This window comes from Labeo rohita, chromosome 1 (assembly GCF_022985175.1).
Source record: "Labeo rohita strain BAU-BD-2019 chromosome 1, IGBB_LRoh.1.0, whole genome shotgun sequence".
Taxonomy (NCBI): Eukaryota; Metazoa; Chordata; class Actinopteri; order Cypriniformes; family Cyprinidae; genus Labeo; species Labeo rohita.
Window position 1 is genome coordinate 25245093 of NC_066869.1, and position 265755 is coordinate 25510847.

The 265755-nt window shown below is 36.9% G+C and overlaps 1 protein-coding gene and 1 non-coding gene across 2 annotated transcripts; both read right to left on the reverse strand.

Annotated features, from left to right (window-relative positions):
* Window positions 1-6017: 6017 nt before the first annotated feature.
* Window positions 6018-6099, reverse strand: trnas-aga (transfer RNA serine (anticodon AGA)). Its single transcript has one exon. It is a non-coding gene; the product is annotated as a tRNA-Ser (tRNA).
* A 1499-nt stretch (window positions 6100-7598) lies between these two features.
* Window positions 7599-219412, reverse strand: galntl6 (polypeptide N-acetylgalactosaminyltransferase like 6). The gene is made up of 13 exons (XM_051116816.1): window positions 219011-219412; window positions 218473-218712; window positions 170126-170234; window positions 162528-162666; window positions 153830-153996; window positions 47686-47871; window positions 40860-41043; window positions 22675-22792; window positions 20645-20752; window positions 19253-19474; window positions 13072-13188; window positions 11843-11992; window positions 7599-8437 (listed from the first exon to the last, which is right to left on the reverse strand). The coding sequence occupies exons 2-13, from the start codon at window positions 218605-218607 to the stop codon at window positions 8270-8272; spliced, it is 1803 nt and encodes a 600-aa protein (XP_050972773.1). The 5' UTR covers window positions 218608-218712; window positions 219011-219412; the 3' UTR covers window positions 7599-8269.
* Between the last annotated feature and the right edge of the window lie 46343 nt (window positions 219413-265755).

Here is a 265755-nt window from a genome sequence, read left to right on the forward strand (position 1 = left end):
ACACTGATCATTACTTTTTGAATAGGGCAACTAGTAATCTGTAACCTATTACATTTCCAAAGTAACGTTCCCAACGCTGTCTATATAACAAAAAATAATATTGTTTTCAATTAATACAGTGTTTAAAAGGGGTCATCGGATGCTTATTTTCCACAAGTTGATATGATTCTTTAGGGTCTTAGTGAAAAGTCTATAATATACTTTTGTTAAAAATTCCTAGTGGTTGTGTAAAACAACACCCTTTTTACCTTGTCAATATGAGCTCTGCAAAAATCATCCCATTCTGAGAGACTGTTCCTTTAAATGCAAATGAGCTCTGCTTGCTTTGCCCCTCTCTACTCTCTGTGGAGTGACCTGCTGCTCTGAGAGACTAGGTTCTTTGAGATCAGCAAATTCTGCGCAGAATTGATCACCGGTGATCACCGCAAGATGCATGCCGGTTAGAAATTTGTCTGAGTTACGTCCGCCTTGCTCTGATGTCATGCTGACGTGTGTCAAAAAACTCTCGCGATTGCGAGGCGGCTGTGTCGGATTGCGCAGTCGGGCGCAGTAGCTCTCCACCGACAAATAGCACGATGGGAAACGACTGGATGACGACACAGCTTAAAGCTCATTGGTTCAGACTACCGTGACGTTGCCGTTCTTTTCTAAAATGTTTTATTTTTTAGTCTAATATAATATGGTTATGTGTTTAAATTGTGCATGAATATTCCCAAACACTATGCCAGTGCGATCTCTGCGTGATATATGTGATTGTTGTCATATTTCTATAAAAATCTAAAATACACGTTTGTATTAAAGTAAAAATCGATGATAAATACTCCTTTAATATGGAATTAAATAGCAAGTACTCTGAGTGTCTTGTTCATCATATTTATTTTCATATAAAAACAACAGCGCTGAAATGATTTATGATTAATGAGCTGAATGTTTATCAGGAACACAGCACCTGAGTGTGATAACGCAATATCAGCCTTTGATCTCGTAGGTATCTGTTCTACTTCGAGAGGTCAGAACTGTCCGTCTTGACTGCGCTTGTTATACTCCTCCCCTCACTGCAGCCGCCTATTCTCACCTACATCTCAAACGAGCCTATTGTTTACTTTAGCCACATTTAGCGCGTTTAGCCGGGAAACTTGCTAACTAGCACATTATTAGGAAAGGTGATTGCAGAGATTCATAAAAAAAACCTTAAACTCACTTCTGCTGTAAGTGAAGCTGGATCACGAATGATTTGCGCGAACATAGACACGTTTATGTAGATTGGGAGACGCATTCCCTCCACAAACAAATTTAATCCACTGCATCTTCAGCGGCTCAGATGTCGGGAGTAAATAACAACCACTATGTTCATTATTAAATCCAGCACCTCAATCGCTCCATCTGAGATATTCTTGTCTAATTTACATCCCTGCTCTAGCATCGAAACAATGGAGGTCGGACTGTTACAGCTGATCTGAGGTAAGACGCTCATGTCAATCAACTATCATGGGAGTGGCCTCTAGGCATCTGAGAATGGCTCGTTTGAAAAAGGGAATATTATTTTTGCAGATTAATTAAAAACCACTGCATGGATTTTTATCATTATAGGGTAGATGTGTACATACACTGCCAACACATGTTAATGTTCAAACAACATGTAACAGTGAAGTTTGTATCCGATGACCCCTTAAGTTAAACATAGGGATATCTAATATCCAATGCATAGAACCAGATTGGTACCATCTGGTGGGAGAAACAACAAGAATTATTGTTATACTGTATATTTCTTTTTCTTATCATGACTGGTTTTGTGTAATGCTTTGGCAACATTGTATCCAGACACAATCATACAAAAAGTAATGTAAGAAAACCATATGGTGTAACCACTAGATGCATGTATATTTCTGTATATAAACAGGACTGTTTTCCATATTTGCTTATAAGACTATTTTCAGACATAATTACTTACATTTTCATAGGTTTTGCGGTAATACTTTACAAGATTTCATTTGTTAACTATAGTTACTGCATTAACTATGAGCAATGCATTTGTTACCACATTTATTAATCTCTGTTAGTTAATAAAAGTACAGCTGTTCATTGTTAGTGCATGCTAGCCCTGGTCTATTAAATAACATTAATAAATGCAACGTTTGACTTGTATAATGTATCACCTAATGTTTCCCGTAAAAGTGAGCATGGCTATTTGTAAACTGAATACATCTGGCTTCCGTTGCCATTCACTTCCAGCTATTTTTATCTGTTTAAACAGCTTGTTTTGCTGCTTGATAACTGCAAACTGGTGTGTCTTACTATATTATTTTAATGTGTTATCTTAATTATGAACACACCACCTTACTGTTCAACATAGAAGTAAGCCTATGGGCAAGACTTCCAGTTCATTAGCCAATAGCCACTGTAGTGAAATAATGAAAAGAATAACATCATGCATTAAACGGTAAAACTGTTTGCACTATAAACCAGTGTGTTCATAATTAAGATAATACATTAAACAAATTTGGTAAGACACACCAATTTCCAATATCAACAGCAAAACAAGCTGCTTCGTACAGCTAAAAATACAGCTAAAACCAGATGCATAAACTTTATAAATGTAAAAATGTATAAGTTGCCTGCTCGTACGGCATAAATAAGGTGGATTCTTCTCGTTATTTCCCTACAGCAGCTAATGAACCGGAGGTCTCGCACATTCACAAATTCACAAAAAAAACAAAAGAAAACAAAAATTATGCACTGAAAAAAAGGTGGATTAATAAATGTTGGAATCAACATGAACTAAGATTAATAAATGCTTCAGAATTATTTAAATTTTTTGTTTTGTTTTGTTTTGCTTATGTTAACTAATGTAGTTAACTATGCTAACAAATGGAACCTTAATTAAGATGCCTTTGGATATATATATTTAGACATTACCAAATATTACTTCATCACAGTTTATTTGAAGATTGTACCCCCACAATCGGTCTGTATTTTCATATTTTCATTCATTTCCTATGGAAATTATTTTTTTGAATGCAAAGATCACGTGTGACTTTACCAAGGGGTGAGAACCAGAAAGGCGTAAGTGACATTTCACCAACTTTACATGAGAGCCAAAACAAAAATTTACCATAGCTTGATCTGACTTTGTGTACTGATTTCAGTCGTTTATAATAAAAATGTGTACACTCATGGATGACAGTATACTTTTGCCAGTAGTAAGAGCTCATCAAAAGCTTTCATTTGATATATATATCTCCATTTCACCCAAAATGTCACTTACGCCCTTCTGGTTATCACACTTCTTGTATTTTTTTTTAAAGATCATTTGGCCTTTTGCAATCATTTTTATGATTTTGTGTGTGTGTTATCGTTTATCAAGTGTCACAAAAGTAACCAAGTTTCATACCACTCTGATGAAGTTCAAATGACTAAATACTTTTTTTACACAAGGTTTACCACTGCAAGGACGATTGTTCTAACTGTCACCCTGTAGAACTGTGTTAAGCATCTCACATTACAGGTTGTTGCTCTTGCAGCCCTTATGGCTCCCTGCAGCATATGGCATGTTCACACAGGAGATCAAGAACCCTGGGCATCTACTGGTGTTGTTTAGAGTCACTGGAAAGTTTTCTTTACTGTCCTAAGGTATTATAACTATGACCTTCTTTGGCTACCACCTAAACTCAGAGGTCGCGTTAACCAAAAATTCCCGCCATTGACAGAAATTTTTTTTTTTTTTTTATCAGTGATGGAAAAATCTGAAGGCTGTTGTTGTGCTCAATTCTGACACCCCAATTCTGACAACATAAAAAGTGATGAAAAAGTCTCTAATCTGTTCTCTTCAAAAAAATAAACCGTCCTATATCGTCCTGTAGGTTCATGATTTATAGTGAAAATGTAAACAAAAATAATAGCAGTTAAATTTGTTATAATTAAAATATGAATTAATTGATTAATATGACGGGTAATAATACATTATGACGGATTTTTACGACCATGTACGTCAAAATGAAGGACAAAGTTAAAGTCTAACGCAACCTCTGCCTAAACTGTAACTGTTTTAAGGACTACACAGGTCACAGGTGATCTGTACAGCTTAACTGGACTTTTTAACTATTAAATTATATTAAATTATCTTTTAAACACAATATCCTGGAAAAGGTACATTCTGTGTATAGACCATTTCGCTAGATGTAAACACACTGGTCCCGATACACTTCCTGTTTCTTTTTTTTTTTTTACTTTACACAAATATCACAAAAAAATACAACAAACATAACATTTGACTGGATGAAAATGTTACATTAGCACCTTTAAGATGTATTTGTATAAGTGAAATAAAAAAAAATAAAAAACAAAAAAAACAGGAAGTGCTTCTGGACCAGTGTTGTTTACATCTAGCGAAATGGTCTATATATCTTCAAGTTCCACAAAAGAAATAAAAAGGCTTACGTCTGAAACAACATGAAAGTAAATTTTTGGTCAATTAGCCCTATTAGTTTTCTCTCAGAATTTTCCGTGTCTTTCCGGTCCCTTGTTCTTCTGAGCGATTCTTTCTTTTTTCCTGCTTTAACTGGGGATTCTGGAGGATGTACATCAATCTATCTATTTTGTGCTCAGTGACAATATTTATACGGTTCAGGCCATTTTATTACAATGGATAGTCGTAGTAACTGATTTCAGTCACAAGATGGCGCAAAATTAGCTCAAAGAGCGTTGTGCATGTTGTAGCACGTGGTTTTCGCTCCTTCAGTCCTTATTTTGTTATGTCAGATTTTGAATCACATTTTTGCTGTTCACCTAAAGTGAAACAAGTTATTAAAAATATATATCTAATATCATATATTCTCTCAATTGTCATAGGCCAAACCTATAATACTTATTTGAGCTGTCAAGCTTGAACTAGACATTTACACCTGAATTTACAACCGAAAATACATAAAAGAATAACGCAAAATATTTAATAAAAAAAAAAGTCTAAGCCTATATCGAAACTTCGTGCTGAAGTATAGGTAGAAATTGCATTGAAATCGCTTTTCTTTCGTGTGTTGACATGTATGTCCGATTGAAACCGTAAATCTGGTGCAAACAAAGTTACTAATTGCTATGGAAACTACAGACATTGCACCGACACACCCCCGAAACTAACACTGTTTAAACCAGGACACCTGGTCGCCCTACCTTTCCCTGTTTTGCACTTGCTGTCTGTTAGATTCATAATAGGGTGTTTTACATTTTCACTATGACAGCTTAAACTCTGAGTTTAACTTGCAGTTATTAAAACAGAACATCTGTCATGCATGCTATGTATTCTACCGGGAGTGTCTGTTGTTTGTAGGCTTTGTGGTTACGGACCCTGGATGCACCACAAACTAAGGTTACAGATGCTGTAACTACACCAACTGACTACAGTATGGTTTCCTCAAAAACATTAAGCAGCATAACTGTTTTAAACAATGTTTCTAGAGCAGCAAAACAGCATGTTAAAAAATCACGTGGAGACTAAAGGATGACGCGACAGTGACTAGAGTAATGGCTGCTGAAAATTAAACTTAACTTGTGAGAAAGATGCAACAGGAATGCGTGTAACAGTTCACGACGTGGTAAACCATAGGATAAATACACAAATACAAACATCTGATTAAATAATTCAGTCCAGAGTGCAAAACTCTGAATTGACGTTCTTGACTGGAAACTCAATGTCCATGTAAAAGAAGGGATAACGTTACAGCTCCGACCGGAAACTAACAGTGAAATTATTTTTGCTGCCGATTAGATTGTGTTTTATTAACGTCTGCACCTACCCCAATTCTAAACCTAGCCCTTACTATAATACAAAAACAATATTATTGTTATACAGTGTGACAAAATTACGTTAGATTGACGTGCGCATGCCCAGTTGCCACAGCTGTCTCCCTTCTAGCTTTGTAGTAGTAAAAAAATGCATAGCTAAGTATGCTAATACGTACTCGGAATTTGTGCACTGCATTTAAAGCACCCAAGTACACACACAAAAAAGTAAATAAATGATTCGTTGTCGGCAGGATTCGAACCTGCGCGGGGAGACCCCAATGGATTTCTAGTCCATCGCCTTAACCACTCGGCCACGACAACACGGAAACCATCCCTGTGTAGTAAATAAATAAACGGAAACATACAAATGAATAAAACAAATCCACAATGAACAAATCTTTGTGAAACTCACTTACCTTGTAACGTCAAACCTGATTGTATCAGTGATAAACCAGATAAGAACACATTTGTAGGAGATAAGCTCCCCCTAGTGTTTAAGCATGGAAATACACCTCAGATTTACAGACATGGAAAGGTTTTCCAGCTAGAGATACTAATATAGAGATATATTTTCTGCACGTTTCCACTTACTCGTCATATCAGAACTTTATCCAGCAAGTCAGAAGTGGTCAGTCAGCAGGGTCGACGTGCTTCTGAAATGTCATCTGAGATGAACAAACTAGAAAAACAATAATTCTATTGTTGCGTAAACATTAGCACACATTTTAGACATAAAGATTTTTTAATCACATTTTAAATCAGAATTATACAGTTGAAAAAATTATTCATTAATTAAATGCAGCTAAAAAAAAAAAGAACAAATTTACTGGATAATATGATGGTATGGATTTTTAATCTAAAGGGCCTTACAACCAACAACCCACACTAAAAAGATAGTACTATTACTGTGGTATTAAACCTTTACCTGTACATACTTGCTGATTATTGATGTTATAGAAATATACAAATTAAATATTTAAAACTATCTGCTAAATATGTTCAAATTGAGTGGGTAAGACAGGCTGCCAAATACCATAAAAACATTAAATCTATCAAAAACTGTCCTTTATTCATTGTGACATATTGTGAAAGACACATTTCTACCTTGTCAGATTTATAATATGTGACCCTGGACCACAAAACCAGTCATAAGGGTAAATTTTTCGAAATTGAGCTTTATACACCATCTGAAAGTTGAATAAACAAGATTTTCACTGAGGTATGGTTTGTTAGGATGGGACAATATTTGGCCGAGATACGACTATTTGAATATATGGAATTTGAGGGTGCAAAAAAATCAAAATATTGAGAAAATAGCCTTTAAAGTAGTCCAAATGAAGCTCTTACTAATGCATCTTACTAATCAAAAATTAAGTTTTGATATATTTACAGTAGGAATTTTACTAAATATCTTCATGAAATATGATCTTTACTTAATTTCCTAATGATTTTTGGCATAAAAGATAAATCAATAATTTTGACCCATACAATGTATTTTTGGCTATTGCTACAAATATACCCCAGCGACTGAAGACTGGTTTTGTTGTCCAGGGTCACATATTAATTGCTGCTGTAACCAAAGTTAAAAAGGCAAGTAGCAAACAATGTGCATACCAGATTTTGTTATCAAGTAGTGGGATACCACAACTAAGGTTGTGACCTGAGGTTCAGTGAATTTAAAGGTGAAATGATAGATTTGTAGTTTTAAAAGTAAGAGTGATATCGAACACAAACACCAGAGGGAGCCAAACCACCACTTTTGAGATCATCTATCAGCATGAAAAAAGACAGACCACACAGGCAAGAGACACAAATCCACTCATTTTCTGCTTTATTTATAGACGAGAAACTCTGTAACAAGATAGATTCCATTGAAAAAGTCAAAGATCTCATTTAATTAGGTCACCCCAATGCCTTGACCCAAGTTTGACAAGTCTGTAACAGGTACAATAGGTGATAAAACAGAGTCAGTACACATAACTTAAATCTGGAAAAGGCACCAAATAAATACAAATAAATATACAGTCGAAACGATCCCAGAGAAAAATAAATAGCGATACAAAAAGAAAAAGAAAAAGAAAAAAAATCTGAGAGCAAACTTTCCGGTTGTGTACAAATCCCCCATGCAATCTTCAAGGACTGAAACAGAACATTCTTTCACTGGACTCCACTTCCAAAGTCCTAAAGATGCACTATTTTTCAATGTATAGGGAGCATCTAAGGGCCCAAGTTAGACCCTTACTAGAGAGTCCAGGCTGTTTATATTCTCCTCGACCAGCAAGGTGCTCATTGTGGATGCGTTTCCACCAGCCTCGTGTCTCTCTGTGTTTCTAGTACCCTCTTTCAAGAGCCTGCACTCGCTCAGTCTGCTGCAGCACCTTGAGAGGAACCCAGAGCCAGACAGTAAGAACATCCAGGCCCACATTAAGGACGGTGGGAGGTGTGTGTATGTGTGGAAGCCAGCTGATTGACTTGACCACAACCCCAGGTCCTATGAGCTGGCGCCGCTGTTGAATTTGTCCAGAACGGTAGCGTTGACTTTCTGGAAGATCCACTGCTGTGTTTCAGACTCGGGGTCGCACTTGTTCATGAAAATCCGCTTATCGCCTGAGCTACAGTCCATGCAACCGTTGCTCACCAGGTGGTACAAAGACTTATCCTGGAGCAAAAAGAAGATGGGATGGAGAAAGAGAGAGAAATAAAAATAAATAAACAAGAAACAGTCACCGTGACTTCGGCGGAGGTCTAATCCGTCTTTATCTCCCACTAGCCTTCAGTCAGATTAAAGGAGTGGAACTGAAGAACCAACCACGGAATACGCTAATCAGAAAAGCTGAGTTTGGAGGTGAAATGTGAGAATTTGATAAATGTTGGATGAGAGGGGTGGGAGGTGGAGAGAAAAAGAGGAAGGTGAAAGGTAAATAAAAGTGAAAGAATGGGAGAGTGCTTCAACATCAATCTCCTATCAAAAAGTGGAATGCAACAAAGAAACTTTCCACTTGAAAGCGTTCTCCACAGCACACAGGGCATGTATATTTTTGCGCTAGAAAATACTGAGTATGCCAAACAGAGCCGGTGAAAAAATTGAGGATGTGTCCCTGAGGGAGTGATCAGGCTGAGCAGAGGAGGGACATGCCTTCGGGCTTTCGGCTCCAGTTCTGTGCCACTCTCCCCTGGGTTGATTTACTGTTCTCTGCGCCTCAGGCAGCTCCACTGCCAGGTACCACCTCTTCCTTTCAACTGTATATTTCCTTTCTCTATAGCTCCGTCATTGACCTATCCTGCAATGACAGTGATTTCTTTGCTTGGCACCTTGAAGCTTTTGTGTGAGAAGGAATATTTCAGTTTAGGCTAGTTCTACCTTGCTAGAGGGCTATAAAAGCTGAGCTTCTGTATTAGGCTCCGTCGTTAGTGATGGGCCCTGAGCGCTAGGCATTAGTCCACAGGGGCTTCTGTAACAAGGTGTACACTCTGTGCTATCGCTGCTCTATTGCTGTAGATGTACTTTATTGACCTCCTAAAGAAGATGTGGAGAGGGAATATGGAAGGAGACAGGTGCGGCTTTTCCTTAGAGATGGTATATGAAAATGTATGAAGCTATATGAAAACGTAACACCTGGGTGTAAAACATTACTCATGTAGACTATAATGGATTTTACCTCAATGACATCAAACCCTTTTATATTCCGTCAGTTGTCTTTATTATATTATAAATTTTTCTTACAGACAAATATTGTGCCTACTGAATACATAAAAAAAATACATCAAAATAAATGTACTTATTGTGTTCATATTGTATTGCAAAACACTCTTGCTACTATTAAGGTGGGATACGGGTAAGGTTAGGGACAGGTTTGGTGGTATGGGTCAACAGTGTAACTATAAAAGTAATTACAGAAATTAATTACAGATGTAATTTCATGCAGGTATTTTTGTTTAGTACAATGCAAAACATGTATGTGCCACCTAATATGAAGTGGGACCTATAAAACCTTTTATATATATATATATATATATATATATTTAGTTATATATATATATATTCATCTAAAGTCTTATGCATTAATCTATAAAGGCTTATATACATTAATATAGTCATGGCCAAAAATATCGGCACCCTTGCAATTCTGTCAGAAAATGCAACACTTCTCTCAGAAAACTGTTACAATTGCAAATGTTTTGGTATTCACATGCTTATTGTTTTGTTTGCACTGCAACAACGCACAAAAACAGAGAAGAAAAGTCAAACTTGATAAAATTTCACATAGAACTCAAAAATGGACTGGACAAAATTATTTGTCCAATTGCACCCTGTCAAAATTGTAAGAAATAATTGCTTTTCAAGCATGGGATGCTCCTGTAATTTGTATTTAGACACACCTGTGGCAAGTAGCAATATAGTAATCACACTGCAACCAGTTAAAATGGAGAAAAGTTGAATCAACCTTTGTGTTGTGTCACACTGAGCATGGAGAAAAGAAAGAAGAGTTGTCTGTGGATTTGAGAGAAAAAATTGTGAAAAAACATGGACAATCTCAAGGCTACAAGTCCATCTCCAGAGATCTTAATGTTCCTATGTTCACTGTGTGAAATATCATGAAGAGGTTTACAGCCCATGGCACTGTAGCTAACCTCCCTGGATGTGAACAGAAGAGCAAAATTAATGAAAAATTACAATGAAGGATTGTTCGAATGGTGGATAAAGAACCCCGATTAACTTCCAAACAAATTCAAGCTGATCTGCAGACACAGCATAAAACAGTGTCAGCTCGCACTATCCTTCGCCATCTGAATGAAAAGGGACGCTACGGTAGGAGACCCAGGAGGACACCACTGCATAAAAAAGCAAGACTGAAGTTTACCAAAACTTATGTGACAAAACCACAATCCCTCTGGGAGAACTACTGTGGACAGATGAGACAAATGTAGAGCTTTTTGTTGAAGGACATCATGGCACTGTTTACAGAAAAAGAAATGAGGCCTTCAAAGAAAAGAACACAGTTCCCACAGTCAAACATGGTAGAGGTTAAAAGATGTTTTGGGGTTGCTTTGCTGCTTCTGGCACTGGATGCCTGACTGTGTGAACGGTATCATGAAATCTGATGATTACCAAAGAATTTTGAGGCACAATGTAGTGCCCAGTGTAAGAAAGCTGCTTCTCCACCAGAGGTCATGGGTCTTCCAGCAGGACAATGACCCGAAACACACTTCAAAAAGCACTCAGAAATGGTTACAAACAAAGCGCTGGAGAGTTCTGAAATGGCCAGCAATGAATCCCATAGAACACCTGTAGAGAGATCTCAAAACAGCAGTTGGGAGAAGGCATCCTTCAAATCTGAATGACCTGGTTCAGTTTGCAAAAGACAGGTCCAAAATTCAGTAGAGGTGTAAGAAACTCTTTCATGGTTACAGGAAGCGATTGATTTTAGTTATTTTTTCCAAACGGGGTGCTACCAAATAATAAGTTAAGGGTGCCAATAATTTTGTCCAATGCATTTTTTGGGTTCTGTGTGGAATTGTATCAGATTTGACTTTTCTTCTCTGTTTTTTGTTTTTTTTTGTTTTTGTTTGTTTTGTGGTTCCAATGCAAAAAAAAAAATAAAAATAAAAATAAACATGTGAGTACCAAAACATTTGCAACTGCAACAATTTTCTGAGAGAAGGGTTGCATTTTCTGACAGAATTGCAAGGGTGCTGATACATTTGGCCATGACTGTATATAAAATATATTTATATACATAAACTGGTAACAGTTTACAATAAGGTTCATTAGGTAATGTTAATTATTACATTAACTATTAGCTAACAATGAGCAATACATTTGTTACATTATTTATTAATCTTTGTTAACATTAATAAAATAATAAAATATATACAAGTATATATATATATATATATATATATATATATATACACAAGTATATATATATATATATATATATATATATATATATATATATATATATAAATATTAGTCTCTACCTACAGTAATTCTCATGCATTTGTGGTATTTCATGAGAATAAGCTAAGCTAGTAGCTAAGTTAAAATTTTTTACTGCATTACCTTCCTGTAGCTCCAGTGCTGGTTGCCTTTCATACCATGGCAGTCATACAGGGTGATGGGGCTGTTCTGACTAATAGCATCGAAGCAGAATTTTCTGGTGTGCAGGGGATCCCCAGGCCTGATGTCCTCTCTCCAGCCAAACGTGAAAATCTAACCACCACAGGGAAGAACGACTTTCTCAATTTTAAAGAGACTACCACAGAATGACTTTCAAGTCATGGTATCATGTCTTCAAAGTATCAGTTAGTTTATAGGGTGCTACTTAAAGGGAACCCCAGGTATTAAGACTTGCATGGCTTTTTATAACATAAATGATGTGTCTTACTGTAATGTAGCAGAAAACCAATGAAGGATTTATGTTATTTTTAAAAATCCACATCGTTTTATACATATTTTGGACTATGGGGTGCACGATTATTTAAATGTTGCTACCTGTTGCAATGTTTAGCGCAAAACAACTCGGAAAATAAAATACTGATAAAAGCACCACAGGTACTGAAAGAGCTTACAAGTGGTGATGGATGTAAGTGTCACCTTAAGCTAAATGCCGCACCATCTAAACACCCCCGGATACTGAGTGAAATTTGTGCTGAGAAACTGCTTCAGAAGCTGCGGCATCATAACAAGCGTTGACATGTTTACATCCTGTCAGGATGGCATCTAGCGTTTCTTGTCTCTGCTGTTTGTAAGCTCTTTCAGTATCTGTGGTCTACTAAAAGCCTCAAAGGCATCAGGGCTAAAGTGGAAAGAACAAAGACCCGGGTTTTTAAGAAGTTTTATTTATCCACAGGCATCTTCCCATTCTTTTTTCCTCTTCTTATTGCTAGGCAAGCAGTGAAGACTTACATCACTTCTCTTTGCCCTTAGACTGAAAGTTACAACCAAAAGCTGCACAATGTGGCATCGTATCAGTATTTTATCTTCCGAGTTGCTTATTCTGAGTTGTGTTGTGGTAAAAAAAAATATCGACAGGTAACGCCAGAAACTCATTGAGCGCAACTATTTTACATAAATGAAATAAGTCCAAAATTTATATAAAACAATGTGGATTTTTAAAATAAAGTAAATCTTTAATGGTTTTTCTACTACATATTTCAGTGAAAAAACATCATTTAAATATATTAAGCTATACTCAAGGATACCTTTAAGTAACTACATTAACAGTCTGCTGTTCACATCATTCGAGTACTAAGCAATGCAGGACATCGTAGAGAATAGGAGCCATATACCTGCTCATGTGCCCATGTTCGCTCTGCACCCTCTTTCAGACAAGCATCCAGACGCAGTTCGGTGCCCGTAGAGCCATGTTTAGAGTCAATGCACAAACCAGACGCCGCATTACGGATCTATGGACAGAGACATAGATTTGTTAAATGCCACCCTTCAGTTGCACAAGCATTTAACAAGGTTAGATGAAGCATTGTCTTTGCATCTAACAAGGTTCAACAACAAGGAATTGGAAACAAGGACTGCAAGGACTGTAATATACACATAAGCACTGTTTCAAAATCTAGTGAGCTGCCTCGGTGTCTGTACTGTCTACATAGACAGATGTGTTTGAAGGCAGCATCCTAACAGTCATGGAAATCATGGATTTGGACAGCCTTGAACTGCACACATACAAATAGCGCTCCACACTAATTTCAATATAGACGACGTGAGAAGAATACCCCAGCAAGCATAAATTATACAATACTAATATTTTTATTTTTTTAGTTGTTAAATATTGAAGTTTATTATATAATTTATCAATACTGAATAAATTATACATGGTTCAACAATAAGGAATGTTCTGCCTTGCCAACATTTTAACTGAGCCTACCACAAAAAAAAAAGAAAAAGAAATAAAAAACAAGGATTTTAATTTTTATTTAAAAAATGGTCATAAATTATGAACTATCTTTTAAATAATAATAATAATAATAATTATTATTATTATTATTATTATTTAATTTCCAAAATATACAACAACTGTCCACAGTCCACAACATGCTTTTGCTAAAAACTATGGCACTGATAAGGCACAATGATTCTCCAGAAGGAAAAGCCATGCATTAAGAGCCAGGGGGTGAAAACTTTTGAAGTGAATGAAGATGTGTACATTTTTCTTATTTTGCCTAAATATCATATTTTTTTTTCCATTTAGTACTACCCTTCAGAGGCTACAGAAGATAGTTATATGTTTCCCAGAAGACAAAATAATTACATTCACCCTGATCTTCAAATTCAAAATGTTTTCACCCCCCAGCTCTTAATGCATGTTTTTTTTTTCCTTCTGGAGCATCAGTGAGCATTTGAACCTTCTGTAATAGTTGCATATGAGTCCCTCAGTTGTCCTCAATGTAAAAAGATGGATCTCAAAATCATACAGTCCTGTTGGAAAGGGTTCAAATATTCAAAAATGCTGAAAAACCAAAGAATCTTTGGGACCTGAAATATTTTTCTGAAGAACAGCACGCAGACAAACAAGGGACTTCTATGGGACAAATATCACTAAAAAACAGCTGTGGATCATTCAGGTAACAACACAGAAGAATCAAATGGATGTAAACTTTTGAACATGTTCATTTTTATAAATTCAACTATTATTTTCTCTTGTGGACTATATGTAAGCATCTTTTATGCGAAATATCTTATTTAGGGATCAGTCCTAAATAAACTATAACATGCATTTTGTATGATTCCTCTTATTTTGCAGATTCTGAAAGGGGGTGTAAACTTTTGACCTCAACTGTATAATATATTACGGAACAACAACCTTCACGCCATTTCTAAATTTTCCCTTTTAAAGCAGCAGATAATATATTAGCAAAATATAATCAATATTCTCTATCAACAAAGGTTGGCTGAGATTTGACAGTTCTGTGAATATTAAAATGCTAAGAATTATGCAATTAGGAATTAGAATATCAAATGCATCTGCAAAGTCGTTCTATTATTAAATACGTCCACATGAGGTATATGGTTTACACCATTTAGATGTTTAGAAAAGTCCTTCCTGACCAAAGCAATCACCTCTACAGTGCTCTCAGATGTGGATTCAAGGTAACAGTCAGCCAAAAGTTTCACTTCTTCCCCAACTGTGCAGTGAGGTACAAAGCGACCCCTGGTCTCCAATCTGTTCAAGTGCTAAATTGGCCTATTTAAATAATGATTCATTCAAAATACACCTGTTCACAAAGACGCGTGCACTTTCCCCACTGCATGAACTCCAGAGTGTTCCGCCGGCCCTTGTCCTTATATTGGTCTCTTTTTTTCATTTTTTGATTGGCTGTCCAGGTCGCCTAATTTTCTTTAAGGCATTCAGGTGTACCGACTGTTGTCACAGTGCAGCTCAATAATGCATGAGCGGCTGGAGCCACAGCCTCCTGAGCAGACACAGAAGAGCGGGCAGCAGTTCTGGGCCAATTCTGCTCACTTATTCACCTCACTAGGGAGACATGAGGGGACCAGGGCCTGGGGCAAGGTCACACACGCACACACAAACACCAAAAGGAGACCTAACAAAGAGGATGAACTGCAGTGGAACATATTATGCTGTGCAGTCTAGTGCATGCACAATGTAGAAGCTTCCACTGCTGAAATTGTGCACTGCATACCAAGGCCATAAGAGGAAACAGATTACAGAGTGTTTGTTGGAGCCCGCTTCCTCAAATATGTTTTCTCACGCTCATGAGTCCTGAACGATTGAGGTGAGGGATTTAAGGTTTTTGAGCTCTTGGCAAGGCATGACTGTTGAAAGTAATTGGAAATCAGTTAGTAGGCAGCACAAATCAACCAAGTTCTGCTCCGTGCGTTCTACGCATGACTTAAAGCAGATTTTTCTTGTTGGTGACTAGATGCATTTGCTATTGCTCGCTGTCAGAAAGCCTAAAATTCACTCCAAATGTTTGAATGAGTTTAAAGCAAAGCTGAAAACGAATGCAATCGGCAGATGGATGCGAGTGCGGGTGAGGACAATGTGTGACATCAGAATGAAATAGAAAGTCCTAACCCTTGTGTTGGTCTTCATTACAGTTCAGGTCAACACTTTACCACTTATTATTTACGGGAAAGGAAATGGTGCAGCCCATTTGAGCTGTGATTTCTTTTCGAATGAGCTGGATTGGAGAATCGAGGAGGCACGAGTCTGACAAATGGAACAAAATGAAAGCGAAAAGCAAGGTCACACCAAGCTCTGCCTTGCCAGTTTATTCTTAAAAGCTTATTTTTGTTCCCGAGGTTATAAAAAGAAAACATGTTTAATTCATTTTCTTGTCTATTAGCAGACTCTCGCTTCTCTTTTGGACCTTCCTTGCGCCTGCCGTCGAGTGATGTTTTCAGGATGAATTATTTGACTTGTTCAACGCTGTAACAAAGACATGCATTAGAATCTAATTTATTGCTGGATGCAAGCAATTTACCACCAAACCCCATTTCTGTAAAGCCAAAGCAGCTATAAATGTGTTCCAGTATGTTTTAAGAAGCTCAAAGCTGCCACTGTTGTGGCTTTTCGAAAGCCTCTGTTCTCGTCATTTTTAAAGTTTTTCTAGAAATTCAGCAGGAGGTTGTGCTGATTAGAAAGAAACAGCAAGAACATTTCCTCTTGCATCATTTTTAAGTGCTGCCTAAGTCAAATCATCAGCGCCTACTACCTGCTCATAGTGTAGCACTTTTTTTGTAGTGCACAAAAGGATAAAAAAAAATTCAATTTTGATTCATAATATTTATACCACAAAATAAAGCAAGAATGTAAATTAAAACATAGGAGGTTACCCTAGAAGAGCGCATGTAATCACAAACTATTTAGAGGTAAATGCAGCAGAATCAGATCAAATCAGCATGGGTCTCTCCTCTCTTCTTCCTCTCAAGCCACAGGAAACCTAACAACTGCACTTACTCTATAACAGCCTTTGGCAGCAATGGCTACGAGCATAAAAGTGGCTGAAAAGTCTGCTGATTGCATTATTTAAAGTATTTGAGTGTATTGAGAAGGCAGCTGTGAGGGAGAGAGAGACTATATATGTGTGCAGGTGGGCGAGAGGCATATGGTTGACAGCCTGCTTACCCATTTCGCTGCCCTGTCAGCTGGAGGTCATGCCGACGGTGACCCCTGTCCTACGCCGAGAATGCCGACAAGGACCCGTTTCATTCCTTAGCTACCCCTCTCTCTCTGTCATGCCCTGTGGGGGTGGCTTCGAAAGTCCAATGAGGCTCTTTTATTGTGCAATACATCAGGCGGGGTGACAGGTGGCCGCGCGGGCAGACCAGCTAGAGAGCGTGGCGTATGAAGCTATCAGCCTGACAGTCAAATTACTATCATTTCGCCTCAGGAAAGAAGATATTTACCATGCATAAATTTCCCCCGAGCAGGTTCCCCAGCCGCACGCCACACAGCCTTTCCCTTTTACTATCAATTTACGTCGCTAATGCAGAGAGAGCCAATAAGTGAAACGGACGGCATGTTGTTGGCTAATGGACTTTTCTGGGCTGCCTCCACTACAACATTTGAAACCAAAAAACTGTTTTCATTACTACCTCAGCTGGTAGGTTCAATTCGGATGGACGGATACGCTTTACGGTAAGCGTCAGCCCTACAATTAATTCGGATGGGAAATTAATTACATTTGTAAATTATTACTTGCCATTTCTGACACATCACGGCAGGGGATTGAAAAAAGAGGAGATGGTGTTCCCTGGGGGGATTCATTAAGGCATGATGTCTGTGAGGTACATCATTCAGCAGTGATTAAAAAGGCCCATCAAAATGCACAAGATGGGAATCAGTCCATGCATATTAAATACCCCCCACTATAACAGACATGGCAGAACTGCAGATGGAGAGAAATGGCAGGCCCGTCTCTCCGCACGTGTTCCCGAGAACCGCTGTTCTGGCACAGGAAACCCAGATGATAATGAATGACCTGAATAGCCTGTCTTCCTGTATCAGCTTGAGTAATAAATGTATTACGCATCTTCTGTTTATTTATGGATTAGGAAGCAGCGATGCAAACAATGGTTACGATATGATGTCGCTGTATATTAGACAGCACGGGTTTAGGTGAGGATCGGCCGCCTGTTTGTCTTTGGTGAAAAATATGTTATATCTCACCAGGCAGTGCTTCTCATAAATCAATGTACATTGCCGCATAAACTCTATGTCATATGCGCACACACACCCCTATACCTGTACTGGCATCTGTGCTGTGTCTCACACAGAATGTATTGACGATTGTGTCGTTTTTAGTGCGCACCTCAAATCAAGAAAGTGGGGAAAAGTTATGTGCCCACTTATTGGTAAACAAAAACAAACAAAGTGTAACAAAAAAGGCACCAGGGTGTCAAATCTGTACAGATCAGACCAGAAGATCTATCTATCACAGGCGTCTAGCAGTGCCTTCTCAAAATATTGGATGAGGAAGAAAATTTGCAGCACAAACATAAAACAATGCTGATATTACAAAATATAACATTAAATAGCGTATAAATCACTTGATTTTCTAAAAAAAAAACATTGTCTAACAGCGACACCAGCAGGTAAAGTTATAGCGGGAGTCTGCGTCTCTCTGGCCTCCCCTGAGCCCACTGAGTTTTAACAGACCCCCTAAAACATGTGGTGAGTTTAGTGGGGGGTAATTGAGAATGAATGGGGAGAAGTCACATGAGAGGAGGTAAAACTTCCATCATTATATGACTGAATACAACTGGTCGTGGTCTGCTGTGATTGGGATTGCTGTGAAATCCCACCTCGTGTTCATTTTGAATGAACAATATAAAGGTGTTAAAGGTAATACTAACTAAAAAAGTAAGTAAACAACTCACTTAGATATAACCACTTTGTTACATCAAAATAAGAATTAAAATGGCATGAAAACATTACCTGTGGGAGATTTTAGTGAGTAATCAGCTTGGTAAAACTTAAAGTAAATCTCTGTGTCTGTGATCAGTACTTACCAAGCTTCGGTGACTGATGATCCGATAAACTCAAAAATAGTTAAAAGTTCACTACTAAAAAGAATAGCTGAAAATAAGTTCACAAATAAAACATACTGTTTAAATTTTTACTGCTTTAAGTTATTGTTTTGGAATAAATTTAAAATGCCTAAAACACCAACTTGATGAGATTCATACTTGGCCTTAATAAACAGAATACTGATTACATTGTGAATGTAAAAATATAAAATAGATTATATAAAATAGAATCTACCTATCTATTCAGTATATACACCACTGTTCAAAATTTAGTTTTATTCAAATTGCTTTTTTGTGTAACTGCACTGATTTCTTACTGTCATTTCTTTTCAAATTCAAATTCAGCATCTTAGCTCATCTAATTCAAACTCCAAACCAATGATTGAAAGCAATGGAAGTTATTAAATTCTGCATTTTGTTCATTCACAATTTTAACAGCTAGGATCTTTGATCACCCACCTCTCCCCAGGCAGCTGGCGGTGGCTCCACAGGTGGGTAATATTTGGGCAGATCCCAGGCCACAGTGTTCATGTACCATTTGAAGTCTTTACATTTGAGGTGTTTGCGGAGCTCTTTCTGAGAGGTCAGGTCACCAGTGGAGAGATGGCGGTACTCGGGCCGGCGCTGATAGATGTACTCTGTGTACTCATCCATCCATGTCTCTGCCACTCGCTTCAGGTTCTATGGACGTATTAAGGGAAATATATTATTTTTATATGAACCGGACATAAAGAGTATATATGTATTATGCTGTATATTAGTGCTGTCAAAATTGGCTTGTTAATGCAGGGGATTAATTTTTCAAGTTTAACTGCGCTAAAAATATTTAACACAGTTAAAGCTGGAGCGAAGCTAGGGTTGGCCACCCCATTCACAATGCTGCTTCTCTCTCTTTTTTTCTAGACAAAAAATGTGTTTATTTAAATATTTTAACGTTTTTATGACCACATCAAACAGGAGAGAGTCAAATAAGCGTGGGAAAGGTGCAGGTGATGGGGGAGCTTCAGCAGAACAACAGTGAACTGTGTCAGATGAGATGTTGTCAGGCCATATGTCAGTTGAAATTTAGCATGTGCGTTTCAATTGCACGCACAAATCCAGCAGCGCACACTGTACCCTGTACCATGTCATATTAAAATGCAAATTAAACTACGAGCATGCATGTCCGATCCACATCACATTTAGTAGTGGCAGCTCTTAAAGTAATAGCAGCCAAATAACCTAATAACCCAGATGCTGTGATGTCTGTTCAATCAAAGAACAAAAGAAAAAAGAGAAAATCAATAACTTTTAATAATTTTAAGAATTCATCTATATTTAATTTAGAATTTAGTGTTTGATTTTATTCAATTTCTATATATTTTGTACTTGCTGAAAGGCACAGGTAAATAACAGGTTTATGTGAAGTTCACTTAAATTAGCAGTTGTTATTTTTTAAGTCTAATAAATGTAAATTGGTAGCTTTTAATTATACTGTAATGTTTATGGCTACAGACAGTGGTGTGAAATTATTGCAAAATAAAGTATATTTAAAAATGTTAGGTGGGATTAATCTCTAATAATTTCAGAAAAAAAATGTGCAGTTAATCAGTTAATTTTTGTAATCGATTCACAGCACTAATATATATATATGTATACACGCATATATATATGCACACACACGCACACACTGTCAAGAGCAGAGTGCTACCTGTACTGTCTGTACTATTTGTCTCTCATCATGTGTGCAGAATATGAATAAGATCTCATGAACATTGTGAATCTAGAGCACTATAAACTAGCAGAATTGGGCCACTGTAGAGAAACACTCCATCCTTTCTCATTTGGGAGGATAGTGGAAGTTCTACTCACTCTTGCCAGGCTGGTCCCTGAAGGCACCTTGTAGGGGACGTACTTCCTGTAGATGTGGCCCACCCTCGAACAAGGTACATCATACATGCTGCCTCCGCACATCCATACCTGAAAACCACATACGCACACACATTCTCAAACATTTATACTACATCACAGTACATACAGAGCTGTCTCCATCCTGCATTCTCTCAGACAGTTGCAAAAGCTCAAAAGTCTCATGCATCACATCCTTGTGAGCTCCTACACAGGCAGTCTGGGTAGGTCTCGGTGGGGAAATGTGGACAGACTAGCTAGAAATATTGCTGCACTTCCACATCATACCAGCAACAAGCAACGTCCTCGCCGTGGGCTCCAATTACCGATCGACTGGCATCCACTGAGGGAAAGAACTAGAGTTTTCCAACTGCCTCACGCTTGTGTCTCTACTTTTCCTCTTTACACCAAAAGAAAAGAGAGATAAAGAAAGAAAGCCGGGTGTTCAATATGCTTCCCATCCCATCTCTCTCTTTCAGTTCTACTAAGGCCAAGACTTTGATGTGCCTGTCCGTATCGAGTATTGGCGCAGGCATGGTGGAGAGTGGACTCGGCCAGGGCCACTGACACACAGAGGGAGGTGAGAAAGGCAGGGGGCTTCTAGCCGGGCCGAGTTGAGTCTGATGGTTTCTCTCTTCCTCAGTCACCCGCTGGGCTCGTGAGAGCTGTCTGCAGATATCAAACCGCACAGACCTATCTCTCCTGCCAGGCGGCAGGTTAGCAGTCAAGCTAACTTCACAGACTCCATCGTTATGGGGAGAGAATCGTTCGAAACATCAGCGCTACAAAGCGAGCAAAAAAAAAGCCCCTGCCGATCCCTCATTTGAGGGTAAACGAGGAAGCCATGTAACAAATGAAGTTTTAGGAATCATTTTCACATTTTTTTCACAGCCTCTTTTATCATAAAGCATGAAGGGAGGCAACCATGGTAGGACTTAGATATTCAGATGACTTGAATTGCATTTAGAAAGCTGCCTACATCGAACAGATGGATGAAACTTGGACGGAGCGTGGCAGGCAACCAATCAATGGGATGACGCCAGGCCCAATCAGCGCCGGCTTTTATTTCAGTTTGTAGTTGCATGTCGGATCCGGGTGGAGACACGGTGTTAAAAGTTTTCAAACTGAGCATTTTACTAGCATATATCAAGGTCAGATGTGAATGGTGCGACTTTATGACAAACAGCAACAGGCAGATACTGTGCATAAAAGGAAATGATAATAAAAAAGAAACCTGTCAAACAGCCGGTTTAGCCTCTAAACTATTTTTGCGGTTGCCATAGTTACTACAGAGGCGCAGAGGATGGTGTTCCAATAACAAAGTTCAGTGCCAGCACAAGTGAGAGTCTAATGAAAAAGAGTGGGGTGGCAGGTATGTCAGAACTGATAAATAGAACACTTCCTCACATCCATCGGCGCCGGTTTTGGCCCCGCTAATCAAAACCGAATCACTTCAGAGCCACAGCCAATCACTGGATCACACAATCTAATTAGTTTCAGCAGACTAGCCAGTCTAAACACAAAAACACACACGCGCAGACTCACAGCTCCGCTATCTTCGCCACCTTATTTTGGCCAACTGGTGTGCTCTGAGGCTTCGCTTAGTAACACAGTGAAGAAAATAACCTCTGCCGTCCAATCTCATTCGGGCTTTATCGTTGAAGAGAATGAGAAAAGATTGCCTAGACAGACAGACAGAGCACTTCACATTAAGTGTGAGAAAAGGAATCTGCTGTAGTTATAGTTAGCAGTTTGCAATGGATAAGGAGCTATTGGATGCGGTTTCGGAGGGTGTGTCTTGAAATCCATTTTAATGCCTGGACTGCATAAAGCACTGGAGTGAGACACTGTATCTCGCATAGGTCTTATTGTGTTCTGTCTGATTATTTTGCTCTAGACGGCCAACAAAAGGAAGCAGCCTTCGTAAAGTCTGTGAGAATTGATGTATTATTTGTGAATTGCATAAAGGAATTGACTTAGATGATTTAACTCACCTTGAAGGATATTTCAAACTGCTCGCCGCCCCAGATCTCAAGGCCTGTGTCGTATCCTCCCAGCTCCCAGAACCACTGTCGGTTTACAGCAAACAACCCTCCGGCCATCACAGGAGACCTGCGGGAAGCAGAAAGACCAACATGCTCAGCCATGACTTCATATTGCATTTTTTGTACAAAGTCTTAATAGAACCTGAAGGACAGTGTGCAGGAAGGACCACAAATTAAGGTCAAATAACCCCTGGAGAAACTCTGTGAGCATCAGGAAGGAACCGTCACTTAATATATATGTGTTTAATAAAATGCCTATGATGAATCACTTGTGTAATATTATTTCTCACTTGCAAATAGCTTTGAGTTGAACTGGATAAATCGATAAATGTAAATTGGAAAAAAGTTTATGTAGGTGGATACACTAGGGCTTGCATGACTACTATTATTAGCAAACTGGATGTACAGCAAAGTAGTCGAATAGTCAGCGGGTCAATGTTTATTATATGTGTGACTCATAATAAGTGCAACTTCGAATGCAAATCAAACACTGCACTGAAGAGAGTCTGTGCCAGAATAATGATGCCTGCATTGTGATAAATAGTCCATTTGCAACTTGGTTATAGTTATATTGTTTTTGTGGCAACATCTGATTATTTGTCATTAATTGTCAATTAAAACTATAATTCAGTTGCATTTGATCTGAGTTTGAACTAGAGCTGCCCCCTAATAGTTAGTCGACGAGAAGAGGCTTGGTCGAATAAAATTTTATTAGTCTGTTAGTCGATGAAACAAAAATTCCATGCATTTTGAAGTCACGCACTGCGTCATGCTCACTGCATGATGGAGGCGCCGGTGTGGTCACTTGCTCTTAAAATACTCCATAATTTTTGGTCATACAGATAAAAGTAGTACATCTTACGAATCTGTAAAGACTCTATGTTTATTTGTGTGCACTCAGAATAACAACTAAATGTTGTGCTTTTGTAAAATAATTAAAGCAAACAGGATGTGCTTTCTGCCGTCTCGGTCTCTGTGAACTTGAGCGCGTCACTTTAAAACACACTTGTGTGTACTTGCCTTACAGACATAAAAAATTATATTGAGTGAAATGTCTACTTTTAAATAAACCAATGTAAATAGAAAACAAATATTCTCAGATTATGTAATCTGCAGAAAACATGCAAACAGGCTCATCACTGCTGGGGAGATGACGAGTCAGTGTCGCCGACTTCATCTCTGAAGTTGAAAACAAAGAAAGCACTAGTTTGTCAATAAATTATTGAAACATTAATGTAGTCTACTTGCTTTTTATCCCTGACACATAATTATTATATCTGCCGGTGTGCTGTGACAAGCTTTTTCTGCATGCGCTTAAACACTCATTAGGCTATGTATGCAATTAAAGGCTCATTATTATGATTTAGCCTATATGGTTTAACAAACGTGTGACTAATAGTCGACTAATGCATAAAATGAATGACTACTAGTCGACCAGAAAAATTTCTATAGTTGAGGGCAGCCCTAATTTGAACTAAGGTAGGGAATAGAATTGCAGAATTGGACTTTAAATTTAAAGTTAACTTTTTAATAATATCTATTTTGGAATTTTTCAGATCATCAGTCGTCAAAGCTTGGTAAATACTGGTCACAGACACAGAGACTTAAATTTCACCAAGCTCACTGAAAACTCCTACAGATCATGTTTTTAGGCAATTTCAAGTCTTATTATGACATGACAAAGTTGTTATATCTAAGTGTGTGAGTTGTTTAGTTACTTTTTTTAATTAGTCTTTCCGTTATCACCATTATGTTGTTCATTCAGACCGATTGCGCGAACACATTTATCACATGAACCAATCACAGCTGATCATAACCAATGATTGGTTCCATTCATATCATTCATTCTCAATTACCACAATCACAGCACGCTTTAGGGGCTCTGTTAAAACTCTATGGGCTCAGGGGAGGCATGATGGATGCCAACTCTCGCTATAACTTTAGCCACTGGTGTCGCTGTTGGACAGTGTTTCTTTAGAAAAACAAGTGATTTATACAGTTTAATGTCATATTTTGTAATACTTGTGTTTTGTACTAAGATTTTTTTCTCATCCAATTTTAGGAGGAGGCACTGCCTCCCTTGCCGCCTCAGAGGAAATGCCCCTGATAGATAGACATGACACAAGTGAAATAGTAAAATACGCATCATCATGAGCACAACAGGTCTTACAACTATAAAACTGCACTAATGTTACAATATGTCAGACGGTTTGTGTGTATTGTGACAGGATCCAGTGGGCATCCCTCCAGCACATCACTGTACAGAAGCAGAGAATATAACACATGGAACCATCATAGCATGAATTAATAAGCTCATTTTACTTTCATGCATCTCCCCAGGCTTCTATGTTTTGAAAGGTGAATCATAATCTACATCTGCAAACAGTCCCTGATGGTAGAATCAGACATAAGCTGCAAGCTGAATTCTGCTCACTGATACCATCAGGCTCACAGTCCAATCAAAATCACTTATGTGAAAAATGTTGAGATTTAGTGGCCAATTCAAGGCAGATCAAAGTAGGAGAGGACTGCTGTTAAGCAGATGTCAACCAAACATGCAGAAGAGTTGCTGTTATTCTCAATGTGCTATTTTCATTAATGCTTTCTGTGTTTCCAAAACTTGTATTCAGATGTTATATCACATGTACTTACAGGGCTTAAGCCTGCCAGTGGGGTTTGAGAGGGGATAGTGATGGATTTAATGGATCTCTCCAGTTGTTCAGTGGTGGCTGAATATTGAGACTTGGCTAAAGCAGACATGAAGCGGTACAAAGTGTCTGTTGGTGTAAGTAGTGCAATCTTTTAATAGAGCATGTGGGATGAAATATGGTAATGCAAGGGCTGGAATGACAGCATGTTTTGGGATTATGGTTATGCATATAGTGCACTTGCACACTGCACAGACGACAGAGAGCCCTGGGTTGAGAGAGGATTTGTGGTGGATTTATTTATTCAGTATTTTAAGGGGGGGGTAAAGCTGAGATGATCTATGGGCGCACATTTAATTCGTCATTGGTGGTAGTGGTGCGGGTGGCAGGCCTCATTTATTCATCATGGGTGGCTTTTTACATAGTCAGTGAGACTGACAACTGTATTTACTAAGAGGTGTGACTCTTAGTAAGCCTCATAAATTTAGGCAAATGTATTATCCAAAAAAGGACCTACTTAGACTACTGTTGACATGTCTGGCATTGCAAATTTTTGAAAAAAGTCTTTTACGCTCACGCTCGCAGCCTTTATTTATTTGATCAAAAAAAAAAAAAACAGTAATAAAATTAGATTAAAATTCTAACTGACATAAATATTTCTATTTTAATATATTCTAAAATACAAAAGCAATATCACACAAGTAGATGTGTGATATGGCTATATATCAGCACAGCTGTGATTCGGCTGTAGGTAATCACAACGTGCCGATATACAGCTATATCTCATGGCTAAGAGTGTGTAAATACATAAAATAACAATGGAGTGTCTATAAAGCCCTCTTTTGTGCAAACTACTTCCTTCCGCCATGGATTCAAATCAAAGTTTGACAGTTTAACAGCTGAGCCCAAGCCACCGTTACTAATTCCAATATGTCGCTTTAGAACTAGTAACGCAGGAACGTTGAGTTACTTCACTGAAAGCTTATTGTATTACTGCAGTAAAATCTCACTGTATTTTAATCATGCTTATCTCCACAATAAATATTAGTTTTAATGTCTGCTGAGGAAAGCATAAAAGTCTTTGTCATAACATTAATATCCTTTCATCTATTAAGGGTGATTTTGCTGCTCAGTGCATTTGTTCGCTGCGTCAAGCTGTTGTTGAAACTAAAAATAATTTCCGCTTACGGCCTTTATAACTTTTCAATGTGAAAAAGGTTACTGCTGACTCACTCATAAAAACAGTCTCGTCACCATCTAATGGTGGAAGAATGTAACTAAAATCATCATCATGAACATGCACCGTTTCTCAATACTAAACACTATTATTAAATATATTATTTATATAAAATATAATTTACTGAATAATAATATTTAATAAACAACAACAACAAAAAACAGCCATCAAAAAAAGCTGCTAGGCAATTCAGTCAAAAGTACAAAGGCAGCGCTCTGATATACAGCACTGAATTTATATAAACATGAGATTTTCTCTGGAACAAATAATAAATTAATGAGACCAAAGACTGCCTGTTAGATTTACCCAAAACGAATTACATCTCATGTTTAACCTTTACAGAGACATCAGAGCCAGTGGTAAATTCCAGAATATCTGGCCGAGGTGAGATGCTATCGGGCGGATTCATGAGCGCTGAATGGCCGCTGACCATCTGGAGCTTACATGTCAGAAAATGTCCGAAGTTATCTTTATTAACAGCCTGCATATTTGACCTATGAACAAGTACATTCCCATCTGAAAATCTCTTAAAACTACATTCTCTGACACAAAAACAGTAAATTTTTATAAAATGATACTGTATTTGGGCATCCGCCATGACATTCGTTAAGTAACTTATGACACTCTTATGAGCCAATCAGATTCGATGACTAGAAAGAACTGTTACATAAAACATATTTATTATGTTTTAAAACAGAATTTCTTTTTGTGATGGCAAAGCTGAATTTTCAGTAGCCATTACTCTAGTCGACACATGATTCTTTAGAAATAATGCTACTATGCTGATTTGCTATTCAAGAAGCATTAATTATTATCAAAAGCTTAATATTTTTGGAAACCATTTTTTCAGGATTATGAGATGATTAGAAAGTTACAGAATCTATAAAAACAGCATTTATTTGAAATAAAAAAATCTTTTTTGTAACATGAACCATGCCTTCCTATCATTTTGATTCATTTAATGCATCCTGGCTGAATAAAAGTATTAATTTCTTTAACTGCTGACCACAAGCTTTTGAGTTGTTGTGCCAAAATTACTCAGGTACCCTTAACAAGTTAAACCGAGTAAACTTCAATATACCAAACCACTATCAAAAAAAAATTCCTAATTTTCTGATTGGCATCTTCAATGAATTCATTTTATAAAACCATTTCTATAGAACAATATTTAAATATAAAAAAAGAAACATTTTGTAGCTTTTGGATTATCTGAGCAAAATTTGCAGAAGAACGTACAAAATTTATTGGAGGAGTCTAATGATTGACCATGGAGTCTAATTAACTTAGCATCACTTTTCATTAATGACAAAATGATAACAGACAGCATGACCCACGAATACACATACTGATATATCAGGCTGATTTTTTCCAATTAAAATGAAATAAATAATTATGTGACCACCAAGTGCAGATAATCTGATAGAAACCTCGTGGTCAGTATTTAACAAGCATAAAAACTGCAAAGTGCTGGGTTCTGTGTCCTCCTGGGAAAGGATTTAAACTAAGCAGGGCCAAAATATTATGGATGGCTAAAAGCAGGAGAACGGAGTGAATGAACGAAAGTGAGCAAGAGAGCAAAGACAAAGAGGCAAGCCATAAACAATAATTGGAGGAATGGGTTTGTGTACAGACGGCCAAAGTAGATGAGCAGCACGGCGCCAAAATCAATTTACTCTCACGTAATACTCTCTGGCCTGCTTCCTTCCGATTTAATAAGGTGCTGAAATATAACAGTCTACTCAATTAAGGCAGCTAATGGAGGAACAAGCACTCCACTGGAGAAATGACCATGTTGCTTTTTTTCGCGTCCACCGCCAATAACAGCAGCTCCAGCAGATACTGTGGCGTGGTGAAACATGCCGTCCTGGAATGGACGTTTGTGTCTTGGCTGTTGCAGATGATGGACTGTGTGGGTGCTTAGCCAGCTCATTGGCTGTGGGGTTCGCCGATAGTTTATTTGATCAGCTGGGCACCCAGCTAGGAGACTCAGGCGGGAAGAAATAGAATCACTTAGACATCAGGAGAGGCAGAGTCAGCGATGGGCATGATTGGAGCGACCGATCAACAGGCTCCGGGGAGCTTTGATGACTTGACAAGTTTTTTGAAGGCTCTAGCCACAGCTAGGGCTCTTGATTGTATTTGCACGCTCTCGTCTCCGAGTGCGTTCATGCATGCACAATGACACGGTCCATTTAGGATGTGTCTGGTTTCAACGTTCGGTTTCTTCAGACACAGAGGAGTGAGCTGATTACTTTGGGGGGTGAGGCTGCCGTGCGAGGTAAATATAAGGATGTAGGAACAGCTGCGGTGGCCGTATTGATTGGCTATTTAGGCCCCGCTCTGAGGGGAGAGTGTGGGTCGATGTGTTGGAGTGTCAGTGTGTGTGACGGAAAGGCAGGTGAAGGAAGGAGAGAAACCTCTCATCAGGAGTGTTCTGCACCACTGGAGCATACCACTAGGTCAAATACCTCACTACAGAAGAAGAGAGAGATAAGGAGAGAGAGAGAATGATAAAAAAAAAGAAAGAGAAACAGAAATAGAGGGGCCCTCCTGGATGTAGACCCCCTAGCTAAGTATAAATCTAACAAGATGAGCTCTTCCTGTGAGGCGATGTGGAGTGAAAACGAACATGGAGGGGATCTGTCTGATTTTGCCTGGAGCGAGGAGGGATTTTAATACGGAAAGTCAGAATGTTGTGTGTTCTCCCACTGTAAGATCTCTCTGATACCCAGGCACATTGTGTTGACAGATTTTATTGCAACAGCTTCTTTGGAAGGAACATGATTAATTATATTATGTGTATAATTAGAAGGATAAAGATGACAAATTTACAACTAAGAGTGAATGTGATAATGTATTGTGAAGTTTAAAAAGATGTGTGAAGAAAAAAATATTAAGTGTTCCTTAAATAGTCCACCCAAGAATGATTATTCTGCAATTATTAAGTTAATCTAATGCCATTTCAAATCTGTATTACTTATTTTCTTCTGCAGAAACTAAAAGAAGATATTCTGAACAATGTTGGAAACTAACTGTTTGGTTACTTTAAATTCTACTGCATGGAGAATATTGAGAAATTTCTCAAAATATTTTATTTCCCACATAAGAAAGTTCATACAGGTTTAGTGTGATACAATGGTAATTGATGTAAGTAAATGATGACAGAATTTTTATTTTTAGGTGAACTATAACACATGGAAATAAAATCCTAACCAGGCACAATGTGACAAGATTCCAACAACAAGCAATCTGTCTTTTCATGTTGAAAGCAAAAAGAGGGTGTGGTGGAAAACAATCAATCACAAAACACAGCCTCTCGTTTTGTGCACTCAGCATAAAACTAACACCACCACCTTGTATTTTCATGACTTCTGTGAGGCTTAATTAGGTTTGATGCTTTTTATGGTTTTCCTTAAGGAACTTAAGGGGTTTTCTATGAAATATAAGTTTTTAAACTTCCACAATCAGTTTTTCCTCAGTCAATTTTGTCATTTAAAATACATGAGGAGTGCTACTTTGGTACAATAAGAACTGAGTAACAATGACACCTTTTATCATTACTTACCCTCAGGTCGTTCCAAACCTGTAAGACCTAATATTATGTTAAGACTTTTTTTCATCTTCAGAACACAAATTAAGATATTTTTGATGAAATCTGAGAGAATTCTGACCCTGCATGGACAGCAACGCAACTGACACGTTCAAGGCCCAGGAGGGTAGCAAGGACAACGTTAAAATAGTCTATGTGACATCAGTGGTCCAACCGCTTTATATGAAGATACGAGAATACTTTTTGTGTGCAAAGAAAACAAGAATAATGAATTTATTTAACAATTTCTTCTCTTCTCTGTCAGTCCTCAATGTGCGATCACGACAATTCCACGCACGATATGTCGTGCTGCTGACGCAGGAGCTTGCGTTCTGATATCAAAATTGTAGAATAAAGTAGATATTTTTGTTTTCTTTACACACAAGAAGTATAGCTTCATAACATTATGGTTGAACCACTGATGTCACATGGACTATTTTAACAATATTCTTACTAGGGATGCAAGATATGCTGATTTTTTCAACTCATTTTGGCCGATAACCGATAACCATTTGGCCGATTCTGTTTGGAAACAACACCAAGTCTCTCCTGTGTGGAAATAATAAGCAAATTATTCTTAACTTTGCTTAGTTTTGAACAAGAACTTATTTGTTAATATTAAATAAACAATAATGAAATTCTTTTATAATGACAGTACATTGAAGCTTTGAAAATAACTAGGAGGAGGCTGCCACTGCACATGCTATTACTGTTTACTCTATCGTACACCGAACATGTCACTATGTTTATGCATTCTCAGTTTAAATGCATCGTTCCAAAACAGTGAATTTCACACACATGCAAAACTACCTCAAGAATGAGCCACACTGCTGACGTGATCTAATGACTAGCACACCCTGAGTACATGTGTGTTAACATATTACTCTTTTCAGCAAGACATATCGGGATTATTTTTTTAGGTCCATGCCAATATTTACATTTAGTTTCGATATTGGTCCGATAATATCGTGCATCCGTAGTCTTTAATACCTTTCTGGGCCTTGAACATGGTACGTTCTAAAAAATGCTGGGTTCTTTTAACCCAACGTTGGGTCAAATATGGACTAACCCAACTGGTGAACTATACCTTTAAGACAATGTAAAGTTAGCCTAATGAAATATTCTATTCAAAAATACTCATAAAACCATACAAACCTAAGAAAAAACTGTAGAATCAGACAGATATGGCATAAAAACAAACATACAAACAAAAAGCTGCAAACGTGAAATGGAAAACCCAGAGTGGAGTTGGAGCGGAGTGATTACAGAACGCTTTGAGCGAGGAAGTGAAATTGCTATCGCTCCACTCTCCAAACAGTAGGTGCGAAACAAGCACACACACAAACACACACTCTTCTTTCAGTCTGTATGTAGGACACTCTCTGGGGCAGCTTTCTCTCCAGGTCTTGAGGGACTCAGTGGGGTCTCAACCTCTCAGCCCTCTTTCACACTCATTAGCATTCATCACCTTCTCACACACTAGCCACTCCAACAGTACACTCTCATTTCTATTACCATTCAGCACAGCGACCTAAATACACACACACACACACACACACACACACACTTATGCACAAACACACACAGAACGACTCCCTGAGGACATGCGTGCCCCATGTTGACAAGCCCTCTTGGTGGTCTGCCGATTCCACTGGGGCTAATAATAAAGCAACACTAAGGGGTAATTGGTGCAGGTGATTCTGTAAACTCTTCCAGCATTGCCATTTTTAGAGAGAGTGTCTTGTGACTAGGCTCTTATTAATTTGTGTTATTCCTCAATTAAATACCGTAATCTCTGGAAACAGACCTCAGGAGAGAAAGAGGTATTTACACGTAGAGTCACAACGATGTTTGCTCCCTTGACTTATGGTAATTATTCAGAGAGAGGAAGAGACATAGCTTGTGCATTGTATTCTAGCTAAATGTGCTGCCAGTCTGTGTGGCTCCATGCGTCTGTCCTCTGCGGATGGGCTCTAAGTTAAAGGATCTCATTGCTTTGTGCTCATCCTAATATAAATAATCATTTGTTCAGGCTGGTTGGAGACAGCCCTTCAGAGAAAGCCCCTAAGAGCAGCTGGCATCGATCCCTGTCTCTCCTGACATACATTCAGAGGAAGGACGTGCAAAACAACATATTTTTGGAAACACTTTATAATAAACTCCAATTTGTTAACATTAACTAGTGCATTCGGTATCATGGACTAACAATGAACAACAGTGTTTACAGCATTTATGAATCTAGGTTAATTAATCAACTATACTACCCATTTCTAAATACAGATGTTCACTGGTTATTCATGTTTATTTATAATGCATTAATGCTTTATATGTTAAAATGTATTAGCACATGTAAAAGTTAATAAATGCTTTAAAATATTTACTATTTATAGTTTATGATGTATCAACTAAATGGTTAGTTTAATTAAGTTGTTTCTGGCCCTGATGCGGGTTACATAAGATAACACATCCGAAATAAAGTTTATTATGTATCTGTGCTCTCACAGGCTGGGGGCCTGTGAGGATGGGACTCAACACTACTGTAGCATATTATTTACTCACCCTCCATGCATCCTAGGTGTATATGACTTCCTTCTTTCAGACGAATGCAATCTGAGTCTAATAAAGTCTAAGTGCATCCATCCATAATAAAAAGTGCCTCACATGGCTCCAGTGGGTCTCCTGTAGCGAATGGATGCGAAGAAAAATATCCATATTTAAAACGTACGATTCACTGTTATTCTAGCTTGCGCAAACTGCTTTGACAAGGGGCGTGGCAGTATTGAAACACCGTCTAAGCTGTTCGCCAATCGCAATCACTGGGACAGCTAACCAATCGTAACACATTTCCTTTTTTCGGAAGGCTGGCCTTCATTAAACCCAGAACTAATCAAGCTATTTGTGCCAGGCTGGGAGAAAGGTATTGTAATAATGTAAATTATGTTCAAAATAATGCGTTTTTTTGAACCACCAAGCATGGGAGCATGTTCTAGTACACCCCCAAAACAAAATCAAGACTTTGCAAAAGAGCATAATAGGACCCCTTTAAATAAATGCAGTCTTGGTAAGTATAAGATATCAATAAACAATCTTACCAACCTGAACAGTAGTGTAATAAATACACTACATACAAATAAATCTCCTTTAATACTTACTCCAAATGCATTTTTAAAACATAGGCTAATTTTAACATAGCATCTTATAGGCAAAGCTCTAGATGCGACACTTTCACAAAACATCCATTTGAATGTGTACGGCTGTGTAACTATAGTAATTTAAAGCTGATTTATTTAAAGTCGCACCTAACAGCTAAACCACAGCGTGTCAGCGTGCTAATTAAAACACTAGCCTGAAAATAAAACACTAAAAAATATATAAGAAAATCTAGCCAACCTTCATGAACCATTCATAATTCAAAGCATTTCTAACAGAAAACAAAAACAACGTTTTTGCATCACCTTCATTCTGTACCCCCCTTTTCCTTTTCAATCATGGAAAAAGTGGCTGCCACGCAGATGCCAATCACAATTTGCATTCAAGGCCTGAGCAACATAAATCCAATTAAGTTCTCCCCAAATACAACATTTATGAAGCTTAAACGTCTTTGTGGAGCAAGGAGGACACAGGCTGAAGAGCTCATCAGCTTTTCTTTTCTCTCTCTCTCTCTCTCTTCCATCATCCCCGCTGTCCCTGTGATTTCCATAAATATAAATCCACTATTTACTCCCGTCCCTGGCAAATTCAGCAGGAAGATTTCCATTCTCAGTAGAAAAGACCTCCATTTGGAAATGTCCAATCTTGCTTGAATGGTGGGTGGGAGGGGAGCGAGTTCTGGCATAATCACCTCTTTCTGAGTCCTATTGTGCAGCTGCGTATTAAATGGTTAAAGTCACGCGAAACTGTAGGGGACTTAGAAGAGATTTGTAGTGGGAAATCATTTCCAATGTACTTCCTTGAAGTCAAGGTCAGAGTATGCATAAAGTGAGAGAGACACAGAAAGAGACAGAGACGGTAAGGCGGAGAACAGATTGAGTCCATTGTCATCTATCACACTTTCCAGGAATCCCATTACACCTGGAGAGAAAACTTCATACATTTGCACATTTTTGTGAGTTCAAGGTGTCGAACACGCCAAGCAAGGGCATATGTGTGAAAGGCAAGACTGTGAATCACTATTAAAGCATATGTACACCACAAATCCATTATTCATTTCCTCCTCAGAGAAACGCGGAAGATAGGGGACAATGTGACCCCATTATAGAAAGCCATCTCTAATGAATAAAGGGCCAATAAGGTCTCTAATATATGGAAATAGGATCCTGCCGTTATCCTTTCCTGTCATCGACTGTGACCAGCCGGAGTGCCTTCTCGTCCTGGCCAGAAGGGGGCGATGTGAGGACAAGGATTTGGCTTCAGCTCGGAGCGGGTTAGATTCCCAGACTGGGGTTATAATGTGATTTAACCCAACAGCTAACGCATGTCGCAAGGTAGTGAGGTGAATCATGCGCCGTGCTTCCATTAACGGCAATACGTTGGGTTTACTACTCTTTCTTCTTCTCTCAATCAATCAGAGAGAAGTCAGGGAAGAAAGCTCTGACTTCTCAGCAGATCAGTCATTGCACAAATGAGCTGTGATCCAGATAGAAGGGCCGCTTTCATCTTGTAACAGGCGGTAAGATCTATATTAAGGCTTCTTAGCTGCGTACGCTTCACACATGCGAATGCGCCAGTCTAGGTTGCTCAGCCAGCAGTCGAGGCGAGAGGTAATAAAGTATTAAAATAAAAGGATGGGGGACTTGGAAAGCCAGGAGGATTCTGTTCCATGGTCGAGGGCGGCTCACAGGAGAGGCTCATTACGTACGCATCACGTCGCAAAGTTTTCCGCATCTCACTTTCAGCGCCGATGTCTCGCAGAGAGCAAAAAGGGTGCATGGAGACTGAACGGATGCATTTTGTCTTCCCCTCCTATGCTTCTCTTTCACCCTCATGAAAACGCCTCAGCCTGCTCCTTCAGAAGTAAAGTTAGCAAATTGGCAGAGGAGACGTCACCCCTCTAGCAACACGGCTCTGACGGAAGAGTCTTAGCCCACGCGAGAGGCTTGAGTGCGTGAGGAGAGAGACGTCAGCTTAACTTTGGCTTGTTAACTGCTTTAGGCAGATGTTATGTACTGTAGGGGGACTTTTCGCAGAGAATTGAAGGGGAAGATAAACAGCATACGGGGGACTTAGGACTGCCTGGTACACCAGACAGAGTTAAACACAACCGTTTGTGACAGTATATGCACGGAATGGAAGGCAACAAATCTCTGTTGTGGTTTGCAATATGCATCAAAGAGGCCTGGGTCTGTAGAATGGATCGAATTTATACAACTCGCTAAAATGTTTGAGGGTTTAGTGTCACATTCATGAGTAATGTTTCACAGTATACATTTCGGCTGCCCTTCCTGTGAGATAGACAAAGAGAGTGAGAATGGGAGCATGGATATGCAGGTCAGAGTAAAATGTGAGCCGGTGGGAGTTGAGGTTTATCGGCGAAATAAAAACTCTGGAAATGCATGCATTTCACTCTCAAAACTGAACTCTGGTATCATATCCTGCCGTCCAACTATCCCTCTTAATTCCCCTCAGACACTGGCATGTAATGAGAAATGTCTCCTAGTACTCCGTCTGTATTACAGAAGATATGAAGAATATTACTTTCAGCATTGATTTTGTGTATGCATTTCCCCAGCTTTGATTTTTCATAAGCATTTTTGCCAAATGACAAACCACAAAATGAATAAAACTTTAGTCACTAGAGAATCCTTAGTCCTTACACTCAGATTTGTTGTTCATTACTTTAAATATATAAAATCTCTTAAATAAATGTTTGAAGTGCCCAGACATGGATTTTGATGAATCTAATTTTCCCTATCCTAATAAATCAGTGTTTCATTTAAAATTGTAAGATTTTCAATTAAATTAAAATTTTACTTAAGTGCTTTTATTGTAATAAATTCACGAGTCCAGCTGCCCATCCAGTTCTGATGGTCAATGGTAAACAAACTTGCCTTGCTGTCCCTGATGGAGGCTTGAACCAAAAGCACAGCTTGAGCTCTGAGTTTAACCTCCCTATTGTGCTACTGCATAAAGGGAGAACAGAAATAGAGAAGGAGATGGGGAGGTAGAGGGATGTCAGAAGAATTGTTGCTATGAAGGCAAAATGACTGCTGCTTATATAGGCTGGTAATGATGACTGACAGAACTTAATGATTAGGCTCATCTCAAACCTATGTTTGGAACTTCATTCATTCTAATACTATGATTCACTATTTCCTTTATATAATTTGTGACCAGCAAAACTTCATCAGCAAAGAAGAATAGTGGGCAAAAAAAGTCAATGACAAGGACCGTCAAACACTAAGAAGGATTGTGTCCAAACGACACAGAATTACTGCTGCCAGCAAACATCAGTATTCACTCTGAAGACCCTGTTTCTATAAAAAAAAAAAAAAAAAACAACCACAGAGACTTCACAAAGCCAACATCCATGAAGGAGCCCCATCGGTAAAATTTTAATCGCAGACACCAATGTTAAATCTAAAAAAAAAAAAAAAACGGACTCACAGTCATAAAACCTGGACGGTTGGAACACCAGTCCTGTCCAAACAAATCCAAACTCCATTATTATCAAACTACTTTAGGGAGTTTTGGAGAGAAGAGTGAGAAGCAGTTGGCAGATGTTCTGATAGACAACATTCAACTGGAGACTAGTCAAAATTTGTATGAATCTTTTCAAAGGAGGTTGAAAGCTGTATTAAAGAGACAGATTTTTCAAGCCACTGTATTCTTCCAAGAATTGTTTCCAGTACACTTTATTGTCGTTCAAACCCCCAACACCCATTCTCTGCCACTGTAAAGCTTAAAAGCGCCAGGACATTTCTTGATACAACTCCGATTGTATTCGTCTGAAAGAAGAAAGTCATATATACCTAGAATGTCTGCGACTGTTGTGTTACAGGATTCCCGAGTTCGAATTCCGGCTCGAGGACCTTTCCCAATCCACCCCCCTCTCTCTCAGTCACTTCGCTTCCTGTCTGCTCTACACTAATAAAAAGCAAAAATGCCAAAAAAATAAATAAATAAATAAACAAATACTGCCTATTTCCCAGGTGTTAAGATTATTTTTTCCAACCCGTGTGTGTCTGTATATCTATACCTGCATGTGATTATTATTAAAGGCATCATCGGATGCAAACTTCACTTTTACATGTTGTTTGAACATTAATGTGTGTTGGCAGTGTACGTACACATCTACCCTGTAATGATAAAAATCCATGAAGTGGTTTTTAATTAATCTGTAAAAATAATATCCCCTTTTCATTAATCTGTAAAAATAATATCCCCTTTTTCAAATCGAGCCATTCTCAGATGGCGTCTCAGGTGGTGTCACACTGACAGAGGCCACTCCCACAATTGTTGTTTAACATGAGCGTCTTACCTCAGACCCTCAGCTGCAACAGTCCGACCTCCATTGTTTCGAGGGATGTAAGTTAGACAAGAATATCTCCGATTGAGCGATTGAGGTGCTGTGTTGCTTGATGTAATAATGAACATAGTGGTCGTTATTTACTCCCGACATCTGAGCCACTGAAGATACAGTGGATTACATTTGTTTGTGAAGGAAATGCGCCTCCCGATCTACATAAACACGTCTATGTTCCCGCAAATCATTCGTGATCCAGCTTCACCTAAAGCATAAGTGAGTGTAAGGGTTTTTTGTTTTTCATGAATATCTGCAATCACCTTTCCTAATAACATGCTAGTTAGCAAGTTTCACGTCTAAACGTGCTAAATGCGGCTAAAGTAAACAATCTCTCAGAGCAGCAGGGGCGAGCAGAGGTCATTTGCATTTAAAGAAACAATCCCTCAGAATGGGATGATTTTTGCAGAGCTCATTTTGACAAAGTAAAAATGGTGTTGTTTTACACAATCATTGAGAATTTTTAACCAAAGTATATTATAAACTTTTCATTAAGACCCTAAAGAATCATATCAGCTTGTGGAAAATGGAGCATTTGGAATCAAATGGATATGATTCTTAAGGGTCTTAATGAAAATTCATACTTACTTCGGCTAAAATTTCTCAATAGTAGTGTAAAACAACACCCTTTCACCTTGTCAAAATCAGCCCTGTTCACTGCAAGCTGTTTTGTTGCATGTTGCTTAAAATGCTAACAAAATCTGCTCATGAGCAGACTGTAAACTTTAGCCACATTCAGCCGTGAATCTAGCTAACTAGCACATTATTAGAAAAGGCAATTCACAAAAATTCATTAAAAAACCCTTATACTCACTTCATCGGTAGGTGGATCACAAATGATTAGTGCGAAAATAGACGCATTTATGTAGATTGCCAGGCGCAATCCCTTCAAAAAAAGTAACATTAATCCTTTATATCTTCAGCAGCTCAGATGTTGGGAGTAAATGACGACTGATATTTTCATTATTACATCCAACAACAAAACACCTCAGTTGCTCAATCTGAGACATTTTTGCCTACTCCTGCACTGGCGTCAAAACAATGGCGGACAGTTCACAGCTCAGGGTGGGTCTAAGGTAAGACGGCAATCAGCTATTGCGGGAGTGGCCCTGGTCTGTGTGATGTCACACAGCCAAGAATCTGAGAATAGCCTGATTTGAAAAAGGTGTTATGATTTATATGGATTTTTAAAAAAGCACTAGGTGGGTTTTTATCATTATAGGGTGGTTGTGTACACACACTGACAACACACATTTATGTTCAAACAACATGTAAAAGTGAATTTTGCATCCGATAACCAGCATAATGGTTATGTTCATGGGTGTAAGAACAATCTAATAAAAAATAAATAAATAAATAAATAATTTCATTTTTCGATTTTTCAACTTTTCGATTTTTAACAATAGCTAAAAAACTTACAAAAATGGAATTTTCCTGCCTAATCTAAACGTTTTAGGCACACACTTGTCATATGTAGTCAGTAATGCTGACAGCTGGGCAGAGTGGAATAGAGATAAAGAGGTGTGTTTGATCCCTGACAGGTGGGCATGGGTTGAGCCAGTGACTGGAGAAAATATGACTTGCCCTCAGGGCTTGGAGGAGGAGTGGGACGCTGGATGAACTACAGTGGGCTGTGCTGGTCTGGAGTCCACAGAAAGAGAGTCTGTGGATAAAGCCTTGCAGCATCCCACTAATGTTAACATTCTAATCCACATGTGTGCAGCAGCAGTCATGAAAGGCTGGTTGTAAGACTGTGTAAGAGTGTGTTTTTGTGTTGGTGTACGTAAGTGAGTGAGAGAGTCTTCACTCAGACCTGCAGAGGAGACGCAGTGCGCCTGCACATATAAACACAAACACACACTCCACCATTCTCAGGAAAGCTGATTTTCTCAAGACCTCATATCCACCCCAAAAATTAATCCACAGCTTAATGCCTGGTATGGCTAGTCTGGGGCGCAACGTGCTGCGATGTGATAGGGGACCAAAAAAAGCATGCACACACACATACACATTCACTCTCCAAATGCACAAGAGTGTCTCTACTGCAGTGACTCTTATCCAGAGATTAAAATATTTTGCTAAAGTTATAAGATATAAGTAAATGACTTATAAAAATAAAATAAAATAAAATCTTAACAAAAAAAAAAAAAGAAAGGGATCAAAACAGTATGTATGAGTGAATTTATGTGGATGATACTTATAACAGAACATAACTGCATACTAAAAGACTCCAGAGACAAATAGATTTCTTTCTCCACTCATCTTACTTGCACTTCCTAAGAAAATAATAAATTTTTAAACCAATTTTAGTGCATCTAATGTCTCAAATCAAACTAAATTCGGTTATGAAATAACAGATTCACCCACTGTTTTTAATTTAATTTAGAGTGAATTATTGCAATAATGGCCACACTGAGTATAATCAGAGTTAGAAGAAACACATTTGCGGGTTAAGTGTAGACAGCTTGAGGCCTTTTGTTGGGGTCGTGAGGGTACATCAGACAAAAAAAATGTTGGGAAAAGCTGCTCTACTGCTTGTGGAGTAGAGCTGAAGGTTAGAGAGCAGAACTAATACTTAAACTCTGAATCATGGATTGACGTGAGCTGTGGTAGAAAAGCTTGTAAAAAAAAAAAAAAAAAAATGTGTACATGTGCACATTAAAACGCAATGAAACAGGATGAAAATGAAAGACCCTGGTTTAAGGTTCCTGGCTATTAATTGAGGGTATCATAAGTGCAGGTCACTGGTCAGAGCGACATTTCATATATCCTCTATTCATGCTCAACAATACAGGTTTAATGAGGTCAATCACAATGTCTCAGTCCAGCAGATATAAATGAGATTTTGAAACAGACTGGCAGATCAAAAGCTAAAGCAAATTGGAAAGGGAGCAATACAGAATACAAAAAATGGAAAGGAAAAGAAAAAAAGACCAAAAACAATCGCAGGATTTTCACTGAACACCAAGAAATAAAAAATTGAATGGGCAGCACATATGTTTTTGATTTTCCAGTGCTTTTCTTTAAAAAATAAATAAATAAATAAATAAAATAAAATAAAATAATAAATTAGTAATTTCAACCTTTTTTCTAGCTCCATGCTGAGCACATAAGAGACTCCCATTGGCTGATTTCACTCACTCATATGGGTCGCTGGGGTCTGATCCTTGTAGCTCTGATGGGATGGGAATGCGTTTGTAGTACATCTCCCAGTCAAAGGCTCCCCTCATGGCATCCCCTGCCTGCGCCTCGTATCCAAAGTGGTTATGGTCAATCACGTCTATCATGGGACACACAATGGTTTTGGGGTTCTGAGCAATCTGGTCTGAAGGCAAGGAGAGAAAAAGAGAAGAAAAGTTAGGTAAAGCTAGAAATCTATCATTTCCGTCTCTTCACAAACACTCCGTGGAGAAGAGGAGGGAAGAAAAGAAAGGCGAGGCAGCGCGTCTCAGGAGTCTCCCTCCTCTCCTGGATCACTTGCTCTCCTTCGCTCTGCTTGGCTGAGTGTGGCGACCCTGTGAAATTTAAAGCCGCCACAGCCGCCCGGCGATTAGAAACAATTACAGCGCTTCAAAGTAGGTTTGCTCTATGGAGGGCCGAGCAGAAAGGACCCTCGGCCCTTAACTCTATCTCTGTCAGTCAGCAGCCGCTAAGCCGTCCCAGATCTGTCACCCACACTCTCCCTCAACACTGCTGCACTACTGGACCATGGAGATCATAGGGAGAGAGCAGAAGAGAGAGAACAGACCTGGAACATGGGCTTAAACACACAACACTACACACCTTAAACAAATACATCATAAAAATTAAACTCAGGAGCACAATCTCCTCAGTTTGAAACTGAGGCTGCATTGACTATTACAAGACTCAGTGCTTTAATAATAATCATGAATGATAACTATACATAAAGTCTTTCAAAACACATTTTATTAGCTTTTTATGCACTTGGTTTTTATCCAAAGCAACTTGCATTGTATTTAAAAAGTTAGTTTATCCAAAAATTTTAATTCTGTCATTAATTACTCACGTTCATGTTGTTCCAACCCCGTAAGACCTTCATTTGTCTTAGAAACACAAATTAAGCTTTTTGACCCTGCATAGACAGCAATGCAACTGCCACGTTCAAGGCCCAGAAAGCTAGTAAGAACATTGGTTAAATAGTCCATATGACATCAGTGGTTCAACTTTTATTTTATGAAGCTACGAGAATACTTTTTGTGCGCAAAGAAAACAAAAATTGTTAAAATTTATTTAACAATCATCCACACACATGCATCTTGTGCATTCACAAAACATATGAGTGTGGAGCTGCTGGCTCAGGAGCCGGAGTTCTAATGCAGAACACGGATATGCTGCACCTTGTTTACAAGTAAAGATGGCGCATGCTGTACATTAAACAGTCGTCGTAAACTGTGAAGATTTCAACAGAGAATGGCTTATTTCAGCCTTACTTATTTGAAACAAAATATACAGACAGCTAAGAGAATTGGACGTTCTACTTGAGAATGTTGGCTCCTGTGTCAGCAGCACCACTTGTAAGCAGTGGTACTCTCGTCAATGCAAGACAAAGACTGACATGGAAGAGAAGAAATTGTTGAATAAAGTTTGTTTTCTTTGCGCACAAGTAGTATTCCCGTAACTTTAAAAACTTAAGGTTGAATTAAGATGTCACATGGACTATTTTAACAATGTTCTTACTACCTTTCTGGGCCTTGAATGTGGTAATTGCATTGCTGTCTATGCAGGGTCAGAAATCTCTCAGATTTCTTCAAAAATACCTTAATTTGTATTCCGAAGATGAACGTTCATGCAGCGACAGCATTTTCATTTTAGGGTAAACTAACCCTTTAAATTAGATAATTTATCAGCCTATGCATTATTTGGAAAGCAAAGGTATGACTTTGGCGTTTCTAGCACCATACTCTACTGTTTAAGCTATAGGAATTTTTTTTTGATTGATTTATTGATTGAAATACATTTAAATTCAGCAAGAGTGCATTTAACTCGATCAAAAGCATCAGTAATGACATTTATATTGCTACAAAAGATTTCTCTTTCAAACAAAATGTTTTTTGTTCATCAAAGAATCCTGAAATACCACAACTGTTTCAACATTAATTATAAGAAATGCTTCTTGTGCACCAACTCAGCATATTAGAATTATTTCTGAAATAACTAAACTTTTTTTTTCCTCCTGAAAATACCGACTATTACCACCACAGCCTAATTTCCACTACATCTCAAATTATGCGTTAATTAACATTCTTTGATGGAAATGACAGTTATGGAAATTACATTTTTACCTCCTCTGTTTTAAAAAAGTGTATTAAATACATAAAACAAAAGAATACTTTCATACATTTTGAGTAATTCAATAAAATAATGCAGCTTGAATGGAAATGATTAACACTAAAAATAAAAAAAGTTATTTTCTTTGTTTTCACACATTATGTATGTCTTGTTTCATCTCAAGCTCTTTACTGACACTTCACACCGTCATATTTCTTGAAAACCTGATATTTGAAAAACTGATCCAAACCCATAATACCTTTTTATTATTATTCATAATACCTTCATCTTCAAAACACAAATTAAGATTGATTTTGAGAGTTTTCATAGGGTGTATGTAGGGTTCACATTTTTTGAATACTAGTCATCAACCTCCACAAGCGATCAGCATCTATCCACAGCGGCCAAAACATTGTTCTCTCCACTGATAACTGGTGTGTGGTCAGAGTAATCTAGCCAGTTCTCAGGAGGTCTCCCATCCAGATACTAGCCAAGCTCAGTCATGCTTAGTATTAATGGATAACCAGTCAAGAGCTGCAGGGCTATAATCTGTTGGCTTTCTCCTGCAGCAGACATTTTTCTGTGCTTTTCTATTGTTGTACAGTGAATACAAGCAATTTTGGTAGTAGCTTACCTACAACTAAGCACAAATTACAAGAATACACATGTATTGCAGTGCTACAAATAGCTGTTATGGTTACATGAAGAATTTACTGTCGGCTTTATGTCATTAGTTAGGCTAGAGGACGTCTTCTGTCGAGAGCTGTTGGCTTTGCATTTGTTTACGTATGTGTGTGTGTGTGTCAGTTCAAGAACAGGCTTTCCTAAAAAGCTTCCGCACAAACAACCACCTGCGTTCTTCTGCCAACACTCACATATCACGCCTTTGTTTTCTCTCTGGCACCGAGTATCCACTTTCCTACCATAAGAAGCCGCTCTGCTGTGGCGCTTACTGCGGCTGAATCCTTTGTTTGATTCTTTATCCTGTTGCAGATGTATCTAAGTAGTCTAATCTGAAAACCAAGGACTCCATCTGACGTCTGCACAGCTGAGGAAGACAAGTGAAGAAGAATTTAGAGGAAGACTAAGGAGAGATTTCTGAATTGGATTTGACTGGTTTTGGTAAGAGTAACAAAACGACACAAAACCACACAGACCAGACTGCGCATTGTGACATTTCAGCGCACTTCTATAACAATCTGAAGGCAAATAACACAAAAATCACACTCTGGAGGAAAACAACACCGTCACAAACAAATTTCAGTTGTTTAGGAGATGCTGGATTTTTCCATAGAAGTAATAAGCTCTGTTAAACTGGAAAAATGTTCCCTGAGGAGGTCAGATAAATTTGTGTTTCTCCGACGTACTTTATGATTATGAATAACGCAAGTCTGTGCTTTTTCACATAACCACAGCAAAAATTACACAGCAAATTACTGTTTTTCAGTGGTCTTCTTATAAAATGTAATACCGTCTGAGTAGGAATGTCTGTGAACGTTCATTTTCACATGAATGCTTCTCCTCATTTACTTCGACCTCTGTTGAATCCTGAATAAAGCTAAATTTCACATTGCGCTGTCTGGTGCACCTACATTACAACTTTCTAGGTAGCAGTTGGTGGCACAAGTGCTGTTGGCATGCCATCTGACATAAAATGATAATTAAATTAATAAGGAGATCAGGGAAAACTGCCACTGCCAATGTCTGCATCTCATTTTAATTCATTTCTTCCCTTAACTGTACGTATAATGTGCACTACCAATCTAACATTTGGGGTTGGTGATTTTTTTTCTTTTGAAAGATGCCTGTTATGCGTCATTCATTTGAAAAATACAGTAAAACAATAATATTTTGAATTATTAATACAGTTAATACAATGGCAAAGCTAAATTTTCAGCAGCCATTACTCCAGTCTTCAGTGTCATTTGATCATTCAGAAAATCATTCTAATATACCGATTTGCTGCTTAAGAAACATTTTCTTAATATTATCAATTTTAAAAACATTTGTGCTGCTTAACATATTTGTGGAAACTATGACATTTTTTTCAGGATACTTTGATGGACATTAAAAGGAACAGCATTTATCTGAAATAGAAATCATTTGTAACATTATTATTGTCTCTTTTGATCAATTTTAATGCATTCTTGCTGAAAAAGTCTTTTAAAAAATCTTACTGATCCCAAAATTTCAAACCGTGTATACATATACCAGTCAAAATTTTTTGAACAGTAAGATATTTTTTTTTTTTTTTTTTAAAAGTCTCTACTGCTCACTAAGCCTGCATTTATTTGATCCAAAGTACAGCAAAAATTAAATATTTAAAAATATTTTTACTATTTAAAATAACTGCTTTCTATTTGAATGTATTGTAAAATGTAATTTATTCCTGTGATCAAAGCTTAATTTTCAGCATCATTACTCCAGTCTTCAGTGTCACATGATCGTTCGGAAATCATTATAATCTGCTGATTTGCTGTTCAAGAAACATTTATTTCTATTATCAATATTTAAAACATTTGAGTACATTTGTTTTAGAATTCTTTGATGAATAGAACTATCCAAAGATCAGCATTTATCTGAAATAAAAAGCTTTCGTTACATTGTACACTATGCCACTCAAAAGCTTGCCATTCAAAATTAGAAATTAATACTTTTATTTAGCAAGGATGCTTTAAATTAATCAAAAGTGATGATAAAGACATTTATAATGTTACGAAAGATCTGTATTTCAGATTAATGCTGTTCTTCTGAACTTTCTATTCATCAAAGAAACCTGAAAAAAAAATCTAGGATCATGTGACTGGAGTAATGATGCTAAAAATTCAGCTTTGAAATCACTGGAATAAATTACACATTACAAAACATTAAAATAGAAAACAGCTATTTTAAATAGTAGAAATATTTAAAAATTTTACAGTTTTTTCTGTACTTTGGATCAAATAAATGCAGGCTTGGTAAGCAGACGAGGTTTTTTTGTTAACAAAAAAAAAAAAAAAAGCCTTATAAAATCTTACTGTTCATATATATGAAAACGTTGTGTTCAAAATGTACAAAACTGATAGAATACTTGAGTACATCATGAATACATTTTCCAACCTGAGTTTTTGGCTTATCCTGAATCACTACAGTACATCTATAATACGCTTTTATATTCAAACTATTTTAGACTGGCTCTATGGAAACCCATTACCTGCGTGATTCATCAAAGACACAAACAAAGAGAAGTAGCTCCGGCTATAATGTTCTTCCACAAGACGCATGCAGTTCTGTTTATTATCCACTAGAGCACCAAAAGGTTCAGACTGCATCTTTAATTTGTTTTTGTGATGCAGGTTTCCAGAGCATATAAGCTTTTGTAACGGCCACATCCAGACAACAGCCATTCCAACCTTACTAAAAACTGCAGACATCAAAGTACCATCATGAAAATCACAGACATTCTGTGTTAATAACTGTAACTTCAATGTTATTTGGAAAACCAATCTAGTCTGAATAGTGCTGTGGATTTACACTCCCTTAAAATAACCACTATTCATGACAGTTACACAGAATAAGGCAAGTAAGAATGTCAGTACTAGAAAATCCAAAAATCTACTCCAATTCCTATTATATGCTGTGGAATATGACAAAGCCATAAAAAACTTTGATTTTTAAAGCCAAAAAGGTTTCATTTCCCAAGGTGAGGACTTTGTATTTAACATAATTTAAAATAAATAAATCTTTGATTGATTACATCATTCACAGTGGTTCATGGGAGTGTGAGTTTTATTTATTTATTTTTTTAATTAAGGGTTTTTGATTATGGGTAATGTACTTTTTCCACCAGAAGTTTTTCCAACATTTTTTTTTTTTTTTGAAACCTTGTATTTGGTCAAACATCATTTATAAATAGTTCGGTTGCATCCTATCTAACGAGCGATGGTCTGACGAGCAGACCGGTGGAGCCCAGTCCTTCACATTACAGATCAGAGCTCTGTTTCAAACAGCCTGTGACACAGTACCTGCCGTGCACTTGTACATCAGCTCCACTCTAATCATACATGCCAGGCCGCATCCCAGCATGCCTCTCAAAGGCCATACACAGCTCACTGTAACCAATTAGAACTCGCCGTGCTGTGCCCACATCCCTGGGACGACCGCCTGATGCTCATCCCAGCAAAAAATAAATAAATAAAATAAATACACACACACACACAGATCAAGCCTACTGACTAAAAAAACAAGCTCGTATCAGATCAATAAGCGTCGATATGTGCAAAACATTTGCTGAAGTAGGCATTTTAAACATCTTATAACAGGGTCACGCGCATCAAAAGCCGTCTGGATTTGCAATGCTTATGTGGCGCAGCGGGATACACTATAGATTCTATCCTCAATGAGTCTGAAAACAAGAAAGGTTTTTCTGTGATAAAAGGAACAAGCCGCAGACAAGAAACAAGGAGATGGAGGTTTTTTTTTTTTTTTAATCAACCAACTGCAGGGGGAAGGACTTTGGACGGAAAAAAGCAATTGAATTTTGAAATTGCTAGATTCAAAAGAGAAAGATAAGCACAAAGAACATTCTGTGGGATTTTCAGTGGCTTGTGTTTTCTCACAGTGATAGGCATAAAAAACAGAGAGATCTGTGGGTATGTGCTGCCGCCAGGGTAGGCAGTTTTTTTTTATCTGGACTCACCGAGCAGGGGCGGCAGCCAGTTGATGTTGGCTTCGCAGTGAGAATCCAGGAAAGTAAGGACTTCTCCTCTAGCCACCGACGCTCCCAGCAGCCGCGTGCGGATCAGACCCTCACGCTTCTTGGTGCGCACAATACGGACCTTAGGAAATCTGGACATGTACTCCTCCAGATGTGCCTTCAGGTGCTCTGAAAAAGTAGCAGAGAAAAAAAAAAAGACAAAAATGAGTCTAGGTTTGTGTTCTGTTAAAAGGAAAAGGAGGGAGATTGATTGTGTGTTGCGGTGCAGTGGTGCGGTAATTTAATCTCAGAATTGTTTCTTCATTCTCGTGGTCCCATTCAAGGGCATTAAAGTTTAACACCCCATAAGATTCCACCGTTGTTAACACTTAAATGAATTGCTGAATATCTTCGTTTCTAGAATATTAATCAGGACAAACAGACCCAGTGTTAATTATTTGGCTAAACTTGGTTCAAATGCAGTGGTTCCACATGTTGGAAATGAGTTTTCTTAAAGGATTAGATCACTTCCAGAACATTTCCTGATCATTTACTCACCCCTATGTCATTCAAGATGTTCTTGTCTTCTTTTTCACTCGAAAAGAAATTAAGGTTTTTGATGAACACATTCTAGGACTTTTCTCCATATAGTGGACTTCAAGGGTGGACTTCAATAGGTTGAAGGTCTAAATTGCTCTACACGAGGGTTGTACAAGACCACAGCCGAGAAATACGGACAGTCATTTTCTTAAAAAAAAAATTAATTTATATATTTTTTAACCACAAATGCTCGTCTTAACCTAGCTCAACTTCACGCATTAGGTAACCACATTGGAAAGGTCACACGTGACAGGCGGAAGTACCGACTCAGTGTTTACAAAGCTAATGTGCATAGAAAGTCGAATGCCCTTTCTGAAAAAAGTTAGGGCCCTATGATTTCCGGTTGTGGCTAGAGGGGATACAGCTCAGACAGGAAACTAACAATGAAATGAATTTTTCTACCTATTAGATTGTTTTATTAACGTCTACACCTACTCCAACCCTAAACGTAGCCCTTACTATCTACAAAAGCAGTATTATTGTTGTACAGTGTGACAAAAATAACGGTAGATTGGTGTGCGCATGCCCAGTAGCCAGAGCTGTCTCTTCTTTAGCCTTTACCATGATTTCCACCATGCGGAAAACTCGGAAGGAATCGCGGAATCCAGTCATAAAAACGGAATTTACTGAATAACACGGAATGTCGGATTTATTAATCAAAAGTAGGTCATTACACTTAAATCAAACCACGATATGGATTATTATCTGTAAATATTAAGCCGCAAAAATACCATTTAAATATGGATCCTGCATGTTCTGCTTGTCTCTGTGTTAATGAATGGCGCATGCAGTTTTGTTTAACTACTATACACACACTGAAGCAAGCGTGATGCTTGCGGTGACTTCACCTTCTGTCGTCGTCTTCTTCTCTTTGAAATTTTATTGGCAGTTGACAAACAACAAAATGGTGTATTTCTGCCTCCAACTGGTATGGAAGCTTCTGTCCTCTCACTAAATGAGAACGTAAAAAGAGGAACAACATCTCCAGAACTGCTCTGACAGTTGCTTCACGAGCATTTGGAAAAAAATAAAACGGATTTCATAGGGCCCTAAAAAGGTAAAACAAAAGTTTTTCGCCCTACTCTGCGTTTCCAACGTGATTATGTAATGCGTAAAGTTGTAGACATGTATCACAGGCTTAAAAAGTATAAAAATGTTTATTTTCTTTAGAAAATAACAGTTCGTTTTGCTAGATAAGACCCTTATTCCATGGCTGGGATTGTGTGAAGCCCTTTGACGCTGCATTGAAAATGCAATTTGGACCTTCAACCTGCTGTTTCCCATTGAAGTCCACTATATAGAGAAAAATCCTCTAATGTTTTCCTCAAAAACCACGATTTCTTTTTGACTGAAGAAAGAAAGACATGAATTGCTACTCTTGGAATTCAACTTTCAATGCAATGTTTTTCAGCAAACAGGAATGCACAAACATCTTTAATTATGCTAACGTGAGGTAAACGCAAACGAAAAGTGAAACAGATGGAAATGGTAGATTTTCTCAGTGTTAGTCGGGTAGTGGGTAATGCATTTGACCTCTTTCAGTGACAGCACAAAGAAACAGCAAAGGCAGTCATTTCAAAAGGAAAAAAAAAATGGAGTGAAGTCTTATCTTTCCACACATTACTGTTTGTTCATTTTCAGAAGCAGCAGGAGTTTGCTGCAGCTTGTCGACCGTTTGCACATTATTCAAATACAAAGCATTAATACCTACACAAACTCAATCACCGCTTCCCAGCTGCTGTGTCTGTGCATGAGTGTGTGCATGTGTGTCCATGTGACTTTGTGTGATTAGATGCTTTGGAGGTACCAAATACATGGGCTTTGGATTACCACCAATAACATAAATCCATTAGGTGCAGCAGCCATGTGTTGAGGGAAGGTTTGAAATGGAAGGACCGGTGAATTTCTTCATTACACATAAAAGCTGTGAAGCAGACATCATTAAAGTTATGGACATGAAAAGAGTCATGCTTTGGCTATAAGGTTTGTGCACTATGTTTGACTTCAAGAAGGAATCGTTTATACATTTATAGACCTTTAAAGTTTTCCCTTTAAAGATGCTATAATGGTTCTTCCTGCTTTATGAATTCCAAAAGAGACATCTTCAAATCAAAACACTACATTTGTTCACACACAAACAATGTTTGACAAAATCTGTAAACAGCTGATATACATCCACAACAGCTGTGGTGTCTCTACTAGGGATGAGCATGAGCACTTGAGAACTAGAGGACTCAGAAATGACAGTAATGATCAGTAATTACTTTTTTCCCTTCATCCAATTATATACAAACATGTCAAAAATAATTTTCTATTTAATAGTTTCAATTACTTACAATGCATGCATAATTTCTAAACTAATGAGCATTTCATTGTCATGGTCACGCCTTAATTTTAACATTTCTATAGTGTTGCATCCTTCCCCCCCATGGGCACTTCATAATTTTGGACTATTCAGTGTCAGTTAAATCCCTCCTTTTTTGCCCCATTTTACCTGTATGAAAAAATATGCCTAATAATTATGCACATTTGAATGAAAGGAATTTTTCATTTTAAAACCCACCTTTCATCATGAACAATTACATATAGCTTATAAATGATTATACAAATCTTTATAGTAATTATTAAGATTGATGTGGTTTGTAATCAGTAAAATGTGGTTGAAAAAAAAATATATCTATATATATATGTCAGAATATCAACTTGCCTAAAAAATTATGCACATTCTGTCAGCTTGAAATTCAGAAACAATGTATGTAAGCTATAATTTCCACTGAAACCTAGGCTACGTCCACATTAATCCAGATATATTTGAAAACATTCATTTTCATTTTAAAATGCTCTCCATCGACACTAGCATTTTTCTAAAACTTTTACATCCACACTGAAACGTCAGAAAATGTTGAATTTGCTTTACTGCACATTCATACAGCCTCAAAAAAGCTCACTGAGATAATACAGACAAAACAGACATGATACATATTCATGCAGTTCTTCTGGCAGGATCATTTTATTCAGGAAAATATTTCACCATTCAATGATGCATCCAAGTTGCACTCACTTCTGATTGTACATCTGATCTAAAAAGCAACTGCCCTCATGTTTTGCCGCAAACAGCAATCACAAAAAGTGAATAGCACATAACAGGCACAATACTGGTATAAACATAGATACATATTGGTACAATATCCATCGAATGACTAAGCATGCGTCATCATTTTCAAAAGCCTCTGTTTTCACAGTCCACACTACAGTGCGAAAACAGCTTTTTCGAATTTATCCATTTTGGACAGCACTTTCTTGACAAAAATGCTATCAAAAACATGGATGGAAGACCAAAACGAAGAGAAAAAGATGCATTTTCAAATGAAAACACTAAAACACTACTCGCTCTAGATAACTTGCAGAATGTTTTTCATGTCACTCACGCCATCAAAACCATAATGTTCTCCTCTATTTTCTGATACAACCAGATATGTAAAACCAGAAGTGGTAAATTACTTCAAAAAAAGTAATTACAGTTACTAGTTACTTCTCACAAGTTAGTAACTGAGTTACATAATTATAAAAGTAACTAATTAGCAGGGTAATTATTGTGTTACTTTTTTAAAAAATGTTTAAAGATGTCAAATAACTTGGATGCGCCTAATATTAAATATGGTAAATGAATAAAACAACACTAATCTACACTATTTATATAATGTTATAATGTTGCTGTGCGACAATGTGAGAGGCACCTTCCAGGGGCTAAATATCACATTATTGGGGTTGTTTCAACCCGTGCACATGAAACACATCTTGCGGCAACATTGTTAATAGCAAGAAAACAATGTGCTTTTGTAAAATAAAAAAAAATAAAATAAACAGGGTGCACTCTCTGCTGTCTCGGTCTCCGTCATTTCTCTTCACAGACGCGTAGCCTAAATAAAACAACCTGAATCTCTGCTAAAACGTTACCCACATACATTGGAAATAAATGTATAGAAAGCTTGAAATTTCTACTTTAAAATAATGTCGAAAACAAATATTTTCTGCTAAAATAATCTGTATGATTCCAACGTGAGTGCCAGTTTTTCCCGCCTAAGCTCATCTCTAATGCAATCATGTCCACGAGACGCTCTGCTTTTCAAATTTTAAACATCCAAGTGAGACGCACAGACATGTAGGTAAATGCCCACATTGCCTCCGTAAACAAACGTGAACATTCATCAAGTTCATCTCGGCTACTTTTCGTTTCTGGAAGAAGACAGGCAGAAAGGAATAAGTCACAATTTACCTCAGAAGAAGAACACAACACGTATTTTATTGTATTCCCATTACTGAAAACCAGATGCGTCAATAAGGTCTTTGTTGATTGGTTTGCGTGACAACACGTCATGCAAATTTTCTGCATGGGATTGAGGCGGATTTCGCGCACTCGTGTCAGTCAAGTCACCCAATTTGCATCATTCACTTTTCTTGGTGCGAATTCATGTCTATTCGCGTTTTTGCATTGACTTTGTATGTATCTACTCACGCAAATATTAAAATTTACTTTTGGTCTGCACACACTGTAACTTTAAACATTGGCTCAACCATATTGCGTGAGTTTGGGGCGGGGATGTTTGTCTGAATTAGTGGCAAGACAAATAGGGGAATGTTCAGAAAACCTGTGTGAAAACAACCAATAATTCTAAAAATATTACATTTAATTTTGAAGTAACACAGTGATCTGTTGTTTTTCCCTTTTGTTTTTAAGGGAGCATTTATTTAATAATAAACCCAGTGTGACACGATATTTACACAATGATGTCTGCACACCTCCAGAGAAGACCCATTGTGTCAGAAACGCAGCACCGACATATTTATTTTTAATATGGCAGCGAAAAGATTGGCAACTTAATGATAGTAGCACTTCAGACCCTCAGAGAGATTGTGGTTTGTGTACAGAGAGCTCACTGCAGGCCCCCGATGCAATTATAAACAACCCAAACAGAGCAGGACATCTGTGATGAAAAATAAAAGAGTATATTAGCCGATGGGGAGACAGTATGTGGGGCGTTCATCTGGTGAACGTCTAACAGCAACGAATGTGTGCGTGCTTGTTTCTCTTGTTTGGTTCTTTCAGGCCAGAGGCCAAACTCACTTCAGGGAACCTCCAGCTGCATCCTCACTGTCTACTAAACTCCGACAAAGTCACCTGCCAGCGCAAAAAGTTGCATTCAACCCTTTCTTTTTGTTGCTTTCCCTCTCGCTCTCTCTGTTCTTCTCAACTCCCAGGGTGTCTGGCCTTCAAACAAATGGCCCCAATAAAAGTGACAGCCTCAATATGAGTTGCCACTGCACTCTGATCCCACTGAGCTGAGGTGGGGAGGAGACTCGCAAAACTTTTCCAGGCTGTTGTTAGTGTAAGTGGCTCACAGAAGCGAAAGTGTCGGTGGGTTTTCTCTCTCTCTTTTTCCATGTCCTACGAGCGCTTGATTAAACGAGGTCATAAATCATTGGTGCTGATGCGTGGCAGGCCGAGCGGCAGGGAAGGAAGTGACAAATAAACAGTTATGAGGAAAAGGCAAAGTTTCGTATCCCGCTGGCATATGGCTGACAAGCCATGATGAAGGGCAGGCGCATTCTCTGCTTTGATGGTTTGCAGACAGACCTCTCTGGGCCACTACTTTCCCAACCTGGGTGGAAAATTTCATTTTTCTCTTTCCCTGGTGGTCTGTCATTAAGACAGATGGTCGAGAAGCACTTGCCCTGTTCAAGGTTCTGATAGTTTTTGAGACAGACGCACGTCTTCCTGCTGTACCCTTCAAATCACATTCAAATCAACACTGGTGAGATGTGAGACTCTCTGAACGGTGCTTCATTAAAGCTTGTTTCTTTGATACGGGAGCTACAGAGGGTGCTAAAATTACCATTGTGTCTGCTATTCGAACTTAACGAGCGAGGGATTCACACCAATGAGTCACTTGCTTTAATTGTTGCTGCGTTACTGGATGAACTCACTTAGAACCGTATTGTTTTACTGGTGCGGTAAGTATTAGGCAGACAAAAGAATGTCCCTTATTATCAGCTGAGAGGCATAAAAGATAATAATTGCGGTTCTGACCAAATGGTGCCCTTTGGTATCCTTTTTTGCAAGCTATCAAAGGACACTGATCTTTAAAGTGAGTTTCTAAGGTTATTTTGGGGGAGGGGTGGCATAATAATACATTTTAAAAAATGTTGTATACACAGAGAACATTTAATAGGGTCAGGACACACAGTTCAGCCACACATACACAATAACAAAGAACAATGTGAAAATCTTGCTTTTCAAAGACCTCACAAGAGTTCCAAAGTTAATTAGGAGCATAAACATGCAAGCCTGTACAACAAAAGCAGCTGGATGCAAGACATTGTGTGTGTTTGTGGATGTTTGTTGTGTTATGTGCAATTACAGACACTGTAGAAATGCTGCTGAGAAACTAATATAAGATTTATTGTAATTAACCACATATGTATTCTACACTGAAGCAGAGCAGATTTGTTTTGCTTCAGAATGTGCTATGTTAAAAAAATAAATAAATAATCATTTTTAAAAAGCAGCGGACATGCAAATAGTGATAGATGCTATTTGTACCACTGTGCAAAAGCTTAGGATCAGTAAAATTTTTAATGTTTCTTTTACAGTAGTTTCTTATGCTTATCAAATATTTTTTGGGACCTGTGCTACGTTTTACAGGATTCTTTGATAAATAAAAAGTTAAAAAGAACAGTGTTTATTTAAAACAGGAATTTTGTGTTACAATATCCACTACTATTCAAAAGTTTGGGGTCAGTAATTATTCAGCAAGAATATGTTAAATGGATAAAAGTAATTAAAATACTTATATTGTAAGAAAAAGTTTCTACTTTGAATAAATGCTGTTCTTTTTAAGTTTTTATTCATCAAAGCATCAAAGAAAAAAGTAGCACAAAAAATCAGCATATTAGAATAATTTCTGAAGGATTTTGCGACACTGAAGACTAGAGTAATGGCTAAAATTGCTGTAATATTTCACAATATTACTGTTTTTTTCCCCTGTACTTTGGATCAAATAAATACAGCCTTTATGAGCATAAGAGACTCCATTAAAAAACATTAAAAACCTTACTGATCCCAAACTTTGGAGCAGCAAGTGTAATCAGCAATTAGATGGTATTTACACTAACTAAAAATAGCGATGGATTCTATTTATACTCAGTGATGAGAATAACGATGTTATAAATAAACGGTATTATTAGCGGTATTGCGTTTTTCACTGAAGCTGTTTTCATCTGAGTAGGCGCTCTCTCAGCCATAATACCTGCAAAGCTGCGCATCGCATTGTGTTCTTCTTCTGAGGTAAATTCTTGCTTATTAGCCGAGAAAGTAGCCGAGATTACCTTGATTGATGTCTACATCTGTTCATGAAGGTGATGTGGGCATTTACCTACATGTCCACGCATCTCACGTGGATTACTTTATCAGAGAATATTTGTTTTCGGCATGACTTACTTCATTTGAAAAGTAGCCATTTCAAGCTTTCTATACATATATTTCTAATGTCTGCAAGGTAGGTATTCGCTGAGACTCAGGTTATTTTATTTACATGTCTGTGAAGAGTAGTGATGGAGACCACGACTGCAGACAGGGCACCTTGTTTATTTTCTTTATTTTACAAAAGCAGACTGTTTTGTTGTTATACACAAATAAGTAGACCCTTTGCAGTTTTAAATGATATCTTCTTCTTATGTGTACATGTACATTCTTTTCATGGTCATCGGTGCAGTCTTTGACCCTGGAGGGTTGTTGTTAGTGTACAATGTTTTATTCATTTAACATATTTAATTTTGGGGGCATCCAAGTTATTTGACATATTTTGACTTTTTTTTAAGTAACACAATAGTTATTTTCCCTGGTAATTAGTTACTTTTATGATGATGTAACTATAACTAATTACCTTTTAAGGTAACATGCTCAACACTGTTTATACTATGTACAAATAGTATTTTCTTAATAATATTAGTTGGATGCTATTTATATTACTTAGTGCAATTAGTGGAAGATATTTGCACCTCAGTATTGTAGTACATTATAAAACAGTATCCAATAATGTACTGTTTAAATGATCATTTTTATTAAAATTAATAAATGGATGCTGCCTTATTGGGACAATGGACTACGCCTACCCCTAACTCTAACTGCAAAACGTGCGTGAGGCATTTATCTACAATTATTTTATTTTTTTATTCTTTATTTTCCACGTTTCGATTATTGTAATTTTATTGACGATAAATACCATTCCAAATTGTTATGTGATGTGAAAAGGGAGAACAATGAGTTCGGCAAAAAGCGGATTCAAACTCGGGTCGATTATGTCAAAAAGCCACTGCTTTGCGTATAGTATATATGCGATTTCTTTGATTTACGATTTAATTAATTTACCTTACTTATCCTGGGTGTGTAAAATCAATTAAGGCAAGTGACGGTTGCTGTTTCCGACATGATATATCACTGGGATATCTGTCTTGGCATGTTGCATCACTCACTAAGTATTTCTTCTAGCTAGCTGTGATTTAGCTAGTGCAGGCTTGGCGTAATGGACTCATTACAGTGAATGAATTAGCTGCTTTGTCTCGGGACACGTGTCGTTGGGCTCCAATAATGCTGCTGACGCTGTAGTCAGGATTCGTCTGTGGCCCCCAGAGAACAGGCACAGAGAATAAAACATCCGCTAAGCACAGGCACCTTGAGCGCTTCGTTGCCGCTGCATTTATTTATAATATACTGTATGTTTTTGAAGCCTGCCGTTGGCCAGTGTGTGAATAAAAGAAAGGCACCCGCCCCCTTATTGCCCTGCTTGTTGGCTCCAATTTACTCAACCGCCGTTTTCCTCAGGGGGGGAGATACGCACTCCCTTGAACCGTTCATAAATCCGTCTCTGCAGCGAGATCAATGTTCAGACTCAATCCCAATTTATTACATTACCGCTGTAAAGAGGAGCAGAAAATGAGGCCTGCGCAGGAAACCCAAAGGGATCCTGTACGCAGAACAAGGGAATTGTCGAACAATGCTTGACAATGTGGCAAATGATTTTGTTGTAGCAATAAGCCTGTTTCAAATGTCAGGAGACGCATGTTGAGTGTGGTCATCAAAGCAACAAAAAACACTCTGAACATTTCATAATTCAACAGACAAAATAACAACTTCAAGACAACTTTTAAGCATTGTTCCTCTCTGCAACACTTAGCATAAACCTCTTTAGATTGCCTTCAAGATGCCGTTAGCTAATTAAAATGCGAGTCCAACCTCAATTAAAATCGAAATTGGTATTGAACACAAAGTAAATAACTTGCTGACCATCAAATGGTTTTTAGTTTTACTTTTAGGAAACTCATTATGTACCAAACAGTGTTATTTTGACACAGTTTTTGTCTTTTCACTAAAAAATCCCTAAAAATCAAATCAATATTTTATCATGTATTATTCATTTGTCAGTTTTACTAAAATGGCATTCAATTTCACTATATGGTAATGACATTTTAGTGACGAGTGCTAAATTAAACAAAACATACATTTTATATATTAGACATAACAACATTTAACAAAAATGTGTGAAAATCTCCTTGTTGTGGGATCTGAGCTGCTGTGTTCATTCAGTTTCATTTCATGGAGCTCAGGCAGAGCAATCCCTGACATTATGGACTATGACTGGATAATGTGAAACAATTATTAATCTCTTTCTAGATTTCACTTCCTCAAATAACATTGTTAAGGCAATATTAATATCTTTTAGTCTAAGTTGTCTTGTCATAGTTTCATCAGCAGTATATTTTAATAGAACTGTTTAATTACCATCATGATCTGAATTTTTTTCTTGTCTTCATTATCGCTGGAAAAATCTAAAGACTTTATTAACAAGCTTTTTATTGGTAATTTTATTGATTAAGATCAAAATTAGAGAACAGCCTATAATTTCCTAAATTTCAAGGCCACTGCCTAGTCCTGTTTAAAGTTATCCTAACAGTATCAGAAGGGCATATTTCATAAATTAATTATGTTCTGAAGCACAGTATAAAAGCATAAATGAGATATTTAAAAAAAAGCTTATTAAACACTAACCGATACCTCAAAGTTATTGGTGTTAATCTGGCACCTAGTGGAACAACCCCTATTTAACTGGCAGCATTTCTTCAATTTTCACTGAGATTACAAGATGGCGGGCTGCTTTAAGGTAAGTAAAACCCAAACAGCAGGTTTTCCAGACAAAGGCCAAAGAGATGACCCTTTCAGCCACTGCAAGATAAGTTAGTCATTCCAAATTTGTGATTTCTTGAATATGGCAGGTTTACAATGACACTAATTCATTCAAGTCTCCCAAAAAGGCTGGTCGTCCATGTAAGACTAATGCACAAGAAGACAGGATAATGCAGAGACTCTCAATGGGGAATCGGTTCAACACTGCAGCTGTAATTGCTTGCCAGTTCAGTGCTGAAAAGAGTAAGGATCTGTCTCTGCATGTTTAAGAGAAGTCAGACTGAAAGTGCACTCTGTAGTGACCAAACCTCTCATCAGCATAAAGAATCAAAAGGCTAAGCTCACATTTGCTGAAGAGCATGTTGTGTGGAGAGAGGAGAACTGCTCCAAATTTCACTTTAGTGATAAGAGCAAGTATAATTTTTTTGGGTCTGATGGGAAACATTTTTTTCAGCATCACACTGAGGAAAGACTGAAGCCCGAGTGCATAAAGAAGTCAGTGAAAAGCTGAGGAGGATGTCCCCATCACACTGCAAAACAGGTACAGCACTTCCTTGAAGCTAAGAACACTGAAATAATGAAATGGCCGGGCCAGAGTCCTGATCTAAATCCGACTGAAAATCTCTGGAAAATCCTTGGCGACAAAGTTTTGGCTAAGAAACCCACTACTGTTACCGAACTATGGAAGAAGCGAGCACAGTCTGAGAAACTAGTGATGTCCTGCAGCCGCAGATGTGCTAAAGTCATTCAAAACAAGGGCCTCTACACTTGCTACTAATTTCTGACACCTGTAACCTTCCAAAATTTTAGTTGTAATCTTCTTTTGTTCTACAGTAGTTGCTGTTCTCTAATTCTGATCACTGTGTTTTCCACAAAAGTAAGATTTTAGTTTGACAAATGTTAGTATACCCACAGCTAATATTCCTTTACATTTTGAGCAATGAAGATCAACATATTATACAAAATCAAGTATTTATACATTTCCACTGTATCTTTTTAACAGTGGTAACAGATTACCAAATAACAGGCAAAATACTACAGTACACATTTCCTAACCATAAACATGCATTTTCAATTTTCTATTGAACTTTCAACACAATCAATTTTAGAGTATGAAAGGACGAGGTCTTTGAGGGTATAATTACAGGCAAACCTCTACTCAGTAGTAAGAATATTATCTGTCGCTAAAGGAAAGGTCTTTCATGCAACATTAAACATCTCATATTGAGGAGGAGGGAAATAAAAAGAAGTTTTATTATTTTTCTGTATTCTTCTGCCTGCTGAACAAGAGTCAGAGACTCCGGGAAACAGAAGACCTCTGAGGTGAAAAGCTTATGTTGGGTTTTAAGGTTAAAGAGAGACATTCACAACAGCCTGCTGTCTAGAGGATTCAACACAAGATTACAGGACTCCGGGTTGAGTAGGCGGCATATTCTGTTTAGGTACATGTCTACAGTTCCAGAATAGGCTGTTTTCTTCTTCTATCATTTTCGATGCATTTCAAAGTCAAACACTTCTCAAACTTTTACTCTGAGATGTATTAGCCTATTCAAAGGTCAGAAAACTTAAATGATGAAGTGAACTGACCATAGTTTCTCCGTGGAAGTGGAGGAACTGTGTGGGCGATAGCATTAAAGACGAGGTATGCGCTGACATGCGAGGACAGCAATTGATATTCCTCTGACAAAGTTTGCTGCGTAGGGTGTATGATAATTAATTCGGCTTGTGTTCCAAACATAGCCTAAAAACAAAGATTAGACCTGGATCCTATTGATCTGGCAACTTTGTTTGCCTGTGGACGAGAGCAGCAGGAATAACTGTCAAGGCAAAGAGAGATGTGACTTCTCCATTGTAATGACCAGCACCTTCTCCATGCACTCACCGCCACAGCCATCCAATCAAAGGGCAGGTGGGTAATTGGCCAGGCTATTGTTGGTGAGGCTAGACAGCGGCAGCCAGCGTAGAGGTGAGGCCCCTCCATTAGCCTCCCTCCAGTCCTCTCATAGAGCCCACATCACAGCGTCCGTTTGTTTATCGCTGAGGGGGAAATGCGGCCTCGCTCTGGACGCGGCAGGAAGCGCACGCCTGCAATGGTTCCTCATTAATGGAGAGGCTGCCTCCACACGAGGCAGGTTTTGTTTGAAAGATTCACCGGTCGCTCAATGCGGCTCTATTAAAAGAGACAAGGTCATTCATCTCGGTGTGGAGCGGAAAGCACGTCAAGCAACAATGAAGCACTACACACGCTGATTACTAGCCAAACAACCCGCTTCCCATTCTCTCCGGTGAAAACACGGTGAGCGAGACACACGTAAACTAGAATTAATGTCACTCTGCCCATTAGTATGGTGCATGTTTGAAAGAGGACCAGACAATGACAATTTTTGCAACATCAAGGACAAGCAGTAGCTATTGTTTCATCAACACAAACTAGATGGAACATTTCCAAAAAAAATCAGCAATATTTGTCATATTCTTGTGTGAGATGAAACCTGTAATGTAACTATAAAGTTTTTCTAAAACCTAGCTTAAAGGGATAGTTCACCCAAAAATGAAAATTGTCATTAATTATTCACCCTCATGTCATTCCAAACCCATACTTCGCTCATCTTCGGAACACAATTTAAGATATCTTTGATGAAATCCAAGCGCTTTCTGATCCTGCATAGACAGCAATGCAACTGACACATTCAAGGCCCAGAGAGGTAGTAAGGACATCGTTAAAATAGTCTATGTGACTATTGTAATAAATATTTATTATTTGAATTTATTATATTATTTTATTTTGTGTATTTGAACCAACTATGACTATGATTTTGAGATCCATCATTTCACACTGAGGACAACTGAGGGACTCATATGCAACTATTACAGAAGTTTCAAACGCTCACTAATGCTTCAGAAGGAAACACAATGCAGAATTATGCTAGGTGTATGTAAACTTTTGACCTCGACTATAAATGTTCAGCAAGCTTTATTTATTTATGGCTGAGATTCTTGCATTATTAAGAATACATCAGTGGTTCCACCGTAATTTTATGAACCTATGAGAATACTTTACAACAATTACAACAATACAACAATTTTTTCTCTTCCATGTTGGTCTTTGCCACGCGTTCAGGAGAGTACCACGACACGTACGTGTGGTGCTGCTGACGTTGGAGCCGACATGATCTATCCCTTTATCCTTTTAACCCTCAAACACAGAGACAGCTGCCCGCGGCTAAAAATAACTATTGTTATTAAATATCTAATAACGTTTGAACCGCTCATCCAATCTGAATCTGAAACCAATGCATTTCGTTCCTCTCAGCCAAGCAGGAATGATTGTTGATGCTTAGCCCCACCCCCGTGCCCAGATTGGTTCAAACTGTCATCTATTCAACAAATAAACATAGTTTTTGGACTTTTGAACCATCAATTAGCATGTTTCTTTGGAAATCTGAACAAACTCAAAGTGAAAGTAAAGTACGTTGTGTGTGCATGAAAACAAACACAAAATAGCACATTTGCATGGCAGCACTCTCTGAAAAAGCACAGACAAACACGACAGAGCACTTTGACACAAAACAAAACCAAAACAAGGATGAAACAGCAGTACATATCCGGTAATGAGCTGGAATTTGTTTTCACGTCGCTATGCGCTGTAGCGGTAAAACGCGAACACAGCCAGTGGATTGATCCATTTGACCGTTATATTATGGTAATTCTTTTCATATAGTTATCTGAACAATATCTGTTGCACTCTGTATATTTTCTCTCATTTTGTGTGTAGTTTGTGAATCATTTGCACTGTTTGTATATTTGTTACACAAGACCATTTGTGCAATTGTTTTCACTACTTGCTGCACTGTTTGCGTTTGTTGTTCATACTCAAAATATATTTCTCTGAAAAAAAATTCACCTTTTATTTTATTATTATATTACTGTATTTTCTTATTACATAATACTGTTTCCATTTACTTTACTTCCTAAACATTTTTGAACACATCTATATTGTCAATAAACTAAATAGACCTCTTTTTCACTGAAAAGCGCACGTAACAATATTGATGGGCTATAACTTGCTTGGGGAATGTTATATGTAGAAATTTTTTTTATTTTAAAGTTTAAAACACCCAAATACAACTTTCTAAAGAAAAAAATCCAACCTTCATAACTTTCTGTTTGAGTGCACAGTAAAAAACCTCCAATTGTTGCTTGTGATTTGCTTAAAATTTTGGAAATTCGTTCATTCTTAGAGAAGACAAAAGGAAAACTGGGCCTTTAAATTAGCTAGACTGAAACTTTGAAAACACTTTTTAATGTCTTTATGTAGGTTTTGAAAAAGTGTTTTGGCCATTTTTAGGATAAGTTTAAATTAAGTGTCTGTTAAAAGGTCGAAAGAAAAGGTTTTTAAACCAAACAACACCCCCCCTCCTTTTTTTATGAAGATTTTCATGATAATGAGTGAAACCACATGGCATTTTACATCCAAAATTATCCTTATCCTTAATTATCCTTCATAAAAGCTACAATTTATACAATATTTTAAGAGATATGTAACAGTCTAAACATATGAAGCCATTTCCCAGTTTTTGCACCACACGCCTCTGTAACTAACATTTACATGGCATTGTGGAAATGTGGGAAAGAGAGAGAGAGAGAGAGAGAGAGAGAGAGAGAGAGTTTAACCTGAAATAGATTCAAACCTAATACAACATTGCATAGACTAGCAAGTATCCAAGTTTTGGCAATCCAATGAAGCAGAACAGGTATGGGCCTGGACTGTTCTTAGAGGGGAGACCCCCTGTGTGCTGATGGAAATGGTGTTAGTGGGGCCAGCAGGGGGCATTCACTCATTCAATGCTTTGAGTTCAGAATGTTTCAAAAGCTGTGAAAAGTCTTGGACCTTACAACGGGATGTGAAACTTGCTGCAAAAAAAAAAAAAAAAAAAAAAAGTTTATAATACTACAATACTACAATTATGTCTTGAATCAATGCTTTTTTTATTGCACAGGCTACTTGTTTTAAACTCCAGCTTCATTAAATTTATTGAGGTTTACAAAGAAAAAAAAAGACAAATATTGTATGATTTTATGGCCAGGGCACAGCAACATAAAAAGTGCATTCTGCCATCTAACAGCTAAAAGTGGACAATACCATTTAACTGTACAATTGATTAAATATTGAATGCATATGAATACACATTACAGTTGAGGTCAACAGTATACACATTGCAGAATCCGCATAATGTTAATTATTTTACCAAATTTTAATTATTTTTCATACAAAATGCATGTTATGTCACAGATAAATTCAAATAAAAGATGTTTACATATAGTACACAAGAGAAAATAAGTTGAATTTATAAAAATGATCCCATTCAAACGTTTACATATGCTTGATTCTTAAAATAACGTGTTGTTACCTGAATGATCCACAGCTGTTTTGTTTTGCTTTGTTTTTGTTTTGCTTAGTGACAGTTGTTCACGAGTCCCGTGTTTGTCCTGAACAGTTAAACCGCGTGCTGTTCTTTAGAAAAATCCTTCAGGTCCCACAAATTCTTTGTTTTTTTGTGTATTTGAACCCCTTCCAACAATGACTGTATGATTTTGAGATCCATCTTTTCACACTGAGGACAATCGAGGGACTCATATGCAACTATTACAGAAGGTTCAAACGCTCACTGATACTCCAGAAAGAAACACAATGCAGAATTCTGCAAGGTGTATGTAAACTTTTGACCTCAACTGTAAATGTTCAGCAAGCTTTATTTATTTATATATTTATTGCTGACAGTTTTGCATTATTAAGAATACATACTGTTTTCTTAATACAATGCATTGCAATTCTCACAAACAGATATTTAATAAATTATGTCCTTTTATGTTCAACAGAAAATGGAGTGACATTAGTTTAAAAAATAATGAGAGTATTTTCATTCTTTGGATGAACTATTCCTTTAAAATTCTATGAATGTTACTGCATTAGATAACAAAATATCAAACCAAGTGGCATTTATTTTGAAAAGAGCACAAGCAGAAATTCCATCAAAACAGAACTTCAAATTACTACTGAGAAAACAGCCACTGTCATTTTTTTTAATGTCATTTTTAAGTTTGTATTTATAAAATATAAGTGTTTGTAAAGCCTTATGAGCGCCAACAAAAGTGTGAAGCAAAAGTAATTTATTAAAATCTTCAAAATTATGTTTTGCTATTTTTTGTCTCCCCTTTTGTTAATTGCCACAAAAGCAATTAATCGCTCCAGATGTAACAGACTAACCTGAACATTCTTCACCTCTGAACAGACTTTCAAACATGGACCATCTGTGGCATACAAGGAAGTGCTACAAGAAAAAAAAAAAAAAAAAACCCTGCTGTCAAATTCCCAATTTAATGATGAGAGCAAGTGTCTGCCATTGACGGACATGACAGAGCACCATGGGAGCTGGAGAAGAATGAGAAACAAAATGATGGACAGGCCATTCTACAGATAAACAGTATGTACACACACACACATACACGCACCTATCTTTCTATCTATCTTTTATCTATATGCATGTGCTTCTATACAGTATGTATGTAATAGCGACATACATGTCAGAAAAAAAGAAACCAATATGGTATATAATAGATCAGTTTGAAAGTAGAATAGAACAGCTGCCACTAGAATACTAGAATAAAACCATGATGAGCCAGACATCTCATTGCGATTGGAGGAGCGAAAGTGCATCTCACTAGCAATCGGAGGAGACGTTTAAAGCCCAATATGATCGGCTGGAGGATAATGACCTTGTGAGTCTCACCCTTTACTAGTCTTTTGATTTGCACATCATGTTAAAACATTGAATTTCTCCTGCCATATAAAGGCCTCTTAATGTCAGCAGAGCTCTGTAATGGCATTTGTTAGATGGCAGTGAGTGCTGTTTGATGAACACTTATACATAGATGGGCAGTTATTAAACCTAGAGAAACATTCAATCAATGAACAGCCACAGCAGCCCTTTTATTCGTCTTATATTTTACACTTATGCAAATTAGCGTTAATAAGTACGCAGTGTGACAGGTGAATTTATGGAGAAAAAAAAATATATAAGGATAAATAAAATACTGAAGAATTTGATTAGACACACAACCTTTAATCTCAACCGCGAGAGATATCACTTAGCATTTTTCCTTGCAATTTGGGGATCTATTTTTCTATCTCAACCTACCAATTGAGAACCACTGAACCAGAGAACCTTACGCTCACTTACGCTCTGCCATTCTTGTACCATTTACTTTTTGGTGGTAAAATACTAAAAAAAAACAAAAAACTTTCATTTAAAAGAAAGGGAGAAAAAAAAACAACAGGTACACTTACGCCCCTAATGGCAGCTTTCAGGCACTTACACACTTCAGGTACCCTCCATTGCACTTCAATGCACCACATTGTGTTTGATGGATACTTCTGTGCTAAATTCAATATTGAAAGCTTTTTCTTCCATTATAATTAGTAGACAGCCCAAATTGAACACTAGCGATGTCAAAGATGGGGAGGGTACAATGGAAACAGACACATAAACAAGCCGTGCCATTTTAACGGTAATTCATTCGAAATTATAAGTCATTTCATGTATTTGAAGCCTCAAAGCATCAAGCAGACAGCTTGAGTGGAACCCCATTATCTGTCCATTAAAAACAATCTGCTTTAGAATCAATTTTTCATTTGGTGGGATTCTGTTTGTTTGAAAAGGTGATGTCTCAGGCAAACAGCAATTTGCACAGTTTAGGCATTGTTGTGGCGGTGAGACACAGTAATGTGCACTGACAGGGCAATAAAACCGAATTACATGCCTTGTAGTGCAAATCATAGATTAGCTCAACACCATTTTACTAGGATAGTCATTTGATGGGATTTTTAGGTTATTTAGAGGAGACGTTCTCAAATGATTTAGCTTTGAAAACCCAGAACAAAAGGCATCTATGTACATTATTATATATATTATTATAGTTTTTTATAGTTTGAATATTCTGTCTCTAAATATCTCTTAAATTTGGAATGTTAAAAGCCAATAATTCACTGCACAAATCACATTGTGATTGGTGAAAACAATGCCTTTTGTGCAAATGAACCCATATTTAATACTTAATCTAGTCTGGGTCATATTTTTACTGATTGTATTGTAATATGTGCATTATTCGTATTGATTATGTTTTGAAGCTTGTTTTTGTAATTGGAAAATTGATTTTCCTTACAGAAAATACTTGAAATTTGAAACACTTGACTTGATTTGGGCCAAAAAAGATCTGAAACATTAAAAATAGGATTTCAGAGGTAAAAATAAAATAAAATAAAATAATTAAAAAAAAAAAAAATTACTTTAGGCCCTAAATCGGTTCTATAGGTACAGAAGATTTTTTTAATAAAAATTCAATTGTGAGAAATGAAGTCAGAATTGTATGACATAAACTAACAATTGTGAGTTATAAAGTCAGAACTGTAAGATATAAACTTGTACAATTGTAAGATTTTTTTCTCAGAATTGCACGATATAAGCTTGCAATTACGAGTTATAAAGTCAAAATTGCGAGACAAAATAAATCAGTGCCATATGTATGGAAGCTTTTTTTCCCCTCATAATTGTGCGATATAAACTTACAATTCTGATGTTGCAATCAGAAAAAAAATACTTCTCTTTTTCTCAGAATTGTATAATTGTATTATATCTCATCATTTTGATTTTATAACATGCAGCAATTCTGAAACATATCAGAAAAACATCATACCAAAAAAAACGTCAGAAATGCGATGGTTTTATTCTGGTTTTATTTCTCGCAATTGTGAGTTTATATCATGCAATTCTGAGAAAAAAAGTCAGAATTGTAAGTTTATATCCCACTATTCTTTAGTTTAGAGTTTAAATCCTGACTTTATAACTCACAACTGCAGTTCTGAGAAAAAAAGTCGCCCTGTGAGATAAAAAGTTGCAATAAGCTTGTTTTATTTTTTTATTCAGTGGTGGAAACGGGGCTCCATACATATGAGTTTGCATAGTCTAAAAAAAGTTTTGTTTTGGAACGTTCTGTTGTAATTTTGCCCACCAGCAACTTGAAATGCTAAAAGACGAAGTCATATTTGGCCAGCACCATCCATCTCAAAACAACTTCAAACTTCTGTATAACAATTGATCTACGTTTGTCAGCTCAGCACTACTGATTCACTCCACCAGCAGAGGCTAAAAGCAGCAGCGCAAACTCTAGGCCTCGCACGCTTGACGGCAGCAGATAATGTTCCTTCACTACACGTAACCACAGCAGTCTGCACAAAACGTCCTCTGCAAACTCTCCTCAGAGAAATCCAGAGTACAGTCAACGAGAGCAGCTCCCACCACTCCAAGAGACAATAACCAGCACTGGATGCAGCATTGCACATCCAATAAAGTCCCTTGTCTTCAATACGGCACAAGACAGACACAAAACAGACAAAGAAAATAAAGCAGCAATACGAATTCCACTGACAGAGCACCTTGAAATCCTATTGTTCTGCTCTACTGATAAACAAGGATGAGCGCAAACATTAATTTTGGGCTTTCGAGTCCTGGAGACAGAGGATTACATAAAAGACTCAAATAGACCCTGAGAACAACACTGTTGATATATATATATATATAAAAAAACAACAACAATGGAAAACAAGACATAAAGTCCAAAGTCTGAGCAACATGCCTTCCTTATCTACCACGAACCAGGTTGTATTTTAAAAAAGGCTATTAAAAAGAAGTCCAATAATGGACTGTCTCTCTAAATAATGACTTAATTAGCAAGTTGCTCCATAGCCAAGCCAACAGATGGAGCTGGAACAGGACAAATAGAAGTCATCTGGAAAGCAGAATATAGAAAGCTGCAATCAGCTCCTCCAAGAAAGCAGAACAAACCTTTGTTCCTCAGGCGAGAAGAGCATTCAGAGCACTAAGTGAGGCGCTAAGTGGAAAGTCAAGTGATTTGGAGGAGGAGGCCGGGTCAGCAGAGAGCTGCCACGGGCTGGGGTTAGTGCCAGAGTGCCTGACCTTTTAAAACTAGCCAAATATTCCCATAGAGAGGGGTGCTGTGTTCCAGCAGTCGACCGTCTCCCCTCCCCGAATACAGAGAGGATCAAGGGGGGGTGTGATGGACGTGTAGAGGGATCAATCTATTTGCACAAAAACTTCCACAAACCGTCTTCTTCACTCTGATGAGGGGTTGGAAGCCTGAACGTTTGTCAAATCATTAACAGCTGCATTCATCTTTGACTAATTACAGCATTATCATAAATGTATAAATGGTGCCTGGATGACTATGCATAATGCAACAAAATGCAGACGGCAACAATAGACCTGAGAAAACATAGCTAACTCCAATTTACGCTTCAAAGCAAGACCTGCCTTTTAAACAAACAACCGCAAATGAAAAAAACACATCATTAAAATAGTAAATGAATGTATTGTGCTAATGATATTGTACTTGGTGGCAGCAGAAGCAGGTACATTCAACCGCTTCGCATTAAAGAATAACATGATGAAATCATGGAAATAGTCATTATATTGACTATTCAAGTGTTTCAGATTGAGAAAAACCATAATGCTATTCAATCAGCAACATTAACATTCATCAGTCAACTGCTGAAAGCATTGTAATAGCATGATTTGGCAATGAGGATGCAATATGAAAACCTTTGTGCTTTATTTTTAAAAGTGCAATACTTGATTAAAGCAGTTTAGAAAAACAATTAACAACTTATACTCTGAAATACATCATAGCAACAACTTCGGCAGGGCAGGATATTTTCTACAACTTAAATCTCACAGCATGCAACACGTCAAGAAAAAAGATCACAAACTTGAGTTCCAAGTAATCATAGCTTCCTGCATATGGCCACAGCATATGCTTTGAAATATATATATATATATATATATATATATATATATATATATATACATACATACATATACAGTAGCTATCTTTAGAGGAGAATTTAAAGAGTACATCAGATGCCCATTTTTAACAATTTGGTATGATGAAATTAAATGTCTGCAACTTTGGTTAAAGTTCCTCAATTGTCATGTAAAACAACACCTTTTTACCTTGTCAAAATCTTGTTTTGGTGCATGTCTCTTTAAACGATAATGCGCAACTGGTCACCCTGCCCTCCCCCCCCTTTTTTTTTTGAGCATTTGGTAGCGCATTACCATTAAAAACAAAACTAACCTACTGTGTCCTCAGTAGCTCTGATGTCGGGACTCTTATGTTCACTTTTACATCCAAGTACAAAACACCTGCATTGCTTACAAGACATTGTTGTCGCTACAGCTGCTTGAGCATTGTAAATTAAAATGGTGGACAATGTACAACTGGCTGAAACCGGAAATATGCTAATATGGGGCAGTCTATCAGCTGTCGTGGGCGGGGCCTGAGCAATATGATGTCATACTGCTCAAAAAATCAATATGGCTTGATTACTGAGACTTCAGTTTTTTGAAGAATGAAGAAAAAAAAGGAGTTTATGGATTTTTAAATGTAATGGATGTGAAAGTGAAGTTGTCCCACTAATCAAAAAGTGATTTCTGCTGTAACATAGTAAAACTTTAGAAAGTGTACTGTCAAAAGGTTGCTCCGAGAGAAAGTTTCGGCCTTCCAGCTTTCTCTTTTATAAAGGTCAAAACAGCTGAACCTATAAATATTCATTTTCAGGTAATTTATAGGCAGGTCATCCGGGTCAGTGAAGTGTACGAATAATCCAGGGTCATGAAACTTCAGAGTGTGAAAGAGAACTGTTTTAATATGAACATATTCATATTCCAGCCTTAAAGCTTAGCTCAAAGTCAAAGCCAAAAAAAAAGTAGTCAAAGCTATGCACTTTTATGCTTAAAAACGCTTTGTGTTTCCAAAATTCACCTCTAAAGCAAAATATGCAAAAAAGTGATTTTTATAACCAGTGGCTTCATAAACACACTTTTAAGGGGGAAAAAAGAAAATACATCATCAATATTGATGTTTTGGTCTCTGAGGGCTTAAGAGTAAAAATATGATGATTAATGAATGAAGCGGCAGCTGAATATGTTTCTTTGGAGATAAGAGACGAGATAAGCGAGAGCATGAGGGGGTGGAGAGACAGAAATGAGAAAGAAAAACAGAGAGAGCGTACAGTAGTAATACATATTTTTACATTGCCAGACGCTTTCTGTAGTGCCCTCACACAGCTCAGTATTCATTTCTGCCACACCAAGCAATCCTTTGCCAGTGTAAATTGTCATTATTTTTTTATTTGTTGTAGAGGATGGGAAGGCAGAACATTCACTTTTACCCTCGCCGTAGATTTAAATCCCATTTAAATTGGATGGCGACCAGCCAGATTCATTAGACAGGAAAAACGCAACCTCTTTCACACCACATTGCAATGTGGGTTTATTTTACACCTATCAACTTGCAATTCATTTTCACTCTCCTTAAACAAAGCACTGTGAAAAGCAAAAAAAAATTAACCACAGTTATTATCACCACAGTCTAACCAAAGCCATTTTTTTCTTCCACTGAAACAACATGGGAATTTTCCTTCACAATACTTAATTATCATTTCTCATCTGCAAAGTTGTTTACTTTACACCTTAGGAAAGGTTTCTAACGAAGCGTGTTTTGATAATATGGTTTGTATTCACATTTACATTTATATCCAATTTCATATTCAACGAGTGCTCGGTGCACAGTCACTGAGGCAAAATGCTTATTTTTTCGCTTAAGCTATATATTTGTCAGCTATATAAGTATATATACGATCACGCTTTATTTAAGTTCAGGTATTGGGTACGATTAGTTATGCAGAATATGGTCATGTAAGCTTTATAAGTACTAATAAATAGCCAATTTGTTATGAACAGGCATGCTAATAAACAGCTAGTGAGAACTGTTCCCTATACTAAAGTGTTACCATATATACATCTATATTTATAAGGGTAAAAAAGAATGAAATAACAATGAATGTTATTGCTTACAACCAAAAGCTTTATGGCCAACAATACAATTTTTGTGCGTTAAAATACACTACAAACAACACTAAAATCAGTCATTTTAGATGCTTCAAGTCACATCACAACATGTATGAAACAGTATGTAAAACGGATGTTAGTTTTCAGATTTTATAAGATTACATTTAAAGGAAAACTCTCCAAATAGGCCCATTTTTTTCAACTCCCCTAGAGTTAAACAGCTGAGTTTTACCATTTTCTAATCCATTCATCTGATCTCTGGGTCTGGCGGTAGCACTTTTAGCATAGCTTAGCATAGATCATTGAATCTGATTAGACTGTAAGCATCTTGATCAAACATGACCAAAAAGTTTCATGACCAAAGAGTATAGTTCCTAGCCATATTGGCCTAGAAAATCGCAACTTTTCATTTTCTGTCGGTCTTAGTATACCATATAACTACAGAAGAGTCATGTTTTAAATAGGAAAAATAATGAAACTCTTTAGTCATTTTTGAGCGAGATGCTAACGGTCTAATCAGATTCAATAATCTATGCTAATCTAAAGTATATGCTATATATTTTTTAACTTCAAATGCTCGTCTTGTCTCGTCTCTGCGAAGCACATGTGTAGTCTGTGCAATCTGGGTCAATACAATTAGGGTATGTCGAAAAAATGTCTCATTTTCTTCTTCAACTTCAAAATCATCCTACATCACCATTTTACCTTTATTTTGTAAAGCGCCTTTGATCTTCTTTGTATGTTCACTTTGTAAACACTGGGTCGGTACTTCTACAGCGATTTAGGATGATTTTGAAGTTGAAGAAAACTTGTTGGTAGTTTTCGACATACTCTAACTGTACTGACCGCATTGAATTGGAAAAAACAGTTCACGCAGACTTATACAAGATGAGAGTTTAAGGTTAAAAAATATATAAATTGTTAATTACAAAATTGAAAATTACAGATCGTTCTGCTGGATAAGACCCTTCTTCCTTGGCTGGGATGTTTAGAGCCATTTGAAGCTGCATTTTGGAAGTTCAAACTTCGGACACCATTGAAGTCTATTATATGGAGATAACTCCTACATTTTTTTCCTTAAGAAACATAATATCTTATCAGCTGAAGAAAGAAAGACACAAACATCTTGAATGACAAGGGGTGAGTAAATTATCTGTAAATTTTTGATCTGGAAGTCAACTTCTCCTTTAACAAAACAAAAACTGGACTGGAGTATATAGAAAGTGAAATGGACTGCCAATCAAACTGCCAGTCGATTCTTTCTCCCTTTTGAATGCTGAAATCAAGGCACATTTTAACCCCAAGAACCGCTTGAAAACCCAAAAGATCAGTCAATCTACTGTACATGCCAGCTATGTCCATATAAAATTAACAACAGCTGAAAATTGAAATTTGTCTTAATCGCTGCCAACAGCCCGTGAAGATCCTGCTCAGTGCCAAGTCTCATAAACATCTGTTGAAACTGAATTAATTTCTGGAAAAGAAAAAAAGAAAAGAATTCTAAACACATGCTTGTCTAGTTTTCCTTTTTTTATCAGTTTGAGAGCAAACTCTGACCTGCACAACAAGCGGGCACGAATCCAAAGCAGGCGTGAAATATTACATGTGGTGCTGTCAAAAAGCAACATTTGGCACTGCACACACAAGAGACAGTTAGATGCGAGGCAAGAGACTGCCAAATAAAGCCCTGGGGTATAAAACTCTGTCAGCATCTCAGAAAAGCACTTGTGCCATAATCACGTCACTGTTGCGACGTCTTCTTGATAACAGAGAGAGAGAGAGACTGCGGGGCCTGCGTCCTGTAAGTAATGAGGTCACATCTGCCTGTTACGCCCCAATCAAATCTCCTTTATCGGGGGGATTATGACATAATTAAAAAATAATCCTCAATGGCAAGAGACAGATAAGAATGGCATGAAAAACATATTCTCTGTAAAGTGCGATGGGATGACAGGCATATCTTTGATGACATATTACATCAAAGAGTAGAATATAGTACAGACAAACATGAAGATATAGTACAGTTACAAAGAGTATTACGCAATCTACCTTGTACAGATTGCAAAGTGACACACATGATGTGTGATGGTTAGTGATCATGTTTGCCCCCATCAGGTTTTTTTTTGCATCAGGAAAAAAAAAAACCTGAGAGATTTCAAACTTAGCTGGTAGGTTGCCTGAACAATTAGTCAACTAGTCCAGGGATTGTCAAACTTTTTGATGCCAAATACCTTCAAATATGACAATCCACCTTTTATAGAAGTTTTTATTTCTTTTCCCAAAAACAGTCTATATACAGAATAACAGAATAATCACGGCTAGTCTCTAAAAAAGTAGAATGTTAATTATTCATGTTCATTATTTTGTTAAACATTCAGTTATCATGTTTGTTCAAATAAATAAATAAATAACTGTTTACCTGTTAAATTAGTTTTTGACATGACTTGCCATATTAAAAAAATAAAATACTTGTTAAAAGACAAAGATGCTTTTAAAAACATTCTAATGTGCTACTTTCCATTGTTTTCTATGAAAACACACGCTAGATGGATGTGTTATGCTCACGTCTAGTGTCTTTTGCAGCGTCTCGCACATGAGCGTTGTGTCAAGTTAAAAGAATTTCAATTTCAATGTCAGTTCTAAAACAGTGGACCAATCAGAGGACCCCAAAGGTGGCACAAGCTTTTGTTTACAGTAGCAAGTTGACATGGCAACCGTTTTATTTGATGGCAATTTGCCAGAGGAAGCATCTGCACTGCGCTTTGTTAAAAGCCATTCCTGAGTGCTGCGTTTAGCATTTTTAGACGCAAAGACACGTTATGTGTAAACTACCCCTAATATTGATGTTGTATGGACAAACATGTTAAAAAATGTTTATTTTCAACCCTCATTCTGACCCTCTGTCTAAAACAACCAGGTGACATAACCCTCGCACCTCGGATCCAAACGAGCCTGTTTGGAGCTTGATTAAATAAATGCTTTGTTTATAATAAGGAGGAGGTTTTAAAGGGGTCATCGGATGCCCATTTTCCACAAGTTGATATGATTCTTTAGGGTCTTAATGAAGTCTATAATATACTTTGGTTAAAAAATCTCAATGGTTGTGTAAAACAACACCAGACAAAAATGAGCTGGAGAGAGAAAAACAAGTACAGTTTCACCTCTGACTTAGGCAGCTATTTTGGCTGCGTGCCTTAATGTTCCATTCAGGCCTGCTGCGTGGCTTTGCGAGTGGGTGAGATGCTGATCACGGTCTATTGGCCCGACCGGACAGGCCTTTTTCAGTGTGAAGGGGCCCACGGCGGTGCGGAAAAAACAACCACGGCTATGATTATACACAGAGGAGCGCTAGACAATACACAGTGTGCTGTGACGGCTGCAGGACACTTGTGTTACGCTCCAGTTTCCTGCTTCTGTCAGCAAATATCTACCTGCCACAGCCAATTACAGCCACTATGTGTTAGTGCAGCCAGTGTACACAACTTCCTCTGCACACTGTACAGGACTACAGCTGTAGCTTCAGAAGAACAAAACACACTGTAGATCCTCACGTGGGATGCTTATCAATTCGTATGAAGCTCCTCACGCACCCACGCAATTATCCTTGACATCCGCTGGGGGAAAACAAACCTTTCAAGGTCTGTTTAAGTACAATCACTGCACCTAATTGAATATGTCAAGACTGACGGATGGCAGTCGGCAGATGAACGGGAAAACATGGGGGAGTCGACCCAGACAATGTGACTTCCCAAGACTCCTTGTGTGCTCATACACGTGTGTAACGCATTTCGTTTGAGCCCAATCATCCCTAGCGATCACTGGCTCAGTTTTTGCTTCATGACCGTGGTGTTTATTTACGTAGAGACGGCTTTGCTGTGGGCAAAACATTTTACATTATTTATATCTCTAGCATCAGAGAGAAGGTTTACTTAGTCGGGTAAATATTTGTTGAGAATACTCATAAATGAATAGCCAAATATATCCGGAGGGCTTGTCCACACATAAAGCCTCTTAAGTCAGTCTGATGAAACATATCAAATAAAATAAATGGATTTTGTAATAGCCTCTTGGAAATCTAGAATCTTATTTTCCTTTGTGAAAAGACCATGAAACCGTTATAATCAAATTATGATGACTTTAAGCACCGAACGCATCTACGTGAGCATACCAAACACTGTCAACATAAAAATCTCAAAGGACCCTGTATGATATGGCAGTCTGCAGGCGGGAAAACTCGCAGCCCATCAGTTCTGAGCTCAGACTAAATTACTGTGAATATGCCAGGCAAAGCCGCTTCTTTGAGGGCCTCTGAATTGCAATGACATTTTCTATCTAGAACATGCTGGAAATGAATACTCTACTTTTGCTATCTTTTTTGCCTCCTGTAGTGAACACAGCAGCATTTATCCTGTGATTACACAGAGAGAAGGACATTCTAGCTTTGGGGTTTGGACTAGGATGGTTTCAGAAGATTGTTTTGTGGATTGTTCGGAAGCAACAGTGCTGTAATTCCCATGGTGTAACGGATGGCTTTGCTTAAATTCACAGAGCCAAGGACAAAAATTGTATGGGTTCTACACCACTGACAATGGCCCTGCTGCTGTAAAGGTAAGTAAAATATCTTTCAGATCTATGCTGGCTTGCTTGAAAATGTGAAAAAGTATAAAAGTGTTCATTCAACCAACAGAATGTTTGTCCAGAAGCACAATGATATGCAAAAACTATACTGATTCTATTTCGTCTTTGTATTCAAATCATAAATTGTTGTTTGAAACCCATAAACAGTGCTGGGGGTAACGCATTACAAGTAATGCCAGTTACTCCCCCCCCCCCCATTTATTATTTAAAAGCTCTTTTGTCCCCATGTTGAGAGAAATCTGGAGTAAGATGTTTGTTCTAGAATAAATGTGAACATGCCTTAATTCATCTCACTCACAAAAAAACAGATTCAGTATTCCTCAAAATTAATAAAAACAGTGAAATTCAACTCAGAATATGACGCAATTCCCGCAATAATTAAATATGTTAAATAATACAAATATCCTTTATGCATTAATCCCATTTTATTAAACAATGTCTTTGCTGCCGACCTTTGATGATCCAATTCAACCATAATAATAAGCAAAAATTACTCAATATAATCATTTGTTTTCCCTTTTTTTATTGCTGAAGAGTTGACATTTTTTCTTCTGCATTCTACTGTACAAACGTGAATTTACTTTTCTCAAAGCCTGAGGCTTTTGGTGTGAAAAGGCTTTTACATTTGCCAAAAATAGAACTTTTTATATTAAAATCAAACAAGCAAGCCCTCCCCAGATTTAAAAAGTAATGCAAAAGTAAAGTAACGCATTACTTTCCACAAAAAGTAACTAAGTAACATAATTAGTTACTTTTTTAAGGAGTAACTTAATATTGTAATGCATTACTTTTAAAAGTAACTTTCCCCAACACTGCCCATAAAGGTATCAGAGGGAAGCACAGCACATGAATGAAGTGATGATCTTGTGTTGGTTAAAACACAAAAGAATTAACATCAGAGTGTATGCAGAAACGTACAACTTACTGGAATGTATAATCTCATATAATCACCCAATCAGTGTTTCTGCTGTGAAAAGATGTCAGGAAAACAGCTTGTAAACAACATGTCAACTAACATTACATTTACCCTGTGAAAGCCATTCAAGAGCCTCAATCACTAATTTGAATGTCATTATAGAACCAGAAATGCTTGGACAATAGTGCAAGTTACATTGTCTGCTTTTGTTCTGACAACAAAAACAAAGCCACAGCAGATCTGCAGTGGTGACACACAGTGCTGAATAATTTAAAATCAGTAAATGATTCAATCACTTACTAATTAAGACAAGCCACTTGTCATTTTCCTGAATGAATCAGCTAAACGCATGATTTAGTGACTCACTCTTAAATGCCTACTGGCACCACCTACAAGCATATTTATGTAATCTGCAGAAAGATGATATAAATAAAAATCAGCTCTCTCGAACGCAGTTCGACCAATTAGATTCAAAGACTGAAACTAACACTTGTATAATTGACCCTCAACAATGTTCTAGTGGTCACACCAAAGCCTCATTATTAACTAGCTACTAGTGAGTATTGGTCTTTAAAATAAAGTGTCACTTATTTAGTACAAAAGGTATTGCTGAGTCAAAACAATATAGCATGTGGCATGTGTACTAAGACCAGTTTATCCTATTGCCTACAGCTATATGCAATCAGATACTTCATTTGTTGTTCTTGGAAAACTAGAAACTGATGTAAAGTTGTTACAATTCATGTTGTAACATGATGAAGACCAGTGTCTTAATGTTTCCCTCTTTAATCTGCTGTATTTGGCCCTAAGACTCAGACAACCATCAGCCCACGCTGGTACCAGCTCAAATTAAATTTGTCATTTTACGGACAGTTTTATCCGAAGAGACAGTAAGCCAAATGCAGAGATGTTCCTTCAGGAGCAATTTTAGGCAAAGTGCTTTGCTCAGATGCACCACAGTACTTTATTCACCCTCAGCAGCATTTGTACTGAACTCTAGACACTTTAGGACAGCAGCCAGAAATAATATCAATTGAAAGAAATTGAAAAAGAAATTCAAAAGTTTCCATCAAAAATCATTAAAAAAAAAATCATCATGGGTTCCACAAAGTGTGATATTACTTTTTAAGTTGCTTTGCTTTTGTCAGCTGAAAGCCACACAGGTTGTTTATTTTACAGACTTTCTAATTGAAATTGATAGCTAATGTTTTGTTCATTATTCAGGCTAGTCATTCAATATGGGACATTTGTGAACTGCCTTACAACAGCCCAACACTTTCCTCATTCATCAAAAGTATTCTGTGCTGTTATGAATGAGCAACTGAAATTGATTAGATCTTTTACAGGCAGGAATGTGTGGCTGTGGGTGTTGGTGAAAAACATCATTAACAAACATAAAAAGACCCATCTCCTTTCCTGCATTTCTTTCTCTTAGATGAAAAGACTGGTGTATAAGAATTCCCTACAATTGTATCTATATGGCTACATGTGAATCAATAAATTTTCACTCTGCCATCACAATGAGTCACTAGTGCTTTCTGTAACTTTCTTGTGAACTGAACTGCTCTACAAGAATTATTTCAATAAAATGTTTGTACAATGTATATAAACACAGTTTATTCCAATCATACAGTGAATAATAATTCCATTGTTCCATTATCATTTGCATTACTGAGATAAATTATTTAAAAATGCATATATATTTTAGAATAATAAAAAAAAAATAGCTATACCTGTAGGGCTATAAATCTACAACATACAATGTTCATAATATACTACACCATAGATAGCAACACACTATACCTGAGAAAATCTGAAATGAGTGCAGTGTTGTTTGTTTTTATTGAGAACAATTTTCCATATTGTTTTTACTGTTTAAAGCAGTGTTGTTTTCAGACTAGGACAGATAAGTGGTTCCCAAACCGGAGGTCACGACCCTTACTAGGAGTCATTAAAGAGAGGGTGCCAAACACACTCCGTAGTTTGACAGTTTGGAAATAAGTAGGAATGAAATACATACCAGTTTATTTAAATCATATTTGATTACTGTGATGCTGTCCACCATTAAGCCAAGTTAGCATGTAGCGCAAGTTTTGTTTAGTGTGAAAATATAATGGAAGGCAGTGAGAGTGGTGAGAAAACAAATGAATTAACTCTTTCCCCGCCAGTGTTTTTGAAAAATGTTGCCAGCCACTATTTTGTTGTATGAATATCTGTACATGCAACACATCAAAAAAAAAAAACAAAAAAAAACAGAGCCTCTACTTTTAAACAAACAAACAAAATAAATCTTTTTTTTCTAGCTTCAAGCATTCTTTGTTTATTAACACGTGAATGTAAGTTTCGTAAAAATAACTAAATAAATAAATAAATAATAATAATACAATTTGGATCGTATTCAGTAAAATAATAATTATTTTTCATATGCATTTGCTTACATATGAGATTGCACATTCTGCTCTTTCCTCGCCTGTGTTTTTGATTGGGAGATTCTAATCTCTAATCTCAAACCTGGAAAATTCCATGTTTGGCAGGGAAGCGCTGTCTCATGAATAACGGAAAATTCTGTGTTTTTGACGGGGAAGTACGAACAAATTCTATAAATATGTCTCTGAAGGCAACTGGCTGTTTTGAAAAAGTTCTGATGGCATTTTTTTTCCATCTTATCTCTGTATGCGGCCTAATAAAGCAGTGTTTATAACTCCAGTGTACAGTGGTTACAAGGGATATTTCTGTTGTTCGATAAGCGCCACCTACTGTCAGAGAGTGGATTTACATATTCATTCAGTCTGTTCAAAGTTGCCAGGTCTGCGAAACAAAACCAGACCAACTGCTATTCAGAACTAGCTCAAAACTATTCAATTTTTGGCTGTTTTTGCTTTTTTTATTGTAATTTTTTTTTTACACTGCTAGTGTGTTTTTTGGGGTTGTTTTGTTTGAATGTCAAAATAGATGTCTCCTGGAAAAAAGGTTGGGAATCACTGGATATTTTTGTTATGTATTTATGTTATTTATGATTTTACATGGTACCCTGGTATTACCATCATTTTTCAATTATTTTGTACTGGAAAGTGTTTTCTAAGACCTACTTTCTCTCCCTGGAAGATTTGGAATAATTTCAATACTGTTAATACATGCACAATAAATGCAATACATTTGTGGTTGAATAGTTATTTAAGTTACAGTAAACATTCTGTGATGTACTCAAGGCCAACTGTCTGCCAGTTGTGACATTTTAATTTGTTTTCGCTTGTTTTCTTTCCAGGATTTGACAGATAATGAATTGTCTCTTCATAGGCTATAATGAGATGCAAAAAACAGCAGCAAAGCACCACAGTGATATCATGTGACACAAACAAGTCAATCATAAGGATTTTGAAATTACCAACAGAGTTGAATAGACTTGTTTTAATGAACCTACTGTGTTTATATATTTTATTTATAATATTTATATATAAAAATTATATATAATATTTATAATATTTATTTTATATATTTATTTATAATAATCATTAAGTACATTTTAGATGGTGCGGTAGAAAGCCATAGCTAAAAGTTTTATTTAACATTATTGCTGATTAAATAAATTACCTGCTATAAATAAGAAGAGTGAAATACATCCAGTGAATGTCACTGAGGAAGGTGACAAGCCAGGGATATTTCAACTCTTTGAGAACGACTAATATATATGGTTTGTTCAGGAAGAAAACACTCTGATTCCTCCAAGGCACTTTTAGGTTTTTATCATGTCAATAAACAAGGTTTCAAAACGTATGTTGTTTATATTGTTGTGCATCAACTCCAGCGAAGTGTTTTCAAATAGTTGTTTGTCCAACTTTTCAGAAAAGCAACTGAATAAAACCCATTCTTTGAAATTGTCCCACTGGAGTGCAATCGAATGTATACACAACACACTCACTCTCTGCTACAAACTCTCAGGTGCTTCAGCACTGACGATAAGCTTTTCATTACGTCTGGCTGTGTAAAATGGATGAAATGTTAGCTCAAGATAGAATGTGTCAAAACACTGGAGTTGCACGTAAATGCCATTTACGGAGTCTAATTAAGATGAATAGCTTGAGCATTAGGCCTTCATCAGGGTATTCAGGAACATGAGAATGATGATGAAAGCTTAATGGCATTATTTGACATCAGCCGTTCCATTTAGGCTGATATCATCTACTTCAAATTGTACTTGTCCTTGTAGACAAAAACCTATTAGCTTATATTACCTAAAGATCCATGTACTATTAATATGTATCTAAAATATGAAGAGACAAAGTGGGTGGCACAGACTGTTTGATACGTTAACAAAATGTTGATAAAAATGTAAAATTGTTACGGAGCGAGGAAGAAGGGAAGCGGTCGGATCCAAACGCACAGCTTTATTAAACAAAGACATTGTCAAATACAGGCAGGGTCAGACAATGGCAAACAGGTATATGAGGGCAAGACAGAGTAATTCGTAAGGCAGACGAGGGTCAAACAGCGGCGAACGTAATCCAAGGGACGAGGAAAACGGGTAATCCAAACAGACAGGCTAGAGTTCATTAGAAGGGCGAACAGAATCCAAAACAACAAGGCAAAGGATAAAATCCACGACAGGCGAAAAGTCTAGGGCAGGCTGAAGGCAGACAAGATGATATAACCAGGCTAGAAAACAAGACTTGGATTAACTGACTAGAAACACGATTGAACTAGACTCTGGATAAACAAAGTGGCTCCGTAAAGTTGCTAACGCAACGAGAGTGCTAAACGCAATGCAATACTCAGCGCAGAATAATGGGAAGGGCCTCGTATTTATACTGTTCGTGATTGGCTGCAGCTGTGAAAGTGGTGAGTGAGGTGGAGCATGGGAAAAGTAGTCCGGGGTGTAGTGCAACAGTCTATGTAATGGCAAGGCAACCTCTGGTGGCGAGCGGACTGAGAATCAGGACCAGATTCATAACAAAAATAATGATAAAACAATGATAGTCTGATTAAGAACAAAATATTTCTTTTTGACTAAATGCATTTCATACACTCTTAAAATAAGTTCACTGGCATGGTACCCATTTCTATTGCACAATAGTGGAAAAAGCATTTTAGATTATTAAAATGTTCCTCTCAAAAAAGGTTCTTTTAAAAACTTTTTATAGCCCTATTTGGACAGGACTAGTTTTCTAAATGACACTTAAAGTTACAGTTCTTATTCCTCAACGTCTGTCATTTAAGGTACTGAACTGGACAGGAGTAACATGTAACACGTAACAAACGCATGTTTGTTGTGGATGTGGGCATTACAGAAGCCCATGTGCTGTTTGCATGCATCATTTATGATGTATATATCTTCTCATTTATTATTCATTTATATAATTTAAATGCATTATAAAAACCTGTTTAAGAAAATTTCACGAGTTGTAAACTTCACAACTGGCTGTTTATAATCAACTCACATATGTGAACAGAAAAATCTAGTAAGCATCTTACACTTGACACTGAAGTTAAAATGACTAGTCTTCACATATTCCACAATTTGGCTCTATTTGTTCATTTTATCATTTATTGTTTCATCTGATACTATCCATACTGAAATGAAATTAAAGTATGCGAAAGATCGGTGTGTGTATGGTAGCTCCCGTAGGTCAAAAAGCACATGAGGTGAACCGTTAGTATAACACAGTATCTGCAAATCACAGACATTCACATTCAGATGGGATTAGGTTTCTCAGAGGACCGCTGAGTTTGCCGAAAAACAGTAGGTAATTTGCTCTGGAGTTTTTAGAGGTTATGTGAGAAAAACACAGAGTTGGCATATTCGGACGGGATTAAAATTGCAAAGTATGTCTGTGATACACAAATTTCTCTAACGACCCCGTGAAAAGCTAGTCACGTCCGAATAGGGCTTACGAAAGATTCTTCTGAGAAACGAAAATTGTTCTTCTATGGCATCGAAAACCTCCTTTTGAAATCTTTTTTAAAGAGATTAGTTGAGTGAAACACTCATGAAAGCACCCAATCTTTGCTTACTTGAACGTGTGAAACAATTATCTAAGCTCTAAATTGAAACATCAACACTTGCTCAACACTTGTTCATCTCATGGCAGCTCATCATGTACAGCAATATAAACGAAATCCTCTCAGGTCTTATATCACAGCTTTCCAAACCCAAGCACATGTGAGTATGATTTCTTATGGAGCTGCTATCGCTTTTAAAACTAATTATTAGCAAAAAACGAATTACTAACTAATTATAATTATTAATAACTAATTATCGCTAAGATATACTTAAGATATACTATATCATACATATTGCTCTTATTTATATAACACAATAAATTCACCGTGACTATTTTGCAAACTTAATATGATAATTATAGTGAGACAGCAAACAAAGCTAACGTCAACACACGGATCACTTAAAGAAACAATGGCCCCAGGAAATGAATATGTTTTGGAGCTGTGCACCTGTCAACGTAAATACAATCAGGCTTTCAAAACGGTGTCTAACAATGTCGGCTGCACCAAACACCATTTAGTTTTCCTCCCAAGCAAGCTTGACATTGTTCGCCTATATGCTGCTTCTCACAGGGTTCACACCCACATACAAACAGGAAATCAGAATAAACAAAACGATCTCCTGAGAGAAGACAGGCTGCTCGGAGTTTTTCATTGGCGTATAAGACAGACTGGGCACGGTTTATGTGGTTTCATCCTGTTTTTATGTACCGTTCCCAGATTTGAACTTCACACAGGGATGCACTTTCCCCTCACAGCCTTTTCTTTGAACAAATCACTTGCAAAGCGGTAAAAAAAGGGAGACCTTCAAAGCCAATAAAACCGTCACTTTTGCTGCTGAATATGGATTTGTTTGAATATAGATTCTTTCGTTGAGTCAGCCCGAGCAGTGAAGGTGATCTATGTGGACGGATCGATATAAACTACTGTGTGCATAAAACAAGTATTTATGATCATTACCGCATGGCTTGCGTGGGTGAAAGTCGGCTAAAAGTAAAACAGATATTCTTCTCCTCCATCTCTTTCACAATCTCTCTTCCCTCACCTTATTTCTCTGCTTCTACAAGCTCAATTCATAGAAACGTGTGAACTCTAAACAGTTATTGGTTTGGACTAGGGATGTGACTAATGATCATTGTGGTAATTAAGTAATTGGTCATTTATTCTAACAATTAATTGAGTAATTAGATAATTACAATTTTTTAACAAAAATAGACCTAAGCAAATGAATACGCATATAATAGCAATGAGGCAATACTAGTTAGTTAAAATAAAGTATCAAAAGCAACTAATCATATGGTTTTATTGAACAAAACTATTAAAATACATAATGTATTATTAACAATATAGCTAAAGTACAGTATGCGTTATAACCAAGGCTGTCAGTTTAACTTAAGTAATTAGTTATGAAAAAGTAATGCAATTAAAATATTTTAACGCAGTTAACGCGCTGGCCCCGCCCCCAGACCTGTACCTCCTTTTATATTTCATATAATTGACTGTTGACAAATATGACTCCATAAATGCAGTTATGCCCTAAAAGTCAAGATATTGGTGCAAAAAAAAATGCCCCTGTATGTGTTTTGTCTCATATTCATGAATATCACATATTACAGGATATCACACAGGCAGCAAGAGCAATATTACATGAGTGCTAAATTTGTCCAGATTTATCACAAACTTAAATGTGATTTTATACATTTCAGTAAATTAGAAGTTGATATAGTGTTATATTTTAAAACATTATATTATGTGTTTTTGCTCAATTTTGCAGAGAACATATTACCTTTGAAGCCATAGCAGAATTGTTGCGTCTTCGACCAAAACACAGGGGTGTTTAGTTTCTGAATGAATCGGCGAATCGTGAATGACTCATTAAGACATTTACCACCACCTGCATTTAGTTTCTTATTTAGAGTATCATTTCATTAAGAAAATAAAAGTAATATTTCTTTCTAAAGCTACAGTTTGTAATGTTTACTTGCTACTTTCTGATTTAACACAAAAATACCTTTAAATAGCTTTGTAGCTATTTTCACAGTCAAATTTATTTCTGAGATTAATTCGATTAATTCATGGACACATAATTAGTAATTGACACGTAGATGGACACGTAATCAGTTAGACACGTAGATAGACACGTAATTAGTTAGATTAAAATTTGAATCGACTGACAGCCCTAGTTATAACAAACGAATGCAGAGGGCGCCAACAGCCTGACGATTGTTTTTACACTTTTTACGCAATCTAATCCTTGTTTATTAATGACTAAACAACAATTTTATTACAAAAGTCCACTTAATCTTTAATATTTGGCCATTTCTTTACGACAGAAATTCTACAGCCACTGTAATTTCTTGAATATGTGGACATCAAACGTGTAAACTCAGGATGAGAGTTTGAGCTTTTATTTTGAAATCACAATGAAAAGTTAGCATATTTATAAAGATAATGATGTGTGTTTGCGTAGGTTTATAAATGATTTATCTTACAAATCTGATAAAATGGCACACATTGCGTTCCCAAATGAACGTTATAATGAACCCAAACTCACAACAATATGTAGAGATGGAGTTTGAGATGCTTTACAATGTAAATGATAGCATTTACTGTGAATGAAGCCGCTCTTATAGTGTGTTTGCATCACGTGAATAAAAACATTGTGCATTCAACCGTGATGAAGATAGTTACGATTGCTGCATTGTACCTGCTGTAAAAGTCCCAAATATGCAGAAAAGCCAAATGACGTCATGTCTGGCTTCACAGCAACACCAGGGCGGATGAGTATTAATTCTGCATTAATGTATTACATTTTACAAATGGTTGTGTCAGTAAGATCTTCGCTGATTGGCTTGCACAAGAATGCGCCATGCGAATTTTCCACTCAAGTCGAAATTTTTGAACTTGACGCGTTTGAGGCGAATATCGTGCATTCATGGGAAACACATCGTGCATTTCGCGCCATTGGCTTCACCTGGTGCGAATTTGCCTCTATTCCCTTCTTTGCATTGACTTTGTATACAATCTACTTGCGCAAATAATTACATTTGCGTTTAGTGTGAACACACCACCAGGTGCACGTACGTAACCTACACACGTTTAAATGATTAAGGTGCATATATTAAACTTGCATTGCATATATTTATTTAATTTAACCGTAGTGTTTGTAAATTCACATTAGCATTATGCTTTTTGATTTTTAATGACTTTAATATATCATACAGCCTTGAAAAATGCCTTTCATGGATTCTCGTCTGTTGAATGCGCCACTTCCGATACTTTGCCGGTTAATCGACACGGGCAAAATGCAATTGAGTACTCAGATTGAATCGAGGAATTGTGACAGCCCTAGGTTGGACCTTCATAATGCTTGCAATCACTGCTGCTTTCTCATTAGCCGGGAATGTTAGCAGGTGGCCAGAGACGACAGCTTATATCTCATCTCGGAGACATTATTTTTGTAGACGATTCACAACAATTTATCCAGAGATGAATCTTAATTCATTATGGCCCTCCATTATAAAGTGAAGCGTCCATCGCTTCATCATAGAAGAGGCTGAAATTGCAGATCTGATTGAATGCTCTGATTATCATCTCTTTTTTTTCAGCTTATGATGTTTAAATACAATTTTCAGGCTGATGATACACCTAGAGAGATGATAGCATCAATTCACATTTCCACTGGGTGTGACTGCAGACACATGCATGAGCAAATGCAGATCAAAACGACACGATAAAAAATTAATCATCTTCGCTGGACGCCGACGATGGAAATGTTTGCATACATTTGCATCACTGGTGTGAACGCAAGTGTGCGAGCATGTCAGAATGTGAAAAAAATGAGTGGGAGAGCGTATAATGATATATAGGTGTTCTGTTTTTGTGTACAAACACAAACACGCCTTTCGCAAGTCAGCGGGCGATGGCACTATCATCAAAGGCAATCTTATATCATCAAATGCCTGCAGGTCAATGAGGCTTTATGGGATTAACGCCCCCAGATTAGACCCAATGCTTAAAATCATTTGCTGGCATCAGCTAATTAAATGTGGAGGAGCCGGTGAGGTCATTCAAAGGCATATTCCGTCCTCCTCGTTTTGGCTAATTACCCATCGTTGCGCCGCACTCCCTCCGTGAAGCCTTTTTTTAATCACACACGGACAAAGAGATGTCGGTAATTATGCTGAACGTGTACATCTTCAATTCTGGAGCTAATCAAAAACGTAGGAATGTTTGTTAGTGAGTAAAGAGTCAGTCTTTAGCATCACAGGCTTTCGAATTACAGGTTTGAGCAGTAGAAAAGAAGCTATTGACTAAGCTGAAAGAGAAGCTGGAGAAAAATGGAAGGAGGGAGAGAGAGAGAGAGAGGCAGCCTGCTTGGAAAAGAGGGTTTGTGATCGACAGTGTTCCTACACTAAGTGCTCATATGTAATGATGCTAAAATAGCAGCAATTTTCAAGTTCACACATCAGATTGAAACTGGGAAATGGGAAAGCGAGAGAGGCTGTGTGAGAGCGTGCGAGTATGAGCGAGAGAAAGAGAGATCCAAAGTGACATTCTGAAGAAGAATTTTTCCACCATTCAGAAATCCAACCGCCTCCTTCTGCGAGGCCGACATGTCTGCAGCCAAAAGAACACGGAAACCACTCAGGTTCTGCCTGCTGCCCGGACCAATTAAAGGAAAAACTTATCTGAGGACAGTCCCCCAACAAAGGCCACGGTCCAAGACTGGATGGAAGATTTGAAATGTGCTAATTCAAACATGCTCACATTCAGCTCCCAGAACTTCTACTCCTCCTTGCAGATTTCTGTTGACATGTGTAAGACAGCACCTACAGAGCTGTCGACTCCAACCTGGGAGACTCGCAGTTTGACTTTGCATCTACTTCCTCTCTCTTTCTGAATTTCTGTATCTCTCTTTGTGAGGCAGTAACATGGTGTATATGCAGTCCCTCCAAGGAAATCAAATTTATATTTCTGTTTCTTTTTGCTTCTCTGTATCTCATGGAAGCCACAGTATTGTATGGAAGCCTTTAGCTCTAAAATGTTAAATCTTTAAATAAAATGGCTTTAAATCTCAGAACTGCAATTTTGTTTTTCAGATTTGTGAATTGCATATCTATCATTTGCAACTTTGTTTCTAATATTTTGAACTTTAAATCTCTTAAGGTGACTTCATTTCTCACATCTGTGACTTTATGGGTCCAATTTTAACGACCTAAGTGCATGGTCTGAAGCGCATGACGCGGGTGCACTTAGGGCACAAACTTTTGGTGGATCAGCTCCCCCAAACGAGTTACTGTGCACCCCTTTTCATCCTCTCCCCTCGTTGCTGAACGCGATCGTTTTTGAAAGCGAAAGTAAAAGCGAAAAAACAGCGCACGTAAGAAAGCGTTTGCATCCTTTTGCAAGTGTCAGCAACCCACCCGAAACAACCCCCTCCTCTCAATGTGATTTGTGCACCAAATGTTCATAACTGCTACTTTATTATTCACATTCATCACTTTTTTTCTTGCAATTGTGACTTAATATCTCACAATTGAGAAACTTGATATCATACATTTTCAACTTCAAATCTCACAATGTGACTTTCTCAATTTAAACTCACTTACCTATTCATTTTTTATTCTGGGTCAGAAACAAGCCTCATAATATAATAAGAGCAACACCCAGATTCAAGATATATCTCTCATTAATCTAAGAGGAATGCACTGAGTGCTGCAGCCTAATCAAATGAGCATGAAAATAGATCGAGCACACTCCCTATCAAACTTATTGCTGTCACTGATTTCACTGAAAGCTATGATAAATGGTCTGTGCTTTGTAGTGCAGACTACAAAGCCCGCAACTCAATTTCGCATATTTGTAACTTAATCAGAAATAAGGTATTATGGATCCACTTAAGGTGCACGAGGAGATCAAAGGGCCGAGGCGGAACCCCACCCAAGCACACGGTGACACTCGAATAATCTTGAGCAGATGTGTAGACTCTCACACATAGCACACACATATGCTCTCTCTCGGTCTCCACACCCCTTTGAGACAAAAGAGTGATCTGTCTGGCACTTCTTACATTGCTCCTCTTCACGGCTGACCTCGGATGTTGTTTGGGCCGTAATAACCATTAATCACACTCCTGTCCCTAGGGTTGGGTAATGATCTCTGCTGGACCTTGCTGAAGAGCTCGAGTCAAGGACACAATCTTAACGCTTTTTATTGCCAGCGGGCAACTCCTTACTTCAGGGCTGAAGATACTCTTTAAAGCTGATGTACGAGCAGCTGTTGTGACGCCAAATCTTAATCAAAGATATAACGTGAAAAATGTGTGACTTTCAGATAAGTGTCTCCCCGCCCACAATCGCCCTCACTGGGTTGTATAAGATAAATACGTTACACTTAATTAGTCGTTAAAGGGACAGTTCACCCCAAAATGAAAATTCTGTCGTTAATTACTCACCTTCATGTCGTTCCAAACCGGTAAGACCTTCGTTCGTCTTTAGAAAACAAATTAAGATATTTTTGATGAAATCCAAGAGCTTGCCGACCCTGCACAGACAGCAACATAACTACCACTTTCAAGGCCCAGAAAGGTAGTAAGGACATTGATAAATTAGTCCATGTGACATCAGTGCTTCAACCGTAATGTTATGAAGCTACGAAATTTCTTCTCTTCCATGTCAGTCTTTGACAAACATTAATGACAGTACCACATACGCGTTTTACAGGTTTGGAATGACATGAGGGTGAGTAATTAATGACAGAATTTTCATTTTTGGGTGAACTACTGAAGGGTTAAGACAGAATGCGAGTCGCATCTAGAGAAAGGACTCTTCCTATTGGTTCTCCTGGTCAGGGTCTGAAAGCTATATGCTAAGTGGATGTATCAGCATCATTCCTCTTCTACACACTAAACATTCCCTGTTAAAACAAATATTGTACTGATAGGAAGCAAATATAATATTGCATTATTTCGATTCTGTGTTGGCCCATAAATATTTGCAATGGCGTTAAAGCACAGCGTCTCAGTTCCCCGGCTGTTATTGCCCAGCTCAAACTGTGTGATGAGGGCTTGTTTTGTTGATCATACAGAAGCTGGTATTTGCTGTCACAGAGCAAACAAACAAGACTGTGATGAAGTCTTTAAACATATATTTGTCTATTCATTTATTCATTTCATCCAGACATGTTTGTTTATTCGTGCACCATCTGATCAGCAAGTCTTTGAGAAAGCGTAAAAAATTGAGACCTTTGTCTTGGGATTACTTCCAATTTCAATCAGTTTCACTCATTTTAATTTGCTTTCTGTTAATTTCATTTGCTGGCTCATTGCGCAAATAACCGCAGAGAGGATGATACTGATGATATTGCTTCCAGACAAAGAGACCCATTTGTCACATTATCAAATGTGTCAAGGTGTTTTGAATGGAAATCTGACCCAGTGACAACTGAGGGGAATGATCCATTGAGTTGTCAAGACGGCTGGATGAGATCTCTGTTTGTGTCTGCTGGGCTTCACGCTGTCCAAATTCACACCACGTACAACACTGGCATCAATCTGCACTGGTTTTCTGCTGGGATGGAGAGACTTCAGAAGAGAAGTGTGATGTAAACATGCGAGAGAGAGAGAGGGAGAACAAACAGAGAACAAAGATGAGGTATGATGCTCCCAGGTTGCCTACAGTGGCAGGACTTGATCCAGACTCCTATAGAGGTCCGGTTCCACCACGGCAGTGCTTTATCTGTAGCGTGGCAGGGCGGACCACATGGGTTACAGGTGCATAACTGCACTGATGCAAGAGTACCGCAATGCATCAATACTGTCAACAAATATAGCCATCAGATGAAAGCTAATTACAAACCTCCTACTGGAAAGCATTGTGCTAGGAATCACACACTTATAAAAGATACATATTTTCAGTGCACTTTTTAGACAAAAGCCTCTGGCAATAAACAGTTTCGAAACTGCAAAAGTTAGCTCTGATAACGTCAAACCGTGCAAATTTTTTATTACTGTTATACTTTGTTCTCAAACCATTAATGTTAACAATATTAGCGTTATCTGTAGATTTCAATTTCTGTACAGTCTAATCTCTAATTGTCTTACCATTTGAATGTCACAGAAAGAAATTGTTCTTTTAACCTCAAAAAGCAATTTAATGTTCTTTAAAGCTTGTTATCTTTGAAATACAAATCTTTTGTAAGAACACTGTAATCCCACGTATCTGTAATCAGATCATTCAAATGCACATTTAAAACTGGAATATGATCTAATTTCAGTCATGTATATATGTTTTTCATTGCCATCATGCACCGTTTAGGACTCTATTCTCAAAATTACCGCATGAGAATTGTTTAGTTTAGTTTAGTTATTCCATCTGCTGTAAAAAGAGGCTACAAATGACCGTCACCTTCAGCATCCACACACGCAATATAGCCTATAGCATTATTACAAACATTATTACAATTTTACCACTGTGATTCAGGCTAAAGTAAGGAGTTTTGAACACTGGCTGGTTATGTACTTGTTTAATAATATTTTCAGTTACGGAATGCAGCTTTAAGTTTCGTACATCTAATATTATTCCATTAGAAGAAAAAATGTTGTTAACTTAATAAGTAAATTATTTCCAGATATTTATTCACTTCTTTTGGCTTTACCACAATGAAAATGTAATAGCCAAATTAAAAATTAATTTAATTTAACAAGTGAAAAAATGATTTTAATTACATGCTTGTAATTAAATTTGTTGGCAAAAAGTATAAAATATGCTTTTTTTTTATTCAGCATGAATGCATTTAATTGATCAAAAGTGACAGTTAACATTTAAGCTTTAGACTTTTATGTTGTTAAAAAAGATTTGTTTTTCAAATAAATGCTGCTTTTGAATTTTCTGGCCATCAAAGAATCCTGAAATGTGTATCGGTTTCCACAAAAATATTCATCAGCAAAACCAGAATAAAGAAAGAATTCTAAAGCTCTGTCTCTGTGACACTGAAGACTGAAATAATGGCTGTGAAAAATCAGCTGCGCATCATAGGAATAAATTACATTTTATAATTTATTCATATAGAAAAGTTTATTTTAAAATTGCAATAATATATCATAGTTGCTTTTGGTAAGAAGTAGAAACCTCTTTCAAACACATTTAAAAATCTTATCAACTTTTATAAAGGTATTGAAGCTGCCTTTATATTTAAGAAAAGAGGCATCAAAAAATTTCAAAGACTCCTGTTCCAAAAGCCTAAAAATCGCATTCATTACTGACCATCAAGAAAAAACTTTGCTTTTAAATACCACACAGCAATGCATTCAAATAGCAGGCAATAAAAAAAGGAAATATTAGCACAAAAGGAAGCCATTTTAAAGGGTTAGCTCACCCAAAAAATGAAAATTCTGTCATTAATTACTCACTGTCATGTCGTTCCAAACCCATAAGACCTTTTATCTTCAGAACACAAATGAAGATATTTTTGAAATTCAAAAGCACTCTTACCCTCCAGACAGCAAGGATACTTCTATGGTCAAGGCACAGAAACGTAGCAAAAACATTGTTAAAATAGTCCGTTAATTTGTGTTCCGAAGATGAAAGAAGGTCTTACAGGTTTAGAAAGACATGAGGGAGAGTAATTAATGACAGAATTTTCATTTTTGGGTGAACTATCCCTTTAAGCAATTTTTGGTCACACTTTAGTATAGGCAACACTTCTCATTATTAACTGGTTACTTAATAGCAAGCCTATTATACAAATAAAGCGCTTATTCTGCACGACCATATTCTACATCCCTAATACCTGAACTTTACAACTACCTTACTAACTATTAATAAGCAGCAATATGGAGTATATTAAGGCAAAAGCTGTAGTTAATGGTTTGTTAATAGCAAGAACTGGACTTTATTTAAAATAAAGCATGACCTGTTTTTTTAAACCACCTTTTGGTTTATCTTTAGAATATAAGTTACCATTTTTCCCACACATTGCTGTTTGTCCCCTAAGCCCTAAAATGGCATCTTGCATCAAGCTTGGTGGGGCTGAGTGGCAAGAAGCGTATCTTCATGCTAAGCACATCGGCAGGGCTTATAAGTCTGTCTATGGCAGTAAGAGAGCAGAGATCAAGAAGTGAGATTTTCTGGTCTGGATATTGACAGTTCTGAGAGGCTCGGTGCACAGAGATGACTGTAACACTGAAGGATTAGGGAATGAGAGGAAGCGTGCACAGCCGACAGAGACAGCAACAAGCCCTGTCTCGTTCTGTCAGCGCACATGCATCCTCGCGTGTGCAAACGCACATCAACCTTCCTTACAAACACACACACACACAGACACACACCTCAGGGCTCGCAAATGAATTTGAGTGATGAATAACAGGGCCAGTCAGAAAGAACAACAGAGGATTTACAAGAGGTGTCACCATGCCGAGGTAAAGAGCAACCGGTGGAACAGAAAGAGTGTTTTGTGTGTGGGTGAATGAAAGAAAGGGAAATGGAATAAGTATAGTGTTTTCTAAAGAAAGGTTAGTATCATGGTGCAATGAAAGCGATGGGTTGGCCCAGAGGTTTTCAGATTACTTTTACACCTCTGCACGGAAACACTAAAGATGAATGCGGGAAACACAAAATTACTCAACATCAGCATATAATTTATGGCAAGAACATATTTAATGTGCATTTAGATAAATAAAAAAAGTAGAATACAGAAGAACTGCGTCGCCAACTGCAGAGTTCTACATTCAGACTTTAAGTGTCTAAATTACAGATGCTTGATTAGTGCTAATTAGTCACCTGCTGCAACTGGCCTTGGAAACAAGTAGGCACGTTGGGAATCTACTTGTGGAATGTAGCTGTTAATTTAAACACAAAGGTGAATGCGCAAAGTATGTAATCTTTGTCTCTCAGCTACATAGATTCATCTGGAAGACGAATACCCTGGTGTTTGGAGACAATAGGCTAGACTTAGCTCATTAACAGCGACTGACCTTTACAGCCCTCCTCTATAAGCCAAGTCTATTGGAAGCCGAGGAGCCACTTTGTGTGTGCAAGAGAGAGGAATAAATCAGGCGATTTTTCCTTCGTTTTTGCATATTCTGTGCTGATGTTGTGATCCGAGATGTCAATCACGTAACTGAACTTATCAAAATACAAATCTTCCCAGGAATATTCAAGAGGAGAGAGGCATATTTGTGGGTATTTTGTTACAATGTCATTAAAGGTGCAAATTTTCTCACCAGCATTTGAGCATCACATATAAACAAAGGCAGAATAAAAAAAAAATGCTAATTAACTTGTCAGCCAGCACAACAATTAACATCTACAGTAGGACTGTTCAACTTAAAAAATAGTTTCTTCTTTTTACTTTCTTACTACTCTCTCATTTATCAGAAATCCTTTACCCAAAATGTGCAAACAAATACAGCCTTAAGCATTTTGGCATAATCTTTTAATATTATATATATAAAAACTCCTCACTTGATAGTTACCACACAGCATCCTTTGAAGTCACATATCTTTGTTCATTTTTAAGGTTCCTAATATTGTTCTGGGAGTCTCCTACAATCGGTTTACATTGGTGCAAGGTCAAACAATGCTTTTGTTTTCTTAACGGGGTCATCAGATGCAAAACTCACTTTTACATGTTGTTTGAACATAAATGTGTGTTGGCAGTGTGTGTACACAACCACCCTATAATGATAAAAATCTAACCAGTCTTTATGGGTAATAACCCCTTTCTGTCCTTCTCAGCTTTTTGTCGGTATGACGTCACAAAACCCCAGGCCACTCCCATGATGACTGGGCTGTCCGACCACCACTGTGTGAATTTTGTTGCAGGGAAAGACAAGATTGAGGTGATGGAGGTCACCTTTATTGAGGTGTTTTGTTGCTGGATGTAATAATGAACATAGCAGTTATCATTTACTCCCGACATATGAGCCACTGAAGATGCAGAGGATTAACGTTACTTTTGTTTTAGAAGAAAATGCGCCCGGCGATCTACATAAATGCGTCTATGTTTGCGTGAATCATTCGTAATCCAGCTTCACCTACAGCAGAAGTAAGTGTAATGATTTTTTATGCATCTTTGCAAATCACTTTTCTTAATAATGTGCAAGTTAGCAAGTTTCACAGCTAAATGCGGCTAAAGTAAACAGAAAAGCTTGTCACCCCACAGTAGAGAGGGGCGGGGTAAGCAGAGCTCATTAGCATTTAAAGGCAAACGCAACAGAATGTCTCGCTTTAAAAAGAGCTGATTTGGATGAGATAAAAAGGGTGTTTTTACACTACCACTGAGAAATTTTAACCAAAGTATGTTATAGACTCATCATTAAGACCCTAAAGAATCATATCAATTTGTGGAAAATGGCCATCTGATGACCCCTTTAAAATATGCACTTAATATCACCTCATTTTCCAGCGATTCTTAAACGATTTGTTCAAAGGAATTGAAAGATTGAGTCTCTCTAAACCCAGTCTGTTGTGATTGGTCTACCATATACAGCGCGTGTCAGAAACGATACACCCAACATCATAATTCTGTATTTTGAACGCTTGATACAAAATATAATCTATTATTTATAATACTTACCGGTTGTGATTCAGTGGAGCCAACTGGGTACTGAGCCATCTTTCAAGAGCAAGTGTTTTGTGAATCCCGTGTTGAACTCTCACGGCTGGCCAATGTAGAATGTAGGCGGGAATTATGCAAATGTGTTACTAACGACTCGTTCAGGCTTTTCAGAGTCGATTCTTTCTTTCACACTTTCGGCTTTACAACTTTGCAGATCATTTACATTCGCATACAGCTACATTACGATAGGCAATATTTGTAATGCCATAATAGGGGCACTTTAAACTATGTTTCAAGAATATTTTTACTTTTCTTTATTGTGTACATTCTTATCTGACACTAAGAAGTCACATTTATGCCACAACTAGGGCTGGGCGATATGGCAAAAAATTTAAATCTCGAATTTTGATCTCAACATTTGATCTTGAAAACTTGAAAATATAACTACAACACGATTAAAATATTTTTTCTTTATTAACTCTCTAGTTACAGAAAATTCTATTCTAAGTGTGCCACACATGAAGTTGTCAACATGATGTAAATGTTAAACAAATCACCTGTTAAATATCTTTGCAGAAAAGATGCATGAACTACAGCTACATCTTGTACCAACCTGTCTTATACATATGTACAGAAATAATACGAGAAAAATGCTTTAAATCTCAAAAGTCAAGGCAATTTAAATTCAAAATGACTAAAGGTATAACACCAGTAGACTATTATTAACAACAAACTTCTGTAAAAACAATGAACAGCAGCTTTCAGCCTGTCATCATGATGCAAACAAGAAATATCAGACATACAGTATTAGTTCTTCGCAGGCTTTTTACTGGATTGCACTGCTTTCCCATTGTTTTCGTTACTACACTCTTAAAAATAAAGGTAAAAACATTACATTTAAATTATTCAATAAAATCTGAAAAATCGTCCAGCCCTAGCAACAACATACATGAAGATAATTCATAAAAGAAACCTTCCAAACCCTGACATTTTTCTGTAGATGAGAAGACAGAGAACGATCACAATCCATTAATTATTTACCCCAGCAAACATTGACAAAGCTAATAGTCCGGAGATAAGCTATTCCTGATCAGACTTCCATTTGGAAAAAACAAACACTGCCACGTCTCTCTGAAACCTGCCTATTAGAAGACACCACTCTCTAAGAAAGTGTCGTAATGAAATGAATCTTCTCTAATTGCGGAGATGGACTTTTTTTTCTAAATGCAAATCACACAAGCGCATTTACATTTTCATGTCACAACAGCCAATTTCACTCCATGAAGAACTGCCATCATCTAGGCACATTCTGACAACAAGCATTTCAAGTTAAATACTACAGGCAGTTAAAGCCACTACTTGAATCAGCGCTTCTCACTCAAGCAATTCCCCCTTTTTTTCATTAGTTTATTTTCTAATTATTTTTTTTTCCATGTACACCTATGTCCCTCAACAGATGGCAAAACCTGGACCCATCTGCACTCATCTGACAGCAGTCTTAGAAGAAAACAAGACAGAATGAGACAGAGGACTTCCAGCTCCACCCGCGCACACACGTTCTTGCTAATTACTTTCATAATGACTTCAGACTTAATTCACACCATGCAGCCATTCACAACGGTTGCTATGGAGCCAGCAGAGTATGGTTATATAAAGAAATAGAAAGGACAATGCAGGGGAAAAGTTCACCGTGCATCAACACTGGACTTTAAAGTCAGAATGTTACAATGTTAAGCATTAAGTTCTATGGTATATTCAACTATGAATGTACATGAAAATCAATTTTTTTAAATAATTTATTTTAAAAAAATAAATAAATTACAATTTTAAATTTAGAATTTGATGATGTTTTAAGTGTTATTAATGCCATAATATCACACACACACACATACACAGTATGTATACATACGTATAGCTTAATAATCAACTACATAATTCTAAAAGCAAATGTCATTAGATTAAGTAGAAGGACACTATATACGACATATAAATTCAAATCGTGATTTAGATACTGAGGTTAGTTATTGCTGCCTGCATTCGCAAGAAAAGCCACAGGAGAAATGCCGTCTGTCTAAAATTGTTTCCTGCTCTCCTGTGAACTCTCTGTCTGCCCTTTTGAAGTGACTTTAGGCTTCAAAAATACAAGCAAATGTTCTTATTGAGGTGCAGGATACATTATAAAACGCTCTCGTGGGAATGTCAGGAGTTTTTTTCCCCTGACCTACTGGTTCAATGGAAGTTGACCGCTGCACTTTGTACCAACCCACCTACGCAGCCACCTACGCACACACACATACAAACACACAGACACACACACGCGCAAAGTCTGAATGCTAGACCGGATATGTCTTCCCGGAGGCACACTGAGAAAGAGTGTCTGTTGCTTTGGATACAATGTGAACGTAAAACACTCCTCCAGCTGGCCCATCATTGTCTCTCATGACTCTCTCAGAGACCCGGAGAGTCCTTCATCATGAGTCCTTCAGCTGAAGACGTGTCTCACCTTTTTCACACAGCTCTGTCATGGCTGGAATTTAATGGATCACAGCCTAATCCAGCATATCAAATGCAAAGCGAGTACTGTGGCAGTGCTACAGAAGCGCATGTTCTTCAGTTAGAGAAAGTCTTGAGGAATATCTGCAGTGCAGAAGCAGGTGCTGTATTAAGGACTGAAGAAAAAGCCAGAGGCGCTGACTGTAATAAGAGGTGTAGATGTTCCTTAGTCAGGTACATCATGTACCCTGAACATATAATAAGTGTCTAAAAAAAAGATGTTCTGAATTTATGCACATTTACTTCATTTTGCTTATTGATTTACTTTATTTTCTTACAAAGCTAAAGGGACAGTTCACTCAAAAATAAAGATTCAGTCATTAATTACTCATTAATTACATCAATTGATTTTGTTCCGAATATGTTCTTCTTCAGAACACAAATTAAGATATTTTTGATGGAATCTGAGAACTTACTGACCTTACTATCACGTTCAAGGCCAGGAAAGGTAGTAAAGACATTGTTAAAATAGTACATGTGACATTAGTGGTTCAACGTTCATTTTAAAAAGTTAGAAGAATACTTTTTGTGCACAAATAAAAAACAAAAATAATCAAATTATCACTAAATAATATCTTTGTGTTTTATATTTGTGTTCCAAAGATGAACAAAGGTCTTACAGGTTTGGAATGACATGAGGGTGAATATTAATGACAGAATTTTTGTATTTGGGTGAACACTCACTTTAATTTTGCTTGTTAATTTATTTTATTTTATTCCAAAGTTATTAAAGCAATAAGCCCCAAGAAGCCATGGTTTACAGTGAATTTATAACAGCAAAGGGGCATTGTTAGGCACGACGTGGAGCGGTTATAAATTCACTGTAAACCACGGCTTCATGGGGCTTATTGCTTTTATAAAACGGTTATTCCATATACATAGTGTGGTTTCACAAAGTAAAACAGAGGAAATAAAGTGTAGGCCTAATGATATTAATAAAAACATTATTCTTCCACCAAACAACGTAGTTCCTCAGAAACAGTTGTGGTTGTATCAAAGTGGTTGCCGAGCACACAACAACAGCATTGAATGCGGCTCAACCAATCAGAATCAAGGACCGGAACTATCAGTTTTATAATAAATACCTTACTTTTTAATCAACATTGCCAGTTACTTTGTCTATTTTTGCTATTCCAAACTAAGCCAAAGCTGAATGAATTATGCCATCTGAAAGAAACACACAGTTGGTGATGTTTTGCTCCTGAATGATTTAGCGTTTCTAAATGAATCAGTTGAATGAATGATTCAGTGACTCAGAGATCAGAAGGGAATAATATATCTGCTAGCAGAAGGGAACAATATAACTATAATTGCTTAGCTATTTTAAGATAATTGAGGTTAAAATATGTATTAAAATTAATATGGTAACACTTTACAATAAGTTTCCATTAGTTTAACATTAGTTAATGTATTAACTAACATGAATGAACACTGAACAATATATTTATTACACTATATGTTAATCGTTTTTAATACAGTCATTAGTTCATGTTAGTTTACAGCGCATTAACTAATGTTAACTAGCACAACTTTTGATTTTAATAATGCATTAGTAAATGCTAATGCATTAATTAATGAACCTTATTGTAAAGCGCTACCATTAATATGCATAAAGAAACCCAGCTTTTTCACCAGCAAACCAACACGCACACGTCCTTGCCTAGAACAACATCACTAAAATGCACAGATGTTGTGATTCTATTAGCCCTTGAAGTATTAGAAGACGTCCTCCTGCTCTAAGCATGGCTAATTTTTAATGTGCTGTGCCACCTCGTTCCCTCTCTCCCTTATGAATTTCAAAGGCCTTTTATAGGAGCACAGCGTAAGTAAACAGAGCCTTGTGTTAAATATTAAAAACTGATGGGCCGTGACTGACGGGACAGACCCTGTCCTCTGCCCTCACTTGAGAGCCGCGCACCAAGAAAGTGAAACATAAATCAGCCAACATCCAAATACAGACAGGCTGTGTGAACCCCCAGGGACAAGACCCTATAAAGGAACCACAAGTTCTCTCTGATGAGTGAGTGACAGCGATCTGAGCGGCTGACAGATTCTTGCTGATAGGAAGAACTGTAGCTCATTATTTCCCAGACCGAGATACAGCACCTACTTTATTTTTTTCTGGATATAGACTTGTCAACCACTGCCTTGGCAGAGGCCAACTGTCGAATATTCAAAAGGCTTCAAATGCTGTTATTACCAACATCAAGGCAGAATATGTGGATGAGATATTCCCTTTGAAGACTGTGACTATAGTATACAAGTATAACTGTATCACTGAATTTGCAAAGCATTATGGCTGAAACGATGCATCGATTAACTGATTATATCAATACAAAAGTAAGTCAATTTGTGTGTAATGCGTTACTGTGTCACATTGTTCACGTTAATTTGTTTTATACAAAACAAGACTCACTGCAGCAGATGCTAATGGCTAGTATACTTGATACAGTTGCGTCCATGCAGTCTTTTGATTTGTCTGAGCGTGACAACCGCATTCTATAACCAAACTAATACTAGCAATAGCGCACGTTTTCAGGACTCACATTCTCGACAAACTCACAAACCCGCCACCTGTGCTGAATGACAGAAACCCACTAGACAACTTCTTGTCTGCCATGTCATATAATGTGAGAGCTACACTGAGCTTTAAAATCATATCTCAAGCCATGTCTATACTTGCAAGTCATTGCTGGTTCTTTAAAATATATTATGGATAAACCCTGGTGTTATGGACACTGCCATCTTTGATACTGTTACCTGAATGCGGTTGTGACCTTCAGCTGTTCAATAATACAGACAGCCTATTTGTTCAAACAGCATTCAAGTGATTCATACATATATGTATTTAACTTCAGTCTACTGAATTAAGAAAACATTTCAAGACTTCTGTAAGCAAAAGTCATTGTCAATCCTATAGAGTGACTCTGAATGGAGCAGATCATCAAATAATTGTTTGTTACAAAGCACACTTGTGATACACCACAAATGCCTCCAGACTAATTCAGTGTATCATACAGTTTTATTTTGAACCACAGTTAACTGTGATATTATCACCAGATTGGAGAACTGTGGCATCAAGTTTAAAGTCTGCGGAGACTCTCATCAAGTTACCTCTCATCTGTGGCATCTGAGGAACTAGAATCTAGCAAGTGTCTGCCAGTGAAACTCTCACATGCAAATTGCCCATATCATGGAAACGAAGAAAGCCAATTTTTCTCGGACAAGCATTAAACGCCCCTACATCCCCTGGCACCCAAAGCAGTTGAACAGACTTGTTTATGATTTGCTGGTGGAGAAAATGAGCCCTCATGTTGCACTCTGTCCAGTGTAGGCTGAATCAGCTGTCGTCATATCTATGAAAACATTTGGGGTCATCCAGGGCAGCACGAATCTGCCTTAACACTCACTAGACAAAGGTCACCTGCATTAATAATCGTGCATCATTGCAGCACCTTTTGGGTGGTAATGAAGGTGTCATCAGCATATAAGGGCAGTGTTGTACTAAGTGTACCAAATAAATGGGAAATATTTTTGTATTGAGGAATTTGTACTATTCCTTTTGTGGCAAACGGAATGGGCCTGGCTCATGAATATTAATTAGATAATACAAGATTTGTCTATTTAGCTTGTTATCATTTCTGCAAAAATTTAATGGTGCATTCTATTTGTACTCAGATGTCAGAAATTCTGAGTTCCCACTATGAACTGAAATATACCCCCTCAAAAGCTCAGATTTGGAAACTCTGAGTTGTTTATTAGCAATTCTGTCTGTGTAAACTCAGCGGTGTGCACAGTACCAACCACATCTTTGCACATGATAGTTTGGGATTTTCTGTCAAAATACTACTTTTAATGTGTTTTTATTAACTTCTATTGTTTATAACAATGGCTACTTCCCTGGGACGTCTCAACTCAGGTGTGAGGTCTTTCCCGGCTCCAACTTCCAAGGTAAACGGAACGCAGCACAAGGCCAGCAGAGGCTTCTGCTTGGTCCTAAAATCGCTGTTTTAAATAACCCCTTATCTTGTTATCTTGTTCTAGGTACTAGAATGTTATGAAAAGAAAGCAAGCTAAATTGTTAGCTAACCGAAGACTAACAAACAACTCAAAGAAAGGAAATGCTTAATTCGATCAGTTTTTAGTTTTAGTAATAAAAAGTGATATATAAATAAAAAATAACTAGTTAACTCTAAGGTAAGCAAGTAGGCCAAGTTGTTAGCTTGCTAACCAAGGCTAAATGATAACACAAAGAAAGGAAATGTATAGTTTGACCATTTAACTTGTAAAAAACAACAACATGAATTTATCACCCTACTGAAAAAAACAAAACAAAAAAAACAATAAGAAACTATTACAGAATTTGTAATAGTTTTAATGGTTATAATAGGTATTGTATTGGTTTTAACGGAAACTATAATGGTCCCTGTGGGTCTCTATTGGTAATTTCCCAGTTTGTAATGGACTCGACAGACAGTGTGGATAGATCCAAATGCGAGCTTTATTATACAGAACGTGGTCAAAACAAGCAAGGTCGGACACCAGCAAACAGTAACATCCAAGGGCAAGACAAAAGCGTAATCCAAAACACTGGCGAGGGTTGAGACAGGCAGCGATACAATCATAAAACAGGGTAAGCAGTCCAAGGTCGAAATCCAAGAAAGCAGTCCAAAGTAACAAAATAAACTAGGCAATGAAACAAGGCAAAAACTATGGCAATGAAACCAGGCAAAACTATGACAATGGAAAATAACTGCAATGAAACAAGGAAAACGCTTGGTAGAGTCCACATAGGCAACAATACTTCGCAAAGACCTGTTTGGCATGGCCCTCCTTATGTGGCTGCCAAACAGGAAATTACCATAGAGGAAGCAGAGGGAATGGTAACAGACAGTACTAGGGCAAGGGCTCCCTCTGCTAGTGTGGCGTTACACAGATACGTCTGCAATATGTCTTCTAAAGATCACTTGATCTTAAAAGCATCTGTTGTGTACAAACATCTGACAGATGTCTCTAAGATGTCAGTTTTACATGCATTCTAAATCATAAACATCTTCTAATCTTCTAAATAGACATCTAATAGACGTCTATTTGTCATCTGATAGGAAATGTCCAGCAGAAGTATTGCAGATGAGAAAACACTCTAAAAATACGTCTTCCAGATGTAAATGCAGACATCTCCGTGATGTATGTGTGCTATCAGGGTTGTCGTCTTTTATTGGTAGTTTGTTAAAACCACTAAATCCTAATCGAATATGTCCCAAAACACACTAAAGAAAATAATTTTTAAATGGTTTTAAAGGTAAATTGTTAATTGTTTGTAATGGTATTTGTAGTAGTGTTGTCACGATACCAAAATTTTGACTTCAATACGATACCTGATTAAAATATCACGATACTACTACTAAACTGATACTACGAAAAAAACAGAACAGAAAAAGTAATTGAATAATAGATGATCCAAATGGAGATCATAGTTATTTTATCTATTAAATCAAAGCATTTAAAAAGTAATAATAATAATAAAAAAATAAAATAAAATAATAATATATAATAGTATAACATGCCAGTGCCACTACACAGGATTATGGTGAACAACTACCGAGCCTACAGATATGTAGAGATCTTTGCTATATTGGTAAGTTAGCTTGAAGTATAAAGCCAAATATTATTTCATGATATAGTAATTTTATTTCACAACAACAATTTATATCATGACATTTTTTGTTATTTTATCTTTGTTATTAATACTAAAACCTAGATGCAAGTAACAAACTAAAGGACAATTACAATAAAACAAAGACACAAATGAAATAAAGAGGGCCCTATGAAATTTGTTTTCTTTTTTTCCTAAATTCCATTTTAATTTTTCTAGACTCTATTTTAATGGTTACATTAATAAAAATAGTCTAATTGATTGAAATCATCAAACTTGCAGAATTTAACAGCAATTTATTAAAAGTTTAACAAAAATGACATGTTTTTAAGGCCCTATGAAAAAACATTACTATTTTAATTGTTTCATTACATTTTAATAATCAAAAGCATGTCTAATGAATTTATAAAGGATAATTAGATTTGATAAAGAATTAATTTATTATAGGCTTTTTTTTTTTTTTTTCAGAAATACTGTGTTGTGTATTTACAATTTTCTGGTAAATAAATTCTGGTAAATATTTTTTTTTCTGGTAAAAATTCCTTAAACATTGTTTTATTAATATTTTTATTAGTAGTAGTAGTAGTAGTATCTTTACATTAAGTAATATATTAACATGTTTCTGACTGTCAAGTTAAACCAAACTTTTATATTGACAGGATGCTGTGAAGACCTTTAGGGTCTTCAATTATATGACGATACTTTCCGCAAAAGAAATGATAAAATGCTCATGAAGTGACTCTCAGAGCAAGAGACTGTAGGACATTCGCGTTACGCATTATAATTTGACTGATTTTTACGCAGAAAGGGCGACAGCACACCGCATTAAAAGAAATTAACATTTGTGTTTTGATAATCGCTGGCCCACTTCAAAAATTAAACTAAAAATAAATAATCTTTGAGAGCAAGGGGTGCCCCCTGGTGTTTTGGGGCCCCTACGCAGCTTGCATATTTTGCATACTGGGAGGATCGGCTGTGATTACTTCATAAACAATGTCTTCTGAACTACTTTTTTCCCCTTCAAAACGCAGCCGATTTTAAAATGAATTGGCTATTTCCGTTAAAATTTCCAAATGTTATAATAGCTACTACACCCCTGGTTTCCACATAATTTGCCTGTAAGACCATCCATCAACCTGTCAAACTAAAGTGAAAAGGTCGTCTGAATTTGCTGTATGACAGGGTAAAACCACACAGACTGTGAGAGACCACATAGGGTTGAACTGCTGCCAAAAGCCCCCCAAAAAAGGCCTGATAAATGAATGTTGTTGTGCAACACGGCTGGATAGAAGAGCATGTGAGACCCGATTACCCACTCCAAAGATTTCTAGTCAATTCTCTTCTAGTACAGCAAATAATAAACTGACTTCCTGCATAATGGGCAGAGTTCCAATCAAAAACGGCCTTCTGAGCAGTCAGATGTGCCTGAAGACAGATTGGAAGAAATGAAGGAAGGAAGATAGAGAAGGAAAAAAAAAAGTAAAACAAAAGAGAGAGACAAATTGAGAGCAGCTGGCTGGTTTAACTTAAAACCCTATTGGCTGTTAAGACACAGCATGTTATAGTTAGTACAGTGAATAGGGCAGTTATATGTTTGAATTAGGCAGTTACAGCACAGAGCAGGGCATTTAACGCAGCGAATGTGGCCATTAAGGCTCAGGAAAAGCTCTGAGGGAGATTGATTATTTCTGCAGAGAGTCCCGCAGTGATTTCCCCCCCGCTGAGACACTCTCAGTTCACACTCCAGCGATGACTGATCTCAATCCAGGTGAGGATCTGTTTGATTTGTTTCATGAAAAAAACTGGGCAGCAGACTCAAAGGGAATACGGCCATGTTTTTGCCTCGTAACTCCACTGAGTGCTTTTGTGCTGTGTCGCGCTGCACTCTGCCGTCTGTGTTCTCTTATGATGGATGCCCTATCTGATCAGAAACATCTCTCTATAGGACGAGGAAATAAAATGGCTGAAATCGTCAGATGGAGTGCACAGCGAGCCATTCCAGCACCTCAGCTGAAAATTTAAACCCTGACAGGTTTACTGACAAACCTCCGCAATTCACAGGCAGTGGCCAGGACAGGCGGGACGCTCAATAAAAAGCACATTCACACACGCACAGACAGATGTAAATCTACCCAGCCTCTGTAATGGCTTCTCAACGTAGATGTCAGCTGCTGATGTACGGGGCTTGCAAGCTCAGCTAGATGCCTGCAGTTACTGCTTTTGTGCTGCACACCCTGGGTATAAGCAAACTGGACATTTACAATGTGCATCTTAGAGATTAAAAGGGATAGTTCACCCAAAAATGAAAACTCTATCATTATTTACTCACCCTCACCCTTTACTCATGGCTTTCTTTCTTCTGAGGAATACAAAAGAAGTTATTTTGAAAAATGTCTTAGGCTACATTCATACTGCAGGCAAAAGGCCCAAATGCAACTTTTTGTGACTGTGACCATGTTTTTTTTTTAGGGCTGTCAAACGATTAATCGCAATTAATCGCATATAAAATAAAAGTTTGAGTTTGCCTAATATATGTGTGTGTACTGTGTGTAATTATTATGTATATAGATTAATATATAAATATTTTATATTAATATATATATATATTATATTTAAAATTATAATAAATGCATATACTTGTAAATATTTCTTAAATATATACATGGATGTGTTTATATTTACATAAACTTTTTAATTACACACATATATTAGGAAAATGTTTATTTTGTATGCGATTAATCACGATTAATCGTTTGACAGCCCTAGTTTTTTTGTTTTGTTTTGTTTTGTGTTTTTTTTTTCTAATGCGGCTTTAAATGATTCAGGGGACCTGTTACCACAACTTGAATGAACGCATGGTTGCGAGTTAAAAATTCTAATTTGATAAGTTGCAAACATTATTTTCTTGAGTTCAGTTGACATTATGATGTTATTCATTGCATTAATGCAATATACTGTGAAATGTAAACTCAAAATTCCTAATTAATTTTTTAATTAAGTTGTAGAAACTTAATAAAATTGTCTTGTTAACTTCAGAAATTGGGTAGTGGATAAGGAGAGTAAATGTTGAAATTAAGTGTTATTTATTTGTTTTAGTGAAAAGAAAGACCTGTTAGTGTTTGAGATTTAAAAGAGTTTCTGTTACGTTGAAGTTTTTGTGGTTGCCATTGTGCTGAAGAGTAGATCACATGAAAATAAACATTACTTTGACTTCATTAGCAATGACTGCTCTAATGCCAGTGACAAGTAACATCTTACTTGTTTGTTAAATACACATGATAAATAAGTTACATTCAGCATGTGCTACAATAGCTGTGGATTTAAACTGAAAAAAACAAACAACAAACAAAAAAAAAAAAACCCAAATTGGTTTTCAGGCCCACAAATCCATTAGCTGGAGCAACGTAATTTTTTGGAGTAATCAACTTAAAAATATGTTCTTCTAACTCAGTGTAGTTTGTTGGCTGAACATAATTTAATGAGATGATGTCATAACTCAAAAACAAAAAACCACTGTTGAGCTAACACATTATTTTTTAGAGTGTAGATTGACATTCATCCCAATTCTGCACTGACAAGATATTCCAGTATATCTTTGGTCACTCTGTTAATATTAAAGATAGCCATGAGGGCAGTCAGTGAATTGTGAATTGACAGTGAGATCTAAGTTATCACAGTGACATCTCTATACAAACAAAAAAACAAAAAACTAAAAAACATAGCTCTCTTTCTCTGTAGTGTTAACGCAGTTGTAATGAGTTCAGTGAAAGTCAATGGCGCCCACACTGGCGTTGTTTAAATACCATTTGTAATATGCAATTTGCAATATCTGTTTAAACAAAGTTATTCTTCGAAATAACCTCTTTGGAGTTCCGCAGAAGAAATAAAGTAATACAGGTTTGACATGGGTGAAAAAATTATCATTCATTTTTTAACCTTTCCCTTTACTATATCACATTTATTAATTCAGGTTTTTTTTTTTTTTTTTAATTATTTTTAAAAATCACTACAGGTTTTAATTTGAACAGGGAAATCTATATTTCAAAACTGAAAGTGCTCTTGGTGACATTCTGCTTTAATTTCATAATGCAAATCAAACCTCTTGGCCTCCTATTAACCTTTGACCTGCTCTGTTTTCTTCCTCACTATACATACCAAAATACTGCAGCGTTAGATTAGCCTCATGCAGAGATTCATTTACCGTGAGCAACTCAGAAGAACATTCACTGAATTCTGTCTGGCAGAAAATATATCCTCTCTCCCTCTCCCTTTTTTCACTCTACTTCTCATAATGCAGAAAAATGTCCACGGCCTTGCTGATTCATACAGATATATTCGCCATAAAACATGCTTATTGATGTTTTGCAGCAGGTTGGTTACCTAGAAATCAACTAAAAAACCCAGAGTGCAGGGGGACACTTGAGAAATAACATTACCTTGGAATCCTCACAGCAAAACAGCTCTAAAGAAAACTGTTTACCGCATATTTGTCCAACTGTCAGGTTCAGTGAATTCATAACAAACACAGTGAAGCATCCAGATAGCATCTAGATTTTAAAATAATGACAGGAAATGTAGAACGCTTCTCAGACTCAGATTGAAAATAAAAACCTCAGGCCAAGGTAGTGAGAACCTTCTAGATACCTCTGGGTTCGCTGAAGGACTGGAGCACGTTAGAAATTCTCTTTGTCCGGAGCACAGCGAGCGCATTAGTAATGGATGATTCCGGTTCTCGCTCCTGTTTTACAGAGATATCCATGGTGGATACACTGCAGCATTATACAGGAAGCTTCATTAATATTCATCAGCTGAAAGGTACTTTATGGAGTCCAACAAGACATGTCACTTTAACTCTACGTCACACACCATCCCAGGATCCCAGGATTACTGCATACTCAAATGTTTCCAAGGAAACAAGAATTGCAATAGAATTCTGATTGGGTGCTAGCGCTGACAGCACCTTCACATTAAGTGGCTGTTGTCTCCCCCTATTAACTGCATTTTCGGGTGCGAATGCTATCGGTTAGATAACCGTTCCACCACGTTGTCCCTGCATTATTATCTGAACTGTACGCGAGCCCCAGCGCTGTGACAAATCCTGTGAGGAAAAGTGAAGACCTTTGGTAGGTCAGGAGAGCGACAGGCCTCCTCGGAGTTGGCAAAGTCAGACTCCTTGTCAGAAGAGATAAGGATTTGGCCCCTTAGCAGTGGCAGGAGATTTCAGGTGATATCACTACTATATTATCTCAACGAGAAAATCCTCCCTGAAGTCAGACCAAGGCAAAATCAATAGACTATTGGTGCGGGGAGAAGATAGCTAAACTCCATCTTGGAATGAATTCGGAGGGAAAAGGGATTAGAACAACATTGCTTACATTCAGGGGTGCATTTTAAGAAAATAGGTACAGGATGGATAATTAGGCCAAGGATAATGTTTTTATAAGCATTACTTAACTTAAACTGAATTATTAATGCTCCACACTGCTCCAAGCTATTAAAACAGTTACAGTGCTTGGCAGCCGTAAACAGCTATAGTTATGCTAATAATCTATATCACTTAGTGCATGAAATGTTTATTGGGCTTGTTATTAATATAAATGGAATTATTTATTGAACATCAGTGTCTTTTATTATATTGCTGTTGCACTGCATTAAGCCACTTGAGCCACTTCACTTTGTATCATAGCAACACCTCTTAGTGTTGAAATGGCTGACGTACTGTCTCGTGGTTTATTGCTATAGTAATTCAATTAAAATAGATATGCTGAAATATTAAAGGGGTCATCGGATGCCCATTTTCCACAAGTTGATATGATTCTTTAGGGTCTTAATGAAAAGTCTATAATATACTTTGGTTAAAAATTCTCAATGGTAGTGTAAAACAACACCCTTTTTACCTTGCCAAAATCAGCTCTGCAAAAATCATCCTGTTCTGGTCGAGGTTGCTTTAAATGTTAATGAGCTCTGCTCGCCCCGCCCCTCTCTTCTCTCTGTGGACTGACGAGCCTGTTTACTTTAGCCGCATTTAGCCGCGTTTAGCCGCTAAAACTTGCTAACTAGCACATTATTAGTCAAGGTGACTGCAAAGATTCATAAAAAACCCTTATACTCACTTCTGCTGTAAGTGAAGCTGGATCACGAATGATTCACGCGAACATAGACGGATATATGAAGAGTTGAACAGAACAGAGCAAATGCAAAACCAGCTAAAAGCCATCTTGGCCAAAAATGAGACAAAGATACTGAGTGAATGCTCTTGATACATAGTATACGTCCATCAAATACTTTTACTTCAAACTTGCTAAATTCCAGCCTCAGCTCAATCAGAAGTACCGGTACTTACATAGAAACCTATACAAAATAGCCAGAAAGAAATGCTAATTTTAAAGAAAAATGGATTTAAAATGGTCATATGGATTTAGAGGCTTTCGCATCTGAACTCTTCATATGTAGATCGGGAGGCGCATTCCCTTCACAAACAAACGTAGTCCACTGCATCTTCAGTGGCTCAAATGTCGGGAGTAAATGACGACCACTATGTTCATTATTACATCCAGCAACACAACACCTCAATCGCTCAATTCTTGTCTAACTTACATCCCTGCTCCGGCATCAAAACATGGAGGTTGGACTGTTACAAATGATCTGAGGTAAGACACTCATGCCAATCAACTATTGTGGGAGTGGCCTCTGCCGGTGTGACGCCACAACAACAGGCATCTGAGAATGGCTCGATTTGAAAAAGGGAATATTATTTTTACAGATTAATTAAAAACCACTGCATGGATTTTTACCATTACAGGGTAGGTTTGTACATACACTGCCAACACTGCCAATGTTCAAACAGCATAAAAAAGTAAACTTAGCATCCGATGACCCCTTTAAATGATGATGTCTCTTACAAAAATATGTAGTAGAACATCTAAGATTTATGTTATTTAAAAAAATATCAACACTGTTTTATGCATATTTTGGACTATGGGGGCACCATTATTTTGATAATGTGAAATGGTTGCACTCGGTGAGCTACTGCCGCTACCTGTTGCTATTTTTACCACACCACAACTCAGAATGTACAAGAAAATACTGATCCGATGCCACATTGTGTGGCTTTTGGTTGTAATTTCAATCAAAGGTCAACAAGAGAAGTGATGTCTTCACTTCTTTCCTAGTGATAAGAAGAGTAGAAAATAACAGGAAGATGCCTATGGACAAATAAAACTTCCTAAAGACCTGCATCTTTGTTCTCTCCACTTTAGCTCTGATGCCCTTGAGGCTTTTAGTAGACCACAGCTACTGAAAGAGCTTAGACAAGAAATGCTAGATGCAATCCTGGCAGGATGTAAACATGCCGATGCTTGGCACGAATCCGCAGCCACTGAAGGAGTTTCTCAGCATGGATTTCACTCCAAATTCGGGAGTGTTTAGAGTCCTTGTGTAGAAAAATCCATGGTACGGCATTTGGTTTAAGTCTACGCCTTATATCCATCACCACCTGAAAGCGCTTTCAGTAGCTGTGGTAATCTTATAAGTGTTTTATTTTCAGGGTTGTTTTGCAGTAAAAATAGCAACAGGTAGCGTCAGTAGCTCACCAAGTATAACCATTTCACACTATCCAAATAATGGCACCCCCATAGTCCAAAATATTTGTGACGTAAAACTTTCATTGTTTTTCTACTACATATTTTAGTAAGAGACATAATTTATGTTACAGTGCCCTTCACTAATATTGGCACCCTTGGTAAATATGAGCAAAGGTGGCTGTGAGAATAAAGTTTATCTTTTTAATATTTAATTTAAAAAATTCACAATATTCTAACCTATCATTTAAGTAAAACTGTGGAAATCAGGGGGAAAATCTTATTATGAAATAAATGTTTTTCTTTAGTTCATGTTGACCGCAATTATTGGCACCCAATTATTGCAACGTCCTTTATTCAGGATGACAGCTCTGAGTTTTCTCCTTTAATGCCTGAAGAGTTTGGAGAACACCTGCCAAGCGATCAGAGACCATTCCTTCATACAGAAACTTTTCAGATCCTTTAGTTTCCCAGCTCCATGCTGGTGCTTCTTCTCTTCAGTCCACCTCACGCATTTTCTATAGGGTTGAGGTTAGGCAACTGGGAGGGCCATGGCAAAAGCTTCATTTTATGCTCAGTGACACATTTTTGTGTTGATTTTGATGTTTGATTTGGATCACTGTCCTGATGGAAGATCCAACCACAGCTCATTATAGAACTTCTAACAGATGCAGTCAGGTTTACATTTTTTATCTGTTGGTATTTGCTAGAATCCATGATGCCATGTATCTGAACAAGATGTCCAGGACCTCTGGCAAGAAAATAAGCCCACAACATTAAAGATCCAGCAGTATATTTAACCGTGAGCATGGGGTACTTTTTGTACCAAACCTTTCTTGAGTGTTTGCTGCCAGAAAGCTCTTTTTTTAGTTTCATCTGACCACAGAAGCCAGTCCTGTTTGAAATTCAAGTTGTGTCTGACAACTGAATATGCTGGAGTTTGTTTTTGGATGAGCAAGGAGGATTTTTCTTGAAACCCTCCTGAACAACATTTGGTGACGTAGGGGCTGTTTGAATTTTTTTTTTTTTAGTCTTTTGACCCCAAGACTCAACTTATCTCTGCAATTCTTCTACTGTGATCCTTGGAGAGTCTTTGGACACTTAAATTCTCCTCCTCACCATGCATTAGGACGATATAGACACACATCCTTTTCCAGGCAGATTTGTAACATCTTTAGATGACTGGAATTTTTAATTATTGTCCTAATGATGAAAAATTGGGATTTTCAATGGTTTAGCTCTTTTCTTACAGCCATTTTCTATTTTGTGAAGCTCAACAATCTTGTTCTGCACATCAGAACTATATTATTTGGTTTTATTCCTTGTGATGGATGATTAAGGAAATTTGGCCTTTGTGCTCCTCATATTTATAATCTTGTGAAACAGGAAGTTATTGCTGGACAATATCATTCTAGTGTGCTAAATAAATGCAAATATGAATAGGAATATACTTCAGAGATATTTTACTCATTATAATTTCTAAGGGTGCCAATAATTGTGCCCAACATGCATATGAGAAAAACATTTATTTCATAACGTAAGTTTCCCCCCACTTTTAATTGGTTTACTTTAATGAAAGGTTAGCATTTTGTGAATTTTTTGAATGTAAGATCATAAAGATAAACAAAGCAGATTTATTTTCATAGCCGTCTTTGCTCATATTTACCAAGGGTGCCAATATTAGTGGAGGGCACTGTATATTAAGCCAAACATAACATAGTTTCTCCATACGTAAACATTTTGTTCTTTATTTCAAGTTGTAATTGTCAAATTATGCAAATTATAAAAGTGTGAAATTTAATTAATAATTACTATTTTATTCCAAAAAAGTTTAAAATGTTATTCCCATTACTGTCATTTCCACTACAGAATGCTATTAAATCATTTTAGATGTGGCAAATGACACTGTTTGAAAAGTTCCATATCAAGTCCATATGGCCTGCAGTTGAAGAAATATCCATACCTCACACTGTAGTGAACAATCACTAGACCCATCACTAGAATCTTTGTCTCCGTTCAGCTGTTTAGAACCAGAACTAGTATTGCCAGTTTTGTGAATTAATCACTATTGAGTCAGTTGGTCAAGCAAGTTTGCAAAAAGTCTAAAACTGATTCAGTTTTATTAATTCGGACAGTTCTCCTACACACTGAATCGACTGCAGTGGTTTCTCACAACAATATAGTAATGGAATACTTAGCAAGACAGAAAACAAAATGAGCGCTGTATGAAGTTATTTTTTATTACCAATCAACTACAAGAAACTGAACTTTTAAATGCTTTTCTATCATTTGTCAATGATATGGCAACTCTTCATTGCCTGTGCAGCATGTGAAATCACTCTGCACAGCAGGTAATGCCAATTTATATTCATAGTATCAAAATATGGGGACACCTTTAATGGAGGGCATGTGTTCCAGAACTGATGAAAGGCTAAGAAACTTTCTGCTAAAGAACAGTCTGATCCCTGGAAAATTCCTAATTTCGGTGACTCTTTCACCTCTCGGAAAATGTCCACAGTGTAATGATTAACAGACCATTTTCAACACTTCTCCTATAGAGCCGCAGAGTGGATAGAAGCCACCATGAAAGGTTTTCTCAGAGGACTTGCTATCTGCACTCCTCACATGTAATAATGGCTGCAGATTTTCTTTTGGAGAGAGTATTTCCGTCTGTCTTTTCCAGTGCGCTCACCAACAAAAGCTCAGCATGATTCTCTTTTCAATTTCACAAATGCTTCCCTTCAAGCACTGTGGAGGTATCGATGGTTCAACCTTTAGGGAAAAAAACTATTTCTCTTGAAAGTACAAAAAATGAGTGAACCATGTTTCACAACCAGTAAATACAGAATCATGCTGTTTCACATCGCAGTATGTTGGCGGGCAACCAAGCGCAAAAGCAATGAGCAAAACCTTACTTTTGAAACATAAATTAGGAAATACAGAAACAATTCTGAAAAGTTCTAATTTAAACTAAAAGACGGGGAAAATCACAGACATTTACAAAACAATCAACTTCCCTGCAATAGTTAAGTCTCATTCTCATGTAAGACACTACACCCAAAAACATCTCTGATTCCTTAAGCTGCATTCCTACACTGAAGCATCAGTAAGACTCCTACGATAATGTAATAATAATTAGGCTTGAATTCCTAGTCCCACTGTGATCCTGTGAGGCTGAACCCCATCAGAACCTGGACAACACCTGCAGACAACACGTCCACTCCTCATGTCCCTGAGAGCTCAATGCTGCTTTATAGGAAATCAATAAAAACACAAACTCAGTGGAGCATTTGGAGATCAGTAGCACAAGCTGACTGTATGTCGGTTCAGAGAGTGGATCGCTGCTCTTTCTGTCTTAAACAGCAATGAGTGAACAACCTTGAGTTTGACATTTGAGATTTGGAGGGGTCGATTTGTTCAGACACACTTTTAAATACATAGCACTTCTATAGTGAACCTAAAAATTCACATTCTGTGTAACTCCATACTGAAGTGATTTTACTCATGACTACTAAGATCAACATCAAGAATGTGAGGATGTCATGGCAACCAGATACATCACACACAAATTACCTGCTGTGCTAAATAAACATGCTGAAAATAATGCACTAGAAACGTGTTTGCCAACACCATCTCAAAGTATACTTCCATTAAGCAAATCATGGAATGGTTTACTCACCACACAATAAAATCAGTCAAATTTATTACATGAAATATGTTAATTTCACTCAAATATGCCAACTCAGGCTCATTGGAAATATGTGCCTCTACATACATTTCTGCAACACCATAAATGCGTACCTTACTGCACGTTTCGTGGCAAAGCAAAATGGAGTGGCGCTAAAACACGCTCAATACGTGACCGTGGCACGTTTTTATTATGTTTGTACAGGCACATATAGCTGCACTTTTATTACGCTGCTTGAGGTATGTATTGCGGCTGTTCAAAATTCAAATATCTGGGTAGTGTCGCTAATAGTTAATGCTTTATCGTGTTGGAAATATATCCTCTACACTAAACCTAAACAATAGTGTTAATAAATCCAAAATTTATATAAAAAAAGCATTTGTTGATGCAGCCGTGCTATCTTAACTTCCTTATGCGGATTTGAGCTGTCAAAACAGTTTTGTCAAACTGTAGTTTCACGGGGTTCGTACGGGAGCTCTTAATCACTCATGTGCAACACCTTCTGGTGTATTTGCTACTGAGCAAACCTACTAAAATTAGAAAATTCATGCATATGAAGCAGTATATGTGACGACAATGTCCAAAAGTATCAAAAGTCATAATACAGTCATGGCCAAAAATATCGGCACCCTTGCAATTCTGTTAAAAAATGCAACACTTCTCTCAGAAAATTGTTCCCATTGCAAATGTTTTGGTATTCATGTGCTTGTTTGTGTTTTCACTGCAACAACACAAAAAAACAGAGAAGAAAAGTCAGAGTTGATAAAACTTTGCACAGAACTCAAAAATGGACTGGACAAAATTATTGGCACCTTGTCAAAATTGTAAGAAATAACTGCATTTTGTATTTGTATTTAGACACACCTGTGGGCAATATAGTAATCACACTTGCAAACAGTTAAAATGGAGAAAAGTTGACTAGTGTGTAAAGAGTTGTCTGTGGATTTGAAAGAAAAAAATGTAGAAAAACATGGACAATCTCAAGGCTACAATTCCATCTCCAGAGATCTTAATGTTCCTGTGTCCATTGTGCGCAATATCATCAAGAGGTTTACAGCACCTGGCACTGTAGCTAACCTCCCTGGACGTGGATGGAAGAGCAAAATTAATGAAAAATTACAACGAAGGACTGCTCGAACGGTGGATAAAGAACCCTGATTAACTTACAAACAAATTCAAGCGGATCAGCAGACACAGGGTACAACAGTGTCAGCTCACACTATCTGTTGCCATCTGAATGAAACGGGATGCTATAGTAAGAGATCCAGGAGAACACCACTGTATAAAAAAGCAAGACTGGAGTTTGCCAAAACTTACGTGACAAAACCACAATCCTTCTGGGAGAATGTACTGTGGACTTTTGTCATGGCACTGTCATGGCATTGTTTGTCATGGCACAGTTTGCAGAAAAAGAAATGAGGCCGTCAAAGAAAAGAACACAGTCCCTACAGTCAAAAACATGGTGGAGGTTCAAAGATGTTTTGCGGTTGCTTTGCTGCTTCTGGCACCGGATGCCTTGACTGTGTGAACGGTATCATGAAATCTGATGATTACCAAAGAATTTTGGGGCGCAATGTGGTGGCCTGTGTCAGAAAGCTCCATCTCCACCAGAGGTCATGGGTCTTCCAGCAGGACAATGACCCGAAACACACTTCAAAAAGAACTCAGAAATGGTCACAAACAAAGCGCTGGAGAGTTCTGAAATGGCCAGCAATGAATCCCATAGAACACCTGTATAGAGATCTCAAAATAGCAGTTGGGAAAAGGCATCCTTCAAATCTAAATGACCTGGAGCAGGGTCTAATATTCAGTAGATAGGTGTAAGAATCTCATTCATGGTTACTAAAAAAAAAATGGTAACACTTTGATAGTCCACTTTAGACATTCTACTAACTATAAGTTACTACATGTGAACTAATTCTCATTAATTTGCAACTACATGTCTACTAACTCTCAGAGCAGACTGTTAGGTTAGGTTTAGGGTTAGTAGAATAAGTTAACATATACTTGCAAAGTTTAGAAGAGTGTTAGAAGATATTAAGCAGACAGTCTACTAATACTCTAATGACTAGTTGACATGCAGTTGCAAAGTTACTTACTGTTAGTAGAATGTCTAAAGTGGACTATCAAAGTGTTACCATTTTTTTTGTTTACAAAATAAAGTGTAACCAAAAAAAATAAACATGTGAGTACAAAAACATTTGCAACTGCAACAGTTTTCTGAGAGAAGGGTTGCATTTTCTGACAGAATTGCAAGGGTGCCAATATTTTTGGCCATGACTGTGTAATATTCTGCAAGTAACTGTGTGAAAACTAGGCTTTATTAATCAAAACTGTGTATGTAAATCATACTTTGTATGAAAAGGAAAAAAGTTGTTGGAGATTTACTGCCTCCAGTGTTTATTTCAACCGGAAACTCCAGTGATTCGTACATGTAGGTACGTTTTTTCAGTTTTGCAGAAATGTATATAGAGGCATGTATTTCTAACGAGCCTGTTACAGTATGTTGTGCAACTAAATTGAACTGAACTGAATCATCTGGGAAGTTCAACTGGAAACCCAGGTCTGTAATCACATCCAACTTGACCTTGAAAGAGGCAAAGCACTGCAAATACAAAACACAGAAAAAGCAAAAGAAATGAAAAATCCAAACTAATGATGTTCAGTGACCTACTGGAGTAGACCTTCTTTATGATGAAGAAGAGGAGTGTGAAGTCAAAGGTACAGTGGGTCAGTTAAAAGACCCATTAATTATTTATTTCTGAATCATCCAGGCGGAAGCAGGAGTGAGTAAAGGAACAGAACACTCCACACTCAACATTATTCATTCGTCTCTGAGAGCCATCACTATGTGCATATTTGATTTGAAAGCTACATGGATTAAAATGAGGGCTTGTGAAAATACTACCACACCATACCGTCATCTAATTTCATTTTTTTTTTCCAGGACATGGCTTGGTGATGCTTCCCCTAGGATGTTTATGTTGGAAAATGAAGAAAACAAGTAAACACAGCAAAGCCTACTGCACGACTGAAGGTTGCCTGGAGCGTACACAAGCTTGGATGGAAAACATAATGAATGGATTGTGATTTACAGTAAAGAGTTATCTATGCAGTATGAACTTGGCCTATGATTTCTGAGTATGCGATGTAGGAAACAAACAAAAATATATATATGTTTATTTCCGTGTCCTTTCGCAGCCCTGCAGAAACATGTAAAACAAAAAGAATATGTGCACTGAATGCAAACTGAACTCTCAAGCATTCCACATTTTTCTAACATCCTGTATGAAACATTCTGAAGATAACAGCTGACAGGAGATGCTCCGACCGCAAGATAAAAGAAAGTTAGTCTTCTGAACCGTAACTCTCTTTGTGCCTCAATCGTTGAAAAAGCATCTAACTCCAGAAAGACTGAAGGGAAGCTGAGATTTCTCCATATTTACTTTTAAATGTAGGCACCAGGGACTTGAGTGGATTGTCTTTGATGCAGTTTGAAACCTTATTGTGCGGCTGTATTTAATTATACTTCCTTAGCCCCATCGCTAATAATGTCCAAAAAAAACACACTTGGTAAGCAGAGAGTGAACTTTTTATTCATCTAATCCCACTAGAGCTTGTCTGTGAAATCTTTATGAGACTATACGAACCCGATCCATCTGCACCCATTCCCTGCTGGGGAAATCGTCCGGTGCATGAAACCCAAAGCTAATGTGAATTCGCACTTGCCTATGTGGACAAAAGCAGAAAAAGGTTGCATCACGGAGCATCTCTGAGGCATTCATATACAGCAAGAGACAATCATTTACGTTTCTATCAAGTGCGTTTCCTCTGAGGAGGCACGGGAGGCAGTGCATCCTCAAAAAATCTGGATGAGGAAAAAAAGATTGTAGTACAAAAATAAAACATATATTACAAAATATGACATTAAAAAGTATATAAATCACTAATTTTTCTAAAGTCAAACTTTCCAACAGCGACACCAGAAGGTGAAGTTACAGCAGGAGTTTGTGTCGCTCTCGCCTCCCCTGAGCCCACTGAGTTTTAATACAGCCTCTAGGGTTTGGTGGGGGGTAATTGAGAATGAATGGGGGAAAGTCACACCTCCATCGTGATATGATTGGATAAGACTGTTAATGATCAGCTATGATTGGTTTGTACAATAAATCCCGCCTCTTGTGTTCATGCGCGTTCTGGGTTCATAAATCAGTCAAAATGAACAATATAATCAGGTTAATAGGAAGACTAATAAAAAATGTAAGTTAACAACTCACACATTTAGATTTAACCACTTTGCTACAACAAAATAAGACCTGAAATGGCACGAAAACATGATCTGTGGGAGTTTTTATTGATTAATCAGCTTGGTGAAATTTAAGGTAAATCTTAGTGTCTGTAATATTTACCAAGCTTTGATGCCTGATGATCTAAAAAATTCCAAATCTGTTGCACGTCACTGGTTTTTAAACATACTACATTACATATAGCCTACAGTACTATGTTTAAGAAAATATAAATGGCAAAAATGTTATTTACTATATTTCACTTTTTTCAGCTCTGAGAGCAAAAGTATATTCATATTTTAAGGGCAGTGACTATTGCATATTTACATTACCCTTTACTTTAAAACAGACCTCTTGCAGAGCTGAAATTAACCTATCTCAGCTTTCTGAATAAACCATGAGGGGTCTAAAACTTGCTGTCAGTCTGGGATTAAGCGTCTGGCGGAAGAAGCCTTTGCGTGGGTTTTCCTCGGTGTGGCTCTCCTGTCCCTGTCAGCAAGACCTTCTGAACTCTATCCATTATTCAGGCCTGCAGTAACAGGCCTCACTGTGCAGCCGCTTTCATGGGTCCATCACTTCTGACAGAGGAGCTCCATTCCTAAGTATTCAGTGTTCATCTGGTAAAGCTGGCAACTGGCCAGGGTGTGCAATCTGCATTTGAATGAAGAGAGTGCAGCTAACTGCTCTTTATTGCCATCTAAGACTGCATTTTGGGGTATATGGACATTTCGGATGCTGCAAGGCACAATGCACAGACTTGATCTTTTGACATTTCAAGTTCAGCTCTGTTACAACAATCGTCCATCAAGACTATAGGCTGTCAGAATATCTAGACTTGTTTTTAGTAGAAGTGCTCACAATGTTTAACTAGACAGTGCTGAACATAACATTATTATTTTCTAAAATCTTCATAAAACATCACAAGTATCTAATTAATTTTTCAAAGAAGCAGAAAACTACTCATGCATACAACTTTTTTTCTGATTCTTAAAAACATTCAAAAAATCATTATCAGGAAAAACTGTGCATACATGATACAACATCCTATCAGGGCAGTACCTTCATAAGGTCAGCTTTGTACCTTATGTACTGTCTAAAAGTTGCATATTAGTACCTTTTAGAGGTAAATAGCTGCAAAAGAAACATTAAGAAAGTTTTGGTTCCCACTGACTTGCACTGTATGGACAAAAATAAAATGGAAGTCAAGCAGAAAGTAAGTCATACAGGCTTGGAATGATGTAAATAAATGAAAACATTTTTTTTTTTTTTTAATGGACCATTTATTTTAAAGTCTGCATGAAATCAAAATGTACATTATTTACTTTTGCTTGTCTTGGTAATCTTTAAAGAAGTAGTTCGCTTCCAGAACAAACATTTATAGATAATGTATTTACAGATAATGTATTTAATGTACAATCTACATACTTTTTAACCTAAACACTGGGTCGGTTCTTCTGCAGTGATTTAGGATGATTTTGAAGTTGGAGTAGAAAATGAGACGGGAGTTTTACGACATAACCTAACCAGAAGATACAGAGTAAACGCCGACCTAGACAAGACGAGTGTTTGAGGTTAAAAAGTATATAAATTGTACATTTTATTAGAAAATAACAGATTGTTTCGCTAGATAAGACCCTTATTTCTCGGCTGGGACTGTTTAGAGCCCTTTGAAGCTGCATTTAAACTGCATTTTGGAAGTTCAAACTCAAAGGCACCATAGAAGTCCATACAGAAAGGAATCCTGAAATGTTTTTCTCAGAGAAACAATTTCTGAGTACATTATCTGTAAATTTTGTTCAATTGTTTAATCAAAATCTGAAAATGTGCTTTTGCTATGGAATAGCGTTCCTTCTCTGATGACGTTAGTTTGTCGGCTTGGGTAGAATATCCTTAAAGGGGACATCTTTTTTTTTTTTTTTCTGTGACGCATTTCCATCAAAAACAATTAATCCAATGCGTCCTCAATGGCTCTCATGCCTCTTATGTTCACTTTTACATCCAACTACAAAACACCTCATTTCAAGCGCACAGAAAATGGCAGATAGCAAACAACCGAGGGCAAAAATATCCTAATATGGGTTTTTCATCAAACACCATGCATACACCATGTAAAAATTAATTTTGCATTCAATGTTTAACCGTTAGTTTGCTGCTAATGAGAGATCGAGAGGAGGAGCGCCAAAATAAAACCCTGCCCTTTGTTCAGTATTCTGTTTCAGTTGGAAATATGTCGTAATAAAGTAAAGTTGGTAGCAACTGTCTGTTCACAAAAAATTTTAAGGGTATACGGTCAGAAAAAAAGGTTCAAAAGCTGTCATTGGGGCGGTACCTTATTTACCCCTTAAGGGTGCCTACTAGTAGCTTAAAGGTAGATATTAGTACCTAAACTGTATGTATTAGTACCTAAATGGCATAATTTGTACCTTTTGAAATGGAACTTCCACAGTGACAAGCTGTTGAACCCCTAAAGGGACAATTTTTGCACATTTTGTTCTGAGAGTGAAGCATGTAGCGAAAAGACATTTCACAACTGCTTGACACATAGTTGCTTCAAGATAATCTTGTTTACACATGAACATATACTCCATAACTGTGGCTATTAATGACAGAAAATAGTGAAATTTTGGTTAATTGAAAAGATGTCAGATATGTTTTAGATTTAAAATCACAAAAAACTGATCTTATGGGTTTTTGGAAGAAGCGGAACTGGCTGAAATGCAGATCTGGCTATAGTTGCATGAAGTCAATGCATTATTGCTCAGCGACGCCACACATACTCACAGTGAGGGTTGCTCTGCATGAACAAGGCTTTTAAGAAAGCATCTGTGTTTTAAAGAAAGATTAATATGCTCCATTTGTGCTTCCTCTGAAAGATGCTAAAACGTCAAATATGAAAAATGCTCACTTATACATGTAACGAACAGACCGAAAGCCCCAGCTGTTTACAGGAGTGGCAAGTCCTGCAAAAGAAGCTTATCCCAATTGGATTGCGTTTTAACTGAAATTAGCATCTTTTATCTCGCATAATACAAAGTTCCAGGCACATAACTTCTGACCTTATATCTTCATATGACACTTGTCCTCCAATCAAATCTGATTATGAGATGCCACGCTTCAAGAATTACATTTAAACCCACCCAGTGTTGGACTGGACCGGATTAACCTGATTAGACAAGGATGCGGAAACAGCATGTCTAGGATTTAATTTTTCAGTGGGAGTTATTCACATTGGGAAATAAGGTGAATTAGAGCAAGAGCCGAGCGAAATATTGAACGCTCGTCTGCACTCTGTGAGAATGCCGTCTCGCTATTAACCTGCCCTTTGAAAAGTACCCATTCTTATGTCCAGTAATTGCGAACAATACGTATTCCTTCAGGTCTTTGATGGCTCTGGCGGGATGAGTGTGAACAATTATCAGATGAGACGTGTAATTATTTCCAGCCGTGATTCGCAAACAAAGCAGAGGTCAGAACCTATCCGCTACACTCTGGCACATCCGACATTTAATTCTGCTGCTTAAGGGAACAGAAAAGATGAGCACTGCAGACTCTCTAAAGCGAGAGGGCAGAAGCTAAGATGAAGACTTTGTTGCACCTGAATGCACATTATTGAACCCAAGAAACCAAATCTGGCCTGCGAGTCAGAGGAAGCCATTCATGTCATAAAGACTGAACAACATTCTCAACGTAAGATTATATAACACCTCTGCTAATTCACTTATAAACACTGGTTTAGTCTGTTTATTATTTGGCGGCAAAAACTACCGTAAATGCTTAATTTTATCTGTTAAGCTCCACCCTCTTGCTACTCAGACGTGCTTTACAGAACAAATGTTCACAAGTTGTAAAAAGTTGATTGGATATTACTCTCAAACGGACTAGATAGAATCGTGACATTACAAAGCTGTTTTATCAAGAAATTGTTCAATTATGCAGTAACAAGATTAAAAACTGCAGAGATTGTTAATTAGAATGAGGCAAAAACTTATCAGTCAACTGGAAAAATAAAAGAAACATTTGAAAGAAATTACATTTCATAACACTGGAGTAGGGCAAACTGTTTTTAGCATTTCTACAATGCATTGCCTTGGTTACTGTGAGCTATTTTGTTCATTTTAAAACTACAATGACCTCAATCGATATTTGATCAAAAGCATCTTTGAGGAAATAGCCAACAGCAACTGTAGTTAAGGTTGGATTGGTCAAAAACATTTTTAAGGCAGCGCTTAGTGAAGTCCTAATTGATTAGGTGGTCAAAAGTGATCTGGAATCTGAGGGTGCAAAAAAATTAAAACATGGAGAAAATCGCCTTTAAAGTTGTTCAAATGAAGTTCTTAGCAAAGTTTTGATATATTTACGGTAGGAAATTTACAAAATATGTTCATGGAACATGATCTTTACTTAATATCCTAATGATTTTTGAAAAAATTGATAAAATTGATCATTTTGACCAATAGAGTGTATTGTTGGCTATTGCTACAAATATACCCGTGCTATTTATTATTGGTTTTGTGGTCCAGGGTCACATATGATTTATATTCTCATTTTGTACTTCAAATTTGTGACCGGTGTTTTGTTTTGCTCTCTCTTCTGCGTTTCTGTGTTTGTCACATCTCACCAGAGCTTACGCTTCGCCTACATCATTCGCCGAACACCACTCTCTCGTGAATGTGCATTTATAGAGTTTTAAATATGAATATTTTTTTTACACAAACACATCGATTCGCTACAGAAGGCCTTTACTAACCACCTAGAGACATGTGGAGTACTTTTATGATGGATGGATGCACTTTTCTGGACTTCAAAATCTCAACAACCATTCACTGCCAATATATATATATTTTTTATATAATTCCGATTATCTGTATTCATCTGAAAGAAGACAGTCATATACACCTATGATGGCTTGAGGGTAAATCATGTGATAATTTTTTAAATTTGGGTGAACTGTCCCTTTAACAGACATTTGTCTACTGGTTTACATTACATTTTGTATAACATTTTCAATATACACAAATACATATTTTTTATCCAATGAATCATTAAGAGCATAAAAGCGTATTCAGTAAGTAAACAGTCGATTTCGATTTCACAAACTCCTTCATTATTAGTATCCACAACCAAATGTGAAAACTAGACCTCAATAATGTAGCGACTAAGACTGTGATCACTTTAAACTGCAGTGGGAGTAATAAACCGAGTTTAGTTCATTTATAAAATAGCAAGAGCAGCAGATTTTCCCATGTGGCATTACAAAGCGGGGCTGTATGGTGCAGTCGTCTCGAGCGATAAGGAGAACGCAGCGTAATTAAAGCAAACATCTCCTGAGATACGGGACTGAATGGGACATGAACAGAGGAGCCATGCTTTATAACAACAGCTCAATCCCCTTGTCCCTCGATGGAAATGCTGTGAACCAGAAACCGCTGAGGAGGAAACTACACGACCTGGACCCGTGTCATCTGAGTCAATGAATTAAATAACATACACGTTCCTCCTTTGATCTTTCCTCTTCCAATAAAGCCAGAGGGCCAAAACTCACAAGCAATGTCCCAGATGCTTGAACACCGTGTTAAAATATCAATTTGGCTTCTACTAGCATGGGACACAAACACCTCTTTGTTTCTGCAGATTAAACAACATGGGGAAAATAAACCAAAGGGCTATTACTCAAAGGCTGCAGGCACCTTCTGTTAATAAGTGCCATCTATCACATCACAATATTTACCACAGCAACCGCCTTGCATGGAGAGCAAAATGGATTTGAGACTGGGCGCACTACGTCCTGATATCAGACTAGGACTTCTGTAAGGAAAAAAAAAACATGTATCAGCAAGCAAGCACAGGGACTGCGACCCCTTCATATTGGACCTAATACGTTTAAAGAGAGAGCGAGAGAGAGCACCATCACCAACAAGGAGCGAAGTGCTCAGAAATGATGATATATGACTTCAAGAGTTTCTGTATGTGTGTGTTTGGGAAGGAGAGGCATTATTATGAAACTTTTATCCACGGGCACGGTATCATGAGCACTAAAATTTTTCAATATGAACGCCATATAGAAAGATTAATGCCCCTTGTCCTTTGCTTCATTTCTGTGCTTACTTTCAATTGTGTCCGAGCTTTTATAAAAAGAGAAATAAAATCCCCTAGTTCCCAGAGCTCCAAATGCAAATCTTTTGAAAGCAAAATGGAGTTTGTGAAAAGAACCTATAGCGGGAAGACTGTTAATATCACTATCTGTGAAGAAATTGGGTAATATAATAACTGCTGGCTCTACTGTCTACTTAAGATGGGAAGAGAATTTCCCAATGGGTTTAAGTAGAACAGCGATGGAAGGAACTCGAATAGGGGTTTAATTCTTTCAATGCCCTTCAAAAAATGCATTTGTTAAAGCAAATTATCACACTTACAGCCTCCACCTCCCTGAAAAAGCCTGAAATAGTTTTTAGGCCAAAGCAGTTTGCGAGATCTATACGAGACACATGCATTTAGCTCCTATTTTTTCATTTAATTATGTGAGTAAATCTAGTTAGTGCCTTGTTGTTTGGCAGCAGCTCTCCCATGAGGGCAATGCTTTGCATTTTACTGCTTCTTAGACTGTGGAGCTTCAGCCATTTCCCTCAAGGCTTTTATGATAGAACATGGTTTAGTTCAGACCCTTAGGAGCGGGATATCTCTGAGCAGAAGACCTTAATGCAGAAAATCACCCCACTTTTGCAGTCAATCTTATTCCTTTCCGCCTAATGAAGACCTAAAGGTACCATATCAACTCCCACATTACAGATTCATCCTATTCACCCTTACTGGAAACCAGTCCAAAACAAATTGTGCTGCCTTCACTGTACTTCAGGGAGATGAAATAAGACATTTCAGAGAAAAAGGTTGACTGAAAACATATAGAAGTGCAAGCAAACAGGACCGGGGTGGGAGATATTCTCTCAGGTGCTACACTCCATGGTCGCTTTCCTCTCCAGAGCTTATATCCGCACACAGAACATGGCCGCTTTTGCTCCCAGCACACATACAGGTCTTTTTAATTGGTCTGCACTTGGGCCGCCATCTGCCGAGCCTCAACAGGCACTCTGGGACTGTCCAGGCCTGACCTCACTTCCCACTTTAACAAATGGATCGCCTCAGCGGGCGGCTGGGACTTGGGAGAGGCGTTTATTGCGGTCATTTGCCTCCGGTTTCTTAGCTTAGTCATTTATTTTCCTGGACCTCCGGAACATGTCAGGGTTAGGGCAGCCATCACAGAGCTGGCATAAATCAGACGGTTCCCTGATAACAATGACATTGAAGTGCTATACAGACCTATTTGTCATCCTTAAGGATTTTAATGGAGTAAATCAAAGCCATTAAGGCTTAACCTTTGCATAGGCCCCGGATGCCATGAGAGTAGCCCTCCGCTGAGCTCGAAGATACATTTCATAAAGTCTTCTTATGAGCCGTTTACATCTTAATTATAGGTTAGGTATATTTGAACTGCACAAATTCCCTTCATGGCATGCAGTAGTGGTTTGCTATGGTAAATAAATAAGAGAATATATAAAAAAAGAGAGAATTAAAACAGACTGAAGTTTGCCAACTAGCCAAACCTTCAAACCATGCTTTAAAAATTCAATGATATGTTTCAGCTTTCTTGTTAATTACAGCATTTTTTTTTTTCATTCAACATGATTTTTTCCCGCCTGTAACTATATATATCCACTTGTTTTCTCTCTGTGAAAAATGAGTCATGACTTGCTACTTATCATTAAATCTCTTCACATTAAGCAGTTAGCAATAGAAGGCCTATTTCTGTACCACCAGTGTTTCACATACAGGTGTTGCTGTCAGCTTATGTCAAAAGCAGATTGTGAACCATTGTGAAAATCAAGGGTGAGATGCTGTCTCATTGACAGTAGACAAATCTATACTTTATAAGCTATTTCAGTCTATTCTAGAGTGTCAAAGAAGATAGTTAGAGCCAATCTAGTTTGCTGTGAGGTCTCAGTTTTATCAAAATATTACAACAATGTACAAAGTGATAGTTCGCCCAAACTGTCTTGTCATTCCAAACCTCTATGACTGTTCTTCTATGTAAAATGTTGAGGTTTCTCAAATTCTCATTTTCCAGAAAAATCGATAGTTGTACAGGTTTGGAATGACATGGGGTGAGTAAATTATGACATATTATATTTTTAAAGGTCTAGTTCACCCAAAAATGAAAATTCTGTCATTAATTTCTCACCATCATGTCGTTTGAAACCCATTAGACCTTTGTTCATCTTCAGAACACAAATGAAGATATTTTTGATGAAATTCAAGCGCTTTCTGCCCCTGCATAAACAGTAACGCAACTACTATGTTCAAGGCCCAGAAAGGAAGTAAGGACATCGTTAAAATAGCCCATGTGATTTCAGTGGTTCAACCTCAATTTTATAAAGCTACGAGAATATTTTTGTGCACAAAGAGCATGAAAATACGACTTTATTCAACAATTTGTGTCAGTCTTCGATGCATAGTTCCATTGCTGCCTATGCAGGGTCAGAAAGCTCTTGATTTCATAAAAAAATATCTTAATTTGTGTCTTATGGCTGTGGAACGACACAAGAGTGAGCAATTAATAACAAAATTTTCATTTTTGGGTGAACTAGACCTTTAAAGTTTTATTTTCAAGAATTAAATTTTTATAATTAGTTTTTTTCCCCTAACTGTCATATTAGGACATTTTTACTATATACTTCCCAAAAATATCAAAATGAATTTTAATACAGAAATAAAAAAAGCTCATTATAAAATTTATAAATGCTCATTTCTTCACGTCTTTTAAATAATGTAATACACATGACACAAAAAAATGTAATTGACCCAATTATTATGCCAGTCTGAGGACCTTTTAGTCTGAATCTTAGACAAGGTAAAAACAGACAAGTGTAGGTAAAAAGGAGCAATTACACACTTCAAACCACTTCAAGTTCTGCATTATTCTACTCTTAATGGAGGTCAATTATCTCATCACAACTCCAAGAAGTCAAAGGCTATCTGGTGAAAAATAGTTTAACAATTGCACATGTGGAAGGACAGATTTAGCTCCTTGCAAAATCTCACTCAACCTGTCACACCTCTAACGTGAGACATCATCAGAGACAGGAAGGTGCTGGACTTCCAGCTCCACTGTGTGTGAAGAGAAATCAGCTCAGTTCAGCACAAGGCATGTTCAAGAGGAAGTAGCAGGAAGGAGTGCAGATCGGTGCCCTTTATTCCAGTCATGGCCCAATCAAACGTGTGGAACTGCAAGACTGCAGCTTCCCTGTAACGAAGGAGCGTGTGAAGGGTCTGCCTGAGACAGACACAACAGAGGAACTGAATTCAGCAGAGGAGATATCTGCATTAGAAACCCAGTGGCTATATACAGTAATATGGCTACTTTGTTAGTGCCACATGTCATGATCTCTTGACCCAGCAACGTAGACTGCAGTTGTGGTGTATGAGAGGGAGTTCTACGCTAACCTATATTTATCTCCACTGGAAGTGAGAAGGTTATCTGAAGTGTCCCTGAGGGCTTGTGTAGCTTCTTATGCACAGCTTCCATGGTTTCTGTCTCTCATGTGTATAAAGCTTTTCCTGCCAACATGTCATGTAATGCCATTGCCCGAGAGCTGTGCAGCCAAATCTGTGAACCGCTGCTGTCTTCATGGATGACTGGGTGCTGCCACTGCTGTAATCACTTTGCATGTAAGATATGCAATGCTAACAGACTCGCAGACACAGTGATAAGCTGGCCCTCTTTAATACAGGGAAATGGAGCATGTGGAAGTGCAAGACATCTAGACAGCAGGGAGCATCGGGAAAATGAATGAAAGGCAGTGTTACGCATAACTGATTTTTTTTCAGCATCGGTTTCCATGTCTTTTGTGACAGAGCCTACAGTATATGAGGTGAAATGGTTAAATATTTACGACAAAGTAATAGGAATCAAGATTGCGCATGACCTATCAAGAACCAAGGATACACATAAGTAGGCTACTTTCTATACGCCATAAGTCCAGGTGCATTGTTTCAATATTAAAGGGTTGGTTTGCCAGTTGCACTTATGTCTATGCAGGGTTAAAAAGCTCTCAGATTTCATCAAAAATATCTTAATTTGTGCTCTGAAGATGAACAAAAGTCTTAAAGGTTTCTAACAACATCCCTTTAAGCAAGACTTGCTTACAACTGCTAAAGAGAGCATATCTTTTCAGTCAAAATGAACATTTAAAAAATAGACTACTATATAATTGTTTACGCATTGTTTTAATCTACTGAGCAATGTCTTGCTATGTACCACTGACTGCATAAGATCAAAGCTTAGTGTACTTGTTAAGTTTGCTAATTGTATATTCCTTATATGCATTTAGAAAAAAAGAGATGGACTACTTGGGAAAAAACTAAAACAGCACAATAAAACAAACTTACCACAATTTTATTTTCACTAGTCCAGAAAGTTTTCCATCTAATTAGAAGGAAAACAATTGTGCAGAGCATAAGGGTGTAGAGAAGCTTTCTTCTCCAGTTAATTTAATTGCTCTGTCTAGTTAGAGACGATGAATCTTATTATCATTCTGGAGTCAATAAAAAAAAAAAAAAAAAAACACAGAAGGAAAAAAAAAACACACACACGCCTGCATGCACACACTTTGGCCTAATTTTAGCATCCCAAATGGTTGGTTGTTCTTTCTGAATATCATAATATGCTACTATGGTAACAGTGAGTTTCTTCTGCATATTTGAGGATATTCTTCAGAAAGCACTCAGAAAGCTTTGAGTTGGCGAATCAGTGGGGAAGGAAAACGCAGACAAAAGATCAGGTATCTCTACACAGATGTACTCAAAAAACAGATGACAGACAAAGGCAGCATTTCCTAGCATTTAATAGAAGGTCATTGCGAGCTTGGGTGAAACATAACATTAAATGGAGAAAACATCTTGCAGAACGTCTTACACTCAGAGAGGGATTCTGCTCCTGATTTATACCATTGCTTTCCTTTGTTTGCTTGATGAAAATTACATTCTACTGGGCTGAACATGCTGTGAAATCTTTCTAAGTGAGGACAAGAAAAAAAACATGCTGGAGATGATTGAGAGCTGGGTGTGTTTCTGTCATTTCCCACCATGTTTATTGTAATAGTTATTGTGCATCAAAAGCACCAAAATTAAATGGCTGTTTCCATGACTGTGGGTTTCTATAAGCAGCAGAGGGGAGATCTGAAATGAACTGAAATGAGAAAAAGAGAGAGAACTAGAGAGGAACAGGAGGTCTCAGAGCATTTGAGTTTTAATCACAATGAGTCACTGGTTTGCTGATATGCAATAAAGACTGTGTGTGGTATAAAATACAGAGCAGTGGTTCTCAACGAGGGCGGAGGGACTTAGTAAACATCCAATAAGTCAACAATGTGACAGTGCACTTAAATGTACTGAATGTGCACTTGTAGTGAACCTCAAATCTTAAAAGTGTGTTTAAAGAAGTCATCAGATGCAAAATTCACTTTTTCATGCTGTTTGAACATAAATGTGTGTTGGCAGTGTGTGTACACATCCACCCTATAATGATCAAAATTCACCCAGTGTATAAATAAATAATATTCCCTTTCTCAAATCAGGCCATTCTCAGCTTCTTGGCTGTGTGACGTCACACACTGACACGTCCGTCTTACCATAGACCCACCCTGAGTGAGCTGTGAACTGTCCGCCATTGTTTCGAAGCCTGAGCAGGGGAAGATCTCCTAAGTGATTTGGGTATTCTGTTGTTGGATGAAATACTAATCATAGCAGTCGTTATTTTCTTCTGACATCTGAGCCACTGAAGACACAGATTACTTTCGTTTTTAAAGGGGAACGTGCCCCCAATCTACCTAAATGCGTCTATATTCGCACAAAACATTTGTGATCCAGCTGCACCGACAGAAGAAGAGAATATAATATTCTTTTATATTTATGTGATAGTTAGCAAGGTCCGCGGCTAAATGCAGTAAAAGTAAACAGTATGGCTCGTCACCCCACGGAAGAGAGGGGCGGAGTGAGCAGAGCTCATTAGCATTTAAAGGGACCATTGAGAAATTTTACCCAAAGCATGTTATAGACTTTTCACTAAGACCCTAAAGAATCATATCAACTTGTGGAAAATGGCCATCCGATGATCCCTTTAAAAAAAAAAAAATCTTTAAAAACTCTACTTGCAGATAATATGATGCAATTATGAGGGAACTTTAATGAGTACTTCATAACACACTTATATAATTTTAAAAAGTGCACTCTGTAATAATGTTCAGTTCTACTTTGCATTTTAAATCATTGTTTTAATAATCCTTTGCTGTGCTTTGTAGAAGCACACTTATTTTGTTAACACACTAAAGCATATCTAAAGTACCTGAGTTAATATTTTAAATGCACTAAAATGCAACTTCATTATAATTACAAATGTATGTTAATACATGACATACGTTTTTAATAGCAAGTTTTAATAGCAATTGCGTTAATGTATATTTTAATTTACCATTAATGCTTGTCAATGCATTTAACAGTAGTTGGCACTTTAACCATATTCCCTTTACCAAGGGAAAAGAAGTAATTCTAAATGTGTCCTACTTAAGTTGGTATAAAAAAGCAGCTACAGTAAATGCATTTAAAACAAATTTAAACTAGAATTATAAACTAGAATAATTAACATACAGTAAATTAAGCGTCCAAAAACATTACACTTTGCTCACAATAACACTCTGTGCTAAAGCATACTCTTTTTTTCACAGGGATAAAGGAAAAAAAAATCAAGATGCAAACTGAGACCATAGATAGATAGATAGATAAATAGACAGATAGACAGATACATAGATACATAGATAGATAGAATATACATATATGGGTGGTCTATCAATCAAAAATGCTGAGAATCACTGGTAAAGAGAGGATGGCACTAGATTTCAAAACGATTTCCAAATTCTCCGCCCCACAAAACAGATTATGATAGAACTCGACTGCATAAAATCATAACTCAAAAGAGCTTAAAAGGGTCTTAAATTATGAACAAAGGTAATTGCCTGTAGAATCTTGAAAATCACACGCGTTCTCCAGCGAATGTTAATGACGGTCTCATCTGATTTTGCCTCATCTTTGATTTCTGTGTACATATCTGTGTTTGTATGTTAAAAGTCTCTGCTACAGTTCAGCTGAACTCTACAGCCCTTTTTTGTAGCCTTGACCTCATTTTACACTATAATTTCCTGATGATATTTCATGTAAAGCCTGACTTAAGGGAATATAAAACATATAAAATTTTCAGCATCCGCAGCAGCTAATGTGAACTGTCACGAGGACCGTCTGCCATTAAATATGACAGGCCTCTCTGTAGTGCCGCCACCCAACCCAGCAAAATTCCATCTGCCATCACGCTGCATTAGTGATGCCACATTACACCAGGTATGACATGAATATTTTACTTCTCCAGGTGGGCATATTTGCTGCTCTTGCAGTTCACTGACTCAATGAACTATTATTTAGCAGATACATCCATGGAGACCAGAGATTATAAGTGCAAATATTTTTGTCTTTAAACTGTAGACAAAGCCTTTGAGTTTTACAAACTGAAAGGTGAATTGCAGTGCATAATCTGCATTAAAAATGCATGATGCAAATAAAAGCATGTCGCCGATAACACATCCACAATCACTGGCATTATCAAGGAAATGTCGGTGTGTGACAGGAAGACGAGTTAAACACATCAGTTTGTTCACCTCAGCATCCTGTCTGGTGATTAAGCTTAAACAAAGAGCTGTTTCCCTGTCACCTCTGTCATGCGCCGGCCAATCAGAGGCCAGTAAAGAGCAGTGTTTTATTAGCCTGCATCTGCTGTGCAGCTGCTCTCTTCCCATCAGGAGATTCTCTTTTTGGCAGGTGTCAGCGGCCGCCAGATGCATCCGCCACCTCCCAGAGACCTGTCGCATCATTAAGCCATCAGCACATCACTGCGGACAGAGAGAAAACAGGCCATGGCAGGGACTAATCCAGCTGCAAACCCGTCCAGATGAATAATACATCGGCCCGCCAGACAAATGTTCAACTAAGCAGGAGTGGACCACCGAGCCCTGCTTGAGAAGGTCCAGAGATTGACTTCCTCCCATCAGGGTTAGTAAGCAGAAAACACTCTTCTTTTGTGCTGAGCTTCAGCATGTTTGTACAGAGAGGGAGAATCTCATGGGTGACTCCTCCTGTCTGTTTGAGCTGCACAGAGTAGATTTTATCCTTACTTGCAAGGCTGTTTTTCTCCTCTCTACATCTCCTCTCTTAGCTAGCTGCAGATCTAACAGCTATAGATACCCTATCTGGTTGCAGTGTGGGTTATGCACAACAAACGTCATTCTGTAAAACAGGTTTCATCACTTCTGGTTCAGGTTCTTTATATGTGCTTCATCAAATATAAAGTTTTACTCAAGATGCCTTCCAAGGAGCTACCAAAGATGGGCACAACTGATGTTCATTCACATATGCAGTTATCTAAAGGTTTGTTCTTATTCTTCTTCTCACTAACATTTAAATATTAAAAATGAATAAAATGCATACAATAAAAAGAACTATGTAGGTTAGCTGATCACCTTAAAAGTACACAGATATTGCCGTCAGTTCATACTGCTGTAAATACTTTCTTCAATAAACAGACGTTATGAGACAATTTTCAGGCTTGTTCATGCAACATTTGGCAAAAAGTCAATTTGATTCAGTTTTGATTTAGATGATACATTTCAGCTATAATGTCCATTGTGAAATAATGTCATAATTGAAAAACTGTTCATATAGAAATGTGTGTAATTATTATAAATGAGTTTGTTATTCTTTTTTTAATTACTCATTAAAAGGACCGGGTGATAAAAAACATTTGTTTATGAAGGGGATGGTAAAACTTTATAATAAGGTCCCATTAGTTAGTGCATTAACTAACAACAAACAATAAGCAGTGCATTTGTAACAGCATTCATTCATCTTTGTTAACATTAGTTAATAAAAATACAACTGCTCAGTGTTCACTCATGTCAGTTCAGTACAAATATATGCCTAGTTCTTTCATAAAACTGAACCCCATTGAGAATCTATAGGATATTTTCAAGAGAAAGATGAGATACAGATGATCCAACAATATTCAGATGAGTTGAAGGTTCAGTAGTGCCTCAGTAGTGCCTCAGCAGTGCCACAGGCTGATCGTTTCCATGCCACACCTCACCAATGCTGTAATTTGTGCTAGGAGCAAGTAGTTTGCTGTAATTTGTGCTGCCAACCAAGTATTGAATGCATAAATGAACACACACTGTTAGACATGTCTGTAATTTCTACAGTTATTAACTGTATGTCACCTAGTATAAAACTGCAAATGCCCTTTCCAGTAAATAACTGTAATAACCATTGCATCATGGGAATTTTCTGTGACATCAGACCCCACATACAGAGACTTACTGTATTTTTTAAAATTGCTGTATACTATTGTATTTGCTGTAACAGCCTCTTTATTTTCCTCATTCATTACGTTTGGATTGACACGATGTGCACTACATCGTGTCTACAAGGCCGCAACAGCTTAGGTTGGACTACACTGGATGTGTTGCATGGCTTGTAATGATTGGAAAATCCATTTGTCCTTCATGTCAGACAGCGCAAGTGCTGGGAGTACATCTGTACGACAGAAATATACCGAGGCATCACTTTACTGTCCGCATCCACTGTAGATTGTATATATAATTAGTATATATTTGTGGTTCTATACTGTCTACTGAAATCTATATTAAAATGAATGAATTACAGTAGCACACTGATGAATTTGATTTTTTAAATCGTAATTTGCTGTAAAACAGGACAGTTTGCAACTGTAAATGAAATACAGTTTGCTACAGTAAATCTTAATTACAGTAACTTACTGGCAACAGTGTTCTGAAATGTTTCACTTTTACATCTAGAATATATGAAAGTTTCAGTTTTGAAATAAGTTACAAAAAATAACTTTTTCATGATATTCTCATTTTTTGAGATGCACCTGTATGTGTGAATCAGACTACACTGTTCAAGCTTTATATTACTGTGTGCAGCTCGCAACAACTCAATAGAAAACTCAATTAATTGACGTTATCCAACCACAGTCAAGTTGTTCTATGCCAAAATCAGTAAAACATTTCTTTATAAACCACACTTTGTGCACAGGCGCATTGTCATTTTGGAACAGAAAAGATGTGACCCTCTATAAGAAAATTGTTTGTCTAAGCATATTGCATGGATGTATGCTTGATTTTATATACCTGCTGACAGCGAGAGCAGCTGAAATAGTACAACGCTTTAATTAAAAGTCAGTGTCCACATACTTTTGGCCATGTAGTGCATAAAAAAGGAACTGATGAGAGACAAGAAACAAGTGAAATTTGCATTCATTACACAGCATCTTTAAAAACAAAAGGATTTGCTGGGCTTTGCTCATGACTCAAATCTAATTAACAAAGTCACAGTTGAGTAGTGCCAAAAGTCACCTCTGCTTTTATCATTACCATCATTTGCCGAAGGAATTAATTGAAAATACAATTAGCTGTAATTGTAAGTACACCGCCATTTCTCAACGACAAAACCCAGTCCAAATCGCTCTAAAAAACGCTGCAGACACGCTTCACCTGTGACCCAACTCTTTGCACGTGAAGCGAGCCCTGTTAAGCATGACCTCGCTCTATGAGAAACGAAACACAATCTGTTTAATGAAAACGGACATCAAAGCTCAGAGCACCAGGGAACAAGTATGAAAAAACCCATCAGATCAAATGCCTGCACGTGGAAAGGATATTTCTAAGAGCTGCGTATTAGTATCAGAGGATGAAAAACGGGACTGTCGTGTATTGCAGGTTTGTTCCTACTCATAAAAATCAGGCGTTTTTGAAATGTATATGTGACATGTAAGGATCTCATTCAAGTACAAAGAGTGCCTTTTTGTATTCAGTTGTGGTTCTCCACGTCCCTTTTCCCCTATATTATGCAGTGGATCAAATGCACCCTCAGTCATTGAGGAATCGTAGGACCCCTTCCTGAATATTATGCTTAAACAAAACTCTTCCTTTTAAGCGTAATGGTGCAGAATCGGCTGCAAAAAGGAGATACTTGGATGACCATAAAAGAAATGTCACATTTGCACATACTGGCCATTAGAATTACCAATGGCTTTGTTGTGGTGGGGTGGCAGAGAGCACAAACTGGCCCTATATCCTTGTGCAATGATTTGTCATGTCAGACGGTAATAAATGGGCCCATCTCGGCAGAACGGCACGTTCATCAGTCTCAGTGCCGAGGCGCACGCCGCACTAGTCCAGCCTGTCTGCTTCAACCCACTACGCACCATGGCCTCACAATACCTCAGTCCTACTCTGTCCCTAAGTTCAGATTACATGTTACAAGAGGACATTTGTCGGCATTCTGCAGGGTCACATGGTTTCTTGATGCTCACTGTTCTTCTGTGGCAGATTGAAATAGATTCAAGGCTCTGCAATGCAGCTAATGGAATCGCCTGATGTGGTGTCCACCTATTCTAGCCCTGTTCTGCTCTGTTACATTTGGTTGGTTACATTTGGTTGGTAGCCCTCACTCTAGAAGAGACATGCTGGTCAGTCTTGGTCTGTGAGTTTCCCTATTTTTGTCTCCAAATACTGGAACAAAGTGCTTATCACTGTCACAACAGCCAAAGGGACACTGGACTGAACTGTTATGACAACCATGTTGCAACTACTACACCAGGCAAGCTTTATTGATTTATAGTGGGGACCAAATTTCAGAGACAATTATTATATATATATATATATATATATATATATATATATATATATATATATATATTTTTTTTTTTTTTTTTTTGACACAGTCAACACCATAACTTTGCTTATTTATAAGTGACATCCAGTGGCATGCGGACGTTTGGTAACCCCTTGCAGAATCTGTCAAAATGTTAATAATTTTAACAAAATAAGAGAGACCATACAAACTGCATGTTATTTTTTTATTAAGTAATGTCCTGAGTAAGATATTTGACATAAAATATGTTTACATATAGTCCACAAGACAAAAAACAGCTGAACTTATTAAAATAACCCCCTTCAAATGTTTGTTAATCCTTGGTTCTTAATACTGTGTGTGGTTACCTGGATGATCTACGATTGTTTTTTTGTTTTGTGATGGTTGTTCATGAGTCCCTTGTTTGTTCTGAACAGTTAAACTGAGCACTGTTCTTCAGAAAAAAATCTCCAGGTCCTGCAGATTCTTCAGTTTTCCAGCATCTTTTGCATATTTGAACTCTTTCCAGCAGTGACTGTATGATTTTAGATCCATCTTTTCACACTGAGGACAATTGAGTGACTCAAACACAACTATTGAAAGAGGTTCAAACATTCACTGATGCTCCAGAAGGAAAGTCGATGCATTAAGAGCCGGGAGGTGAAAACTTTTCGAATTTAAAGGTCAAGGTAAATTGTACTTAATTTATCTTCCGTGAAACATGCAAGTATCTTCTGTTGCTTCCGAAGGGCAGTATTAAATGGGGGGGAAAAAAAGATATTTCAAAAAATAAGAAAAAAATTGGACATCTTCATCCAGTTTTCACCCACGGCTCTTAATGCATTGTGTTTCCTTCTGGAGCATCAGTGAATGTTTGAACCTTTTTTAATAGTTGTGTTTGATTCCCTCAGTTGTCCTCAGTGTGAAAATATGGATCTCAAAATCCTACAGTCACTGCTGAAAAGGGTTCAAATATGCAAAAGATGCTGAATAACTGAATAATATGCAGGACCTAAAGGATTTTTCTGAAGAAAAGTCTTGTGGACTACATGTAAACATCTTTTATTTAAAATATCTTACTCAGGACAGTACTAAATAAAAAATAACATGAATTTTGTATGATCTCTCTTATTTTGTTAAACCTATTCACATTTTCACAGATTCTGCAGAGGATTCCCAAACTTTTCGCATGCAACTGGAAAAATGTTTTGTTTTTCAAAATGTTGTCTTTTTCTGTTTATTTCCAGGTTTAAAGTTGATGTTTATGCTCATTTTCCACAAGTTAGTATGAGTCTTCATGAAATGTCTAACATATTTTGGTTGAAATTCCTCAATGGTCATGTAAAACAACACCCTTTTTACCAGTGACCCATTTCATTGCGTGTCTCTTTAAATGCTAATGAGCTTTGCTCATCCTGCCCTTCTCTTCTGTGAAAGAGGAAAGGCAATTTGCAAATAATAATAATAAAAAAACTTGAACTTGAACAGTGGGTACTGATCCATCCTTGAGTTGTAACATTTTTGCAAAATATGCCTTGAATTGTCCTTCGTTCAGAAAGCAGTCTGGAGTAAAATGATTTGCGCAGACATAAACGAATTTAGGTGTTTTTGTTGGAACATCAAAAACAAAACTAATCCACTGCGTTCTCAGTGGCTCTGATTTTGAGAGAACATAAGAAGACTCTATGTTCACTTTTACATCCAACTAAAAACACTTGGCTAAAGGTTGCAGGTTTGTCTTCTAGTGGCTTTGTTGTCGCTAAATCTGTTTGAGCATGGTGAAAATGTTACATAGCATACTGAGAAACTGACTGAGAATGGGACTGTCTGTCAGTGGTCGTGGGCGGGGCCTGAGCAAAGTGATGTCATATTGTTTAGAAAATCAAAACGGCTTGATAATTGTGACTGATTAGATTTTTTGGGGATAAAAAAAAATAAGTGAATGGATTTTTATAATTATAGGGTGCTTGTGTCCACACTCCGCTAAGACACATTCATATGCAAATACCATGTAAAAGTGCTTTGAATGCTACAGTATGTTTTACATTGCTAGTATTTTTCATACAGTAAAATATATTACATAAAATAAAAGTCCTCCTCATATGCCAAGAAGACTAAAAATACTAGTTAAGAAGATGATTGTGCTTTTACTCTTGTTAATTGCAGTAGCTCATGGTTATGTATAATAAATACGACCGGAGCTACAGCCATGGCTCTCTGCTTTGCTGTTTTCTATTATTCATTGGCAATATGCATCGCAGCCGCAGAGATCACTTAACAACTGTGTGTAAATACACACTGGCGACTGATATATGATGCAATATTTACAAAGAGATATTCAAGGCGAACATTTCATCCATAGAAAAGAAGACGTGGAAAAAAAAACAAGCATCAATTGCTATGTGCTCTAATGCCATTACTGTAGTGCTATTGTGAGTGAGACTCTTATGGGGTGTTGCATTATTCACTCTGCCAGACTGGCATTAGCAGCTAGACTGAATTCACCACAGCATGGGACTGTGCTCTTTGTAATTAGCTGATCATTACACAATCAGAGCCATTCAGGACAACTCCTAATCAGCTTGGAGACATGAGGCTGATTGTGCTCAAATAGTAATGATAATAGCTGCCGTTTTTCAAATCCACCACCAAAATTGTGGCGGTGGCATCGTGGCACATTGATTTACGGCCAAATAAATAACCGTGCCGGCTGCAGCTGCATTCGGCCAAGTCAAGGCGGTCTTATTTTTTCCGAGCAATATTCAATTTGCGAGTTTCTTTCAGGGCTCGGCGTGTGCGAGGCAGTTTATTTCCCAGCTCGATTTCAGTTGACTATGCCAAGTGAAAACAGAAGCCAATAAGCACCACACACAATGGTCTCTGCCTTCTCCTTCTCTACCGTGCTGACTGCAAGTTCAGTCATTACATTTGAACAACATCCATCACAGCTGCTTTTACACACCCACGTGATAGCGGCCGCTCCTCTATAGAGATGTTACTCTATTTCTTGAGGACAATAATGGCTTTGTATTGAGCAGCAGCACAATTGCCCTAAATGGAGAATAATTTCCACCTATTTCTCAGCCGAGCGAGGCGATGCGATGCGACAAATGACATGAGAAGTTCTTTTTTGTTTGGTGTTGGATATTCTTTTGATGCCCCTTCTTTAAGATGAGGGTGAAATCGATAGCCGACAGCGATATGATTATTGCACCGGTCTCCCTCCAGTTGACCGCTCTTGCAGATAACCCTTCCTAATTCTGCAAAAGAAAAGCAATGAATCTTGTAAGGGGGTCTCTCTAAATCTGGCTGATAAAAAGTCATCATGCTGGGACAGTCGTGGGTTGGTTATCGGCCCGTTAGATCTCTATGACTTCTCTTATCACTTCAGCGCTGGTCATTAAAAAATGTCGACTTGAGATATAATTGAAGCGTAGCACCTTTATGAATGCTTACACACTGGAAATGCTGTGCAAAACTTTCCTTAAGTTCACCTGAAGTCTTAAGCCTTGCAGACACGGCATGACAGCACAATTAATTAATCCTGAAAGGCTGTACACAATAGAAGGCTGTTTCAGAGGGCTGAAAGGTTGAAGGGTGAAAACATTATCAGTAATCTCCAACAATAGACCTCTAGCACTCACATAATGATAGAAAAATGGCACTAGTTGCTGCATTAGATTCCACTCATGCACACAGAATGGTGGTTGCCAGAGGTAGAGCTTTGGTAATGAAGCAAATAATAAAGCCAATGTTCCGGTAATGATTGATTAATGGCTACACCTTTTAAAAAGAGTAGCTGCTGATTTCAATAATAGGAGTACTGATGCATGCTACTGAATATTTCACAACCTCCCACAGCCAAGGAAATGGACTACCTGAGAAGACTGATTGAAAAGAGTGGGGCGTAGATGTATCTCATTATAAAAAGGCTTTGCCTGTCAAGGAGCCAGGCTGATTTTGGAGGCAAAAGAGACAGAGAAAAGTTCATCTTTTAATGTAGGGATAGTTCACCCAGAAATGAACAAAAATGAAATTTTCCCCATGATTTACTCCTCACGCCATCCTAGGTGTATACGACTTTCTTTTATTCAGATAATTACATTTGGAGTTTGTTAAAAAAAAAAAAAAAAAAAAAAAAAAACGTCCTGGCTCCTCCAGGATTTATAATGGCAGCGAATGAGTGTTGAGATTTTGAAGTCCAATAAAGTGCATCCATCCATTATAAAACATGCTCCGGGGGGGTAGCGTCAGTTAGTTTTAGTGGAGTACTTTTTATGATGGATGGAAGCACTTTCTTGAACTTCAAAATCTCAACACTGATTTACTGCCATTATAAAGCTAGAAAAATTTTATAATATAACTAAGATTGTATTCGTCTTTAAGAAGAAAGTCATAAACACCTAGGATGGCTTGAGGGTGAGTAAATCGTGGGGTAATTTTCATTTTTGGGTGAACTACCTTTTAACGGTAGAATAGTTAGTTAAAATAGGTAGTTATTTAAAGTACGAATTATGGCTATTGCCTACTCATACTATGTTGTGACCAGTTCTGCCAAGACTTTCACGGATTCATTACTCGTAATTAAAAACAAACAGGTTACATTTCATTCAACTGAAATTTCATCTGAATTCTCAGGCCACAAAAGTCTACATATTGTGCATTCTGAGCACTTTTGAGATATTGAGCTTTAAAGTTTTTGCGCTCCACAGACTTCTGTAGATAGAACCATTTTTGTTTTCTAAATAGAGGCCCAAAATGTACACAGCTTACAAAAGAAACATCACATGTAAATAAGTTGTCACAGAATAAGAATATGTGAATAACTCAATTTTGACAAAAATGTCAGATAGAACCTTACAATTCTGCTGATTTGGTAGTGTAATATTGCTTTTATGAGAAAATGTCACGAGAAGTTATGTAAAGTACATTTTTACACAACATTGTTGACTACTATGCCTATTTTTGCTGCCAACAAAAGTTGTGAATGATTAAATGAGTCACTCATAAAAGCAAATACTTTGATTCCTGAATGAATCAATGAGTGTGAACAAATCATTCTGCAATCATTTGATGACTCACTCCAATTTCATTTCTTTCACAACTGCAGCATTTTTATTTTTTACAGTGTAGCTTGAAATGTAGCTCATCGCTTCGAGGATTATGTTCACTCCAAGTAGTACACACCATGTCTTAAGACAGAGGTTGACAGAGCTCATCAGTAGTGCAGAGCCTGAGGAAAAGGGAGACAGACCCTTAGTGGTGAAGTGTCAAAGTGGAAACGAGAGATAACCATTTTCTCAGCAGGGACCAGTTCTGAGCATCATACTTTTAAGCAGAAAAGTCTCTGAAGTAGCTACAAGACCAATTACTGTCCTTATGCACGACTGAGTGCAGTGCATTGTAAATGAAGAGCATAATATCTGTTAAGAAAGATGTGAAACAATACAATCTGCTAGTTACAGTAACGTCTGCATTGTGCAAACTGGGGATTGTAAATGCAGATGACTATGACTTTTAACTCAATGTGCTTTGAGCGCATAGTGGGGCTTAAAAAAAGAATGTTTTTGCATTTAAATGCTAACTCCTGTTGAACATCTGCCACCGACGGTGGCGTTATTAGGTTTATTAACACTTCAGCTCTTATGAAAAACCCTCAAAGCCCTGTCACCATGACAATCCCTTCTCTCTGCACTGGCTGTGTTGGCACAGGATTGATAGATGCAGCTTTCCAAGCAATATCTGCCAGAGTCCGTGAGCCTGATGAGGGGCACAAACTTTGATGGGAAGGTCAGCCACTTATGACTATCGACAGCCACCATGAGGCCGCCAACGAGAGGATTGATTCTTGCTTTAAACTTTCACGCCGTGGGGGAGTGGCAGTGACAAAGAGTACATCACTGTCTCTTTTGCACGCTCCAATCAATCGCATCCACAGCCTCTCCAAAGAGATTCTGCCATTTCCCACTCCGTAGAAGCATCGCCAAGGCAGCAAAATGTCCAAGGGCAACCAGGCAGATTTTATTTGTTCTTCTTACGGTCTCCTGACCCATCTAAGAAGACCGAGACTCTAACACCCAGAGGACCAGTACACTGTACTTTCGCTAATGGATAGCAAAGACTTGTACAGTATGTGATAAACTGCGATAATGTGTGAAACACATTGGCTAATCCAGAGATTTGTGCCTTTAAATTCAGGGAATTTTCTTGTGAAATATGCACAAGCAATGATTTTATGGCAATAGCGATTGGATGCGGATGCACAGGAAGTGTTCATTTAACAAGAGCCCTCGGATAAGAGAAGTCAGCATAATCTTTAAAGCAAGGGGAACACATTTATTCTACGGGTCAATCTCATTAGGCCTAAACTTTGCACTTTTTTAGTCTGAGCAATTAGTCTAGCCAAATAATGTGATGGAATTGCTTTGATTGGGCTTAAGAACATTGATCCCTGAGGCTGATCTTGAGCCCAACCAGCTTAGGGTACATTAGTTGCCTCCTGTGCAGCAAAAGCTATTAGACAATGGATTTTCTCTTCACCTTGATTCATTTATTGCTTAGATAATCCCTGTATTTTGGGGTGATTTACCCCACCACTTGCTAGTTGTAATGGCTTTTAGCTAATAGCTAACACATGCAATTAAATAGTGATTTAAGTTGGTCCCTACTGGAGAAACAAACTGCATATGTAGTGCCCTAAATCATGAACTATATACTGTCCATTAACACTATACACTCTGCCAAGAAGTATATAAATTTTTGAAGAGTTAAATCATTTTAAAATGAAACACTAATGAAATTTTTTACTACATAGAAACATTTGTTGGCTTTCAGTAGGATACTTGTCTTCTCTCTCTCTTTTTGTTTAAGAAAGAGTTGAGCAAGGATCCATAAAATTGACCAAAAGTGACAATAAAGACATAATGTTACAAAAGATTCTATTTCAAATAAATGTTATGCTTTTCCACATCAGTTTCCACAAAAATATTATGCAGAACTTTTTTTTTGCACTTACCATAATAGAAATGCTTCTTGCAGCAAATCAGCATATTATTAACATATATATATATATATATATATATATATATATATATATATATATGTACTACCAGTCAAAAGTTTTGGAACAGTGACATTTTTTGTGTTTTTTAAAGAAGTCCTGTATTTATTTGATACTGTTTTTGCAAAAACGGTAACATTTTGAAATATCTGTTCTATTTGAATTTATTTTTTAGCATCTGATTTTTTAGCATCATTACTCCAGTCACATGATCCTTCAGAAATCATTCTAATATTCAGATTTTCTGCTCAAAAACATGTATTATATTATTATTATTATTATTATTATTATTATTATAAGCTTTTTATTACAGATAAATGCTGATTTTTTTGGATCTTTCTATTCATCAAAGAATCCTGAAAAAAAATCTGTTTTAAATATTGTTGACGATAATAATAACAATAATAATAAATGTTTCTTGAAGAGAAAATCAGCATATTAGAATGATTCTGATGGATCATGTGACACTGAAGACTAGAGTCATGATGCTTAAAATGTAGCTTTGATCACAGGAATAAATTACATTTTAAAATATATTCAAATAGAAAGCAGTTCTTTTAAATAGTAAAAATATTCCACAATATTACTGCTTTTGTTGTATTTTGGATCAAATAAATGCAGGCTTGGTGAGCAGAAGAGAATTCTTTAAAAAAAACTTTAAAAATCTTACTGGTCAAAAACTTTTGACTGGTGGTGTATATACTGTTATAGTATATATTATTTTGACTATTTTTGATTAAATAAATGCAACCTTTGTGAGCATAAGAGACTTTCAAAGATAATATTTATCTAAAGTATAAAATTTACTATATACCTAAATAATGGGCTTTTACATATTGTACAACTTTCACATCGAACCACTGATCCATTTTTGGTCAATCACCACAGCGGCTTGATAATAGGTGACTATCGACAGTCTTCATGAGGCAGCCAGCAAGAGGATTGATTCTTCCTTCAAACGTTCATGTCATGGCAGACTGGCAATGACAAAGAGCACATCACTGTCTCTTTTTGCTGCAATCAGTCACATCTACAGTGACTCCAGAGAGATTCTGCCATTTTGCCCTGCACAGAAGCCTCACCAAGGCAGCAAAATGTCCAAGGGCATCTGGACAGGTCTTATCTCTTCTCCTCATGGTCACCTGACCTGTCTTCGCTTTAATCAGCGGACCACCAAACACCCAGAGGACCAGCCTTATCAGCCACTGAGAAATTTCAGCAGTCACCACGTCTGCCATCTTGACAATTTTTGGTCAAGCCAGCATCACAGACCCCGCTACACTGCTACATGAAGTGCATGAGTGCACAAAGTGCCAATTCTGTTGACTGAACAAGTACTTTATCTGGATACTCTGTCTTATTGAATTGTTCAGTGTGAAGACATTACTCAAACTCTTTGTTCTAAAAAAAATGGCATAAAATTGTATAGAAGTACAGTATGTGAAATGGGACAAATCTCTACACTATATTATTGTTTTTCCAAGCAAATACCCCGATGGCTGAATGCAAACTTAAATTACCTGCATATTTTAAAAAAATCACCTGCACTTTGTGCTGTTTTTGGAGCAATGCATGCTGGGTCTACTCACTAAAGCATTGACAGATCAGAGATAAGAGCGCTCTCTCTCTCTTTAAGTAACATCCAAAGTTGCTCCTCTGAAGTGGTTCACGGCGTGCAGGTGTCTGCTCTCAAAAAGAGGTGAGGTGATTGTAATAATTACACTGTCTAAGCAGGAGCCTTTAAGAGGCTTGGCTAGCAAAAGTGCCCAGTATCCCACTGTCTGCTTCTCAAATCACATGTCAGAAAAGGGTGCTATCTGAACAGCTTGTTACTGCAAAGTTTTTATCATTCGGTTCTTCACATCACTTTGTGGAGGAGCTCAAGGACATTATCTTGGAGGGGAACGCATTTGGCTTGCAGGAGTTGTTCGTCGTCATTCGCAAAACACAGAGCATAGTAATCATTCACTGTCAAGGTGTGCCAGCAAAACTGCAGGCCTGTTTTTGTCTCGGTGTCTGTGGGCTACGTGTTTATGTGTGTGTGTGTGCATGTACATGTGTCCAGGAGAAGCCAGACAATCTCCACGCCATACTAATTGTGTCATCCGTAGCTTTTAAAAGGGCACATGGAGGCTGGTCAGTAATTACCGCAAATTCAGCTTCCAGCAGGCAAAAACACGAATTAGAGGCTATTGAAGTTGACGCCGACTTCTCTTAGTTGCATGTGATTTTTCACACTTTCAACATTGTGCTCACAGAAGGTGAACTGTAAATTTGTTTCTGTAAAACTGTTGACCTCAAAAGAATATTATGGTTCAATGCAAGTTTACAGTGGTGGTTGTCCAGAATAATATTCATGTCATCATTATAATATGCATGCAGAGGACAGAAGAAAGTAAGTCACACAGCTTTGAACCAAAATGAGTAAATGATGGTAGAATTCTGAGGCAGCATTTGTGATGTATTGTTGATTGCCACAAAAAAAAGTAAATATGAACACACACACACACATATATATATATATATATATATAGATAGATAGATACAGATATGTATATAAAAAAGTAATGTTATGAAATAGTATTGCAATTTAAAATAACAGTTCTTCTTTCTATTTTAATATACTTTAAAATGTAATTTATTTCTGTGATACAAAGCTGAATTTGTATCAGCCATTACACCAGTCTTCTCCAGTCACACAATCCTTCAGAAATCATTCTAATATGCTTTTATTGTCAATGCTGGCAACAATTGTGCTCCTTAATATTTTTTGGAACCTTTTCAGGGTTCTTTGATGAATAAAAAGTTAAAAAAGAACAGCATTTATTCAAAACAGAAATATTTTCTAACAATATAACTATCACTTTTTATATTTAACACATCCCTGTTGAATAAAAATATTTTCAACAAATATATATAAGAAAGAAAGAAAAAAATTACTGAACCCAAATTTAAACAGAAGTTTATATTGTTACAAAAAACTATTTTAAATAAATGCTGTTCTTTTTAACATTTTATTCATCAAAGAATCTTTAATAAAGTACCCCGGTTCCAAAACATAAAACAAAATAAAACATTAAGCAGCACAACTGTTTCCAACATTGATAATAAATCAGCATATTAGAATGATTTCTGAAGGATGTAATGATGCTGAAAATTCAGCTTTGCATCACAGGAATAAATTATACTTTAAAGTATATTAAAATAGAAAACCACTATTTTAATATTTTAAACCACTGTTTCACAATATTACAGTTTTTTCTGTATTTTTAATCAAATAAACACAATTTTTTTTCATTCAATATAAATTAAATTACAAGCAGCACAACTGTTTTCAACAATGATAATATTAAGAAATGCTTTTTGAGCAGCAAATCAACATATTAGATCAACATGACAACTCTGCCATCAGAGAAATAAATTTGAGCTTTTTTTATTTTAATATACACAGAATATTTCTATAAGTGCACTGGTTATCTTTCACCCTATTCAAACAGAAACGATGGTGAACATGGGACTTTGCATTTATCAATATAATGGTCACCAACACTGATTTACTGGATGAATGCACATGCCCATGCAATAAGGGTGGCGGTTTAATTAGCCTTAATACAAAATGAACGCTGACTTGCATGTGTTGTATCTGCCTTCACATAAATGTCATCTTTCAAGCAAGCCATTTAACATTGGTTCATTAGAAAAGAGCTTTAATTACATGTTCTAATTGAATACTATCCATTAAAGAGAATATGAATTTAATCATCACACAGTTGACTTTATAGCTTAGCTAAACACACAAGCTGAAAGAAACATTCTGGAAGGCTTAACAAGCCATCCGGGCCAAGGAAAGAACAACAAACTGTGTGCAATGATGAAGCACCTTCACGCTACTGAATGCCACTGTGTGAGCTTTCTTGACGAGGACATTTCTCAATTAATTAAATGCATGGCATGAATTTAATTTGGATCCACAATTAATGAGAGCCCAGCAAGGCCTCTTTTGCACAGAGTGAGACGTGGTGGAAATGCTTATCTTCAAGAAGAGCCAGGCTGGCAGTGAGAGAGACACCAGCAGAGCTTCCACTTTAGCAGTGCTCTAAAAATACTTTGCACTAGCAGAGTCGAAGAAACACAAACGCTCTACATATTCATGAAAATTAATCACACGGTACAAGTCAGGAGCGCCTCTGTGGTCTTTTCAGGAGGGTCTATGCAGAGATGTTTTAAAATTAACTCCATGAATATTAGGCCTGGGTGATACACTAATATTAAATAGTAAAAACTGTCTGCCTGAAGATGCAAAATAAATGAGTGAATAAAATTATGATTAATACTGCAATGATTTTAAAGGAGAAGTTCATTTCCAGAACAAAAATTTACAGATAATGTACCTTGTCATCCAAGACGTTTGTGTCTTTCTTTCTTCAGTCGTAAAGAAATTATGTTTCTTGAGAAAAACATTTTGTCAACACTGGGTTGGTACTTCTGCAGTGATGTAAGATGATTTGGAAGAGATTTGGAAGTGATGGAAGAGAAAATTAGATGGGAGTTTTTCGACATACCCCAACTGTCTTGAACCGGAATGCACAGAGTTCACTCAGAGCTAGACAAGACGAGTATTCGAGGTTAAAAAGTATAGAAATTGTAAATTAAAAAAAAAAAAAAAAAAAAAAAAAAATTGTTTCGCTAGATAAAACCTTTCTTTCTTGGCTAGGATAGTTTAGAGTCCTTTGAAGCTGCATTTAAACTGCATTTTGGAAGTTCAAATTAGCAAGTCCAATATATGGAGAAAAATCCTTAAATGTTTGCCTTTACGACTAAAGAAAGGAAGACGTGAACATCTTGGATGACAAGAGGGTGAGTAAATTATTTGTAAATTTTTGTTCTCAAAGTGAACTTCTCCTTTAAGGTACTTTTTACTTTGCCACTTACTTTTTTTTAGATGCAAAAAGGCATCACATTTAGTAAATAAATCATTTCAAAATGAGTAGATCAATTCAAAATTATGATCCAGTGATTTGTTGGTGTCATTTGTTAGCATAGTGTGGCAGTTTTGATACATGAAAATATTTTATTATAACTAAATATTGTCGTTTATGTTTTTTTTGTATTTGTCCATATGTGTTGTATTTAAAGGGGTCTTATTATGCTTTTTCAAAGTCTTGATTTTATTTTAGGGGTTTACTAGAACATGCTCTCATGCTTGGTGGTTCGAAAAACGCATTATTTTTCACATAATTCACATAATAACAATACATTTCTCCTAGCCTGGCACCAATTGCTCGATTAGTTCCGGGTTTAATGAAGGCCAGCCTTCCGAAAAAAGGAAATGTGTTGTGATTGGTTAGTTATCCCAGTGCACTGCGATTGGCAAACAGCTTAGACGGTGTTTCAATACTTGCCCGCCCCTTAATAGTTAATAGTGATTCTTACATTTTAAATATGGATATTTTTCTTACAAAAACACATTGATTCAAAGGAGCGAAATATCTCCCTTTGGAGTGGACTTTGAGATTTGTAACTTTGTAGATCAGACAGGGCTTTTTTATGCCCAAAGTTACACACCACACACTGACTAAAATTCAAAAAGTAAAAAAAGCATAATAGCACCTCTTTAAACAACTGAATCTACTTGGCTACAGTGGCTGTTTCGTAGAAATTACAGCTATATTCTTTGTAGCAGAATAAAAAAGATATTATCGAAAGGCTGAAAATTATTGTGATTTCTATATCATCCAGCCCTAATGGATATCATGAGAGCTTCTAAAGAGAAAGAAGATGGGGGAATCAATAACTTCCGCCCACTTCATATCCACTTTATATCTGGTTTTGTTTAGAGCCTGTGATTAGAAGTGGCAGAAGTGTGGCTCTCTGTCAATCATTCTGGACTGTCCTCTATGCTAATTAGATCTCGCGTTTTTTTTTGCAGTCGTGATTGATGGTACTGGACATTTTCAAAAGCGACTGTCCAGACAAAAAGGCCACCAGCTGTACACAACCTTCTGTGTGTTTGTGTAGAGAGCGTGCTGCTAGAGGGAGCGGTGATTCAACTGACAGGTGCTTATTTCCTCTGAAATGCACTTGGACATTATTGGTCAATCTTTAGTCTGAGTGAAATGTAACTACTAAATCATTTTTTCAGTACTGGAAAGCTAATTCATTTTTTTCTGTATACTGGCAAATGAAATTGCCTCTCATTGCTAGAGGACTGAGGAAACCGACAAACGTTTGTTACAGAAAAAAAGCAATATGTCTGGCAAAAAATTATCTTTAAACTCTTTAAACCACATAAATGACTCATACAAGCACTGGACGGATACACAGGAGATTTAGTGTGTTGTTGTTTTTTTTCAATGAAGGATCTGCTTTCAAATGACTGCAACAGGATGCCAGAAGTCTGACATTTTCTCTGCTTTGAGAGTTCATTGCTAGTCTTGCTTTAGGTCAAAAATCTGTTGAGAGGGAATCTGTGTCTCATATGAGCTCATCATCAACAAGTAATGACCAATAAGCTTGCAGTGATTAGCATAACAGAGTTTGTCTCTTTTATACACACATAACCACAGAGCCCTGCAGATGTACAGTGTTCATGCCAACTGGCCTTACATTGATTAACAACACTGTATTACAATATATGAAGAGGCCAACACAGACAACAAATCTGTGTTATTAAAAAAAAAAATTGTTTATCATCATAAGCCAAACAAGGCAAGATGCCTCTTAGTCTAATGGCAGCTCATTTCAGCTGGACATGAGTATCGTAATGGGAACAGAGCAGGCCAGAATGAAGTACACGCTCACAATTGTGCTCTCCCGTTATTCCTCTACAGGAGTGATGCATGCCCAGCTGTGAGATGGAATGCTATTGGCTGAGATGCCTTGTAGTACAGAGGGGCATTGTATGGTGGGATGGTCTCACTGATTTATTGCGTGAGGTATTGGATGCTGTTCCAAAAGACAGAGTATTTGGCGCTATAGTGTTCAACAGCATGCTATCCGTGTGTTTCCAAGCCGAGACGTGATCCTGATGGATCTAACTGCATTCCACTACCAAAAGTGCTGCAATGAGTGGAATGTGTTATACCTTCTACATACCATGAACAATAAGACTATAAAGACAAAGACTAACACAATAATATGTTGTGTGTGTGTGTATATATACACTACCGTTCAAAAGTTTGGGGTCAGTACATTTTTATTGTTTCTTTTTTTTTTTAAGAAATTAATACTTTTATTCACCAAGGATGTATTAAGTTAATAATTAAAAGTTTATTAAAAGTTAATAATAAATAATTTACATTGTTATAAAATATTTATATTTTGAATAAACACTGTACTTTTTAAACTTGTTATTCATGAAAGAATCCTGAAAAAAAAAAAAATAAAAATCACAGGTTCCAAAAAATATTTGGCAGCACAACTGTTGATATTATCCAACATTGATCATTCTAATAATAAATCCGCATATTAAAATGATTTCTGAAGGATCATGTGACACTTAAGACTGGAGTAACAGCTGATAAAAATTCAGCTTTTCATCACAGGAATAAATTCTATTTTAAAGTATGTTAAAATAAAAAAACATTATTTTATATTGTAAAAACATTTTGCAATATTACTGTTTTTTTTCTATATTTTTAATCAAATAAATGCAGCCTTGATGAGCATAAGAGACTTCTTTAAAGACTATTACAAGTCTTACTGACACCAAACTTTTGAACGGTAGTGTATATATATATATATATATATATATATATATATGTATATATATGTCTTGGCGGAATAGATCTGCTACACTGCTGTGGCAAAGCAAGTATCGAGACTGCCAATACATCCACAAATATGCTGCTGTGAGCATGTAGGAAATACTGCTGCTGCACGTATAACATACATGAAATCACCCCATAGCAGATCTATACAGGTGGAGCTGGGGAAGGTGGAGGGTTTCTGAAGTGTGCCGCAACTGATACAGCAAACACTAGCCGAGTATTTTAATGTTAAGCAGCAAGCTCACTGGCTGCTGATATGAACAGAAACCAATCAGAATGTGAATAGGGATGCCATTATATCAGACTAGAGTTAGAACACTGACGTTCAAAAGTTTGGGATCAGTATGAATTTTTTTGTTTTTTAAAGATGATTCTTAAGCTCATCAAATGCATTTATTTGATCCAAAAAAAACCAGTAATATTGTGAAATATTATTTCAGTGTGAAATAACTCTTTTCTATGTGAATATATTTTAAAATGTAATTTATTCCTGTGAAGCAAAGCTGAATTTTCAGCATCATTACTCTAGTTTTCTGTTTCACATGATCCTTCCGAAATCATATGTTGATTTATTATCAATGTTAAAAACAATTGTGCTGATTAATATTTTGTTGGAACATATAACTTCTTTCAGGATTTCAATAAATACATAAATAATAAATAAAAAGTTAAAAAGAACAGCATTTTGAAATAAATTAATACTTTTATTCATCAAGGATGTGTTGAATTGATAGGAAGTGATAGCAAATGCTTATATTGTTGGAAAAGATTTCTATTTTGAATAAATGCTGTTCTTTTAAACTTTTTATTCATCAAAGAATCCTAAAAAAAGTATCTCAGGTTCCAAAAAAATACTAAGCAGCACAACTGTTTCCAACATTGATAATAAAAGTAATAAATCAGTATATTAGAATGATTTCTAAAATATCATGTGACACTAAAGACTGGAGTAGTGGCTGATGAAAATTCAGGTTTGCATCACAGAAATAAATTCTATTTTAAAATATATTAAAACAGAAAACCATTTTTTTAAACTCTAACAATATTTCACAATATTACTGTTTTTTTCTGTATTTTTGATCAAGTAAATGCAGCCTTGATGAGCATATGAGAATTCTTTAAAAATCTTTATATATATATATATATATATATATATATATATGTGTGTGTATATATACGAAGCTGTCACCTGAGGGACAGTTTGTGTTTAAAAGGAACATTTATATTTATATAAATGTATATATATGTATATTTTGTATATGTTGATGTCCATGTAAATTATAGGAAAAATGTTAAATTAGCCTTACCAAAACATAGTCCAACAAATATGTAGTGGAAGACATTTGATCATCTATGTGACAAAAGTACTGAAAAAAAGAGAACGAAAGAAAGAACGAAAGAACGAAAGAACGAAAGAAAGAAAGAAAGAAAGAAAGAAAGAAAGAAAGAAAACTGCCAATGTGAATTCTACTGTGATAGAGGTATATTGGGCACGGTTAGAGGTATAACATTGGACACTGTTAGCAAACCAATCTAGTTTCAATAAGAGAGACAAAAGTGCTCCTACCAGTTGAACAAACACACAGTTGTGCCATTGTAATTTTCATTCAATGGTCATTCTGTTTCCAATAACTGACAAAGCCCAGTCTACCTCTCCAAATGACCAAAAACCCTTTTTTTGTTGCACTCAAGCACTCAGTGCTGCCAAAGCTGCATTCAAAATTCATTTTGAGCAGCTAATGCACAAAGACACCAGAAACTGCCCTGATGTCAAGCAGATGCTCTGAGAGAAATAGAAAGAACAGCTCTGCCACTTACCTCTGTCACTGTAGTCGTCTACAAGTATGATCTCTGCGATCAGGTGGTCAGGTGTGCGGTTGGTGATACTGTGGATGGTTCTGAGCAGAGAGGACCAGCCTTCGTTATGGAACGGGATGATAATACTGGTGTTTGGGAGGTTTTCAAGATACAGCTTCTGCTTACAGCTACAGAAATGAAAGAAAGCGAGAAAGAGTGAGATTGAGAGAGAGCCAGACAAACACTACTGTATCTACTTATGCTTTATATAAAATGCTTGATCGGCGCATCAACGTATAATCCACATATTGTAAGACACTTAACGAACACTCCCAGCATCACGTAAGCCTTTTCAGAACAATGATGTGTGAAATACAAATCTTGTCGCTTATTGCACTAGATCTTGCCAAACTGTAAAAACATTATTTGAAAACAAAAGGACCTGCATGGGCCGCCCCAACGCCGTGGGCAACAGCGACGGAGCTCAGATCATAAATCAATGTTTTGAGAGGTCCTTCAGTCCCAGTACGCTCATAAAGCATTCAGAAATCTGCATGCTAATTGAGCTCCGACAAAGCCAGCACTGACAGATGAAGTGGCACTTTATGGCTCACACCGGTCTCTCTAATTCAGCAGCCTGACAAACTTGACAAGCCGGCCCTAATTCATACACCTCCATATAATAATCATTCTCAGGGTGCTGCATGGTTTATTAACATTTCACTTCCATGGCGGTGGAAAAAAATGACAGAAAACAAAAATACAGTATTGAGAGAACCACCATGGTGAACGAATGGATTCTGGAGAGGAGCCAGCCTCTAAAACAGCCCTGTCTGACCTGTCAGATCAGTCTACTAATGAAATACAGTTCAGAAAGAAAAAGGCACCCCATTTGCATAGTAATAGGCAGGCAGTGTCATGTGCATTACTGAAACATGCAACTGTCATGTCATATATTAAAGAATATTTATTTGCATGAAAACACCACAGTTCAGGATTTGGGCTATGGTATTTTGTGGAAAGAGAAGTGTGTTGTGCTCTAAAATCTAGAATCTTTTTTTTTTTTCATGTGTCACTGTTAGGATGATCTTTACAAGCCTTCATGCTAGAATCCATATTATATCTGATTAAAAGAACTTTTACATATAGGGTAAATACAAAAACATAAAACATATTTGTTTGTAAGAGGTATGTTTGTGTGATTTTTAAAGGAGAAGTCCACTACCAGAACAACAATTTAGAAATAATTTACTCACCCCCTTGTCATCCAAGATGTTCATGTCTTTCTGTCTTCAGTCGTAAAGAAATTATGGTTTTTGAGGAAAACATTTCAGGATTTTTCTGCATATAATGGACTTCACTGGTTCCCCTGAACTTGAACTTTCAAAATGCAGTTTAAATGCAGCTTCAAAGGGCTCTAAATGATCCCAGCCGAGGAAGAAGGGTCTTATCTAGTGAAACCATCAGTCATTGTTTTCAAAAAATAAAATTTGTATATTTTTTAAGCACAAAAGCTTGTGTAGCACACAAGCTTTTGAACGAATCTTTAATGTGACTCAGGAAGATTCATTTTGAACGAATCTTTAATGTGACTCGGGAAGAACGAGTCGTCTCGGGGAGTGATTAGTTCAGTCGCGCATGTGCAACATCCTATTAGGTTCTGTACTGGAATTAGTTCACCTGTTTTGATCGATCATTTAATCTGGCTGTCACGTGATGCTGATTTTGCTAAAATGAACGAAATGACTCAAAAAAAGATTTGTTTATTTTGCTAATCGAGACTCAAAGGTCCAAGTCGGTAAAATGATCCGAACTTCCCATCACTACTATGAATCACCTCTTCGAATCACCACAAGTGCATCGTCTGTGTACTCCGGCTCAAAAAGGTAGAGCATGGGGAAAAACATGTTATTTTCTCCAACAACTTCAGATTCGTCCGACATTGTTGTACCTTTTTGTTTGTAAATAGCATGTGACTTACTTGCACTTTCTTAGTCTTTGCATGTTCACTTTATAAACACTGGGTCTGTGGTTCCGCCTACGTTCCGCATGACCTTTCGACATGATTCAATAGTACGTGAACGTGCATCCCAGAGCCTGTGCTACACAAGATTTTTTTTTTTTTTTACATTTTTACACGAGAAATTTTTATTTTCCTAAAAAAATGACCGATCCTTTCTCTTAAATTGACAAGGGGCTGAGTAAATTATTTGTGAATTGTTGTTCTGGAAGTGGACTTCTCCTTCAATGTTTTTGAAAGCAGTCTCTTATGCTCATCAAGTTAAAAACTAAAAACTGTCATATTGTGAAATATTACTACAATTTTAAACAACTGTTTTCTATTTAAATACATTTTACAATGTAATTCATTCCTGTGATGCAAAGCTGAGCAGCCATTTCAGCAGCCATTACTCCAGTCTTCAGTGTTACATGATCCTGCAGAAATCATTCTAATACGCATATTTGCTGCTCAAGAAACATTTTCTAATATCAGTGTTGAAAACATTAGTGCTTTTGTGTGTGAAAACTTGAAATGTTTCTGTTTTTGCTTTGATTTGGTTGACCATGAAATCCTATTGATACATCTGAAGATATCTGTGTGTCTTCATGGCGCATTCTTAGGCTACATTCACACTGCGAACATCAGTGCTCAGTTTCAAATTTTGCTCAGATCTGATTCTATTTGTATAACACATAATGGTTCTGAACCGACGAACAGGGTTGTCATGTTTCCAAAACAAAATTTGCCCAATTGCTTCTCAAAACTAGTCCAAAACTAGTGCATTATGGGGGGTAAATATAGTGTTAGTGGGGTCGCTTCAACCAACATAGTTTAAAAACAACCTGCAGCAACAGTTAAAAAAGTAGCCAGATTCTGCTAGAAAAAACTGTGGACTTCCGCTGGAAAAAACTGTGGACTTGCCACCTACCAATGCGCTGTCATACGGAGTAAAAACACAGGACATAAAGTAAGTGATTATGTGTTTATTTATTGTGTGATCTGCCGCAGAAGCCAGTGAAATCATGCACAGGCAATATGAGATATAAAAAGAAGGATGTAACAGAAGAGAGCAGAGTTTTGAAACTTTTATGATACGAGCACCTGTGTTTTGTTTGTATATAGCAGAGGTTACCAGACCCGGTCCTGGAGGGCCGGTGTCCCTGCAGAGTTCAGCTCCAACCCTAATCAAACACACCTAAACCAGCTAATTAAGGTCTTACTAGGTATACTTGAAACCTCCAGGCAGGTATATTGAAGAAAGTTGGAGGTAAACTCTGCAGGACACCAGCCCTCCAGGAACAAGTCTGGTGACCACTGGTATAAAGAGATGCAATACTTATGAGTTCTGACACATCACTGTTCTTCTGACTACCTTTTGCAACTGTATTGATAGCTTTGGGCATGTAAAATCTGAACTGACTACCATGAGCACAGAATTGTGATCTAGAGAGACGTAAATGTCACATGAATTAATTGCAAAATATCTGACCTGTATCGGATTTAGTACAACATATGGAAGTGGCATAAATTAGAACTGAAAAGATTAGATTCCATGCAGATTGTGATTCACACTGTCATGAGAAAAAAAAGATCTGAATCATGTGAGCAAAAAAAAAAAAAAAAAGATTACGGCCACATTTGCCTGCAGTGGGAACGTAATTCAAATTTTTGTTCGTTTAGCTGTTCACATTTTTGTTTTAAATGTGGGCAATATCAGAATTCCAGTGTGAACAGATTATGGTTCTGAACTGACCCGCATGAGCAAAAGAACAATACAAACAGGGTTGCCAGGTTTTCAAAACAAAATCCACCCAATTGCTTTTCAAAGCTAGTCCAAAACTAGCCCAATCTGTGGGGTAAATATAGCATTAGTGGGGTCACTTCAAACAACGGATTTGAAAAAAAACCTGTGGCAACAGTGAAAAAGTAAATGTGCTGTCATACAGAAGTAAACAAAGAGGACATTAAGTAAGCGATTATGTTTATTTATTGTATGATCTGCCACAGAAGCTGTGAAATTATGCACAGGCAGTATGAAAAATAAAGACAAGGATGTGACAGAAGAGAGCAGTTTTGAAACATTTATGATACGAGCCCTTGTGTTTTGCTTATATATATGAAGAAGTAATACTTATGAGTTCTGACACAGCACTGTACTTCTGACTACCTTTTGCAACTGTCTTGATATATTTGGCTAAGTAAAATCTTTGAAGCAACTCCCATGAGCACATAATCATGATCTAGAGTGACGTAAAAATGCATGAATTCCGATATGACTGTTCAGACTGTGGTCGCTTTGCAAAACATCTGACCTGTATCGGATTTAGTACTATATCTCTAAGTGGCACAATTTGGAATTGAAAGAATAGATTCCATGCGGTTTGTGCCGTTCACACTGTCTTGAAAAAAACAGATCTGAGTCACGTGAGCAAAAAAAAAAAAATGGATTTGGGCCACATCTGCCTGCAGTGTGAACGCAGCGGTTCCATTCTTATCTGACCAACAGATGTTTTAGTGTTTGTATTGGTTATCAGACCTCCTTTAGTACACCTCTTAATTGTGTTCCACAGGTCTCAATCCATGGGCCGGTATTGTTCACCCTGTACAAGCTACCTTTGGCTTCCATTTTGAACAAATATAGAGTATCCTTTCATCTATATGCTGACTCAGATCTATTTTCCTTTAAAGCATAATGATAAAAATGGTTTACAAAACCACTGTTAAGAACAACTTAAGCCTTGGCTCTCTGTCCTGTAGGATCATAACTTAAAATTTGACAAACAGATCAGTGCTATTGTAAAATCATGCTTTTTCATCTTCGTCAACTTTCTAAAGTGAAACCCTTTTTCATCACATAACTTCCAAACAGTGATTCATGGTTTTGTAACAAATTGTTTAGATTACTGTAATTCACTTTATTATGGTGTTTGTCAGTCTTCCCTCTCCCATCTACAGCTAGTGCAAAATACTATTGTTTGTTTATAAAGCCCTCAACAATTTGGCCCCTCAGTAAACATTTGGCCCCACTTCTAAAACACTGAGATTCAGTGATCTCTGTCTACTTATCGTGCCTAGATCTAGATTTAAAAAAGGTGATCGCTTGATTATCGTTGTGTTCTAAATAATCTTGTTTTATTTCATTTTTAGGTTTTATTCTATTCTGTACAGCACTTTGCCCAACCTTGGTTGTTTTTAATGTGTTTTATAAAAAAATATTGTATTGTTCTGTTATTCAAAAGACTATGTGTGTTTTTAAACCTCTCAGCCATTTTTTACTTGAGAAAGCATGGAATCTGTCCAATTTTTTTCTGCTTGTTGTTAGCACAAACTGAAGCTGCAGCAGCATCTGTGTATCTCTCTGTTACCTGCATTAAAAGTGAATACACGGGCATGCTGGCTTTCGCATTGAGACAGTTATTCACATTCTGTCTGTTGGCAGGTTCCACACTGAGCGCCACAGGCTTTTATAAGGGATGTAAATAAAAGCCCCACACCAGGCTCCTCACCGGAACACTGTCTGCAGTGCTTGAAAGGGGTTTACACAACTTTACAGCTAACAGCAGGCGAGCAACAGGCAAACTTTTTCACTAAGAAGATGCAGAGAATATTCTCTAACCTTGTAACTGCACTAAAAACATGCTTTAAAGACTTCATATTCGTTCACATTATCAAAGCCTGGAAGCTTGGCAAGCCAGCAGATGCTTAAATGGACCTTCAGCCTGTTCAGGGAGAATAAATTATATTTTAGTTATCGACATCCCTGTAACGAATCGGTCCTTCTTCAGACACTGACTCTTTGGTGCATGAGTTATACAGAGATTTGTTCTTGCCAAGGGAAAATCCATGGCAGTGGAGACATTCAAGGGAAGGTAATGGTGCAGAGCCTTCTGAGAACAATTAACGATCAATCCATCAAGGAGCTCATTTAGATGGAAGTGTGAAACCAGACCTTCTCCTTCAAATACTGCTAAATAGATAGACTGTGAACCACACTAATGTCTCTTTTTTTGGCTTTATGCTTTGATACTGATGATCATGCGCTGTCATTTGTGCTAGAAAATGTTCTTGAGAATCAATTTTTCTCTAACTTCAAAATATGAAACAGTACCATCCAAAACTTTTGTGTTATTAACTCTGCAGGCTGCATTTATTTGATCAAAAATACAGTTAAAACTGTAATATTATGAAACATTATTACAATTTAAAAAGAACTACTTTCTATTTAAATATATATACATTTAATATATTTTCATATATATTTTAAGTACATTTATATTTATTTAATTCCTGTGATGTAAAGCAATTTTTTAGCAGTCTTCAGTGTCACATGATCCTTTAGAAATTATTCTAATATGACAATTTGCTGCTCCGAAAACAGTTGAAAACAGTTACGCTGCTTAATATCTTTGTAGAACTCTGATAGATTTTTTTTCCAACATGGAGTGTTTACATAAAGTACTCAGACATTTTTATTTACAATAATATTTTGTATATACAATTCATATTTAATGTAACTAGGGATACAGAAATGAAGTGAGTCATATTTGACTCATCTAAATATACTGTCTCCCATGAGTCAAACCACCATAAAACAAATAAGCTTTTATTAGGTTTCTGATATGACTGCAGTCTTCATCTCTGCAGTCTTCATGCGTCTAGATGATTTTAAACAATTTTCAAAAGACATGCTTATTTACTGAAAAACTTTTGAAAAACTTTAATAATGGAAAAAATACTAAGTATACTAACATCTTCAGGTAACTTACCCTTATCTTTAAAGGGATAGTTCACTCAAAAAATGACAATTCTGTCATTAATTACTCACCCTCATGTTGTTCCAAACCTGTGAGACCTTCATTCATCTTCAGAACACAAATTGAGATTTTTTTAATGAAATCTGAGAGCTTTCTAGACAACAATGCAACTACCACGTTCAAGGCCCAGAAAGGTAGTAAGGATATCAATAAAATAGTCCATGTGACATCAGTAGTTCAGTCTTAATTGCATAAAGCTACGAGAATACTTCCTGTGCGCAAGAAAACAAAATAACGACTTTATTCAACAATTTCTTCTCTTCTATACAAGTCATCAAAAATATCTTAATTTGTCTTCCAAAGATTCCAAGAATGAAAGTCTTACAGGCTTGGAACGACATGAGGGTGAGTAATTAATGACCAGAGATGTATAAAGTACTAGAGACCCAGACTTGAGTAAAAGTACAAGTGCTCTATCAAAAAAGTGACTTGAGTAGAAGTTGAAGTGCTCTTTAAGCACCATACTTAAGTGGAAGTACTGAAGTATTCAACATTTTTTGTACTTAAGTATTGCAAGTAGTTTATTTTAAAATTTACTACTCATATATTGAAAGTAAAAGTACAAGTATTGTGTTATGTAGTTATTAAAGAAAGCAGTCAAAAGACATCATATATATATATATATATATATATATTGTTTTGTTTATTTTAAATATCTTTTTGTGTCAAACAGTCAAACAGGTTTGAAACAACGTTATGAAAAGAATACCTAAATTGTGCCTTTTTTCTCCACAGCTGATTCCCTTCTTAAACTAGTGTGCATCATATATATATATGATGGGTCAAAAACACCATTCAGCGTGACAGCCTTTATCATAGCCAGCTATTTAACGTTAAGTGAACATCGCAGCATGTTATGAACGTGCGTACCTAACGTTAGTTAACTTATCTAGCGCTTAGGGATAGCTCAAACTGCTGTGTTTTGTGTATTATATTATTTTTAACTTACCTTGATATGTTTCTTCAAATTTGACGGTGAATTTTTGAAGGCCATTATTTCGCAATCTTTCGGGAGGCAGAGTAAGCACTTCATTCTATATGAATTGTCTTTCACTCAAATGCAAACATGGACTCTAAATAGGGCCACGGGTGGTCTTCTTTCTCATCGCCACAATCAGTTGAAAGGAGGAGTTGAAGGAGGAATTTCTGGGTTTTCCATGTCAAAAACTAAAGTGCTCTCAATGCAGGCAGGCAGTGCTGTCTTCTTTGATCGTCTGATTCGCTCAATGATGAGCCAGCTTATTCAAACCTGTGACAGAGCCATCTACTGCTCTGGCAGTGATAATGTGCGTTTGGAATGATTCGTAACATTTTTATAATTGTAACGAGTAACGATGCAGCACATATAAAATCTATCGGAGTAAAAGTATTAAACTCATCAAAAATATGTACTGAAGTAAAAGTGGAAGTAGGAGAAAAAAACAATACTCCAGTAGAGTACAGATACGGCCTTTTAGTACTTAAGTACAGTAGTGAAGTAGTTCTACTTCGTTACTATACATCTCTGTTAATGACAGAATTTAAATTTTTGGGTAAACTGTACCTTTAAGAAATTTATGGGGTTTTACAGTCATAATTTTATTGACAATATCTTGATGGTCAGAAGATCTCAAACATTTTAAAAAGCTAAAACAAAAAAAGATACAGTTATTCCTGCTCTTCTTTGTTTTTATGGTATATGACAGCAAAAGGTGTGCAAACAAAAAACCTATCAGCCTTGAAATCACTAAGCTAATTAATCCTAATTAGATTAATTCCTCATTTAGGACAAAACCGTTAATTAAAACACATTTTGTAAGTACGGCCCGCCACGGATCGTTAAAACGCTGATGTCTAGCTCAAGCTGTGCAGCTCTGGAGGCTGGTTACTGTGTGAACATGCTGTGAAAATCAGCTCTACTCACTTTGGATGTCTGATGTCAGGAAGGGAGCGGTCCAGAGCGATATTGTTGCTGACGTAGATGTTGAAGCCATTCTCTTTGTATACTGAGTCATCACACTCATCTTCTGCGAGCGGGTACGGTTTCCCATGCTCCCCTTTTCCTGAAACAGATGCAGTCAGACATCAGCAACCATGCTGAGCACAGCCAAGATGTTGACAAGGTGGGCATGTGTGTACTAACAATGACCATGCACCACTCCAAAGATAGAAAGCACTGCTGTGAGAACTGACAATTTATTTTATTATTATTTTATAAGTGAATAGCTGAAACAACTTAACCAATGAGCCTGGCCTTTCCCTGAATGCTGACCACACATACTCCAGTATGAAGGCTCAACATGCTGACTGAGTTGCTGGCTCTGCAGTGTACATTATGGTCTCAGCCGCTTCCCACTGTGTCTGTCTGTCACAGTTGACGGAAATCCCACTTATCAGTACTTAATGGAATATTCAAATAAAAATTCTAATTCTGAAATCCACTCCTATGTAATTCTGATCCTAATGCCTTCTCCTGTGGACTACAAAAAGAGTTATTCTGCAGTATTTTCTGCTTTTTTCCATACAACAAAAATGTATTGTAACTATGGCCATAGTGCTTGGCTATTTCAATTTCGCATGCAATGTATTTTTCAAATGCCATAATCTATTAATAGAGAGAACTAGAGGGAATTCTATTAATTCCATACCCTTCTTACTAATGGTTGTAAATAATGCATGTGAATACTAAAGTGCAAAAGTAAACACTATTGAAGAGTTTTTGCTTATTGACCAAACCAGATGCTTCAGAAGGAAAAAATCATGCATTAAGAGCCAGGGGTGAAAACTTTTGAACAACTTTTGTTTCCCAAAAGACAAAATAAGTAAAATTTACCCTGAACTTCAAAACGTTTTCATCACCCAGCTCTTAATGCATCATGTTTCCTTTTGAAGCATCAGTGAGCGTTTGAACTTTCAGTGTGGAAAGTACATACAGTTATTGTTGGAAAGGGTTCAAATACACAAAAATTCAGAATAATAATAATAATAAAAAAAAAAACTAAGAATTTGTGGGGCCTGAAGGATTTTTCTGAAGAACAGCAGGCAGTTTAACTGTTCAGAACAAACAACTATAACTTAAAACAAAACAAAACACAGCTGTGAATCATTCAGGTGACAACTGTAATAAGAATCAAGTGTATGTAAACTTTTGAACATTTTCATTTTTATAAATTCAACTATTATTTTCTCTTGTAGACTATATGTAAACATCTTTTATGTGAAATATCTTATTCAGGTCAGTACTAAATAAAAAAATAACATACATTTTGTATGATTCCTCTTATTTTGGTAAAATAATTAACATTTTGCAGATTCTACGAGGTATATGTAAACTTTTGACTTCACCTGTATTTTTGCACAATAGTAGCAGTACTAATACTACTACTACTAAATGTATTAATGCATTATTTTTGAGGAATATACCACCATTTTTATCCATGTTTTAATTTAAACAGCATGTAATTTTTAATGTGATTACATTTTGAAAGATTAATTAATTGGTTAGTTTTATAAATTGATTTGATTACTGCTGTTTTAACAGTAAATCTGTATTTGACTTTACAATGATTTTATATGTACTCCTGACACTATAATAAGGCACATTTTAAATTCTGTAAAACATTTTTTCCCTACAGGTAAAGAAAGCTCATGTGAGCTTTAAATGTCATAAGGGTGGGAAGATGAGAGTTATCCCTTTAAAAGTGCTAAAACAAGTCTCAAGCTGTCTGAAGCAGTGCATAGCATTTCAGTTTTTAGAAGACGTGCACCCTTTGATAAAACATGAGAATAAGTGCTGTAGTAGCAATGTAGGTTGCACAGTATCATTTCATTAGAAACTATTCTACTTTAAATGGTTTTCTTATGTCCTGAGTAGGTAATTGACCGATCAGTGCCACTAATATCTCCCTGAGAACAGCTGCTTGCCTGAATCATTAAACAACATTTTATCCTCTCCTGAATGTTTAAATGCCAAATGGATACTGAAACCTAGCATCCCAAAAACACGTATGCACACATGCTTTTGCCATGTTCTTCCAAAAGAAAATATTAAATATGGCACATATTTCAGAGAACACTATTCCAAAATTGTTAAAAGCTGTCTATTAATGTAGTTTTGAATTACTTGGAACCAAAGGGCTTACTGACATTATTAATATAAACTAATATTTCATATCTAAGCTAAACAGTCTACAGAGTGCTGATAGCAACATTCACTCATTTACCTGCACAGGAGAATTAAAACTGATCAAAATGTTAATTACTTCTCATGCTGCCGCTTTAACTTCCCCACTGAAAATAGGATATTTATACAGAAAGTACTGGATTTTCCTACCATTCCAGCTTTCATTTTCATATTCCTATGAGGAATTTTCTCATGACAGACTGAAGTCAACACCAAACCACTATCCTACCAATGTAATTAATGCATTCCGACAGATCTTTTGTCTGATCTACAAAAAAACATTCTGGCTGAGAACAGAAAATTCAATGCAGGAGACTTTCTTTGATCTACACAAAATAGAAAGTTTTCAAAACAAAACAACACATAAGGGGGTCTTTGTCTTTTTTGTCAAATGCATCTATTGATATTTTCATCATATTTTGATGTCACTTGACAAGGAAAAAAAATGCAACAAAATAACACACACACATAAAAAAGGGCTGTTGTGATGTTATTATTATGTAAACACCCAATTTTACCAGAATTAGAGAAAACTCATGACAGTACCATCTCTTGGATATTAAGTGAGAATTATATATACACATTATATATATTGTTTGATAGGAGTGCAATATTCTAGTGATATCAGAACTCCAACTGTTTCACCGTTTACGTTACTCAGCTTGCAGTATTTTAGACTTCAAATATGCGGTTTCTTAATAAAGATAACTTATATTTGAAATTCGCTTCGATATTTTCTGAGATGTAAGCTCAGGATGTCAGTGGCCGTTCAGAGCTCATGAACCTGGTGAGAGCAGCCTTACCCTGGCCAGATCTTCTGGAATTTCCCACTGGCTTTGATGTCTCAATAGTGGTTAAACATGAGATATAATTCGTTCTAGGTAAATTTAACGGGCACTCTTTGGTATATTAGATGTATTATTTGTTCCTGAGCAAACAGTTTTGGCTGAGGGCAAAATCTCATCACATTATATTTTATGTACATTTAATGCTGTATAGCAGTGTGCTGTCTTTGTACTTTTGACTGAATTGCCTAGCAGCTTTCATGAAGGCTGTTGTTGTTTACTAAATAAATAATATTTTATAAAAATAACAGTAGTATTTAATAATAATATTTAGTATTGGGAAACTGTATGTGCTTTCATGATGATTTTAGTTAAATTTTTAGTCAACTGCAAAGACTTTTATATTAAAAGAGACTAAAACAGGGTTGCAAACAAGTATTTTTACTTTTAACAACACCTTGTAAGACGCAGCCAACAAATGCACTAAGCAGCGCTTAAATTAAAGTATAGTATGAAAAAGATATCGCTTTCCTCAGTGGACAAATTAATGTTTTATTGTAAATATACGATTGAGCTGAAGAATGAATGCTGTTATAGATGCAGGTCATCACACTCGCTCAGCCCACCTTTCTCTCTCTCATAATAAACTACAGTGTATCAACATTCCTTTGTTATTAGCTCTAAAGTTAGTAAATTAGTAACAGAGGCCTGGGCTCAGCTGTTAAACTTTAAACTGAGATTTGAATCCATGGCAGAAGGAAGTAGTTTGCACAAAAGAGGGTTTTTAAAGTTGTTTCTTATGTATTTACACACTCGCGCCGTTAAACTGTTATTTAAAAGTAATATCACACAAGTAGCCGTGTGATATGCCTGTATACTGGCACGCTGCGATTACCTACGGCACTACTGCCTACAGCAATTTTGCAGAGTCCGCGGTTTTTCCACGAAATTGGGCTATTTTAACACTGTTGCAGTGGGTTGTTTTCATGTCCGTGGGTTGAAGCGATCCCAATAATGTGATGTTTAGCCCCTGGAATGCAATTTTTGCCAGGGGAATCCTGCTTATCAAAGGCTTATCATTGCATTTCATTAGAAGGGAAGATGCTCTTCAGTGTTGCTTTTTCAAATGGGGAGGCGTTTCCTCATCTTAGCACGTGAAATTAAGCAGCACACACACAGCAAATTTCAAGAGAAATAAAACAAGGAAATTATTTAAATACAAAACCGAAATACCTCAATTCACAAGCGCGTATTGAACCGTGGATGTCGTACCGAATGGTTTGATATTATATTGAGTATTGTGACATCCCTTATATATATATATATATATATATATATATAAGGGATGTCATATATATATATATATATATATATATATATATATATATATATATATATATATATATATATATATATATATATATATATATATATATATATATATATATATAAGCATGCCTTTGAAAGCTCTACTAATGAGGAGCACTCAGAATATTCCAGCAAAACAGATCAATAGGGGTCTGTATGTGTCAGTATGTATTGCATGCATGCATGCATGTATAAAATGTGTGTGTACATCCCTGATTATACTGTATGTACTGTATATATGTACGTAAATGTGTGTATTTGTGTGTATGTCTGTGTGCCTTATTCATTAAATATATACCTTTGGTGCATTTCAGCATAAAGTCATCTCTCTGTGACATGTGCATAATTACAATAACTTCACACCCACTCCTCTGGCATTTTCTGGCATGATAACGGAGTTAAACAAAACATTTAAATCATAATGCAAAATTACAGATTTTAATACTCCTACGCACAAGCCCTCAGTGTAACTGTGTACACGTGTTTGCCTCTTAAAAGCATTGAACAACAGCTCCATGCAGAGTTTATTATTGCTATCAGAACTTTTGGGGCAAAGCTTCAGAAAGCATTGCGGTTTTGATCCCTGACAGGCATGTGGATAGGAGAGGCAACAGATTTCTTTCAGCTGGTATAATTGCACAACAAGCAAAATACTGGTTCTGTATTGTATCAGGTAGACCTCTGTTCAGAGTCTACTCCTGAATTATTATAATGAGATGTAGCCTATATAACTTGGTAATTTTACACACCAAGATATCCACCCCTGAATAAGTGGTTTTTGAATGTCACTGTCATTGTGATTTAAAGGTCTCTGCATGCTGAGTTGAAGACAAGTAAAACCTAGCAATTACTTCTTCTGAATGTTAAATTATTCTGTGCCTAATAATATATTTATAGTGTTTACATATGTGCACATACATATTTCTATACTGTATATATGCATGCTTATATATTTCTGTTTGAAATTTGCAGTGCTATTCAAACATGCTTATGCTGGCTTCAAAGGACCAGCTGTCAAACTGGGTTGAGCAGTGCCACTGAGGCCTTTTTGTATGTTTCAGCGAGATTTACCAAAAAAAAAAACAAAAAACAAAAAACACCCCTTATCGTGCTGTAATCAATGAAAGACCCATTACTCTTTTCTGGCATTCATGTACTACCATCTCCAATGAACTAGATTCATGAAAAATTTGTGGGCTTTTTTTTTTATAATGAAGGCTGCTATCATAAGATTTGTCACCAACAGATGGTGTGCTCTGAAAGCCCTCTGATAGAATAGTGCAGCATGCTCCAACGTGATGGGTCAACACAGAACAGTTGGGCCGAGTGGGCCATATGCAGAAGGACGTGGTCCTGCCTGCAGGCGCCAGAAAAGCCATCCTCCCTCTAATCTGACAAATCTCCCTGCCTAATACAGTGACTTCTCTTTTTTTATTTTGTTTTTATTCCAAAGGGCTATAAAACAAGCCTTTTTCTGGGTACCTGCTTTCATACAGTTATCTGCAGCACACAATTATTTGCTATCCTGAGCACTCGCATTTAGCATCTGGGATTTAGGAGTATTTTCAAGTATCTGAAGTTAAAAATGATTTCTAATGTAAAAGCCCTGCAATGTCAAAAGGCATTCATCCGAAAAATGCAGGCCCTAAAAAGCCATTTAGAAAATAAAGGTGGAATTTAAAAGCTACTAAAGCACAAAAGCACTATTTATATTAAAGGGGTCATGAAATGAAGTTTCAGAGTTTTTAAAATATTTCTAGATATTAGTTTGCAAAGTTTTTTGCACCAAAAAAGGTCCAATATTTGAAAAATGATCATTTTTCAAATATAAAATGGGGTTGAAGCCTAGTTTTGTTGGGCTAGTTTTGAGTAGCAATTAGGTGGGTCTTGTGAAAACCTAGCAACCCTGAGCATGTTGCTTTATATTTTCGAGCCCAAAATAGACTGCAACAATTGCAAAGGTTAAGTGTGGTAACTGCTTTTGGTATACAGTTTTCTGTACACAGTTTTAAAAATACCACAATTATGGTTGCGTTACAAAAGATGTTCCATATACACAGGTATGTACTGATTTTATTAGCAACACCTAAACATTGATATGCATGGTGTCTTTGAGCAAGATTAAAAATAAATATTCTTTGCTGTGTCGCCTCCAAGGACAAACTACTTGGCGCTGCCATATCTTTCAATAAAAGATGGTTTGAAAAAACTGAAGCATGTTTATAATAATTCACAAAAATCTATTTTCTAAATCTATTCTATTGTGAAATGTGAAGAACAAATGAAAACTTTATCTTTTAGTAGCTCAAGTCATTAAAAATAAAGTTCAGCCTAATGTTTGCTTTAGGAAGGCTATGGAAAGTTTTCTAAGGCAACTTTTTTTTTTTGAACCTGACTTTCCTGAATATGCATTTGTACTGTAGAAGTTTTTCATTCAGATGCAAAATTTTCAAATGAATCACACAACGTCTTATACTAATGTTCGTGCTTGTCAAATTACTAGTATTTGTGCTATTATTTAACACCCCAAAAATGATGTGTTAAAGCAGGCGGCTATTTGCACTGCTCTTGGTCAGTAGCACTGCTCATTATGGAAATAAGATGTTATGTCTGTTTTCTTTAATGCGCACCTTGTCAGTAAATCAACCACAGATTTTTTCTTTCCTATCGACGCTTTTATGGAATTGCGCTCTAACGCTAATTTGCCCTGTTTAGTAAATCTAGCACTAAGAGTGTCCAAAAACCATATCCTGTCGAGCACCTTGGGTCATCCTTGAAACCCGGAAGGAATTTGCTGAATAAAATAAACACCAAAGTAAGCACCTTGACAGCCATTTATATCCTTAACTGCCGAGGACCTAATGCAGCTAAAATTTAACACCGCAAAAAGACACCCTTACATTATTAACCAGCCGTAAATTCAGACGGATCAATAAAGTCTCTTTAGCCACAGGGGCAACCAGTTGATTTACACAGACAGCTTGGCAGGGGTTCTAAAATAATGTCCTACCCTAAATGAAAGCCATAAAGAAAACGTCATCATCATCAAATCATTCCTCTTTAGTCTGGCTGATGTCCTTTATGCTGTGATAATGTGAGGTTTGCATATGCTTCGAGAGGAACAAGTATCAATTATATGAAAGAAAAGGCCTATTCTGAAATATTCAGTGGATTTAGTGCCCGTACCAACACGTTGGCTGTCTTTCCTGATGCTTTCGTTGTCATGCCAGTCTCTTCTTCTCAAACCATCTGTCCAGGTGTAAATGTGTCCATCATTTAAGCCCAGTGGGAAGCCCTGTGGAGAATATTCAGACAAGATATTTAGATAAAATCAAGCCAAATAGACAAATACAACATTATGAGAGGTAATTTAACTTCAATGTCCAATAACTCCCTGAGGTACCTTGTTCACCCCAAATTGTCCTATAATGTATTGATTAAAACTTCGTTGTTTGAAGACACATTCAATTGGATGAAATCAGTGTAGCCAGCAACTTAAAGGAGAAGTTCACTTCTAAAACAAAGATTCACATATAATGTACTCAGCTCCATGTCATCCACGATGTTCATGTCTTTCTTTCTTCAGTCGTAAAGAAATTATGTTTTTTCTCCATATAATGGACTGCTATGGTGCCCCGATTTTGAACTTCCAAAATGCAGTTTAAATGTGGCTTCAAACCATCCCAGCTGAGGAAGAAGGGTCTTATCTAGCGAAACAATAATATAATATATTATATAATATTTTTTTAATTTTCATTAAAAAAACGCTCGTCTTGCCTTGCTCTCCGTGAACTCTGTATTCTGACTCAAGACAGTTAGGGTATGTTGAAAAACTCCAATCGTGTTTTCTCCCTCAACTTCAAAAATCATTTCAAAATCATCCTACATCGCTGCAGAAGTACCGACTGAGACTAGTCTATTATATGGAGAAAAACGCTGAATTTTTTTCCTCAAAAAACAATTTCTTTACGACTGAAGAAAGAAAGACATGAACATCTTGGATGACAAGGGGGTGAGTACATTATTGTGAATAATGTACATTGTGAATCTTTGTTTTGGAAATGGACTTCTTCTTTAATAACCAGAAAGCTTTCCAATCTGATTCGTAAACATCATACAAAACATTCCAGCCAAAGGCAAAATTCTCCTTCAGATTTGATCAGCTGCAAGAAAAGTCGCAGTTTCCTTGTGTGTCTATGTTGTTCGGGGTGCAACACTTAATCTTTTGAGTAATCGCACACGCACGGTGCATATTTGCCGTCCTGGTTCGACGTCCATCTAGGATTTTTCAAACTCAAGAGAACAGAATTGGTGCCAACCTTCATTTCCATCATGCCAGCACAGCATGTCATATTTTTTTCCTGGTGGATTCTTCTAATTTGGGAACGAAAAAGCATCTCAAAATGATCATGTGGAGGGGTAAGAGGCGTGCAGCAGACAGAGCTTGTTTAAGTGCAGCAATGTGCTCCAGTGTTGTACCGACGCCTCTTCTATTTGCGCAATAGGCATTTACAGGATGTAAAAAGTGGAGCTCTAGAAGGTCTAAGAGGCCCCATTTGATCTACAATTTACCCATTCTCACAGATAGACCCCTGATAACAGCTCTTTTCACTGGCGGCGGGTGCTAATGCACTGGGGATGCACTAGAACGAATAGTTTTGATGAAAGCAATGAGAGATGGATTCAGGACGCCATGCTTCCGACATACATGTGGAACAAGTCTACATGCCTTTTAGCCCTCTGTCTTTGTGCATGGAAATGCTTCAGGTAAGCAAAATGGAAATGACAGAGACTATTCACTCAAAATTAATCTGGCGAAAAAGACACAGAGATTTTTAGGGAAATGATTTAGAGTGCTACTTAGCAGAGTGGATTATGGGAGGCAGGTGCTTGGATTCCAGTAGCAGCTCTGAGGATTTGGGAGGCTTTTTCCACTGTGTTTGTGAATAATTTAAAAACAAAAGCATTGCTTTATTAAGGCCTCAGAGAGTTTCTGAGGAAAAAATTAGGAACGCAAGCACATCCGAGTTTGTCAAAGGGGAATTTCACCAGAAGAATGTGACATCGACTTGACAATCGCAAAAAGAGAACTGCTGGCAGCAATGTTGGATATCACTCTCCCACAGGGATGCAGAGCCTTCTGACGGCAAGACTTTGTGGCAGAGCAAGGGTGGAGCTTTCCGAGGTTATAAATGTAATGCTTGACTTAAGTTTGCTGTGAGTAATTTGCATGTAGGCCTCATCCCAAACGACACCCTCAGCCTTTGCGGTTCTCCCTCTGAGTCCACAGTAAATGGTAAATCAATGCAGCATAAACTGCCAGGTTGTAGCCTTAGCCTAGAAAAAACAACACTGCATGAAATTAACAATGTGCACTAATCATGTAAAATCCAGAAAAATATGTTTTTAAATAAATCATTCATAGTCAGTAGTGCTTGGGATTGACCTGTCTGAGCCATGTTATTTCCATTCACTAAAATTAGATGACATTTTTATAAGAGTAAAATATGATGAAATGGTGACTAAGCACATGAACTGTAAAAAAAAAAGGAAAAATTATTCCTGACCACAACTGTGCCATTTTGTACAGCTGTACAGAATAGGACAAAATAATCACATAATTGTTTAATGCATAAGTCAGCATAAAAAAACTGCACTGTAAAAAAAAATCTGTAAATTATACAGCTGTGGTTGCCGGAATTTTACCGTCAAAATATGGTAGCAACATTTTAGGTTTACGGTTTTAAGTTAAATTTACAGTTAAATACCGTAATTTCATTAAAGGGGTCATCGGATGCCCATTTTCCACAAGTTGATATGATTCTTTAGGGTCTTAATGAAAAGTCTATAATATACTTTGGTTAAAAATTCTCAATGGTAGTGTAAAACAACACCCTTTTTACCTTGCCAAAATCAGCTCTGCAAAAATCATCTCATTCTGGTTGAGGCTGCTTTAAATGCAAATGAGCTCTGCTCGCCCCGCCCCTCTCTTCTCTCTGTGATGTGACAAGTCTGTTTACTTTAGCTGCATTTAGCCGCGTTTAGTGCTAAACTTGCTAACTAGCACGTTATTAGTAAAGACGATCGCACAGATTCATAAAAAAACCCTTATACTCACTTCTGCTGTAAGTGAAGCTGGATCACAAATGATTTGCGCAAACATAGACAGATATATGTAGATCTGGAGGCTCATTCCCTTCACAAACAAACATAATCTACTGCATCTTCAGCCGCTCAGATGTCGGGAGTAAATGACGACCACTATGTTCATTATTACATCCAGCAACACAACACCTCAGTCTGAGATATTCTTGTCTAATTTACATCACTGCTCCGGCATTGAAACAAAGAGGGCGGACTGTTACAACTGATCAACTATTGTGGGAGCGGCCTCTGTCGGTGTGACGCCACAATGACAGGCATCTGAGAATGGCTCGATTTGAAAAAGGGGATATTATTTTTACAGATTCATTTAAAACCACTCCATGGATTTTTATCATTATAGGGTAGATTTGTACATACACTGCCAACACATATTAATGTTCAAACAGCATATAAAAGTGAACTTGGCATGATATTAACTGATATAATGTTATTATACCAACCTATTAAGATACTGAAATCTGTTTTGTACCGCTGTAATACACTGATAACCACCAAATGCAGGTGGTGATGAGAAAGTCACATGATAAACCAAAGCCCATCACAAGCAGCTTTTAAATATTACGTATATAGAAGGTGCACATTGTCATTTACTAAACACTAAACACCATCATGGTAACACACATGAAACTGAAATAATGGAAAAAACATTCATTTACCAACATTAGGTGTAACATTCAACCCGAATGTACAACACTGATAAGAAAAAACTAAGAAGAAACATAGTTATTTCAGCAAAAAAACATAAAATTTGAAATGTAACGCAGGGAATTCTGGAAATGTCAATTTACAGTTATTCACTGTAAATTATACGTTCTTTTTCTACTTCCGAAAACAGTATATTACTGTACAATTACATGTCATGTCCAATACAGTTTTTCACCATACATAGGGGAATTTACCGTTTTTACTGTAGCATTTTTACAGTCTTTTACCGTTAAATTTACAGAAATTTTTTACTGATTAAGGTCAACTGATTAAAGTTTCTTTTTGAGAAGTGCTACACTTGACTGATATAAACATACAATAAGAATATGTGGCTAACCCCCCCCCCCCACCAAAAATGAAGGATTCAAACCCACAGGCCTCAGTTTGGCTTTGCAAAGCCACAACACATATTTCTCTGTGTCCTGTTTATAACTCAATCTTACAAAACGACAGTATTCAGTTACATTCTTCATTTATGATGGCCTACATCTGGGGCCAAAGGACGCTGTCTCTCCTCAGGAACTAGACATATTAAAAATATGGGGAAGACATTGGATGTAGAAAAACGCACAGCAGTCCAGTGTTTTTAATTTTCTTCCTGTGTTCCAGAACAGTGAGGTTAGCAGCAATTTACCAGACACGGAAAAGCTTTGAAAATAAGGTGTTTTAGACGTTCAAAGTAGAAACTGACTATTTTCTGACATTGTTTGCAATTAACTAATAAAAGATGCAATTTACTAATTGCAAGTGTTAGTAATAAAAGTGTCAAATTATTGACTACTGTAGAGTAACATTGTAAATAAATATTTCACCCTCCTTTCTTTCATTCTTTTTGTCTTCATCTTTCTATTCTGGATATTATTTTATTCTCTTAGCATATTGATCTGCTTTACAACAGTTTCTGGAAGGCACCAGTAAACATAATGTAGATTACAGTAAAATGACTCTGAACTAAGTCTCCTGAATTTCCCCATTCTTGCCACACAGGAGTTTTCTGGCAGGCCATCAAGCTCTGCTTTCCTCACATTGATTACAGTAAATTTAGCAATTACTGACTCAGTCCAGACTGAAGTAGGCTGGCTCACGGCACAATGTGCTGCCTAATTAAAAGCGGTCAACAAAGCGCAGTGGTGGATGTCGCCTTCAAAAGCGTCACTGCCTTAAATATTCAATTCATATGGCTGCTCCAAAACAGAATCATGTGGGAGGAGTGTCACTGTTCCCGAGTACAAAGACAAATCAAACCAAAGAGATTTGGAAGAGATAACACAGCTTTCTTTCTTTCTTTCTTTCTTATTAACACTTCTGAAGAACATGTTCGTTTTAGCTATTTTTATTAAAATCGATTAATTTTCATTACAATTAACTGATTATATATTTAAAATTACAATTAGAGCTGTCACCATAAACTACTCCTGAAAAGGAAGAGAATTGCTTTTGGGTCACTGTTTACATTTTCATTTTTATTTTATTTATCTGTTTTAAATTTAAACATCAACTAAAAATTTGATTGTAATGAAATTACAGCCATGTCTATTGCTTACATGTTTTGGTTTTTCATTCTGCTAAGGCCAGTGAGATGCAATGTTTATATGTAAAACTGTGATTTAAAAAATACTGAGACTTGTTTTTCTATCTCTCAGGATGTCAAATGCTAAAAAAAGTATAAGTGACAACAAAGGAAAGACTTCTGTCTGACACATACATAGACCAACAATTTACAAACAGACTCAACATAAGAACACATTCTTCTGGAACAAATAATTTCCACAGATTGTTTGAAATGACATGAGAGTAAATGACAATATATTTATATTTATTCTCATTAGTTTGTGTATTTTGCCTTCATTTAGTTCTTTGTCTTGTGTTGTTGGTACTGTCACTGTCAAAGAAATCCTACAATATTCTCTGTTCATTTGGATTACAGTTTTTTTTTTTTTTTTTTTTTTACAGTTGCTAGGACACATTGCTCAATAATTAAGTCATTTAAAAAAAAAAAAAAAAAACTCTTCACACAGTTCTCCTTACCAAATTTCAACTTGGCACAGCAGTTAATTTCACATTTAAAATGCACTAAAACTACCAAACACTTCATACATGTCTCAAATCAACTTATTCTTCCATAAAACTAGCAAAGTCTTTCAAGCAACAAACATACTTTATCACTCATAACACAATAACCTAAAAAACACTAACAGCAGGTAGCATTATACAATGTTTTCTTTTGTAAAATTTCTTTACAAAACAAGAATGATACTCTGTACATTTATAATTCACTGAAGTATGTTACACGGTCCATGTTTACATTATAGTACAAAATTATTCATTTTTTCCCTTTTGTATAGATGGTAAAGAACCTGAAAGACAAACACGTTCAAAATATTTTTTCTATAATGATGTTACTTTAGGAATGTTGCAAATTTCTGTCTTATTCATTTCTATACTGTGCTAGGATTTGAACTTAAGTTTAACAGTTTTGAAAACAGTATGTAAACGTGCAAACTGGCTTGTATATTACATAAAGTTTTGGTGGTGTTTGTGTTAAAGTGATAAAAGAATTTGTGTAATTTAACAGATGTTGTCAATGAATGCATTTTGTGCCAAAGCAGTGATAAATGATCCACAGTTTAACCCACATAGACTGATGTTTTGAGAGAGTTTTTTAAAAAAGTGACCCAAGTATTGAGAAATGTGGCCTAGCAATTGTAAAATAACTGTATCTTCACTGTTAAAAAACAAAAACACCCCAAGAAAATCTGCAAAATTTATGGTAAAAAAAAAAAAAAAAAACTGGCAGCTGTGGTTGCCAGAATTTTACCATAAAAAAATATGGTAGCAACATTTTAGGTTTACGGATTTAACTTAAATTTACATTTAAATACTATAATTTCATTAACTGATATAATGTTAACATACCAACCTATAGAAATACTGAAATCTGTTTTGTACCTTTGTAATACACTGATAACCACCAAAAGCAAGGGGTGATGAGAAAGTCACATGATGAACCACAAGCAGCTTTTAAATATTAACATATATAAAAGGTACACATATAGAAAAACACAAGTGTTTTTCACCGTATATAGTACTTACTGTTAATTAATTATTGGATTTTACTGTAGCATTTTTACAGTCTTTTACCATTAAAATCATTACCAAAAAACATTACCAAATAGGAAATTAACTGGAACCTGAATTGTTCTGTCATCATGTGATCTTGAGATTAAATATGGCATTCAAACATATTAAGGGTCTGGTTATTGAAGATGCAGTTGTATGAAAGACACTTGAGGAGAAACGGAATGGAAGCTGGTACAAACAATGAGATAAAAATGAAGTATAAATGAAAATGACTGTATAGTCAATTAGCATGAATAAACATGTGTCATTAAAGAACTATTTAATCCTAAACATAATAGCCATAATGCTTCGACTCCTTCTGCAACGCCACATTCAAATTCTCAGTCTGTAAATGAGGTGTGCAAGGTAAAGGCCTTTCTTTCAACCACACATTTGGCAAGCTTGTTCATACTGCAATTCTCTGCTGTTTTTCTCCTCCCTTTCCTCATCGCCCTTTCTCTTTTTCTACAGATAAGCAAGCAGATGTTTTATACACTGCCAACACCACTATCTAATTATGTCGTTTAGCAGCGCTGTCCAAAACCCCCATTGCCGGATCTCTTTTTCACAGCTTCCTCCTCAGAGCCGGTTTTCAATGTCCTGAGTCCTGTCTGTCAGCCGCCGCTCCTCTGCTGGCATTGTGATTGCTGGTGCTGTATGGGCTTTGTTTGATAAATAGAATTCCACTCTGAATGGCCTACAGTAGGCGTCAGCAGAGGTGAGACTGAACTAAGCGAGCTTCCATAAACAGGCACTGCTGATGAGGACAAGGATGGTTTAAATAAGCCTTTTGTGCAGCTGTCAGAGGCCATTCGATCAAGCTGGCTGATATTAGCGTGTGAATGCGTGCATATGTTAGAGTCAGAAGGCCGTGCATCTGAACATCACACAAAGTCAAGACATGAATCCAAGTATCATCAACAACGTCAAAGTAACATGTTCTGTTATGCACTGGGAGCTCAATTCTCCAAGGTTGTTTCTAAAGAATGAGAACAACAGTAACAAAAGAAGAAGAACTATCGACCTAAAAACATTGCATGTCCACTGCAGGATACATCATTATCTGAGAATATGGGCTCATCTCCAGTAGGAGCAGCTAATGAGAACATCTGCACATCAGAGCATTGCTTCACATCACAAACGGAATATAGCACCGACTGCGACCGTTCGACCCGTGATGAGTTCAAAGATAGCAGGATAAAGACATGTCCAGCAGAGCAGGAACCATTGTGTTCTGATCAACCACATCATTTGCCCGGTGTCTGCCGCGAGAGATCAGAGAACCCATCTTGTGCACCTGTGAAATAAATAAGCCCCATGACAACGATGCACACAAAGATGATGGGGAAAATGGAAATGCTTGTCGAATCTGACATCAGATCTGTTTACAGTCATAAATAGGTCATGAACAGTACAGCAGGTTGAATCATGTCAGTCTGTAAGAGCCAGAGTTTTCGTAATAATGTGTAAGCTGTTATACAGTATGTGTTCAGAAAATTTCTCTCAGATTAACAACACAGGAATGAATGAACGAATCTTACCCTCATTTCAAAAGGGACTTATTATACAAAACTCACTTTTATAAGATGTTTAAACACAGATGTGTAAGGCTGCCCCCTAATAGTTGACTAAACGTTAGTTGAAGAGAAGAAGCTTGGTCGACCAAAATTTTATTAGTCACTTAGTCGCACGAAAAAAGTCCACAAGAAGTGTCGAGGTCACACAGTCCGTGACTGACACATTAACCCCTGTTCGATGTGGTAATATAATACATTGGGCAGGACATCCAAACGCTCACCTATCATTCATCAACCTCAAATATGGCTTTTCATCTGAAAGCTGTATGTAGTAGCAACTTTACATGGCTGCTCAATCTAACGTTAACCTAGAAAAATGTGCACTACTGAGTGTGGAAACTCCATGTCAGATGGAGGCGCCCGTGCAGTCACTTGTTCTTAAAATACTCTTTTTTGGTCATTTTTGGTCGTACACATAAAAGTAACATCTTTCGAATCTGTAAAGACTCTACGTTTATTTGTGTGCACTGAGAATAACAACAAAATGTTGTGCTTTTGTAAAATAATAAAAGCAAATGGGATGCACTTTCCGTTGCCTTGGTCTTTGTGAACCTGAGAGCAAAACTCTGCGTATACTTGCTTTACAGACATGAAAAATAAATCTAAAGAGAGCGAAATGTCTAGTTTTACATTAACAAATTCAAAATAAATAAATAAATATTCTCAGATTATGTAATCCGTCTGAAACATGCATACGGGAGTCTCTCTCCTGCTGCTGATGACGAGTCAGTGTCACTGACTTCATCACTGTGAAGTCACAGTAGGGGTAAGCCCCGCCCATTACTAGTGACGATCTGCCCTATTCGCATTGACCCCGCCCAGACTGAAGCGCGCATACTCCACCATGTTTATTTTGTCACTATAGCTCCTATTTCTGTGCCACATAAACAATACAAATACTGTTTTTGGATGTACAAAGGAGTCTCCAAAGACTCTCAACATTTGAGCAACAGAAAACACAGTGGATGAATTTTTATTTATGGAAGGAAATGTGCCGAAGAGTCTTACATATTTGTGTAAATCATTTTATGCTGGCCTGCTTGCTAAACAAGGGTCAGTTCAACACATGATATTTTTATGAATGTTTCCAAATCACAATTCTGGATGTGCTTGTCAGCATGTTGTACAGCTAATGTGGCTAAAATGACCACTGTCTCTGACAGTATTCACAGAGAGCATGTTGTTAGTTTTATAGTTTTATTCTGAAAACTATCACTCTCTGTGTATTTAACAAAGAATTTCTGGCATTTTGGCTGTGTAAGATTCTCTAGTTTTGTTGTTGACAAACTAACTAAACTGTGAGCTGTAAAAGCTCCACCCTCTTCTGGAAAGGGGGCGGGAGCATCAGCTCATTTGCATTTAAAGGTACACACTCACACAAATGTTTTTGCTCACACTCAAAGGGCAAATTTGACATGCGAAGGTTATCAAAAATCCCTGGGGTATTCTGAGCTGAAACTTCAGAGACACATTATGGAGAAACCAGAGACTTATATTACATATTATAAAAAGAGGCATAATAGGTTCTCTTTAATGTTCATTAATTTAGGTTATTCTAAATAATGGGTGTAAATGGGATGGGGATTTACTGTGATAATACTATAAAAAATACATTTAAAATGTTTCAAACAGCCATTTCAGAGAGATAATAATTCATCCAACAATTCTACTAACAGTTTCAGATAAAACAATATAATAAGTATCATAGATCATGTGACACTAAAGACTGGAGTAATGATGCTGAAAATTCAACTTTGCCATTGCAGGAATACATTACATTTTAAAGTATATTTAAAAATCTATTTTAAAAGTTATTTGTAATACATAAATTGTAATACATTTCAAAATATTACTGTTTTTACTGTATTTTTGATCAAATAAATTCAGCCTTGGTGAACATAAGAGACTTCTTTCAAAAACGTTTTAAAATCTTAACATCCCAAAGCGGTAACATGCTTGTGTTACAGTGCAAAAATTCTCGACAGGAGAAGTAGATCTGATTGGTCTACTGGATATTTTGCCTGCCTGTGTGTAGGAGAAAGTATGCTGTGAAATACAGTGGTGCTTCATATGTCAGATGCTGCTGAGTTTGATATTTACATTAACCTCCAGTGCCCTGTAGGGAGAGGGAATCCAGATCTGATACTGTTCAGCATGAGCAACATCCACCTCCTCTGGAGAGAGATTAAACATCTGCTGAAATTACGGGAGAGTATAGAGCCAGCCACTGTAATTATCACATACACACACACCTAGCTCACATTATTCAATTTCTGAAACATTCCTGATGGTCACAGCGTGTCTGTAACTTGATTAATTCCAGAGCTTTTAAACTTTATTTCTCTTTATGACTCTATTCATTTGGGCAGGACTCATTTGCTCAGAATCATCCTCATGAAATTAAAAACTCTAAATATCTTTTTTCTCTCCTCCGTGGCCTCTTGTTCTCTCTCACTTTCTTTGTTACTCTGTCTCTTTGAAGTGCTTCCACATTACTTTCAAACAGTGTTCTAACCCTCTATAAAGTGGGAGATTAGAGACAGTAATACCTACAGTATAGTGAAGAATTGGAAACATGGATGACTTTATGAATTTATGAAAACACAGAAAACAATCTGTAGTAAGAAAAAGATAAAAGTATAGAATGTAGTAGTCTCAGCTTCAGACAGCACATACAAACTTCCCATGAAATGTTTATGATCTATCTGATACATAATACAGTGAAAAATGGCAAGTGCTAGCTGAAATGACTTCCCATAGTGATTAATCACACCAGGCAACCTTTTCCATTGCTTCATGGTCCAGTTCTGACACTCATGTGCCCATTTTAGATGCTTTCGATGGTAGAAAAGGGTCATCATGGACACTCTGGACTGCCTGTGACTATGCAACCCCATATACAGCAAACTGCAAGGCACTGTGTGTTCTGACAGCTTTCTATTATGGTCAGCATTAAGTTTTTCAGCAGAATTATGTTTTTCAGACCAGACAGGCTATCCTTCACTTCCCACAAGCATCATTGAGCCTTGGGCGCCTATGACCCTCATGCCAGTTCAGCAGTTATCTTTCCTAGCACTACTGTTTGTTTTGGCTCTTGTTTGGATCCTTCGCTATCTTGCCTTTGTCAAAGTCACTCACGTCTTGCCCATTTTTCCTTTGTAATAATACAATCAATGTTATAATACTTCATCTGTCAGTGGCTCTAATGTTGTGGCTGATCAGTGTATGAGTATGTATGTGGTTTCAAATGGCTTAAAAAGTTTGTTTTTTTCATCATTTGAATAATTTCACTGAAGATTTAAAATGTTTAATGTACACTACCATTCAACAGTTTGGGGTTGGTTAGATTTTTATATATAATATTTAACCCCTGGAATGCTAATTTGACCAAGGAACCCCGCCAAAAATCCGGAACGCGATATTTAATGAGGGACCCCCCCTTCAAAACGTGATTGCGCTACTTTTGGGCTAGTTTTGAGTAGCAATTGGGCGGGTTTTGTTGTGAAAACCTGGCAACCCTGCATCAGAGTCAGTGGAACATTCCAGAGGATCCAGCCGAGGTAAGGCTGCTCTTGGCGGGTTCATGAGTGCTGAACGGCCGCTGACACTCCGGAGCTCACATCTCTGAACACATTGAAGCAAATTTTTAAATAGATGCTTATCTTTATTAACAAACTACATATTTTAAGTCTAAACAAGTACATTCACGGCTAAAAAACTACATTCTGAGACACAAAAACAGTATTATTTATAAAATTATAATAGATTTGGGCTTCCACCATGACACTCGCTGTGAGAAATACCACAAGCGGAGTAATACAAGCAGTGAAACGGTTGGAGTTCCGAGATCACTAGAATATCACACTCCTCTCAGCCAATCATGCATTATACATTATAAATGTCTTTAATGTCACTTTTTATCAACTTAATGTGTGTTTGGTTGCTTGCTCAGGTTTTACTTTCTTAGAAAGAAAGAAAGAAAAAAAGAAAGAACGAATGAATGAAAGAAAGAAAGGGTTTGAACAGGGGTGGAAGAACTAAAGCCATTATTTCTATTGTACACCACTGTACTAACATAAAAATGATTTTAAATGTTTATACAGAAAAACAACTGTGAAGATAAACAATACAAGAAAATGAATATTTAAATAATAATATTACATAATTACATTATGCTGCTTAGTTTTTTCCATTGTAACAATATAATCAATGTTATTCACTTCACCTGTAAAATCATTGTGAATAAATTGTAGAGTTTAAATATATTGTCTGACACTACTATCTGATAACTATATTGTGTACATTGTGTAAAAAAGACCCTCTGACGAAGAACTATTTATTTGCCAAAGTTTTTCTACAAACTATTTTTGGAGCTGTTTTTTCCAGCCTTTACTTCCAGCCTTTGAGTTAATCACACATGACGGATAATTGAGTTTAAGAACCACAGAAAAACAAAATAAACTTTTCAGTTTAATTTGCCAGTTCTTGACAAAAATATATCACAATGTCGATCAAACTGCTTGGCTGATTTGAGACCAGTGCTGGCATTTCTTTTACAAATATTAGGGCTAGAACATAATGAGGCAGCTGGCTTCAGACCAGCAGTTTAATGCAAAGAGAGTCCTATCGTTACGTGCAGAAGATGGTGAACTCGGCTTCCCTGACTCCACTCTCTGTGATCACATCATTACCTCTGACAGTAATGGCTGCTGCATAGAATATCAACACAGACTGATATGTTGAATGATTTTGATTAGAGGCAAATATGCCACACTGTGAGCTTTGAAAATCTAATTAGCCCAACTGAATGTAGAGTTCAACAACAGCTGAAAAGCTTTTTTCCTGCGCGTTTAAACACGCTGTGCTCAGCCTCTTCTTGACTTTTCTGTTTTGCTTTTTTTTCTGTTCAAGTGTCTCGCTGTTCCAACTCCTTTGGCTTCAAGCTGAACCTCATCTGCGATCTGAGCGCAAGAGCCCCAATATGGTGCTTTCTTGTTATTACAGAGCACTTTATTACTTTATGCTGCTTAGTTTTTTTATTTCTAAAAAGCCTTTTCCCACAAATAAAGAAGCTTTGTGGCAGTAGCACCTTTGGCAACTCAAAAATGGAAGTTCATTTATTATATTTTAACAGTGTTTCATTGCAAAATGAACTGGTTTATAATTGCTTTTCTTTCTAATGCATTATTCATGTTTAAGATTTCAAAAATTAATCATACATGTGCATTCAGATGCATGCAGAGCAACACAAGCACACACAGTCCGTGACTGGGATTGACAACCGTAACGTGTCTGACTCTCAGACAACTATTTCCGCTCACACAGTACATAGTGTTTCCATTTTAGGACACCGTTAACTTGCAGAATAACCTTCAACGAGTGAAAGTGGAAATGAGAGAAGTGAAGCTGATTTCTGGAGATTAATCCTAAACTAATCTGATTAAGAGGGCTACGGGTTAAAACTGAGTGACAAACAACAACAAAGAATTTTCCATTCACAGTTTAGCATGTTTATCTAGTAATCAAATCTAAAGAAGTTGACATACAGAAATAAAATAAATAAATAAATAAAAATCTACTCTTCCTGACATGTGTATGGCCTGGCCAAAGCAGATCAGCAGGAGAACAGAACAATGAGGACCACTGCCTCTCTGCTATCACAGAAGGAAAGAGGAAACCTCACACATAGTGAGCAGAGCCAGCAAGGTCATCTTTGGGCACACTCAGTAATGAGCACACATTGTAGTGGTTTTGGACTAACTTCAACACCTCAAAATCACAGTAGATGTGCACTTGCATCAAGTTAATCATTTACAGAAGTTACAGTGAAAATCAAAACTTCCACATGCTATTTCTTCAAAGAAATTCAGAAGCTTTTCCACCATGCACAAAATGGAGATACAACTTTGAGCCAAATTGATTGACTTATTTACTTTATTTACTATTTTATTTATACATTTTGGATAAACTGTTTTTTTTAACATAGAATATTAATAAGAAATATTTCTAGAGCACAGTGTCAATTTTGACAGCAGATTTAGTCTTAGTCATAGTCCTCTGACTAAAATGCCATTTAGTTTTAGTCATATTTTAGTCATCTGAATTGTATTAGTTTTAGTCTAGTTTTAGTAGACTGAATCTACAGTAGATTTAGTTGGCTAAAATCCAGTGGGTTTAGTTACAGTGTAATGCATTTATTAAGCATTTCTCTAAAATGACCAAACTCATTGTATAGTTTTGATATTAAGGTTTTATCATGATAAACACAGATTTAACTGCTGTGACACGCAACATGCTTTTGACAAGAACATGGTTTTCTTTTCAATAAAATACCAATGGTTACATAGGCTAATTATACAATTCTTTATAACAACTTACTTACCACATTATTCATTCTTTCAAGCAGACATTTATTTTGTGAATACATTTGGATTTACCTTTAGGCCTACTAAAGTGACTCAGTCAAGAGCAGTGAGTGGTTTTCTGTCTTTCTTTTTGTTTCTTAATTAACATCAATGCCACAGACATCTGCAACTCAGGCTGCTGTCCACAAATGCAATGTACTGATACACGTCCAATATTCTCTCAACTGTTTACGTTCAAGTGTGTTTATGTGAATAGGTTACTCATTAAAATGCACAATTCAACATCATTTTGTGTGTATTTTTCCGTTCGTGAGAGGCGCTTTCTGTGTATGCTTCGGTGTGTGTGCTCAGAAAACCAGACCGAATTCTATTTTGTGTCGTCAAATTTACGTTACGTCACATTTTTGAATGGTTTATAAACATGCAGCTAGATAGATCAATAGGCAGTTTAATCAAGATCAATAGATTAATGATAGATCAATAGCAGACTCGTTCTGAATGAATCTCTTTCCAAATCGTCCCTTCCTAACATTTTTGTCTTCTTTTTATTTGTTGACGAAAATGTCAATATATAGTATATTTGTCATCCAAAATAAGTTTTTGTTTCATTATCGTCTCGTTGTCATCAGTGAAAAAATGTCATTAACGAAAATAATGACAAAAATTATTCGTCAACAAAATTAACACTGATACCCTGCAAAAAAAGCCTATTTGTTGAGTCAACTTAAATTAATTTGTAACCCCGCTGCCTAAAAATTGTACTCAAAAAAGTTTAGTCAACTTGAAATGTTAAGTTGTACTAAGTGACAATTTAGATATTTGAGTTGATTCAACTTAAAATTTTAAGGCAGCTGGGTAACAAACCAAACTGGGTAAGTTTAACAAACCAAATTTTTTGTTTAGTCTTCCCAAATATCTAAGATGTCACTTAGTACAACTTAACATTTCAAGTTGACTAAACTTATTTGTTGTTAAGTTGACTGAACTTAAAACTTTAAGGCAGCAGGGTAACAAATTATTTTAAGTTGACTCAACAATTTGTTTTTATTTTATTTTTTGTTTTCTACAGTGTAGAACAGCAAATCAGCTGTCACAGTTATGCTTGGTTTTGAGTTTGTTTTCTGTCTCTGTTGTAGTCCTGCCTGCCTTAGTTAGTCATTTGTCACCATAAAGCCCGATTTGGACAGTAATTGTTTCTTGTAGCGATATAAGCTCTTTTCAACATTTACAGGGGCAAGTCAGTGATTTTATTGCTGTCTGAATCCAGAATGCTGGTGTTTTTCTCTCAGCACCCGCGTAAAAATTCCCAGCCAAATTACCTATTGCTTTTTGACAAACACCAAGATTGTGTGGTAATTTAATTGCCGTTCGAATCCACATCTCTGAGTTCACAAGAAGAAATCGATTCAAAATTCACTGTTTAAATCCCTTTTGGTCAATGCTAAATACCATATGAAAACTGTTGCACTTTTTGCTGTAATTTGTATGCATATTTATTACTGAAATGGTGGAAAGTATGCAAGAACAATATTTTTTAGTAACTGCTCCATTATATACATAAAATTATTAACCAAGCAGCTTTATGGTTACCTTATGTAAATAAGAGGTTGCATTAAGTTATTTCTACTAATCTCCACATTTTTAATGGCATCCATCATTTTGAGAGATTAAATGCATTTTTAAACAGGAGGTTTAGTAATCAAATAACAAATAGGATATTATTACATATGAATTTATTCTCATTATTCCAAGCATATGACATTTTATTTACAGCAGACAACTATGAGACTGACCATGTGAGCAGTGCATTCCATGGTTCGTAGGTTCACAGAATAAACTGCCATCTGAATACATGAGTATTCTCACTAAGGTGTGATGTAAATTTATTTTTACAGACGTCCATGTGAGAAACAACTGCTGTCCAAATAGGGCTTTTGTCACTGATTTCATTTTATTATTCTGTGCAGCTGTGTGTCATTAATTGCCCTTTATTTACCTTAGTATTTAGTTTCTGTTTTCAATTCTCATTTTTCTGATCACGCCAGTGTAGACATCACTTAATGCATATACGTATATGCTATGGTTATGTTTAATTTGCCTGCCTTTTTTGGATTAAACTTTGTGTGGATTATTAAAGACTTTTGAACCTGATCTTCTTTATCCTGCGCTCTCTTCATCCGAGTGTGACATCAGCATATTAGAATAATTTCTGAAGGATCATGTGCCCCTGAAGACTGGAATAATTGCTGCTGAAAATTCAGCTAACAATAAATTACATTTTAAATTGTCATAACATTTCACAACTTTATCATTTTATTGTTACTATATAATACAGGATGGAGTCATGATTGCTGAAACAAATCATATAAATACAGCTTCGGTGAGCACAAGAGACTTCTTTCAAATCATAAAAAAACTACTGACCCCAAACTTTTGAATAAACAAACAAACAAATACTCATTTCCATGTTTTAATTTAATTTCTAATGTCAGACTGTCATGGTCTCAGCCTTTTGGATCTCACTGTACACACACATATATGTTTATGCCAGCGTAAAGCCTTTGTTCCTGTGCAGTGGAACAGTGAGAGGACAAGTGAAGGTTATTAAAGGGAGATCAAAGCTGCGTTTGCTGCAAGACACTTTGTCTGAGTTTGAGCTGCTTCCTGTTTGCTCAGACACTTTGCTAACACTCCAACTGTGTGAAAAAAGGAGCACGTCATATCAGCTTTTGATGCTTCAAAGCATTGAATATGAGGAGGAAAAAAACTTGACAATCAAGCATCATACAGTGAGCAGAAAAGGTTTGTTTGCGTATGTCTATTTGTTTTATCCATTATTGAATAGGAATATAGGGTCATCTGTAAGCTGGAAGAAAATACAGATGAAAACAGCTTTTTCTCTCTAATATCAGATATTTGTTTGAGAAGTCTTTTTATGAATTTGTGAGATGTTTTAAATCAGAGAAAGATTCTGTCCAGAACACAATAATAATTTAATGCTTTATATCACCCAATTTATATTTTTTTCTTTCACACTGTCTCACCTTCAGTGTCTGTGTGAGGTGCTAGTTTCTGTTCCTGGCTCCAAACACTTGCTTTACTTTAACATCTTGTTGACTGGTACCACAGCTCATGGCAAGGCTACGGCAGTGGTGTCAGTAATGATTAGTGCAGAAACACACTCTCAGGGTTTCAGAGGTGTTATAGTTGGTCAGAAAGGAAAGTGAAAACATTTCGGTTTTTGCTGGAATAGTTACAGTACTGCAATTTTGTCCTCAAATTACACTACCATTCAAAAGTTTGAGATCATTATTTTTTAAGAGATCATGAACATTTATGAACATTTTGGAATGTTTCCTGTGGTGCACTTATAATGTTAGTAGGATTTTTATGTCAAAAACTCATAGAAATTATTTAGAAAGGCCATTTTCTACCCTGATTTTAGGCCTCTGATTTGAACACTATATTAAATAGCTGGTCTCTTTTAAGACTTCAGTGTAAATGCCCACTGCTGTGATTGATTAACATCTCTGCATATGAATTAAGTATTACATGTGGAACTCCTGAAAACTTTGCCTTTAATATTGCAGCGGTGAGACTATTTCTTCAAAGTGTGTAATGTAATAGTATGTTTAGATCTACTCCTGTTGCATAAATGTTTGCAGATCAGCATCTCGCCATTGCAACGCACTCTCACAAATGCTTTCATCATAACTAACACAAATGCTGTGCTTTTTTCTGTATTTTAATTAAATAAATGCAGCCTTAATGAGCAGAAAAGGCTTGTTTAAAAAATTGTACTGATCCCAGACTTTTGAACGGCAGTGTAACTGCAAAACAAAGGCATCTTACAGGATTAAAAAAATAAAAAAAATCTCTGCAGTGTTATGTTATATGACTTCAATGCAAGAAATACTGTAATTACAGCATCCAGGTCAGGATTTGGAATCCTTTCAGTGAAGACACACATTTGTGTGAGTGAATCTGAGAACAATCAGTCAGTGTGAAACCTCCTACCCAGTCTAAATGGGTATTTACACCACAGGTGACAGACTATGAGTGATGTAGCACTGGCATACACAGGTCAGCTAGATAGCTGTCCCAGCATGCCTTGCTTATGACTCAGGATCACCAGCTGTTGCGCCTGTCAAAGAGAACCATCAAATGCACCTGGGAAAATGGCTAGTGTCTGTGGGCCTTGAACTTATCTGACCTACTCCAGGACGCCTAAATAAGCAAAAAGCACACAATAAGTGTGTTAAAAAAAAAAACAAAATATCACAATAAACAGCCCACTAATGATGGTGTAAGGAAGCTTGCTAGAAGCTCTGTAATATTAGTCTCTGAAGTATAAATTTGTAAAAAAAAAATAATAATAATAAAATAAAAAAGATTTTAAAGAAGCATTTGTTTATCAATCATGGTACTGGATGGCTTAGTCAATATAGACAAGAAAAAGAGAAAAAACATTGATCTAGAATGAGAACTCAAATCTACTCTTAGCTACGCCAGTTTTAAATCAATGTCACAAAAGTGATAATGCATTAAGACTAACAAACTCACTCACATTACAGAGTAAATCTATAAATTTCTCTGTAAAACAGAAAAGAAAACCAGTAAAGTGCAATGCTGTGTTCGTTCTATTAAAAGATGATGATTATAAACACTAAGTATAAATACAGATTACTGATGGGTCAATACAGCATTCCATCCAAGCTAAAATCCACAATATAGCAACAGCTACGATGCAAAATGCCCTTTATCTGTGACTATATTCAAAATATTGCACATCATATCACATTTTATTACTTAATAATTTGTATTTAACACATCGAAAAAGGTCCTCTGCGGTTTCTAATCAAAGCTCCATCTCAGAACTGACTGATTCCTTTTCTATGGTTGGCAGCATTAAGGTTTACACAATATAACCTCCATTTGTTAAAGGTTAGAGGCCAAAGGCCTATTAGAAAAGCAGTCAATTCAATCCTGCCACATACTTATTATGCAGTTTATGCCACAGGCATACTTTGTTCTGAAAAACAACACATCTTCATGAAATAGAATTTACTACATTTCTCAATTAATCAATGCCATTACAGAAAACACAGAAAGACATTTTAAAGGGGTCATCAGATGCCCATTTTCCACAAGTTGATATGATTCTTTAGGGTCTTAATGAAAGTCTATAACAGAGATTGCTGATGACCTGCAGAGTTTAGTTCCAACACTAATCGAACACACCTGAACAAGCTAATCAAGGTCTTCAGCATCACTAGGGCCAAAGCCACTCGAAGGCAAGCCTCTAGCCATTATCTGAAAAAGCATAACGACTAAAGCTAACGCTTCCAGTCTGGCAGTATGTGGGAAAGGAGACCAGAGGCCATTTGTTTTGACTGGATGTCAATAGAGGAGAGGCTTTACTATGCTGAACAAACAGCTTTTTAGAGGAACGGCTTATCATTTAATGAATTGACAGCCTGCTAATCTTCAGCACGTTTTACACTAAACAATACTTTTGGATTTAACTATTTTTAGAGATTTACCATGAAAAAAAATGCTGTTTTATAAGAGAAGTCACTGACTTTTTGCAACAGGTGGGATCCAGCTTACGGCACTTCTCATTCATCCTACTATTTCTCCAATAGTAAGTAACATAGACCCTCTCATCTCCCTATAGTAAGATAATCTCTGCTAGGGCTACAGGCTAGTGAGGGTTTTTTTCCAGGGTTGGAACTAAACTCTGCAGGACATCGGCACTCCAGATTCACCATTGCCTACCCCTGGTCTATAACATACTTTTGGTTAAAATTTCTCAATGGTAGTGTAAAACAACACACTTTTTACCTTGTAAAAACAGCTCTGTTCACAGCAACCTGTTTTGGTGCATGCCCCTTTAAATGCTAATGAGCTCTGCTCGCCCCGCCCCTCTTTTCCATGGGGTGACGTGCAATTCTTTTAAACTGTTAATTTTAGTGGAATTTGCTAACTAGCACATTATTAGAAAAAGTTATTTGCAGACTCATAAAAAAATAAAAAAAACTTTTTTGTGGGTGGAGCTTATCTGGTTGCAGAAAATGACGGTTTTCAAGTAGCAGTCTATGGAGCCACTGAATAAAGGAATACAAACAGGTAAATTTGAGTTTATATTTTAAAATTCTGACTTTATTCTCACAATTCCGAGATTAAATTTCACAATTCTGATTTAAAAAAAAATAACTTGTAGTTCTCCCCTCAGCTCTGGCTTTTTTCCCCTGAGAATTAACTCATTATTGTTGAGTTAAATTGACTTATAAAGTCCGAACTAGGAGATGACTGATGACTCTTTCAGGCGATTGTGAGCCGACTCCTTTTTTTGATAGACAATAACTTTATTTATTGTGCACTGTCGGCTTCACAACTTTGCAGATAGTTTATGTTCACATACAGCTACATGACACACTGTGTGAAAGGTCATATTTGAAAAGGCATAATAGGACCACTTTACTGTTTAAATGTCTGCGTTTCACTTAAAATGGTGTCTTTGATGACAGTATTTTAGAAAAATTATCTGCATTCGAATTCTGGCATTAAAAGGCACAAAACATTTTTTTTCTCTTATTCCATGGATTTTAACCATTTCCCTTCACTTGTTACCAGTGTTTTTCTGCCATCACTATGTGCACGCACCTGCAAGTGATGTAACTGTGACGTCTACTACAAAATGGTCTATACTCACTTCTTCTGTAGGTGAAGCTGGACCAATGATTTGCACGAACATAGACGCATTTACAGTAGGTAGATCAACGACCGCATTTCCTTCAAAAACAAAAGTAATCTACTGTGTCTTCAGCGACTCGGATGTCAGAAGTAAATGACGACTGCTATGTTCACCTCAATTGCTTAGGAGACATTCTTGTCTACTCCAGCTCCGGCATTGAAACAAAGACAGACTGTTTACAACTCACTTAGGGTGGGTCTATGCTAAAACGGCTGTGTCCATCAACAGTCGTGGGAGGGCTGTGCAAAACTATGTCACTCTGCCAAGAATCTGCAAACAGCTTGATCTGAGAAAGTGGCTATGATTTATGAGGATTTAAAAAAAAAAAAAAAAAAATGGCATAAAAAGAACCTTGAACATCCATGGAACCTTTTAAAATCAGAAAAGGATCTTTAAAGTCATTAAAATGTTCTTCAAAATAATTTTTTAAGAACTGTTCATTGAAAGGTTCTTTGAGGAACCAAATATTGCAACACTGCAAAAACTTCCTTTATTTTTCAGTGTGAGTGGATTTTTATCAATATAGGATGGTTGTTTAGTTCACACTATCAACACACATTTCATGTAAAAATGAATTTTGCATTGAATGATTCCTTTAACAATCATAAGGTACAATCATAATGTGTACTCATTTAAAAGTGCATTATTTTATTCTAAATATGTTTTATATGCTATATGAATAACTTTGTGTGAAGCAACTAGACTAAGACTAAAATCAATATATATATAAAAAACAAGTTATTTAAGGTGAAATCATTGGATTAACTGCTACCATCAACTTCATATTTTACTATTAAGACAAAGCAATTTCACAATCTAAGACACTTGTCCTATTCATACTGTAATATTTAATGTAAGTCATCCATATTACAGTATCAAACTGAAAGTGGGAATTTAAAATCCAGAAATAGGACAAAACCCTGAGGTAGAGAAAGCACTCACCCCTGTTATCTTCTTTAATAACTCAACCTGAGAAACGCACAATACTCGCAGGGCCCGAGACCCTGTGATTAATGACACCATGCTTGGCCTTACTATAACGACATCTCATCTTCAGGCCTTAAAGTCTTTTCCAAGGTTATTGTTCCTATTCTGAATAACGCTTGTTATAGAACAGTGCCCTTTTCAGATGCCTACCTTACAATTTCATATTGAAAAAAGAGGTCATATTTACTGATTTATAAATTCAAGCAGACTTTCTTGTTTTTTTTTATATAAAAAGCAAGAACATTTAAAAGGCCCCTGATATAATTGATTGAATTGCTGTAGTAGAGGCATACGCCTGTGAACAATTACAGCCAATGGCAGCTTTGTAAGTGTGGCATATCTTCTGTAGAAAGATAAAAATCACGCTGAAGATAAAAACCCATCTAGTTCGCTCTTGTTATTCCATGTAATTCAATTTCCCTAAAGCTTTACAATGTCTATAAACCACAAATCTTCTTCTCTGGAGCAGAAATTGAATACAAAGTACATTCCATGTGATTTGTGATCTACGTTCACAAAGTTTACGACTCCTCGCCAACTTTCCAGCTGCGAATAGTTTACAGCAATCACGATTCTTTTGTGTCTCGCCTCTGGAGTGACTCTAAGAATTTTTCAGTGAAAATATATGAGAGGAGGATTCTTTGAGGATGGATTATCCACGCTTTCCCGTGGTCTTACTGATATTAACAGAAGAAGAGTGCTTTCAGGAAACTCTGTGCTGATTCCCACACGCATACTAATGTCCATTCACGAGTGAGGCCATTGGGCGTTCCGCAGCTCTGAGCTGAACTGCTTCTCCATTAATAAGGAGAGCCGAGCCACTTCTAGCCGCTGTTGGGCTCATTTCCTGATCATATTATACAACTTCCTCCTAACGGCTTTGACTCAGCACAATTCTAAATATATTCCCCCGCACAGAGGCAAAAAAGTGACCCCAGGCTGAGAGTGATCACTCACACAACCAGTTAGAGGACTTGCAGAGCTTTAATGAGGGTCTTTAATTAATGGCTGGCAAGCTTCCAGCGGAGAGGTGGAGGAGAGCGGGTTAAAAGGGTGGAAAGGGGACGACACCTAAGGACATTAATGCCGACTCCTGAGATTATACGTCCCCTGATACCATGTGAGAAGCTGGCAAAATGGTAGTGTGTTAAACGAAACCAGCAAATCCACAAATCCAGCACAGGGTTTTACAAACGTATCCTAACATCTATATATTTTTCACCCAAATCATAGATAGTGATGTTTTCTAATGGGGCTGCAGCCACTCTATAAGAGTCACTAATCTGGTTCTCCGTTTAAATCAGAGACGCACGCATATGCGATAAACCACCAGGGCCAATTAGTTATGATGTTAAACCACAGACACTTAGGACTCATCCAATTTAAGAAACAAATAAATTCCGAGGGCACTTACTTCGGTGGAGTGCTCTCAGCAGCCTGTTGATGCTGATTAAATATCGGCGCATGGCGAGGGAGGCACGCCGCATTTATTACCCTGCCTTTGAGTTCCTCTCTGCTTAGAGGATACATTTTTAAAGTAAATGACTCTATGCTCAAGGGACTCCTCTGTTGCCTTGAAACATTAGAAACAACAACTGCCTGTACATGGGCTTGGCACGCTACAAAAACATCAGAGAAATGGAAATGAGAGGGATGAATCTGGGTCATACACTTTCAGGAAACAGGGCTGTAGTTCAAAGAGGGGATCTGAGGGGGGTGGCTTGATGTTTCTTCAAATGACACTGGAACAGAACATGCATGGAAGAAAGTTTCGACAGGATTGTGTGGGGAAAGGTTTAGCGGAGGTCGAATTGGAAGCGGATTCCTTGGGATACGCTTTTATCATAACCTAAATACGGCTTTCAAAGTGAACAAGTGGCTCTGCTCTACAACCTGCAATGGGTAGAGTGTAAAAGTCTTTTTTTTCTGTAAAACAACAGAGATGTCACTTTTGATCAATTATTTTCAATTACTCTCCACGTGTTAAAGGAGAAGTTCACTTCCACAACAAAAATTACAGATTTACTCACACCCTTGTCAGGGCAGTTCTGTTGCTGGGGCGGTACCCTAAGGTACAAAGTGAAAATGTACCTTTAAAGTACTAATATGTACTGTTTAGGGGTAGGTAAAGTACAAAAATGTACCTTTTCACTTTTGTAGCTTAGCACTAGCGACAGAACTATACCTTTTTTTCTGAGAGTGAAGATGCTCATGTCTTTCTATCTTCAGTCATAAAGAAATTATGTTTTATTTTGAGTAAAACATTTCAGGATTTCACTCCATATAGTGGACTTCTATGGTGTTCCTGCAGCTTCAAATGGCCCTAAACTATCTCAGCCAAGGAAGAAGGGTTATATCTAGCAAAATGATTGGTTATTTTCTAATAGAAAATAAGATGGGAGTTTTTCAACTTACCCTAACCGTCTTAAACCAGAAGACACAGAGTTCACGCAGAGCTAGACAAGAGGAGCATTTGAGGTTAAAAAGTATATAAATGATCAATTTCTTTTGGAAAATTACAGATCGTTTTGTTAGATAAGACCCTTCTTCCTTGGCTGGGATCATTTAGAGTCCTTTGAAGCTGCACTTAAACTACATTTAAATGCACAAGCAGTTTTTAATCCAAATTAAATTGTACAATTTTGAAAACTGAAGAAAAAACAGAATGGTCTGACTTTAACTTTGTGAAATTATGATACCTAAATCATCTGAATGAGACTAAAACAGCAGACAGGCTGAATGAGAACGCAAATTCACTCTCTGACAGCAGGTGGCGCTTATGGAACAGCGGCAATGCAGTGTTTTCTTGGTTGCTGCTGTTAACAAAGCAGTGTTGCGCTTATGAACACTGCTTTAAATAAGGGATAATGTACATTCACCCAGTTGTTATCCTAAAATAAAGCCTGACATACTTATCAGCATAGGGCTTTATTTTGCAGTAACAACCGGCTGGATGTACATTATCCCACTTATCACACGGCTACTTGCCACAAAACTTGCCACAACTCTTCCGTGAAGAAAGCAGCTACTAGCAAGTGGCATTTGAAACTAGGCAGCATGCCACCACATGAATAATTATGGAGATTCAAGACAGTCATTTAAGATTAAACTGTCTGTAAAAATCTTACAAGTTTGTTAGTTATCTTACAATCCATTACTATTGTCGCAAAAAAGGCAGCATCTGCTTTGTATGAAACAAGAGACAGTGGAGCCGCGATATCAGGATGACATAATTAAACAAGTATACGCAGAATATTGATTTGAGTTTTAATATTAGCCAACCAAACGCAAAGCTTCCACAAAGAAAAAACGATTCTTAGCAAGTGAACAGTGCCGACTGCAGTTACCCAGATGAGCATGTGTCATTAGTTTTTACTGGTTGTTATCTGGAAATAACATACTTCGGAATGTGTTAACAGACCAATCAGAATTGAGTATTCCATGTAGCCGTGTAATAATATGCATTATACAGAGTCAAGATGAAAAGAAAATACCATCTAAACCTTTTTAAAAGCAGTCAGTTCCCCTCAGAGATACATATACATAAACTCCTATTCCCAACTGTCTCGTGTCTTTTTGGAACGTCATGAGGGTGAGTGACAACTGATGATAGAACTATCCTGCTTTCTGACCAAGTCAGTACTGAGAAAAAAATCTTTCTGTAGTATTGGTAGTACTGAGTACCAATTCAATCTGACACTTAAAAGTGGTTCAAGCAGGCTGCTTATTTGTGTTTGTGTATGCGCTCTGTGAAAAGCACTTGCTCCTTGCAGTAAACACATGTGAATGCAGCAACACATGAATGATTGATTTTTTTTCAAGTAAAAATGCTCTAATGAAATATTAATGTAGACACAAAAAGGCATAGTTCACTTAAAGAAGTCCACTTCCAGAACAAAAATTTACAGATGATGTACAGTACTCACCCCCTTGTCATCCAAGATGTTCATGTCTTTTTTTCTTCAGCCGTAAATAAATTATGTTTTTTGAGTTAAACATTTCAGGATTTTTCTCCAAATAATGGACTGGTACGGTGCCCTGATTTTGAACTTCCAAAATGCAGTTTAAATGCGGCTTCAAATGATCCCAGAGGCGGTTGTAAACGATTCCAGCTGAGGAAGAAGGGTCTTATCTAGCGAAACGATTGGTTATTTTCATTAAAAAAAATACATTTTAAATACTTTTTAATCTCAAACGCTTGTCTTGTCTTGCTCTCCCTGAATTCTGTTTATTCTGCCTCAAGACGGTTAGGGTATATAGAAAAACTAATTTTCATATTTTCTCCCTCAACTTCAATCCTCCTACATCACTGCACAAGTACCGACCCAATCATTGCAAAGTGAACACGCAAAGAAGATCAAACTCCCTTAACAAAAAAGTTAAAACAGCGATATAAGGCGATTTTGAAGTTGAGGGAGAACATGAGATGGGAAATTTTTAACATACCCTAACTGTCATAACCCGGAAAAAAAAACAGTTCAGGCAGAGTGAGATAAGACGAGCGTTTGACATTAAAAAGTATATAAATTGTATTATTTTTATGAGAATAACCGACCGTTTTGCTAGATAAGACCCTTCTTCCTCAGCTGGGATCGTTCACAACTGCATTATATGGAGAAAAATCGTGAAATGTTTCCCTCAAAAAACATAATTTCTTTAAAATAAATAAAGACATGAATATCTTGGATGACAAGGGGTGAGTACATTATCTGTCAATTTTTGTTCTTGAAGTGGTCTTCTCTTTTAACCACAGAATTCTGTCATCATCTAATTCCAAACGCGTATGACTTTCTTTTGAGGAACACAAAGAAACATACTGGTGACCAAACCTTTTAAAAAATTTTTTTTTTTTTTTTTTTTTTAAAGACACACAGAAGAAAGTAAGTCATACATGTTTGGACTGACATGAAGGTGAGTAAATTCATTTCAGACTCCAGACTCAACTACACCACAGGTTTACTATAAAGCCGCTTTTTTCTGTAAAACAACAGAGATGTCACTTCTTATGACCTGAAAAGCATTTCAGAAGTTTTGTTTTCAATTATTTTGTGGCCAACTTGATTATATATGTCTTCAAAATGTGTTCTTTTATGTTCAAGTCATGAGAACATCATGAGGTTGAGTAAAAAAAGAACCATCCCTTTTTGTAAACATGTCAATAATGAGAAAATTTCCAAAAAATCTTTCTATAGAATTGGTAGTATTGAGTTTCAATTAAATTTGACACTCGAAAGCTGTCTGAATGATAACTGACTGCTTTGAAACATTCACATGCATATTTGTGTATGTGCTCTGTGAAGAGCACTTCTCCTTGCAGTAACACATGTGAAATCAGCAAAACATGAATGACTGAATGTATTTTTAGTAAAATGTCTCATATTAATGTAAAGGCATTGTTCACCCAAAACCAAAAACTCTGTCATCATGTCGTTCAAAAGTGAATGGAGGAACCCAAAGGAAGGTAACCAAAAAAAAAAAAAAAAAAAAACTTTTTCTCAAAATTTCTCAAAAGACTCATAGAAAAAAGTAAGTCATACAGGTTTAAACTGACATGAAGGTGAGTAAATTATGACAATTTTAATTTTCAGGTCAACTACACAGAGTTAAAAAAAAAAAAAAAAAAAAAAAAAAAAAAAAAACTGTTTTAATTTTGTGAACTTTAAGTGAACTATCCCTTTTTATGACCATAAGAAAAAACCATAAGGAAAAAATCTTTTTACAGTACTGGCACTACTGGCTACCAATTAAATATGCCACTTGAAGGCTATCTAACTGAAAACTGCTTGCTTTCAAACATTTATATGTATAATGTATTTGCATCTGAAGAGCACTTGTTCCTTGCATAACACATGTGAATGTGTCAACTTGTGAATGACTGAATGTATTTTTAGTAAAAATGTATATGTATAATGTAAACACAAAAAGGCATAGTTCCTCAAAAGAACCTCATGCTGGTTTGGATCGACATGACTGTGAGTAAATTATGACCATTTTGATTTTTAGGTGTGCTAGTTTTCTTTTTGCTTGTTTGTTTTTGTTTTTTTCCTTCTGTAAAATAACAGATGCCAATCCTAACACAGATGTTTTTCTTACAATTACTATCCACATGTAATGGGGCCAACTCAAGTGTATACTGTGATTCAAAGGATTCCCATTATATCATTGTCCAAGCATGTCATTTCAGTGCTGGAAATGTGCATTTGTTCCTTAATAAACCATAACCAGATAATCTCCACAATGTTATGTAAGGTTTAAATCCTTTTATGATGTTCGAGGCGAGGTTAATACTGTCATATGCTGTTCTACTGAGAGATCCAGGTTACTGTTTATTACATTATATAACAAGAAACTCCAGATTTTAGAACTCTAGTGCATTTGCTCAACATATTCAAGTTTATATGAAAACGTACATTGTTTACACTGGGCCTGCAGATTTGGTGAAAAGCCTCAAGATAATCTTAGCTTGTTCATTATGCTATCAGCCACTCAGAGGCGAAATGACAAAAATGTCACCGCCTGAGCCATAATTACATTTCTAAACCCTGTGCAGGAAAGATAAACACGGGTGCTGTGTCTATATTAATATAGCTTCTGGGGGAGTCATCCATAAGAGAGCAACACAAACATGCAAATATAAGAGAATTTAGTGACATCAACAAATGCACATCATTTGAGAGTCTGCTTTGCATTACATCTTCCCCGGTAACAGGCATCTTATTACAGAGCAAGATGTTAAAATCACTGGTATTTTTCCAGCCAAGTTGGTGCTAAGAATATGCGGCAGAACACATGAATGACTGATTGTATTTTTCAGTAAAAATTTCTATCTTGGCAAAGTTTGTCTTAAGGCAGGGGTGCGCAACCCTGTTCCTGCAGAGTTTAGTTCCAACCCTGATCAAACACACCTGTCTGTAATTATCAAGTGCTCCTTCAGATCCTAATGGACCTTTCTCACATTTCCGGGTTTCTCATAGCAGAAGTCGTCATAGTTGGGTAAAATCCGAGAGCAGTGAATGGGAGAGTACCACAAATATATTTTTTGCATTCCCATTTGCTCAAATAGCAAAAGAAAATGTACACGATAGTGTTTTCGTGACTTTCAATCAAAGGAAAAATATTGAGCTAGACTGATACCGGCAGTCAGAAGAGAGAAAAATGTCAAATTTACCATCTCTCCCATAGATGCGGAATTAGAAACACCCTCACATAGCGTTAACTAGTTTTTTTGTAACTTGATGAAAAGGTGATATAATACATAGTATTATGTGTGTATAGTGTTATAAATGTACATACATATATTTAAAAATCGAAATATAAAAAACTTTAAAGGATTTATGATGATGATGACCATTGAAACGTGTCATCACAGGCTTGTGAAAAGGGTCTATTAGTTGGTTCAGATGTGTTTAATCAGGGTAGGAGCTGAACTCTGCAGGAAGGTAGATCTCCGGAAAACAGGGTTGAGCACACCTGTCTTAAAGGAATAATTACCAAAAATGAAAAATCTGTGATGACTTAACCTCATGTTGTTAAAAACCTATACAACAATTTGGGTTTTTTCTGTGGAAGACAAAAGAAGATATTTTGAATATTGATAGTTTGATTGCCATTATGTTCCACAGAAAAAAAAAGAAAGTCATACAGATGGGTTCACAGATGGGAGTAAATAATGACAGAAGTTTCCTTTTCGGGTCAACTATCCCTTTAAATGAAGTCTGACAAGCAGAACTAAAAATCTGATTTGTGTCAAAACATCAGGTCTGTGCATTAGACCTTGCAGTGCAAATTCAGCCAATATATCTGCCACTTTATTATGTTGATCATATTAAATGGTTAGTTCACCCAAAGATGAAAATGTTGTTATTAATTACTCACCCTCATGTCATTCTAAACCTGTGAGACCTCTGTTTATCTTCAGAACACAAATTAAGATATTTTTGATGAAATCCAAGAGTTTACTGACACTGCATAGATAGTAACACAACTACCATGTACCAAGGCCCAGAAAGTTAGTAAGGACATTGTTAAAATAGTCCATGTGACATCAGTGGTTCAACTGTAATGTTATATAATGTTATACTCCTGTGTACTCTCGTGAACGTGTGTCAAAGATATAAAGCTGTTATTTTTGTTTTGTTTGCACACAAAAAAAAGTATTCTTGTAGCTTCATCAAATTACGGTTGAACCACTGATGTTACACTGACTATTTTTACGATGTCTTTACTACCTTTCTGGGCCTTGAACGTGGTAGCTGCTTTGTGGTTTGTGCAGGGTTGGATGCAGCTCTCGGATTTCATCAAAAATATCTTAATTGACCCTTCACAAAAACCCGCTCTCCTTACTTACTGACATGTGTTTGTGGAAATCAAACCTGGCTATGTGTGTAAGCTATTGTGCAATAATTGCAAAATTCTAAAAACAAAAATGCACTGCATGATCAAACATTTATGTGAGATAAATATATACATTTAAAAAGGTCTAAAAAAAATGCTGCCCTCCACCCCTCAAATTAAAAAACTCCGCTCTCTCTCTCAAAAAAAAAAATGAATAAGTGTCTAAAAATCCTGACTGGAGTATCTCTATAAATAATTCTACATGATTAATAGGAGGCTTTATAAAGAGGCTTTATAAAGATCGGTATCGGTGATCGGATCGGCAGATACTGCTTCCTGTGATCGGCAAACGGTGATCGGCCTCAAAAATCCTGATCGGACCACCACTAGTTACTGTTGCAATGTTCGACAAACAATGCCCAGTGTTGCCAGATTGGATGGACGATTTCCAGCTGAAAAGCCTCACAAAAACCTTTCCACTCTATCAAAAAAAAACCTGTCACTAATGAGATAGAATGTTATTACCATGTCATTTAAGATTGATAAAGACCATTTTTAACAAAATAATGATGACAAAATCATATAAATTTAGATACATTTCCCAGGTAAACGAATCAAATCATTGCAAATACATCAAATTTTCAATGTCAAAAGTCAGATAAGCCAATTTAAATGGATAAAGTGCCCAATATAAGTGACCGGGAAAAGCAACATAATTAGCAGGTATTTCACGCTTGTTCATGCACACACCCTGTCATTCATTAATACATACTGTACGATAATCTGACAATAAAAAACAGAAACAATAATGTTCTTACCTTCATGTGTACTTTAACTTCACACAGTACTAGAGGAAGTATTTTGTTAGGTACATATTTTGTAACATAATACAGAACTTTGCACAGTCAAAACTAATCAAATCCAGCAGCTTTTAAATATATAGTTACTGTTTAAAAGATATAAGACAGGATCGTATAGACCCAGATATTTAGTTAATTTATTCTCTAAATTTCAGAGTTGCAGTCATATTAGAGCTTTGTTGTGTTATCTCCCTCCACAGGGGTAATCCACATTTTGAGAGTTGAGTCACTCTTCCACTCCTTACAATGTAACTTATATAGGCATTGTGATCATTTGAATATACAGTTATTCATTTAAATATCATAGTTCAGTTATACATTTAAAATCTGATCCATTGTCACTCCTGAATAATCACGTCTGTCTGCTAATCCCTAGTGATTGGCTATAAGTGCGGCTGTTGAAGTCAACATCAGCACCAGTTCTCTTTGCAGTGTGTATGTGTTTAGTAACATCGTGATATCTGGTTGAATGCAGTACATGCACACTTGGGTTTGTTTGTTAACCAATTCGCCTATACAATTTAGATGTTTGAAAACTGCCAAACTAACCGCAAACCAGTCCAAATTTTGTCCACCCGTCCAAGAAAATGTTTACCCGCACAATCAAATTCAAAACCGCTAAATCTCATCATGTTCTCATCATGCCGCTCTCATCATGTTATCACGCAGTGAAACATACATCGCACAGCAAAGAGGAAACTGACAACACACCGAAAGACAATACAGGGCAGGTTACTTCTAGCATGAATCAAGGTCTCAGCTTTAAAATGTAATTTTTTAGGAAATTTAAACAATAAATACCGTTTTGTGGCTCTTTAATGTGTTGTGACATATGACTGTATTGCCTTATAAGATCAATTAACACGTGAAACGATCGTCTTTTCTTCTTTATTTAAAATACGCTCTAATGTTCATTCATGTTTTTTTCGTGCTTTATTTCAACTGTGGAAACAGAAATTTTTCAAGTTTACGTCCTCCAAGGTTAATCTACGCTCCTGTCTTATTTGTTTGTCGGACAGAATAGCGGATTCGGCCTTATGATTGGTCAGATCGCCTGTCAATCAAGCTGTTTGCAAGGTCATATGGGTTTGGAACGACATGAGGGTGAGTAATTAATGACAGAATTTTCATTTCTGGGTGAAATAACTATTTAACATTTGTTAACATTGGTTACTGTACTGGGTATCTTTTTTTAAAATAAAATAAAATATTAATTGTTGATTCATTTTTGTTCATAATAAAATGTTGATTTATTCAACTTCAAATGTTAAAACGTATTAGTATATGTGTAAATTAGCATTAACAAACAGAACCTTACTGTAAATTGTTACTATTATTATTACACATTTAACCCTTAAATGCATGACTGTTTCGCCAATCACTTTTACATATTCGGGTCTTTAGCGACCCGGACCTACATATCTCTTCATATTTTGAGAACAATTACAGGAGAATAAAATAAAGCATATTTAGTTACCTTTTAAAACTTAGAAGAGTACAAATTGAGTAGATGATTTTCGTTATCATCAGAGCGCACTTCCACAGTACATTCAGCATCTGGCTCATATTTGTAAAACTATCTTTTTCAATGACTTTCACCACATCCACCATCAAATGACAGTGACATTTAGATTTTATTGCATACAGTAACTGCTTTGCAGTAAAACCATTCAAACCAAATTTTGCTGTTGATATTCTTTTGTTTTATGTTTGCAACAATTACGAGTAATACATTACGTCATTTTAGTCATTTAGTCTGTCATACAGGACTAAAGGTGAATTGCATGTATTTAGTCATCAAATATTTACATATTTTTGCACACAAAAAATATACTTACACCTCGGGTCTCTAGCGACCCTATACACTTTTTACAAAAAATAATCAGAAAACAGACATTCTTTTATTATTTTGTTCTGGTTTTATTGTTAATAATTAATAGATTAAAGAATACTAAGAAGACTGATGTCAAACTTTAAAAAATGAAGGGGGGAGAGGGCAGTAAATCACGTCCCGGTTTGCTAAAGACCTGAGGTATGCATTTAAGGGTTAAATAAGAAAATGTGTTTTTTCTGTGATATAGAAAAGTCTGAAATTTCACTGGAAACTTTAACTACTGACATTTTGGTGTCCTGATCATGACCTCAATCACAGATTTGCCCTGTGATATACTCCAGGCACAGTCCTGTTGCTTTGAAATGCTGGCGAGAGCCGGCAGAATTACGAAACAAAGAGAGGCTGCATTTTGTTTAGTTTTCCTGAGAAAAAATTAATTATTAAAACCACAACATTGCCTTGATGTTCAGTATAGGCTTGTTGTATAATTCAACACCCTAAAAAGTGGGTACAGTTTCTAGTTTGACTTCTGGTGCTGGGCGATTCTCTGCAGACCTGGAGACAACAGAGCTGGGGAGCTGTCAATCATCCGGCGACACACAGAGGGCTGTGTCACCACAAAGAGACAGCTGTGCCAATCTCATCTTTGAATGTCAGTGATTGGAATCTCGAGGCTCACAAAGGAGCAGCCAAATGAGGCTTTTCTGCAAAATCTACCTCGATTGTCATTCCCAGTGATGTGCGCTTCTAAGGAGGTGCGCAGCTCTGGGTCTCTGATTGTCAGCCGCACAATTTCGGGTTCTTGCTTTGTGAATCTGGGCACAGGAACAAGAGACATGTGACGGGAGGCAGAACTGAAGTTATGAACAACTTCTCCTGTAAATGCCTTATTCAGGGCGCAAAACTTCTCAAAGACGAAATAAGAAAAGTACCTTACCTAAAACATCTTATTCATGAGAGGATTCAGTAAAGGCGTTCATGCTCGGTGTAACATCAAGCCGACTGTATGCTTGAGATGTGCCGCACCAGTTAGTCAAGTGAAACAAACACACACACACAGCAGTGGTACTCATTAGGGGTCCAACGTCTCTTAACCAACCACAAAAGTTCCTGTGTTTAAGCCCACGCAAGCTTGCTGTAACTGATCATCTGTCATCTGACATGAGACATCAGGGAGATGACAGCGGTCTGCCGTGGTTTCACTTACAGAGACTGCCTGGAAATTTGGAGAACACAAAGCAACACAAATAACATCACAGAGAAGAAGAGAAACAATAACACATGTAAACAAATCAGTCACAAAGTGGCTGTCAGACTCGGCAGAGAGGATCGCATCGAGTGCTGGTGGTGTCAAGCTGATTTGAGGAAGGGATGACAGGAACGCATCACTGCTGTATTTGTCCTGATTTGTTTTTTGGAAGCATGATGATAAGCCTGTCATGGTTTGACTTTATTATGTTTTTAGATTTAAGATCTCATGGACAGGAGTGTTCATGAGATTAAACAAGAAACCATCAGGCATCAGAAGCTTTACGGTGATGATACAGTTTGATCAGTGTAGATAGATACCAATGTTGCCATAGATCAAGATGGAAAAGCTTTGAGGGGACGTTGTCCACCTCCATCAGTGCCCATCACGGGCAAACTGCACTCACTGTACCCTGCTGTCAACTCCCACGACGTACAGTTAGATGATACTGTGCAAATATGACCAAAATGTATATAGGCTAATCTCATGTTTATGGGGCAAATGTTCATCTGAATGAATCTGACAAGAACAACAAATCTCTTGTGGGGTGAAAACATGCATTGGCTTTTAGCATGGTCCCACTAGCCCCTACTGGTAGATGCCATAAATACAGCACACCAACTGGCCAAAAAATCTTTTTCTCTATAGACATATAGAGAGGTATATTAAAATAGCTTTTTTATGTTATAATAGAGTAATCAAGATTGATTTATTCTTGGTTCAAGATTGAATTAATGTCTGATTATTATGACTCATTTACATGAAAAGCAGAAATCCATTCATTTTTATTTTCATCATGTTTATTTGCATGTAATTGGCATGCACTTTACTCCCGCATGCATGCAGTTTGATTAATAAGCAGCTTTCTTCACAATGTAATATCTCTGTGATGCTGCTGTAGATAATGAACGTAATATCTGAGGACTACTTTGCTATTTTAAGTACAAATATCATACTACAGTCACACTTTAGTTTGAATATCAGTTCTCACTGTTAACTAGCTATTAACTATAAATCTTGACTCAATAAACTACTATTTGTTACTTATTTATAGTTTGTAAGGTACAGTAGCTGTTAAAGGGATAGCTCACACAATAGTTCATCCGCTGGAACAGCGGGAATTAAGGGATCTAAAATATGGTCACACAGAATAACGCATTAATATATGCTTTATAAACACTTGGCCGAGCTACAACTATTTGAAAATCTGGAATCTGAGGGTGGAAAAAACTCAAAATATTGAGAAAATCGCCTTTAAAGTTGTCCAAATGAAGTACTTAGCAATGCATATTACTAATTAAAATTAAGCTTTGATATATTTACAGTAGAAAATTTACAAAATATCTTCATGGAACATGGTCTTTACTTAATATCCAAACAATTTTTGGCAAAAAAGAAAAATCGATCATTTTGATTTCGATACATTTTTTTTGTTTGTTTGTTTGTTTGTTTTTTTTTGACTATTGCTACAAATATACCCTTGCTACTTAAGACTGGTTTTGTGGTCCGGGATCACATATGCAAAACTTTAGAAAAAAAAATATTATTTACAGTTATTATTTACAGATTATTGTTATTATTATAATTATTTATACAGAATATGGACTATATAGATAAATATAAAAAAGTATTATAAAGTATTACAGTTCCATTTTATTATTAGATATTTTGAGCTCATAACCACACTCCTACCCAAAACCTAAATACAACAAAATAAAACTCAGAACAGGCAAAGAAAAAAAAAGTACTAAATAAAAACAAATAAATAGATTTTTTTTTAATTACATTTTTAAATTAGATTTTTTTTAATGTCAGGCCTGACATTTGAATTCTTCAAAACAAGTTGAATATAATGAAACAATAAAAGTTAAAATGTCAAATCAGGAACAAAAATTAATAAATGTGATGCCATTGAACACATTTAATTAATCCCATTAAATACCACAAAATAAAAATAGCATGAATTCAACATTTGATTAAAAAAAAAAAAAAAAAAAAAAAGATAAACATTTGCACATCTCAAAAATTGCTGCTCACATTTTAGATGCTATTAATACATTAATAATTTAACCTTTCAAATGTTAAAAAAACAGTGATTTGGAAACACACATTACGCATGAAGACCTGCATCACATCGCACTTAGAGCTCAAGCTCAACTCAAAAACAACCGTGATCAGAAAGTAAAACTTCAGGGTGGTCCTGCACCAGCCAACGCCTTTGAGATACAAAACCATCCATCTAAAACTACAAACTTGATGAACATCTAAAATCTTTCTTCTCCGATCAAGAGTAGTGTGCAGCTTTGTAAATCTGTTTTTTATCGCCCTTTATTTATTATTCATAGTCTCTATTCATTAGGTCACAATCCAATGATTTTACAGACAAGGATAAAACATAAGGGCCAGAAAAGTTGTATTCCATATTAGCTTGGAGCTGAACTGAGAGCAACAACAAAGATTTATATCAATAAAGCTGCAACATCAAAGCAAAAACCACAATGTACAATGACTGAAAGTGAAGCGGGAAAGAAAAGACCTGCAATTCTGAAGCAATACATGGACTGAGAGGTTACATCAGGAGAACATTAAAGACTTTCATCAAGTAATTATCAGTTCATGTCACCATTAGTGCTTTAAGATAGAGAGATCGGACTCACTCAAAGTGTCATCAAGTTTTTCACCCATGCAGGGTTTAACAGCCCCCTTTAGATGTAACCTTTAAGGTGAGGGCCATTGAAATCTCTCTTTATAGTAATGATCCTACATTAGCAGTGGCATGAAAGGCAGGAGAAATGTCCTCTGAGCGCAGAGTTAAAAGAAAGGCAACAGCTAGTACTTTGAAGCGGCACAGAAACAGACAACGATCATCACGGGAGAAAAGAGTAAAAGGAAATTAATTCGGGACAAAAAGGTGAGACAAATCACTTCGGCTTCAGCCAAGAAATTGTTTTCAAGTAGGTCCAGACGTGTCGTGAAGACCGAATGAGGGTGTTTGCACCCGCTCCAATTCTTTGACTAATAAACCTCCGTCCAGCGGCTGCAGGGAATCTCGAGGAGCCACGGAAACATCCATCAGTCGTGTGAGAAAAAGGTAAACTTGGCAGATGCATCTGGCTGAGATCGGCCATTAATCTTAAGAGTGAAGTGTAATTAGGATGGACTTTATGAGTTCACGTGATGTCATAAATAACAGGAAAGCAAAGGAGCAGCAGCCTGAGGAGAGGGGAGCTTGTCTTCTAATGACCCGGAGAGCTTGTGAGAACAGCCAGGTGTCAACGAGGGCTTTGATGCATGTGTCTGCTGTGCTTTATTTCTACATAATGAACAGTTGGCAACACGGCAGATGTAGACCTGCGCAGGGATTCTGTGGCTAAATATTTATGTATAAGCTATTGAGTACAGCAAAGGTGATTTAACTGTACGGCACACTTAATTCAACTTTCTACTCGGTGATTTCAAGGATAAATTAGCTTAATAACAACACTACGCGACGCGAAGGCTGCAGCCGGCATTCCGATCGATAGAGAGCTGAAGTGTAATTTGAGAAACACAAAGCCATGTTTTCAAAAGGATCAATTGCTGGTGCTGCATGCAGCTTCAAGACAGTTATGCAGTCGCAGCAGCAGCAGAACACCCGACAACGATACCAGATAGTCAGACTGTTAACAGCAAACTAAGATAAAACAAGTGTGACTTAAAATGGCATAGGCAATGCATTTGACGTATTGTGGTGTTCTGTACTTTAGAATGAAAATGGAACATTCACCAGGAAATAATGTGAGGGTAGACTTCAACCTTCAAGATTAGATTGAATAGTAAATAGCAAAACTTTCCTGGTTTTGTGAGCAGAAAAAGAAATAGTTAGGAATATTACTTTTGCCTTAAAATAACACTGATGCACCTGGGTCGTTTATTATAAAACGAGGCAAAATTTGGAAAACTCTTCCATTATTCCCTCATACTCATGGCATTCCAAACCCATATGCTGTTATGTGACGATGACATTTCTAGCGAACCACGTTTCACATTCAGAAACAAAAAATGAATGAACCAATCAAATCAATCAATAAAAAAAGCAGTTCATACAACCTCTATTTCAAGGTCATGTGATATAAATAAAATTTAAGCCATTACTCACTGAAGTTGAAATATGACCTTGAAAAATATGAAATATGAAAAAAAGATCTTTAAACATGATTGGAAGTTCTTGATGGAATTTCTCCTGGAGGTTATTTAAATCAATACTGAACAAACCATTATAAAAGAGGGTTTCTGCAATTGCTACGAAGGTAAACGTAAGACTTTTTAAACGACCAAGTAAAGAAAATTTAAGGAATAAATTGAAGGGAACACAATGCATTAATTTATCATCTAAATGTAAATGTCTTGTATTAGCAATGCTTCCAAGTTTGAAAATACAACTTCCAACAGATCATCATTACTTTTCAATTTAACAAAATACCGTATTTCTGATTACACACTGCCAAAAAAGTAAAGCTCTTCCTCAGTATTCTCTTCTTCTTTTCCAGTGCAAATGTCTAAATGTTCTTAAATCAGGATGCATTTACTTGATACATTTACCCCATGTACACGTCCCCTGCTTAATTTTATTTTTTCCTCAAACACTATCATCATTTTTACCATGATTTACAGAAGACACTCACTTAAATGTCATTCAGTTTAACTATATAACAATACATCGTGTCAGCCACATTTAGAACCAGAATCATTCAATGACATTTAACAACTCATTTTTCTATTTGAGGAGCACTTTGCAGCCCCTAAAAACTAATTAACTGCAATTTCAAATCTCTACCGATCTTCGACACTATCATTCAAACCACTAGGTTTTACCCATTTGTCAGTGAGACGTTTTTAATCATTTAAAATATAATACATATTAGTATGATCATTTTTTTCTTTGATATATTTTTATAAGTACAGATCAGAATAAGTACATTGTAATACTCATTGTGACCTGTTACACTGAATGAGGATGGATGAGATTGTTTCACCCATATTTTGACATTTTATTCTCACAAAAGTTATTTGAAACATCAAAGTAGACACTTTACTTGCATTTAATATGTTATTTGTACATTTAATTTGATGCAGACACCAAAATTGGACGTCTCGGCTTTGACCTTCAGATATTTATATTAGAAAACAAAACAATATATACAAAACAGTAGTTTGTTTTTTAGTTACAGTACACTCTTAAAAATAGAGGTACTTCACAATGCCATAGAACAACCCTTTTTCTCTAAATGGTTCTATAAATAACCTTGAACATCTGAAGAACCTTTCTGTTTCACAAAAGGTGAAACAAAAAAGAAAACAAAATTAACGACTTTACTATTTTTGCTTATTTCTTCTCTTACGCGTCAGTCTTCTACAGTTGAACCACTGATGTCACATGGACTTTTTTTAACGATGTTCTACGTTTCTGTGCCTTGACCGTGGTATTTCCCTTGCTATCTAAGCACAGGGTCAGAAAGCTCTCAGATTTTGTCAAAAAATATCTTAATGTGAAGGAAGGTATTAGAGGTTTGGAATGACATGAGAGTGAGTAATTAATGACAGAATTTTCATTTTGGGGTGAACTATTCCTTTAAGACTTTCTGCTTTGACATTAGACCCTTTTAAGACCTTAATTTGTGGAAAGGCAAATTAGAACTTTTTAAGTCTTAAAATAATATTGATAGCTAATCATGTGTTGAGGAACTCAATCTTCATGTTCATACATGATTAAAAATTAAACCGAGGGTACCACATATAAAGTAAAATAAATATAGAGTATATCTGAGTTATGTACATTTGTAGGAGTGAACAAACAAACTACCCACACTGAAAAAACAAGCACACATGTATAAGACCTCAGGTCAGTGCAACTCTCTGAGGATGGTGATGCCACTAATAGCTGTTTGCTCTTTTCCTCTTTTGTCACACATCTTGCAGTATACCTCTCCTCCCTCAGCACCCCCATCCATTCCTCTACAGCACATACATTGGCCTTACCTCAAGATAAATTGGCGCTGTGGGCAGCAAGTTGCTCCCAACTTTACAGACTAATATCTGTCTCAGTTTTCCCTACAGTGGTGTGATTGGTCTCAAGCTGTTCCCTTGCTAGTTCTATCATCTGTCTGGCTGTGCAGTATGGCTGCCGAACATGGGTTCATCCTTCTGATGAATTCAGCATCTAGCATAATGGAAAGACACCTCCAGCCTCTAATAAAGATTCACTGACAACACCTAGCAAACATTCATCATAGTCAGAGCCTATTTTCCCCATTAAGAGATCAAAGATGTTCTGTGGGGCATTAATTAAATTGGATAATGTTTCAAAATGACTCAAAAATATCCTAATAAGCATCAAGGTCTTTCTTGTTAGTGAGCCCAGCTGACTTTTTTTTGGTCCGTGTGCAATAAATTAAAGGGAAAGAGAGAAAGACAAAGGGAGAGAGGAGAAATAGTTCATTTTTAAAGGAGAATAAATGAATTCGAAAATGTATTTTTGAGACCCTCGAACAAGCCTGGAGGATTTCTTGCAATATTAAAAGATACTAATCAAGTTCATTTGAAATGGAAAGAAGGTAAAACATTCGAGTTCACTAAATGACTTTTAAATAGCCTCACTGTTGAAATAAGATCTGGAAATATCAATTACTCTTAGAAAAACTGATCCGTTTCCCACAAGTCTACTTTTCATAAAATATCATACCAGCTTGCAATCAACACTGATGTATTATATTTTATTATATTATATTATATTATATTATATTTATTCTGTCCTAACCTTACTTAACCTTCACTCAAAGACAAATAGACAATAACAAGCAATTCTTTAGTGAATCATTAAAAAAATGTGTGAGACACTGCAGTTCAGAATCAGTTGAACTCGATGTTATTATGAGGTGAGAAAACATAGGAGTGATATTATTACTCCACAAAAATGAAATCTCAAGAGAGCATGGAAGTCGATTAAATACACAGAAATGAGATTGATTGTAAATCATCGCTTCTAACAATAGAAGAACTGCACTGCTTCACATGACCTTTTCCACCTTAACCTTGAGAGAGGGGATGGGGTTTGGATGATGAATAAACAGCAAGAACACAAATCATTCAAAAAAAAAAAAAAAAAGGAAAATGACATAACCTTGAGCCCCGCTTTCATACTGAGGACATGAAAAGCTTCTTTAATTTTCTATCTGTAAATGTAACTGACTGCTTTCTGTATTAAACAAGATCTGCAGCCAAGTGCCACATATTCCTGCCAAAGCATTAATGAGTAACTATGCTCTGAATTTCCGTAACTCATCAAAACTTCTCCAACAGTTTCCCATAATTATGGCGAATTACAATGCATGCCAGCAAGTCTTAAACATTTATTCTCTGGTCAGCCAATATATGGCTCAAATAAACCATCTGATGGTGGAAAAACTATCAAAAGCTGATTTTAAATTGTGCATTAGCCACACATTTCGCATAATCACCCACTATCCCCCAGGTCTGATGATAACATCCTGGGCTACACCATTAAACCGGCTGCCCAATTTTACTGTATTTTTTTGCCAATGACAAATATCACCTTACACGGCAGATTTCAACGCCATAAATCTCCACACGCTCAGAGAGGAGCCATAAACTATAACAGACCTCACTTTCCTTAGATAACAATCACTCGGGTGGAGGAGTCAGTGAAATCTGCCAGTTCAAACGGCCATAATTCAACACAAAGAGCTCTCAGATCACCTCGGGACAAATAAAGAGAAGATTAACACACTGCTGCATACAGACACTTACATAATGTATAACAGCACTGACATACATAATGATACATATTACATTTTATAGCTATTATGTTTACCTGTAATCTCACTTACTATCATCAAGATGCCAAGTTGTGTTTGTTAACATTAGCTAATGCATTGTGAATTAACATGAACTAACAAAGAACGACTGTATTTTTATTAACTAGTATTAACAAAGATTGATAAATACTGTAATAAATGTATTGTTGTTTGTTCAGCTTAGTTAATACATTAACTAATGGAACCACACTGTAAAGTGTTACCGTAGAATTTAATATTACCATTATTATTATTATTATTTTTTTTTAAACAGGCCTCATTGTCCTCATCAGTTTGAGCTATAGTTTCTGCTTTAAAGGTTTTATATGTTCTATTAATAATAATGTAAGTAACTTAGGTTTGTGTGTTACATATTGTAATTATGAATAGATATGTAGATTTTGGAAGGCAGCTACAGATAATAAATAGGTCTGAATACATGTGTGCACTAGTCCTCAACACAATGTCAGCTAGACAGTGCTAAATAATTACATAGAAACAAGTATGTGATTCACTTTATCAATGAAAAAAGGCTATTTTACAGCAGATAAACACTTATTCATAAACTACGGAAATGTACATTAGTTTAATTCATTCTAATCATTATACACCCAGCAATCATGGGCATGGCCATGGCCATTATAAACATGAGTGTGTGTGTGTGTGTGTGTGTGTCTGTTTGCACGTCACTCTCATGGCTAAAGACCAAGAGAGAAAATAAGAGCTCTTGAGAGGCTTTCAATCTCTTGTAATAGTGTTATTATCTTAATGGAGGTGCCAAACACACAAGACTGGAAAGGTCCATGTCCCTTTGTTTTGTGAGCCTGAGAGTAAGTGGTTTTATATTACCCTGCTCTGCTATATGGCTACCGCTCAATATGAAATGCGCATTACTCTTGGGAGCCACGGTGAACAGCCCGAGACATTGCTCCATCCTCACCTCATGAGGCACATCAGAGTAATCAAGTTTAAATTGTCTCTTTCTTGAGAGGGTCACACCGCTGTTCATATTAGGGGCACGGGCCATCAAGTGCATCTGCAGGTGGTAATGATGGAGAGCAGAATGTTTAACATGAAACCAAAGTGAGTGTGTGAAGGAAGGTGGGTTTGTGCATCAGTGTTGTAGAACTCAATTCTGGACATGACTGAATTGGGACTTAAATCCATCTCAAGTCATATAGCGCTATTGCGCTACATGTGTCCCGATGTTCGAATCCCAGCTGGAGGACCTTTCCCAATAATGGACCCATCTCTCTCTCCCACTTCGCTTTCTGTCTCCTCTACACTGCACTATAATAATAAAATATAAAAATTGCAAAAAAAGTCCATCTCAAGTCTGTGTCCAACACCATGGGCCAGATTTACTAAACAAGGCAAATTTGCATGAGAACGCTATTTCAAAACAGCACAGATGGGTGTGGTAATTTCTGCGGGTGATTTACTGACAACTTGCAAATTAAATAAAACAGATGCAACTTCTCATTTAGATATCGACCAACGCAATATACCGAGCATAGTCACAAATAAGCAGAGCCAATGCTCATCAGGAGGCCAAAAAATGAAGGGTTGCAAGAAGTTTTGATAGACCTGGTATTGCGTGACTCCTAGTTGAGGGTTCCAAGTCATTTTTTATTTCCTGAAGCAAATTAAAAACAACATGGTTTGGCAAACGATATGTTCGGGTAATGTGTTCTTCTGGCATTCCAAATGAATTAATACATGTGGAAAAAATCCTCTTCCTTCTACCATACGCTCTCTGTTCTCTGTGATGCCTCCTCCTAGCAACAACTTCAGTCGTTTAGAGCGCGAACTAGTTTAAGACGTGCTTTTTTTGGCGGTTAAATTGCGCATATGCCAGTAATTTGATGAGCGCAAACAGTACATTGCATTGTGTGATTCATTCTAATACTCTCCTCCCATAAATGTTGTGTCTGAAAGGGAAAATCCTACAAATGTATATTCAATAAAGTCAGGCGCAAAAATAATTGTGTCCACGCCTTTTCAGCGTAAATCCTGACAGTATTTTAACTATTTTAATGCCCAAAGACAGTTTGTGCTGGCGCAAGCTATTAGTAAATCCGTTTTTTTATGAGAAGTGGAGACCTTGGCTGCGTTTCTAAGAAGCATTGTGAGATAAGTTGATCGTAGAGACCACTGATGGCAATGGATCTATGTTCTACTTAAGCTTATGATGCTTTTGGGAAACACAAGCCCAGGTCACTGAAGTCTAGGCCAAGTCTAAATCCTCTAAAAAATATGATCTTGGATTTGGACTTGAGTTTGGAATATTACAACACCGTTGTGCACACAGTAACACGACTCTACATAAACCAAAGAAAAAACTAGCCTTCGTACACAAAGAAATCCAATTATCTTTACCCTTTTTCTGGGAAGAATGCAATTACAGGGAAACAATGTGACGCTGATGACTTTCGATAACAGAATGCCATGGGATTGTGGAGAAAGGATATATGTTCTATGAGATTTGAAGACCGGACACTATCGCTGCAAGGTGGAATATTCAATTACATCATCTCTCCTGGTGCTGATCACTTGGCTGACTAAGACCCCCTCTGTCATGACAGCCCAATTTAATTTATATTCAGCGAAATGGAAATTATGAGGAGAAAAACACCCGCTCTTTCTCTAGCCAAAATGGTAGCCATTTACTTGTATATCATCAAACCCATTCCATTTCCAAAATGAACCTTGCCCTCATGTCACACCGAATGGTGCTTCTCATCAAGAAATGCTTATAATGCTTCCTGATGAGAACTGTACAGTGTTCATCCTTTGGTGATTCTAGCCTCTCTACAATACTATTTGTGTGATCTTTCAGCATTCCCAGACCACAATTCAGTTCAAATCATCTGGTGCACTCTTCACCCATGCTCTTACCATCAGCTTGACATGTGCATTACCATAATGTATCTCTCTAGTATGACACTGAGGGTAATTGCAATTACTACATCTCTCTTTCCCTTGTCACTTTGCTGGCAAATGGAAAGCGACAATAATATTCCTTCGTCTAGAATGACATAAACACGTTGGCTTAAGAACTTAAAGATTCTGAGGTCATCTCGCCCTTCACCTGCGTTGTGCTTCCACCCCAGGTAGTTAACAACGGCGAAGCGCTCGTTATCCACCGTGCTATCGGTGACAGAGTCGCACGCCCCGTTGTTGTCAACACACTGAAGAGCAGTGGCGCGGCGAGATAGGATTGCATAGACAGCCTCTTCATAATGCTCCTGGGCAATGTCATGCTCAACGGTGGGCTCTTGTTAGGAGCTGAGGGAAGGTTATCAGTCCTGACACACGCTTATCAGCACACGTCCATCTCGTAGCACTGGTGCTGCGCGCGCCACCCACCGAAGTACACAGATGCTGTTTACCCGCGCCAGGAGTGGGCCGCCACAGCTAATTCAACATGATTGTCTCCCAAAGGACAGAAAGCCGAGATTTTGACGGGGAAGGAGGGACAGAACTCAACACACGTCTTCCCAGAAGAAAGGGACCCAGTGCGAGAAGTCTACGCTTCCCGTCGCTGTTTTGTTAAACCTCGCTTAACATCGCTGAGGGAGGATTTTTGGGATCCGAGGGCTGATTCAATCATGGGTAATTGCTATCGGATAATAAAAGAGGACACACAAGGCGGGCTTATTCACCAGGATTCTTGGGGGCTTATTGACACAATATCTCTGCTGTCAATTATCTCTCCCGCTCTGACAGGTGCACAATAACAGGCACTGGGATCTTTCTATTGAGCTGGTAAACTCAAGCTCCTTTTGAGTCCAAAAGTATGTGACATGAGGGAATTGAGTCTAATTCCAGACTGCTCTCATCCCTGCGATACACTCCCCATCCTCGTTCCTCAATCCACTAATCATATTCTCTTAAAAACTGCTGGGGAATCAATAGTCTGCCCGATTTACTTCGTTAGACGGCATTAAATATTCAGACGACAGAGTCTACATATTGAGTCCGCTGTCTCGGGCATTGCCGAATGTTTTGGTGAGCTTCCATGCGAAGACCTACCTGTCACAGTGGCTGCATTAAAGCATCTACATAATTCCCAAAGAGCCGAGTGAGGCTGCTTTGCCTGGACAATGCCTCTTTGAGGAAATCGCAAGTAGGGAGGTCAGCAGAGAGCGAAAGGACAGCACCCTGCATGAGGTGCACTGGTATTTTTGGCCCTGTCAACACCGTGCTGCCTGCACACTGATTTGACTTTAATGAAGAGACTGGATTTGTGCAGTTGTGCTCGCCCAAGGCTAAAGTCATGCAACCCCGGCAAAACAAATGAGAGAGGAGCAATTACAAGACGCAATAAACAGACTCAGCATTTTCCCCTTGAGCGCAAGAACTACATCACAGTTGCAAAAACCAAAAGCAACCAGGTACCCAAGGGCGGAATCAAACGAACCAACAGCACCCCTCGGCAGCTGGTGAGGGGTGCAGACATACGGACATGGAGAGAGGGAATTTAGTAGACGGGAACGCTAGTTCTGTAATGTTGAGAAGAAGGAAGTGTCATCCGGCTGTGATGTACGTAAGTGAGCGCAGCCAACCCAGCCCAAGCGATTTTCCACATGCAAGATGTTTTCAGGGGACTAAATATGCCACAATGACATCTGGCTGAGAGAATCACTGATTGCACTCTCATCACAAGCAGCAGCCAGTTGCAACGTAAATGAGCTTATCCATGTTGTTCTCTGAGAGCTAAACGTGATTAAGGAATTCAACCTAGGAAAATGATGCTATAATCCCGAATCTCTTGAAGATCAAACATTCAGGAGGTTGAATTGTTCTCTCCTTCTCTCTGAGAGCATTAGCGGAAGATCAACAATAAATATTCAATATTAGCATGAGATAGAGCTTCATCCTTTTCATTTCTGCACGCCTTGCAAGAAAATGTTCTTTCATTTTTGACTGGTGATTTATGTTTCCCTCAAGGCAAAACTGCTGACTTCCTAAGTGCTACTAAATGCATAATCTTGTGGGAGGCAAGCACACAATAATGTTATGTTAACTATTCATTAACAACTGAACAAGCACATAAAGATGCATTTTTGTTTTCTAAAAGTTTAATCAGAGTACTGTTGGGTTATTTAAAGATGATGAGATGTCAAAAGCTGCATTTCCCAGGGCACAATACCTCTCAGTTGGGTAACTAGCAACTTTGATTACAGTGGTACTTTGCATGATAAACATTTCCAACACTATATGGGTAATAAGCAACTTTGATTACAGTGATACTGTGAATGATAAACATTTCCAACACTATATAAATGGCCAGAGACAACAATGTCAAACATTTTCCAATCCTTATATATATATATATATATAAAATAAAGAAAGAATAAATACTGATAGTGTATGGAATAGAGAATTTATTCTTTACAACAGTTTATAACTTTTATTCAAACATCAACATCGTCTGCCACCCATTTAGTACAGCAGAGCAAACACTTCCATGACTTGCAGCACTTCAAAATGATATATCACTTGAAAGTAAGTATAGCTAGAAAAAAAATAAAAATAAATAAAAGTTCTGCAAGAATGCATGCAGAAAATCTGCATATCTTTCTGTACAGTATTAGTCCATGTGTACTGAAGCTTATCCAAGCTTGTTATTTGCTTAGGTTAGGCTGCATGCACCACATCTGATTGACAGTAAGTTAACCTATAAATGCTGGAGTCACATAGCTGTCAAAGGTTTGTACTCACCTGCTCTCCTGGCTCATGCGACTTCATAAGGCTCTTCTCTCTGTACATTGACCAAAGGCCGACGTTTGGCAGAAAAATTAAAGCCACCATGAATAGAAATGCCATCTGCAGAACGCGCTTTTGCCTTCTCTTCATTTTGAAGACGCGAATGAGAGACAATCCAGCGCTAGATAGACGCGTGTCTGCCGTGTGTGGACTCGAGCTCCGTATCTCCCCTCGTAGAAGACGACAAACTTTCACCTGCAAGGAAGACGGAGTCGCCGCGTCATATAAACAAACACTCCAAAATGAAGCGGAGCAACACAGCGTCTTATTACGCGTATTAATCTCAGGCTCGAAAGCAACGGTAGCTGTCTCTTAACTGACATACGTAATTAAGCAAACAACCGAACGCTTTATAGAATAATCACATATTATCAATAATTAAGACAATTCTGTAACAGCTAGTAGAGCTAAGACAAAAAATAAGCAGATGAGCTCGTTTATTATCAGTCATGCGAGACGCATCACGCTTAAGCAATACTATGAAAAGACTTACAGTAGAGGGTTATTTGCATGTTGAGACATATATGTTGCTCGGTAATCCCCTCTCCTTTGTTGAAGACACACAAGGGGAACGTTTCCGAGTACGATAATTGCTGAACAACGACGAGCGCTACGTTTTTATCTGTTGCAGTGCGCTCGAGATGAAATTTGAAATCGTTATTAAAACCCTCGCGCGCGTCCCACCTACTGAAGGTTTACGGATTCTTTCTCTTTCCTCCTTGGGCGACTTCTCACTGCCCTGAGCTTTTAGATATTGCGGTTATAAACCACGTGTGCTGCGCATTAATATGAAAACATCCTCGCAGTCGGGCGATGCTTTCCGATGTGTGGGACAGCACTGTGAAGCAGCAGTCTTTACACCAACATGAGCTCACAGAGTAAAGAGGTGAGGGCTTCTTAGCTTCGGTTTGAGCTGGTGCACTGTGGCTTTGCTTGTTCTTTAAACGCAAATGTGCTCGTACGTTCAAGTCATTAACCCTGTATAGCTCTAATTTGGCTACTTCTGTTTGTTATTTTGGAAGCGAGTCTTATAAACACCGTCAACATGTTAGTCAAGGTTAGTTATGGAAAACTAATGAAAAAATATAATACTAAGTGACATTCATTGTATTTATAATTTACGATATTAATATTTAATAAGATATGTAACAAGACATGCACAGTGCTTTTAGAGAAATAAATATATATTGTATATGACTCACCTTAGCTCGTAGTGAAAAACATTGAAATAAGTCATGATGTATAAAATTTAATACATGTAGCATGCAACACATTATATTTATTTATTTTTTTAAATTAAATATACACAGCATGGCATTTTTTCACTTTGTCTATACATGTTTATTAACTTATTTATTATTTTATTTAATTTAACCCTCTGGAGCCTGAGGTGTTTTTTTTTTTTTTTTTTTTTTTTTTTTTTTTTTTTTTTGGCCCATCCATATTAAATGCACAAAGTTTTTAGTATTTAACCTTAGTATATCATCATCAGTTAATGATATATAGGCTACCCTGAATTTAGAATCTTTTGTTCACTGTACATCATGCTTAAGTCTGCTGCTGTGCTCTAAGAATCCCTCACATTGGATAAGTCAATCAAGACTGACTCATGATCGTGATCTTTTCTTTATTTATTTCTTGGACTGGGGTCTCTGTTGAAGAAGCACACACTTCTTTGAAGCTGTTTATTTATTATTGAATGCTGCTATACTTGATGGGAACGAACGAAAGGGAGACAGATGGGGGTGGGGTGGGGGTACGCTTACGCCAAAGGCAACTGCAGCACAGCATATGGAGACGGCATACACAAGGGATCACCTGATGTTTCTAAGTGAATTGCAGATCTTCATGAATTTTGTCAATACCAGGTTGGATCTGGTCCTGAATATTTAAAAGCAGTGATACACAATCTTGCTAAGATGTTTTCCCTTGCTATTGTAAATAAAATATACAAAAAGAATGAACTTTGCGTTGGTACAGCTTGGGTTTCCAACCACCAACAGAGGGGGCCATTAGGCACAGCCTGCTCTGAAAATTATTGTAAGCATTGTGCTGCAGAATTATATATAGTTAAAGATAGATAGATGATAGATAGATAGATAGATAGATAGATAGATAGATAGATAGATAGATATTGATGTTGCAGCAACAAAACCATGATTACCATGATGTGCATCACTCTATTCACAGCCTTTCTGTTCAGCACCATTCACTATTCAGCACCATGGACAGCGATTGGCAAGCAAAGTAAAGCAGGTAACTGAACGCAATATAAAAATGTCTACTGGTCTCATTGGAAGAGTCTGTTTCTCTGCTTAGAACATTAAACTTAATCTATCTTTTAAAACATAGAGCGAATGTAAATATAATGTAATATCTATCTGAAAAGACACAACAGTACATATCTTCCCAAGGCATCAGACTGCACTCCCACTGGAAAATCATTCGTTCAAGGTAAAAATTGGCTGCTCTTTGTCTTAATTATTATGGTGCAGTACATCAGTCAAATCATTTGATGCAGCATATTGGCTGTGACAGAGAAGAATGAGCCATCTCCATCTTCCACATAGATTAAATTCTGCCAATGGCTTTGAAAGAGAGAGAAAAGGAAAGGCGGTTTTATGACGCTCGCAAGGTGAGAAGTGTAATATCAGAACAAGCACCATACTGTTGTTCTGATAGAAAACAAGAACACAATTAGCTTTTTCATATCATTTCGGCAATAAACAATTCTTTGTGATAAAAAAAAACGATTTGTTGTTATATGAACTATGATAGAAATAATCCCTTCACTCTGAGTGCCAGCGTGACTTACCTTTACACTGTACAAATATTGAAATGTATAAAAATGCTCAACTTTGAGCAGGCCTTGCTTTGTTAATTATAACTCTCACAGGTCAAAAAAAAAAAAAAGCTCTAGACAGTGACTCAACCAAAACTGAACGGAAAGGTGCTGAGAGATCAACATATGACTGTGTGAAATATGCATCAGCTGGACTTGATCATTTACTCATGAGTAATTTCTAACACTGAATGTGTGACAACTCGCTACTATTTGCAAGAGCCGGTTTAGTCAGCATCTCAAAGCCACAAATACATGTTCACAGTGAGTGTTGTTAGCTCTAAGGACAAACCAATGGGTCTGCTAGCGCATTACCCCTGGAGAAAATTGGGGGTCAAATGCCAAGGTCTTACATTCGGTTAAGGCTGTAACTGTCATGTTACAGGATTTGACTTTACAGCCCTTTGGGTACGAGCTTTTGTTTTTATATTCTACTCTGTAACTCTGAGTTTGACTGTCTGCTGTGTGTCCCTTCAAAAAAATTATTAATTAGTCCAACCCATCAACCAGCCTACCCAAGATCCCCAAGTGAACTGTCGTGCACACAAAATTAATGCGCCGTAAAGCAAGTGACATAAATAAATGGCTGGGATGAATATTGGATGACAGCCACACACAAATCACAGTGCAAATATAGTTTCCATCAAATGTATTCAGCATCAGTTTAAACTGATGAAGTGACAAATAATGGGCATGCTAATATTCTGCAGTCATGTGTGCAGATGCTGTGGAGGACAAGCACAATGAGTTATTCTAATCACAATGCAATGAGCTAAATGCCATGCCTGCAGCTAATTGTGAAATGTGACAAATGAGTGTTCATCTGAGGAGAAACAGACGAATTGTTTGCCTGAGGAAGACTGTACGTTTGACGGATTTTAGGGGAAAACAAGTTATGAGTAAAAACAGCTTTTTGTGCATATGCACACACACACACACACACACACACACACACTGAAATCTGTCTGATGATCACTATACGGGATGCAATAACTCAAAATGAGAGGAAGTGTTATCGTCCATTGCAATGCTGTACGCTGTACAGTATAGGTGCATTTCCTGCAAAGTGAACTTCACAGAGTATTCTGCCATCCTAAATGAGATTCCAATCTGAAGGGAGCATGCAGTACATATTCAGTTTTACTGGCACTGCACAGGGAAAAAAAAAATGCTGAAACATCACTTAATAAAACTGGTTCTCCTTTGACATCTTCATAGGGACTCCATCTGCTTAATTCCTCTTACTGTGTTCACTGCAATTCGTAATTACTGTAATTACTATAGTACATGGCAACCCAGAATGTTCACAGTTGTTCACATCCTCGGACTAGGAATTATGCGTTTCTATGGCAACACTGTTAATTGCAAAATTAATTAGTGTAATTTTAAATCATCATTGGACAAACCCACAATACATCAAGTAGCAGTCATCACAAAAATGGCTTATTATTGGTCTGTGCTGTATGTACTACTGTAGTTATTCAGCTCTGTGCTTGCTACATAAACTGTATTGTATGTTTTATTTATTTTCAGTTTATTCTTTCCTTAAGACAATAGGTAATAACAGTAAATTCTAGGAACAGAAATATTACAAATTAACTGCTTAATTACATTTCACTGTTGAAGCTGCTGTATGAGTGTTTCCATATGGCGTTGCGAGTTTTTAATTATGAGTTTTACCAAAACGTGAAAATTTTTTACAAGTCGGAATCTCATAATCACAGTAATTATGAAATGGTGTCCATGCACTTTCCATACACTTTATTATCCATCACACTGTTGCAGTTGTCAGGTGGTGCAACTTTACAAGTTGTAATTATACGTTTTACAAAAATGTCAATGTTTTTTTTTTACAAGTCTCGTAATTATGATAATTCTGGCATGGAGTCAATGCACTTTCCATCTCCTTTATTATCCACCACACCAGTGCAGTGGTCAGGTGGTACAACTTTACAAGTTGCAATTATGAGTTTTACAAGGTCATCAACATTTTCCATTTATTTTATTATTCACCACACTGCTGCAGTGGTCAGTTGGTATAACTTTACAAGCTGTAATAATAAGTTTTACAATGATGTCAATGTTTCTTTCTTTTTTTCTTTTTAGTTTTACAAATCAGAACCTTCACACTTCATACCAGAACCATTTATTTTATTATCCATCCACACAGCTGCAGTGGGCAGTTGGTACAACTTTACAAGTTGTAATTGTGAGTTTTACAATAATGTTTTGTGTTTTTTTTGGTTTGTTTTTTTACAAATCAGAACATTGTAATTATGATCATTCTGGTATGCAGTCAATGAGTCAATGCCTTTTTTATCTACTTTTTTTTTATGGCAATTTCTGGCATGGAGTCAATGAACGTTTCATCTACTTTATTATCCACCACACTGTCGCAGTGGTCAGGTGGTACAACTTTATAAGTTGTAATTATGAGTTTTACAATGTTTTTTTTTTTTTTGGTTTATTTGTTTACAAATCAGAACATCGTAATTATGATAATTCAATTCAGTCAATGCCTACTACAATGCCTATTACAATAATTATGAGTTTTACAAGAATGTTTTTTTTTTTTTTTTTTTTTTTTGCAAAATTACAAATTTTGCAATTATGGCAATTTCTGGCATGGAGTCAATGAACGTTTCATCTACTTTATTATCCACCACACTGTCACAGTGGTCAGGTGGTACAACTTTACAAGCTGTGATTTTGAGTTTTACAAGGGTGTTTTTTTTTTTTAAGTCTGAACTTTGCAATTATGGCAATTCCAGCATTAAGTCAATGTACCTTTCATCTACTTTATTATTCACAACACTGGTGCAGTGGTCAGGTGGTCTTTTTTTTTTTTTAAACAAATCAGAACATTGTAATTATGATAATTCAGGCATAGAGTCAATGCACTTTCCAGCCGCTTTATTATCCACTACACTATTACAGTGGTCAGGTGGTACAACTTTACGAGTTGTAATTATGAGTTTAACAAGCATGTGAAAATTTTTATAAGCTGGAATCTTGTAAAACTCAACACTAAAACCAGTGCAGTTATAATTATGATAATACAATAATATGACTACAATTGCAACATCAATCAGCATTATGGATTTTGCAAGGTTAAAATAAATGGAAGTGAATGATACTAGAAGCATCACCTACTAGCAGAGACTCTCTCTGGTTTCTTACAAATCTAACCAGTGTCTTACACCAGTTATCAAGAGTATACATAACCTCAGGATATTGCAACATTATACTGCATTCACGTCATGCCCGAATTACTGTGATTTCGAGATGACAACTCCTCACGTTCTACTTGGAGCTGTTCACACCCTTTGACTTGGACTCGGAACTATCGCACTCAGTCAATGCCTAAACATAAAAATTTAATAAATGAATATTATATTATGAGATAAAGAGACAAAGTCGTTTTCACATAAACAGTAACCAGACATTACATTTTAGACAAGCAGTGTGGCTGTACTATGCAGAGAAATAAATATGCACACAGTTTAAGCAAGAGTATGCATCCAAAACGTCCAAGTACTTAAACATAAACAATACATTAAACTGTGGCAAATTTCAATTATACTTTGATTCATATATCAAAAAATCATCAAGGGGACCCAAGGCGAAACATAAACTTTGTTCATTAGACGGCCCTTTGAAGTGGAAATAGGCCTTGACAGACTGTACGAATTCATAAATCATTTTACAAAGGGCTGAATGATTTCATAACATTCATTTGCCTGGATAGAAGAAGGTCATATTTAATAGGGAATGTGCCAGTGTAGCTACTAAAGTGTTAACATCAATAAAAAAGAAATGTTAATGGATGCCAGACCTCACACAAACGTACAAAATCTGGAAGGGTGAGCGATGCCATGACTCTTCTGCACAGCCGTTCATTCCGTAACCTTTCTAGCAGGTGTAACGGTCCCAGTGTACATGGCTGAGGTCTATTCACATCACCATGTTCTCTACGGTGAACAGAGAAAATGACTGCTGAGAGCAGAGAGAATGGAGCCCTACTTAATCCCTCTTGACTGGGAACAAGGATTTCCTCTTACGCTTGTTAACCGGACACTGCTCGACACAATGCTTCACGGCACATATCTAAAATTCCCATCTACCAAATATACTGCCAGCACAACTCTAATGCTTTACGGGCCTAGTCTGGGCATCGCTTCATTCGCGAAAACACGGACCTAGATTTTGGTGATATTTTGGGCCGAGTAGGAACTGGAGAACACTGAGGCAAGCTGATTAAAAAAGTGTCAATCAACAACATGAGATTAAATGCATATGCCATTAACAATATATGACAGAGATTTGATTTTCCTGACAGCAGAGCATCTGTGCCTCCGAGATGAGGCGAGTGGGCTGAATCGGTGCTGCTGTTGCAGTTCTTTGAGCACAGGTCTACCACGAGAGATGAAAGCTGAGGATAAACCAGACAGTTGCCGTTCAAATGGATGCTGCAGCCGCCTGCATGTGCAGTGATAAGGAAAAGGACAGCGTGAGAGCCCTCCAGAGCCCGCTGGAAAAGAACACCCAGGTTCAGCTTCAATCGAAAATAAATCTCCCAACTGAGTTTTATACAGCATAGCAATGGTCCTCAAACAGGGGAGAGCAGAGTGACAGTTGCCAACACATGACCAGAGATCATAATCTTGGCAAATACTTCTCTGGGTAACTTTAGATTCTATTATTGGTTTATCTAGAATACCTTATTTAATAAAATAAATTTAAATATTCACCATTCATCATAAGGTTTTAATGTGCATATTATTATAATATTTATGTGCACATTTGAATGTTTTACCGAGTACGAAGAAGCACAGTAAGTACATAAATAAATATTTTTGTGAGACATTCAAATCAGTCAAATATGCATGTTAAAACCTTAAGATAAAAGACTAATATTTTTAGCTGGTTTGCTGTATATATGTTTGCATACTTTGAATGTATCCACCTTATTCTTCAACGTGGTAGTAAGCCTATGGGCGAGACTTCCAGTTTTTTAGCTGCTATAGGGAAAAAACGAGAAGGATAACAACATGCAGTAAACTGTAAAACTGCACTACAAACCAGTGTGTTCATAATTAAGGAGAAGTCCACTTCCAAAACAAAGATTCACATATAATGTACTCACCCCCTTATCATCCAAGATGTTCATGTCTTCCTTTCTTCAGTCGCAAAGAAATGATGTTTTTCGAGAAAAACATTTCTGCATTTTTCTCCATTTAATGGACTGATATGGTGCCCCGATTTTGAACTTCCAAAAGGCATTTTAATGCAGCTTCAAACGATCCCAAATGCAGTTGTAAACAATCCCAGCCGAGGAAGAAGGGTACTTATCTAGCGAAACGATCGGTTATTTTCATTAAAAAAAATACAATTTAAATACTTTTTAATCTCAAACGCTCGTCTTGCCTTTTTCTCCCTGAACTCTGTGTATTCTGACTCAAGACAGTTAGGGTATGTCGAAAAACTCCAATCGTATTTTCTCCCTCAACTTCAAAAATCATTTCAAAATCATCGTACACCGCTGCAGAAGTACTGACCCAGTCTTTGCAAAGTGAACATGCAAAGAAGATCAAACACCCTTAACAAAAAAGGTAAAACTGCGATATAAGACGATTTTGAAGTTGAGGGAGAACGTGAGATGGAAGTTTTGAGACATACCCTAACTGTCATGAACCGGAACAAAACAGTCCAGACAGAGTAAGACAAGACGAGCATTTGGCATTAAAAAGTTTATAAATTGTATTATTTTCTATTAAAATAACCAATCATTACGCTAGATAAGACCCTTCTTTCTCGGCTGGGATCGTTTACAACCACATTTGGGATCGTTTGAAGCTGCATTTAAACTGCATTTTGGAAGTTCAAAATGGGGGCACCATATCAGTCCATTATATGGAGAAAAACCCTGAAATATTTTCCTCAAAAAACATAATTTCTTTACGACTGAAGAAAGAAAGACATAAACATCTTGGATTACATGGGGGTGAGTAAATTATTCGTAAATTGTTGTTATGGAAGTGGACTTCTCCTTTAAGATAATACATTAAAATAATATGGTAAGAAAAACCAATTAGCAATATCAAGCAGCAAAACGAGCCGTTTTTGTACAGCTTAAAATAGCTGGACGCAGCTGGAAGCCAGACCCATTAAATGTACAAATGGTTGTGCCTGCTCTTACTGTAAAAATAAGGTGGATACAACAGGGCTGTTTAATGTTTGAATCTGACTGGCTGATGAATGTTCTAAGGTGTGCAATTATTTTCAGGGAAATACACAGTTAGTAGTTCGAGGCAGGTCTTGACCACATTATACTTCGCCAAATGATTTCAGTCAGTTTTCTAGTTTTCTAAGGTCCTTGCAGTTTAACAGCAGGTAGTACTTGCCTTTAACAGCAAAAAAAAACAAAATCCACATAGAGACTGACCAAGCAAATAAATGCAGTAAACAACAAGATAAAAACAACAAATTATTTCCATGTTTTTCCACAAATTTACATTTTATTATGTATGGAAAGCACATACTCTATTTCTCTCACTCCCTCTACCATATACAAACACACACACATACAGTACAGACATAACAAAATGTCTTGCCAGCTCTGCTCTGACGATTTTTATCAGTAAAGAGTTTAGCAACTTAAAAGCTACATGACATTTTACAAGCGAGGTAATAACGGCACTGTTCTTGAAGAAAATTAACTTACAGTTTCGCTATTAGTTGAGACGCTGCTGCCAAACGCAGTTGAGAGATGCACAGATTCACACATGCTTAATCTGTCTCTCTCATAACTTCATTAATAACTGCATTAGTCTGCTATCAACGGCTCAAATCTTAATTGCTAAATTGACATTTTGGAATTACCAAAGGAGGCATGGGATGAGATGCAGTAATTAAAGTTCACCTCCAGAACAAAACTTTACAGATAATTTACTGACCGCCTTTTCATCCAAGATGTTAGTGTCTTTCTTTCTTCAGTCGTAAAGAAATTATATTTTTTTCAGGAAAACATTCCAGAATTTTTCTCCATATAGTGGGCTTCTATGGTTCTCCTCCAACTTCAAAATCATCCTACATCGCTGCAAAAGTACTGATCCAGTGTTAACAATGTGAACGTGCAAAGGAGGGTCAAACACCCTTCATAAAAAAGGTAAAACAGCGATGTAGGACAATTTTGAAGTTGGAGGAGAAAATGAGATGTGAGTTTTTCGACATACTCTAACTGTATGCGCATTGCAGAGCTAGACAAGACGAGCATTTGAGGTTTAAAAGTACATAAATTGTACATTTTTTTTAGAAAATAACCAATCTTTTTGCTGGATAATACCCTTCTTCCTCGGCTGGGATCGTTTAGAGCCCTCTGAAGCTGCATTTCTACTGCATTTGGAAGTTCATACTCGAGGGCACCATACAGGTCCACTATATGGAGAAAAATCCTGAAATATTTTTCTTAAGAAGCATAATTTCTTTACAACTGAAGAAAGTAAGACACAAACATCTTGGATGATGAGGGGGTGAGTAAATTATCTGTAAATTTTTGTTCTGGAAGTGAACAAGCTGTGACTCGGGAAGAACGAGTCATTTCGGGGAGTGATTCGTTCAGTTGCACATGTGCAACATCCTATTAAGTTCTGTACTGGAATTAGTTCACCTGTTTCGAGTCTTTTGATTTTTCCGAGTCATTCGTTCATCTTATGGGGCTGTCACCTGTCGAACGATCGACTCAAACCTAAAAACTCAAGAGATGAGCTAATCAATTCTCTTTCCGGCTCAGACTGCATAGGTTAAGCTCATGGGGCTGTCATGTGATGAACGAACGACTCGAACCCAAAAACTTGTCAGATAAGAGGTGAGGTGAGCTAATCATAGACTAAAGACCCAGCTAAACAATGAATTAACCTTTAATGTTTCTTATAGCATTATAGTTTTGTCTTGTTTGTAGTGTAATCAACATTTGTGTAAGCAGTAGATGTGTTAGGGAAGTATCATGTAACATTTTAATTATATTTTGCTAAAATGAACAAAATTAACTAAATGACTCGACAAAAGATTTATTCATTTTGCTGAACGAGACTCAAAGGTCCGAGTTGGTAAAATGATCCAAACTTCCCATCACTACAGGTGGTGCATTATTTTCGAATCATTCAGCTGCCCCTCCTAAATTATTCCTCACATATGTGACCCTGGACCACAAAACTAGTCGTAAGTGTCATTTTTTTTTATTTTGAAATTTGTACAATAAATAAGCCTTCTATTGATGTATGGTCATGGGTGCAAAAAATCTAAATATTCAGAAAATCACCTTCAAAGTTGTCCAAATGATGTTCTTAGCAATGCATATTACTAATCAACAATATGTTCATGGAACATGATCTTTACTTAATATCCTAATGATTTTTGGCATAAAAGAAAAATCTATAATTTTGACCCATACAACGTACTGCTGGGTAATGCTACAAATATATACCCGTGCGACTTATGACTGGTTTTGTGGTCCAGGGTCACATGTTTGACTCTTTTCTGAAGTTTGTGGATCGGACTTATTACAACTATAGTGGGAATAAATTTAACACAAAGTCTATAAATTACATAGAGGAACCATGTTTTCAATCAGCCAGAAATGGGAAGAGGGAAAAGATGGTTTAATCCAGCCAAAGTCCACTTCAGTTCTCAAAAGATTTATAACTGTGATAAACATCCACAACTCAGCTAGGAAACTACCAGACACACAGGAAAAAGACACATTAGACGGCTTCAAAAGAGATCATATGTCCTTGGCTGTCAAAGAGCAGACTTGAGTACAATCGCAAATGTCTAGTGGGACTTTAACATTGCTGCCCATCAAAGAAAAAACAGGGTCTTGTATTGATGACATCAAAAATGCAGACTTTTTTTCTTTTATCTCTGTTGGAAACAACTCAAGTTGTGTTTTTGTGAAGGTCAGAACAGCCATTTAGTTTTCTGTGTTATGTGCTGACTTGGCAAGGCATAGGCCCTTGTTCTAGAATTATAGGATGGTGAAGAAAACAGCCTGGTAACAACCTACAGTAAATCATCCAAAAAATTTTTTTTTTTAAAGACAAACAATATTATCCTGTTAAGGCAAAAAAAACATACATTAATACTCAACACTGAGATGACCAAACAACTCGAATTTGGATAGTAACAGCACCAATTTTTTTACGATCACACACGGAAACACAGTGTTCTGAAAACTTGTCCCCAAAAGTGCTTTGAAGTGTCGTATTAACATTCGTTTAGCTGATGAAGGTTTTTTTTTTTTCAGCAAGGAGAGTGTGTTACCATTTAGGCGAGTGTCTGGCTCCAGGCTTAGCCTGGGGACACCGGCAACCTTCTGATCCATTCTGCTGAAATCAAGAGGTTAGGTTTCTCAGGGTCCCTAGTGAGAACATGGGAGTGTGCAATTGAAAAATGGATGTCTATGTCATCCATGCCAGCCTAATTGTGAAAATCCTTGTGCAAACAACACATAGCAAGGTACTGAGTTGTTGGCTGCCGATTGATAAGTACCAGCAAAATAAAAATTAATGTCACAAAAGTGTTTCAGTTCATTGAATTACACTGAATCAGCCAAAAATGAAAATTTTGTTACTAATGAATCACCTTCAAGTCGTTCTAAACCTGTAAGACCTTCGTTCATCTTCAGAGCACAAATTGTCCACAGAACAAAATGTCCTTACTACATTTTTGGGCCTTGAACATTGAAAAGCTCTTGGACTTCATCAAAAATATCTTAGTCTGTGTTCTAAATAATGAACAAAGATCTTACAGATTTGGAACGACATGATAGTGAGCAATAAATTACAGAATTTTCATTTTTGGGTGAACTGTCCCTTCAGATCCTCCAGTTTACTTATGAATGAGGTTTTAAATAATGTTGTTGGCTGTTTTTAACCAGTAATTATGCATCTCTTACAGTACAGTAGGTGCCTCTACAACAGAGATTAGCACCAGTATGTGAGAAGCTAGTTTAAGCACTTTTGTTTTAATGACTCAATAAAAAGCAAAGCACTAAAGAGCCGCCAAAACTTGACAATGACTGGTCCCTCAAAACAAAATGGCTTTATAAATACTCTTAATATATAGGGTTGCAACGCAATGTGATTTATTACGGCTTCACGAAAAAGAGATTTAACTGTGCTCATTTGTGTTTTTCATTGGTGAAGTTTGTCCCAAGGGAAATATTCTCTATTATATTATCCTCAACATGCAGGAAATGACAAATTAGACTGTCCAGAGAGCAACATTATGGAACACAGATGTAAATGAGCTGTTAGCATTGTCACGTACTGGCTTCTGAAACATCTTCATAATGCGAAAAATGTCTAACATAACATCCATCAAACTAAATGCTTGGTTGTATACATCAAAATGCACATTAACTAGACTTTTCTTTTCCGCATTATCCGTGCGTGTTTAAGGAGACATAATCAAAGTGTAAAAACAACAGAGCTGTGACTTCAGCTGAACCCAAAATACTATTTGCTCAGCATAATAAACATGAGCAAGAGATGGTATTTTTCATAAAGACACTTCTCATTTCACCAACACCGCATGCAGATAATATAGGCTGAATTTAAGGGGCAGAAGCTAAAGGTGGGGAAAAATGTCCCTTGCAGTAACATGAGACGGACGGCGGCTGGCAAATAGCTCTAATTTTGTGGGTGAAAATAGATAGGAATGAATAACTAAATGTCGGGCACCATCTTTCTCCGCATGACAGTTCTCCCGCTGGGCATCTCCCTCTCTCTCTCTCTCGCTCTCTCTTACATGCTCTGTTCAACCTTTTGGAGGTGGGAAATCTATTGAATTTCAATTTCTTCTTCTGTGGGAAAGAATACCCCTGAGGTAGAATATTTGACACAGGCACATCACCGGAATAAAATGATATCTATATCAGGCTCTGGGAGGCCACGTAAGGGCGAGAGCAACTTCCTTTTGCTTACAGAGTATTCAAAGGAAAGGCCATTAGGAATCAGCCAACCGGCACGTGGTGGAGACAAAAAAAAGGGATGAATTAAAGAAACCCTGGCTCAAGACAAACAAACCTTTATGTGGGAAACTAACTTTGTGGTATTTAACCACTTACCCATTAGTAGGATGAATTACACCTTTTGAACAGGTGTAATATTGTCCACTGGTGGAGTCTGTTTTATCCCGCCACCCTCAATACTCACAGGATGGTGAGGTGGACCAGGTGAGGTGCTTGGCCTTGCTCATTACTCTTCATTAGCCTGGACTTCATCCCTCAGTGGAACTCTTTGACGTGATCAGGGGAGCCGCTGCATTTTATTCATTCCCGCTCTATGCGTGATAATGAGCCCATCACAGACTCTGCATTCAGGGGTCACCGACGTCATTTCCCTCGGTAGCTCCATAGCGTGCTGTCCATTCTTTCCTGAAGGCCCCGAGGCCCTTTAAGTCTCGGCGGCTATTTGACATTCCCGCCTGCGAAGCTTCTCCTTGCGTCTCATGGCGCCTAGCGCGCTGGAGTCGTTTGTCTAAGTCGAGCCAATGAGACATAATCATTCACCTCTCGCTCAGGAGTTCTGCACTTTGACTTTAAATTAGTACCGGGGAACCTGAGGAGACCGAAGAGAGAGCTGATTGCAAGCAGATGTTACGAGCAAAACTGGCAAAGCTACATAATGCAACACTTAGTCATGGGATCAAGCACAGCCATAAATTTAGTGCAATCAGAAGTCAATCACACTAGAGTACTGATCTACCTAGGAAACTGTAATTATGCTAAGTAGCCAATAATAGTAGTGGTTCATCAATTCAAATGTCTGGGACTGTACCCAAATGTTCAATGGTGCTTTTGAGAGTTATTACTTTAACAGTAATTATGGATTATTCTCGGTTCAATACAAGCTAAGTTCAATCAGCAGCATTTGTATCAAAATGTTGATTACCACACAAAAAAAATTATTTGCACTTTTCACATCTTAAAATGCCCCAAAGGTGAAGCAGCGAGGCATTTATAATGGAAGTGAATGGGGTATAATAAAGATGATTTTGGTATGAAACAAATGTATTAAAATGACAGAAGTTTTTTTTTTTTTTTATCTCTTCTTTTTAAAATTTTAAGTAGGAAAAATTTCAAATTACCAAAAATAGGTCCCATTTACTTCCATTGTAAATTGTTTTTTTTTTTTTTGGGGGGGGGGGGTTTGAATGAAGGATGACTTAAATTATTATCTTAAAGCAGGGTTCCCACTCTTTTTCATTGATCATTTTCCAGGACTTTTCCAGGACATTCCGAATTTCATTATGGCACGAATAAGTGACAATGAACGCTGAAGTAATATATTTATTACTTCAGCAGTTACTGGATTAATGTTAACAAGGTTAGGTATCTGCTTCCCTGTTAACATTTGCCGTATATAGTCAAGCAGTTAATAGTATTTACTTGCCACCATAAGACTAAACAGTGTCATTGAAAACACTTCTCTCATGCACTGTCAATTACAAATGTTAATAGTTTCGGGCCAGTGGTAAACAGCAATGTAATGTAATGTAATAAAAATAAAATAACCAAATCAAATCAAATCAAATCAAATAAATTTCAGGAAAATAAGATGTTCAGTACATTTTATATTTTCTCTCATTTTCAAAAAATATTGTTGTATTTTCTTCCCCTCTCTCTCATGCTGTCATTGTTTTCAGGATGCATTGAAACCTGTTAAAGGGATATTTCACTCAAAGAGGAAAATTCACACATTAGTCACACATTATAACATCAGTTTACTATATTAGTTAACATGAACTAAGAATGAACAGTACTTCTACAGCATTTATTAATCTTAGTTAATGTTAATTTCAGCATTTACTAATGCATTATTAAAATCACAAGTCGTTTGTTATTAGTTAATGTACTGTGAACTAACATGAACAATGAAGGACTGTATTTTTATTAAGATTAATAAATAGTGTTATAAATATATTGTTCATTGTTTGTTCATGTTAGTTAATAAATTAACTAATGTTAACAAATGACACCTTAGTAATTTGTTCCCAAGAATTGTGTTATTCCTCAATTTTAACATTCCAAATCTGTATGATTTAACCTTCTTCTGTTAAACATAAAATATTGTTTTTATTTATTTATTTATTTTTTAAGAAATGTCTCAGTGTTTTTTGTTAATGAAATGGAAGTCAAGAGTAATCAAAACTGTTTGGTTATCAACAATCCTTAAAATACATTATTTTGTGTTTCACAGAAGAAAGTGTGTCAAAGAAAGTCAAGACAGGTTTGAAATCACATGAGGAAGAGGGAATGATGACATAATTTTCATTTTTGGGTGAACTATTCCTTGCACTGAATAGCTCATTTGCACAATCTCTGTTTTGTACTAGAGGGTCTGATCACTCTGCCAGGGTTTATTTTGTGACAGTGACTGACAGACAGTACAAGAGCTAATATATAATGTTGCAGAACTGATTTTATGTGAAATGGGGAAAATAAGTTACTGTAAGCTTAATGTCTGACTCTTATAACTAGCAATTTACACAATAGGTTGCAATGCTGTAGTAATCATAAATCAGAATACAGAAATAATAAATAATTAAAGGGGTGGTGTTTTCGTAGTGCTGTTGTAGGCAGCTGAATGATTCTTCTTAACTTCTCAACCACAAATGAATAAATGAACACTCAGAATACAAAACTCAACAATGGTTGCTGACAATCAACAAACATGCTTTTATATATATACAGTTCAGGTCAAAAGTTTACATACACCTTGCAGAATCTGCAAAATTGTAATTATTTTACCAAAACAAGAGGGATCATACAAAATTCATGTTATTTTTTATTTAGTACTGACCTGAATATGATATTTCACATAAACAACATTTACACATAGTCCACAAGAGAAAATAATTCTTGAATTTATAAAAACCCCATTCAAAAGTTTACAAACGCTTGATTTTAAATACTGTGTTGTTATCCGAATGATCCACAGCTGCGTTTTTGTTTAGTGATAGTTTTCATGAGTCCCTTGCTTGTCCTGAATAGTTAAATTGCCTGCTGTTCTAAAGAAAAAAACCTTCAGGTCCCACAAATGCTTTGGTTTTTCAGCATTTTTGTGTATCTAAACCCTTTTCAACAATGACTGTATGATTTTGAGATCCATCTTTTCACACTGAGGATAACTGAGGGACTCATTTGCAACTATTTCAGAAGATTAAAATGCTCAGTGATGCTCCAGAAGGAAAAAACGATGCATTAAGAGCCGGGGAATAAAAACTTTTTGAATTTGAAGATCAGGGGAAACTGAACTTATTTTGTCCTCTGGAAAACATGTAAGTCTTTTAAATATGATACTTATGTAAACTTTTGACCTCAACTGTATATATAAACACATTATGAGACTGATGACAATATGTGAAACAAACAAAAAATGCAATGGTATAACTTACTGATGGGCATCTACTGTAAGAATCAATACATTACAGTGGACATCACACCATTACAGCTGATCTGTAATAAACAAAAATATCACGATCCTGTTCTATGTGAATTCAAAGTATGAAATCACTGAATTGTAATAAATTACAAAATGACAAATTACATCCAAAACGCCCAAATATGAAAAACAATCCCACCCACGATCAACAGTAAGCTATGCTACCTAAAGAACTCTATCAGGCTCAACTGAACTCTCTTGTCCCTCACGTTATCTGGCCTTCCTCCGGCCTCCCAGGGGTATAAATCAAGAGACCTGCAGCCCTGTAAATCAACAGGACAGGGCTCTGCAAAGGTCAGGCCACATGTAATTACAGCTAATTAAACTGTGCCAGGGAGATGGAGCTGAAATTTACCACCACTCATTAAAGCCGAGGAGACGGCGCTAATTGGACATCAACCCTCCTGTAACTCACTGCCCTGTTAACTGTCATGCTGAATCGCCTTCATAAGTCACAATCAATGTAAAACATCAGCAAGCGCTTTCGAATGAAGTACAGCCGCGTGCACAGCATAACTGCAGGAAGAGGAACCACTAGAGCGAACAGAGCTTTAACCCTCTATTGCATGTTATGCAATGTTAATATGAATATTTGAATATTTAATTACACTTTCTGAAAAACAGACTTCAATAACAAAATATTATCAAACGGAAAATACAATTATCTATATATACAATTCTCTCTATATACATAACATTTTTTAAGATAATTGTATTTTCCATTATGTTGCCTCTAGTCTAGGTGACAAACATTTTTTAGCAAGTTGGCATAACATAGAAGTCATTTCTATGACTGTTATAAAATGGCATTCATTCACTAACAAATGTGAATATTTTTTACAGCTGAAAAATGAATTGAAAAAGGGCAGTATGAGGGCAGTTCACCAGAGCACAAACGTGCATCTTCGCAGTGCATCCTGCCAGAAAAATAATTTGAAATGGCTGCCAAGATGTGTGACCAAGAAAAACAATTTTATTGGTTTATTCAATGCCACCCCTTCATTATTAACCATCCTGTATGCATCATGTGTTTGCAGAGTACAGAAAATGCATGTTGCCCTGAGGCAACATCATGCAATAGAGGGTTAATAAGAAGCGGCATCTACAACAACTCATGACCAACATATTTCAAATGATGAAATCGTGCATATGACTCCCTGATCTGCACGGACGCATCTTTCAACAGAAGATGCCACAATAAAACCAATTTTCTGCTAACAAATCTGGAGTGTGATCACTCCAGCTAGTTTTCATAACTTCTTTCTTCTTTGTTTTTCATGTCAGAATGTTTACGTGACATCACCTCTGAACAACTGACACCGCAATTGTAATCTATTCTTTATCCATCGTTGGATCTTGACAAGCCTGATTAACACTCCTCTTGGTTGTCAGCATCTAGGATGTTCATTTTCCATCAGACTGTCTTTGTGATGTACCACCTCTCTCACTTTGCCCTTCACTTTCTGTCACTCGGTCCATTTCCCTCAGTCCATTTAATTTTGCAGTTATACTGATTTATGCTATATATTGAGCAACATAACTAATATATGCTATAATTTTTACACTTTTGGTATCATGTTTTGTTTATTAGGTTTGGTGATGAGGTACATTAAGAGCTGCAAATATTTAATTTCACCATAAAATGACAACAGATGGTAGTGACGGTTTTGTGAAGTGCAGGTTCTAACAGCTGATCAAACAGAGCTTTTGTGAGGCAGCTAATATTTTGCGCTTTAGAAATCCATCAATTTGTCTCTTCAGCAAAGGATTCGGAAGAGTCAGAATTTTGAGCTGTTAGGATCACTGCTCAGTGCAACCATCAAATCCAAGATGTTCTCATAAAAGAGATTTATGTCATATGGAATCAGTCTTTTTTTTCGTGCATTTGCTGTCAGTCTGTTTTGTGTGTTTTCCTTTGTTCCAAAAGAAAAATATGAAAGCTATTAAAATAGAAAATGGTTCTTTGAAATTACAGTAGAATAAATTACACATTACTGCCATTTTACTTTTGATCAAACACAGCGCCTTGTGAAAGTATTCATACACCTTCATTTTTTCCATGTTCTTATGTTGCAGCCTTATGTTAAACTGCTTCAAATGGCTTCAAATACGCATCAGCTGTCTCGCCCCTGCTTATCATTGTCTCCCCGTCCAGTAATCGCCGCTCTTTACCGGTTGTGGCTAGAAGGGAAACAGCTCTGACCGGAAACTAACAATGAAATTAATTGTTCTACCTATTAGATTGTATTTTTAAACGTCTACACCTACCCCAACCCTAAACTTAGCCCTTACTACAATACAAAAACAGTATTATTGTTGTACAGTGTGACAAAAAATAATGTTAGATTGTTAGATAGAGCTGTATTCCTTCTAGCCTTTACTCTCTTCACCAGGCTCCCGACGGGAGTGGGCATGCAAGAAAGGGGGGGCGCCGAAACAGCCAGGTGTGGCGGTGTGTGATGAGGAGCACCTGACGCAAATGAAACCTCATTACCGCCGCTGTTGAAATGCCGAGCGCGCCTCTCCTCGGGAGACCGGTCTCTTCCCCGTAGATGCACACTGGTGTCCTCGTAGGTCCAGAATGGGTGCTTTGAGGGAACCAGCGCCGCTAAGGTGACGAGCTGCCGGACCTGTGGTCCGGACGAGAACCGCACCATTTGGACGGCTGATGGGCCAGGATGCCGGGCCGTTTAATCTCCAGGAACTGCCATGGGCCAAGGTAGACGAAGCCACTAGATGAAGCTGCCGCCCTCAGTGGGGAGCGAGTGCAGCCGCCGGACTCCACCTTTACCTGGACCTTTCCTTCTCGAACACTGCCCCTCCTTCACGGAACCCACAGCAATACGAGGACACTAGATCTTCTGTTTATTTTAAACACTTTTATTCCCTCTTTTGGACACTTTTTGGTTATATTATATTCAATAAAAGCCTCTCGGAGACCTGAGGTCACACCCACTGTATCTGTCGTTCGCTCCTCCTGCCACAGTTGTTACAAACCTGTTTTTTTGCTTTGTCTGTTATGGTGTATGAAGTATAGATTGATGTGGGGGAAAAAAAGTTATTTAAAGCAAACAAAACATGGACAAAATGAAGGGGTATGAATACTTTTGCAAGGCACTGTAAAAGTATCTTTGGTGAAAAAGTAGCTTTGGGTGAAAGAAACATATACAGACCTCAAACTTTTAAAGTAAGCTTCATGTTATGGACCCCAGAAGAACACCAATTCTTTTCACAGAACATCTGAATTAACTCAAAAGCCTTTTCACATGCGCCAAACAGTATGAAGCATCTGTTCTTACGCATTTTGTTATTGTGTTTCACAAATGAAATTTCTCTATTTGAGTAACTGTTGAATTTCTTTGAATAGCAGTTCCTTTTCCTGTCATTCTTTCTTAAATTGCATTTCATCATCATGTTGAGCGTGAACAATTCTTTTCAAATCCAAACTCATGAACTCAACCAATTGCTAAATTCTGAATGTTGCCCAACCCTGCTGTTCAATAAAGAAAATGACTATGACTGAGAAAGTTAACATTCTACAGCGGGTGCCGTAAAATCACTCGCCCATTAAGATGCAACCTGTGCTGGAGAAGATACAAAATCAATGCTGCTCTACCAGTACCCGTAGTATTCAGTTATACGAGCGCAGCCTGCATACATCTAAAAATCACGTCGACAAATACCCGAAAGTGGAGTTTATCGCTCTGTGCCTCAGCCACAAGCACCTTAATACATAATGGAAAAGAGATCTGAAAAATACGTATTTTACAACTGCACTTCACATAAGATGCTCAACATGCATGGAGCCCCTGATTGCACCCTGAAGCAGGAAGCTGAGCCCCAAGAAAAGTGAACTCTTTGTGAACTTTCTAAGACAGAGGTTATTTATTTGTTTACTTAGTATCTCTGTGCTCTCAAGGCACCCTGATGTAGCGCCGCTGCTTGTGGAGGTGTGCCGTGCAAGCAAAGACACAGGTGGAAAGCTTGTTATCTTGAACAGGGCACAGCTTTTCCCACACAGGGCACATTCATCAAGACCGAGAGGGCTGGACAAGGTTCCTCGCCTTTTCTCCTCCAGTACGCTTCTGTTCTTCCTGTAGCCTCTCATGTCTTCTTCTTCCCATTCTGTGCTCACCTTCGACCTCATATTCTACTGTTGAACTGCAGAGAGCTTTTGCTTCCTCTCCCATGGCTCATCTGTCTTCTCAACACCTCCCTTTCAGCTCGACTCCCCCCTGTTCCCCTCTTCTCCATTCTGGCTTCGTTTTTACTCCTCTTCTTTTGGCACCATTCTCACATTCAGTCATCACCTCATCTCCCCTGGCATCATGTCTGGGCACATCCAGGCTGGTCACACATGGCAACATCTCCCACCTCTCCAGTTCTCCTGCCAGTGTGCAATGGCTGAGGACACAGCCCTAAATAGAATACATTTCTACTTAAAGATGAGTTTGAATCCTACAAGTGGTTGTGTTTGTTTCTGCAACACTAAGACTATGAGATGTACGTGGGTTTTTCAGGGAGAATGTATTTTATTCCACCAGCAGTGCCTGCAGCTGCAGCTGTACTACTGTGTACAATGAGCATTTGCTTATTGTGGTTATTAATGGTACTTGCTAAGTGGTGCTTATTATATTTTCCAGAGAATAAACGATGATGAGTAACTCATCCACAAAGGCATGAAAGACTAACTTTTCTAAGAAAGAAGGCAGAATTGACAAAAAAATAATAATAGACTTCCACTGAAAATATTATAGAGGTTCTGGAATGACCTTTTCTCATGTTTCCTTTTTTAAGAATATAACTGTTTTTGTCCATAAAGTGAAAGCCAGTGGGGTCCAAACTGTAATTGGATCCCATTACCTTTTATCCTATTAACTATCGCTTTAATGCTTTAGCAACCACCTACCAGTACCCTAGCAAATGTCTACTAATGGCACAAACAACTCAACCAGAACACAAACAGCTCTCTCCCAAAGCACTAGCAACCACAAGATGACCTTAGCAGCTATTTACGAATGGTATATACCAATTGTTCAGTTTTTATTTACTAGCAACCACCTAAGAAACACCAGTAACCTACCAGGAACTGTTATGAACCATCTGCCACTGCCCTAGCATCCAACCAGAACACACAATCAACACCCTAAGAACCAAAAACACCATAAAACCACTCAGAACACCCTAGCAACTAACTACCAATGGCTTAGCAACCCTAAAACACCTTTGCAACCATACCAATGCACTAGCAGCAACCCAGGACACCTTAAAAAAAAACTAAAAATGGCCTAACAACCACCCAGAACACACTAGCAACCACCTAAGAAACTTCCTACCCAGACCCATTAGCAAACCACTGCCAATGGCCTAACAACCACCCAGAACACACTAGCAACCACCTAAGAAACTTCCTACCCAGACCCATTAGCAAACCACTGCTAATGGCCTAACAACCACCCAGAACACTTTAGCAACCATCTACTACTGGCCTAGCAACCATCCAGAATACACTAGCAACCACCTAAGAAACGTCCTACCCAGACCCATTAGCAATCAGCATTCTGATACGAAAGGATAAAAAAAAATAAAAAAAAGGAATATATAAAAATTTCGGACTTAAGTCTTAAGTCTGGCCTTAAGTCTGTACAGCTGTGAAATGGAGCCAAGGTATCAAAGTCCCGCTCAAACTCTCGCAGACCCAATCGCAAGGACACAATTAAGACACCACACAACGTTTTTTATAACATCAAGTAAGTTAAATCATCGTGATAAGAACTACCAGAAACCATCTTGAGGAAAAAATAATTTGAAGCGTAATTTGATTTTTTTGTTTGGCTCACATCCCTTTTGTTTACATAGAGACGGTGGGGGTTTTGACATATACTGCAGCCAGCCACCATTGGGGGGTTCCAGATGTTTTGGATTCACTTTTTAGGATGTGTACACCTGGGCTGTGCCCAAAATTGCCCCATATGCTTAAATAGGGCTACTTGTAGTGATGTCCAAAACCATTGTGGGCATATCGAGGGCATTCATCCAATCCAATAATGCACCACAATAACTAGTGTACAACCAATGTGTTGCACACATTGTGTGCAGTCAACAGCTAGAGAACACCCAAAATGCATTGTGAGTTGTACAGAAAGAATTCCTGCATCTTGCCAGAAAATGGCGTCTGCAGCTGAATCATCCATCCATTTTCCAAAGCACTGGTCCAATGCTAGTATAGCATAATATCAAAAGGTATAAATTATTTAATTAATTATTAAATAGTTTAATGGAGGTTTATGTATGGTAGTTTCCTTAAACTACTACCAGCTATGTTTCCATTACAGATCTCCGCAAAACTTTTGCAATATTTTATGAATGATGACAAAAAAACTATTACCAAATCACTGTTTCCCTTAACTGACGATATGCATCTAAAAGATCATTTTTTCCTCTCACGATAGTCATAATGACAGATGTTGGTAGGTTTACATACATCGCAGCCGCTGCACTAGCCATTATTTTTGATCAAAAGAGATGTAGGTGTGTATCTTTAGCAAAGTAGCATGGACGCTTCTAAAACATGCTGCGGCATGGCTGGTATAAGCACAAGCATTGACTAGAGTAGCCACGATCAGCTTCGCTGGCCGTGTTGGAGCCGTAATGTGGCACAGACGTGTTCAGTGTAAATGAGAGGTTATCCAAGCATTAATGGCTAGAAAAACCCCTTATATACTGGAAAACGCGGCAACGTATGAGGTGTTTATTGGAGATTATAGTACATTAAAGAATGATCATTTGACATATGCCAGGTGACCTGAAAATGCGAAAAAAACTGTCAATTGCAGTTTTGCGAAATATTCCTTTTTTGAGTAGCCTATAAAACCATCTCATGCCACCGTAAATGCTTTGTTGGGATATACAGGAGTTTTAGTGGTTAGTGGAGCTGCCAGTTCGCTAAGTATTAAATGATTATTAAAAAGCATCCATAAACAATGCAATGCAGGATCCCTTCTGGCGCACTCAGTGTCCGAATTTGCTCACTCGATTTGATTCATTCCAGCTGAGCTATATTAGTGAACTAATGAGTCAATGAGGGGGCAATTTCGAACCCAGCATTGGTTTCTACGCATACACCAAGAAGAAATCTTACAATCACTCCGAATGCCTGTGTGTACATGTTTTCTTATTAGAGGCCTCCCGCATTTGAGTCTTTCTGCCACGCTGATCACCTACACAGCAGCACATCAGTTGAGCAACAGATGCCGTCTAACACTCCAGTTGCTTCCTAATTCAATTATTCTGCCCGTTTGTTTTCAGGTCACACTGCCAGCATGCTTCACAATGGCAAGCAAACTGGGCCAGTTCACACCTGCCACCAGTGAAGGTGAAGTAAGAGGAGGAGAGCGCAATTCAGAGGAGAGGTCTCGTCCGCTGTGCTGGTGTGGCTGTAAGTCAGCAGGGCTTGAGTTTGATGCTACTTATTTTCAGAGCATCTGACAGTGTGATTCATTTCTCCTCTGCAGTCCAACAGACTGTAAGGTGAGAACAAGAGCAGAGCCTGGGGATGTGTGTATACAGAGTGCGTACACTTGGATACTCACACTCACGCGCACACACCTCTCGAACTCTCTCCACATGTCAGCAGAGGATGGAAGAGGGTGAGGATAAGAGCAGCCTCCAGCAAGGTGAGACCGCGTGTGTGTGAAGGCTACGGCTGTGATTCAGTGACAGGTTGAGGAGAGAGAGATGCACGCATGATGTTCACAGCGGTGCTCAATACCAGAAGTGACATCTTCAGTGTCTGTCTTATGCTCCAGTGAGATTTCTATCCACGTCTGTGGGCATTTTCATACAGGGGTCAGAGAAGGGCTGACTCATGCACTCACACTTGGACTACAGTTTACAAAGCAATCTGCAAGCTCAAATAAATTCATAAATTAGAAAAGAAATGCACAAAACCAAGGATGTTTTTATTACTCATATCAATGAGACGACTGAGCTTTTGACACTTTTTGATCATCTGAGCCTTAAATGACATGCGAGTTAAGGTGGAACTACAGGAAATAACATCATGACAACACTGACAAGCTGATGAGACTAGGGCTGTCGCTATATACCGGTATCCACAATAATCATGAAATTATTGTGATAATTAAGGGTGTCGCAATTTACCCATATTGGCAAAATTTGAAAATGAATAGTACAGATAATATGACACACAATAATGCAGCGCCATCACGAAGAATTAAACTCTCACATGTGATTTTTTCATTTATACTCAACAACTGAGGGTGCCCTCATGCAAAAAATCCACAAACGAGACTCACAGGAGTAATAAAACAAATTTGACCCTGGATCACAAAACCAGGGGTATATTCGTAGCAATAGCCAACAATACATTATATGGGTCAAAATTATAGATTTTTCCTTTATGCCAAATATCATTAGCATATTAACTAAAGATTATGTTCCATGAAGATATTTTGTTAATTTCCCACCGTAAATAATTTTAGATTATTAATATGCATCGCTAAAAACTTTAAGGTGATTTTCTTAATGCCCTCAGTATTCCAGATTTTCAAATAGTTGTATCTCGGCCAAATATTGTCCTATCCTAACAAACCGTACATCAATGGATGATGTATACTATAAATATCAATTTAAAATAACTGACCCTTATGACTGGTTTTGTGGCCCAGTGTCACTTTCCAGGAATGGAAATGTTTTGAATGATAAAATATGATGAGAATCAGCACACGGTTATAACAGAATATGGCTTATCTGTGTTCTTCAAGCCATCTCAGGTATTTTCATATGGATAATATGTATTTATATTGCAATCCAAATCAACATAGCCTTTATCATTGTATAGAATACTATAACATAAGAATTATTTCACAGAAGGAAGCTGAATGATGCTATAATGCAAGTTTGGAGTAAAAAATACGTACTTATTCTCATAAATTTACCCTGTGCTAATTTTTATTTTATTTTATTTTTTTTTTCAAGAATTCTAAGATTTTTTTGAGATCACAATAATCGTGGATTAAAAAATCTGGTATCATGACAGCCCTAGAGACAAGAAAAACAAACAAACAAAAAAAAAAACATGCCCTGTACAAAAAGCTGTTACGTTAGAAGCAGCAGAAAGGGGATGACAAAAAAAAGCAGTTCAACTGTTTTCAACATTGATAATAATAAATGTTTCAGCAAATAAGCATATTAGAATGATTTTTGTAGGATCATGTGACACTGAAGACTTTTGAATGGCAGTGTATATGTTCAATAAAAATATTCAGTCGCTAATGGGACTATGCTCGCCATCCGAACCCTTTTTACAACATGTTTTAATTGTATGGAATTTGATTTAACAAACTATAAGAGGTTCCTCGTTTTTTCATAAAAATCATAAGCCAAACTTCATTACCATACCTACGCTGAAAGCGTCCAGCATCACGCATCACGCGTCACGCCAAAACAGTTTGAGGCTGCCTTCACTGAAACCATTAAAGCAGCACATTATCTTGGAATATTCATTAAGTAAATGTTGAACATAAAAGCAATAGTAAAATAAATAACCCTAATGCTACATTATTATCCAGAAATTCAGTTGGCATACAAAACAATTTCACATTTAATGTTAATAACACTACAACTACAATACACACGTACAGTGAACAGCGTAAATGAATACACCCACTCTGAATAAACATAAAAGATGTATGATCACTAATATAATTCATGGAAAGATGGCATATAACATATAAAACATATAAAAACAACAAAACATGTCAATATTTTCAGTAAAATAAGTAAATTAGCCAATTTGGTTTAAATGAAGGATTGCAGAAATGAGTAAACCCTAGATGTAATTCAGCAAATGTATAATATTCTAGTACTTAGTATGTTCTCTAGAATGTTAAGTATACTGCTCTGACCCTTCTTGGCAATGAGTGTACAAGTTCATGACAAATTTTCCTATCCTGTTTAACTTCTGAAGGACCTCCTTAAATGCCCTCGTCTTTAATGGGGGCTTTTGCTCAACTCGTCTCTACAGAATCCCCCATAGGTGCTCAATAATGCTAAGATTAGGAGAAATACATGTCCACTAAAGGATTTTCACCTTGGAAGAATGAATATATTCATTGTCATGCTGAAAAATGCCCAATAATGCAGGCAATGAGGGGAAGGTAGCATCTGCCATTTCATTTTTGTGGTGTGTGAATTCATGACGGCATTGTTAAAGCACAACTTCTTCACACCTTCAGCACTCATACATCCCTATAGAAGAGCTTTACTACCACTGAACATCACTGTGGGTACCAGACACTTCTCACTGTACTCCTCCTCTAGCAACACCAGAACATTTTGGATGCTTTTGGATCCGAAATGATTGACTTGGTTTCTTGAGACCAGAGTATGGATTCCCAGAAGTCTATATTTTGTAAATATGGGCCTTGGAAGAGGTTAAATGAGTTCATTGTTCTTTGGCTACACTAGGTAATTCTAGTGGTGACAACAAGCATGCATGTCACTTTTGCAGGCTGCGTCATACTATGTAAGATAAACAGAGCTCTTTTTGTATGAAAACATAAAGTGAAGACCTGATTATTTCAGGAGCCTTGTCACAAGTTCATTGTTTTTGAATGTCGGTGATATTTCTGCTATATTTTCACGCTTAAAACAATAATTTGTTTTTTCTCTTGTAGCATTGTCCTCTTTTAAGAAATAAATCACCCGGCAGTTGTCTCCCAAGTGCTTTCATTGTTGACAGCATTAAGTCTGTGTATGATTCAGTAGGCCATATATGAAATTACTTGTCTTTAAAAGTTTTGGTTCAATATACTTACCTGTTGATCAAAAATAGCCTTAAACCTGCACTTTTTTTTTTTTTTTTTTTTTTTTTTTATTTAGTAACTTTCAGGACAGTGTACTCATTTTTGCAATTGTAACATTTTACAACATTTTAACACTTTGATAAGAAAATCTTATTTTGCTGAATAATTCTGACATTCTTCTTTGGTAACTGATCAAGCAGGCTTGTTTGAACACTATATCTCCAAAGAACCCTAACATGCCTTCTAAGTAAAGAGTAATTGGTGAATTTGTTTAGTTTTAGAGGGGGTGTACTCAATTATGTTTATGTTAAAAAGGTCATTTAAATTTGACAACAGAAACATCATGACCTGAGTAAAAAAAAACAAAAAAAAAACTTCAAAGTCTCCGTTTGCAGTGTCACATGATCCTTCGGAAATTATACTAATATACTATTTTGCTGCTCTAAAAACATTACTCATTGTTATGGAAGTCTTGTTATGGAATTTCTTTAAAACAACAACAGAACATATTTCTTAGCCCAAACTTTTCAACAATACTGTGTATTTAAAAAGTATCTGAAAAAGTTCTACAGCATTTCAAAGATGTGTGTGTTCATCAACTGAAACACTGCACTGATTATAATGGAATTAATGAGGTCTTGAGACACTGTGACACACAACACGCATCCGGTGCAAACGTTGCATTCCTAACTTGCCTAAACATAAACCTAACCCTAGAATCTGATTAGCTGATGAGGATATTCATTCAGGACCAACAAAGATGTTGATTCAGCAACATGTCCTCCTTGTCTACATCACATTAAGCTCATTAACTTCTAATGTGAACAATAATTAGAGCTATAGAAACACCTTGGGAAAATAAAGAAACCTTTTAATAAAACATCTGCCTACCTAGAGGTGTACTCATCAAATCATTATAATCTATTTAAGTGTTGCAGTGGTGCCATTGTCTTAATGAAGTTTAGATGAAATGCAAAAAAGTTAGCCACTGATGGGATTTTCTTTTTCATCTCCAAAACAATAATTCCCTATTACCTCTGTAAACCTGTAAGAGGATAAAGCACTCACTTCTCCAGGCCTGGCATTAAACAGATGACTAAGCACAGCCTATTTATCTTAATTAAAGCTCCTCTCAATCAGCGAGAAAGACAGGGCCTCTGAGGACAGAGAAACAGCCACACACACACACACACTCTCTAATTCTATGTTCATGGTCACATCTATTACGGTTGACTTGTGAAAGAGATGTGCCCTTCCGACACTCTGAAGCTTTGCCGCTTTTATTTCCACCGGAAATCAATCATGGACAGATGAAAATCTAGCCGTATGTGAAAATACTCTTTCACCTTTCACTGTTTACTTTTTGTTTTAATTCTTCTCTGCCTTGAGATGAAGAATTTACACAATGTTTCTCAGAAAAAGCTAATGGGCATATTTTAAATAGTAAGTTTAATTCAATGTGTTATTTATCTGTTTCATTATTTCGGAAATTTACTTTCGGAAACACTTTCACTAGTAAATATTGTTTCAAAGCCATTTTTAAGTGCAGGACATGAAATCTGACATATGTAGAAGTTTGACCAAATGTAACAAAAGCAAGTACAGTAATTTCTTGACCACGTTTATCAGAAGAAATCTTAATAAATTAACTAACAATGCATGTTGAATGCTATGATTAGGTTTTTTTTTTTTTGCACTTCAGTTGCACTTCTATGCGATTTATACATTATGTTAATGCATTATTAATTTATAAATATATTTTTGCTCATTGTTAATTAATGTTATTATTATTACTATTATATTAAGGTCATAATATAAAAGTAATGTCAATTGACACATTTTAAAATGTTAAAATGTAAAATGCATTATAAATTCATGTAGAAATTATCATTATCGTTAATTAATAAATGCTGTCACAGTATTGTTCATAGTTAATTCATGATAGCTAATGCATTAACTAATGCAAATTAACTAAATGGATAATCTTGAATGGAAAGGGCTACCAAAAACACTTTACCAATTTAATAACAATAATATTCTGTGACAAATGTCACTTTAATTACCTTTCTCTATCTTTTTTTTTTTTTTTTTTTTTTTTTAATTATTATTTTATTGAATAGTCATTTCAGAATGGTACAGAATACAACATATTATTTTAGACTATAGCCATACCCCCCACCCACTTATACTGTGCTGAGGAAAGACAAGACATTGCAGTGGAGAGGTACAGAGTGTAATACTCAATAAAAAATAAAAACTATACATATATACAAAATAAACTATCAAAAAGAAGAAACAAAAGATTTAACAGTGTCAAAAGTGGCACTCCAGGTCTTTAAAGGGGTCATCGGATGCCCATTTTCCACAAGTTGATATGATTCTTCAGAGTCTTAATGAAAAGTCTATAAGCCAATCCAGAAAAATGATTTAAAAAGAAAAGATCTGGAGTCAAAACCACATCCTTTTCTAATAAGTATGATATGAGCAAGCTGAGACCAGAAAAGAGAAAGTGTCCCAAAAAAAATGTAAATATGTGCCGAGGGCCCTCTGCGGACATAGACTGCAATTTGGGGAAGGTGACACATGCATATAGAAGTGTTTTAAAGGGGACAGATAGAGTCTATGTAGTAATTTCCAGTGTATCATCTGATGATTTGGGTTTTTTGAGGATGACGTAATTGTCTCCCAAATTTGATCAGAAAATAAAGTTTGTATGTCACCACTGATATCCTTAGACCAGACAGTTATGGATAATGGTTTGTATGAGTTTTTGAGGAGAAAACAGTCAATACCTGAAGCAGAAATAACAGAAATATCAGTGGGAAGAATTACTTTCCGCAAGGGATGTACAGGCAATTGTGCATCCCAGGTTCCCGGTAAATTGAAAAGAGCCTTAATATCTTGAAATGATTTCAGGCCTTTATCATCATAAATGTCACCAAAGGAATTTACTTTACATTTAATCCATTGTGGACAGTAAAAAAGGGATTTGCCTGATACAAAATTATTATTATGGAACAAAGGTGAATGATGATGCCACCTCAAATTTGGCTCTATCTTTCTGGTCACCGTTCTCCAAGTAGAAATCAAATGTTATAATAGGGCCAAAATGAAGTTTACATTGTCTAAGCGAGACACCAGCAAAAACCAAATGCTTTATATTGTGAAGAGAAACAAGAGATTCTTCAATAGCCTACAATGAGGTTGACACATTTTGTTTAAACCAGATTGACAGTGCAAGGAGAGTAAAGGAGTCAGCGTATAAATTAAAATTGGGAAAGGACCAGTCCCCATCTGATCTGCTGCTCTGTAAAGTAGATAATCTAATTTGTGGGCGTTTACCATTCCAAATATAATGTTTGTTTCCAATAAGTTTTTTTCCAAAAGCCAGCAGGTGGGGGTAAAGGAATCATAGAGGAATAGAAATTAACGCAAGGAAGGATGTTCATTTTAACAACAGATATTCTTACATGGAAAGATGTAGGAAGATGCGTCCAATTTGCAAGATCTGAGGTGACTCTAGCCAGATTGTTATTAAAATTTTTTTGAGACAATATCCTGCAGGGATGGATAGATATCTACACCTAAGTATTTAAAGAAATTCACCACCGGAATAAACCCAGAAAGTGTTGCAGACCCAACACAAAAATTGAGTGGGAACAGATATGATTTTGTCCAATTAATTTTGTACCCTGATAGGGTACCAAACTGATTAAATGAATTCAAAATGTGGGGAACTGATACATTGTCTAAGAAAAGCAATATGTCATCTGCAAATAAAGATATGTAATGTAAAGTGTTCCTAACCGATATAGGAAGTATAAGTTCGGACTGACGTACAGGTTGAGCAAGAGGTTCTAGCGACAAAGCAAACAGTAAAGGTGAAAGAGGACAACCCTGGCTGGTGCCTCTTCCAATTGGAAATGATTGTGAACTTATCTGACCAGTAAGAATGGTAGCTGAGGGATTAGCATAGAGGACTTTAATCATATTTATAAAATTAGAGCTAAAACCTAGGTGATCTAGCACTGACCACAAATACTTCTACTCCACATGTTCGAATGCTTTCAGTGCATCTAAAGGGAGTATAGCAGAGGGAGAAGTCAATTGTTCAGATCCTTTCTCTATCATTTTTAATATAGATGATATTTAATATCATCTTTGTGTCATTTGGAGTGACCACTCATCATGTGGTGCGACCAATAGTAGCAATAACTTTATTAAATTAAAAATAAATTATCTAATTTCTGTGGCTGAAATATGAACAGAATACAGAATGCTTAGGTGAATGGTATTTTAAAAACATTTTTATCAGTTTTATGTAATTTACAGGAAAATAAGCCTGCTAACCACATTTAAGGCAGCAACTCTGAAATTATAGATAAAAAATATGGCATCATCATTTACAAAAACTCAAAAGAAATGCAAATACTTTGTTTCTAAACACTTCAATTACTGAGAACATCTAAAAAATGTTAAGCATGTTAAAATGAATTAACTTTAATATAATTCATGGTCGCACCACATGACATTTTTTATAAAACACGTTCACTCAGTGTCAGAGGTGAAGGGTACAGCATCTTTCTTGCATGCTGCCTTTTCTGATCTTATTTCTAAGTAGAAAAATTCCTACAGTTCAACAAACAACACTTTCTATCACCTGTGCAAACATCCAAAGTACAACTAACAAAAAGTTTTAAACAAGGAGACTGCTACAAGGTAGCTGGTCATTGTAATAAAACATGATATGTGAAAAGGGATATGTAACAAACAACAGGAGCAGCTAAACATAAAAATGAATTACTATGAAATATTTATGTTTGGTAGCTGCATGTTGAATGCACAATGTTAGCTAAGTGAGCATATCAATATATCAGTGTATTCAATTCAAAGTTTGAAGGCAAACATTTTACAAGTCGACCAATTAGCATTTTATGCCATTTTTATCAGGTAGTCACAAAGTTCTTTTAGTATAGAAAGTGTGAAACCCAGGTGTGAACATATAAATTAGACAATTCTCCACCTCCATTGTGGATTCACTCCTACAGACTAGTACTATTTAGCTTTTCCATGGCTGCAATACATGCATAAAAGCTATTTAATGTGTTTTTTATTTTTATTGTTAGATTAAATGCAGGTTATTTCATCACCGTTTAAAAGTGCGCTATCAAAGCATGCATGCTAATTTTTTCCATCCTGTTGCTGGATCCAACAAGCATGTCATGATCATGTTTTACATAAAACTAACGATCTAAAAATCATTATAAAATTGTATAAAAATTGAATAACAAACAGGAGGATGATCTGAGCTAAAATTATACTTTCCATAATTCACCTAAACCTGAAAATTACATAATTCGCATTGCATCACTTACTTGCGAGTGAATCCTCTGCAGTGAATGGGTGCCGTCAGAATGTTCAAACAGCTGATAAAAAAAATCATGAGTAAACCACACAACTTCAGTCCATTAGTTAACATCTTGTGAAAAGCTGTTTGTAAGAAACAAATTCATCAAGACATTTTAACAGTAAACCGTTGCTTCTGACACCACCCATTCACTGCAGAGAATCCACTGGTGAGCAGGTGATGCAATGCGAATTATTTAATTTTCAGGTCTGTTCTGATTAAGAATACAAATCATCCCCATCTTGGATGCCCTGAGGGTGAATACTTTTAATTTTGGGGTGAATGCTATTCCTTTAAGATCCTTAAATATTCATTTATAATATTCCTAGACATTTAGTTTTAAAACACTGTAAGCCTTCACATGATAAGCAGAAGTAAGTTTCCTCCTCACAAGCTCCCCTGCATTATCAAGTCAGGAATGCTTGTTGGCAGATCTAAAACCCTGTGATTTCTGGCTCAGCGTGTGACTCGCACACTCATATCATTCATCTTGTGCACGACCCTCCCATGTGATTCAAGCCTTTTAGATTGCTGACACTTGTGTGTAAACTATCGCTGTTAGAGGCTGTGCAAGCGCTACTGAAATTTGTAAAACAGTATAGGATTCATTTAACTCTATAAGCATAGCCTGTGATTAAAAACTCCCACAGTAAACCTAAATAAACTCTGACTTAGCAACTCAAATTTTTGCATACACAAACTTATTTTAAAAGGCCTTTTTAATATAGAAATACAAATCCAAAAAAAAAAAAAAAGTCCCACACTATATTTATAGCACATGAACTTTTAAGGCAAGCAAAAAAGCTATGACTATTTTAGACTAGCACATGGGATGGATATTTGGTTTGCGGTTAAAAACACTTTAAAAGTATTTGATAATGTTGTCAGGGGGCACCTTGATTCATCGCTTGGATAAGTCTGTGTTTTGAATAATTGAACAAAAAGTGGTTTCAAATTTTCCTAATGCCTGCCTCAAATGTAAATGGTGCTTTGAAACAACTCTCTGGAAATACTAACTTAAGAATCTTCTTTGAGAAAGACTTATATGCAGGGCCAGAAGGAATATGAAGAGTCTTAATGACAGGTGTTTAAACTCTGTGGAAATCTGTGAATTGTTCTTTGACCCTTCTGCAGATTTCATTTATGTCTGCCAAAGCGATCTTAATGGGTCTTAATGAGAAGTCTATAACATACTTTGGATAAAATTTCTCAGTGGTAGTGTAAAAAAAAAAACACTCTTTTTACCCTGTCAAAATCAGCCCTTTTCAGAGCGAGACATTTTGTTGCATTTGCCTTTAAATGCTAATGAGCTCTGCTCACCCCACCCCTCTCTATTGTGGGTTGACGAGCCATTCTGTTTACTTTAGCCACATTTAGCCACGAAACTTGCTAACTAGCACATTATTAAGAAAGGCAAAGATGCATAAAAAACCCTTATACTCACTTCTGCTGTAGGTGAAGCTGGATTACGAATGATTTGCGCAAACATAGACACATTTTTTTGTAGACTGTCGTGCGCATTTTCTTTAAAAACAAAAGTAACGTTAATCTTCTGCATCTTCAGCGGCTCAGATGTAGGGGGTAAATGATGACAGTTATGTTTATTATTATATCCAACAACAAAACACCTCAATTGCTCAATCTGAGAAATTCTTGTCTTCCTCTGCTCCGGCATTGAAACAATGGCGGTCTGACTGTTAGGTTGGGGTCTAGGGGTGGGTCTAAGGTAAGACGGCAGTGTCAATCAACTATCGTGGGAGGGGCCTGTGTTTTTATGACGTTACACAGACAAGATGCTCAGAATGGCTTGATTTGAAAAAGGGGATATTATTTATCCACAAGTTTCCACGGGGGCGCTACTGTAAAAAAGAACGTTGGTACAACTTCCGGTAAGGTGACGGTTGTATTATACCAATGGTATTTTGTATGCTAATTAGCGAAGAGGCTAAGTGTTTTTTAGACCAATGATTACTTTGTAAAGATGCACACCTTTATGAGAGAAATCTTGAATGACTGTCAACTAGTGAAATGACATTTGAACCGAGACATCAGAGCTTGCGTGTTAAAGGGCACGCCAGATGAAGCCTCGATTTGAGGCTTGTTAACGTAGAAATCCCTCACTTTCTGTCCAGTCATGTGCGCGATTCACTTTGCGTGTCCTAATGTTCGGCCCCCAGATCTTACTTTGCGAGTACATTTTCATTGGGACTCATTTAATAATTACATGTTTAAATACCCAGTCATAATATGAATAATACAAATTATTTCAGGAAAATTAAATATATGCCATATGCAATGAATATATGTGTACATTATTCTTCTATTACATCATATTGATATTCATACTGGCATTTAATGGCACTGTTCAATGGGTAAAATAAATTCAAGAGTAAGAAATTCAACAAACAAACACACACATGGTTAGGCTTTTATTTGTGCATATAACATGGATCGATCTATGGCAACTGTGGTGAATGCTTCTTCCGACGGAGCTTTACAGGCTTTTGGCTGCTTCATTTTTTACTAACCACCAGATTGTGCTGTTTTCAACACTCTCGAAGCTTTGAATCTTTTCCCGAAACAGTCAGAGGAAAGTCTCGGTGCTTCACGAGGCTTCATTTGCCCATCACTACTGTCAACTGTTGAATGAATGAGTGTCACGTCCCACTTGTTTACTTTGAACCGGAAGATGCTCCCACTTTTGACGCAAGGCCTCATGGGGCATAGGAAACTTGTGCATAAGGACTGAAAAAATACCACTGGGTGGACTTTTATCATTACAGGGTGGTTGTGTACGCACACTGCCAACACATATTTATGTTCAATCAACATGTAAAAGTGAGTTTTGCATCCGATGACCCCTTTAAAAGCAAAAGACGCCGCATGCTGTACAGTCTTCAGAAAAATGTCTGAAGATTTCAACAGAGAGGATGACTTGCAATTTTTTGCCCAGCCTTACTTTTTTGAACCAGAATATACAGACAATGAACAAAGAGATATGGGCGTTCTACTATTTTAACGGACTATTTTAACAATGTCCTTACTACCTTTCTGGGTCTTGAACATGTCAGTTGCGTTGCTGTCTATCCAGTGTCAGAAAGTTCTCGATTTCATTAAAAATATCTTAATTTGTGTTCTGAAGATGAACAAAGCTCTTACAGGTTTGGCACAATATGAGGGTGAGTAATTAATGACAGAATTTTCATTTTTGGGTGAACTATCCAAGACAATATTTGCATTTCAAAGCACCTTTTACATTTTAAAATGTGATAGAAGTTTTTTTTTGTTTTGAAAGATTTCCAAGTAGCCTACTTTAACATTTTGTTCTTTGAAAAGTTGCAACATGTAAGGTTTGGAACATTAATACTGCAATTTTTAAGGACATGCACTCTATTTACTTTTCTCATATCTTTTTTTTTCTTTTTTTTTTTTAAACTGTGCACATAAACGTTAAAGTATTATTGTGGGGGCTTGTGAAGTTATGCTTCAGAAAACTGATTAATCTGATTTCTTTAGCATCCACTATGACCAGCAACTTCCAAACACAAGCTATAATGAAATTTCCTTTGGAAATGCAGTCCTAATGCCTCAAATCTGTAGTAAGGAGTGTTATTCTGTGATATAGTGTGATAATAAAACCTTTAAGCAGGTCAATATATAAGCAGAGCCCATTTAAACATTTATAAAGGCATTCAACAGTTCCGGAATATTGATATATTCTAATATTCTCTGTTATCGGCTGTTTTGAAGACTTTGAGGACTTCGGATAAAATGGATTAAGACATCCTTCAAGATGCTGAAAACTCTGAAAGGAAGAATACTTTGAGTGACTTATCAACTATATGATGAGAAAGAAATAACCAGGGAAGTTTTGACCGATAGAAACAGATTCTTTTGCGCTTTTGCAAACATTCTCCTATGTGTCTTCACAACATAATCCTTGTCCTGCCGCTTTTTGTGTCCTTTGCAAAAAGCCTCGCTGATGGATGAGGGTGAAAAAGGTGAACCATCGCTCAACTTGGATGAGATGGATTGCAACAGCTCACAGCATTTCCCATGTCACTACCGCCTCCACTATGGTTTTGAGTACTCTGTATAACAGTGATTGCGGCGGTTAAAAATGACCTCGACAATAAAAAGGAGAATTCAATACAGCGTCCCTCTTCTGTTCCACCAATTCCCGGATAATAACTCAAAAGCTCAAACTTCCCCGCATGTACTAGACAACAGCACTAATTGCTTGCAGCCACGTGTCTAAAGCTGGTCAATATGCGGCGTGCGTGTTTTGTAGAAACTTACGGCAGTGTCGGCTAAATCCGATCTGGTTAACCCTGTGGCCTCTGCGTAATTCCTTACATAATGAAAGAGGATGAGCAGAATCGGAGATCTGGCAACTAAAACGTGCTTTGACAGCTGTGGAATCATCACTGTGTCACTGGGCCCGTTTTCACTCAGAAAGGCAGCCGTTTTTTAATGGAGATGATTGCAATAATTACATCCTGACATATTCCAGCAATTAAACATCACCGGCATGCAGCTGATTACTAATGAGGAAACTGACGGAGTGAGGTGGATTGCTCATGCGGAAGACAATAATATGCTGGACTAAAAATGGAAAACAAATACAGTGCATAACCGATAAGATATAAGAGGATAGGATATTAACAAATTCAGAATGGGAACACAACTTGTTTGTATACCTACACGGAAATGTAATGTATGGCATATAAGGTAAAAGTTGATACTATATAAAAAAAAAATATATTTTTTTTTTATATAGTACTATATGTAGCAACCATATATGTCAACAGTATATATTATACCTCTGCTTTGTTAAACTGCTTTAAATTACTTTTGTTCCACATCAATCTACACCATAATGGCAAAGCAAAAAAAACTTTATGTTCTATGCACATTTATTAAAACTAAAAAACTGAAATGATTCCATTGCATAAGCATTCATACCCTTATTTGGGACAGTTAAAATTTAGATCAGAAGCATCTGTATGGCTTGTAGATGTTACTACACTTCGAGTGATGTTAACTTGTGGCTAATTTAGTTGAATGGGTATGATTTGGAAAGGCACACACGTCTTAAAAGGTCTTACAGCTTACAATGCATATCAGAGCAAAAAGCCCTGAGGTCTGCCTGTAAAAAGCTTCCTGTTGAGCTCAGAAACAGGATTGCATCAAGAGTTCAGAAAAAATTTGCTGCACTGAAGGTTCACAGAACCATATAGTCTCTGTTACCCTTAATGGAAGAAGTTTGAAACAACAAGGACTCTTCCTGGCCAAACTGAGTTGGAGAAGGGCTTTGGTTAGAGTGGTGACCAAGAAGCTGATGATCACGCCATGATCATGTGGAAATATGAGAAACCTACAGAAGAACAAACATCACTGCGACACTTCACCAATCTGGGCTTAATAGAAGTGTGGCAAGACTCAATCCTCTCCTCAGTGAAGATACATCAAAACACACTTAGAGTTTGCAAAAAAGCACCTAAAGGACCCTCAGACTGTGAGAAACAAGCTTCTGGTCTGATGGACCTCAATTACAAGCATTATGTTTCAAAGAAACCAGGCACTGCTCATCACCTGCAGAGTACCATCCCAAAAGTAAAGTGTGCTGGTAGCAGACTCATGCTGTGGGGCAGGGACTGAGGGACTCGTCAGAGTAGAAGAAAAGCTCAATGCACCAAAATATTGAGATCCTTAATGAAAACCCAGTCCAGAACCTTGGACTGAGCAGAATGTTCACCTTTAAACAGAACAATGACCCTAAGCACACAGCAAGAGTGGCACATTGACAACTCTGTGAATGTCCATGAGTGGCCCAGCCACAACCTGGGCTTAAACACAATAAAATATTTCTGTAGAAACCTGAAAATGTGTGTCTGCCCTCATCCAAGCTGACAGAGCTTGAGAGGTGAAGAGATGAGAAGAAGAATGGCAGATAATTGCCAAATGCTGATGTGCAAATGTTGTCGCATCATACCCAAAAAGACATGAGGCTGTAAAGGTGCTTTAACCAAGTACTGAGTTTAAGTGTATGAATACTTATGCAATGTACTTACTTTATATTATATATATATATATATATATAAATTACAAAGTTGTGACAATTCTGTTTTTGCTCCGTCTTAATGGTGTATGGAGTGTATTGATGTGGGAAAAAAGTAATTTAAAGCGGTTTAGCATAACATAAAACATCATAAAGGGGTATGAATACTTTTGCAAGGCTAAATGTAATATATATATTACATTTGCATATGGGAAACCAAGGAACATACAGTATTTGGAGTTTAAGATGATGATTAGAATCTGGATTTTTGCCACCATAATTATGTTTTTATGGCTTCCACCAGCAGGTGCTAATTGGATCATGCTAACCAGCCAAACCTGAAAATTTTATGATTATTTACTTAACCTTCTGTCGTTCCAAACCAGTGCAAGCTGACGTAAACACATACAGGCTGAAACACCTTGTGCCCACACAGTTCCCAAACACTGCTGACACCCACTGAAAATCATTTCACTTATAACAACATCTCAAGATTCATGTTGCCAAGTTAGCTCATCACCAATAGCAGCATTAATTGGTTGATTATGAACTAACATAATTACAGACGCTGTATTCTGGCAAAATGTGACGGTATTACTGTTTTTATGTGAAAAATCCCACAGCAATGTAAGGTGAAAAACAGAGGTCTGTAATATGTCTCGGCCGGAGCAAGAACCCCTGTACTCATGGGCACTAAGTTCCATATCCAGGTTTTTCCAAGTCAATTAATTAAGCTGTAAATGTCATGCAATTAATCAATTAATATAGCAATGTTTAAAAGACCATGAAATGAGAAAAAAAGCTTTTTTTAAGTCCAGGTGATGCTGCATTGTAAGACACAATATTTATGATTTTAAAATCATTAAAAAATAAATTTTTGAATTAAAAAAAAATACTTCTGATCAGCTGTGAAGGGAAAAAAGAAGATATAATCCAGCTACTTCCACAGTGGCTAATAACACTCACTGTGTCTAATGTCTTGTTTAGTATATCCTCAACCTGACAGAGTCAAAATACTTACTCAAATGCAGATCTTCTTTTCCTGTGCTGCTGGTGAATGTGTGTTTGTAAGAATGATCACTTCACCCTGGTGGTGGACAAATGGTTGAGACAGCAATCCTGCGGTAGCTCTCAGTAATGAGAGAAGAGGAGCCGTCTCCGGTGCTCACAGCACTGTCAGCTGCCCGCTTAGATTTTTCTCAAATTTGACAGGTAGACAGTGAGAGAAAAGGGGAAGAAAAGTGTACAAAGCCTGATGTTTAAATGGTCTAATTTTCTTCATAATAACCCTCAACAATCCCAAGCCTATTTCTTATCAGGTGTTGCAGAATAACATGACCTGCAGTTAACCAAAAGACAAAAACAGCCAAGAGAGTGAGGAGGATAAAAATCTGTACGCTGCTCAAACGGACAAGAGGAGTCACACATGAGAATCTCCCTCTCTGTACAAACATGCCGAACCTCAGCACAAAAGAAAAGTGTTTTCTGCTTACTAACCCTGATGGGAGGAAGTCAATCTCTGGACCTTTTTAACAGGGCTCGGTGGTCCACTCCTGCTTAGTTGAACATTTGTCTGGCGGGCCGATGTATTATTCATCTGGACGGGTTTGCAGCTGGATTAGTCCCTGGCAGGGCCTGTTTTCTCTCTGTCCGCAGTGATGTGCTGATGGCTTAATGATGCGACAGGTCTCTGGGAGGTGGCGGATGCATCTGGCGGCCGCTGACACCTGCCAAAAAGAGAATCTCCTGATGGGAAGAGAGCAGCTGCACAGCAGATGCAGGCTAATAAAACACTGCTCTTTACTGGCCTCTGATTGGCTGGCGCATGACAGAGGTGACGGGCAAACAGCTCTTTGTTTAAGCTTAATCACCAGACAGGAAGTTGAAGAGAACAAACTGACATTTAACTCGTCTTCCTGTCACACACCTACATTTGCCTGATAATGGCAGTGGCACTAAGTGTTTTCATTATTTATTGTTAGTATGCTTACAATCCATAAAGCTCCTGTTTGTGTATCAAATAACAATACATTAAATTTATTGAGTGAACCACAAGACTTGTCCACCTGGTGTAATGTGGCACTGCCAATGCAGTGTAAAGGCAGATGGCTAAACTTATCTTTTCTTCCATAATGTGACATACATCCAAGCATAACAGTTTATTATGCATTGGTTGATGATTGGAAAGATTATATAAAGGGGATATTCCCTCCGAGGAGGCAAGGGAGACAGTGTGTCCTCAAAAAACTGGATGAGAAAAAAATTCATAGTACAAAATTAAAAGAACGCAAATATTACAAAATATAACATAAAAAGCCTATAGATAACTTGTTTTTCTAAAATAAAACTTCCAACACGTCTCCATCGTGATATGATTGGATATGACTGGTTATGATCGGCTATGATTGGTTCATACAATAAATCCAGATTGTGTTTGTGTGCATTTGGTGGTTGTGAATCAATCTGAATGAACAATATAATGGCGTTAATAGGAATACTAATTTAAAAAAAGTAAGTAAACAACTCACACACTTAGATATAACCACTTTGTTACGTCAAAATAAGATTTAAAATAGGCTGAGAATATGATCTGTGGGGTTTTTAGTGAGCAATCATCTTGTTGAAATTAAAGGTACCTCTCCAAGTCTGTGACCAGTGTTTACGTATATATTTTATAGTTTATATGTATTTGGAAGTCTCAGGACCATAAATTCTTCTTCCAATCATTGAATTCAGCTTGAAAATACACACAGACAGACAATAGGGTAAAACAACTAAAAGTTGTTTTGTTATGCAATGTTAAGCAGTGTTTTTATAAGATGGAAGAATTTGATAGAACATTTGAGTTTCAATCGATATGAAATACTTCCAGAGTTTCTTCTCGAAAAGAAAGCTAAACGGTAACTAGAGTAATGAATTAATGAATAAATACACAGGAACAAATGACTAATGCATTCTAGTAACTACTACTAACTAGCAAGAAACTCTGATTAACGAATCAGTAAGTCATAGCACTCAGTTAAACATGGTAGTTCACTAGTAGCTAATCAGTAACTACTATTTTTTTCATATCTCCCAGATAACTATTAGGAACTACTATATACATGTTCATAATTAATGTAAATAATGTAAAATGTATAACCCACTAGTAATGACTCAAGCATTATCAAATACTTCAGAAGGAATTACTAATTATTTGGATCCGTATTCTAAAGTGAAGATCACAATAACTTCCTAGTAATGATTAAAGTCATTAAAACCTATTGAGGTTTTTGTAAGGGTCTGGATAGTCATACTTCCGATGGCTTTGGTAACACTTGAGTTGTTACTAGTGGGTTACCATGATCTTCACTTTAGAATACGGATCCAAATAATTAGTAATTCCTTTAGAAGGATGTAGTAACACTTGAATCATTACTATCCAAAACCTTGCATATACCTCAAGAGATTACAATGATTTCAGTCATTACCAGAGTTATCATGATCTTCACTTTAGAATACTGATCCAAAAAATTTGTAATTCCTTCTGAAGTATTTGGTATTACCTGAGTCATTACTAGTGGGTTACCATGATCTTTCCTTTAGAAATAATTATACATTTTGCATCATTCACATTAATTATGAACCTGTATATAGTAGTTCTTCGGGAGCTATAAAAAAAATAGTAGTTACTGATTAGCTAATAGTGAACTACCACTTTCAACTGAGCACTATTACTTACAGATTCATTAATCAGTAAATCATGTTAGTCAATAATAGTTACTAGAATGTTAATAGTGCATTAGTCATTTGCTCCTGTGTAGTTATTCACTAATGATGGAACTGTATTCTAAAGTGTTACCAGCTAAACTTTAAGTTAAAGGAGCAGTTCACTTCCAGAACAAAAATTTACACATAATTCACTCACCTCCTTGTCATCCAAGATGCTCATGTCTTTCTTTCTTCAGTCGTAAAGAAATTGTGTTTTTTGAGGAAAACATTTCAGGATTTCTCTCCATATAGTGGACTTATGGTGCCTGTGAGTTTGAAAAAAACAAAAAACGTTAAAATTCGCAGGCATCGTTGAAGTAATAACCTACCATCTGGACTACACCTACCCGATAGTATGAACAACAGCAAATGTGATGTAAAACGCAATCGCAAGCATGCCGTTTTAGCTTGTTTTTCAATCTCTCATCTTTTAGCTCTATCATCATGAGTCATGTTTTTCACGGGATTCATACCCAAGGATTCCGCATCTTAAGTCTAATTCCGTGCTGGCTGAGGTGAGGTACCGAGCAAGCTTCTTAGGTCTGGAAAGCGAAACATATGGAGCTGTAATCATAAAGGTGTATGAAAACGATTACAAGTGCTCGCTGTTTTACCACCTCTAGTGTTCATTTCTGTTGGAAACTGGAGTGATATGTACTTATTGGTAGAAATTTCACATCTTGCGATCAGGTAAGAAGACCGAGTTGGGGAAAACATGCTGCTCAAAAGGAGCGTTTGCAAAATGCAATGAAAACATGCTTTATTTTGCAGTTCCCCTATGTGACCATGCACTTAAAAATGCAGGACATGGACAAATTGTTCACAGTAACATCTATAATATGCATTTAAAAAATAAACAGTGAATTTTTTTATTTTCTGACAACTTTAATACCAGGCAGGCATTCTATGTTTCTATGGTCACTGAAAGTTTTACTGTATATCTGCCTTTCCCTTAAGGCAGAACTTCTACTGAAAAACGAGGTCAGGGCCTTCTTGAGGCTCTTCATAAAATCCCAGGCAGAAAAATGAAGCACAATGAGAAGGAAGACAAACCGAGAAAAATTGTGAGAGATAAATTGTGAGAGAGTTTTATGTGAAATTTTCAGCTTTTCAAGTCAGATGAGTAAGACAAAATGATGAGAAAGAAATAGTTTGGGGTCGAGATTCAGCTTTGTTAGTCTGAGCAAACCAGAGAATTTCTTTGTGTTAACACATCAGAGAACAGCACACAAATTCCTCAGCCAAAAATCGCAATAATTTGTCTCAAATTGGCATGAATACTTCAGTGCTGATGGAAATTCAGTACTCTCACTATTACAGAAACATGATGGGGAAAAAACAATATACAACCAGCTTTCAATTTTTTTTTCCCCCACTCAAAGAGCTTTCACTGCCGACTGCTCCATCAAAATGCAATCTAACAGTCATGCAAACAAGTTGACGAAGCAGGACTTAATTAAGAACATTTCTCTCAATGTGTGTGATTCTTGAGATAGTTATGATTTAAAAAAAGAGCTTATGACAGTTATAATGACATTTTGTTTGGATGGCTTTCTCTTTTAGTTTCTGATGCAACTTTCCATACTTCATAACTGTGTTGAATACAAATAGATGCATGAAAGGTTTATTTTGAATTTGAAAGAAAACAAGATAAATCACAAACATATCTCCCTTATTTCATTTAGAAACATCACAACAAGAAACAAAGGTCAGTCAGTTGTTTTCAGCATAATTAAGAAGCATTACTCTTCATTTTGTTTTTCATGAAGTTTTATTTTGTGTACATAATAAATTAAATAATTATTAAAACAAAACAAAGAGTGACGTTTTGTTTGCTAAGGAGGACAGAGAGAATAAATGCAGCCAGCTGTCCAGAATAGACGAGTACAACTCTGCCTGCAAGTCAGTGGTGCTAAATGTGTTTGAGGGAAAGAGAGAGAGAGAGAGATATGAATATGAATGAGGAGCTGTTTTCTCTCGACGTCTCCCCGCTGTGCTTAAACAATGCTTGCTTATTGAGAAAGCCAGACAGGTGCATATTAATATGGTCACAAACGCAGCATCTGCAACTCTGGCTCTTCTTATGCAGCAAGGCACATGTAATTGCATATTTATGGCTCCTCACAATTTCTCAAGTGACTTTTATGACAAGGGACGGTTTCGAGCGCAACCAAAATAAACTTTCCTCGCTATCCGATAGAGTCATTTCAATTACTGACAGCGTTGGCTCGTGTGCTGTGATAATGCATTCTGTGTTTATTCATACAGTCACATATTCATATATACATAAAAATGAGATGCCAAGAAGTAAATGTTAGTCACAACCACAAATGATTTGGTCTTAAATTATTGGTAAACACCCATTTGCATAAAACATTGTGAAAAATATAATTGAATCCATCTCTTCATACTCTCTCAATCAATTTGCATTTCCATAATTTCAACTATGGAGAAATTGGGTAACACATAAACGAGTATTAAGACTTGTATGGCTTAATATAACATAAATAATGTCTATCACTGAAATATCCAAGATTTAAAAAAAAATCCACATTGTTTTATTCATATTTTGTACTGGAGGGTGGAATTATTTCTACGACGTGAAGTGGTTGCTCTCAGTGAGCTACAGGCGCTACCTGTTGCTATTTTTGCCCCAACACCTTGTGGGGGAAAAATCGATGGTACTGGAATTGGTTTAAGCTTACACTTATATCCATCGCCACCTGTAAGCTCTTTCAGTAGCTGTGGTCTTCATATCACTACTTTATTTTCCAAGTTGTGTTGTGGTAAAATAGCAACAGGTAGCCCTCACTGAGTGCAACCACTTCACGTCAAAGAAATAATTGTGCCCCCATATGTATAAAATGAGGTGGATTTTTAAAAATAGTGAAATCTTTCATGGGTTTTCTACTACATATTTCAAAAAGAGACACCATTTACGTTATATTAAAGGAGAAGTCCAATTCCAAAACAAAGATGCATATATAATGTACTCACCCCCTTGTCATCCAAGATGTTCATGTCTTTCTTTCTTCAGTCGTAAAGAAATTATGTTTTTTGAGGAAAACTTTTTTTCTTAAAATAATGGACTGGTATGGTGCCCCGATTTTGGACTTCCAAAAGAAAATTTAAATGCGGCTTCAAACGATCCCAGCCGAGGAAGAAGGGTCTTATGGAGCAAAACGATCAGTTACTTACATTAAAGAAAAAATAACATAATTTAAAGATCAGGTTAAAAAATGCCATTGAACAGTTCAACTTTCAAAAGTTAAATATTTCTTTAGGATATTTAGAACATTATTTTATTTTTAAACGGCACTCGTAGTCCTCCACACTTTGTATATATTTTAATATTTAGTAATAGATATTGTATTTGTAATACACATTATATACTACACTCAATAGTCTACTGTACACTATATATAATGTAGGCCTGAAGTACTTTGTTAATGATGCATAGTTGTTCTCTCTTTGTTACCTTTTTTTATTCTGTCATTTTATTTATTTATTTTACTTTTTTATTTCTTTACTAGGATAAAATGCTACAGTATATTTCATCTTTGGAGCTGTTTGCTTTGGTTCAAAGCTTAAAACTCTATGGGAAATGGGATATGGGAAATTCACCTGGGTCACTGAAAAAGCGAGCAGTCGCTATGGCACTTGTTCCAGCTTGTCACGGTTTTACGGTGAGATTTTTTGTTCACAATTCAAAAACTGAAGATAAACTCACAAAAAAAAACACCCACAGGCCTCCTACCTAGAGCCAGCTGTATGACAGTTTTTCTGGTCTCATCCAGAGCTTCCATGGCCACAGTCTCTCGTGTGCACAAAGCTTTTCCTGC

Excerpts from the sequence above, each read along its gene's own strand:
- galntl6 (XM_051116816.1), bottom strand. The coding sequence starts at position 218,607 with ATGAAGAGAAGGCAAAAGCGCGTTCTGCAGATGGCATTTCTATTCATG. Across the intron at positions 47,872-153,829 it reads AGACGACTACAGTGACAGAG|AGCACCTGAAGGCACATCTG; the intron begins GTAAGTGGCAGA and ends CTACTTTTTCAG. Across the intron at positions 41,044-47,685 it reads CTGGCTGCCGCCCCTGCTCG|ACCAGATTGCTCAGAACCCC; the intron begins GTGAGTCCAGAT and ends CCTTGCCTTCAG.